Below are 248,326 nucleotides of genomic sequence, written 5' to 3'. Positions count from 1 at the left end.
TAAATCTCAGCAACTACAACTCCCAAATGACAAAATCATTTTTTTTAGTGAAGGACATACATTGGGTTGTTCGGTGTCTTGTGTCCAAATTTGGTGTCAATTCGTCCAGTGGTTTTTGAGTTATGTTAATCCCACAAATGAACATTACATTTTTATTTATATAGACTGGCCATCCCCTGCCACGCGTTGCTGTGGCCCAGTCTGTGTGTATGTGTTTTTGTGTGTATATATTTCTGTATATATATATAGTTTTGTGCATGTGTTGTAATGTGTTTCATATTTTGGCTTTTAAAGTCTCTTCCGCTGTGTTTTCTAGTGTATTTTATGAGTGATGGTCACTTGTTGGCCTGATAGTTGTCTTGTGTCCAAATTTGGTGTCAATTCATCCAATAGTTTTTGAGTTATGTTAATCCCACAAACTGACATTACATTTTTATTTATATAGATTACATATGTATAATATAATATATTGATATGTGGAACTCTCTGCCCCAGAGTGTGGTGGAGGCTCCTTCTTTGGAAGCTTTTAAACAGAGGCTGGATGGCCATCTGTCAGGAGTGATTTGAATGCAATATTCCTGCTTCTTGGCAGGGGTTTGGACCGGATGGCCCATGAGGTCTCTTCCAACTCTTTGAGTCTATGATTCTATGATATATTAATATATCTGTAATAATATATCCCTCATCTCCATTTCTAATCCGAAGAGCCGGCATTGTCCGTAGACACCTCCAAGGTCATATGGCTGGCATGACTGCATGGAGCATCCTTACTATCCTGCCAAAGTGGCACTGATTGATCTACACACATTTGCATGTTTTCGAACTGCTAGGCTGGCAGAAGCTGGAGCTAACAACGGGAGCTCACCCCGTACTGTGGATATGAACCGCCGACCTTTCAGTCATCAAGTTCTGCAGCTCAACAGGTTGTAGAGGTGGGGGGGGGGGGAGAGTTCATACACACAGACAAGATCCCAGCACAAATATAGCAGCCATTCCACATTTACTGCTATAGAAAGTACCTCTGGTATTCTGGGTTTTGCACTTGAGGATCAAGGATTTCGACATCCTCACCAGGGAAACTCCGAAACTATATATCTCAAGATGCAACTAAAATGGAATCGCAGGGATATCATTGTGCAGGCCTCCAGATCAGTCACCTGCAAACAATGGAGTTGCATGAGTCACAAAGCAGCCTTACCTACCTGCCAACCATAGGGTTACTAGGGCAACCCCCTGAAGGACAGGACAGGATGCATTCCCAGCCATATCCTCCCTTAATGCACACAGAAAGAAAGACCGTTTGTGGAAATATGATCTAACTTATCGCCAACAGTAAGTTAAAAAAAATTGTTATGGCCAATTGATGTCTAGATTTGGAAAGAACCAATGGCTTCTTTGTGTAGTCTGACATGGTGGTTGTGAGAGTGGTCCAGCATTTCTCTGTTCTCAAATGAAATGCTGTGTTCAGGTTGGTTCATCATTCACAGAAAACCCACACACACAGATAGATATCTACATAAAAACTCCAACCATCACCCAAGTCAAAAAAGAAGCACCATTAAAGCCTTGGCAGACCATGCAAAAAGAATCTGCGAAGCTCACCTCCTCCAAGATGAACTGAACCACCTCAACTGGGCTCTCCAGGCCAATGGAGACTCCACCTCAGACATCAGAAGAGCTGCAAGACAACCGAGAACAAGCCACGAGAGTAAAGATGAAGATCCACCCAGAGGAAAAGTGTTCTTGCCATTCATCAAGGGAACCACTGACCGCATTGAGAAGCTGGTGAGGAAACACAACATACAAACTATCTACAGACCCACCAAGAAAATCCAACCAATGCTACATTCAGCAAAGGACAAGAGAGATCTTCTCACTTCTGCAGGAGTCTCCCATATACCATGCAGCTGTGGACAAGTCTACATCGGGACCACCAAATGCAGCAGCATTGCCCAAACACGCATCAAGGAACATGAAAGGTACTGCAGACTACTTCAACCAGAGAAGTCAGCAATAGCAGAGCACCTGATGAACCAAACTGGACACAGCATATTATTTGAGAACACAGAAATGCTGGACCACACCAACAACCACCATGTCAGACTACACAGAGAAGCCATTGAAATACACAAGCATGTGGACAATTTCAACAGAAAGGAAGAGACCATGAAAATGAACAAAATCTGGCTACCAGTATTAAAAAACTCTAAAATTACAACAGCACAACAACAGAGAGGAAACAAACAAGGATATCTAATCACCTCTCAACAAAGTTTGCTCTAGGCACTGTCAGGCCATTATATGCTAATCAAGGTGGTCAGTTGAAACATTCACACCTAGCTCCAGCAGACAAGAGTCCTTTGTCTCACCCTGGTCATTCCACAGATATACGAAGGGTATTTTTTAAGTAAGGTCCATTTTGTTGTAGACACTAGTAGTTTGTGTGCATACTGCAACGAGCATATGCGTTGTGTACCGGCATGCCTCGGGAACAACTGTGCTCAGTTTCCGCTCTGTAGCTAACCTGTACAGTTCTGTTCTGTGCTTTAAAAAATTTTAAGACTATCAACTCACCCTCCGCATGTGAGGTTCGCTCAGTGATATGGTTTTTGTCAGCAAGGAACCTGCCTGCTGCAGAAATTCATCGACAGATTTGTGAAGTGTCGGTGATACTGTTATGAGTGAAAGCAAAGTGCGTAAGTGGGTACGACAATTCAGGGATGGCTGTGACAACGTCCATGATGAGGACCGCTCCAGTCGCCTTTCTTTACAGACGATTTGGTGGCTTCATTTGAAGCGAGCGAACCTCACATGTGGAGGGTGAGTTGATAGTCTTAAACATTTTTAAAGCACAGAACAGAACCGTACAGCTTAGCTACAGAGCGGAAACTGAGCACAGTTGTTCCCGAGGCATGCTGGTACACGATGCACGTGCTTGTTGCGGTATGCGCGCGAACTACTAGTGTCTACAACAAAACGGACCTTACTTAAAAAATACCTCTTGTATAAACCCTTTTTCCTAGTTCCAAAAGACGTCACTACCTCTTAGGATGCTTGCCACAGATGTAGGTGAAACGTCATGAGAGAATGCCTCTAGACCAGTGTTTCTCAACGTGGGGGTCGGGACCCCCATGGGGGTCACGAGGGGGTGTCAGAGGGGTCGCCAAAGACCATCAGAAAACATAATATTTCTGTTGGAAATGGGGGGTCTGTGTGGAAGGTTTGGTCCAATTCTATCGGTGGGGTTCAGAATGCTATTTTATTGTGGGTGAACTATAAATCCCAACAATTACAACTCCCAAATGGCAAGGTCTATTTTCTCCAAACTCTACCAGTGTTCACGTTTGGGCATATTGAGTATTTGCGCCAAGTTTGATCCAGATCCATCATTGCTTAAGTCCACGGTGTTCTCTGGATGTAGGTGAACTACAACTCCAAAAATCTCAAGGTCAATGCCCACCAAACCCTTCCAGTATTTTCTATTGGTCGTGGGAGTTCTATGTGCCAAGTTTGACTCAATTCCATCGTTGGTGGAGTTCAGAATATTCTTTGATTGTAGGTGAACTATAAATCCCAGCAACTACAACTCCCAAATGTCAAGGCCTATTTTCCCCAAACTCCACCAGTGTTCACATTTGGGCATGTTGAGTATCAATGCCAAGTTTGGTCCAGATCCATCATTGTTTGAGTCCACAGTGCTCTCTAGATGTAGGTGAACTACAACTCCAAAACCCAAGGTCAATGTCCACCAGATCTTTCAAGTATTTTCTCTTGGTCATGGGAATTATGTGTGCCCAGTTTGACTCAGTTCCATCATTGGTGGAGTTCAGAAGGCTCTTTGATTTTAGGTGAACTATAAATCCCAGCAACTTCAGCATTACCAAATGACAAAATCAAATACCCCCAACCTCACCAGTATTCAGATTTGGGAGTATTGGTTATTTGTGCCAAATTTGGTCCAGTGACTGAAAATACATCCTGCATATCAGATATTTAGATTACCATTCATAACAGTAGCAAAATTACAGTTTTGAAGTAGCAACGAAAATAATATTATGGTTGGGGGTCACCACCACATGAGGACCTGTATTAAGGGGTCGCGGCATTAGGAAGGTTGAGAACCACTGCTCTAGACCATGGCCATATAGCGCAAAAAAACCTACAACAACCCAGTGATTTTGGACATGAAAGCCTTCGACAATACATTCAACTCCCAGAAGCCTCACCTGCCCTGGCCAATTCTCTGAGAGGGTTTCATTACTTTTCTGCAACTACAGATACGTAATTATTAACTACAGGATCTCATCCTTGGTTTTCACGTAATGTCATTTCCATCATTTGCAGCCTGTAGCAGCAAGAATGGGCATCTGCTGTGGCTGTTGTTGCAGAGGTGATGACGATGATGGGACAGAATGGCGAGCTCCAGCAAGGGACGGTCCATCTAAACCATCAGCTGCAAATATCCGTCCCCTCCAGGAGCCATGTGTTCGGCAGTGAAGATAGAAGACTGCACGGATGCCATCCACTAGCATGGTATCCTGTGCCATTCCAGCTTGAAAAGGCCATCGTGTTGCTACAGCTTCCCCATAATCCCATTACCACCACAGGCAGTCATGAAGACAGGTTTGCAAACTCCTATTTGAGAAGAGACAAACATGCCCGATTACCCTCTTGCCTGTGATCTTGATAGACGTAGATGAAGACTGATGCACGAGTCTAAACATAATGAAGCACAGTTCTTCAAAGAGACATTAAGTCTTTGTTGACTATTATTTTGGAATAGCCCACGAACCATCCAAGGGCAGCAGCGAAAGTGGAGCAAGCTGATCTTGTCCAGCTCTAGCTAGTTATCTTTGCATATCCTCAATTAAAATAAAACTGTTGCATGACTATGTTGTCTTTCATCAAGACCAGAGGCGGCCCTAGGTAATTTTCAACGGTAACCAAACAGTATTTTGGTGCTCCCCCCCCCCCCCCCCCAAACCAATCACTGATATATATTTTCTGTTCGTCGTGGGAGTTCTCTGTGCCATATTTGGTTCAATTCCATCATTGGTGGAGTTCAGAATGCTCTTTGATTATAGGTGAACTATGCATCCCAGTAACTACAACTCGCATATGTCAAGATCTATTTTCCCCAAACTACACCAGTGTCCACATTTGGGCATATTGAGTATTCTTGTAGAGTTTGGTCCAGATCCATCATTGTTTGAGTTCACAGTGATCTCTGTATGTAGGTGAACTACAACTCCAAAACCAAAGGACACTGCCCACCAAACCCTTCCAGTATTTTCTATTGGTCATGGGAGAACTGTGTGCCAAGTATGGTTCAGTTCCATCATTGGTGGGGTTCAGAATGATCTTTGATTGTAGTTGAACTATAAATCCCAGCAACTACAACTCCCAAATGACAAAATCAAATTTTTTGAGTGAAGGACATGCATTGGGTTGTTAGGTTTCTTGTGTCCAAATTCGGTGTCAATTCCCCCAGTGGTTTTTGAGTTCTGTTAATCCCACAAACGAACATTACATTTTTATTTATAGCTGTCCCCTGCCACGCGTTGCTGTGGCCCAGTCTGTATATATGTTTTGTGTGTGTGTATATGTGTGTATATGTGTATATATGTGTGTTTGCATATAGATAGATAGATAGATAGATAGATAGATAGATAGACAGATAGATAGATAGATACATTTTTATCTATCTGTTTGTGGGATTAACATAACTCAAAACTCAATTCCATCATTGATGGAGTTCAGAATGCTCTTTGATTGTAGGTGAACTATACATCCCAGTAACTACAACTCGCATATGTCAAGGTCTATTTCCCCCCAAGAGCGCCTCAAGATCACCCCTGGGCAAAATCAACTATACTGCAAACGCTTACTTTGTGTAATGGTTGAACCACCCCTGATCAAGACAAAAGGAAGTTAGACTGGGGATGAGTATAACACCCTTGGTTCTAGGTCCCCAAAATTCCCCTCTATGCCTAAACAACAACATGTCTGGAAAACAGTTTGAGACCTCCCTAAGACAACGTTCCTTTATCAAACTAGAAGGTCAGTAATTTCAGAAGTGTTTGGAGCCTGAAGTTATAAATAAACTGTGTTACTTTGTTATACAGAAGTGTGTCTCAGTGCCTGTACAAAGATTAAACAGCACACAGAAAGTCCCAGCAAATATAAAAAGAGTAAAGAGGTTTTTCTTAAAGAAATAGTCTCCCTCCCTCGCTACACAGATCTATAAAAAAAGAGGTCTCCCAAGACACCTTGTGGCTTCTCTTTTCCTATAGCCTCCCACTTCAATAGGTCTTATTGTATAATTTTTAATGGATCATGCCTTTCCATGCTATTGACAAAACACAAGAGTGTCAATCGAGTCATTTTGCTTTCTACGGAGAGTTCGAACATGCATTTATTAGTCATTTTGTTAGTCCATTGTATCCGTAGAACTGTCCTCCAGAACTACATTTCAATTGAGTTGATTCTGTTTCTGTTAGATTTGATGCCCATAGAAATTAGAAATGCTATGGGATGGATGCTTCTGATTTTGGTATCTAAGTGATATATCTTTACACTTGAGGATCTAATACTCCATAGTTGTTATTTCAAATTGTATTCTTCTTCAGACTTCTTGATGACAATCTCCATTTTGGTTTATGACTGTGTCAAAACTATGACAGTTGCCAACATATGAAGAAGGTCATTCTTGTTGGGGTTCTTTTCCCAAGCTGTAGATTTGTCTGATTCTCTTTCTTGTGTGTCAGATGGTGATCTTCAACTGGAAGATTGTGAGATTGTCATTGGACTCTTGTTACTTCAAGATCTCTTCCCCAGCACTGTGGTCTCAATGAATTGACAGAGGCATGGGACATGGGCAAGATTTACATGCCATCCTGATGGGACCCTTGGAAGCTGGCCACTGACCAACAGCCTGACATAGTAGCCACTGAAGATTGTCAACAGATGTTGGGCCATCTCCTAAAAAAGGAAGAAGAAGTGTTAATGTTCACCGAAGAGTGTTATCCGGCAAAGACTAGGATGGGATTGCCAATAGCCAACCTCCCCATGACATGAGCCATAAAAACAATTCACTTCCCCATTCAATGCCTCCAAATTGCCCTGTTTCAAAGTCCAGAGTCCAGAGTAAGTCCTGAAATGGATTCATATGCGCCAATAAAGGCTTTGTTTATTGGCACAGAAGAAGAAGAAGAAGGAGAAGGAGAAGGAGAAGGAGAAGGAGAAGGAGAAGGAGAAGGAGAAGGAGAAGAGGAGGAGGAGGAGGAAGAAGAAGAAGAGGACGAGGAGGAGGAAGTAGAAGAAAAAGAGGAGGAGGAAGAAGAAGAAGAAGGGGAAGAGGAAGAAGAGGAAGAAGAAGAGGAGGAGGAGGAGGAGGGGGAAGAAGAAGAAGAGGAGGATGAAGATGAAGAAGAAGAGGAGGAGGGGGAAGAAGAAGAAGAGGGAGAAGAAGAGGACGAGGAGGAGGAAGTAGAAGAAAAAGAGGAGGAGGAAGAAGAAGAAGAAGGGGAAGAGGAAGAAGAGGAAGAAGAGGAGGAGGAGGAGGAGGAGGAGGAGGAGGAGGAGGAGGAGGGAGAAGAAGAAGAAGAGGGAGAAGAAGAGGAGGAGGAGGAGGAAGAAGAAGAGGAGGAGGAAAAGAAGAAGAAGAGGAGGAGGAGGAGGGGGAGAAGAAGAAGAGGAAGAAGAAGAGAAGGAGGAGGGGGGAAGAAGAAGAAGAGGGAGAAGAAGAGGAGGAGGAAGAAGAAGAGGAGGAGGAAAAGGAGAAGAAGAAGAGGAGGAGGAGGGGGAGAAGAAGAAGAAGGGGAAGAAGAAGAGGAGGAGGAGGAGGAAGAAGAAGTAGAAGAAAAAGAGGAGGAGGAAGAAGAAGAAGAAGAGAAGAAGAGGAGGGAAAAGAAGAAGAAGAAGAAGAAGGGGAAGAAGAAGAGGAGGAGGAGGAGGAGGAGGAAGAAGAAGTAGAAGAAGAAGAGGAGGAGGAAGAAGAAGAGGAGGAGGAGGGGGAGAAGAAGAAGGGGAAGAAGAAGAGGAGGAGGAGGAAGAAGAAGAGAAGAAGAGGAGGAGGAGGGAAAAGGAGAAGAAGAAGAAGGGGAAGAAGAAGAAGAGGAGGAGGAGGAGGAGGAGGAAGAGGAGGAGGAAGAAGAAGAAGAAGAAGTAGAAGAAGAAGAGGAGGAAGAAGAGGAGGAGGAGGAGGGGGAGAAGAAGAAGGGGAAGAAGAAGAGGAGGAGGAGGAGGAAGAAGAAGTAGAAGAAGAAATAATTTATATTTCCCACCCCATCTTCCAGAGGAGACTCAGGGCGGCTTACAAAAAGCAACAGTGCAAACAACACATAAGGTATACAATAGGAATTAGGCTAAATCAATAAAAAATAAACACCAAGGACAAATAAAATGAACACACGTGTATAGTTTAACATACAACCCTCAAGTTAAAATAACATAAATGAATAAAACATAATAAACATTAAATCCTACTCTACAAACCAAATTTGACATCCAGCCACAATCAAATGAAAAGTATCGACGCCAGGGTAAGACTTCAACCTATTTAGGTCCTCCAAATATCAGATGTTGCATTAGCCATTGTCAAAGGCCAGTTTGAAAAGCCATATCTTTAGTTCTGTCCGAAAAGATTGATCAGGGATTGTTGGAAGAGAGATCTTGCTGGACCACAGTGTCCATAGCCACATTGCCAGCATGCTGAGGAATACCAGGAAGGCACTCTAAACTGGGGGGGGGGGGGGGGGGGGGGGGGGGGGAATGCATGCCATATTAATTGAACTTCTAGCAAAGCAAACCTTACTTCTGGGCTCCATCGGGGATGAGACGGAGAGGCTCCCGATATGTAATGACTCCTCTACTGCTATTCCTTCTCTCAGATAACAGTGGGGTCTCTTCCAAAGCACTGCTGGTTTGTTTCCCAGAGCAGGGACGACAGGGCTCTCTATTACAAGGCAGAGTTTGTCCAGGTTGTGCTTCCATGTAGACTGAAACGAAAGGAGGAAAATAATCGATTCCAATGACAATACTACGGCACACAAACTGCAGCATTTTCTGTTTTAAAAGAGGCATTTCATTTTGAAATGCAAGCACATTGCCTTTTGATGTGAAAATACAACTTCCCACTGGCACGAAAGCCAACAGCCATCACAGATTTGCCTTAGGGTTGCCATAGCTCAGAAACAACTTCAAGGCACTCAACACTCAAGCATAGTCATTGCAGGGAAGGTTGGAAGTCAACCTATCTTTGTGTGTGTGTGTGTGTGTGTGTATCTATATAAATACAAATCTAAAGTCCGTTTGTGGGATTAACAGAACTGGGCCACAGCAACGTGTGGCAGGGGATGGCGCATATATATATATATATATATATATATATATATGGGTAAAAGATAAAGGTTTCCCCCTGACATGAAGTCCAGTCATGTCTGACTCTGGGTGTTGCATCTCCATTTCTAAGCCGAAGAGCCGCCGCTGTCCATAGACACCTCCAAGGTCATGTGGCCGGCATGACTGTATGGAGTGCCATTACCTTCCCACCGGAGCGGGTACCTATTGATCTACTCACATTTGCATGTTTTCGAACTGCTAGGTTGACAGAAGCTGGGGCTGACAGCAGAAGCTCATGCTGCTCCCCGGATTCGTACCTGCGACCTTACGGTCAACAAACTCAGCAGCTATGTAGCATTTCTGGTTAATCACTAGCAGCAACAGATCACTGCCAACCAGAAGGTGGCAAGTTCAAAGCCCGGGTTGGATTGAGCACCCGGCTGTTAAGCCTAGCATACTGTCCACCTAAGCAGTTTGAAAACAGCTGAGCCATGAGTAGAGAAATTAGGTACTGCTTAAAGCGGGGAGGTATTTTATGACACCATCAAAATGCCGGCGATCAAAGAACAAGAAGGAAATACTACGACACCATCACAATGCCGGCGATCAAAGAACAAGGAGGAAATCAAAAGGGCTCGGCATCATGGTGGATTAAACGACAGCACCTCCTGTGGCCAGAATGAGCATAACCTCCAGGCGCCAAAGTTGGAAATGCCGAAATACCTCTATCTGTCTGTCTTGTATGTCTAAAAATGGCATCAAATGTTTGTTGTGTATGTGCGCATTATGATCCGCTCTGAGTCTCATTTGGGGTAAGCACTGGGATTGTGGAGCAGCTGGCTGAGTGTCAGCTGCATTAAGATCACTCTGACCAAAAAAAGTCATGAGTTCTAAGCCAGCCCGGGTTGGAGTGGGTTTCCAACCAACTGTGTAGCCTGTTGTTGACCTTTGCAACCCAAAAGACAGTTGCATCTGTCAAGTAGGAAAAATTAGGTACCACCTTAAAAGTGTGGGGAGGCTAAATTAACTAATTTATGAGGCCATAAAAAAGACTCCAGCAAGCACTTCAGCAAAAAGCATGCAGGGAATGCGGAAGTACTTCATCAGTGTCGCAGATGGACGATGAAAGCGACAGCTCCCCTGGCGGCCAGAAATAGCCTCTGTCTATGTCTGCCCCCGGTGGCGCAGTGGGTTAAATCACTGAGCTGCTGAGCTTGTTGATCGAAAGGTCGCAGGTTCGATTCCGGGGAGCGGTGTGAGCTTCCGCTGTCAGCCCTAGCTTCTGCAACCTAGCAGTTCGAAAACATGCAAATGTGAGTAGATCAATAGGTACCGCTCCGGCGGGAAGGTAACGGCGCTCCATGCAGTCATGCCGGCCACATGACCTTGGAGGTGTCTACGGACAACGCGGGCTCTTCGGCTTAGAAATGGAGATGAGCACCACACCCCAGAGTCAGACATGACTGGACTTAATGTCAGGGGACTACCTTTACCTATGTCTGTATATGTTTTTGTCAAAATTGGCACTGAATGTTTGCCATATATGTGTATGCTGTAATCTGCCCTGAGTCCCCTGTGGGGTGAGAAGGGCGGAATAGAAAAGCTGTAAATAAATAAATAAATAAATACATAAGAAGGGCAGAATACAAATACGGTAAATAAATAAATGTGTTTTCTGCATTACAAAACAGTGTATCATTCAATTACACATAAAAATACATTTCAAAGTATGAAGACCAATCAGGAACTGTAAAGAAAGCTTTGTGTTCTCCTCTAGATGTGGGGAAATGCCACAATTATTTGCTTCTATCTGCTAAGGTAGACTTCCTTGCTTGTCCATCTGTGTTTGTAGTAATTGTGGTTTTGTGAGTATATCTTCTGCAGATCGTCAGCCTCAAGGCAAGAACGGAAACAACTCACCTCCTGGTTCCTCTTCATTTGGACCAAAGTGTCTGCCAAGGACTGAAGGCAGGGTTCCACTTTGTAATGGATAAACCACAGCTGAATGGAGTATAGGAAAGTTAAAACACACTATGTTTTTGTCATGGCACAACAGAGCTGTTTAGTTGCATCGTGGCTCTTGTGGTTGGTTTATAGAGAATTATGGCTCACCAGAACTATTAAAGTTGGGTTATGGCTCTTGTGAACGCTTAATTAGTGGGTTCCTTGTGCTCACTCCACCCAGATTTGACTTGCACAGCAGTGTACATATCACCACAAATTGAAAATAGAAGATGTCAGGTTGTAGCAAGGACATATAACGTCTCTATCTGTCCCAAGGTAAGTCAGGTAAGACTCAACCTCTAGGTCAGTGGTTCTTAACCTGTGGGCCGCAAGAACTAAAGAAAGGTCTGTGGCTCTAGATTATTAAATATGCTTTTCTGTGAGCGAGTAGATGGTGCCTACTGGGTGACATATGTTCTGTATCAGAAACTAGAGCTGATGTAGTCTATCCAATGCAATTTTCTGAATCAGCACCCCAAATAAACAAATCTGAAGTTGAACAAAAACTGATTTGTAAACCTTTTGGTACTAATGTTGGAGAGTGGTCCCTGGTCAAAAAAAGGTTGGGAACCACTGCTCTATGTGGTCAAGTTCTGAGTCTATTGTTGGGCTATCATTCTACTGGTGAAGAACAATGAAATAAACCACAGAATCATGGAGTTGGAAGAGACCATTGTTGGAAATAGCAACCTTCTCAAGCATCCACAAGTAATGACTAATAGGCCAGAGTAGAAGCCTGGGAAGAGAGTGTCAAACCTCCATTTTGAGAGGGTCTGCCAGTAAAGCAGCCATCTTGAGAGTGGATAGTTAGAAGATGGGAGGAGATCTCCTGGGATTGGCTAGAGCAGATGGGAGGAGCCAAGTCTTGGGAGGGAAAAAGTTTCAGCTTCTGAGAGAGAAGTGAAGTTGGGATTTGGGAACGGAAGGAAGAAGTGCTTTTGAGACTAGGTTTTTCTGAGAGAGTATGTTTGTGTCAGGCAGGGCTGCATAATTGGCAAGAAGGGTCAAGTAGCCTCCTGATTACTTGTGGGTGACAACACAAGGGGTTTGCTCTCTAGGTGGAGTAAATTAGCTGTAAACAGCTCTGGTGAGAGTTATCTAATTGCTCAGAAGACAGCCTGGGATAGGTTAGTCAAGAACTCATTGCTATTTCGCTGAAGTAGAGTGAGGGATTTTGTTTGTAACCAAGTCAAGAAACTCTTTTTAAGCAACCATTAAGATATTGTGCTATAGTAACAAGTCAAGCGTTTGTGCCTCTTAAAAGAAGTCAATTGTCTGCTTGTTCTTATAAATAAATCTTTTCTCTATTCAACTTTTGAAGAAGCCTCTATTGTTACTCATTCCATTGGTAATTCTGGAGTAGAATTTCCAGTCAGTTTAATATCATAATACTACAGAAAGGTCTCTTATCCAAACAGTCATTTTGGGAGCTAAGGGGAGAGTTGTGTTGGCAGAGAAGGGAAAAGGTTACCTCAGAAACTCATTTTAAAATCCTAAGGCAGCTTGGGTGGTGGCAGCAATAAACCAAAAGAAGACTGAAGCAGTGTTCACTCTACCAGTACACACATCTAACATCATATCGCTACCTCAATGTAGATCAGCTGGGGCCTGATTCCTTCACACTATTGTCCCGTAATGTGAGATTACATACAATCCTGTATATTGGTGTCCAGCTGCGCGATATACATTGATATCTGGTGTTAGATCATAAGAGGGATTACCTTGTTACGTTATACTGGTGGCAAGTGGTGAGAATCATAATAAGGTAGTCCCTTAATCCTTTATATTATTTGTTATGTATATAATTGCTTGCTGTATTGCATATGAGTATACATTAACTCTTTGATGTGGGAGTGGCTGCAGACCATGTGATCAGGTCTGGGCTTGTTCAGAACTCAGACTCCATTTTGTAATAGTACAGTTTAGACTTCAGTAGAGTGTTTGCTGTACAGAACAGTATGCTGTATCAAAGCCAATAGAGAGGCCATTGGACTTTCAGACTAAACATAATATAATCTATATAAATAAAAATGTAATGTTCATTTGTGGGATTAACATAACTCAAAAACCACTGGACGAATTGACACCAAATTTGGACACAAAACACATTGGTATCAGACCAACGAGTGACCATCACTCATAAAACACTGAAAAGCACAACAGAAGATACTTAAAAAGCCAAAAAAAATACATTACAACACATGCACAAAACCACATCAATACACATATACACAAATATATATACATACACATATATACACACACAAAACCCATATACACAGACTGGGCCACAGCAATGCGTGGCAGGGGACAGCTAGTCTATTTAAATAAAAATGTAATGTTCGTTTGTGGGATTAACAGAACTCAAAAACCACTGAGGGAATTGACACCAAATTTGGACACAAGACACCTAACAACCCAATGCATGTCCTTCACTCAAAAAAAATGATTTTGTCATTTGGGAGTTGTAGTTGCTGGGATTTATAGTTCAACTACAATCAAAGATCATTCTGAACCCCACCAATGATGGAACTGAACCAAACTTGGCACACAGTTCTTCCATGACCAACTGAAAATACTGGAAGTGTTTGGTGGGCAGTGTCCTTTGGTTTTGGAGTTGTAGTTCACCTACATCCAGAGATCACTGTAGACTCAAACAATGATGGATCTGGACCAAACTCTACACAAATACTCAATATGCCCAAATATGAACACTGGTGGAGTCTGGGGAAAATAGAATCTTGACATTTGAGAGTTGTAGTTGCTGGGATTTATAGTTCACCTATAATCAAAGAGCATTCTGAACCCCACCAACAATAGAATTGGGCCAAACCTCCCACACAGAACCCCATGTGGGCCACAGCAACACGTGGCAGGGGACAACTAGTAATAATAATATTTATATCCCAATGGGGACTCGGGGCAGCTAATATGAGACCAAGCCCAAAAACAATACAAGAAAATAATATACAAAACAATAGAAAATTAAACATAACAAAATACATAATGTAACAAAATAAACATCTAATCACCTCTCAACAAAAGTTTGCTCCAGGCACTGTCAGGCCATTATATGCTAATCAAGGTGGTCAGTTGAAACATTCACACCTAGCTCCAGCAGACAAGAGTCCTTTGTGCCACCCTGGTCATTCCATAGATATATAAACCCTTTTCCTAGTTCCAACAGGCCTCACTACATCTGAGGATGCTTGCCATAGATGCAGGCAAAACGTCAGGAGAGAATGCCTCAAGACCATGGCCATATAGCCCGAAAAAAACCTACAACAACCCAAAATAAACAGAGACTCTGTGTGACTTACACCATAGGTTGGTTGTCAGATGAAAACTAGAGAATTCAGGAAGGGCAGGATGAAAAGTGAAAAGGCACACGTCTTTGGAAAGCTTAATTTAGAAACACAACACATCAAATAAAGCAAGGTGTTCTTGGACATCTTGCACCGTATTCCCAAACTGACTCAATCTGAGGTAAACCCACAGATGCGTTCTTTAGGGGTTTAGCAAAGCCAACCTATGTAGATTTGTGCATTTCTTGTCTTGGAAAGAAAGGATACCTGCGGAACGCTGTGATGCTTGTCTGGAAGATTGGTGAAGCCCACCAAAAATTCACGTTTCATGAAAACCTCATTTGCAGCTGCCAACCTCATGTCAGTATTCATATTCATCTGGTGAATGAAGAAGTGGGAAAGAAGACCCAGTTGAGAAGATCACCATTAAGAATATTAACTATACGCAACACACAACATGGAAGTCCATTGACTAAATTCTTGCTGAAATAAAACAAAATGAGTCTTCATTGGCCTGTGGAAGGACAGTAAAGAGGGTGCCAGATTAGCCTTCCTGGGAAGCTTTGAAGAAGCCTCCAAGGAGTTCCTCCCCCACATTGATGCTATTAACGTGTGTACTTTTTGAACCTTAAAAATGTTTTTTAATCCGTTCTAAGTGGAACAGAGTAGATCAGGCACTTTCAGAGAAAGAAGTAGACACACCGACTCCAATAGTATGGCTTGTTGATGTCGCAATCCCAGGTGACAGCAGGATTGAAGAGAAACAACTGGAAAAGCTGACACGATATGAGGATTTAAAGTTCGAACTGGAACAAGCCAGTCAAGGAAGTCCCAGTCATGATCGGCACATTGGGTGCAGTGCCTAAAGACCTTGGCCTGCACTTAAGCACAATAGGCGCTGACAAAATTACCATCTGCCAGCTACAGAAGGCCACCTTACTGGGATCTGCATGCATTATTTGCCGATACAACACACAGTCCTAGACACTTGGGAAGTGTCCGACATGTGATCCAATACAACAGCCAGCAGAGTGTCTGCTGTGGACTCATCTTGTTGTGTTTCTAATAATAATAATAATAATAATAATAATAATAATACATCACACAATCCTAGAAACTTGGGGAGTGTCCGACGTGTGATCCAATACAACAGCCAGCAGCGTGAACTTGTTTGCTGTGGACTCATCTTGTGGTGTTTCAAATAATAATAATAATAATAATAATAATAATAATAATAATACATCACACAGTCCTAGAAACTTGGGGAGTGTCCGACGTGTGATCCAATACAACAGCCAGCAGAGTGATCTTGCCTGCTGTGGACTCATCTTGTGTGTTTCAAATAATAATAATAATAATAATTATTATTATTATTATTACTATTATTATTCAACTTGTGATTTTGTAATACGAAATCTAGCATATAGATCTTGTTTGCTATGACATACTGTGCTTTTGTGTCAATAATAATAATAATAATAATAATAATAATAATAATAATAATGCTTTATTTATAGCCTGCCCTATCTCCCTAAAGGGACTCGAGGTGACTAAGGGACTCATGGCAGCTATTCTTCACATCCTTTGTTCTCCATAATGCAGTTTATGGAGAAGTAAGTACTATTTTTAGGATGGTGTCATCAGCCTTGCTCGACGTTTATAGTCCTCAGCTAGACCCCAAACATGCAATTCATTCAATTCATTCAATCCATTCATAACACTATGACCATAGCGAATCAGAGAGAATCGTACCAAACAAGCATCATCGTGGAAGCCACAGACACATCCAGTGTCTTCTTACCTTGCTTTGGCATCGATGGATTACGAGTCGGACAACCACAGCAGCCACTAAGGCCATTACAGTGACTATGATGCCGACTTCCCAGGAAGGTCCTACGGAAAATGCCTTTACTGTGGAATAAAGATTGACCCAGAGAATCATGTAGAGAACCTGAAATGATGATGAGGAGAGAAAGCATTATTTCCATTGTCTCCATTTAACAAGGATAATTACAAGATATCATGGAAGATATGTGTTTGCAACAGGAATGGAAGAAATATTAGAAAATATTTGAAAAATTGCTTTAAGAGTTACTTTTTTCTGTGAAGAGAAGAATATTAGAATCAAAAGGATCTTCACTGTTTTCTGCACAAAATTCCCTTGTGGGAGTTTTAAACATAAAATAAATGATCAGACATGAAACATATATGTTCTCATCAATATCTGGGATGCTTCATGCTTCTTACCACAGCAATGGATATTCCAAAAGCCCTGGAGTTGTAGAATAAGTAGTTTCTCACTTCTGGCTCCAAAACGGCATGTTGGATTAGATGTTTCCACTGATCAACAGACATCTGTTTGGATAATGATACGGTCATTATCATTATGTCTACAGTCTATCCTGTATCCTATGGTTAGTCAAATGCATCAAATCAACTCCTAAATGTAAATTGCATGGATTGAATGAGTCTACTGTAAACAGGCCTTTGTTTACAGATCAGAGCAGACAACAGGCATCAAAGGGTAGAGCGTTTGTCTAGGAAAGTTGGGGAGAAATGTCATGGGAGACTAAATGCTTTCATGGGTGGCTTTTAATTGGCAAGTTGGTTACTTTAAAGTTAGTTCAGGCAACGTAGCATTTAGAGCAGTGTTTCTCAACCTGGGGGTCGGGACCCCTGGGGGGGTCGTGAGGGGGTGTCAGAGGGGTCGCCAAAGACCATCAGAAAACACAGGGGGTTCTGTGTGTGGCGTTCAGAATTCACTTTGATTGGAGGTGAACTATATATCCCAGGAATTAAAACTCCCAAATGTCAAGTCTCTTTTCCACAAACTCCACTAGTGTTCACATTATTGAGCATTCATGCCAATTTTGATCCAGATCCATCATTGTTTGAGTCCACGGTGTTCTTTGGATATAGGTGAACTACAACTCCAAAACTCAAGGTCAATGCCCACCAAACCCTTCCAGTATTTTGTCATGGGAGCTCTGTGTGCCAAGTTTGGTTCAATTCCATCATTGGTGGGGTTCAGAATGCTCTTTGATTGTAGGTGAACTATAAATCCCAGCAACTACAACTCCCAACTGGCAAGGCCTATTTTCCCCAAATTCCACCAGTGTTCATATTTGGGCATATTGAGTATTTGTGCCAAGTTTGGTCCGGATTTATTATTGTTTGAGTCCACAGTGCTGTCTGGATATAGGTGAGTTCAGAATGTTCTTTGATTTTAGGTGAACTATAAATCCCAGCAACTACAACTCCAAATGACAAAATAACCCCCCCCCCCCCATCTACCCCCCACCCACCCCCAATATTCAAATTTGGGCCTATCAGGTATTTGTATCAAATTTGGTCCTGGGAATGAAAATACATTCTGCATATCGGATATTAACATTACGATTCACGACAGTAGCAAAATTACAGTTATGACGTAGCAACAAAAATATTTTTTATGGTTGGGGGTCACCACAACATGAGGAACTGGATTAAGGGGCCGCAGCATTAGGAAGGTTGAGAAACACTGATTTAGAGGGAGAAGCTAGGCCTGTGTTCCTGGTCCATGTTTAAAGTCAAGTTTTTGGTCTTGGGATTCGAGTATACTGGAAGTTTCTAAGTTCCCATTTTTGTATTCATGATCAGGTTTTTCTAAGGATACCTTTTGCTTGTGGACTTCAGCTGTTCTTGTAATTTCTGGCTATCCATGGACTGTATTACCTTTGAATCTGTTTGAGACATTTGGATTCCTGTTGGGTTATTGCTTATTGCTAAACCATTTTTGGATATATTTCTTCTTTCTCTGTTCCTGATTTTTTCCTATACTTTTGATATATTTTACAATAAACTATTTGCTTATATTCTGGACTCTTCTGTGGTGCTGTGATCATAGGGGTTTTCCAGGCCTGGGGTGCAACACAAATCCTATATAAATAAAAATGTAATGTTCGTTTGTGGGATTAATATAACTCAAAAACCACTGGGTGAATTGACACCAAATTTGGACACAATACACCTATCAGGCCAACAAGTGACCATTACTCATAAAACACTGGAAAACACAGCAGAAGAGACGTTAAAAGACAAAAAATAAAAAATACATTACAACGCATGCACAAAACCACATATATATACGCAAGCAACACACATATGTACACATATACACAAATATATATAACCTTCTTCAAGCTAAGCATCCCCAGCTCCTCACAGGGATTCATGGTTTCCAGGCCTTTGACCATGTTGGTCTCCCTTCTCTGGACATGTTCTAGATCAGTGGTTCTCCACCTTTTTTTGACCAGGGATCACCTTGACCAGAGAGCACATGACCAGGGACCACATGACCAGGACCACTTTGACCAGGGACCACTTTGACCAGGGACCACATGACCAGGGACCACTTTGACCAAGGACCACATGACCAGGGACCACTTTGACCAGGGACCACATGACCAGGGACCACTTTGACCAGGGACCACTTTGACCAAGGACCACTTTGACCAAGGACCACTTTGACCAGGAACCACTTTGACCAGGGACCACTTGACCAGGGACCACTTTGACCAGGAACCACTTTGACCAGGAACCACTTTGACCAGGAACCACTTTGACCAGGGACCACTTGACCAGGGACCACTTTGACCAGGAACCACTTTGACCAAGGACCACATGACCAGGGACCACTTTGACCAGGGACCACTTTGACCAGGGACCACATGACCAGGGACCACTTTGACCAGGGACCACTTTGACCAGGGACCACTTTGACCAAGGGCCACTTGACCAGGGACCACTTTGACCAGGAACCATTCTCCAACTCAAGGTTACGAATCAGTTTTTGGTCAACTTTAGATTCAGTTTAGTTATTTAGGGTGTTGATTCAGAAAATTGCATTGGATAGACCACATTAGTTTTGGTTTCTGATACAGAACATATGTCACCCAGTAGGCACCATCTACTTGCTCACAGAAAACTGTATTTAATAATCTAGAGCCACGGACCTTGTTTTAGGTCTTGCGGCCCACCAATGGACCACGGCCCACAGGTTAAGAACCACTGGCCTAGAGGTTGAATCTTACCTGATTTTACCATACTCAGACTTATCTTGGTCCAGATAAAGGTTTTATATGTCCTTACTACAACCTGACTGGTTGGGAACCACTGTTCTAGATTCTCAATCTCTTTCTCAAATTATGGTGCCCAGAACAAGTCACAGTTTTGGTGACATTCCTCAAACCACTCTCCTTTTGCTCTTCAGGTCTCAGCAATAGGTGGAACCTTACCTCGATCCCCAGGTTTCTCAGCCTATCTGACCACAGATTGATATCGAACGGAGTGGAAAAACAGGCCTGGTGAGCTGTAAGGACCAGGAGAACCAGCCCATTCTGAAACCCTACAAAGAATAGTATTATTATTATTTATTATTTACAGTATTTGTATACCGCTTTTCTCACCCCTAGGGGGACTCAAAGCGGTTTACACATAAGTAATAGCAAAATTCAATGCCAGTACAAACAATTAGAATTATACACTACAATTAGACATAAATCAGGTTAAAAACAGTACATCCACAAGCAATAAAACAATAATTAAAATAATAAAACAGTCTCATCCGTCGAATCGCCGTTCCACGATTGTCTTTCTGAAATGCTGCATACATTTACTTCTACTGCCCGAAGGCCTGGTCTCAAAACCATGAGTTTAATTTTTTTCTAAAAGCCAGGAAGGAGGGAGTGGATCTTACCTTATTTGGGAGTGTGTTCCGTAGGCAGGGGGCCACAGCCGAGAAGGCCCTGTCTCTCATCCCTGTGCTGTTGATGGGAGCGAGAGCAGGGCCTCCCCGGATGATCTTAGATTACAAGGTGGGATGTACAAGCAATAAAACAATAATTAAAACAATAAGTCTCGTCCATCGAATTGCCGTTCCAGTCATTGTCTTTCTGAAATGCTGCATACATTTACTTCTACTGCCCGAAGGCCTGGTCCCAAAACTATGATTTTAATTTTTTTTCTAAAAGCCAGGAGGGAGGGAGCGGATCTTACCTCATTTAGAAGTGTGTTCCATAGGCAGGGGGCCACAGCTGAGAAGGCCCTGTCTCTCGTCCCCACCAGACACATCTGTGCTGTGGACGGAAGCGAGAGCAGGGCCTCCCCGGATGATCTTACATTACGAGGTGGGACATAGGGGTGGATGCGTTCGGACAAGTAAGCTGGGCCAGAAAAGTAGTAAAGAAGGCTCAGCATGAATGACGGGAACATCACAATGTAATGTAACTTTCAGGGAATGAAATATCCCAAGGTTAATGATATTCATTCAATATGCAGCCGAACCACCCAAAGATATCGCAAAGCATTGAAATGCACATAAGAATCAGCACACAGCCATTCGCCGTAATAGAGGAAACATTTCTATGCTAATCTCTCTCCATATAAGTGACAATAAATTATTCCACTTACCGTTTCTCCCAGAGACAGAGAAGTCCTCCGTTTGACTGTGACAGAAAGCAACGGAGAACGACAACTCCCTTTTCTCAGCTTGACTTTCCCCCGAAGCCATGATAAGGAGGCAGATTACCTCTCGGGATCCAGCCCTCCTGATCTGGTGCTTGTCACTGAGCTCTTGCAGGTATTTCCCTGGGGGGAAAGCATAGAGGCAAGTGGAGCCACGTCTTCCATTCCATGCCCAAGTGGTGGTCAGACGTTGGCTATGAAGACGGTGCTTGCCATGGAGTGTTTTGAAAGCTCCGTTCTACGTTGCTGCCAGTGTTTCACTTCCACTTGGTTTTTCTTTTCCTTTCCTCCTGAACTGCTGCACTGAGTCACGCTCTGAAGCAAGGTTGGGCTCGCCACAAAAACAGTTGCGTTGAGGCCGATCCCGGAAAAGAGGCCCGTTCATGCACACAACACCCATGCCCTTTGCTCACCTGCCCTTAGAAAAAATTCAAAACTCAGCCAGAAACTACCTACGGAAGGTCTCTTTCATGCTATTCCTGGATAATCTGGGTCCAACTCTAATGGACCATTGTAAACACAAGCAGGGGCGGCTCAACCATTGCGCAAAGTAAGCATTTGCAATATGGTTGATTTTGCCCAGGGGCGCTTTTGAGGCACTCTTGGGGGAAAATAGACCTTGACATATGCGAGTTGTTGTTACTAGGATATATAGTTCACCTACAATCAAAGAGCATTCTGAACTCCACCAATGATGGAATTGAACCAAATATGGCACACAGAACTTCCATGACAAACAGAAAATATATATCAGTGATTGTTGGGGGGGGGGGGGCACCAAAATACTGTTTGCTTACCATTGAAAATTACCTAGGGCCACATCTGAACACAAGCACAATTTATGCCCCAATATGTACATGCTAACAACAGTACAACAAACTACAGTAGACTCTCACACTGGGTATATACTGCCATATAATGCCATTCAAATGCTCTATGCCAGTGGTTCTCAACCTGGGGGTCGGGACCCCTGGAGGGGTCGCGAGGGGGTGTTGGTCATGGGAGTTCTGTGTGGGAAGTTTGGCCTTATTCTATCGTTGGTGGGCTTCTGAATGCTCTTTGGTTGTAGGAGAACTATAAATCCCAGCAACTACAACTCCCAAATGTCAAGGTCTATTTTCCTCGAACTTCACCAGTGTTCACATTTTGGCACATTGAATATTCGTGCCAAGTTTGGTCCAGATCCATCATTATTCGAAAAAGATCTTGGAGACCTCGTGGACAACAAGTTAAACATGAGCCAACAATGTGATGTGGCGGCAAAAAAAGCCAATGGGATTTTGGCCTGCATCAATAGGAGCCTAGTGTCTAGATCCAGGGAAGTCATGCTACCCCTCTATTCCGCTTTGGTTAGACCACATCTGGAATATTGTGTCCAATTCTAGGCACCACAATTCAAGAGAGATATTGACAAGCTGGAATGTGTCCAGAGGAGGGAGACTAAAATGATCAAGGGTCTGGAGAACAAGCCCTATGAGGAGCGGCTTAAGGAGCTGGGCATGTTTAGCCTGAAGAAGAGAAGGCTGAGAGGAGATATGATAGCCATGTATAAATATGTGAGAGGAAGCCACAGGGAGGAGGGAGCAAGCTTGTTTTCTGCTTCCCTGGAGACTAGGACGCGGAACAATGGCTTCAAACTACAAGAGAGGAGATTCCATCTGAACATGAGGAAGAACTTCCTGACTGTGAGAGCCGTTCAGCAGTGGAACTCTCTGCCCCGGAGTGTGGTGGAGGCTCCTTCTTTGGAAGCTTTTAAACAGAGGCTGGATGACCATCTGTCAGGGGTGATTTGAATGCAATATTCCTGCTTCTTGGCATGGAGTTGGACTGGATGGCCCATGAGGTCTCTTCCAACTCTTTGATTCTATGATTCTATGATTATATAAATCCACAGTGCTCTCTGGTTGTAGGCAAACTACAACTCCCAAACTCAAGGTCAATGCCCACCAAACCCTTCCAGTATTTTCCGTTGGTCATGGGAGTTCTGTGTGCCAAGTTTAGTCCAATTCCATCGTTGGTAGAGTTCAGAATGCTCTTTGAATGTAGGTGAACTATAAATCCCCGCAACTACAACTCCCAAATGACAAAATCAATCCTCCCATAACACTCCAATAGAATACATCCTGCATATTAGATATTTAGATAATGATTCATAACAGTAGCAAAATTACAATTATGAAGTAGCAGTGAAAATAATTTAATGGTTGGGGGTCACCACAACATGAGGAACTGTATTAAGGGGTCGTGGCATTAGGAACGTTGAGAACCACTGGTCTAGGTAAAGGTAAAGGTTTTCCTCTGACATTAAGTCCAGTCATGTCCTCCTCTGGGGGTTGGTGCTCATCTCTATTTCTAAGCCGAAGAGCCAGCATTGTCTGTAGACACCTCCATGGTCATGTGGCCGGCATGACTGCATAGAGCAGTGGTTCTCAACCTTTCTAAAACCGGGATGCCTAAATATGGTTCCTCATGTTGTGGTGACCCCCAACCATGTTGTGATGACCCCCGACCTCACCTGCCCTGCGCCCTCGCCGAATGGTGAGAGTGCAAGGCAGGCGAGGTGGGCTTTGCACGTGTGAAGGAGCCCTCGCCTGGCCTACACCCTTGGGGTGAGGCCAATGGAGATGGCCTCGCGACCCCTCCAAAATGCCCAGGCGATCCCCCTGGGGGTTGCGACCCCCAGGTTGAGAACCGCTGTACTACTGGATATTGCATAATAGAGCTGGGTTGCTGTTCTTCTTTCCCTTCGAGGCAAAGGCAGTGGCAGTTGGGAGAGAAATGGTTGCAAAATGGTAACGTTTACACATTCTTACAACACACCCGAAATTAAGGACTTTAAATAAATATAATTTCCTCTACTTCATCTCTGGGCATTATAACATCTAAGTGATACATCACTGATCACGATTTCTGGTTTGACAAGCTAGTGCAGATACTTAGGGAGAGCCTAGTGTAGCGCAATCTTCTCCGAACCTCCAAAACTTGAGTCACCAGCAGCACATGATGTTGATTCCGTGCACTTACAATGGTTGTGAAACAAAACATTTCGCAACCGCGCTAAAGAATGAAGGAAACAATCCTTCCAGTGTGGTTAGGTACAGTGTTTTGGTGTTTGGGAAGACACAAAAAGTACATTGCCACCTGTTTGGGCGTGTTTGGTGCCTGCAATATTCTGAGAACAAGCATTTTCTTCACGTTTGTTGGAAACACCAACAAAAATCTGAGCCAAGGTCCTACATCTCGGTCTGTGTTTCATAACTATATGGATCCACAACTATGTCTGCAGAAATGCAATGAAGCCCTCTCAGCGAATGATGGAAATATGCATTCAGGAACTGGCAAGAGATATCCAATGTGCTTTTCTGCTCCAAATGCACATTATGCTTACTGCCTACTAGGGTGACTGTCCTGATTGTGGCCTTGGAGGCTGTGTAGTTTTTGGTTTGGCCATTTCATCTACCAGTAGCTAATAAGGTAAAGGTAGTCCCCTGACATTAAGTCCAGTCATGTCTGACTCTGGGGTGTGGTGCTCATCTCCATTTCTAAGCCGAAGAGCCAGTGTTGTCTGTAGACACCTCCAAGTTCATGTGGTCGGCATGACTGCATGGAGCGCCGTTACCTTCCCGCCGGAGCGATACCTAGTGATCTACTCACATTTGCATGTTTTCGAACTGCTAGGTTGGCAGAAGCTAGGGCTGACAGCGGAAGCTCACGCCGCTCCCCGGAATCGAACCTGCGACCTTTCGATCAACAAGCTCAGCAGCTCAGTGCTTTAACCCACTGTGCCACCGGGGGCTCCTCACCAGTAGCTAATACTTAACTACATATTGCCCTCTTGTGGTTGCACCTGAGTGCTGCATACAGACCTATAGACAGTTGCTCATCTATTTATTCTATTCTATCTATCTATCTATCTATCTATCTATCTACCGGTGGCGCAGTGGGTTAAAGCACTGAGCTGCTGAGCTTGTTGATCGAAAGGTCGCAGGTTCAATTCCGGGGAGCGGCATGAGCTTCCGCTGTCGGCCCTAGCTTCTGCCAACCTAGCAGTTTGAAAACATGCAATAGGTACCGCTCCAGCGGGAAGGTAACGGCGCTCCATGCAGTCATGCCGGCCACATGAACTTGGAGGTGTCTACAGACAACACTGGCTCTTCGGCTTAGAAATGGAGATGAGCACCACACCCGAGTCAGACATGACTGGACTTAATGTCAGGGGACTACCTTTACCTATCTATCTCTCTCTCTCTCTCTCTCTCTCTCTCTCTCTCTATCTATCTATCTATCTATCTGCTCTGTACGTAATGAGTACCTTAAAAACAAAAGAACCAATGAACGAAATTGCCTTTGCCTTTGCCTTTGCCTTTGCCTTTGCCTTTGCCTTTGCCCTTGCCCTTGCCCTTGCCCTTGCCCTTGCCCTTGCTGTTAGGGGAGTTTGTTTTAAAAGTTGGATGCAGGAAAAAATAAAATATCTCCTTACTTCTCAACTGGGAATGCAAGATCCGGGTGCAGTGTTCTATCTTCCACAGTTTCCTCTTGTTGGAGGAGATATATCAGAAGCCAGCCGGCCAGCCAAGATGGGTGCATTGGAGCAGGAAAGGAGATCTTATTCCCAGCTTTTGAGAAAGGAATGCAGTCATGCGCTCCTCAAATCCTCCAACACGGTTTCTTCTCCCCAAAGCTGAACTTGTAATAGATTAGAATTCTTTTTTGACAACGTTCCTAAGTGGTTTGTATATGGGTTGTTGCTAAATGCATTTAATTTTATCTTTTTTTGCATTCAGATTGTTATCATGATTATACGAGGGGTGTTCAGGAAATATTTCCCCTGACCCACTTCTATTTATTAGGCTTGGGCGGTTTCGTTCGTTAATTTCGTAATTCGTTATTAATTCGTATTTTAATTAGGAGGAGTAATAAAGATTCGAAACAATTTTTTCAATTTATTTCGTAATTATTTCGTAATTATTTCGAAATTTTTTCGTAATTTTTTCGTAATTTTTTCGTAATTTTTTCGTAATTTTTTCGTATGTCTGGTGCAAGTTTTATAGTTGTTGTTTGTTTTATCACACCAACAGTCAACAACAGAGGGAGAAGGAAGCTTCAGAAGTCCCTCCTGTCCCATTTGGAGGTTTTTTTTAGCATATTGCGCAATCTTGTCCGCCATTAACGAATCGATTCGTAATTTTACGAAATTTCGTAAATTTAGAAAAATTTTAAAGGAAAATTTCGGAATTATTTAAAAAAATGAAATGCAAGGGCCCCCTAAAAACAGAACGAGTTTAGAACCAAATTTTTCCGTGGTTACCCAAGCCTACTATTTATCACAGGATGCTTAAACTGCCCATGTGTAATGATACAAGTCTCTACAGGTTATGTGCCATTTTACAACTCAGAACTGAGAACAGTCTTGATTTTACAGGTGCCAAAGTGCTGTGAGGTTTGAGAATGGACCCAGTGGAATACAGAGTGGAATCTATCTATCTATCTATCTATCTATCTATCTATCTATCTATCTATCATTATCTATGGCTGGATGGCCATCTGCCAGGACGGATCAGATAGGATCTCCCTGGCAGAAAAAAGGAGGTTGGACTGGATGGACTTTGGGGTCCTTCTCAATCATATCTATATATCTACCTCCTATCATTATCTATGGCTGAATGGTCATTGGCCCAGGCCCTGGCCCTGGCCTTGGCCTTGCCTTGGAAACCAGGACCTTTTTCAACACACTGATCACACAGGGCGAAAGCTGGCTCCATCTCTATGATATTGAGACTCAAGTTCAGTCAATGCAATGGAAGCATCCTGACTCACCACCTCCAAAGAAGGCCTGTGTCCAACTCTTGGCAGGCAAGGTTATGCTCACAGTGTTTGGGGTCCAGCACGGAGGACAATGAATGGATGGATTTCCTTAAAAAAGGGGACCATGATCATTGGGGCCGACTGTGTTTCACTGCTGCAGAAATTGTGGGAGGCCACCAAAACCAAGAGAAAATGATGTAGCATGCTCACCAAAGGTGTCCACCTTCCGCAAGACAATGCACCAGTTCACAACTCACCTGTTGCCCAAAGGGAAGAAGCATGCTCCGGTGGCTTTGTCATTCTACCACATCCCCCTTATTCACCCGCCCTTGCACCATCGGACTTCCACCTTTCCAACCATGAAGTTCTTTTTGGAGGACAAACATTTTTCAGATGAGGAGACTCTGATTTCGGAAGTCGCAACATGGCTTTTGGAGCAACCTGTCAACTTCTACAAGCGGTGTTTACAGTTGCTTCGAAAGATGGGAGACGTGTGTGTCCCTAGATTGTGGCACCCATGGAAAGGACTCAGAACCGGGCCAAGTTTCATTGCTCCTGGTCCACAGGAAGTGGGTCAGGGGAAATCTGGCCCCGACAACCTGTCCGAACGTATCTCCTGTTTACGAGGGCATAAAAATCTCCAGCAAGCATGCAAAGAATGAGGAAGTACTTCATCAGTGTCACAAATGGTCGGTGAAGAGACAGCTCTCCTGGTGGCCAAAATACCCTCAAGAAAAGCTGGAATGTTAAATTGTCTCTGTGTCTGTCTATATGTTGTGTGTCTGTGGCATTGAATGTTTGCCATGTATATGTACATTGTAATCCGCCCTGAGTCCACTGCGGGGTTTGTAACAGGAGAGGCTCTTGCTCTCGATCCGACCACCATCGCAAATGCGGTTGGTGGGGACGAGAGACAGGGCCTTTTCGGCAGTGTCCCCCCCTTCCCCCCCCCCCCCCCCCCCCCCCCCCCGTCTATAGAACTCTCTCCCCAGGGACATCAGGCTGGCCACCTCCCTCCTATCTTGTAGAAGAAAATTGAAGACTTGGCTTTGGAACCAGGCATTCGATTAGTCGACAACGGCAACTGGAATGAGGATATCCGTGACATAGATTTAACCCAGACTTGGATTTGACTTTAATGGGTGTGTTTAATCTATTGTTTTAATGAATTGTTTTAATGTATTTGTTGACTGTTTATATCAGTGGTTCTCAACCTGGGGTCCCCAGATCTTTTGGGCCTACAGCTCACAGAAATCCCAGCCAGTTTACCAACTGTCAGGATTTCTGGGAGTTGTAGGCCAAAAACATCTGGGGACCCCACGTTGAGAACCACTGGTTTATATGGTGATAGCATTGCACGGTGCTTATGTGAGGCCGCTCTGAGTCCCCCCTCAGGGGGAGAAGGGCGGGGTAGAAGCGTATGAAATAAATAAAAATAATAACACCCCTCATATCCTCCCTTATTACACCCTGAATTTACAAAAGCTTTTTGAAAGCAGTCCTATGCAGAACATGCTATAGTAGCTGTCGACCTTTGCAGCCCAAAAGACAGTTGCATCTGTCAACTAGGAAATGTAGGTACCGCTTATGCAGGGAGGCATATTGAACTAATTTACAATGCCATAAAATTCTCCAGCAAGCATGCAAAGAATGAGGAAGTACTTCATCAGTGTCACAAATGGTCGGTGAAGAGACAGCTCCCCTGGTGGCCAAAATACCCTCAAGGAAAGCTGGAATGTTAAATTGCCTCTGTGTCTGTGTTTATATGTTGTGTGTCTATGGCATTGAATGTTTGCCATGTATATGTACTAGGCCTGGGTAACAACGCAAAAATTTGTTTCTAAAATCGATTTGTAATTGGGGTGTTTTTTTGTTTCGATATTTAAAATAATTACAAAATTTTCCCAAAAAAAAGTTCGGTATTTACGAAATTTCGTAAATATTTACAAAACATTTTGTAAAGATGGCGCCCTTTTTTTTTCAATATTTTTAAAATATTTTTTAAATTTAATTATTAATTTTGTAGAATAGGGAGGAGAAATTATTATTGAGGGAAGGCAGGCACTCACTCTGGCGGGCCCTCTCGCTCGCCGCTCGCTCTCTCGCTCGCCCTCTCGCTCGCCCTCTCGCTCGCCGCTCGCCCTCTCGCTCGCCACTCGCCCTCGCCCTCTCGCTCGCCGCTCGCCCTCTCGCTCGCCCTCTCGCTCGCCGCTCGCCCTCGCCCTCTCGCTCGCCCTCTCACTCGCCGCTCGCCCTCGCCCTCTCGCTCGCCGCTCGCCCTCTCGCTCGCCCTCTCGCTCGCAGCTCGCCCTCTCGCTCGCCCTCTCGCTCGCCGCTCGCCCTCGCCCTCTCGCTCGCCCTCTCACTCGCCGCTCGCCCTCGCCCTCTCGCTCGCCGCTCGCCCTCTCGCTCGCCCTCTCGCTCGCAGCTCGCCCTCTCGCTCGCCCTCTCGCTCGCCGCTCGCCCTCGCCCTCTCGCTCGCCCTCTCACTCGCCGCTCGCCCTCGCCCTCTCGCTCGCCGCTCGTCCTCTCGCTCGCCCTCTCGCTTGCTCAGCCGGCGCCGAGAGAGGAGAACTCCCAGCAAGCCAGGCGGCCATCTTACGTATTTCCGAAATGGACGGAAATACAAAATTTTTTGGCGCCTGCCGTTTCGATATTTAAAAACACTTCCAGGTTTAAAAATAAGTTTTGTTATCGTTTCGTAATTCAAAAATTAACGAATTTTTTAACGAATTACGAATTAACGAAACGAATTGACCAGCCCTAATATGTACATTGTAATTCGCCCTGAGTCCCCTGCGGGGTGAGAAGGGCAGGATATAAATAATGTAAATAAATAAATAAATATCCCAGTTTGAAGAATGCACCATTGCGGCTTGAATATATTTGAAATTACATCCTCCCTTTCTCCTTATTCAATGCCATGAAGTTTATTACAGCGGGAAAATGAGATTAGGAAATATAATTGCAATTTGCCCCGGGGCTTTGAAAGGAGACGGAAATCTGCTTAAAACAGATTACACACTCAAATTAGGAGCTATTATAAGAATATGTGTTGTTCTCGTTTTTTTCTGTGACCGATTGTCACCAAGCCCGGTCTAATTAAAGAGAAAATGGCTCGCAATTTCATTCAATTCAGGCCGGGAAAATTAAAAATCAAATCAGAACACTGAGCACAAAGAAAAGCCTAGATTACGGCAGTGACATTGAGTCAAAGAGGTCCTTTCCCTGATGACGTTGCACAATGTAATTTGGTTTAAAAATCCATTTAATTAGTGGCTTCGCATGCCAACGTTGAGCAATGGAGACCGCGAAAACCAGAGAATAGGCTCCACATAAAGGATTCTCTGTCTTCCTTCCATTGCAGGTTATAGTGAGCTTTGGGAACATGTTCAAGAGCCCTGTCAATGTCATCCGCAAACACTATACTGCCCACCACCCAAGTGAAGACTTTCATACGGGGACAATTTCATCCTAGATTTTATGTGTTTCCTCCACCACAGACATCCCAGTGTTTCTGACTCCCAAACTGACTGACACAAACACTATACTGCCCACCACCCAAGTGAAGACTTTCATACGGGGACAATTTCATCCTAGATTTTATGTGTTTCCTCCACCACAGACATCCCAGTGTTTCTGACTCCCAAACTGACTGACACAAACACTATACTGCCCACCACCCAAGTGAAGACTTTCATACGGGGACAATTTCATCCTAGATTTTATGTGTTTCCTCCACCACAGACATCCCAGTGTTTCTGACTCCCAAACTGACTGACACAAACACTATACTGCCCACCACCCAAGTGAAGACTTTCATACGGGGACAATTTCATCCTAGATTTTATGTGTTTCCTCCACCACAGACATCCCAGTGTTTCTGACTCCCAAACTGACTGACACAAACACTATACTGCCCACCACCCAAGTGAAGACTTTCATACTGAGACAATTTCATCCTAGATTTTATGTGTTTCCTCCACCACAGACATCCCAGTGTTTCTGACTCCCAAACTGACTGACACAAACACTATACTGCCCACCACCCAAGTGAAGACTTTCATACTGAGACAATTTCATCCTAGATTTTATGTGTTTCCTCCACCACAGACATCCCAGTGTTTCTGACTCCCAAACTGACGGACACAAACACTATACTGCCCACCACCCAAGTGAAGGCTTTCATACAGGGACAATTTCATCCTAGATTTTATGTGTTTCCTCCACCACAGACATCCCAGTGTTTCTGACTCCCAAACTGACTGATACAAACACTATACTGCCCACCACCCAAGTGAAGGCTTTCATACAGGGACAATTTCATCCTAGATTTTATGTGTTTCCTCCACCACAAACATCCCAGTGTTTCTGACTCCCAAACTGACTGACACAAACACTATACTGCCCACCACCCAAGTGAAGACTTTCATACGGGGACAATTTCATCCTAGATTTTATGTGTTTTCTCCACCACAGACATCCCAGTGTTTCTGATTCCCAAACTGACTGACACAAACACTATACTGCCCACCACCCAAGTGAAGGTTTTCATACGGGGACAATTTCATCCTAGATTTTATGTGTTTCCTCCACCACAGACATCCCAGTGTTTCTGACTCCCAAACTGACTGACACAAACACTATACTGCCCACCACCCAAATGAAGGCTTTCATACGGGGACAATTTCATCCTAGATTTTATGTGTTTCCTCCACCACAGACATCCCAGTGTTTCTGACTCTCTCCATTGGTGTGGAATTTGCATGACCCCACCCACTGCCTCTCCCTTAACCCTTTCCTATTCTTTTCTATGGTACACAGCAAACAGGAATTGATCGCCAACAGAACGTACCAGAGAAGTTTGGGGAGAATTCACCAAGATTTATAAGAGTTGTAGGTCCTGGGATGTATTGCTCACCTGCAATCGAAGAGCACTCTGAACTCCACCAATGATTGAAACTGGAACTATCTTGGCACAAAGAGCCCCCATGAACAACAAAAATACTGGGGGTCTTTGGGATTTATAGGATTTGTAGTTCACCTACATCCAGAGAGTAGTTCACTAAAACGATGGATCTGTACCATACTTGGCATGCATACCCGATATGCCCCAAATTGAATACTGGTGGGTTTTGAGGGGAATTGGCCTGGACACTTTGCAGTTATAGGTACTGGGATTTATAGTTCACCTGCAATCAATGAGCACTCTGCAAGATGGAATTGGACCAAACTTGGCACACAGAGCCTCCATGACCAGCAAAAAATACTGGAGGTCTTTGGGGGAAATTCACCTTGATTTGGGGGAGTTCTAGTTCACCTACATCCAGAGAGCACTGTGAACCCAAACACTAATGGGTCTGGACCAAACTTGGCACATATACTTGATATAAGTTGATTACTGGAGGGGTTTGGGGGACACTTTGCAGTTGTAGGTCTGGCCTGGACACTTTGCAGTTGTAGGTACTGAGATTTATAGTTCACCTGCAATCAAGGAGCACTCTGAACTCCACCAAAGATGGAATTGGACCAAACTTGGCACACAGAGCCCCCATGGCCAGCAACAAATACTGGAGGTCTTTGGGGAAAATTCACCTTGATTTGTGGGAGTTGTTGTTCACCTACATCCACAGCGCGCTATGAAACCAAAGACTGATGGATCTGGACCAAACTTGGCACACATACTTGATATGTTATGATTACTGGAGGGGTTTGGGGAAAACTGACTTTCCTTTCTGGGAGTTGTAGTTCACCCACAACCAGAAAAGCTGTGATCTCCAATGATGATGGACCTGGATCAAACTTGGCATATAGAACCCCCATGAATAACTCAACGTACTGGAGGGGTTTGAGAGGATTGACTCACCATAGTGGGAGTTGTAGTTTATCCTGCAGCCAGAAAGCACACTGAACCCCACAAATGATGCATCCAGAGCAGGTATGGGCAAACCCAGGCCCGGGGGGCGGATGCGGCACCTTGGGATGTTTTCTTAGTCCCTCCTCTCACACCATCCTATCTTTCCTTCTTTCTCCTTCTCTCCTTCACTTCCATCCTTTCGTCCTTCTTTCTTTCCTCTCTCCTTTCCTTTCTTGTTCTCCTTCCTTCCCTCTTGATTTACTTGTCCGAACACATCTCCCTCTACGTCCCGCCTCGCAGTTTAAGATCATCTGGGGAGGGCCTGCTCTCACTCCCGCCAGTGTCACAAATACGTCTTGCAGGGAGAGACAGGGCCTTCTCGACTTTGGCCCCCCGCCTGCAGAACTCACTTCCCACTGAGGTAAGATCGGCTCTGTCCCTCCTGTCATGTAGGAAGACATTGAAGTCGTGATTCTGGAACCAGGCTTTTGGACAACAGACATAGATAGCACTTTGGACATGGATTGGATATGGAATGGACTGGAATGGTGATACGGCTATTAATATTATTTTTTACTATTTTAATGCATTTTTACTTATTGTTTTAATTGTTATTATATTGCTTTGTTATATGCAGTGGCATCGAATTGCTGCCAAATGTAAGCCGTCCTAAGTCTCCCTTCGGGGGTTGAGAAGGAACAGGAGAGAAATACCGGAAATAATAATAATAATAATAATAATAATAATAATAATAATAATAATATAATTGTAGTTCCTTCATTCTTTCCTCCCTCCCTCCATTCCCTACTACCCTTCCTTCCTCCCATCCTTCTCTTCCACCCTATGTAAATGGATTTAAACAGTGCTACTCTCATTTCTGATCATTACCAAAAGTTTGATTTTGTTGGCTTGTGTTATTGTTGTTGTCGTCATCACCATTCTAATGCTTATGAATGAAGAACCAGTGACAGATGGTTGGAGTTGGGCAACCAGAGAACCAAGAAAAAAGCCATTTGGGTCGTTGTAGGTTTTTTGGGCTATATGGCCATGTCCTAAAAGCCTTCTCTCCTGACGTTTTGCCTGCATCTATGGCAAGCATCCTCAGAGGTTGTGACGTCAGGAGAGAATGCTTCTAGAACATGGCCATATAGCCCAAAAAACCTACAACGACCCAAATAGCTTTTTTCTTGGTTCTCTGGTTGCCCAACTCCAACCATTTGGGTCGTTGTAGGTTTTTTAGGCTATATGGCCATGTTCTAGAAGCATTCTCTTCTAACGTTTCGCCTGCATCTATGGCAAGCATCCTCAGAGGTTGTGACGTCAGGAGAGAATGCTTCTAGAACATGGCCATATAGCCCAAAAAACCTACAACAACCCAAATGGCTTTTTTCTTGGTTCTCTGGTTGCCCAACTCCACCCATTTGGGTTGTTGTAGGTTTTTTGGGCTATATGGTCATGTTCTAGAAGCATTCTCTCCTGACGTTTTGCCTGCATCTATGGCAAGCAACCTCAGAGGTTGTGACGTCAGGAGAAAATGCTTCTAGAACATGGCCATATAGCCCAAAAAACCTACAACGACCCAAGTGGCTTTTTTCTTGGTTCTCTGGTTGCCCAACTCCAACCATTTGGGTCGTTGTAGGTTTTTTGGGCTATATGGCCATGTTCTAGAAGCATTCTCTCCTGACGTTTCGCCTGCATCTATGGCAAGCATCCTCAGAGGTTGTGACGTCAGGAGAAAATGCTTCTAGAACATGGCCATATATCCCAAAAAACCTACAACGACCCAAGTGGCTTTTTTCTTGGTTCTCTGGTTGCCCAACTCCAACCATTTGGGTCGTTGTAGGTTTTTTGAGCTATATGGCCATGTTCTAGAAGCATTCTCTCCTGACATTTCGCCTGCATCTATGGCAAGCATCCTCAGAGGTTGTGACGTCAGGAGAGAATGCTTCTAGAACATGGCCATATAGCCCAAAAAACCTACAACAACCCAAATGGCTTTTTTCTTGGTTCTCTGGTTGCCCAACTCCAACCATTTGGGTCATTGTAGGTTTTGTGGGCTATATGGCCATGTTCTAGAAGCATTCTCTTCTGATGTTTCGCCTGCATCTATGGCAAGCATCCTCAGAGGTTGTGACGTCAGGAGGGAATGCTTCTAGAACATGGCCATATAGCCCAAAAAACCTACAGCAACCCAGTGATTCCAGCCATGAAAGCCTTCGACAAAATAAAAAGCCATTTCCATCCAACGGTGGGTGAAATCAGATCTTTTACTTTTCGAGAAGCACCATCAAGGGCAGGTTTCTAGTTCAAGTTAAACAGGAAAGGTATACAAAGAGGCTGGTTGTTTTTCAACAGAAGCTATTTCAAAACCACTCCTTTCGCAAGCCAGATCCACAACAAATGAATTCAACCTCCACCACTTTTCCTACAAAGTGAGGTAGAGGGAGGTGTTCTTTGGACCCGATTCATAGAGGTACGCAGAAGAAGGCCTGCCTTCACATTTCCTTCCTTCATTCAAATACTTAGGACAGCATGTTGATTTAATACTTATTGCAAAGCGTCCCGAACGTAATATTCTACTATAATGCACTTTGGGGACAAATTAAAGGGTCTAAAGAAACAAAAGGAGCATTTTTGCTTAGGGAGGAGATCGAGAATATCTACAACTCTTGGAAATAAGTTAAGCTCGAAGGGGAAGAGTTGGAGTTGGTATTGCTTAATGCTCCCTGAAGGCCGAGACGCTCTTCTAGCCATTGATGCGGTAGTTCAAATGGATCTCCGGCTTGATATCGCAGACGAGGTTCAGCAGGCTGTTGAGGACTTCTTCTCGGTTCTTCTGGAAGTTGCTCTGGAGCACAACCATCTTCTCCTGGGTCTCCTTTTCCACTTCGGTGGTGGAGCTGCCATGGGACCCCAGAGCCTGAGAGAAAACGGCACATGCATCAAGCTCTGAACGGCTTCAGATTCGGAAACAGCACCTCATACCGAGTCGATTCAAATTGTAAGGACATCTGGAGAAATCCTACTGGCCCCACATAGTGTGAGAAACAACCCTATGTAACACAAATTTGTTCCTGGATTATAAATGTCATTTCCTAATAATAATAATAATAATAATAATAATAATAATAATACCTTACTTATACCGCACTCAGAGGTGGCCCTAGGTAATTTTCAATGGTAAGCAAACAGTATTTTAGCGCCCCCCCCCCCCAACCAATCACTATATATATATATACACACACAGCGTAAAAACCAGGGTACTAGACGACTTTTTAGGCATGTAAAACCTTAGAAAATTTTGGGGGTTGTCTAGTATCCCGGGTATAAAATTAAAATAAAATAACAATAACAATAAAATTACCGGAGTTGCTCATGAAGGTCTCCCGGGCAGGCTCCCCATCCTTCCTGCCTTCTTTGCACAGGCCCAAACAACGTTGTCTCGCGGGAGAAGACACGAGAATTGCGAGACCTGGCTCGGAAAGGAATGCGGCCTAAGCAGCGCTCCTTCCTAGCCAGGCCTCTCGAAAATCGCGAAGCCATGCGTGGGAGATCCTCAAGAGCGCCCCCCCCCCCAGACAGGCGCTCTACGCAAAAGCATAATTTGCGTATTGCCTTGGGCCGCCTCTGACCCAACTCCATCTCTCCTAGGGGGACTCGGAGCGGCTTACATGAGACCACGCCCATCAGTACAGTAAACACAATATTACACAAAAGCATAACACAATATAACACAAAAGCAAAACAAAACAAAAAAAAATAAAAACATAAAATGCAAAACCAATATAATAAGCACCTCATACCGAGTAGATTCAAATTGTAAGGACATCTGGAGAAGTCCTCCTGGCCTCACATAGTGTGAGAAACAACACTATGTAACACAAATTTGTTCCTGGATTATAAATGTCATTTTCCTAATAATAATAATAATAATAATAATAATAATAATAATACTTTATTTATACCCCGCTCCATCTCCCCCAAGGGGACTCGGGGCGGCTTACATGAGGCCACGCCCATCAGTGCAGTAAACACAATATTGCACAAAAGCATAACACAATATAACACAAAAGCATAACAGAACTAAAAAAATAAAAACATAAAATGCAAAACCAATATACTAAGCGAGACAGCAATATAAAATCGGACATTTTACTGGTTCTATCGTAAAAAACATGGGAAAAGTTTATTAGAACTTTAGTTTCTGCAGAACATCCCACAACACATGTTTCTCTATTTTTTCAATGAATATCTCATCAAGTCTCAGCCAATTCAACTTAGTTTGTGGCAGTCACAAAAACAAAGTTTCTGGAGTAGAACAACGACCTTCCAAGTAACGATCACACAATTAAACAAGAAATAACACTTTCAAACCAGGAACAGATTTTGTTTTCCATATTTTGTACATGGTGCAGTCTACTGTAGCCCAAAATAGAAATTCAGTGATAGTGTATTTTGTTTGTTGTGTTGGCACTGTCTGTTTTGATTAGGCCAACGGGCTAATCAATAAAAATTGTTGTTGGTGTTGATATAGTGCATTTCATAGTACAAGTTACACTTTTAATCCCTTTTTTTATATATATAAAAAAGTGGTGCGACTATTATGCGATGCAAAAAAAAATCTGCCTTTGATTCTCTGGTTACTTTTTCTTCCCTAAAAAATTGGAGGAGGAGGGATGATCCAGCCTCAAACAAACAGCTCAGTTTCTGTTTGTTTGTTCTTTAACCTAGTTTGCCTCAGAGGAACGATTAGGGAAGGTTCCCCTTCCCTTCCTTCCATATCTGAAATGGAGCTCTTTGGAGGAAGGGTGAAACTCCAGAGGCCCACATTTCATAGTCTTTAAGCTACCTTTCCTTCAAAGAAAGGAGGAAGGAGAATCAGTCTCAAGTGGTTCTGCGACTATTATGTGAGGGACATATAAATTATTATAATAATAGTAACAATTTTATTTACACCCCGCCCAGGGGCGGTTCGTCCATTACGCGAAGTAGGCGGTCGCAGAACACTTTTTTTTTGCCAGGGGCGCAGAGGCACCTCTGTAAATGCCCCTCGACTGCCACTTGAGGAGCGCCCCCTCAGCTCACAACAACCTTAGCAGTCCGGGGGGAGCCTCGGCTTTCTTGCCTCGCTGCCGGGCGATCCTCTTCCCAAAGGGGCCGGGCCCTTGCCTCGCCTAGCCCCTCTCGTTCCTGCTCCACCCGGCCACCGGGTGCGTGAGCAGAGCCGGCGCTCAATCGTTCTCTGCATTCGATCCCTTCCCCATGACCGGCTCCCTTTCCCGAACCTCTAGCACTCCACCCGCCTCCTCTCCTCTCCTCTCCCCAATCCGCGGGTGGGCCAAGGGGCAGAGCCGCCACGCCTGGCCCTCTTCGGGTCTGGAGGCATGTCTGAAGACCCCAGCGTGCGCACCAAATATCGCCTCTTCTCCTGACTTTCTCTTCAGCCATTGGGACCAAGCGAGAGAGAGAGAGAGAAAGAGAGAGAGAGAGAGAGAGCCCCTCCGGCTGGAGGTATCTCCCACCTCCGCTCCCTCCTTTGCTTTTGCGCCTACTTTCAGGAAAGGTGGGCATCTCCACCTCTGTCTCTGTCTCTCTCTCTCTCGGTCCCAATGGCTGAGGAGAAAGTCAGGAGAAGAGGTGACTTTTGGTGCACACGCCGGGGTCTTCAGGCACGCCTCCGGACCCAAAGCGGGCCAGGCAAAGGAGCAAGTGCGGTAAGGTGAACTATTACTGGGATGTATACTTCACCTACAATCAAAAAGTATTCTGAACTCCATCAATGATGGAATTGAACCAAATATGGCACACAGAACTCTCACGACAAACAGAAAATATATATCAATGATTGGTTGGGGGGGGGGGGGCACCAAAATACTGTTTGCTTACCGTTGAAAATTACCTAGGGCCGCCTCTGACCCCGCCCCATCTCCCTAGGAACTTGAGAGGCTTACAAAATAGTATCAATGCAAACAGGAACATATAAAAGATAAAAAATACCGATTTTACCACCCTATAAATGTGGGATGTGACTATTACATGGTGGTGACCGTTATGCAATAAAATATGCATAATGTAGTACCCTCTATGGCCTGTTAGGAATCCCTCCAGATAACTCTACTTGACCTAAAATAGCCCAAGGAGGTGCCGGCACGGTGGCAAAATTATCCTTCATTCTCCCCAAGGAATATGATCAATTAAAATTGGGATCTATGGAGTGCAGCTGTTTGCAAAAGTGCTCTTGCCTTTGAAGACGGTTCGGAAACTTCAGTTAGTTCAACGGGCGGCAGCCAGATTACTAACTGGGGTGGCATACAGGGTGTATACCACCCCCCTGTTATGCCAGCTCCACTGGCTGCCAGTCAATCTCCGAACCCAATTCAAAGTGCTGGTTTTGACCTATAAAGCTCTATACGGTTCAGGCCCAGCTTACTTGTCCGAACACATCTGCCTCTATGTCCCATCTCGCAATTTAAGATCATCCGGGGAGGCCCTGCTCTCGCTCCCGTCAACAGCACCAATGCAGCTGGCGGGGATGAGGAGCAGGGCCTTCTCGGCTGTGGCCCCCCGCCTATGGAACACACTCCCAAAGGAGGTAAGATCTGCTCCCTCGCTCTTGACCTTTGCCATTATCGATGTGTAAACCACTTTGAGTCCCCCAAGGGGTGAGAAAAGTGGTATATAAATACTGTAAGTAAATAAATAAATCACTCTGGATTTCTACAAGCCAACAGGATCGAAACGAAAACAACTGTTAGTTGACATTAATTGTAACTCACTGCTTCCTCTTTCGCTTTGAATTCCTTCTCCCTCTGTAAGCGATACTGCTCGATTTCAGCTTGGGCTTCTTCTTTCGCTTGCTTCAGCCGCCGGTTCTTTCCTGTTTTTATGAGAAGAGGCAAAACAGATGAGATAACAATAGCGTTAAGCAGCTTACAATGACTGGCAGCGTTTTCGTATTTAGCGATACGCTACAAAAATCCTCATGGACGCTACCACTGAGGAGCGACAGAACAGAGAGAGCTGTCAGTCTAAACCTCTTTTCCTGACTAAAGATAGTCTATGGCAGTGTTTCTCAACCTTCCGAATGCCGCAACCCCTTAACACAGTTCCTCGTGTTGTTGGGACCCCCAACCATAACATCATTTTCATTGCTACTTCACAACCGTTATTTCGCTACTGTTATGAATTGTAATGTAAATATCTGATATGCAGGATGCATTTTCATGCACTGGACCAAATTTGACACAAATACCGGATACGCCCAAATCTGAATACTGGTGGGGTTAGGGGGTTTGATTTTGTCACTTGGGAGTTGTAGTTGCTGGGATTTATAGTTCACCTAAAATCAAAGAGCATTCTGAACCCCACCAATAATAGAATTGAGCCAAACTTGGCACACAGAACTCCCATGACCAACAGAAAATACTGGAAGGGTTTGGTAGGCATTGACCTTGATTTTTGGAGTTGTAGTTCAGCTACGTCCAGAGAGCATTGTGGCCTTAAACAATGACGGATCTGGGATTTATAGTTCACCTACAGTCAAAGAGCATTCTGAACTCCACCAACGATGGAATTGACACACAGAACTCCCATGACCAACAGAAAATCCTGGAAGGGTTTGGTAGGCATTGACCTTGATTTTTGGAGTTGTAGTTCAGCTACGTCCAAAGAGCATTGTGGCCTTAAACAATGACGGATCTGGGATTTATAGTTCACCTACAGTCAAAGAGCATTCTGAACTCCATCAGTGATGGAATTGACACACAGAACTCTAATGACCAACAGAAAATACTGGAAGGGTTTAGAGGACATTTACCTTGAGTTTGGGAGTTGTAGTTCACCTTGCACAAATCTTGGCCCGGCCTTTTAATTGCCTTGAACAGGCAGGATTACTTTTAATATATGTGTGTTATGGTGACAATTTTGTATGCTTGTATTGCTTTGTTAATCTTATGGTTATGTTGTTTTACTTTGTATGTTTTGTGATGTTACCTGGGAACCGCTCTGAGTCCCCTCGGGGAGATTGAGTGGTATATAAATAAAGTTTTTTTAAATTATTATTATAATTTAAAAAAAGCTTACTTGTCCGAACGCATCCACCTCTATGTCCCATCTCGTAATCTAAGATCATCCGGGGAGGCCCTGCTCTCGCTCCCGTCAATTGCGCAAATGCGTCTGGCAGGGACTAGAGACAGGGCCTTCTCGGCAGTGGCCCCTCACCTATAGAACACACTTCCAAATGAGGTAAGATCTGCTCCCTCCCTCCTGGCTTTCAGAAAGAAATTAAAATCATGGCTTTGGGACAAGGCCTTTGGACAGTAGATGTTTGTAGAGTTTAAAGGACATGGACTAGAACGACAATACTAGTGTATTGAATATAGGAACATGGGACAACGGATTATGAGATTGGATCTTGATCCTACCTGTGAGACGCTAATGAGATGTTATAGTTATGTTTAATTGATTGTTTATTATATCATTGTTTTTAACTGTTTTTTAACTCTTTTATGATGTTGAGCATTGAATTTTGCTATTGTTAACCGCTTTGAGTCACCCAAGGGCTGAGAAAAGCAGTATATAAATGAAGTAAGTAAATAAATAAATTATTATTATTACATCCAGAGAGCACTGTGAACTCAAACAGTAGACTGTGGATCCCAACTTGGCACAAATACTCAATATACCGAAATGTGAACACTGGCATAGTTTGGGGGGAATAGACCTTGACATTTGGAAGTTGTAGTTGCTGGGATTTCTAGTTCACCTACAATCAAAGAGCATTCTGAACCCCACCAATGATAGAATTGGGCCAAACTTCCCACACAGAACCCCCATGAGCATCAGGAAATACTGTTTTCTGATAGTCTTTGGCGATCCCTCTGACACCCCCTTGCGACCCCCAGGGGTCCAAACCCCCAGGTTGAGAAACACTGGTCTATGGTAAAAATCATGTCCTCAACGATATAGTTTCCAATATGTGTGTGTTGGGTGTCACACTTCCCTATGACTACTCTTCTCCGCATGACATGGTTTGAGTAATCCTAGCATCTCATCTTGGGGAAGTGATGATACATTAACTTACACAAAAAGAAATAATTCCATTAACCATGAAATTCCAGCGCAAGTATAGGAAATCAGACGATTAATTGTTTGTCACCTTGAAATATAAGGTTGCCGTGGCCATTAAGTTGGGAACGAAGACACACATCAACAAACTTTAGCAGGAACTAAGATGCTTCAGTCTACAACGTTCACGATTCCGATCCTGACCCAAACTGCTCAGAAAATAACAACCCAGGGCTGCAAAACTGAGACTCGTACAAAAAAATTAAAATATATTGGTTTCATACAAATCTAGCATTTTAAATCTGAGAAAGACCTCAAATTCTGCACAAATTTTGTACAGCTTGCAGTGGCTGTGAAATAAGCAGCCAGGCTTTGAAGCTGCAAGCCCATTCAATGCTAATCATGGGGGGGAAATTGCAACATTCACACTCACCTCCAACAGACAAGAGTTCTTTCTCTCACCCTGGACATCATTCCACGGGTATATAAACCAAGCATTCTCCCAGGCAGGAAGCAGCCAGGCTTTGAAGCTGCAAGGCCTTTCAGGGCAGCCAATTGCAACATTGACACTTGCCTCTAACAGACAAGAGTTCTTTCTCCCACCCTGGACATCATTCCACGGGTATATAAGCCAAGAATTCCCCCAGGTTGGAAGCAGCCAGGCTTTGAAGCTGCAAGGCCATTCAAGGTAGCCAATTGCAACATTGACACTTGCCTCCAACAGACAAGAGTTCTTTCTCCCACACCGAGCATCATTCCACAGGTATACAAACCAAGAATTCCCCCAGGCAGGAAGCAGCCAGGCTTTGAAGCTGCAAGGCCATTCAGGGTAGCCAATTACAACATTGACACTTTCCTCCAACAGACAAGAGTTCTTTCTCCCACCCTGGGCATCATTCCACAGGTATATAAACCAAAAATTCCCCCAGGCAGGAAGCAGCCAGGCTTTGAAGCTGCAAGGCCATTGAATGCGGCCTAGACAGGCCCAAGAGGCCTCACTCACTCTTGCGGGCCTCGGCGACCTTCTCGGCGGCTCTCTTCTCGGCCTGCAGCAGCTGCTGGATGCCCTGCGACTGGCTGGCCATGGCTGGCGGGCGCGGCGCTCTCCTGCAGCTCCTGCCGGCTCCCTTCTCCGCCCTTTCGCCGAGCCTTCACCGCCTTCCTTCCTCTCTGCTCTCCGGGCGGAAGTGGAATGACGGCGCCTCTAATCAGCTGACTAGTCACATTGAGCGAGAGGCGGGGTTAAAACAGCCTAGTCCCGCCTTCCCCGGCGAATCTTAAAAGCCGATAGGGTAAAGCGCCCGTCAATCAAAGGAGATTGACAACAAGGTCGGGAATGAAACGAGGCGGGTCGAAAAAGGGGCGTGGCTACAGACTGGTCCCGCCTTTGCCTGTAAATCTTGAAGCCGATAGGGTGAGACGCCTCTCAATCAAAACAGATCGGGAATGAAACGCCATGACGAGGCCTATTCAAAATGGGCGTGGCTACAGTCTGGTCCCGCCTTCGCCTGGAATTCTTAAAGCCTATAGGGTAAGGCGCGCCTCTCAATAAGGAGATTGACAGCCTGGCCGGAATGAAAAGCCAGAGGAGCCATTTTCAGGTCGAAAAGGGGGCGTGGCTACAACCTGGTCCCGCCTCCCCTTTCTCCCAATGAGGTAGTGCCGGGCTCTTTGATTGACAGAGATGGCAAATGAGGCTTAAAGGCACTCAGTCCTTCATTTTGGACCCATAATAATAATAATAATAATAATAATGTTCCATTTTTATTTCTTATCTGAGACACAAAGAAGCTCTGGCTGAGGAGACCGTGTGAGATTCGGGCCACGGATAGCGAAACCTGAACTGCGGATACCGAGTCCCGATAAGCGTATATCCGTTTGGACCCATAATAATAATAATAATAATAATAATTGAGTATTCGTGCCAAGTTTGGTCCAGATCCATCATTGTTTGGGCCCACAGTGCTCTCTGGATGTTGGTGAACTACAACTCCCACACTCAAGGTCAAGGCCCACCAAACCCTTCCAGTATTTTCTGTTGGTCATGGGAGTTCTGCATGTGAAGATTGGTTCGATTCCATCGTTGGTGGAGTTCAGAATGCTCTTTGATTGTAGGTGAACTATAATCCCAGCAACTACAACTCCCAAACGCAAGGTCAATGCCCACAAAAGTATTTTCTGTTTGTCATGGAAGTTCTGTTTGCCAAGTTTGATTCGATTTCATCATTAGTGGAGTTCAGAATGCTCTTTGATTGTGGGTTAACTATAATCCCAGCAACTACAACTCCCAAACTCAAGGTCAATGCCCACAAAGTATTTTCTGTTGGTCATAGTATTTCTGTGTGCCAAGTTTGGTTCGATTCCATCATTGGTGGAGTTCAGAATGCTTTTTGATTGTAGGTGAACTATAATCCCAGCAACTACAACTCCCAAATTCAAGGACAATGCCCACAAAGTATTTTCTGTTGGTCATGGGATTTCTGTGTGCCAAGTTGGGTTCAATTCCATCGCTGGTGGAGTTCAGAACGCTCTTTGATTGTAGGTGAACTATAATCCCAGCAACTACAACTCCCAAACGCAAGGTCAATGCCCACAAAAGTATTTTCTGTTGGTCATGGGAGTTCTTTTTGCCAAGTTTGGTTCGATTCCATCACTGGTGGAGCTCAGAATGCTCGTTGATTGTAGGTGAACTATAATCCCAGCAACTACAACTCCCAAACTCAAGGTCAATGCCCACAAAGTATTTTCTGTTGGTCATGGTATTTCTGTGTGCCAAGTTTGGTTCGATTCCATCGTTGGCGGAGTTCAGAATGTTCTTTGATTGTAGGTGAACTATACATCCCAACAACTACAACTCCCAAATGACAAAATCAATCCTCCTCCCAACCCAACCAGTATTCAAATTTGGGTGTATTGGGTTATTTGTGCCAAATGTGCTTCAGTGAATGAAAATACATCCTGCATATCAGATAGTTACATTACAATTCATATCAGTAGCAAAATGGCAGTTATGAAGGAGCAACGAAAATAATGTTATGGTTGGTTGTCGTCACAACATGAAGAAATGTATTAAGGCTTTGCGGCATTAGGAACGTTGAGAAACACTGACTTGGCCAGAGTAGAACTTTATGTTTGAAGGAATACTAGACATTGGTTTCCATTTGATACAATACTTAGTGATTAAACTATAAAATAAACTCTCCTTTTGTGTCTGTGTGTGTCGTTCAGAATTTTATCCCCAATGCTATATAATATATGTTACAGGCGGTTACTTTGGAGGAAAATTGGAGAGGGCGAAAATCAATCTCTCCCGCTTTCCACCTCATCCATCAACATTGAGAGTTCCCTGAACAGCAAACCTTTGCCTGTCAAAATGTGTGGGTTGCTTTTCCTCTTCTTGTTGCAGAAAAGAGCCCCAAGGCCATGCAAGATGAAAGAGTCAAAAATAAAATGCTGAGGAGCTTCAAAAGCAAACAACAAATCTGGAAAGAGAAGCAGAAAGCAAGAAGTGGGGGGAAGGTGGTGATAATGGCGCTCTGTGGAATGAAATTGCATTTCTGGAATTAATAGCGCCGATTAACCCGGAATAACCATAGCAACGCAGCAGTCATCAGAAACAATAGGTCGGCTTCCCACACAGCCGCAGGTGGTGCAAGTGTTCGGTGGCCGGGAGGTAGGATTTCCACACAATGCGCAGGAATAGACGCACCTGGGCCCAACACAGTTGCGGCGGAGAAAGCTAGTATCATGCAGATTTGGGTTCAAACATATGAGAACAAGCCTTTCTCAGCTACTTTTCTGCTTGCATTCCTTCACTCTCGCCATCCATCAAATGCAAACTTCAGATAGAGTTGTCGCGCAACTGTATCAGCTGTTGCAGAAGAAAGATAGAGATGAGGTGTCAATGCAAAGGACTTTTAGGTACTCACATTTGATGCAAAGCCATATCATAGAATAATTGCATCCTAGAGTTGAAAGGGAGACTTTTTTGTACTTACTTAGGCGATCCCTTGTAGCCTAAGGATGATGGTCCTCCAAGTGTTGCATCTTGGCAGTGCATCCGTCTACCATCTCATAGGAAACCTGCTATAAAACAGGAGCTTTTTTGTTGAGTTCCAGGGCCAGAGAAGCAGATGGCGGAAACAGAAGAACGGCCTGCCTCAGGGGAGCGTGCTTGCTCCATCCATGTTCAACATCTACACAAATGACCAGCCACTGCCAGAAGGGACAGAGAGTTTCATCTATGCTGATTATCGTGCCATTACCACTCAAGCAGGGAGCCTTGAGATGGCTGAACAGAAGCTCTCCAAAGCTCTAGGTGTTCTTATTGTCTATTACAGGGAAAACCTGCTGATCCCCAACCCATCTAAAACAGAGACATGTGCTTTTCATCTCGAGAACAGACAAGCATCCCGAGCTCTGAGGATCACCTGGGAAGGAATCCCATTGGAGCATCTCAGCGCACCCAAATACCTGGGAGTCACTACCTACAAGAAGCACTGCCTGAACATCAAGCAAAAAGTAGGTGCCAGAAACAATAGCATACGAAAGCTGACTGGCACAACCTGGGGATCACAACCAGACACAGTGAAGACATCTGCCCTTGCGTTATGCTACTCTGCTGCTGAGTATGCATGCCCAGTGTGGAACACATCTCACCACACTAAAACAGTAGATGTGGCTCTTAATGAGACATGCCGGATTATCACGGGGTGTCTGCACCCTACACTGCTGGAGAAATTACACTGCTTAGCCAGTATTGCACCACCTGACATCTGCCGGGAAGTAGCAGCCAATAGTGAAAGGACCAAGGCAGTGACATCTCCAGCTCATCCCCTGTTTGGGTATCAGCCAGCACGTCAACGACTTAAATCTAGAAATAGTTTTCTAAGATCTACAGAGACATTCACTGGAACACCTCAGCAAGCGAGAGTCCAAAAGTGGCAGGCTCAAACTCAGAACCTCAACCAATAGCTGATACTAAATGAGAGACTCCCCGCTGGACACACAGAAGACTGGGCGACTTGGAAGGCACTGAACAGACTGCGCTCTGGCACCACGAGATGCAGAGCCAACCTCAAGAAATGGGGCTACAAAGTGGAATCCACGACATGCGAGTGTGGAGAAGAGCAAACCACTGACTACCTGCTGCAATGCACCCTGAGCCCTGCCACATGCACAATGGAGGACTTTTTTGCGGCAACACCAGAAGCACTCCAAGTGGCCAGCTACTGGTCAAAGGACATCTAATCAACTACCAAACTTACAAATTTTGTATTTTGTCTGTTTGTTTGTTTGTTTTGTTCTGTTAGAAATGTAATACAATTGACCGGTTGCCCTGACACGACAAATAAAAATCCTAGAGTTGTAATGGAGACTTTTTTGTACTTACTTAGGCGATCCCTCGTAGCCTGAGGATGATGGTCCTCCAAGTGTTGCGTCTTGGCGGTGCATCTGTAGGTGGCTGTGGAGCCCTATTTTTGATCTGCTTTTTTCCTGCAGGAAGGACATCAGTTTCCAGGTGGAAGGTGGTCCTGGATTGGCTTGACATGCTTTCCTCTTGGCACATTTCTTCCTTCCACCCTCCATTTGTGCCTCTTTGAATTCTGCAGCACTGCTGGTCACAGCTGACCTCCAGTAAGATAGCTCAAGGACCATAGCTTCCCAGTTCTCAGTGTCTATGCCACAGTTTTTAAGGTTGGCTTTAAGCCCATCTTTCAATCTCTTTTCCTGTCCACTCCATTCTTGAGTTGTAGGTATAGTGACTACTTTGGGAGGCAGTGAGCTCTGGGCATTCGGACAACATGGCCAATCCAGCAGAGTTGATGGCGTAGGAGCATCGCTTCAATGCTGGTGGTCTTTGCTTCTTCTAGCACGCTGACATTTCTCCGCCTGTCATCCCAAGAAATTTGCAGGATTTTCCAGAAGCAATGCTGATGGAATCATACCAGGAATTGAGTGTGACGTCTGTAAACTGGATGATGAGATAGTCATTGAAAAACTAGAGCAAAATGTGCTACAGGATGTTGTTGTTATTCATTCAGTGGCTTCCGACTCTTTGTGACCCCATGGAACAGCCAAGATCAGAGCTCCCTGTCTGCGGTGGCCACCCCTAGCTCCTTCAAAGTCAAGTCAGTCCCTTCAAGAATATCATCCATCTATCTTGCCCTTGGTCGGCCCCTCTTCCTTTTTCCTTCCATTTTTCCCCAGCCTCATTGTCTTCTCTAAGCTTTCCTGTCTTCTCATGATGTGGCCAAAGGACTTCATCTTTGCCTCTACTATCCTTCCCTCCAATGAGCAATCAGGCTTTATTTCCTGGAGTATGGACTAGTTGGATCTTCTCACGGTCCAAGGCACTCTCAGACTTTTCCTCCAGCACCACAGTTCAAAAGCGTCTATCTTCCTTCATTCAGCCTTCCCTATGGTCCAGCTCTCACACCCATAAGTTACTATGGGGAATACCATGGCTTTAACTATGCGGATCTTGGTTGCCAGTGTGATGTCTCTACTCTTCACATTTATAACCCAGGAACAAAAATAGTGTTACACGGTGTTTTGAATGTCTATTACTTGATCTCCAATTAGTTCCTTATGAGCTTCAGTCAGCTACAGAAAAGCGACTCTGCCCCACCCCCCACCCCCCGGTCCCCTAATAAATGCTTTGCAGGTCCTACGGAAATGTCAAGTGGTACCTTGAATGGGTAAGGAGGAGACGTATTCCAATTTTAGCCATATTCCCCAGTAGGCTTTAGAACAAAGGGCACCATGTCCTCCCCTATAATTTCAACGCTCATTGTGTCGGAGACGCATTTTGAATAAGTAAATCGTTTGCTAGAACTTTCCTACCCAGGACAGGCATGCAATGTACATTTTTTCCTCTGGCCAGCTCTAAGTTACTCAGCTGGAGAGGAAAAAAAGGAAAGAAAGGAAGGAAACTAATCACAGCTTAGTCACCCAGCTCCAAAGTGACCTTCATCGACTGACTCTGAAGGGTAAAGATGAATGGTCATAAGGCCTGTTGGGGAATGCTCCAGTTAAAGTAAAAAACAAGGATATTTCAGGCAACTAACTGTCAGATTTCTTCTGCTGCCCCACCATAACCTCTAATTGTTAGGCATTGGGTGTAGAGTCATGCTGGAAGACTGAGGAGGCATTTACACTGCAGAATTAATGCAGTTTGAAGCCATTTTAACTGCCATGGAGCCCCCGGTGGCGCAGTGGGTTAAACCCCTGTGCCGGCAGGACTGAAGACTGACAGGTTGCAGGTTCGAATCCGGTAAAGGCGGATGAGCTCCCTCTATCAGCTCCAGCTCCTCATGCGGGGACATGAGAGAAGCCTCCCACAAGGATGATAAAAATATCAAATCATCCAGGCGTCCCCTGGGCAACGTCCTTGCAGACGGCCAATTCTCTCACACCAGAAGCTACTTGCTCCTGACACGACAAAATAACTGCCATGGTGTTATCGAAAACCCCCTAATAAAAAGGAAACATTAATTGAACCCAGTGATTTGTAGTTTTCCAAGGACAGAAAATTTTATTCAGCTGTGTGGAACAGGGCAGACACAGACTCACTTTTCTTTGTTCAGAAAACCTTTTAAAAGGCCTCAGTCTCTCCCATGACATCATTACGCATACACCTGGTTTTCCTCTTCTTGTCTCTAACCTGCTGGGAAAAGCAATTCTGTCTCTGTTGTATGCTCTGCCTCAAAAGTTCCAAGTGCCTTGATTTGGACAAACATTTGTCTCCCACATTATGGCAGTCTCTCTCTCTCTCTCTCTCTCTCTCTCTCTCTCTCTTTGGTCGTGTCAGGAGTGACTTGAGAAACTGCAAGTTGCTTCTGGTGTGAGAGAATTGGCCGTCTGCAAGGATGCTGCCCAGAGGGCATCCGGATAATTTGATGTTTTCATCATCCTTGTGGGAGGCTTCTCTCATGTCCCCACATGAGGAGCTGGAGCTGATAGAGGGAGCTCATCCGCCTCTCCCCGGATTCTCATGAGGACTGTTATCTCTTTCTCCAGTCTCATGGGAACTGCCAGGAGATTCCAAAACAACTCTCTCCAGGCCACTTCTGTCCTCCTCTGGGCCTTCCAAATCTATCCCAGCACCCATTTTCCCATCTTATGAGCACAGAATCTGACCACACTACAATAGGTATTTACTCTTGCGGGGGGGGGGGGGGATGAAATGCACAGATATAAGATGGGCAACACAGACTGTGTGAAAAGGATCTAGGAGTCTTAGGAGACCCTGAGCTGAACATGATCCAACAGAGTGACGCAGCAGCTAAAAAGGTCAATATGACAGTATTCCAGGCTGCATCAATAGGGTTATAGTGTCAAGATCAAGGGAAGCCATAGTCCCACTCTCTTCTGCTTTGGTCAGACCTCACCTGGAATACTGTGTCCAGTTCTGAGCAACAAAATTCAAGAAGGATATGGACAAACTGATGTTCAGAAAAGGGCCACCAAAATTGTGAAAGGTTTGGAAACAAAGACCTATAGTGAGTGGTTTAGGGAGCTGGCATGTTACACTTGGAGAAATAAAGTCAGAGGACCCTTCCACACAGCCATTTAACCCAGAATATCAAGGTAGATAATCCACAATATCTGCTTTGATATTCTGGGTTATCTGAATCCACACTGCCATATAATCCAGTTCAATTTGGATTTTATACAGCTGTGTGGAAGGGGCCTGAGAGGGAACATGAGATCCATGTTTAAGTATTTGGAAGCTCACCTGGAAATCTGGAGCTTCGGAGGGACTAGAGTCCCTTAACATTCAGCATAATTATCCTGAATCATCTTGCAAACTTTTGCATTGCCATCCAAGAAAGATATCACAGGCTTCAACAAAACTATCTGGGAACTGGGGCTCATTTACACTATGTAACAAAATTTGAAAAAAAAAATCCCATTCCTGATTTGAAAGTGTTATTTCCTGTTGAATTTTATGGTCCTTACTTCGAAAGTAATTGTTCTCCTCCAAAAACTTGGGTATTTGGGCTGCCACAAACTCTGCTGAATTGGTTGAAACTCGAGAGATCCATTGACAAACTAGAGCAAAACCTGCTGCAGGATGTCCCTCCTGCAAAAACAAAGTTTTGGCAATTTAATAAACTTTTTCCCCATGTTTTTATGATAGAACCAATTAGGAAATGTCACTGATAACCCAGGAACAAAAATCGTGTTACGTAGTGTTATTGCTATGGCTGTTTTCCCACTTCTTCACAAAGTGCTATATACCACCCGTCTCCATCTCTTTGCTTTCCTAAATCGGCAAACTGTCCTCCTCCTGGGCTAATGATCTCTTGCAACCAAGTCACCCATGGAGTTGATCTCTCCACTTGCCAAGCCTGGGGCTAATGGAGTGGCTGGCAGAGATGGTGGCCTCTGTTCCGTTTATAATATTTTTGTTGCCAAAGGACATGGAAATATTTAAGAGGCTTCCATCAGCCAGCGGTAAGCTGCTCAAAGAAGCTGACGTCAATGGTCCAAATAAACACACACGTTTTATACAGTTCGGTCTTTTGTTTTTCGTTGAAGCTGACATCTATGGTCCAAATAAACACACACCTTTTATACAATTCGCTCTTTTGTTTTTCATGAAGGTGATATCTGTGGTCCAAATAAAAACACACATTTTATACAGTTCGATCTTTTGTTTTTTGTAGGGGGCTAGAGTGCATATGGAGGAGGTCTCGGGACGTGTCTGACCAAGCACGGGTTACAGCCTCTCTTAGGGCGTATACCGTGGCTACACGGATAGCCAGGGAGTCCTTCAGGACTGCCCGTATAGTGTCTGCAGCAAATAGATCATCGGAGCTGTTTCGGGTTGTTGGGGAACTCCTTCAGCCACCCATGGTGGAGGAGACCTTCGATGACCCAGCAACTCGTCGTGAGTTCACACAATTTTGCAGGCAAAGTTGCTCAGATACGCCTTGAGTTGGACTCCAATTCCATCACAGTGCCAGGAGAGGTGATTGAGGCATCTGCTTGTCCAACTTTATGGGATTCTTTTAGGCTTGTTCTTCCTGAGACCGTGGAGGAGGTCCTTGGTGCTGTGAGGGCGACCACGTCAGCTCTAGACCCTTTCCCGTCTTGGCTAATTAAATCGACCAGGGAGGGGTTGGTTGATTGGTTTGTGTTGATCACTAATGCATCTCTGGAGCAGGGGTTTTTCCATCCCGACTGAAACAAGCTGTGGTTCGTCCACTCCTTTAAAAGGTCTCCCTTGACTCCACAGTGCCGAACAACTTCAGACCAATCTCCAACCTCCCTTTTTTGGGTAAGGTGCTGGAGCGGGTGGTCGCCTCCCAGCTCCAGGGCTTTCTAGATGACAACAACTACCTAGATCAGTCACAATCTGGTTTCAGACCTGGCCACGGCACTGAGACGGCCTTGGTCACCTTGGTGGATGACATCGGTAGAGACCTGGACAGGGGGAATGTGACCATGTTGGTTCTCTTGGACATCTCAGCAGCTTTCGATACCATCGATCATGGTATCCTTCTGGGTCGACTCTCTGGGATGGGTCTCGGGGGCACGGTTTTGTCGTGGCTCCGATCCTTCCTGGAGGGTCGATCCCAGATGGTGAAGCTGGGAGATGCCTGCTCGGACCCCTAGCCTGTGACCTGTGGGGTCCCGCAAGGCTCTATTTTGTCTCCCATGCTTTTTAACATCTACATGAAACCACTGGGAGAGGTCATCCAGAGTTTTGGAGTTAGGTGCCATCTCTATGCAGATGACACACAACTCTACTACTCATTTCCACCTAACTCCAAGGAGGCCTCTCGAGTGCTGGACAGGTGCCTGGCCACTATGTCTATCTGGATGAGGATGAACAAGCTGAAGATCAATCCCAACAAGACAGAGGTCCTCCTGGTCGATTGTAAACCAGATCGGGGTATAGGGTGGCAACCTGTGCTGGACGGGGTTACACTTCCCCTGAAGTCACAGGTCCGCAGTTTGGGAGTCCTCTTGGATTCATCACTTATGCTTGAGGCTCAGGCGTCGGCGGTGTCCAGGAGGGCTTTTGCACAATTGAGACTCGTGCACCAACTGCGACCATACCTCGCGAAGGCTGATCTGGCCAGGGTGGTCCATGCCTTGGTCACCTCTAGATTGGACTACTGTAATGCACTCTACGTAGGGCTGCCCTTGAAAACGGCTCGGAAATTTCAACTGGTCCAACGGGCGGCGGCCAGGATGTTAACTGGTGCTCCTTACAGAGAGAGGTCAACCCTCCTGTTTAAGGAGCTCCATTGGCTGCCGTTTATTTTCCGATCCCAATTCAAGGTGCAGGTGCTTACCTACAAAGCCCTAAACGGTTTGGGACCATCCTACCTGCGTGACCGCATCTCAGTTTATGAACCCACGCATTCTCTTCGCTCATCCGGAGAGGCTCTGCTCGTGATTCCACCTGCGTCGCAGGCGCGTTTGGTGGGGACACAAGACAGGGCCTTTTCTTCGGTAGCCCCCGACTTTGGAACACCCTCCCCAAAGACATCAGACAGGCCCCTACGTTGGCAGTCTTTAGGAAGAACTTGAAGACCTGGCTGTTCCGATGTGCCTTTCCAGAATAGGAAAACTCCAGCAATATGTCCCAGAAGCACTTTATTAGAGTTTAAGATTGCCTGCACACTGCACTTACCTTAAAATCTGACATACCACCTGTCACACTCAGCACTTTTTAATCTGTACCCATTACATTTGGCCCGGCCCTAGTTTTTATTGTGTTCTGGTGTACTGTTTTTGTTGTTCTGATATTGCTTTAATTGTTTTGGATTTGCTTTAAGTTGTGTATTTGTTATGCTATTGTTTTATTGAGGCCTTGGCCTTTGTAAGCCGCATCGAGTCCTTCAGGAGATGCTAGCAGGGTACAAATAATAATAATAATAGTATAGTAATAATAATAATAATAATAATAATAATAATAATAATAATAATAGTATTTCTCAACCTGGGGGTCAGAACCCCTGTAGGGTTCACGAGGGAGTTTCAAAGGGGTCACCAAAGACCATCAGAAAATGCATATTTCTGATGGTCTTAGGAACCCCTTTGACCAAGAAGGCTGATGATCTCTCTGCCGGTTCTTCTCTTCCTTTCAGGAAACAGATGGCAAATCCTCCCACCAAAATCCCTCCTCTGCTGTGATTGGCTAGCCTGTCAGCCAAGGGGAGGGCTGTTTCTGAGACCCAAAGTGAGGAGGGGAGAGCAGGCGTGCTGGGCACATGGCATCATGTTGTGCATGTATGGGTGAGGGAGAGTGAGTAAGGCTAGAGGGAGGCTCCTCCCTTCAAGGTATGGGGGTTCTGTGTAGGAAGTTTGGCCCAATTCTATCATTGGTGGGGTTCAGAATGCTCTTTGATTGTAGGTGAACTATAAATTCCAGCAACTACAACTCCCAAATGTCAAGGTCTATTTTGCCCAAACTCCACCAGTGTTCACATTTGGGCATATTGTGTATCCGTGCCAAGTTTGGTTCAGCTCCATCATTGTTTGAGTCCACAGTGCTCTCTGGATGTGGGTGAACTGCAACTCCAAAACTCAAGGACAATGCCCACCAAACTCTTCCAGTATCGGAGTTCTGTTTGCCAAGTTTGGTTCAATTCCATCATTGGTGGAGTTCAGAATGCTCTATAAATCCCAGCAACTACAACTCCCAAGTGATAAAATCAACCCCTCACAACCCTACCAGTATTCAAATTTGGGCACATTGGGTATTTGTGCTAAAGTTGGTCCAGTGAATGTAAATACATTCTTCATATCAGATATTTACATTACGATTCATAACAGGAGCAAAATGACTGTTAGGAAGTAGCAACGAAAATAATGTTATGGGTTGGGGTCTCCACAACATGAGGAACTGTATTAAGGGGTCACTGCATTAGGAAGGTTGAGAAACACTGTCCTAAAGGGTAACATAGAATTACAATTTTTTGAAAAATTAAAAATTAATACTGCCCTGAAGGAACATTTTTCAAAAAGGAACATCGCCCTAATGTAACATTTGTCTTCATTTCCTCCAGCAGAGGACAATATTTATTCATTTGCTTGGAGGAATAGATACTCCTCCGTGGTTTCATAGAAGCATTTACACGGCTTTGTGCTGGCAAGGGCAACCAATGTAATTTGTGCCAGTGAATTGTGCAGGTGAGGTTTGCCTCTGCTCTTTTTATGCTATTGAACGTCAACTCCCAGCAGCCATAACCTGTATAATAGTGATGTTGTTGAAGGCTGGCGATAACCAGTATAACTGGTGGTTTTGAATTATAGCAGTAGCCAGTATAACCAGTGATCTTGAATGCTAGTAGTAACAAGTATAACCAATGATATTCAATGCTGGTAGTAGCCAGTATAACCAGTAATCTTGAATGCTTGTAGTAATAACCAGTATAATCAGTGATGTTGAATGCAGGCAGTAACCAGTATAACCAGTAATCTTGAATGCTTGTAGTAATAACCAGTATAATCAGTGATGTTGAATGCTGGTACTAACCAGTATAGCCAGTGATTTGAATGCTGGCAGTAGCCAGTATAACCAGTGATCTTGAATGCTAGTGGCAAGTAGTATAATCAGTGATGTTGAATGCAGACAGTAACCAGTATAACCAGTGAACTTGAATGCTGGTAGTAGCCAGTATAGCCAGTGATTTTGAATGCTGGCAGTAGCCAGTATAACCAGTGATGTTGAATGCTTGCAGTAACCAGTATAACCAGTAATCTTGAATGCTTGTAGTAATAACCAGTATAATCGGTGATGTTGAATGCAAGCAGTAACTGGTATAACCAGTAATCTTGAATGCTGGTAGTATCCAGTATAGCCAGTGATTTTGAATGCTGGCAGTAGCCAGTATAACCAGTAATGTCAAATGCTGGTAGTAACCAGTATGCTGGCAGTAACTAGTAACTGGCAGTAACTAGTATAACCAGTGATGTTCAGTGCTGGCAGTAACCAGTATAACCAGTAATCTTAAATGCTTGTAGTAATAACCAGTATAATCAGTGATGTTGAATGCAGGCAGTAACCAGTATAACCAGTAATCTTGAATGCTGGTAGTATCCAGTATAGCTAGTGATTTTGAATGCTGGCAGTAGCCAGTATAACCAGTGATCTTGAATGCTAGTGGTAAGTAGTATAAGCAGTGATGTTGAATGCAGACAGTAACCAGTATAACCAGTAATCTTGAATGCTGGTAGTAACTAGTATAATCAGTGATGTTGAATGCAGACAGTAACCAGTATAACCAGTGATGTTGAATGCAAGCAGTAACCAATATAACCAGTGATGTTGAATGCTGGCAGTAGCCAGTATAACCAGTGATGTTGAATGCTGGCAGTAGCCAGTATAACCAGTGATGTTGAATGCTGGTAGTAACCAATATAACCAGTGATGTTGAATGTTTGCAGTAACCAGTATAACCAGTAATCTTGAATGCTGGTAGTAACCAGTATAATCAGTGATGTTAAATGCAGGCAGTAACCAGTATAACCAGTAATCTTGAATGCTGGTAGTAACCAGTATAATCAATGATATTAAATGCAGGCAGTTAATAACTAGTGATTAACCAGTGATGTTGAATGCTTGCAGTAACCAGTATAACTAGTAATGTTGAATGCTGGTAGTAACCAGTATAACCAGTGATGTTCAGTGCTGGCAGTAACCAGTATAATCAGTGATGTTAAATGCAGGCAGTAACCAGTATAACTAGTGATTAACCAGTGATGTTGAATGCAAGCAGTAACCAATATAACCAATAATGTTGAATGCTGGTAGTAACCTGTATAGCTAGTGATGTTGAATGCTGGCAATAACCAGTATAACCAGTGATGTTTTAATCTAAATGTTAATGTGCTGAAGCCTACCTCCAAAAAGGATTCAGCACCATGGACAGTTCTTTGAACTGCTTGGCAGCCATTCTATCAGATGCTCCTTTTTCGTCTCTTGCATCTCCCGCCAGCTCTTCTAGATTTTCGTATTAGGATAGAAGATGTTTGCTTTTTGTTATGGGAGACAATATTTGGAAGACATCTGCTTCCATCTTGAGGCATTTGGTACCATGAGTGCTGAATGTGTAGCCATGAGTGCTGAATGTGCAAAGGTGGCCAGATTGTAAGCCAATCAGCTAAAGTCCTTGAAAGCAGCTGGCGGGCCCTTAATGCTCTAGTTAAGAGGACTTAGAAGACAGATTTTCCTTTGCCTCTTGACTGAGTTCCTGTACAACAGTTTCAGCACTTTGACAGACCTCACAAGCATCAAATATTTAAAGGTGGTACAGTTCAAACATTTGGCATACTATATTATCCCATTAGTCAAAATGCAATGAATGAGAGAACCCAGAACTCAACCTAAGCAAAATAGGCTTGCATTCCTATCTAATGGGATCTTACCATACTAACCTGTGACCACACAATTATTTTCCTAACAAGTAGTTTCTCACATTGTCCATTATCCTTATCTATATAAATAAAAGTATAATGTTCGTTTGTGGTATTAACAGAACTCAAAAACCACTGGGGGAATTGACACCAGATTTGGACACAAGATACCTCCCAGGCCAACGAGTGACCATCACTCATAAAAATACTAAAAAACAAAGCAGAAGGGACTAAAAAAAACATTACAACGCATGCGCAAAACCACATATATATATACAGAAACACACATATATGCATATACACACACAAGACACATACACAGAAAGGACGAAGGAAGGGAGAGAAGGAGGGATGGAAGGAGAGCAGGAAGGAAAGAAAGAAGGAGGGAGAGAAGAAGGGAAAGAAGGAGGGAAGGAGAGAAAGAAGGAAAAAAGAAGGGTAGAGAAGGAAGGAGGGAAAGAGGAAGAGAATGAGGGGGAGAAGAAGGGAAAGAAGGAGGGAAGGAGAGAAAGAAGGAAAAAAGAAGGGTAGAGAAGGAAGGAGGGAAAGAGGAAGAGAATGAGGGGAGAAGGAGGGAAGAAGAGAAGGAAGGAAGGAAAGAAAGGTAGAGAAGGAAGGAGGGAGAGAAAGAGGAAGAGAAAGAGGGGGAGAAGAAGGGAAAGAAGGAGGGAAGGAGAGAAGGAAGGAAAGAATGAAAGGTAGAGAAGGAAGGAGGGAGAGAAATAGGAAGAGGAAGAGGGGGAGAAGAAGGGAAAGAAGGAGGGAAGGAGAGAAGGAAGGAAAAAAGAAAGGTAGAGAAGGAAGGGAGGAGAGAAGGAGGGAGAGAAAGAGGAAAGGAGAAAAGGAAGGAAAGAAAGAAGGGTAGAGAAGGAAGGAAGGAGAGAAGGAGGGAAAGAAGGAGGGAAGGAGATAAAGAAGGAAAGACAGAAGGGTAGAGAAGGAAGGAAGGAGAGAAGAAGGGAGAGAATGAAATAAAAAGTGAAAGAGGGAAGGAAGGAGAGAAGGAATGAAAGAGAGAAAGAGGGAGGGAAGGCAGGAGACAAGGAATGATGGAACCAAAGAGCAAAGGAAGCGAGAAAAGAAACAGGTAGAGAAGGAAGAAAGAAGAAGGGAAAGAAAAAGAGGGAACAAAGGAAGGAGAGAAAGAAAGAAGGAGAGAAAGAGGGAGGGAAGGTTGGCCACAGCAATGTGTGGCGGGTACAGCTAGTTACATATATGAACGTTAAAATGTGCGCAATCAAATATATGATCACATTGGAAAAGCATGTTTGGAAAGATCCAGTAGTGGCTATACATGTGGTTCTGTTATTTATTCATAATGGTTTTTGTATTGTATTGTATTTTATTACTTTTTATTGCTGTGTTCTGTTTATATTGATGTATTGTATTGCTGGGCTTGGCGTCATGTAAGCTGCCCTGAGTCCCCTTGGGGAGATGGAGGTGGGGTATAAATAAAGTATTATTATTATTATTATTATTATTATTATTATTATTATTCTGCATAGCAAAGGTACATGGCAAGACAGTAGGGAGCATGACAGGACCTAAGGATAGTATACTGACATGACGTTACAGAGAAAAGGGAGGGTTATACTGGCTTTAGGACAAATTCCAAAACCAGTTTTGGGGTGATAACATTATTGAGCTAACCCAAACCACTACAACAAGTATGCTAGCTTTTAAGACCTTGAGATCTTTTCAATGAGGAGGATGCTACCTAAAAGGTAAGGGGAAATTCTTTGTTTACTTGTCTTTATTGCATCTTGCAACGCAATGGAGGAAGAAGATTCTGGACAGTTACAACTAGGTTTGTTCATAAAGTTTACTTGTCTTGATTTGTTGTTTTAATGTGTTGTCGAAGGTTTTCATGGCTGGAATCACTGAGTTTTCAGTGCTATGTGGCCATGTTCCAGAAGCATTCTCTCCTGATGTTTTGCCCACATCTATGCCAGGCATACTCAGAGATTGTGAGCTCTGTTGGAAACTAGGCAAGTGGTGTTTATATATCTGTGGAATAATGTCCAGGGTGGGAAAAAGAACTCTTGTCTGTTGGAGACAAGTGTGAATGTTGCACTTGGCCACCTTGATTAGCTTTGAATGGCCTTGCAGATTCAAAGCCTGGCTGCTTCCTGCTTGTAGGAATCCTTGGTTGGGAGATGTTAGCTGGTCCTAATTGTTTCCTGTCTGGAATTCCCCTGTTTTCTGAGTGTTGTTCTTTATTTACTCTACGATTTTAGAGTTTTTTAAATACTGGTAGCCAGATTCATGTTCATGGTTTCCTCCTTTCTGTTGAAATAGTCCACATACTTGTGAATTTTAATGCCTTCTCTGTGTAGCCTGACATGGTGGTTATGAGAATGGTCCAGCATTTCTGTGTTCCCAAATAATACGCTGTGTTCAGGTTGGTTCATCAGTTGCTCTGCTATGGCTGACTTCTGCCATAGCAAGCTTGTTTTCTGCTTCCTTGGAGACTAGGACGCGGATCAATGGCTTCAAACTACAAGAGAGGAGATTCCATCTGAACATGAGGAAGAACTTCCTGACTGTGAGAGCCGTTCAGCAGTGGAACTCTCTGCCCCGGAGTGTGATGGAGGCTCCTTCTTTGGAGGCTTTTAAACAGAGTCTGGATGGCCATCTATCGGGGTGATTTGAATGCAATATTCCTGCTTCTTGGCAGGGGGTTGGACTGGTTGGCCCATGAGGTCTCTTCCAACTTTTTGATTCTATGAGTCTATGATTATTTGGTTGAGTTAGTCTGCAGTTCCTTTCATGTTCCTTGATTCGTGTCTGGACATTGCTGCATTTGGTGGTCCCTCTGTAGACTTGTCCACAGTTGCATAGGATACGGTAGACTCCTGCAGAGGTGAGAGGATCCCTCTTGTTCTTTGCTGAACATAGCATTTCTTGGATTTTCTTAGTGGGTCTGGAGATAGTTTATAGGTTGTGTTACTTCCTCAGCTTCCCTATGAAGTGAGAAGTCCCCTTGATGTATGATAAGAACACTTTTCCTCTGGGTGGATCATTGTCTTAATTTTTGTGGCCTGTTCTTGGTCTTGCAGCTCTTCTGATGTCTGTGGTGGAGTCTCCATTGGCCTGTAGAGGCCAATTGAGATGGTTCAGTTCACCCTGGAGAAGGTGGACTTCACAGATTTTTTTGCATGGTCTTCCAGGGCTTTAATTGTGCTTCTTTGTTGACTTGGGTGATGACTGGAATTTTGATATAGATATCTATCTACGTGTGTAGGTTTCCTGTAAAGTGTGTGGCTCAGTTGTTGATTGGGTTTGCGGGTGACTAGGACATCTAGAAATTGCAGTTTTCCTTCATTTCTTTTTCTATGGTGAATTGGATGTTTGAGTGGGTGCTGTTGAGGTGGTCCAAGAACTTGTTTAGTTTTTTTCCATGGCTCCAAATGGTGAAGGAAAGAAAGCAGGAAGGAGGAGGAGGAGGAGAGGGAGGAGAAGGAAACAAAGAAAGAGGAGAAGGAAGGAAGGGAGGAGGACATTCTTTAGGGAGCAGAAGAGGGCTATTTCTGCCAAGGGAGTTCAGCATAATACATAGATGATGATAATAAGGATGATGATGATGATGATGATGATGTTTTGGAACACCAGACACCAGACATCACGATTGTGGAAAATAAAAAAGTCTGGATTATTGATGTCGCCATACCAGGTGACAGTCGCATTGAGGAAAAACAACAGGAAAAACTCAGCCGCTATCAAGACCTCAAAATCAAATTGCAAAGGCTCTGCCATAAACCAGTACAGGTGGTCCCAGTGGTCATTGGCGCACCGGGTGCCGTGCCAAAAGATCCCAGCCGGCATTTGGAAACAATAAACATCGACAAAATCATGATCTGTCAACTGCAAAAGGCCACCTGACTTGGATCTGCGTGCATCATTTGAAAATACATCACACAATCCTAGACGCTTGGGAAGTGTTCGACTTGTGATTTTGTGATACAAAATCACAAGTCGAACAGATCTTGTTTGCTGTGACATACTGTACTTTTGTGTCAATAATAGTAATAATAATAATAATAATAATAATAATAACTACCTGTCTCTCCTCAACATAATACTGTTGGGGTTCAGCCTGATCCTGATCTCTGATAGTTTTTCCAACTGAGCAAGCTCTCCCTGACTCTGACAGTATGGAATCTGTTGTTGATGCAGAGGTCAGCAGGGATGAAAATGAAACTCAACAGCTGGAGGAAAATGTTTTGGAAGTTAGCCGTGATATCACTAGCCGTGATATCTCTCCACCTGGGGTTTTTAATGAGGACCGAAGAGAACAGATAGTTAGAGACAGAAATATTTCCCAGTTTCTACGAAGGTCACATCGTTTACAGGAGAGACAGGCCCAGACTTCAAAGTCAAGGGGCGTTTCAAAGAATAGCTTCTTTGGTTTAAGAGGCCTCCTGCTAGGTGCCTCTTTAAATCAAGCAACGTTTGGGACTGTGGCTGTGCCTTGGCAGAATTCCTGTGTTTCATGGCCGGTAATCCCAGAGGCTTAGTTATCAAGTTCATGGTTAGTAAAAGGCTAACAGATTCCTGGTTCTTGTATTGTGGCTTTTGAAATTTTGCTCAAGTTCAGAGATTCTACTGACTGCTGTGTTTTTCTGTGGCTTTTTGACTTTGTATTTACCTTTCTTTTGTAACCAATTTTTCATCAATAAACAAGGATTACTTCTCCTACAGTCCAGTGTGGTGGATTTAATCTTATGGTCTCGTTTCTTGAACTGGGATGCAACAAATACATAGATGCTGATTATAATGACAACAACAACAACAATTGGCACTGACAAAATTACCATCTGCCAGCTGCAGAAGGCCACCTTACTGGGATCTGCATGCATTATTCACCGATACATCACACAGCCCTAGGGAAGTGTCCAACATGTGATCCAATACAACAGCCAGCAGAGTGGTCTTGTCTGCTGTGGACTCATCTTGTTGTCAAATAATAATAACTGTTTCTTACCTGTCTCTTTTCAAGGTAGGGTTCATCATAGTTAAAATATATAGATGATATTATTATTATTATTATTATTATTATTATTATTATTATTATTTCTTGTTTCTCAGAACCATATAGTGCATTTTTGTTGCTGTTTCCAGGACTTGTTTTTCAAAGTGTTCTATGTAGAAATTTGCTATGACCGGGCTGAGAGGGCTCCCCATGGCTACTACTTTTCTTTCTTGCACTTTGCAATGCAATGCAGGAAGAAGAGTCTGGACAGATACTATTAGGCTCCATCTGAAAGGGTACGTCTGGGGATAATCTCACAGGGCACACGGCCTGCCAAAAATGCAAAGAAATATGGAAATGTCCTCATTTAGAGTATTTGTATTCTGCCTTCCAACCCAAAGGGCTCCCAGGACAGCTTACAGATCATTCATTTGCCTGTTCCTTGCCTTTTAGGCTTAGAATCTAAGCAAGACAAGTCACATTAAGTATAGTTCTGAGTTGCATTAACAGGGAAAGAGAGAAAGAGATTGGCAATCCCCACTCTGAGAACTGACAGAGGTGCAAAAGACATCTCTATTTCCGTTTCTAACATTTCGAAGGGCCTGTGACCATTGATCTCTTTCCACTTCCTTCTTGCCTAAATATATTCTTGAAAGCCTATCTCTGGCACTTAAAATAAAACCCCGCTCTGTAATAAGTAGAGCTGTATGCTTTGATTCGTTGTGCTCTGGTTGCTGATGAAAGGGTCAAGCTGATCTCATTAGAAAGAAGCTCTCCGGTTTTTACATCGGTTGACAGTAAACACTTCCCTGGCAAGTTGATGCTCTTCTTATTTTGCTTGGCAACAAATGACTTTGCTGAACTCCTAATAACAATAATAATAATATCTTCTATCCAATCTGCTCTGCTTCAAAATGTAGCAGCAATCATGGAGTCAAAGAAGGCAGGAATGCAAAGTGATTGTGAACCAGAAACACCTTTGATGACTTATTGGATGGCAGAAGATGGCAGGCAACTGTTTCAGTAATAAATACTTATAGTAGACAGCCCACCATGTCCTGGATTGACTATGACTCCCATCATCCGCGACTTGGTGGTTTACTCCTTTGGAAGGCGATTGGCTGAAGAAGGATATTTAATCAGTTGTGGTTGTTGTTCTTGTTGCTGCTGTATTTCTTTAAGTTGTTTCGGACCTATGCCAATCCTAACACAAGCCTATTGTTGTTGGTGTTGTTGTTGTTATTGTTGTCATCCCACCTCTCCTTATGGCTAACAATAGGTTTCATTGGGGTTTCTTGATACAATTTGTTCCAAAAAGGTTGGCCATTGGTGTCCTCTGAGGTTGACAATAATAATAATAATAATAATAATAATAATAATAATAATGCTCAGATGAGCATTCTAGATCTAGGGAAGTAATGCTACCCCTCTATTCCGCTTTGGTTAGACCACAACTGGAATATTGTGTCCAATTCTGGGCACCACAATTCAAGAGAGATATTGACAAGCTGGAATGTGTCCAGAGGAGGGCGACTAAAATGATCAATGGTCTGGAGAACAAGCCCTATGAGGAGCGGCTTAAGGAGCTGGGCATGTTTAGCATGAAGAAGAGAAGGCTGAGAGGAGATATAATAGCCATGTATAAATTTGTGAGAGGAAGCCACAGGGAGGAGGGAGCAAGCTTGTTTTCTGCTTCCCTGGAGACTAGGACGCGAAACAATGGCTTCAAACTACAAGAAAGGAAATTCCATCTGAACATGAGGAAGAACTTACTCTCTTACTGACTGTGAGAGCCGTTCAACAGTGGAACTCTCTGCCCCAGAGTGTGGTGGAGGCTCCTTCTTTGGAAGCTTTTAAACAGAGGCTGGATGGCCATCTGTCAGGGGTGATTTGAATGCAATATTCCTGCTTCTTGGCAGGGGGTTGGACTGGATGGCCCATGAAGCCTCTTCCAACTTTTTGATTCTATGATTCTATGATTAATTTGAACTTGTGCCACAAATACCATCTGCCTGTGACAAAGAACTGGTGGGATAACAAGCCTGGAAAAGGTTACAGAAAATGAGCATGTCAAACTACTCTGAAGTCAGTCAGTCAGTCCGAATTCAGACTGGCAGAGTTGTGAAGCACAAAGACGCCTGACCTCATGATCATGTTAAAAAATGAAGTATGGATTGTCAATGTTCCAATCCCAGGTGACAGCAGGATTGAAGAGAAACAACTGGAAAAGCTGACACGATATGAGGATTTAAAGTTCGAACTGCAAAGACTCTGGCACAAGCCAGTCAAGGTGGTCCCAGTAGTGATCGGCATACCTGGTGCAGTGCCTAAAGACCTTGGCCTGCACTTAAACACAATCAGCACTGACAAGATTACCATCTGCCAGCTGCAGAAAGCCACCTTACTGGGATCATGCACCCTACCACATGCACCATGGAGGAATTTCTTACAGCGACACCAGAGACACTCCAAGTGGCCAGTTTCTGGCCAAAGGACACTTAGTATAATGTCAAGTTTTTAACTTCGTGGTTTTTCTGTGCATTATAACTGTATTCTCAATTTGTTTCTGACACGATAAATAAATAAAATACTACCCTATCTCCACTATAGTGACTCTATCCAAGTGGATTAGTGTGCAGGATTTCTTTTGAGAGTGTTTGCCTTTCTTTGAGCCCAATACTCAAGCCACGAGACCCGATTCTCCAAATTTCCATGAGATAGTTGCATTGGAAAAGTCTTCTCATTTCAGTCTCTCTCTCCTTTCCCCCAACCTCTTTTGGCTAGAGGGCTTTTCGTGTTTTAAATCCATGAGAAGGGATTAAGTTCCATTTATCTGATGTTCTCTGCAGTCACAAAATTATGCATTTCATCCTCAATTGGGATGAAAGAACCACAATGGATTTCTGTCGGCTCTGTTTTCTTATCAAAGCTTTCATGAGGAGGAAGAACAACTGAGCACAGATTGTTGATTAGGAATGAACAGAAGAGAAAGCCGAGCATAATGTGAAAAAAGGGACAATTGAATGCTGAAAAGAGAGGATTCGAAACCTAGTTCACTCTAGTTTATCCGTAGGGAGACCAAGGTGCTTGCTTATAAAGCCATTGTCCTCCCAACCCTGCTATATGTCTGCGAAAAGTGGACTGTCTACAGATGTCATACGCAACTCCTGGAACGATTCCATCAGTGTTGCTTCCTGCAAATTTCTTGGGAAGAAAGGCAGGGAAATGTCAGCATGCTGGAAGAAGCAAAAACCACCAGCATTGAAGTGATGGTCCTCTGCCAACAACTCCACTGGATCGGCCACTTTGTCCGGATACCCGACCACCATCTCCCAAAGCAGTTGCTCTAGTCCAAACTCAAGAACAGAAAATTGAATGTTGATGGGCAGGAAAAGTGATTGAAAGATGGGCTCAAAGCCAAACTCAAAAACTGTGGCATAGACACCGAGAACTGGGAAGCGCTGGCTCTTGAGCAATCTAACTGTGACCAGCAGTGCTGCAGGTCAGCTGTGACCAGCTGTGACCAGCAGTGCTGCAGAATTCAAAGAGGCATGAATTGAGGGCGAAAGAGAGAAACATGCCAAGAGGAAGGCATGTCAAGCCAACCCTAATCAAGACCGCCTTCCATCTGGAAACCAATGTCCTCACTACGAGATAACATGCGAATCAAGAATAGGGATCCACAGCCACCTATGGAACCACCGCCAAGACGCCACATCTGAAAAGACAATCATCCTCAAACTATGAGGGATCACCTCCTACTTCAACATCCAAACCAATAGACAGGCTCTCTCCAGCGCTGAACCAAAGTACCCTCCATTCAACTGCAAAATATCCATTCGCTTTGCGTCGCTGGGAGTTCATTCAGTGTGCCATTTAGCTCGGCATCATTGCCCATTCAGCTCGCATCACTGGAAGTCCAAACCTATTCCAGATTTTGTGTTTTGAGAATCAGACGTCAGTCACTGGACCAGAGCTTTGGATGGGAAACAGCAGCAGGGAAACAAATCGTAAAGCCTTCATTCAGTACAAGACCTAAATAAATAAACTCTGTCACATTTACGGAGATGCATTTATGTGACAGGGAGAGAGAAAGAGCGATAGCTGTTTGTTTATTTATTTACAATATTTATATGCCACCCTTCTCACCCCGAGAGTAGCTTACAAGTAATATGTAAATACACTTACTTAGGCGATCCCTCATTGTCAGAGCAGGTTATAAGTAATATGTAAATACACTTACTTAGGCGATCCTCCCAAGTAGGATTGCCATCCAAGATCAATGTACTGGCGGTGGGCATGTAGGTGACTGTGGAGCCCTATTCTTGATCTGCATGTTCTCCCACAGTGAGGGCATTGGGATCCAGGTAGAAGGCGGTCCTGGACAGGGTTAGCTTGATGCACCTTCCTCTTGGCATGTTTCTCTCTTTCACCCTCCATTAGTGCCTCTTCAAATTCTACAGCACTGCTGGTCACAGCTGACCTCCAGCTGGATCGCTCACGGACCAGGCTTTCCCAGTTCTCAGTGTTGATGCCAGAGTTTTTAAGGTTGGCTTTGAGCCCATCTTTCAATCTCTTTTCCTGCCCATCAACATTCCATTTTCTGTTCTTGAGTTTGGAGTACATCAACTGCTTTGGGAGACAGTGGTCAGACATCCGGACAACATGGCCGATCCAGCAGAGTTGATGGCGGAGGACCATCACTTCAATGCTGGTGGTCTTTGCCGCCCCGAGTCCCCCTGGGGGAGATGGAGCAGGGTATAAATAAAGTTTTATTTATTATTTTATTCTTCCAGCATGCTGACATTTGTCCGCTTGTCTTCCCAAGAGATTTGCAGGATTTTCCGGGGCAGCACTGATGGAATCATTCTAGGAGTTGCATGTGACGTCTGTAGATAGTCTACGTCTCACAGGCGTATAGCAGGGTTGGGAAGACAATAGCTTTATAAAAAATCACCTTGGTATCCCTACGGATGTCCCGGTCCTCAAACCCTCTGTGCTTCATTTGGAAAAATGCTGCACTCACAGAGCTCAGGCAGTGTTGTATTTCAGTGTTGACTTTTGTGGAGAAGTGGCTGCCAAGGTAGCAGAAATGGTCACCATTTTCTAATGTTACACCATTAAGCTGTATTTCTATCATTGGAGAGGGATTGGCTGGTGACTGCTGGAAGAGCCCTTTTGTTTTCTTGATGTTCAATGAGATGCCGAACTTCTCGTATGCTTCTACAAAGGTATTTAGAGAGGCTTGTAGGTCTTCTTCTGAATATGCACAGACTACGTTATCATCAGCATACTGGAGTTCTATAACAGATGTTGTTGCACTCACAGAGCTGAGGCAGTGTTGTATTTCAGTGTCAGTGTTGACTTTTGTGGAGAGGTGGCTACCAAGGTAGCAGAAATGGTCACCATATTCTAATGTTACACCATTAAGCTGTATCCCTGGCATTGGAGAGGGATTGGCTGGTGACTGCTGGAAGAGCACTTTTGTTTTCTCGATGTTCAATGAGATGCCGAGCTTCTCATATGCTTCTACAAAGGTATTTAGAGTGGCTTGTAGGTCTTCTTCTGAATGTGCATAGACTACGTTATCATCGGCATATTGGAGTTCTATAACAGATGTTGTTGCACTCGCAGAGCTCAGGCAGTGTTGTATTTCAATGTCAGTGTTGACTTTTGTGGAGAGGTGGCTGCCAAGGTAGCAGAAATGGTCACCATTTTCTAATGTTACACCATTAAGCTGTATTTCTGGCATTGGAGAGGGATTGGCTGGTGAGTGCTGGAAGAGCACTTGTTTTCTCGATGTTCAATGAGATGCTGAGCTTCTCATATGCTTCTACAAAGTTATATAGAGTGGCTTGTAGATCTTCTTCTGAATGGGCGCAGACTACGTTATCATCTGCATATTGGATTTCTATAACAGATGTTGTTGTAACCTTGATTATTATAATATATTATTACCATAGCACAATATTGGTATTACTATATTGTACTAACCAGGGGGTGGGGGGCAAACAGATGCTGAAATTGGACTGACTACTTCATAGAATGAATAAACATTTGGAAGAACTTCCTGGTGGTAATAGCCACTCAACAGTGGAATATGCTGTCTGAGAATGTGGTGGAGTCGCCTTCTCTGGAGGTTTTTCAACAGAGGCTGAATGGCCATCTGTCAGGAGTGTTTTGATTGTGTCTTTTTGCCTGTCAGAAAGGGTTGGACTGGATGACCCCTGGAGTCTCTTCCAGTACTCTGAGTTTATCATTCCATATGGGCATCTGGTTTGTCTGATCTCTGGCACAGGTCACTTCACCTTCTCTGCCTTACCAAGACCAATATTAAAGAAATATCCTGCTTTGAAGGGATTTGCAGTGTTTTCTCTAGCATGCCCCCCCTTTACGCTCTTGTAGGCCCAGCCTTTCCAGAGGGAATTGGCTGGCACACTCCGAAACGCTCAGGAGACAGAACGCACTCTGTAAATATGAAGAACCCTTTTTGCGATAATTAAGCAAAGCCTTGGGAACGAGGAGCGTCAAAACACACACTTCAAGGAGATTAGCTTCTTGGGCAAACAATTAATCCTCTGTCTTAAGAACATCAGGTTTTGCAAATGCTTGCTTAGCAAGGGGGGGGGGGGGAGAGGAGGCATTTCGAACACTTCAAGGCTTGCATTTAATTTAGAGGCTCCATAGTTGTAACCCTCTCTTCCTTTACTCTCCCCAAACACTTGTTGCTGAATCCCCAAAAGAACAGGAAGATGTGCTCTGGAGGATAGGCAAAGGGTGCATCAATGCTCTGGAATTCTAAAAGTAGGTGGGATTCAACCCAGGAAGGTCTACACCTGTTGTATTCCATCTGTAGAGGCCCTCAACACACAGAAAGAGAGAAGGAAGGAAGGAAGGAAGGAAGGAAGGAAGAAAAGAAGGATGAACGGAAGGGAGGGAGGGAGGATAGATGAATGAACGGAAGGATGAACAGAAAGAAAGAGGAAGGAAGAACAGAAGGAAGGAAGGAAGGAAGGAAGGAAGGAAGGAAGGAAGGAAGGAAGGAAGGAAGGAAGGAAGGAAGAACAGAAGGAAGGAAGGAAGGAAGGAAGGAAGGAAGGAAGGAAGGAAGGAGGAATGGAAGGAAGGAAGAATGGAAGGAAGGAAGAACGGAAGGAAGGGAGGGAGGATAGATGGATGAATGGAAGGAAGGATGAACAGAAAGAAAGAGGAAGGGAGGGAGGGAGGGAGGGAGGAAGGCAGGAAGGAAGGAAGGACAGAAGAACGGAAGAAAGGAAGGATGAATGGAAGGAAGAACAGAAGGAAGGAAGGAAGGAAGGAAGGAAGGAAGGAAGGAAGGAAGAATGGAAGGAAGAATGGAAGGAAGAATGGAAGGAAGAATGGAAGGAAGAATGGAAGGAAGAACGGAAGGAAGAACGGAAGGAAGAACAGAAGGAAGGAAGAATGGAAGGAAGGACGGAAGGAAGGAAGGAAGGATGGAAGGATGAACGGAAGGAAAGAAGGAAGGAAGGAAAGGATAAACGGAAGGAAGAACAGAAGGAAGGCAGAATGGAAGGAAGAATGGAAGAATGGAAGGAAGGAAGAACAGATGGAAGGAAGGAAGGAAAGAAGGAAGGAAGGTAGGTAGGTCTGAAAACCAGGGATCCCTGGAAGGAACAGCTTGAGGAACTGGGGACATTTAGCTTGGAGAAAAGAAGGCTGAGAAGTGACAAGAGAGACCATTGAGGAGAAAGGGGCACACTTGTTTTCTGCTGCTCTGAAGACTTGGACACAATGGAGCAATGCATTCAAATTGCAGGAAAAGAGATGCCACCTAATGGTTCCACCTTTTTGACTGTGGATTGTGATACTTTGGAGTCCAGCAGAGTTTACTTCTTTGGAGGTTTCTAAGTAGAGTTTAGATGGCCATCTATTGGGAGGACTTTGATTACACACATGTAACTTTGTTTGTGGAACCAGCAGGTGAAATATACCTGGAAACAGGGCTCACAATTTCTGAACATCCTGCGGCTCCTCCATGATGACATGATGGCAACAGTCTAGGACAGCAATGGCTCCCAAAGTGACCCATTTAAGGTGGATTCAGGTGTCAAACAGGGTTGTGTTATTGCCCCAACCTTATTCTCCATCTTCATTGCTATGATGCTTCATCTTGTTGATGGGAAGCTTCCCACCAGAGTGGAAATCATCTGTCAGACAGACGGCAAGCTATTTAACCTCAGCAGAATGAAAGCCAAAACCAAGGTCATGACAACATCTGTTATAGAACTTTAATTCACTGATGATAACATAGTATGTGCGCATTCAGAAGAAGACCTACAAGCCTTTGCAGAAGCATGCAAGAAGCTCAGCCTCTCATTAAATATCGAGAAACCAAACAAAAAAAAGGTCCATCCAGCCCAACCCCCGTCTTTCTACCAGGCAGGGAGATACCATTGGATCCATCCTGGCAAATCACCATCTAGCCATAGATAAAAAAGATAGATAGATAGTGCGATAGATCAATCGATTGATAGAACTGAGAAGGGCCTCAAGGGTCATGCAGTCCAGCCCCTTACTTTCTGCCAGACAGGGAAAGACACCACGTGATCCTTCTTGGCAGATGGCCATCTAGCCATAGATAATGATAGGTAGGTAGATATATAGATAGATAGAGATGATTGAGAGGGACCCCAAGATCCATCCAGTCCAACCTCCTTTCTGCCAGGCAGGGAGACACCATGCAATCCCTCCTGGCATATGGCCATGCAGCAATTGATAATGATAGGTAGGTAGGTAGGTAGGTAGATATGATTTAGCGGAACCCCAAGATCCATCCAGTCCAACCTTCTTCTTTCTGCCAGGCAGGGAGATACCATCTGATCCATCCTGGCAGAAGGCCATCCAGCCATAGATAATGGTAGGTAGGTAGGTAGATAGATAGATAGATAGATAGATAGATAGATAGATAGATATGACTGAGAGGGACCCCAGGGTCCATTCAGTCCAACCTCCTTCTTTCTGCCAGGCAGGGAGACACCATCCAATCCATCCTGGCAGATGGCCATCCAGCCATAGATAATGATAGGCAGATAGATGATAGATAGATATGATTGAGAAGGATCCCAAGGTCCATCCAGTCCAACCTCTTTCTTTCTGCCTGTCAGGGACACACCATGCGATCCCTCCTGGCAGATGGCCATCCAGCCATAGATAATGATAGATAGACAGACAGACAGATAGAGATGATTGAGAAAGGCCCCAAGGTCCATCCAGTCCAGTCAGGGACACACCATGCAGTCAGGGACACACCATCCGATCCCTCCTGGAAGATGGCCATCCAGCCAGAGATAATGAGATAATGAGATAATGAGATAATGAGATAGATAGATAGATAGATAGATAGATAGATAGATAGATAGATAGGATTGAGAGGGACCCCAAGGTCCATCCAGTCCAACCCCCTTCTTTTTACCAGACAGGGACACACCATCCAATCCCTCCTGGCAGATGGCCATCCAGCCATAGATAATGATAGATAGAGAGCTAGATAGATAGATAGATAGATAGATAGATATGATTGAGAGGGACCCCAAAATCTATGCAGTCCAAGCTCCTTCTTTCTACCAGGCAGGGAGACACCATCCGATCCCTCCTGGCAGATGGCCATCCAGCCAGAGATAATGAGATAGATAGATATGATTGAGAGGGACCCCAAGGTCCATCCAGTCCAAGCCCCTTCTTTCTACCAGGCAGGGAGACACCATCCGATCCCTCCTGGCAGATGGCCATCCAGCCAGAGATAATGAGATAATGAGTTACATAGATAGATAGATAGATAGATAGATAGATAGATAGATATGATTGAGAAGGACCCCAAGATCCATGCAGTCCAACCCCCTTCTTTTTGCCAGGCAGGGAGACACCGTCCAAGCCTTCCCAACAGATGGCCATCCAGCCTCTGTTCGGAAACCTGCAGAGAGGGCGGCAGCTTGCTTGCTTGCTAGCTCCCCTTCTTCCTTCCTTCCTTCCTTCCTGCCCTCCCTCCCCTCCCAGGAACCGGCTGGGATCAGCCTGTCGCCCGGTAACGAGAGAAGAGCGTCATTTCCTGAGCTGTAGCTGCCAAGAGGCCGCCCCGGGAGGCAGAGACGCCGGAGCCGCTCAACAGTTGAGCCAACTCTTCGCCTGCCTTCCTTTCTTCCTTCCCTTCGAGGAGAAGCCGCGGATACCGGAGGAGCCCTTGGCCAAGTCAAGCCTGGGTCCTCTCCATGAGCCAGGTGCAGAAACCTGTCCTTTAAGGAGAAGCGCACCTTGGCATCCTTGTGATGTTTTCCGCCTTGGCTGTTTCTTCTCGGCTGGATGGATCCCTCTCTTTTGTATTGATCCTTTTCGCCCAGGCAACGGAGGGTTTCTTTCCTGGCTGGGATCCAAAGGAAGGAGGCGACGACCCGAGGAAGAGATCGGCTGCACTTCTCGGTCTCCTTGCCTGAAAACATCCCAAGAGGGAAAGGAAGCCACCTTCTCTCTCCCAGAAGAACGTCGGAAGGAAGGCAGGGAGGGAGGAAAGAAAGAAAGAAGGAAGGAGAGAAAGAAAGAAGCCAGGTAGGAAAGAAGGAAGGCAGGCAGGAAGAAGAGAGAGGGAGCGGGAGGGAAGGAGGAAGGAAAACTAGGAGAGAGAAAAGCAAGGAAGGGAAGAAGGAAGGAAGGAAGGAAGGAAGGAAGGGGAGAAGGAAGGAGGGAGGAATTAGGTGGTCAGTTGGGAGTGGGAGGGAAAAACTAGGAAAGGGAAGAAAAAATTAGGAGAGAGTAAAGCAAGAAAGGGAAGAAAACAAGGAGGAAGGAAAAACTAGGAAAGAGAAAAGCAAGGACGAAAAGGAAGGAAGGAAAAACTAGGAGAGAGTAAAGCAAGGAAGGGAAGAAAAAAAGGAGGAAGGAAAAACTAGGAAAGAAAAAGGCAAGGAAGAAAAGAAAGGAAGGAAAAACTAGGAGAGAGTAAAGCAAGGAAGGGAAGAAAAGGGGAGGAAAAGTAGGAGAGAGAAAAGCATGGAAAGAAAGAAGGAAGGAAGGAAAAACTAGGAGAGAGGAAAGCAAGGAAGGGGAGAAAAAAGGGAAGAAAAAGGGAGGGAGGAAAAACTAGGAGAGAGAAAAGCAAGGAAAGGAAGGAGGGAAGGAAAGAAAGAAGGAAAAACTAGGAGAGAGAAAAGCAAGGAAGGAAAGAAGGAAGGAAAAACTAGGAGAGAGAAAAGCAAGGAAGGGAAGAAAAGGGAGCAAGGAAAAACTAGGAGAGAGAAAAGCAAGGAAGAGAAGGAGGGAAGGAAAGAAGGAAGGAAAAACTACAAGAGAGAAAAGCAAGGAAAGGAAGGAGGGAAAGAAGGAAGGAAGGAAAAACTAGGAGAGAGAAAACCAAGGAAGGGAAGAAGGAGAGAGAAGGAGTGGGAGTGAGGAAGGAAGAAAAGTAGGAAGGAGAGAGAAGGAGTGAGGAAGGAAGGAAAAACTAAGAGAAAAGCAAGGAAGAGAAGGAAGAAGGAAGAAAAGAAAGAGAGAAGGTTATAAATAAATTATTATTATTATCATTATTAAGGAAGGAGAGAAAGAAAGAAGCCGGGTAGTAAAGAAGGAAAGAGGGAAGAATACAGAGATAAAAGGAGTGGGAGTGAGAGAAGAGAAGAAATAATAGGGAAGGAAAGTAGCAAGGAAGGAAGGAAAGAGAGCGCACAAGGAAGAAGGTCAGGCAGGTAGGAAAAACTAGGGAAGGAAACAAGGAAGGAAGGAAGGGAAGGAAGGAAGACAGGGAAGAAGGAAGGGAGGAAGAAGAGGGAGTGAGGAGAGGGAGCAAAGAAAGAGGGAAGGAAAGAGAGGAGCATGGCCTCCCCTCCTTTCCCTTGGACTCCTAGGATAAAGAGAAGCAAGGGAAGCCAGTAGTGGTCCCCTGACCCATCTCCAACGCGCTGGACCGATGATGTCCTGACCCACCAGAAGCTGTTGGAGGTGAGGGCGAGGCGGCGGAAGGGGGCAATGAGCACGGATCTGGACCGCCTCTCGCTGGAGTCCTGCTCTTCCTCCAGGTCCAGCCCGGGACCCTCAAGTGCCCCCTCGGGCCCTGGCCTCCGCCTCCTCTCGGCCAACGTGAGGAAGCTCCATGGGGCCCTGAACCTGCTGTTGAGCGAGGCCGAACGGGAGCAGTTCATCCACTGCCTCAACGTCTACCATTGCCGTCGGAACGTGTACGACTTGGTGCGGACCCTCAGGGTCCTCCTGGACGGGCCGGAGAAACGTCGGCTCTTGCCCATGCTCCGCTTGGTCATCCCACGCTCGGACCAGCTCCTCTTCGATCAATACACCTCGGAGGGGCTCTACCTGAAGGCCGACTTCTTGCCCAGCCTTGATGCCACCTCCACTTCCCCCAGGTCCCTACCTTCTCAGCCTGAGCCCCCATTGGAAGTCGTTGCCCCCTTCGAAGGGACGGTGACCCCGTTGGGGTCTGGGACACTTCAAGGGGAGCTCCGTCAGGTGGCCCTCAAGCGGCAGAAAGCCCACGAAGGGCTGGGCTTCAGCATCCGTGGTGGTTCGGAGCATGGTGTGGGCATCTACGTCTCCTTGGTGGAACCGGGTTCCTTGGCCGAGAAGGAAGGGCTGCGGGTGGGCGACCAGATCCTGAAAGTCAATGGCAAGGCTTTGGACAAGGTGACCCATGCCGAAGCCGTCAAGGTAAGCCTGCTCCTCTCTTTTGGCTTTAGTAGAGGGCCTGCAACTCCCAACATCCTGTACCTTGGTAGCTGGTGGCTTTCATGTTGCTCCCTTAGTATGACTTTAGATAACACCCGGATTGACTCAAGTCTCATGCGCCATCAAATCTAATGCACACCTCAATTATAAAAACTCTGAAACAAAAAAAAAGCACTTGCTGGCGAATGTAATACACTCTTTGTCGTTTGGCCGAAAAAGATGGAGATTACAGTGTCTGCATGCTTATCATTCCCTCTTTCAAAACAAAAGTGTTGAACGCCAAAGCTTCCAGCAATGGAAAAGAAAAGCTTGAAGTGTATCTATGCCAGGCATGGGGAAACTTCCTAATTTGGGGGCAGCACGCTAGCACTCTCTACAAGGAGGACTGGCTGCCCAGTAATGAATGGAAGGAAGGAAGGAAAGGAGGAAGGGAAGAGAGAAGGAAGGAAGGAAAGGTGGAAGGGAAGGATGGAAGGAGAAAGAGGGAGAGAGGGAAGGAAAGGAAGACAAAAGGGAAGGAAGGAAGGGTGAAAGGGAAGGAGGAAGGAAAAAAGAAGGAAGGAAGGAAGGAAGGAAGGAGGAAGGGAGGGAGAGAAGGAAGGAAGGATGAAAGAGTGGAAGGGAGGGATGAAAAGAGGAAGAGGGAAGGAGAGAAGGATGAAAGAGTGGAAGGGAGGGATGAAAAGAGGAAGAGGGAAGGAAGGAAGGAAGGAAGGAAGGAAGGAAGGAAGGAGAGAAGGAAGAAAGGAAGGAAGGGTGGAAGGAAAGGATGGAAGGAGAAAGAGGGAGAGAGGGAAGGAAAGGAAGACAAAAGGGAAGGAAGGAAGGATGGAAGGGTGAAAGGGAAAGATGAAAGGGAAGCAAGGAAGGAAGGAAGGAAGGGAATGATAAAGGAAAGAAGGAAGGAAAGACAAAAGAGAAGGAAGGATGGAAGAAAGGAAGAGTAGGAGGAAAAATGAAGGAACGATAAAAGGAAGGAGGAAAAGAATGATAAAGGAAAGAGAAGGAAGGAAAGACAAAAGAGAAGGAAAAATGACAAGGAAGGAGGAAGGAAAAGGGAAGGAAGGAAGAGACGGAAGGAGGGAGAAAGAAGGAGAGGGAAGGAAGAGAAAGAAGGAAGGACAGAAGGAAGGGGAAAGAGGGAGGGGGAAGGAGAAAGGAAAGAGGGAATGAAGGATGAAAGGGTGGAAGGAGGAAAGGGAAGGAGGAAGGAAAAAAGAGAAGGAAGGAAAGGGTGGAAGGAGACAGAGGGAAGGAGGGAGGAAAAGAAAGGCAAGAAAGACAAAAGGGAAGGAAAGAGGGAAGGAAGGAAGGAAGGAAAGAAGGAAGGGGGAAAGAGGGAAGGAAGGAAGGGAAAGAGAAAGAGGGAGGTAAGGAAGGATAGAATGGTGAGAGAGAGAAGGTCTTGAGAAAAGAACCCAAGAGGCCGCATCTGGCTCCCGGGCCTGGGTTTTTCCCATACCCATTCTAACCAATAGCCCCATTGTGTCAGTGCTGCTTTGGACCCACACCGGAGTTTAGTCCGAACCCAAAAGAAGCAACCCATGTTGTGGACTTCTTTAAAAGTGCCACATGGTTGGAGAAGTTGTCCTCCAGCCAGTTCCATATTTAGGCGAGTCGGCAGGAGAACATCTGAGCAAAACACATTTGACTGGAGCCATGCGGTCTTTCTTCCTCAGGGTACTTTCACACTGGTACAAAAAATTATTACAGAAACCGTGGGAGATGTCTTTCTGCTGCGAAATCCCATGGAGGAGGCAGTGCAATTGGAGAAACCAAACCCTCTTTTAGAAACTTAATCTCCTTACCGGCCAGTTGTGATCGACTGAGACAGTAATAGAGGTTCTGTCTAAGACAAGTCCTCTTGGACACTATAGTATGTAGGTCAGTGGTTCTCAGTCTTCCTAATGCCGCGACCCCTTAATACGGTTCCTCATTTTGTGTGTCCCCCAACCATAACATTATTTTCGTTGCTACTTTATAACTGTAACTTTGCTACTGTTAGGAATTGTAATGTAAATATCTGATATTCAGGATATATTTTCATTCACTTGACTAAATTTGACACAAAACCAGACATGCCCTAATTTGAATACTGGTGGGGTTGGGGGAATTCAATTTTGTCATTTGGGAGTTGTAGTTGCTGGGATTTATAGTTCACCTACAACTAAAGAGCATACTGGAAGAGTTTGGTGGGCATTGGCCTTGATTTTTGGAGTTGTAGTTCAGCTACGTCCAGAGAGCATTGTGGACTTAAACAATGATTGTTCTGGACCAAACTTGGCACAAATACTCAATATGTCCAAGTGTGAACACTGGTGGAGTTTGGGGAAAACAGACCTTGACATGTGGGAGTTGTAGTTGCTGGGATGTATAGTTCACCTACAATCAAAGAGCAACCTGAACCCCACCAATGATAGAATTGGGCCAAACTTGGCACACAGAACTCCCATGACCAACAGAAAATACTGGAAGGGTTTAGTGGGCATTGACCTTGATTTTTGGAGTTGTAGTTCAGCTATGTCCAGAGAGCATTGTGGCTTTAAACAATGATGGATCTGGACCAAACTTGGCACAAATACTCAATATGTCCAAGTGTGAACACTGGTGGTGTCTGGGGGAAGCAGACCTTTACATGTGGGAGTTGTAGTTGCTAGGATTTATAGTTCGCATACAATCAAAGAGCATTCTGAACCCCAGCAATGATAGAATTGGGCCAAACTTGGCACACAGAACTCCCATGACCAACAGAAAATACTGGAAGGGTTTGGTGGGCACTGATCTTGCGTTTTGGAGTTGTAGTTCACTTACATCCAGGGACCACTGTGGACTCAAACAATGATGGAACTGGACCAAACTTGGGACGAATGCTCAATATGCCCAAATGTGAACAGTAGTGGAGGTTTGGGGAAAATAGACTTTGACATTTGGGAGTTGTAGTTGCTGGGATTTATAGTTCACCTACAATCAATGAGTATTCTGAACCCCACCAACGATAGAATTGGGCCAAACTTCCCACACAGAAACCCCATGCCTTGAAGGGACTGCCTGGCGCCTCCCTCCAGCCTTGCACGCTCTCCCTCGTCCGCACATGTGCACCATGCTACCAAACCTGCTCTCCCCTCCTTGCTTGGAGTCTCAGAAACAGCCCTCCCCTTGGCTGAAAGGCCGGCCAATCACAGCAGAGGAGAGCTTTTGGTGGGATGGGTTGCTCAAGCAAGTGAGCCAAGCTGCATATTGGTGATTAATAAGAAGGACAAGTGGAAAGCTCTTCAGCCTTCTCTGCTAAAAGGGTTCCTAAGACCATCAGAAATATATGTTTTCTGATGGTCTTTGGTGACCTCTCTGAAACCCCCCCGTGACCACCTCAGGGGTCTCGACCCCCAGGTTGAGAAACATTGATGTAGATTCAACGGTCCAGAGCAAACCAATGAGAAGATTAATGGAAGGATATTAAACCTGAGATTTCGAATTAGGGATAAAAATGGAGACTGGCTAAAAATACTCCCGTTTTAGTACTGCTAAAAATATCCCAGTTATTCAACGCTCAAGTCAGATAGACCTGGTCAGTTTGACTCATGCAAGAGGGAAGGGGAATGGAACGGATGCATTGACAGGTGAAAAGCAAGGATACAGGGACCGGTTTCCAAGGCATTAATGTATTTAACACCTCTGCCCTTCAGTTTGGCTGATTCGATCTAAGTGATAATTATATTTGCGCTCTCGCTGGCTCGCCACGCGTGCTGTTATGCATTACTGATTAGCATTTATGCAAATGACTTGGAGAGATCGAGGGGAACATTCCTGAGCATATGATCCTAATTAGTATTCTTATTTTCCAATCAGGGCAGCTTTGGGCATATATTGGCTAACAAACCGCCATCCAAATGTCCCCAGAACAGTCAGCAATTTTTTCCTGCGGTTGTTGATGATTTTTGTGGCCCTACGAAAAGCCAGCTCTTTATTTTTAATGTAATGTTCACTAATACCCTTGGCACTATCTGTTCCTCCTTTTCCAGACTTCAAAGCCAAGGAAAAATATTCCATTGCTGGCAAGGAACTGTATAGCTAACATAAGAAGGAACAGAAGAGTGTTTACTTCTTGTCCCAGCTTCCAGGAACGGTCTTCCAATGGTCTTTCATTTCTACAAGGATTGAATGAAAAGTAATGCCTCCACCTTCGTTACTTGGGTTTGGATGGGAATATTTTAATAAATCAAACGCAGAAATAATCAATATTGTTGAAGGCTTTCATGGCCGGAATCACTGGGTTGTTGTAGGTTTTTTCGGGCTATATGGCCATGTTCTAGAGGCATTCTCTCCTGACTTTTCACCTGCATCTATGGCAAGCAACCTCAGAGGTCGTGAAGTCTGTTGGAAGTAGGAAAATGGGTTTATATATCTGTGGAAAGACCAGGATGGGACAAAGGACTGTTGTCTGCTGGAGCTAGGTGTGAATGTTTCAACTGACCACCTTGATTAGCATATAATGGCCTGACAGTGCCTGGAGCAATCTTTTGTTGAGAGGTGATTAGATGTCCCTGATTGGTTTCCCTCTGCTGTTTTGTTGTTTTAATTTTAGAGTTTTTTAATACTGGTAGCCAGATTTTGTTCATTTTCATGGTTTCCTCCTTTCTGTTGAAATTGTCCACATGCTTGTGGATTTCAGTGGCTTCTCTGTGTAGTCTGACATGGTGGTTGTTGGAGTGGTCCAACTTTTCTGTGTTCTCAAATAATATCATGTGTCCAGGTTGGTTCATCAGGTGCTCTGCTATGGCTGACTTCTCTGGTTGAATTAGTCTGCAGTGCCTTTCATGTTCCTTGATGCGTGTCTGGGCAATGCTGCTGCGTTTGGTGGTCCCTATGTAGACTTGTCCACAGCTGCATGGTACACGGTAGACTCCTGCAGAGGGGAGAGGATCCCTCTTGTCCTTTGCTGAATGGAGCATTTGTTGGATTTTCTTGGTGGGTCTGTAGATAGTTTGTATGTTGTGTTTCCTCATCAGCTTCCCTATGCGGTCAGTGGTTCCCTTGATGTATGGCAAGAGCATTTTTTCCTCTGGGTGGGTCTTTGTCTTGACTCTCGTGGCTTGTTCTCGGTCTTGCAGCTCTTGCAGACATCAGAAGAGCAATCAGGGACATCTAATCACTTCTCAACAAAAGATTGCTCCAGGCACTTCCAGGGTATCAAATGCTAATCAAGGTGGTCAGTTGAAACATTCACACCTAGCTCCAGCAGACAAGAGTCCTTTGTCCCACCCTGGTCTTTCCAAAGATATATAAACCCATTTTCCTACTTCCAACTCACTACCTCTGAGGATGCTTGCCATAGATGCAGGCGAAACGTCAGGAGAGAATGCCTCTAGAACATGGCCATATAGCCCGAAAAAAACCTACAACAACCCAGCAGAAATAATCCTTAGAATGTGCTCTTTAACTACCACTATTGACTTTTCCACATAATCATCAGACAATTGGATACATTTCTGCCAACGATGAACAAATTTTCTGAAGCCCTCACAGAAGTGGATACTCTGTTTCCACAACCCATCGTGCAGAGATTTTCTGATAACCAAGCAAAGCAATAATGTGACCCACACGTTCTTGTGAAATGCCGATTATGCTTGAAATGTCTCTCTGAGTGATATGATGATCGTCCAGAATCAATCTGTCAATGTTTTGCTTGTGAAACTCAGTGGTTGCTGTCACAGGACGTCCAACTCTTTGTTTGTCACGCAAGTCAGATGTTCCCACCTCAACATCTTTACACTTACGCGCCCAACGACGGACAGTAGTCCCATCAACACAATCACTATAAACAGTCTGCATTCTCTGATGAATCTCCTTTGGGGTGACGCCTTCTGCTGTCAAGAATTCATCGACTGCACATTGCTTAAGTCGCATTGACTGACCGTCTGTGCAGGGTTACATATTTTGCACTTCAACAACACAACCGTTCAATGCTATGGCTTCCCACCAAAATGGAACTGTAGAGGAGAGTCTACTGAACATGCCAGTTCTTGCCACATACCAGTACTGCCATCTTTTGAGGAGTTACGAACGTGGAGGCATTACTTTTCATTCAACCCTCGTAGATTCTTTGACAAGTGTATGGCCCAACTAAGACATAGCAAAACATGTGGGTATCATTTTGCAAAAGATCTGGGGCAATACTATTCATCTCATCTGGTTGTTAGAGGCTCATGAGACCCTTTTGGTCTCATTTTCTTTGGGCTTATTTAAACCAGAGCTGAATCTGAAGTCTTCTTTATCCAACCATATTTCTTGGTCCACATTGTGTTTAATAATCTGAGTTTTATGTATTTACTAGCTTGGGTATCTGGCATTGCCTGAGTTATTTGAAAAAGTGAATTTTTTAATTGTACAAAATGCTTAAGGTTGTGAGTGATACATTATTATTATTATTATTATTATTATTATTATTATTATTATTATTAGAAACACAACAAGATGAGTCCACAGCAGACACTCTGCTGACTGTTGAATTGGATCACACGTCGGCCACTTCCCAAGTGTCTAGGACCTTGTGATGTATCAGCAAATAATGCGTGCAGATCCCAGTAAGGTGGCCTTCTGTAGCTGGCGGATGGTAATTTTGTCAGCGCCAATTGTGTTTAAGTGCAGGCCAAGGTCTTTAGGCACTGCACCCAGTGTGCCAATCACCACTGGGACCAGCTTGACTGGCTTGTGCCAGAGTCTTTGCAGTTCGATCTTTAAATCCTCATATCGTGTCATCTTTTCCAGTTGTTTCTCTTCAATCCTTCTGTCACATGGGATTGCAACATCAACGATCCATACTTTGTTTTTTAACATGATTGTGAGGTCAGGAGTAGGTAAAAGGTAAAGGTTTTCTCCTGACATTAAGTCCAGTCATGTCTGACTCTGGGGTGTGGTGCTCATCTCCATTTCTAAGCCGAAGAGCCAGCGTTGTCCGTAGACACCTCCAAGGTCATGTGGCCAGCATGACTGCATGGAGCGCACTTGGGATTGCAACATCAACGATCCATACTTTGTTTTTTAACACGATTGTGAGGTCAGGAGTATTATGCTCCAAAACTCTGTCTGTCTGAATCCGGAAGTCCCAAATTCCGGAAGTCCGGAATTGTGGCCAGCATGACTGCATGGAGCGCCCTTACCTTCCCACTGGAGCGGTACCTATTGATCTACTCACATTTGCATGTTTTTGAATTGCTAGTTTGCTAATTGCTAGTTTGGCAGAAGCTGGGGCTGACAGCGGAAGCTCACGCCGCTCCCCGAATTCGAACCTGCAATTCGAACCTTTCGGTCAACAATTCGAATTCATATCGTGTCAGCTTTTCCAGTTGTTTCTCTTCAATCCTGCTGTCACATGGGATTGCAACATCAACGATCCATACTTTGTTTTTTAACATGATTGTGAGGTCAGGAGTAGGTAAAAGGTAAAGGTAGTCCCCTGACATTAAGTCCAGTCATGTCTGACTCTGGGGTGTGGTGCTCATCTCCATTTCTAAGCCGAAGAGCCAGCGTTGTCCGTAGACACCTTCAAGGTCATGTGGCCAGCATGACTGCATGGAGCGCACTTGGGATTGCAACATCAACGATCCATACTTTGTTTTTTAACACGATTGTGAGGTCAGGAGTATTATGCTCCAAAACTCTGTCTGTCTGAATCCGGAAGTCCCGAATTCCGGAAGTCTGGAATTGTGGCCAGCATGACTGCATGGAGCGCCCATACCTTCCCGCTGGAGTGGTACCTATTGATCTACTCACATTTGCATGTTTTTGAATTGCTAGTTTGTTAGTTTGCTAATTGCTAGTTTGGCAGAAGCTGGGGCTGAATGGAAAAAGAAAGCTTGGGGTGTATCTATGCTAGGCATGGGAAAACTTCCTAATTTGGGGGCTGCATGCTAGCACTGCCTGCAAGGAGGACTGACTGCCCAGTGATGGAAGGAAGGAAAGAAGGGAAGGAGGAAGGGAAGAGAGAAGGAAGGAAGGAAGGAAGGAAGGAAGGGTGGAAGGGAAGGATGGAAGGAGAAAGAGGGAGAGAGGGAAGGAAAGGAAGACAAAAGGGAAGGAAGGATGAAAGTGTGAAAGGGAAGGATGAAAGGGTGAGAGGGAAGGATGAAAGGGAAGGAGGAAGGAAAAAAGAAGGAAGGAAGGAAGGAAGGAAGGGAAGAGAGAAGGAAAGAAGGATGAAAGGGTGGAAGGGAAGGATGAAAAGAGAAAGAAGGGAAGAGGGAAGGGAAAACAAAGGGGAAGGAAGGAAGGATGAAAGGGCGAAAGGGAAGGAGGAAGGAAAAAAGAAGGAAGGAAGGGAATGATAAAGGAAAGAGAAGGAAGGACAAAAGAGAAGGAAGGATGGAAGGAAAAAAGAGAAGGGGGGAAAGGAAGGAAGGATAAAAGGAAGGAAGGAAAGCAATGATAAAGGAAAGAGAAGGAAGGAAAGACAAAAGAGAAGGAAAGATGACAAGGAAGGAGGAAGAAAAAGGGAAGGAAGGAAGAGAAGGAAGGAAGGAGGGAGAGGGAAGGAGAAAGGAAAGAGTGAAGGAAGGAAGGATGAAAGGGTAGAAGGAGGAAAGGGAAGGGGAAGGAAAAAGAGAAGGAAAGAAAGGGTGGAAGGAGACAGAGGGAAGGAGGGAGGAAAAGAAAGGCAAGAAAGACAAAAGGGAAGGAAGGAGAGAAGGAAGGAAGGAAGGAAGGAAGGAAGGAAGGAAGGAAGGAAGGAAAGAAAGAAGGGGGAAAGAGGAAAGGAAGGAAGGGAAAGAGAAAGAGGGAGGTAAGGAAGGATAGGATGGTGAGAGAGAGGAGGGCTTGAGAAAAGAACCCAAGAGGCCGCTCCCATGCCTAGCATAGATACACCCCAAGCTTTCTTTTTCCATTGAAGCTTTGGCGTTCAACACTTTTGTACTGCACTGTAGACGCTCACGCCGCTCCCCGAATGTGAACCTGCAACCTTTTGGTCAACAAGCTCAGCAGCTCAGCGGTTTAACCCACTGTGCCACATACTATATTTTAAACTGAGACTAGATTCGTTTACCTTTTAGCCTTCACTTTGACTCCTATCCTCTTTTCTGTCCTCTACTGAAAATATAAATTTCATAGCTTAGGGGCTCGACTTTTTTCATCTGTCTAAATGAGCGCTAGGTTACAAATGCCGCTATTAATGTGAACTTTGCTGCAGGCGCCTCTGGGGCTTTTATTGCAGAAGTGACCATCTCCACTTCTTTGCTCCTTTTCACATTTCCAGCATGAGTGAAATGCAGAAGGATCAACAGTGTGATTCTCTGGAGATGTGTGAGATGTCAGCTCTGACGTCTGACATCGTCTTGGGAAGTGGGCAGCAATTTCAGATTGGAAAGCTTCTTGGATAGACATAACTTGAACTTCTCTGGTAGAGACAAGGTTGAAAGCATTTTCTTGACAGGATAATATGTATTGCAGTAATCTTTTCTCCGGGCAAAGCCGTGTCAAATGCTAGAACATGTCTTCTGTTTGAAGACCCAACGGGCTATTTTAAAGAAGGAGGAAAATGTACTTTTGTGTTCCCTAAGATAAACCTTGGATCAACCTTAATGGGAATATTGGACCCCTGGAAGATTGTATCCAAACCTGGGCACCACAATTGAAGCTGGAATGTGTCCAGAGGAGGGAGACTAAAATGATCAAGGGTCTGGAGAACAAGCCCTATGAGGAGTGGCTTAAAGAGCTGGGCATGTTTAGTCTTCAGAAAAGAAGGCTGAGAGGAGACATGATAGCCATGTATAAATATGTGAGAGAAAGTCATAGGAAGGAAGAAGCAAGCTTGTTTTCTGCTGCACTGTAGACTCTTCTTCAGGCTAAACATGCCCAGCTCTTTAAACCGTTCCTCATAGGGCTTGTTTGTTTTTTTGTCGTGTCAGGAGCAACTTGAGAAATGCAAGTCGCTTCTGGTGTGAGAGAATTGGCCGTCTGCAAGGACGTTACCCAGGGGACGTCCGGATGTTTTGATGTTTTATCATCCTTGTGGGAGGCTTCTCTCATGTCCCCGCATGAGGAGCTGGAGCTGATAGAGGGAGCTCATCCGCGTTCTGCCCAGATTTGAACCTGTCGGACTTCAGTCCTGCCGGCACAGGGGTTTAACCCACTGCAGCACACAGATAGAAATATAGTATCCTAGATTTGAAAGGGACCCCTATAGAAGGACAATTATATGTTGCATGTTTCAGAGTAGGCAAACCAGACAACCTGAACATCAACACTGACAAAGAAACAGCAAGAAATACTGTTTATGCACAAGCATAAAGAAATTACATATATTAGAAACCAACACTTTATAATTATTTCATTTTTGAGATGACTAGACTGGGCCACAGCATGGCAGGGGACAGCTAGTAAAATATAAAAATATAAAAAAGACCATACAAAGTCGTAAAAATGTTGTCGTGAGCGTCTCCTTGTTAAAATTGTTATTCAGTTGCATCGTCAGGTCGTTCCATGATTTTGTATATTTATGTTAGGTTAGCAAAGGCTTGCTCAAAAAGCCAGGTTTTAACCTTCAGGAGGGAGGGGGCCGATCTTATATCCCCGGGAAGGGCGTTCCACAGTCAAGGGGCCACCACTGAGAAGGCCCTGTCTCTCGTCCCCGCTCCTGATTTCAGTGTCATGCTTGTGAGAACTCAATAAACCATCTCTGGTGATTCAGGAGGAGGGGTCAATAAAATCAACAACAAATTACAAGATGGAGATTAGTCTTTGGGAACTACAACCTGCCCATAAGAATAGTAAATTTCAACAGTTTTGTTTTTAATGCCACTGGATGAGATTGCAAAATGGTTTTTGCTTTTTCGCATTGCAGGACTTTTTGTTTGTTTTGGCAGACTTGATTGCCATCTCAAAAAAAAATAGCTAAACACAAGCTCCAGTTTTATGGAGAGACCCTTGAAAGCCAGTCGAAACCTAAGCAGCAATGGCTGCCGGATGCTGGATAATGCCTCTCCTTCCAAAACATAAGTCCTGATTGGCTGGGAGGCAAGCAGCAATGGCTCTGCCTCCCAGCAGGCTTACTTTGACTTTGATCAAAAATGCTTTATCATAGTTCCGAATCAACTTCCGAACCATTGAAATCAATAGACCAATGCGATTTGAAACGATTGGGGACTTCCGACTCGCGGATACGCATCGAAACCCCCCTTCCAACTTTACTTACGACTTCCGCAACTCATTTATTTATTTATTTATTTACTTTGCTTATATACCGCTGTATCTCAAGCCCGAAGGCGACTCACGGCGGTTCACAAACAGTAAAAACAGTAGAAACAGCAGTGGTTCCATACAACATATAACAATTGACTTAACACATTGTCCATAAATTACCAATAAGCAATTACAATGCACAATTATTACAAAAAACAACCGTACCCAATCTTCTCATCATCCAAGCGTAGTCCAGGTTCATCGTCCATTGTTCCATTCCTATATTCCATTACCAGATTGCACTAAATTACTCAAACGCCTGCACAAACATCCAGGTCTTCACCTTTTTGCGGAATACCATTAGAGATGGTGCTAGTCTAATGTCCATAGGAAGGGCGTTCCACAGCCGAGGAGCCACCACCGAGAAGGCCCTATCTCTCGTCCCCGCCAGCCGAGCTTGAGAAGCAGGCGGGATCGAGAGCAGGGTCTCCCCGGAAGATCTCAAAGTCCTGGTGGGTTCATAGGCAGAGATGCGGTCAGATAGGTAGCTTCCGAATGGAATCGCCCATGCCTACCTGGCATGGATGCCCTGCCCCATTGACATGGGAGCCATCATCCACCGCAGTATGAAATTATGCTATACAAACCTGTCGTAACATCTTGGCCATCATTGTTCTGCATGGCTTATAGATCCTCAGCAACACATTTGAGCCGAAAGAGATAATAACGCAAAAGGCTACCAGCTGCTTCAGGAAGGATGGAATGTTCCCTTATTCAACTAACAGTAATCAAAGTTCTCATTTCAATGGATGAATAAAAAATATTCCAATCTTCCAATGCATCAGAGGTAGCTTCCACTGACATCGTCCATATGCCGTCTGAGCAGCCTGCCATGCAAAAAACTGATATGAAGCATGTGGCACATCACTCAGAAGAGCAAAGAAAAAGCACTTAGGATGTACTAGTCTCTCATTCTTTTTGTTATTTCACTCCAGGTTTTTTCGTAGTAATTTTTATATAAATTCTTATTATTCACTAGCCATCCCCTACCATGCGTTGCTGTGGCTCAGTCTGTGATCTGGAAAATAAAGTAATGAGAAAATGTTGGTTTCCAATATATGTAATTTCTTTATGCTTGTGAGTAAACAGTATTTCTTGTTGTTTCTTTGTCAGTGTTGATGTGGGGAGTGTCTGGTTTGCCTCCTCTGGAATAGGCAACATATAATTGTCCTTTTTTAGGGGTCCCTCTCAAGTCTATGATACTATATCTCTGTGTGTGTGTGAATCATATCTATCTCAGTGGTTCTCAACCTGGGGTCCCCAGATGTTTTTGGCCTACAACTCCCAGAAATCCTAACAGCTGGTAAACTAGTTGGGATTTCTGGGAGTTGTAGGCCAAAAACATCTGGGGACCCCAGGTTGAGAACCACTGATCTATCTATATTTATGGCTGGATGGCTCTTTGTCAGGAGGGCTCTGATTACATTTTCTTGCCCTAGGGAGTTGTACTGGATGGCCTTAAGTATTTTCTGTTGGTCACGAGAGTTCTGTGTGGGAAATTTGCCCCAATTCTGTCGTTTATAGGATTCTGAATGCTCTTTGATTGTAAGTGAACTATAAATCTCAGTAACTACAAATCCCAAATGTCAAAGTGTATTTCCCCCAAACTCCATCTGTATTCATATTTTAGCATATGGAATATTCATGCCAAGTTTGGTCCAGATCCATCATTGTTTGAGTCCACAGCGCTCTCTGGATGTAGGCGAACTACAACTCCAAAATTCAAGGTCAATGCCCACCAAACCCTTCTCGTGTTTTCTGTCGGTCATGGGAGTCCTGTGTGCCAAGTTTGGTTCAATTCCATCATTGGTGGAGTTCAGAATACTCTTTGATTGTAGCTGAACTATAAATCCCAGCAACTACAACTCCCAAATGACAAAATCAAAAAAAATTGAGTGAAGGATATACATTGGGTTGTTAGGTGTATGCTGTCCAAATTTGGTGTCAATTGGCCCACTGGTTTTTGAGTTCTGTTAATCCCACAAACGAACATTACATTTTTTATTTATTTAGATCATTATGTTCATTCCCATTTTTTTTTGCTTGGAGGGTTGCTTCAATTCTTGTTTTCTGTCTCAGTTCTCCTTTTTTATCTTTACTGTTAATATTTTTGTTTTGCGTAAATTGGTTGAGAACCCAGCAACTAGTCCAAATTGGTTAACCTGGTGTATCATTTTAGAAAATTCCTTCAGTTGGTCTTCTGACATTAGGATAATGTCATCCGCAATTAACTTTATTTTGTATTTTTGTCTTTTCACGTTTATTCCTATTAGATCTTCATATTGGCATAATTTCCTTGCTAAGATTTCTATTGAGAATATAAATAAGAAGGATGAGAGATGACATCCCTGTCTCTCTGTATTGGAAAGGTTTTGTCACGTCGCCACTGATTTTGATTCTAGCCTTTTGTTCTGTGTTCTGTTGTTCTGTTGCCATATCTTAAATTCTTTAGTAGCTCCATAATGAAGTTCCAATTTAATCAATCAAAGCCCTTTTCAGCATCTAATAGTAAAGTTTCACCCTTTTTAAATTTTAAATTTTGAATATGTTCAATTGTGTTTAGGATTATCCTTGTGTTGCCTTTAATTTGCCTTCCAGGTAGGAAGCCTGCATGATTAATCTGTTATTCGGACAAGAAACTGGATCATTACTTTGAGGTTCCTCTCCTCTTCTTGCCACTTTTTAAAAAATCAATTTGCCCTTTTCCAGAGTATTTCACTTTCCATCTGTTGTTGCTGTCTTTCTCTCTCGTTCAGCTTGCCTTGAAGCTCATCCTTCCGCAAAGCCCAGACAAGTGAAAATATACGGCCCTCCCTCTTGGTTTTCCCCTCTCTTCCTCTGTGGCTGTCTGTCTCTCACACTCAGAAACATAATACCCTCATATTTCCTCTCTCCCCTGAAAGGATGTAAAAAGATGTTTCATTTGTATTTATTTTGATTGGAAGTGGAGTCTTAGTGCTGAGATAAAACAGCTCCCAAATCAGCAGAGAGAGAAAAGAGATGAGAAGCAATGCAGTTATGGAAACGATTTACATCACTGACCCCATTTCTGTTGAGCTTTCAGCCTTTCACCTCCCTGCTATTGATCTCTTTTTCAGCATAAATAAAATAGACCTGTCCTCAGTTGACCTCATCTTCTCATATCACCTTTGGTCTTTCCCCAGTATAGTCTTGACCTTCTTCGTGCAAAGTTTGGGGAAAAAATTGTTTACATCACTCAGAAGCTACCATAGACTGAGAAATTTGAGGTACACTGATGCCCAAATAGCCTGAAGGAACCAGATCCTGACTGATTTTGGATACTAAATAGTCAGACCTGGCTAATACGTGGGAGACTACCGGGGAATATCAAGGGTTATGTGTCCAGAGAAGGTTGACAAAGATAATTATCCAAGATCTGGATATTAAGCCTGATGAGAAATGGCTTAGGAGCTGGATAACTATCTGTTGGGAGCGCTTTGATTGGCAGAAGGCCGTTCAACTGGATGGTCCTGGGGGTTTCTTCCAACTCTTCTATGAGTCCATAATATGTTTAGTTTGAGAGGGGATATGATATGGTAACGGCACTCCATGCAGTCATGTCTGCCACATGACCTTAGAGGCGTTTACGGACAACACCAACTCTTTGGCTTAGAAATGGAGATGAGCACCACTACTCAAAGTCAGACACAACTAGACTTAATGTCAAGGGGAAACCGTTACTTTTACCTATGATAGCCATCTTGAAATATCTGAAGGACAGACATGTCATGCAAAGGATGGAGAAACTAGAACACAAACCAGTACAAAAGTATCTAAACTTTAGGAAGAACATCTTTACACTAATAGCTGTTGTCCATGGAATAGATTGGTGGTAGGCTTGTGCAATCTGGGTAAACCTTGACCCATTTTGTCGCCCACCTTTTGGTGGGCGCCCAGATCCATTTTTGAGAGCCTCCCTAAATCGAGAGGGCAGAAATTTGTTTTTGCTCTGGGGTGCCAAAAGATCCATTTTCTTTTGGCCCATTATGAGGGGGGCGGGGGCTTCCCAGGCTACCCTTCCCATCATTTTAGGAATTTAAGCTGTTTCTACTCTAGAGGAGAGGCGCTCAGTTGCAGGCAGGCACATGATTTAAGGAGGCTTCTTACCTGTATCTCTACTCTAAAGGAGAAATGCTTGGTTGCAGGCAGGCGCATATGCCACTCTTTTCAAGGCAAGGATGGTGAAGCGACAGCTCCCCCTGTGGCCAGAATCGAGCATACCCTCATGAAGCCGGAAAGCTGGAATGTTGAATTCCCTCTGTGTCTGTCTATATATGTTGTATGTCTAATGGCATTGAATGTTTGCCATGTATATGTGCATTTTAATCCGGCCTGAGTCGGATGAGAAGAGCAGAATATAAATACTGAAAATAAATAAATAAATAAATAAATAAACAAATAAATAAGGAGGAAAGTCCTGTTTCTTACTCTAGAGGAGGTGCTCAGCTACAGGAAGGTATGCATGCTTTCTGGGATTTCACGCCACACACACACACACACACACACACACTTTACAAAGCAAGGAGGTTGCTGATGAAACGAAGGCAAGGAGCCGAGACCGGCTCCTGCTTGGTTTTGAGTCAAGCTTATTTTCATACCCGGAGGGGACTTCCCATTACGTGCTCCCAAAGGTAACAACAGTAACAAAAGAACAGATGTAATGAAGGAAAACAGATCCACGCACAACTCTAACTGGCAGGCTCTCTCTCTTTGGAAGTCTCTAAACAGAGCCTTGATAGGCATTTTCCAGGAGAGCTTTGTTGCTGTCTTCCTATATGTTAGAGCAAGGGTCCTCAAACTAAGGCTGGGGGCCGGATACGGCCCTGCAAGGTCATTTCGCCGGCCCTCGGTCAGGGTAAACCTAAGTCTGAAATTATCTAAAAGCACACAACAACAACAACAATCCTATCTCATCAGCCAAAAGCAGGCCCACACTTCCCATTGAAACACTAATAAGCTTATATTTGCTAAAATTGTTCTTCATTTTAATTATTGTATTGTTTTTAAGTGTTTTTTTGCACTACAAATTAGATATATCTGTGCTGTCACGCGCAGGGTCTATAAAAGGTAAAGGTAAAGGTAGTCCCCTGACATTAAGTCCAGTCATGTCTGACTCTGGGGTGTGGTGCTCATCTCCATTTCTAAGCCGAAGAGCCAGCATTGTCCGTAGACACCTCCAAGGTCATGTGGCTGGCATGACTGCATGGAGCGCCGTTACCTTCCCGCCGGAGCGGTACCTATTGCTCTACTCACATTTGCATGTTTTCGAACTGCTAGGTTGGCAGAAGCTAGGGCTGACAGCGGAAGCTCACAACGCTCCCTGGAATCGAACCTGTGACCTTTTGATCAACAAGCTCAGCAGCTCAGTGCTTTAACCCATTGCGCCACCGGGGGCTATAGCAGTTGGCTTTTGAACAGGACATGCTCTTTGTTCCCAGCAGGAAGCCAGGGTGCCTCGAGTGAGAGGCCCTAAGGATTTTCCTATACAGAGTCTTTAGAAGCTTGAAAGGTTTAACAAAGTCCTTTATTATTGCTTAAATCTTCAACAAACAATCAAATACTTCTTAGATATTCAACAAATTAAACAAATGCTTCAAGGCTTTGAATCAACTGGTGGCTTTCTTAATCTTGTTCACAAGGGACAGGCAACTGGCTTTGTGAACTGTTTCTTTTTAACCCCTCCTTGGGCAATCTACTTTCTAAACTTTGCTGGTGTGGGCTCAACTCCCGGCTCCAAACTGCTTCTTGGGTCCCGAGTTGACCTACCAGTCAAGGTTTTGTAGATTCTCCAGCTGGAGTAATTTGGAACTGTTTTCCCCCGGAATTTCATAAGAAACGAAGCTTCTCTACAGGTGGAGCTAATCCACGTCCTGTAGCTAAGCTTTCCAATGCAAGACTGACCTAAAATGGCTCCCTCTCCTCCCAGAGCCCTGGGGAAAGGGGCGGAACCAAAACTTAACAATGATTGATGGGTCATTGGCCCTATAATTGCAAACCAAGGGAAGCCACCTTATTGCAAAATGCATGGAACTTTGGAATACATGCAAACACTCAAAGAAAGAAAAGGAAATTGGAGCTTTTGGTACAGCTGTACCAGCACATATGCAGTGTGCATAGGAATTCATTCATGGTTGTTGTTTTTTTCAAATTATAATCCGACCCTCCAACAGTTTGAGGAACAGTGACCTGGCCCTCTGTTTAAAAGGTTTGAGGACCCCTGTGTTAGAGAATTGGACTAGATGGCCCTTGTAGTCTTTTCTAAGAGTCTATGGAAGCTGAGCATGCACGGATGAGTGATGCTCAAAATATCTGGAAACGTCAGGTTACCTAATCCTAGCAGAAACCATCTCTATAGAGAAGAAGAATTACTGAGTGCTACACTTGGTCAGTTCTCCATGAAGCAATGGTTTGGCTAACCAGCTGGGACAAACTTTGCTTCCTTTTAGTGTTTCTCTTTAAGTCAAAGGAGGCTTTGCGTCTCTCAAAAGAACACTCTGCCCTTAAATCTCATCAGTCCAGACAACTGAGATAAATGAGCTCTGGTTTTCTGAACAACAGCCACTCCATTTTGAAAGGAAGATCCAACAGAAAGATTGCAGGGAAAGAAATTGATCCCTGATAAATCCAAGAAAAGTCCAACAAAGGGCTCTCTCCAGAGGTGCCTCTCTTCACATGGTTTATTATATCTTTCTGCAGCTTTGGCTGGGGGCTCAGCCATGCTCAAGTTGCTGAATGGCCGATGTACGTTCTTTGTGCACTTTTTCCTTACTGATTGGCGTATGGGTGCAATTCAGTAATGCTCTTTTGGAACATTCATTTCACATAGCGATTATGCCAAATCAATCTGTTGTGGGGTTTTATTTATTTTTTTCCTGTACCCATGCCAAATCTTTTAGTAATTACTAGCCATCCCTGCCACACATTGCTATGGCCCAATCTGGTGATCTGGAAAAGGCAGCATTTCTATACCTGAGGGTTGGGACCCCTTGGGGGGGGGGGGTCGCAAGGGAATGTCAGAAGGGCCACCAAAGACCATCAGAAAACACAATATTTTTTGTTGGTCATGGGAGTTCTGTGTGGGACGTTTGCCCCAATTCTATCATTGGTGGGGTTCAGAATGCTCTTTGATTGTAGGTGAACTATAAAATCCCAGTAACTACAACTCCCAAATGTTAAGGTCTATTTCCCTCAAACTCCATCTGTGTTCATATTTGGACATATGGAGTACCTGTGCCAAGTTTGGTGTAGATCCTTCATTCCTGGAACGATTCCATCAGCGCTGCCTCTGAAAAATCCTGCAAATCTCTTGGGAAAACAAGCGGACAAATGTCAGCATGCTGGAAGAAACAAAGACCACCAGCACTGAAGCGATGGTCCTCCTCCATCAACTCCGCTGGACTGGCCATGTTGTCTGGATGCCCGACCACTGTCTCCCAAAGCAGTTGCTCTACTCCGAACTGAAGAACGGAAAACGGAATGTTGGTGAGCAGGAAAAGAGATTGAAAGATGGGCTCAAAGCCAACCTTAAAAACTCTGGCATAGACACTGGAACTGGGAATCCCTGGCCCCTGAGCGCTCCAGTTGGACGTCAGCTGTGACCAGCAGTGCTGCAGAATTTGAAGAGGCAAGAATGGAGGGCGAAAGAGAGAGACATGCCAAGAGAAAGGCACGTCAAGCCAACCCCAACCGGGACCGCTTTCCGTCTGGAAACTGATGCCCTCACTGCGGGATAAGATGCAGATCAAGAATAGGGCTCCATAGTCACCTACGGACCCACCACCAGGATACTACACTTGGAGGACCATCATTCTCGGCCTCTGAGGGATCGCTTAAGTAAGAGGTAAGATCCTTCATTCTTTGAGTCAACAGTGCTCTCTGGATGTAGGTGAACTACAACTCCAAAACTCAAGGTCAATGCCCATCAAACCCTTCTAGTGTTTTCTGTTGGTCATGGGAGTCCTGTGTGCCAAGTTTGGTTCAATTCCAATGTTGGTGGAATTCAGAATGCTCTTTGATTGTAGGTGAGCTATAAATCCCAGCAACTTTAACTCCCAAATGACAAAACAAGTTATTTTTGAGTGATGGTCACTCCCTGGCTTAGCAGGTGTTTTGTGGCCAAATTTGGAGGCAATACATCCAACAGGTTTTGAATCATGATGTCACTCAAAACGAACAGAGCATTTTTATATATGTACTAGCCGTCCCCTGCCACGCGTTGCTGTGGCCCAGTCTGGTGATCTGGAAAATAAAGTAATGAGAAAGTGTTGATTTCTAATATATCTAATATATGTAATGCCTTGATGCTTGTGGGTAAACAGTATTTCTTGCTGTTTCTTTGTCAGGGTTGATGTGGAGATTGTCTGGTTTGCCTACTCTGGAACATGCCACATATCATAGTCCTTCTTTAGGGGTCCCTTTCAAATCTATGATATTATATCTCTCTGTGTGTGTGAATCATATCTATCTCTGTCTATGGCTGTCTATGGCTGTCTATCTCTGTCTATGGCTCTGTCTATGGCTCTTTGTCAGGAGGGCTTTGATTATGTTTTCTTGCCCTGGTGAAGGGAGTTGGACTAGATGGCCTTAAATATTTTCTGTTGGTCATGGGGGCTTTGTGTGCCCCAATTCTGTCGTTGGTGGGGTTTCAGAATGCTCTTTGATTGTAGGTGAACTATAAATCCCAGTAACTACAACTCCCAAATGTCAAGGTCTATTTTCCCCAAACTCCATCTGTGTTCATATTTGGGCATATGGAGTATCTGTGCCAAGTTTGGTCCAGATCCTTCATTGTTTGAGTCCACAGTGCTCTCTTGATGTAGGTGAAGTACAACTCCAAAAATCGAGGTCAATGCCCACCAAACCCTTCTAGTGTTTTCTGTTGATCATGGGAGTTTTTTGTGCCCAAGTTTGGTTCAATTCTGTCGTTGGTGGAATTCAGAATGCTCTTTGATTGTAGGTGAACTATAAATCCCAGCAATTACAATTCCCAAATGAGAAAATTGGGGGGTTTTTTTGAGTGATGATCATTCCTTGGCATAGTAGGTGTTTTGTGGCCAAATCTGGAGGCAATTCGTCCAGAGGATTTTGAGTTATGATGTCACTCAAAATGAACAGAGCATTTAGATAGATAGATAGATAGATAGATAGATAGATAGATAGATAGATAGATAGTAATTGTAATGTGACCATTGCTTGCCCGATGCTGGACAGAGTGCCCTTTTAGGGAAAAAAACAGTCATAGTCTGTGGCATGTTAGAAGGAGCTGAGACTGAGAAAGATTAATCAGTGGGCATGTATGGATCTAAATAGCTGAGAACAATGGCACACACCCAAAGCTTTTCAGTGGCTTTGCCCCATTGCACCATGAATTGATTGGGAGCCAGCCAGTTGTTTTTTGAGTGTAAAAATGGCTTCCATTCTAGGCCTTTCCAAACCAAACACGATCAAGAGCATCTGTGACGCCATTCCCATAGCGGTAGACTAGGTTAGCAATGTTTCCGTTTAATTGGGCCCACTGGGCCGAGTGCCACAGTAGTTCAACTTGTTCCGATCCACCTGTTTCTATTATTATCATAAATGCACCTCGAGGCATGTTCTAGGATTGTTGCTTGGGTGCTTGGGAGCCTCCCACCCATTGCTACCACTTTCTTCTCGCATTGATAAAAAAAGGTTTGAACTGATAATGGATTCTCAAAACTTTCTTATGGAATGAATTCTTGCACCATAACCACAACACCACACAGGCGTCCAAATATAAGCAAACAGTTTATTGTAAAAGCACAGAAAAATATATGAGAACGAAAAGTAATAAAGAAAGCAATAATCCAAAGCAGGTTCAATAGCAGGTGATATCCACGCAGGAACTCAAATGTCTCTTGAAAGTCCAAAGATCAAACAGTCCAGGAATAGCAAAACGTCTCAAACGCAGCATAAATCCATAAACAACAAAACTTGAGCAAGAATCTTGATACAAAATTACAAAAACCTTCGAAGATACTTAAATCCAAGAACAGAGCTTGACTTGACACAAGAACTCAGGCCTAGGTTGTTTCTCGAACACCAATATGATGGCACAAGTGGCACCACCTGTATGTAGAACTGTAAGTTGCAGGATTTGAACTGTTGCATCATGCCTGATTTTGCCTTTTTACCCTGTAAATGTATAGTTGGATTGATTGGTTATTTATAGCTGTCAATCAATGTTGCTTGCGCCAGTTGAATTGCTCCTCCTGCTCAATTGTTTGTCCCCACCTCTTCCTAGAGAGCAGGACAGTGTTTCCTTTTCCATTCCACCATCAAATTTTCTATCAGATGGACATGAGAGAGAGAGACTTGGCTCTGAAGCCCTTGATTAAGTTACCTCTCAGCACCAATTCTGAGGTTCTTACCCTTGAGACTTATGCTTCATGTTCAGATCAACCTGGACAACGTTGAGAAGTCTCAAGCACCTTCAAACCAGTTCTTTGGCACCAGAGGAAGGCTTTGTGCCTTCAAAATATAGGCCATTGGAATTGGGGTTGTGATTATTCCGATATTCACAGCCATTGAGAAAGAGGGACCTGGAAAAGCTTCTCAACTGCAAAACTCCTTGGACCCAAGACAACCAGAGACTAATGTATATTTTCCTTTACCCCTTTGAAACTTCCAGCTTATTGCCTTAAAGGGATAACTCTTTGTGAACAATTAAACCTATTTTGAGTTATCTACAGCAATTTGGTCCTTGGGAGTTCCAGTTTTCCTAAAGGAGGGCAAGAAGCAATCCCCTGGGGGAAAGATGTCATGTCCATGCCTCTTTCACTAAGAGTTATAGCCCCCAGGAGCGACAACACAACCAACGTTGTCTGAACTGCTAATAAACAGACATGAAGTCATGGTGTTTCCCATGGACCTTCTCTATCTGTTTCTCATGTAACTGTGTTGATCTACAGAGCTGGCTCTCTGCTCTAATATGCAAATGAAGATCCTTACTCAGCCCTGTACTGCCAGGCGTTTTCTCATGAGAACTTTCTTTTAATTCATCTTCACTCGACCCCTTATCTAAGAATGTTGCTTTTGACTCCTATGATTGACCTTGAAGTTTATCAGCCCTGTCTGAGGCAACAGCATTCTCTTGGTTTGCATCACTATCTGAAACAATTTCATTCCCTTGGCCTGTATCACTTTGAATCCCAGTGTTAGAGACCCTAAATTGGGTCTTCTTAGGTCCACGTCACGGGAACACGTAAGGAAGGAGACAGTCCCAAAAAAGATAAAAAAACAAGGTTTATTTTTAGTTTCTTCACGAAGAAGACGGACAGCCTGGCAGCATACGCAGATGCTACCCTTCTATTATTATTATTATTATTATTATTATTAACTTTATTTGTACCCCGCTAGCATCTCCCGAAGGACTCGATGCGGTTTACACAGGCCGAAGCCTTCTAGTGACTGCCGCGCCTCTCCTCTTTTTCTGCTGACTTTTATACTCAAGTAATAGGTCATGGAAAGTACTCTCTTTCCAGCCCCTCTCCCTTGACCTTTTGATGGAAAGTATCTTCTTGTACCTGCAGACTCTGCGCTTAACCACAACCTTTGAACTTAACCACAACACAACTACTTCCTATGTAGGCTTGAACTTTGTATGACTTTTACATGTCACATCTTGTTTCTTAAAAACATTTTCTTCCATGTTGCTCCTTTTCTACAGAGGAAGGGTATATTTCTCTTTTGCTGTTAATTTCATTCAAAGTCCCTTGCTTAGCATTTGCAAATTTCACTCAAAGACCCTTTCTCCAGGAAAGCCCACAATTCCTTCTGAATCCAATTCATCAGAAAACCCATCAACCCCTGGCTGTTGCGTCTGCTGAGCTGCAACAAGGATTGGGCAAAGTTTACCTCTATGATTGTGTGTGGTCCCAAGACTGTTTCTTTGGCCCCAGATTCATTGGATTGCACTTTTTCTAGCAAGACTACTACTACTACGACTACTACTAATAATAATAATAATAATCTATATAAATAAAATGTAATGTTCGTTTGTGGTATTCACAGAACTCAAAAACCCCTGGATGAATTGGCACCAAATTTGGACACAATACACCTAACAACCCAATGTATGTCCTTCACTCAAAAAATTGATTTTGTCATTTGGGAGTTGTAGTTGCTGGGATTTATGGTTCACCTACAATCAAAGAACATTCTGAACCTCACCAACGATAGAATTGAACCAAACTTGGCACACAGTTCTCCCATGACCAACAGAAAATACTGGAAGGGTTTAGTGGGCAGTGTCCTTTGGTTTTGGAGTTGTAGTTCACCTACATCCAGAGAGCACTGTGGACTCAAACAATGATGGATCTGGACCAAACTCTACACGAATACTCAATATGCCCAAATGTGAACACTGGTGGAGTTTGGGGGAAATAGAATCTTGACATTTGGGAGTTGTAGTTGCTGGGATTTATAGTTCATTTGCAATCACAGAGCATTCTGAACCCCACCAACGTTAGAATTGGGCCAAACCTCCCACACAGAACCCCCATGAGGGCCACGGCAATGTGTGGCAGGGGACGGCTAGTAATAATAATAATAATAATAATAATAATAATAATAATAATATATTTGTTATCTACCACTCCTAATGGTTTGAGGTGGGGTACAACACAGTCCAAGAGCATCAACATAAAATATATACAAAAAAGTACATATATCCAAACACTCCCCTATAAAATACACCAAAACATATGGTACAAAGAAATGGTATATCAATTTCCCAGTAAACTTCAGAGGTGGTTATTCTGTTTTTTAAATATGTCACAGTCAGGCAACAATAGGCAATGCGTCAAAAAACTGTTTTTTCAAATCCAGCAGTGCACTTCCACTCAATTTGCTTTTCCTCTTCAAAGGTCTTAGGAGAAGAATATTGACTTGACCAGTTGCCCATTCATTACCTGATTCTCTTGAATTCCCTCCACTGCCTTTGTTTTGCAAACATGGGATGCAAAGCTATGTTTCTGCAGTCGGTTTTTGGCTCCTCACTCTACCCCATGGGTCGTGTTCCAGAATCCATTGTCATTCAGTCGAAGGAGGTTTTTCGGTGAAGGAGCCAAGACCGTGGGCTGCAGCTGAGTGGCAGGCATTGCCGCCAAGCAAAATGAATAGGGCTCGATTGCTCATTTCGTTAAGAGCTGGAGAAGCAAGCAAGCAAGCTGGCTAATGTGATGGACACAAAGGAGGTTTCAAGAAAGCTGGAGCAAAAAAAGAAAAGGGGAAAAAAGCTGGAGCAAGGAGGGAATCCGTTCATCAGGGCTTCCAGAAAAGAGGCCAGGATATATGGGCATTGATAGGTGGTGTTGCATTCTGGCCTGGATTTACGTTTGCACCCCACAAGAGTCCAGTATTACAAACTAAACAGTTTATTGAAGAAAACAAATATAAAAAAGCAAAAATATTATTATTATTATTATTAATAATAATAATTAATATTAATAATAATTATTATTATTATTATTCCGCTCTATCTCCCTGTTCCGTCTTCCAGGAGCATAGTTTGCATTACCTTTTAGTTGCATGGGATAGTGTTCCTTTGCATTTCCCCAGGGTTGCTACAATCTCAGTTGCACTCTGAAAGTTAACAGCATTAGAGGCTAGAAAGCCAGCCTGTAGGCCCCTTTTGCAGAAGTTTGGAAGACCAAAGAACTCCAGCTGGAGAATATCTAAGCCTTTACTGGTAGGTCCACTCGGTGCTTCGAGACGCAGTTCGACCCGGTAGCGGAGCCCACATCAGTAAGGGTTAGATTACAGTCAGCCTGGGAGAAGTTAAAAAGGGGATTTTCCTTTAAAGTAAAGAAGAAGTTATTGAAGACAGTTGCCTGTCCTTCGTGGGCAAGTTTAGGAAGCCACCAGTTGCATAAAGCCTGGAAGCATTTGTTTAGCTTTATTGAAGACAAGAGAAGTTTCTGTTAGATTGTTCATTAATAAAAGACTTTGTTATACTTCACAAGCCATCTAAAGATCATTTGTGGTGGAAAACCTCTGAGAACTTCTCTTTGGGCCCCCTGGCTTCCCGCTGGGCAAAGGTCGCACGTCCTATTTAAAGACAATTATTTACAGGCCCAGCGCACGACAGAACAAAAGGCAATGAAAGAATGCAATCCTGATAACATGGACCTGAGGTCTGGACAATATATGGTCCTCTTTATGTTGTGGGGGACCATTCCATTTTGTGTGTGTGTGTGTGTCAAGAGTAACTTGAGAAACTGCAAATTGCTCCTGTGTGAGAGAATTGTCCGTCTGCAAGGACATTGCCTGGGGATGCCTGGATGTTCTGATGTTTTACCTCCTTATGGGAGGCTTCTCTCATGTCCCCGTATGGGGAGCTGGAGCTGACAGAGGGAGCTCATCTGCAGTCTCCCCAGATTTGAACCTCCGACCTGTCAGTCTTCATCTCACTGGCACAAGGGTTTAACCCATTGCACCACCGGGGGCTCCTAGACCATTCCATAACACTATCTAACATGATTTTTCTTCTTGGGTTATACATATCAATTCCTATTTGGTTCTATAATAACAACATGGAAAAAGACTATTAAACTACAAAAACTTTGTTCCTGCAGGACATCCTGCAGCACATTTTGCTCTAGTTTTTCAATGAATATCTGATAGAGTTTCAACCAATTCACTCTAGGTTGTTGTAGGTTTTTTCAGGCTATATGGCCATGGTCTAGAGGCATTCTCTCCTGACATTTTGCCTGCATCTATGGCAAGCATCACTACCTCTGAGGATGCTTGCCATAGATGCAGGTGAAATGTCAGGAGAGAATGCCTCTAGACCATGGCCATATAGCCCGAAAAGACCTACAACAACCCAGTGATTCCGGCCATGAAAGCCTTCGAAAATAAAATTCACCCTAGTTTGTGGCAGCCACAAAAATAAAGTTTCTGGAGTATAACAATGACTTTCCAAGTAACTACCACACAATTAAACAGGAAACAATGCTTTCAAACTATTAACAGATTTTTTTTCAAATTTTGTTACATAGTGTAATCAGCCCAAGTCAGTCTATCTAATGGTAGAGGACAATAAGGCCAGCAGTCTATAGAGCTACAGGTTTCCCATCTTTTCAACGTCGCAAATGGAAGCCAGCGCAGATTGTAATCCTATGTCATTGACATTAAATGTGAATTGAAACCATCAGTCCAAACCCCGGCTTTGTATTCAGTGCGTGTCACTCAGAACACCAGCTGGTGGGATGTGTTATTGTCATAAATGGATCAGCGTGAAGGATGGCATATGTCGCCATTATTGATTGTGGCAAATGAAACGCCATATCGCAAATCCATTTAATAGAGCTGCGAGCCATTTGCTGTCAGTCTGCTCTGCTTCTGAGCCAGCCGAGTGGAAGGCAGTTTAGGGGAGAAATACTATTCTGGAAAGAAGAAGACGAGGGAGAAGGAGCACGCTTTTTCCGATTTCATGCTTCCAAGGCACTCCTCCACCAACCTCACTCTTTCTATATATATCTTTCCTACTTTTATTAACAAGGCAGTTGGCTTAAATCATGGTAGGCATGACAGATAATTAAAAGACTGCAATTGCGAGAGATCAATCGCCTCCTGAAATCTCTCGTGTGCCTATTCCCTTTGGCTCTCATTATCTCCAATCTCGCATGCTGTCCATTATGATCTACTCACAAAATGCCCGTCATTGTGAAGCCATAGATGGAGGGAAGCTGGCCCAAGATATGTTGCTATCTGAAGCAGAGCATAGAAAGGACACCCTTCTCCCAAATCTATGCAGATAGTGATGTTTGCATCTTGTCATCTCCTGATCAGCACAGAAAGGCGAGCTCCATAACTCTCTTTGATGTTGTTGTCAATTGCCATTAAATCAACACTGGGAAAGAGCAGCAACAAGTAGCTATTTACTGTATTAATATATTATTATTATCCTGTAAAAACCAAGGAGAGGAGAGACTCATGGGATTGTTTACATTTATATATGTACTAGCCGTCCCCTGCCATGCGTTGCTGTGGCCCAGTCTGGTGATCTGGAAAATAAAGTAATTAGAAAGTGTTGGTTTCCAATATATGTAATTTCTTTATGCTTGTGATTAAACAGTATTTCTTGTTGTTTCTTTGTCAGTGTTGATGTGGGGAGTGTCTGGCTGGCCTACTCTGGGATATGCAACATAGAATTGTCCTTCTTTAGGGGTCCCTTTCAAATCTATGATACTATATCTCTCTGTGTGAGTAAATCATATCTATCTATATCTATGGCTGGATGGCTCTTTGTCAGGAGGGCTTTGATTACGTTTCTTGCCCTGGTGAAGGGAATTGGACTGGATGGCCTTAAGTATTTTCTGTTGGTCGTGGAGGTACTGTGTGGGAAGTTTGCCCAATTCTGTTGTTGGTGGGGTTCAAAGTGCTCTTTGAACTATAAATCGCAGTGACTACAACTCTCAAATGTCAAGGTCTATTTCCCCCAAACTCCATCTGTGTTCATATTTGGGCATATGGAATATTTGGGGCAAGTTTGGTCCAGATCCATCATTGTTTGAGTCCACAGTGCTCTCTGGATGTAGGTGAACCTCAACTCCCAAGGTCAATTCCCACCAAACCGTTTTAGTGTTTTCTGTTTGTCATGGGAGTCCTGTGTGCCACGTTTGGTTCAATTCCACCATTGGTGGAGTTTGGAGTGCTCTTTGATTGTAAGTGAACTATAAACCCCAGGAACTACAACTCCCAAATGACAAAATCTTTTTTTTTAGTGATGGTCGCTCCTTGGGTTAGTAGGTGTCTTGTGGCCAAATTTGGTGTCAATTTGTCCAGTGGTTTTTGAGTTATGTTAATCCCACAAACAAACATTACATTTTTATGTATATAGATTGCCAGCCTTGCTTACTTGGTTCAGAACATTGAGTTGGGTCCAGGTTCTTACACACTGAAAAAGATCAACATCTTGTAGGCCCTCTACAATAGATGTCATGAAAAGTACTATCTCAGTGTCCTTCTAAATGACGTAAATTGAGAGCCTGAAACTTTTGTTAAGGTAGCGACCATCACCCTACGAAGTATCTAGTTCCACTGCTCTTCCCATGTAGATGTCTCTGTTGATGTTCAACCAAAACTAACACTACTGGAACAAAAGCCAATTATGAGATCTATTCTGAAGAGAGCCATGTGTCTGTCTCCATGTTTCTCTTTGTGTTTGCACCAATGTTGGTAGGGATCTTGTTGTAACATCACACTTGTGTAAAACAAATCATTGTGCAAGAAATTGCATTATCTTTTGTGTGGCTGAGCTCTTGGCTGTTGATGGTCATTGTGTAGTTGTTGGCACAATATGGGATCCAACGCCATTGCACTGGTGTACTTTAAGCTAAACTAAAGGCGCATATGATCTAGCTCATTGTCTATAGGTCAATGGGTTGGATACTGCAGTTTGTTGTGTCTTCCTCTTCTGCCTCGGAGGAGGAGTTGGAAGAGGAGAATCATAGAATCAAAGACTTGGAAGAGACCTCATGGCCCATCCAGTCCAACCCCCTGCCAAGAAGCAGGAATATTGCATTCAAATCACCCCTGACAGATGGCCATCCAGCCTCTGTTTTAAAACTTCCAAAGAAGAAGCCTCCACCACACTCCGGGGCAGAGAGTTCCACTGCTGAACAGCTCTCACAGTCAGGAAGGTTGAGAGGAAGGAGCTGGAGAGTCTGGACAGACCTGCTCGAGAGGAAGAAGAAAAAGAAAGAGGCATGCTGGTTGTTCCTACATTTCAAGAACACCAAAGGGAGCAACAAGCAAGGCATAGGTCAGCCAGGATTTCTGAAAAGACACACAGCAATCAGACCAGTGGTTCTCAACCTGTGAGTCCCCAGATGTTTTGGCCTTCAACTCCCAGAAATCCAACTGGGAAAGTAGCTGCGATTTCTGGGAGTTGTAGGCCAAAACACCTGGGGATCCACAGGTTGAGAGCCACTGCCCTAGAGGCACATGTGCTGTGGGCTAAGGATCAGGGAAAACAGCCATTGCTGGCAGCAACCGATCCAAATTAACTAGCCTTTGATCCTGTATCTGTTCCAGCAAGAATCTTCATCTTTGTAAGTGTTTTGCTTTGAGAAGAGATCACCAAAGACTTTGCTTTGCTCAGCCTTGTTCATTTCCTCGTTTTGTTTTGACTTTGCTACTTTAACCTTTGCTGAAGTAAAGCTTTTTGAGTTTCTTTAAACTTGGTTTTAAGACTATTCTTGGGGCAAAACAGGACACAGTGATAGGCAAGATGATGCCCTCCCAACTACAACTCACCCTAATCCTCAAACATTGGTTAAAATGGTAGAGGCTTATTGAAGTTTTAGTCCTAAATGTGTGGAGGCATTCAGGTTGCCTTCTGATAGGACTAGGATAAAATGAAGAGAAAGTTGCAGCAGTGGTTGGAAAACTGTAGCATTCTACAGGTGGCACCGTGGTGGCACTATGGGTTAAACTGTTAAGCTGCTGAACTTGCTGACCTGAAGGTTGGCAGTTCAAATCCGTGGGGCTGGGTGAGCTTCCGCTATTAGCCCCAGCTCCTGCCAACTTAGAAGTTTGAAAACATGCAAATGTGAGTAGATCAATAGGTACCACCTCAGCAGGAAGGCAAACAGGCACTCCACACAACCAGGAGGTATCTACGGAGAATGCAGGCTCCTTGACTTGGAAATGGAAATGAATACCTTCCCTAGATTCAGAGTTGAGCACCACCTCCAGAAGCCGGAGATGAAAGGGGAAGCCTTTGTTTTTGTATCAAGGCATTGAATGTTTGCCTGTGTTTGTGTTAGTATACACTGTAATCCACTCTGAGTCCCCTCGGGGAGATAGGGCGGAATATAAATAAATATATTATTATTATTATTATTATTATTATTATTATTATTATGCCCTCCAAACTAAAACTCAACTAAACTCACACTGGTCAAAATGGCAAAGGCTTGTTGAAGTTTTAGTCCTAAATGTCTGGAGGCATTCAGGTTGTCTTATTCTTGGGTAAGGTGAAGAGAAAGTTACAGTAGTTGTTCTGTCGCGCGCTGGGCCTGTAAATCATTGTCTTTAGAACAGGATGTGCAACCTTTGCCCAGTGGGAAGTCAGGGGGCCCAAGGAGAAGTTCTCAGAGGTTTTCCACCACAAATGATCTTTAGATGGCTTGTGAAGTATAACAAAGACTTTTATTAATGAACAATCAAACAGAAACTTCTCTTGTCTTCAGAAAGTTAAACAAATGATTCCAGGCTTTTATGCAACTGGTGGCTTCCTAAACTTGCCCACAAAGGACAGGCAACTGTCTTCAATAACTTCTTCTTTACTTTAAAGGAAAGTCCCCTTTTTAACTTCTCCCAGGCTGACTGTAATCTAACCCTTACTGATGTGGGCTCCACTACCGGGTCGAACTGCTTCTCGAACACCGAGTGGACCTACCAGTGAAGGCTTAGATGTTCTCCAGCTGGAGTTCTTTGGTCTTTAGGACTGTTTCCCTGGAAATCTTTTGGAGACTCTTAAGACTGTTCTCCCCCCGGAAGGTCTTGTATGCTGTTAAGACTGTTTTCCCCCAGAAAGTCCTCAAAGCTTTGGGGAAGCTTCCCTGGGGTTCTCTGGTTTGCTCTTAAGACTGTTTCCCCTGGAAAGTCTTAAGGGTTGAAGCTTTTGTACAGGGGAAGCTTGCACACGTCCTGTTGCTGAGACTAACTAAAAATGGCTCCCTTCCCTTCCCAATTGCCCTGAGCAAGGGGCAGGACCAAAGTTAACGATGATGGACAGGTGACTTGCCCTATGACTGCAACTGAAGGAAGCCACCTATCTGCAGAATACTTGACTGCAAGCAAACATTTAATACGACGCAAATAAAGTGGGAGCTCCTGGTACAGCTGTACCAGCACAGTAGTGGTTGGAAAACTGTAACCTTTTATTTTGAGATTTCTCTTTCAGTTGGCTCTCATCTTAATCAATAATATTGTCCTCTTTGTTGACTTCTAGGCACTCAAGGGCTCCAAGAAGCTGAACCTCTTAGTCCACTCTGTAGGACGCATCCCCGGCGGCTACATTACCAACCATATCTACACTTGGGTGGACCCCCAGGGTCGGAGCGTGTCCCCCCCGACAGGCCTTCCCCAGCACCAGAGCAACACCCTGCGGAAAGACGGTGAGAAAAGGAGCCACCTCCAGCTCCTGCAAGAAGGAGACGAGAAGAAGGTGAGCACCACAAAGTCTGTGATGATAGGGCATTGGGTAGGAACAGCATGAATAGAATGGAATTACTTTATTGTCGTGGTACATCGTACAATGAAATTAAATGCCATCCCCAATGCACATTATATATGTAGAATTGCAAAAACAAAACACTCATCCTTCTACATTCTAATCACTATTGCACCACCCCTAATGGCACATCATTGTGAAACCATAAAGTTCAATATAGTAGTCACAGCTCTGGGATAAAAGTTTTCTCTCAGCCTATTTGTCCTTGTTTTTATGTCAGTGGTTCTTAACCTTCCTAATGTTGTGACCCCTTAAAGCAGTTCCTCATGTTGTGGTGACCCCCCAACCACAACGTTATTTTTGTTGCGACTTCATAATTGTAATTTTGCTAATGTTATGAATCATAATGTAAATATTTGATATGTAGGATGTATTTTCATTCACTGGACCAAGTTTGGCACAAATACCCGATATGTCCAAATTTGCATACTGGTGGGGTTGGAGGGGGATTGATTTTCTCATTTGGGAGTTGTAGCTGCTGGGATTTATGGTTCATTTAAATTTAAAAGATCATTCTGAACTCCACCAACGATGCAATTCAACCATGACCAACAGAAAATACTGGAAGAGTTTGGTGGGCTGTCGTTTGGGAGCTATAGTTCACCTACATCCATAGAGCACTGTGAACTCAAACAATGATGTGTCTGGAATAAACTTGGCATGAATACTCAATATGCCCAAATGTGATGTTTCAAGAATCTTTATTGAGTTTTCTTAGCTTGTGACATCGAAAGAGGGGGAACAATACGTAGATAGGAAAGCTAGGAAAAATAGGACATTGGGTTACTAGGGGTTTTGGAAGGGTAGAACATGGGGAGGATGAAGAGGGGGGGGATGTGGAGCAAAGGTGTGGGGGAGAGTGTTAGGAAGGAGGGTTGGGAGAAAAAGGGGAAACTTGACACTTCCGTTTGGTCCACAGATGGATGAGTATTATTAGGTACATTTATTAATTTTGATTCCTTATTTTCTGTTGTTTGTTTAGCTAGCAGCTATTGTTATTGATCTTTTATTTCTAAATATTCTTTAGATATTCTTTACAGTGGCTCCAGTTGGTCTGTCTTTCCTTGTTCTGGTTCTCCATTAGGCTCGATAGTCTGTCCAGATCTATAAATTCGATCACCTTTTTTTTCCATTCCTCCACCGAGGGGGTTTCTTGTGTTTTCAACTTTTGGAATATGCCCAAATGTGAGCACTGGTGGAGTTTGGGGAAAATAGACATTGACATTTGGGAGTTGTAGTTGCTGGAATTTATAGTGCACCTGCAATCAAAGATCATTCTGAAGCCCACCAATGATACAATTCGGCCAAACTTCCCACACAGAACCCCTATGACCAACAGAATATACTGTGTTTTCTGATGGTCTTTGGCGACCCCTCTGACACCCCCTCCAGATGCTGTCATTGGTGTCCAACATCTAGGCCCAATACTTAGGGATCTTGGGAACTGAATGTCTGGAAAACCTGCTTAAAGAATCTTGGCCTCTCTCTTCCACTTCCATGAGTCTACTTAAAGTTTGTCATGTTGGGCAAGTTTCCTCCAGATGCATAGTTGGTGGGGTTCAGTGTGCTCCCTGGCTACAGGATGAATTACAATCACCTTCAGTTGGTCATGGGGGTTCTGTGTGCCAAGTTAGGTCCAAGTCCATCATCGTTGGGGTGCATAGTGCTCTTTGATTGCAGGTGAACTATAAATCCCAGTACCAGAGGTTTAGCACAGCTGGTAAATCATCATCAATTATAAGATCTATCAACCAAAAGGTTGCAAGTTCAAAACCTCAGGTTAGCGTGAGCTTCCAGCTGTCAGCCTAGCTCATTGTTTACCTAAGGAATTCGAAAACAGCTTTAGCTGTGATTAGAGAAATTAGGTACCACTCAAAGCGGGGGAGGTGTTTTACAATACCATAAAGAAAGAAGGTCAGAAAATGCTGGGAAGGAGGAAGTCCTGATGGCTCTTCATCATAGAGGATAGAGCAACAACACCCCCTGGACTCGAGCCCAACCTTCCATGGCACCAAAAACAGCTGAAACAAACCACCCCCTGTTCTGTCTATCTGTATATTGTCTATACAAAGCGGCATTGAATGTTTGCCGTGTATATGTACTGTGATCCACCCTTTGGGGTGAGAAGGGTGGAATATAAATAAAGTGTTGTTGTTGTTGTTGTTGTTGTTGTTGTTACCTACAACTCCCAAACGTCAAGACCAATTTCTCCCAAAACCCACCAGTATTCAAATTTTGGCATATCAGTTATGCATGCCAAATTGGAGATCCATCATTGTTTACATTCGCCGTGCTCTCTGGATGTAGGTGAACTATAATTCCTATAAATTCAGTTGAATTTCCCCAAATCCTTTTGTTGGTCATTGGGGTTCTATGTGCTAAGTTAGGTCCACAGCCATTGTTGGTGGTGTCCAGAGTGCTCTTTGATTGCAGGTGAACTATAAATCCCAGTACCTACAATGGTTATAAATCAAGCTTAATTCCCTCCAAACCTCTTGAGTATTTTTCTTTGGTCATGAGAGTTCTGTGTGCCAAATGTGGTCCAGGTCCATTGTCAGTGGGGGGGGGGGGGTCACAGTGCTTGGACTTGATGCAGGGTGAACTACAACTTCCGCCATGTGGAGTCAATCCCCTAAATTTCTCCTGAATGTTTAGTTGCTGATTAGTTATGCTCTGTTTGTTGTGAAGACGGAGTTGGAAAGAGTAGGAAAGGGTTGTGGGCAGGATCATGCAAATTCCACACCAATAGAGAAAGTCAGAAACACTGGGATGTCTGTGGTGGAGGAAACAAGTAAAATCTAGGAGGAAATTGTCCTCGAATTAAAGCATTCTTGGGTAGTGGATAGTATGGTGTTTGGGGAGGACATTGGCAGAGGTTGGGCTACATTTTCACGGCACTCGCTATAACCCAAAATGTCATTGGAGGGAGGACTTTTGGTGGAAGTGGGAGTCTATACAGATAGAAGTGGGCACCCCACCCACATACATACCTACACATTTTCATTTTTATTATAGATGGCTATAGAATATATAGATATATATCTTATCTTATAAGTCATATGTTTGTAACCCCACCCACACACATACCTACACATTTTCATTTTTATTATAGATGGCTATAGAATATATAGATATATATCTTATCTTATAAGTCATATATTTGTAACTCAGTGACTGCCTGTATATATAAATGTCAGTAATATTTCTTTCCACCGCATTCAACTGCCGCATCTGAAGAAGCTGTTGAGCTTTTCAGATCTGCCTTGGGAACAGACCTATTTGCCTGACTCATGCCTTACAATAAAGCAAGCGAGACTCGGAGGAAAATGTAGAAAATGTCACGCTTATGGCCTTCCCAGGAAAAGGCTGGTTTTAAAATATACACAGATGTACGGCCGTGCATGCAGCAGACCAGACCGAAGCTTTGAGATTGAATTCTGGGGTGCGAAAACAATGTATGATGAATCTTGAGCTAGGCAAAAACTTGGTACATGAAACTCAGAGCACTTGAAAGCAATACCGTGATAATATAAGACTTCGTGTCTATTATCTCATCAAGAAAGTTTACAAAATGCAGGACCTCACTCAATGAAGCCACAACCCTACATTTGCAAGATCTGAGCTTTTGGTGATAGAGTGAATCAGAGGCCGCTCATTGTCACTCAATCTCAACTCAACTGCAAATTAACATCAACAAAGCCAAAACTTCTAGATAGACTTCCATGGTTGAGATCCCCTTCATTAGACCCACCTACAGTACAGTCAGTGAATCAATTGTTTGAATGGTACTTCAAGAATCCATTGGATTGATTGGTTCGATGTGCCGTACACCAAAGCAGGAACACCTCTGACCTTAAACACCACACCAGCTTGGTAAAATCAGCAAGCAATTTATTGAAGATTATATGAAAGAAAAGCAGTAAAAATAGCAAAAACAGTAAATATCCAATATGATATAGAGTCCATCAGCTTCAGAGGATACCAGATTCTTTAGTAGTACATAAAAATCCATCAAATTAGGCACTTGGATCCATGGAACAAGACAGCAGGAAAATCTCATAGACAAATCTTGAGCTAGGCAAAAACTTGGTACATGAAACTCAGAGCACTTGAAAGCAAGACCGTGATAGCATAATAACGTTGACCCAACTAAGGCAACTCTCTCCCATTAATCATTATAAAGCTTTTCCCCCTTTGCCCCAAAACTGAAAGGAAAGCATTTTTCTGATCTTCCCACCAGATAACGGGTTGTTATCTCTCTTCTGCTGTAGTTGAACTAATCATTTCAACCTCTGAAGACTTCGTCTCTGCTTTCTGTCCAGGCTTTCGTTATCAGTTAGGAAGGAAATAGAGAAGGAAGAAAAACCAAAAGGGAAAGGAAGGAAGAACGAAAGGGTGGAAGGGAAGGGAAGATGGAAGGAGAAAGAAGGAGTAAGGGGAGGAGGGGGGGAGGAGGGAAAGAAAGAGGGAAGAAAGGATGAAAGGGTGGAAAGGCAAGGATGGAAGGAAGGAAGGGAAGGAGGAAAGAAAAAGATAATGAAGAAAGGGAGGAAGGGTGGATGGATGGATGGGAGGGAGGGAGGGAGGGAGGGAAGGAGGAAGTAAAGGGAGAAGGAAGGAAGGAAGGATGAAAGGGTGGAAGAGAGTGGAGAGAAGGAGAAAGAAGGAGGGAGAAGGAAGGAAAGACAAAAGGGAGGGAAGGAAGGAGAGCAAGGGAAGAAAAGAGGGAAAAAGGGGAGGGTGGAAGGAAGGATGGAGGGAGAAAGAGAAAGGGAAGGAAAGAAGGGAAAGGCGAAAGGAAAGAGAGAAGGAAAGACAAAAGGGAAAGAAGGAAGGACGAAAGGGTGGAAGGGAAGGGAGGGAGGGGAGGAAGGAAGGAAGGAAGGAAGGAAGGAAGAGAAGAGAAGGAGGAAGGAAAGAGAGAAGGAAGGAAGGATGAAAGGGTGGAAGGGAATGGAGAGAGGGAGAAAGAAGGAGGGAAGGGAGAAGGAAGGAAAGATGAAAGGGAGAGAAGGAAGGAGAAAAGTGGAAGAAAGAAAGGGTGGAAGGGAAGGAAGGACAGAGGGAGAAAGAGGGAGATAAGGAAAGAAGGGAGAGAGGGAAGGAGGAAGGAAAGAGAGAAGGAAGGAAAGACAAAAGGGGGAAAAGGAAGGACAAAAGGGTAGGAAGTAAAGAAGAGAAGGAGGAGGGAAAGAGAGAAGGAAGGAAGAATGAAAGGGTGGAAGGGAATGGAGAGAAGGAGAAAAGAGGGGAGAAGGAAGGAAAGACAAAAGGAAGGGAAAGAAGGAGAAAGAGGGAAGGAAGGGAAAGAAGGAGAAAGAGGGAAGAAAGAGGGAAAGAAGGAGAAAGAGGGAAGAAAGAGGGAAAGGGTGGAAGGGAAGGAAGGATGGAGGGAGAAAGAGGAAGGTAAGGAAAGAAGGGAGAGAGGGAAGGAGGAAGGAAAGAAAGAAGGAATGATAAGATGTTGAGAGAGATGAGGGCCAGAGAAAAGCCCCTCTAGACCATCTTGGTTGACCTCCTGTGAACACTTGTCTATGTCCTTTTTAAACACTGCTGGTGTTTAGAACCAAACACAGTATCTCAGATTAGATCTCACCAAAATGTAGAATCATAGAGTTGGAAGAAATCACAACATCCATCCAGTGCAATCCCATTCTGCCACCCGAGAACACACAAGTACACCCAACAGATGGCCATCCAGCCTTCAAAGAAGGAGACTTTGAAGCTGTTGAACAGCTCTTACCAACATTAAAGCAATCGAATACGCAAAACTCAAGCTAGCTTTGCAAGGCATTCTCAGCTATTGCTTCCTTTACAAAATGATGGAAAGTACCCCTTTCGTTGGCATCCAGAATAGAAGGAAAACCACAGGAGGCCTGTGAAAACGCTTAAGTGATGCTCTCAGCATGTAGTTAACACCGAGATGATTTGTATTTGCCTAGTGACAAAGTCACCTTTTTGGGGGGGAAAAGTAGTGATCAAAAGGCTCTAACAAGTGCATGACTCAGCAAGAGAACTGGAACATGTTTGCAAAAGATTAGTGTCGACTCCCCTGCTGTTGTTCTTGAGAGTTGGGAGCAATGCAGCACTCCCGGCATGATAGATATCTCATTATTCTATAATGAAGATCGAACATGTTGTTTCCTGCTTTGGATTGATATTTCTTCCGCTCTCTTCTTTCTAACGCAATTTTCACCACCCCAGCTTTTTTCTTTTAGCATATTATATGGTGATGGTTATGAAAGCATGTTGCTGGATTGGAATGGCCACCACTGCTTAGCAAGATCACTTCAAATGATAGGAGTTGCAAACTGAAAATTTTGGAAGGACTGCTTGCCCCGCATCCCTTTCCTATGCACATATATATGTATTTATTTATTTAAAACTTTTGTATCCCGATCTTCTCTACCTCAGTAGATTCAATGCTAACAATCTATATATATAAGAACCTTAAGGTCGTAATTAGGCGGTCAAAAACGAAGAAACCACCGGACGAAATCTCACCAAATTTGGCCTGCTCATACCTCTTCCCCCAAGGTATGACCAACAACCCTCAAAACACCAATGCATAACAACACAAACGCACAATACCCGAAAAACACAGAGCATGTGCAGAGGCCTCGGGAGGAAAACGATGGAAGGACTACATTTCCCAGCTTCCCCCATGCCCAAATCTCCCTCCGCATGCGCACTGCCATCTGCCTGCCTCCCTCTACACAAGCCCAGCCTGAGAAAGTCCACCAGACTTATGTAAGCACTCACGCTTGGGAAGGGCATGGGAGCTGCGGGGGCCGCCGAGGGCAACTAAAACGACACGAAACGGGAGGGAGAGAAAGAGGGAAAGAAGGAAGGAAGGAGAGAAAGAAGGAAAGAAAGAAATATAGAGGGGAAAAGAGGGAGAGAAAGAGGGAAAGGAGGGAAGGAAAGAAAGGAAGGAAGAGAAGGAAGGAAAGAGAGGAGGAGGGAAAGAAGGAGAGAAGGAAAGAAAGAAAGGTAGAGAAGGAAGGAGAGAAGGAAATAAAAAGTGAAAGAAGGAAGGAAGGAGAGAAGGAATGAAAGAGGGAAGGAAGGAAGGAAGGAAGGAAGGAAGGAAGGAAGGAGACAAGGAAGGATGAAACAGCAAAGGAAGCGAGAAAAGAAATAAGTAGAGAAGGAAGAAGGAAGAAGAGAAAGAAAAAGAGGGAAAGAAGGAAAGAGGGAGGGAAGGAAGGAGAGAGAGAAAGGAGGAGAAAGAGGGAGGGAAGGTTTGCCACAGCAACGCGTGGCGGGTACAGCTAGTACAATCTAAAACATCATACATCAATAATAAATTAAAATACATATAGACTAAAATACATAAAAACCAGTTTCGTCAAGATAAAATCATGTCCAACTCAGTCTGCATATGTGCTCGATAACTTTTGTCAATTGCCAGTCTCCGCCATCATTCTGGGAATGCCTCGTTCCATCGTCAGGATTTCACTAGCTTCCTGAAGGTCAGGAGGGAGCGGGCAGATCTGATCTCAATCGAGAGAGAGTTCCATAGTCGGGGGGCCACCACAGAAAAGGCCCTGTCTCTCGTTCCCACCAGATGCAATTGCGAGGGTGGTGGGACTGAGAGTAGGGCCCCTCCAGGAGATCTTAACAGCCTTGATGGTTCATAGGGGAGAATACATTTGGATAGGTAAACTGGGCTGGAACCATACAGGGTTTTGTAGGTTAAAACCAGCACTGTGAGTTGTGCTCAGAAGCTATTGGCAGCCAGTGGTGCTGGCGCAACAGAGGAGTTGTGCACTCCCTGTACCCCTCTCTTGTTAGTAGCCTGACTGCCCAGCGTTGGACCCAAATACCTGGGAGTTACCCTGGACCATGCTCTGACTTACAAGAAGCAGAGCTTGAATATCAAGCAAAAAGTGAGTGCTAGAAATGATATCATACGAAAGCTGAGTGGCACAACCTGGGGATGCAGAGCCAATCTTAAGAAATGAGGTTACAAAGAGGAATCCACGACATGTGAGTGCGGAGAAGAGCAAACCACAGACCACCTACTACAATGCAGCCTGAGCCCTGCCACATACACAATGTAGAACCTTCATACAGCAACAGCAGAGGCACTCCAATTGGCCAGCTTATGGTCAAAGGACATTTAGTATAATGTTGTAGAGCTAAAATTTAGGGGTCTTTGCCAGGAGGCAGAGACCAATTAGACTCATCAAAGAGTTCTTTTTCCCTGGCGAGACAGAGAAGCATCCCATATTTTTCCCTGATTTCCCAATGAAAAGTCTCACCAGTTGAATAAAAGCCATCGAGGTTTAATGCGATTCAGCTGAAACGGATGAAAAGCTGCAATAATTCGCCAAAGCTAAGCATGAGGGGAGTACATCAATACAGTCATATTTATAGCAAATTCAAAGTTGCAGAGTTCAAACTCCCCACCCAGGCTTCCCTGTTGTTCCCTGCTATGATTGGGCAATGGGCAAACAGTTGGGAGGCAGCCCTCCCGCCCCCGGTGCCTCTGGACCAATCAGGAAGCTCCAGTGATCTGTAGGACCCAATGGGGAGACCTCTGCCACCTGGTGGCAATAGCCAATCAGGAGAGATGGAGGCGGGATGAGGGAACACAAAGGAATCTGGGAAAGGAGTAAACAAAGGAAATGCCATGTAGCCTGAGACAAAGAGCTCAAGCAGGGCTGCTTTGAGTGTTGTGAATCAACATGTGTCCTGATCCTTCCTGGCTGTGAGACAGGAGAACAATGATGGCAGCCTGAGGTTAATGCTAAGTAAACAAAAGCAGAGGGGAAGATTTCCCCTTATTTTACAGAAACTTTTGTCAAACCATTCTTTACTCTAGTGGGCCATCTTCCGATGCTAGAGGTAAGAATCTCCTTCTTTTATCCATGCAAGTGTGTCTTTGGCGGGAGGTTTCAGTAATTGCTAATGGCTTTTGTTTCTGAAGGCCAGGGGGTTCCCTTACATATTTCTTTGGAGGGAGAAGCGGCAAAGGGTCAGGAATACAAGAAAACATAAAAATCATATAGAAATTATACACAGGGAAATCATATGCAGCTATCTTCCCATCCAGGACCCCAGAGAGAGATTAATAATACCAATTATAAAAAGCAGACAATATCAGGACACAGCATGAATTCATAAGTTGTCTTGAAGAAAGTTCATGGGTAGAGAGCGAGTCCTTGAAGAGAGTGAAGTAGCAGAATTCAAAAAGCCACCAAAGGGAGTCTATGGAGTTCCACTGGGCCAAGACGCAAAGCCCTGCAGCGCTGGGATGGAAGCCGGTTCCATGGTCCTTGGAAAACTATAGCTCTCTCTCTCGAGAGAGAGAGAGAGGCAGAGACCCCAAGGTCTAGCTATTCCCAAAGTTTCATGGGGTCCTCATTGTTATTAAGGCCTTGGCAAATTGACCAAGACTTAACCCCTATTGTGCAGTCTGGTACCTTTGTCCTTTGCAGAACTATAAGTCACCATCCCTTGTTGGGAGGGGGGCATGCTCGACGTCAATAATGCCAAGTTTTTAACTTTGTTTGTGTTTAAAATACACTATAATTGTACCCTCAACTCACTTCTTACATGATAAATAAATAAATAGTTGACTTTTAATTTAAATAAATAAATAGTTGACTTTTAATTAAGTTGTCATGAATGTCTGAGAGTTTAGTCCAGTAGAATGTCAGGAGAACTGTTTTGAATTATATCAGTGTAATAAAAAGCAAATTTCCCCATGTGATCCTGTGCCCAGCCGCATGATGACTTGCTGGGAAAAGAAACACAGAGCATGCTTATCAAATATGCAAGAAAACCTGCCTTCCCTGTTTTTTCCCCCCCAGTAAATGGGACAGTTGGATTTCGTGAAGGCACAGGTTCCCAGAGGCAGCTCTATCAGTGCTGCAATCCAAGGTCAGAATCGTTGACAAGCGTGTTCCCGGCGGTGCTCGATTCTTCCTGCCTAAAACAATAGCCGTTGCCTAGTTTCACGGGTCCTCCAAGTCGAGAGTGCTTAGAGTCTCACGAAGCAGGTGCTTAATGGAAGTGCTGGTTATTAAAAAGGGAGGCATGCATCGCTCTTTGAGCTATCACAAACGAAGGAGGCATTGATCCGCTGCTGTCGGCTCCATTTCCCCATCATTTGGGATTCTTTGCAGCCTATGCTTCATGCAGCATGCGCCTTAGGTTCTTCTGTTGCTTCCCTGTGTGACTGGGACTTTGTTGATGATCAGGAAGAGAACTGCAAACATACATCCATCCATCAATCTATTTAAATATATCTATATTCTAGGGTAAAAGTAAAGTTTCCCCCCTGACATTGTTCACACACATACAGGTTGGATGGGCATGAGTGGCACAAGGTGGCCTCTCTGTCAAGTGATAGAGAATTGTTGGAAAGATGAAACAGCAAAGGCATAATAGAGATGTCTGAGAGCCAATGTGGTTTGAGGCCACTTGGTCATGTTGTGGTGCCTGAGCCACAAACGAAGGCAAAGGCAATTCTCCTCTAAACAAATGCCCAAGAAAACCAATGAACATGTCCAAGAGTTCTACCAAGAGCCACCAGATTGCACATCACCCAAGTGAAGGCTTTCCTACGGGGACAATTTCATCCTAGATTGTATGTGTTTCCTCCACCACAGACATCCCAGTGTTTCTAACTCTCTCCATTGGTGAGGAATTTGCATGACCCCACCTACTGCCTCTCCCTTAATACTTTCCTATTCCACAGCAGACAGAGGAACTGATCAGCACCTGAACATACTAGAGAGATTTGGGGAGAATTCACCATGATTTCTAGGAGTTGTAGGTACCGGGATCTATAGTTCATCTTCAATCTATAAACTGCACTCTGAACTCTATCAATGATGGACCTGGAACTAACTTGGCACACAGACCCTGCCCCCCATGACCAACAAAACATACTGGAGGTCTTTGGAGGGATTTAGAGGAGTTGTAGTTCACCTACATCCAGAGTGCACTATGAACCCAAACAATGATGGATCTGGAGCAAACTTGGCATGCATACCCAATATGTCCAAATTTGAATACTAGAGGGTTTTGAGGGGAATTGGCCTGGACATTTTGGACTTGTAGGTTCTGGGATGTATAGTTCACCTGCAATCTAAGAGCGCTTTGAACTCCACCAAAGAGGGAACTGGACCAAACTTGGCACACAGAGCTCCCATGACCAGCAAAAAATACTGGAGGTCTTTGAGGGAAAATCACCTTTATTTGGGGGAGTTGTAGTTCACCTACATTCAGAGTGCACTATGAACCCAAACAATGATGGATCTGGAGCAAACTTGGCATTCATACCCAATATGCCCAAATTTGAATACTAGAGGGTTTTGAGGGGAATTGGCCTGGGCATTTTGGAGTTGTAGGTTCTGGGATGTATAGTTCACCTGCAATCTAAGAGCGCTTTGAACTCCACCAAAGAGGGAATTGGACCAAACTTGGCACACAGAGCTCCCATGACCAGCAAAAAATACTGGAGGTCTTTGGGGAAAATCACCTTGATTTGGGGGAATTGTAGTTCACCTACATTCAGAGAGCACTGTCAACCCAAACACTGATGGATCTCTGGGTTGTTGTTGGTTTTTTCGGGCTATATGGCCATGGTCTACAGGCATTCTCTCCTGACGTTTCGCCTGCATCTATGGCAAGCATCCTCAGAGGTAGTGATCCTCACTACCTCTGAGGATGCTTGCCATAGATGCAGGTGAAACTTCAGGAGAGAATGCCTCTAAACCATGGCCATATAGCCCGAAAAAACCTACAACAACCCAGTGATTCCAGCCATGAAAGCCTTCAACAATACACTGATGGATCTCAACTGAAGTTGCCACACATATGTGACATGCTGAACTTTGATTACTGGAGGGGTTTGGGGCGGGGGACTGACCTTCCTTTCTGGGAGTTGTAGTTCACCCACGACTAGAAAAATTGACCTCCACCAAAGATGGACCTGAACCAAACTTGGCACACAGAACCCCCATGAGTAAATCAACCTACTCGAGGGGTTTTGTGGGTAGTGACTCACCATAGTGGGAGTTGTAGTTTACCCTACAGCTAGAGACCACACTGAATTCCACTGATGATGCATCTAGAGCAAACTTACCTAACAGAACAAGCAAAGTACTGATGGAGATTCTCGACGTTAACCTGGCATGACGTGAGTTGTCCTTCACCCACAACCTTATGCATTTTGGACAATTAAAAAATGACTTTTTCAAATAACCTGGGCAACGATAATAATAATAATAATAATTATTATTATTATTATTATTATTTATGCAAAATATGGGGCTTGTAGTATACAGACTTTCTGTTGGAAAGTACGCTTTCATCAGATCAGAAATAGCAAAGAAGTGGAACTTTTTGGTAAAAGAGAGCATCTTTTTTTGCAGTCAATCCTTCCCCCTCTTATTATACTTCTTTCCTTCTGTAGCTCCGCTGCATCTATGTCGTGGCTGCTAAACTCTTGCAATTAATATGGGATTAATGCACTTCTTCCTCCAGTTTGGCAATTAAAGGTGTCTGTCTCCGTGAGCCGAGTCTCACGGAAAGCCTTCATAATTTCCCCATCCATTTTACCCAGATAATTGCTCCCCAGCCGAGAAAGAAATAAGCGGACTCCTTTTTTGGTTTCCTGATTCCTTTCGACTGCTTGTCTCACAGCCTTCAACTGTGTTTTGTCAATATGCTGTAATATCTTAACAGAGGAGGGGGAATGTTTTTCCCCTTCCTGGGCCTGCTGAATTTTAATCGAAATCTGATCTGTCTTGGGTTTTCTCTCGGGGGGTTTCAGGGATATCAGCACGCCAGCAAAATGCAATTGCAATGTTTTCCTATCTCTCTCGACTGGGGATTGGAATACCTTCATTTCTGACAGTTGGAAAGTCTTCCGTGTCTGTTTATTCTGGAGGTAGAGGCATTTGTTACCGATACTTTAATTACTTTGTCAAGATAAATAAGGAGGAAGGAGGACATGGTTTTTGTCACCATTCAGACCTCATTTCATTTTTTTTTCGAGTGTACATATAAACCAAAACTCAGTTTGTCCTTAAAAGTTGCATTTTCAAAATGTTGCAAAGGGATTCTCCAATAGGAAGAAATGGAGGAAGAATGCATTATTAAACAGTTTTGCACAAAATGTATTATTATTATTATTATTATTATTATTATTATTATTATTATTATTGGGTTGTTGTAGGTTTTTTCGGGCTATATGGCCATGCTCTAGAGGCATTCTCTCCTGACGTTTCGCCTGCATCTATGGCAAGCATCCTCAGAGGTGGTGAGGCCTGATGGAACTAGGAAAAAGGGTTTATATATCTGTGGAATGACCAGGATGGGACAAAGGACTCTTGTCTGCTGGAGCTAGGTGTGAATGTCTCAACTGACCACCTTGATTAGCATTTGATGGCCTAGCAGTGCCTGGGGCAATCTTTTGTTGAGAGGTGATTAGATGTCCTTGTTTGTTTCCTCTCTGTTGTTGTGCTGTTGTAATTTTAGAGTTTTTAAATACTGGTAGCCAGATTTTGTTCATTTTCATGGTTTCCTCCTTTCTGTTGAAATTGAAGTGAAAGATAGACTTATTAGATGTTCTGAGAGAATTCATGCAAAGTCTTTGAAGCCCAGGTGCGTTCGGCATGACTTCATGGCTTCTTGGTCAGACTTGGACTTAAATTAAGTGGTGTTTACTTGGTGCCCCTCAGAGTAGACAACGTTGCCATAAGGATGGCTATCCTGTCTTGGCTCTCAAGTTCATTATTTACGTTTCCTGTTTCTGGCTATGATCCTTAAAGGGTTTGCCTTGGAGAAAAATTCCTGCTTTCATACTTATGGATTTATGCTTGAGATTTTGGCTTCGTTGACTTCATGTATTTGGACATTTTTGGATTGCAGCTATTTTGTATTTCCTACTCTGCTGCATTTTTGAGAAATGCCCTTTTTCCCTTTTGTACATGTTTTTCTTGATAAACGTTTGTAGATACTACTACTGGACTCCAACATGGTGCTGCGTGGAAAGGTGCCTCAAGGCTAGAGAGCAACACGTGGTTTTTAGACCTGTTCCTGGAGTTATTTGGGGCGCTGATTCAGAAAATTGCAGAGAATAGACTGCAACAGCTCTAGTTTCTTAGATATCGTTATCATGGGTGAACAGATGAAGAGTAACATATGCCATATGTTCACTATCTCAAAAACTAGAACTGATGGGGGAAACTAGTGTCATTTTTTGGAAGCAGTAGGTCCAATATATCCAGAAACAAGTCTAACATTTGAGATGCCAAAATATGCATTGGCCAGTGTAGTAGTAGTAAAAGAGCCACAGTGGCACAACGGGTTAAGCTGCTGAACTAGCTGACATTAAGTTTGGCAGTTCAAATCCACAGGGCAGGGTGAGCTCCTTCTGTTAGCCCCTGCTTCTGCCAACCTAGAATTTAAAAAACATGCAAATGTAAATAGATTAATAGGTACCGTCTTGGCGGGAATTTAATATAGTGTTTTTGTTGTTGTTCCACTATAATAATAATAATAATAATAATAATAATAATAATTTAATATTATTTTTAATTATTATTATTTCTTTCATATATTTCTACCCCGCCCTTCTCCCCACAAAAGGGGACTCAGGGCAACCTACAACACTTTATTAGTAGTCTGCCCTATCTCCTCGAGGGGACTCAGGGCAGATTCCAGCCTATATACCAGTGTTTCTCAACCTGGGGGTCGGGACTCCTGACTGGGTCATGAGGGGGTGTCAAAGGGGTCGCCAAAGACCACCAGAAAACACAGTATTTTCTGTTGGTCATTGGGATTCTGTGTGGGAAGTTTGACCCAATTCTATTGTTGGTCGAGTTCAGAATGCTCTTTGATTGTAGGTGAACTATAAATCTCAACAACTACAACTCCCAAATGTCAAGGTCTATTTTCCCCAGACTCCACCAGTGTTCACATTTGGGCATATTGAGTATTTATGCCAAGTTTGGTCCAGATCCATCATTGCATGAATCCACAGCACTCCTCTGGATATAGGTGAACTACAACTCCCAAACTCAAGGTCAATGCCCGCCAAACCTCTAGTGTTTTCTAATAGTCATGGGAGTTCTTTGTGCCAAGTTTGGTTTAAATCCATTGCTGGTGGAGTTTAGAATGCTCTTTGATTATAGGTGAACTATAAATCCCAGCAACGACAACTCCCAAATTACAAAATCAATCCTCCCCCAGCCCCACTAGCTTTCACATTTGGGCACATTGCGTATTTGTGCTCAATATAGTCCAGTGAATGAAAATACATCCTGCATATCGGATATTTACATTACGATTTATAACAGTAGTAAAATGACAGGTTTCAAGTAGCAACGAAAACAATATTATGGTTGGGGGTCACCACAACATATGGAACTGCATTAAGTGGTCACGGCATTAGCAAGGTTGAGAACCACTGCTATATACAAACACAGGCAAAGATTCAATGCCTTGAAACAATGAAACACAAATACGCAGGCAAAGGCAAAGGCTTCCCCTTTCATCTCCAGTTCTGGAGGTGGTGCTCATCTCCATTTCCAAGCCAAAGAGTCTGTGTTGTCCATAGACACCTCCTAGGTCATGTGGCTGGCATGACTACATGGGGCACCGTTTACCTTCCTGCCGAGGTGGTACCTATTAATCTATTCACATAATTATTAGCAGCCATAGCAGCCAAAGTGGTGTTAAGCTGTGTTAATTCTCTAGTGTGGATGCAGAGATCCACAGAGATTCAAACATTATCCTTTCTTTCTTGATCTAGGTCAACCTGGTGTTGGATGAAGGGCGATCGCTGGGACTCATGATCAGAGGAGGAGCAGAATACGCTCTTGGGATTTACATCACTGGTGTGGACAAGGGCTCCGAAGCAGAAAGTACTGGACTTAAGGTGAGTCTGATGATGGTTAGACTACTGTAAGGAGCTCTATATGGGGCAGCCCTTGAAGATTACGTGGAAGGATATCCCTCCTGCAATGACAAGTCTGGATGGTAATCTGTTGAGAGGGCTTGGATCATGTCTTCCTGCCTCAGAACCGTGTTGGCCTGGAGTCTCTTCCAACTCTAGGGTTCTATGTCTCTATAAGTCTCTTTTCTGAATCTTAAGAACACGAACGTGGATTCCATGCCTCTTTCTCACCTCTCACTGCCCATCCCTCTCTTCTGTTTCTCTTAGTCTACAAAATATGTTGTAAAGAGAGAGAGAAATGGGAAGGACAAAGAGGAGTCGAGGGAGAGCTCATCTTCTGACCCAGAGACTATTTTGTGCAGCTGTTTTGATCCGTGTCTCTCTGACCTCTAGACTGCTTCACACCACCTGAAAGAAAATTGCTTCTGTCCCTCCTTCTGTCCACTCTTTTTGTAAGATGTCAGCTGCATTTCAGGCTGGCGACAGTCTATTAGACTCAAGGGGAAGACATGAATTGACAACGATGAAGTCAGCCATGCTGTGAACAAGCTCCCTTACACCTTTGATAGGCTTTTACGCTCTCCATTATCCCTCCATCTGTTCTCGTCGCATAAAGACACAGATATTTCAACAGGGTCCTATCCCATCCCTCTGGTGCTTTCCTCCCCTCTTCCACCTGCTGCCTCAAGGTGATTTGCCATCTTTGCTATGCTTGGTCAAATTGGCATTATAGCTTCTGCACATTTGATGCCGTTTTCATGCTCTTTTCGGGCACCCTCTCCCTCCAGGCTTTGACAAAATCTATTTTTTCACATCCAGCAAGAGAAAGGGTATTAGAATTTTTACATATTGCACAAAGAGCATTGGACATATTATTTATTTACTAGCTGACCCCTGCCACACATTGCTGTGGCCCACATGGGGGTTCTGTGTGGGGGGTTTGGCCCAATTCTATCGTTGGAGGGATTGGTGGCACAGTGGGTTAAAGCACTGAGCTGCTGAGCTTGTTGATCGAAAGGTTGCAGGTTCAATTCCGGGGAGCGGCGTGAGTTTCCGCTGTCAGCCCTAGCTTCTGCCAGCCTAGCAGTTCGAAAACATTCAAATGTGAGTAGATCAATAGGTATCGCTCCGGCGAGAAGGTAACAGCGCTCCATGCAGTCATACTGGCCACATGACCTTGGAGGTGTCTACGGACAACACTGGCTCTTCGGCTTAAAAATGGAGATGAGCACCACACCCCAGAGTCAGACATGACTGGATTTAATGTCAGGGGACTACTTTTACCTTTTTTTTTAAACTATAAATCCCAGCAACTACAACTCCCGAATGTCAAGATTCTATTTTCCCCAAACTCCACCAGTGTTCACATTTGGGCATATTGAGTATTCTTGCAGAGTTTGGTCCAGATCCATCATTGTTTGAGTGCACAGTGCTCTCTGGATGTAGGTGAACAACAACTCCAAAACCAAAGGACACTGCCCACCAAACCCTTCCAGTATTTTTTGTTGGTTCGTGGGAGAACTGTGTGCCAAGTTTGGTTTGCGTCCCCAGCTGATGGCATTTGCAGGAGACGAGATGGAACTGTCCCCTGGCCCCCTCTCTCTTCACTCTGGCCCAGAACAGCAGTTGGTGCTGTGAGGAGGGGTCCCCAGCTGATGACATTTGCAAGAGACAAGGTGGAACTGTCCCCTGGACCTCTCTCTCTTCACTCTGGTCCAGAGCAGTAGTTGGTGCTGGGGGGAGGGGTCCCCAGCTGATGGCATTTGCAGGAGACGAGATAGAACTGTCCCCTGGACCCTTTTCTCTTTACTCATACAGTGAGAAACACTGGGATGTATGTTGGAGGAAACACATAAATCTAGGAGGAAATAGTCCCCATATGGAAACCTTCACTTGGGTGGTGGGCAGAATGGTGTTTGTGGAGGCAGGACTCCTGGACATGTTCATGGTGCTCACTATAAGCTGTCATGTCATTGAAAGGAGCTGCCCTATCTGACTCCTTTCATTCTGCATGGCAGGGAGGTTGGACTGGATGACCTCCTCCAACTGTACCATCCTATGATTCATTCTTCATTTGGAGATGGACCTCTTGGGTGATCTTCCCACCCCTTCAGGCATATAGCTTTGTATCCTGCATGAAAGGAGAACTCTGACCCTACCTTGGGGCTTGGAAGGGTCATTAGAAACCAAGGCAGCTCTACACTGCCTCGCTAGAGAGTGCATTATTAATCACCAGAAGGCATTTTGTGACATTGCACACTTTGTAAGGTCACCCTGAAGCAGGAGGCTGCGAGCCAACACAGTTTGGCCAAATCTAACAAACGCACGAACCCTCCCAGCCCACTTTTAGACTCCTCTTATATACCAAAACGACAGTGATGGAATACCTATCAGGCGCCTTGTTAAAACTCCATCTAGCAGCCTTGTTTTTGTTGGGGATGGGAATTGTGCTCGCTTGGGTGAAAGTGATTAACGATTCACAGTGTGATAACCTTTTTTTTATGGAACTCTGTCCTAGCGTATATACACAGCGTTGCCCGGGTTAAAAGATGTTATTGATGGTGATGATTGTTGTGCTGATGATGGTGAACTAGATGGACTCAAGGTCTGACTCAGTTACGTTTCTGTTAAATTCAGCTATTCATCACCATGAGGACTTGAATCATTCCTTTGTAAGAAGTTACGTATGGGTCTCATAGGACATTAAGGAAGAGGTGGAGTTTGGGACTCCAACCCTCAGGTTGTCCAATGGTCAAGAATTCTGGGAGGCAAAGTCAGAGGACCAAAGGTTGGGCAACACTGCACTGAAGCTTCCATCCTCTCTTCCACTCATTCCTCCTTTCTCACCGCACAGGTTGGAGACCAGATTTTGGAGGTGAATGGCCGAAGCTTCCTCAGTATCCCCCACGACGAAGCAGTGAAGCTCCTTAAGTCCTCTCGCCACCTCATCATGACCATCAAAGACGTTGGGAGGTTGCCTCATGCTCGAACCACCGTTGACGAGACCAAATGGATCGCCAGCTCACAGATCGGAGAGACTGTGGTCAACCCAGCAGGGTTTGTATCTGTTGTCCTTCACTGCCATCAAGTTGACTTTGGCTTATGGTGATCCCCAAGAAGGAAAGACCTCCAAGTCATCAAGAGCTGTATTCAGGTCTTCCTTGATAGAGTCTATCCATCTGACGTGTGACCTTCTACTTTCCCTCTACCTTCTTTCTTACCAAGCAGTATTGCCCTTCTCGTGCTATAGCCAAAGTAGTCTTCTTGACTTCTAGGAATAAGTTCAGTCTTGATATGCTTTATGACCCATTTGTTTGTTTTTAAGGAGTCTACAGTATCCATAGACCTCTTCTCCAGCACTACAGTTTAGTTAGCACTACTATCCAACTTTCACAACCATACATAGAAATGTGAAGGATGATGGCATGGACAACCCTAGCTTTATTTATTTACAGTATTTATATTCCTCCCTTCTCACCTCAAAGGGGACTTAGGGCAGAGCACGATGCACACATACACGGCAAACATTCAGTACCGTTTTAGATATACAAGACAGACAGACAGATAGAGGTATTTTGGCATTTTCCAACTTTGGCACCTGGAGGTTATGCTCGATTCCAGCCACAGGTGGATGCTGTGGCTTCATCCACTATGACAACAAGTCATTTTGACCATATTTCCTTCGTGTTCTTTGATTGCTGGCATTTTATGGTGTCATAAAATACCTCCCGATTTTAAGCGGTACCTAATTTCTCTACTAATAGCTCAGGTGCTAAGGTGGACAGTAAGCTAGGCTTAACAGTTGGGTGTTCAATCCGACTTGGACTTCAAACTTGCCACTTTCCAGTCGGCAGTAATCTATTGCTGCTGGCAATTAACCAGCTGTGTTATAGCTCGGCCCTAGCTTTAGTGTTCAATATAAACTGCTTCACCCTAGCCCCGGAGCCCCCGGTGCCGCAATGGATTAAACCCCTGTTCCGGCAGGACTGAAGATGGTGGATATGTTTTTCCTTCTCTGACAACCATTATGACTGTGTCACGTTCCCCATTCAGAGAAGTCTTCAGTCTGAGTTCTATGGGGCAGTCCCAAGTGGCCTAGAGCCATTGAATCAATTGCAAAACCTAATGAATCAATACATTTCTTCCAACTCTTTTTCATGGGTAACAATTCAGTGCTGTTTTATTTTCAGTAATACAGATTTTGAAATAATTGACACTGCAGATAGGCAGTTCATTGCAATATTAAATGTTTTGAAGACCCAAAAGCTAAGCAAGCTCTTTGGTTTCCCATCTTCAGCTTGGTGTTAATGATGGCTATCTTCGCTCTAGGGCCTCTGGAGATCCCACGGCAGAAGGAACAGCAAAGGTAAGGACATTTCGCGCATGGGAGTAAGTCCAAGGAACAGTTTTGTGGGTGTTGTTCTTTGGTGGATTCAGACACATTGAGAAGTACAAGAGCAAGGTTTATTTTTGTCATGATCATGATGAGATGGACCAGCCATACCAAACACGCAGGTCTTGGTACTTTCAAGAGGCCAAGTTAGATCCAGGACCATTGTTGGTGGGGTCCAGAGTGCTCTCTGATTGCAGGTGAACTATAAATCCCAGTGCCTATAAATCAAGGTGAATTCTCCCCAAACCTCTCTTAGGTTATGGGGGTTCTGTGTGCCAAATGTGGTCTAGGTCCATTGTCAGTGGAGGTCACAGTGCTCTGACTTGATGCAGGTTGAACTACAACTTCCATCACTCCCTCCCCACCAAACTCCTCTAAGTATGTTTAGTTGCTAATTAGTTCTGCTCTTCCTGTTGTGCAGACAGATTTGAAAAAAGTAGAAAATTGTTAAGGGAGAGGCAATGAGCGGGATCATGCAAATTCCACAACAATGGAGGGACTAAGAAACACTGGGGTGTCTGTGGTGGAGGAAACACGTAAAATCTAGGTGGAATTTATCCCCAAATGAAAACATTATTTGGGTCGTGGGCAGTGTGGTGTTTGAGGAGGACATTGGCAGGGGTTGGGAGACATGTTCATAATGCTCATTATAACCTGAAATATCATGGAAGGGTGGGTTTTTGGTGGCTCCTTGGCACTGTGGGTTCTGATATCGAGCTCTTTTGGGGGGTCTTCCCAGCGGGGGAGATCCCTGAGGACCGCGAAGTGGGTCCTTGGCCTTGGTGAGCAGCCAGCAAATGCCAATCCAAAAAGACGCAAAAGTGTTAAAAATCAATCTCACCAGGCTGAAGAGGTATCAGAGACCGAGGCGTTTATTCTGCGATTCAGCTGAAAAGGATGCGTTACAGGGATAATTCCACCATAAGCATAACCTTACAGTGATTTTTTGGCATATTTATACAGACAGAACAAAGGAAAAACAGTTTGAAACTTCCGCCCACCTTCCTTCAGCTGGCTTTGCCCTGATTGGCTGGCCCTGGAACAGCTGGGAGGAGGCTTGGCTGCATGTCCCGCCTCTCAACCAACCAGCGGGCGCTGCTGCCTCCAGGGGGCCAATCGGAGCCTCCCTAGCGCCTCCGAAGATGGTCCAATCAGCAGCCAGGAGGCGGGACATGGCTAGACAGCTCAGAGGGGGCGGAATGCCCGGGAGGCATCCTGCCAGCTGATTTCCGAGCCTTTGTGTCTGTCAAGGGGTGGCAGACAGGAGAAACAAAGGATTTCCTGATTTCTTGATTGCAGATGTGTATAGACATGAAAAGGGGCTATTGGTGGCATTTGGATCTCAAAACTCTGTGGACAGGGGGACCCTTAATCACAAAGGAGCTTGCACAAATACCATGATTGAGTTAATCAATCTCTTTTCCAGGTTTCGGTTGACTTATCTCTGGGTCATTGTCTGAACTCTGAAAATGAGCCCCCAGATAAGTATCAACCCCGGCCCATGCAAAATGTCAATATGAATGAGTTTTTTCTGAGGAAATTGGATTTCCCCCAACTGTAACCTCAGGTCACATTCCATCTTAGTGGGGCAAAGTTCAGAGGGACAAAAGTAGGGAAAAGGACAGGGGTACATTCCATAGACTTCATCTTATACATATTATATACATTCTTCATATATTTCATCCGAGGTTTGAGTCCAAAAGTGTGGCTGAAAACAGTCCGGGATGTGGAGCAGAAAGTCAATAGGAGAGGGCAAGCAAGAGAGTTCAAAAGGGGGGCTTCCAGGTTGCGATCTGTGAAGCAGTGTCCTTTGGGAAACTACATTCCCCTGATCAGGGGCCAGGGTCCAGTGCACAAGCCAGAGAATTCACAGAGAGGAAACAGGAACCCAGTTATGTGTGCTGGGTCAGGAAGCGGCAGAATCCATCGTCCGGCCCTTGGCGAACTACAAATACTTGGGGGGGGGGGGGATGCTCCGCATCAGTTCCACAGTTTGTGGAAGTGGGAGCCTGTCTGTGGAAGTGGGCACCTCAGCCACATACACACATACATAATTTGGGTTTTTTATATTATGAATATAGATAAATAGATGGATATAGGTATGCTTGGTTGTTTTCATTCATGAGGAGGAAAACCCTCAAATGCACATCTTCTCCACACACCTTACCTCTTCTCACCTTGTACGAAGACTAGTGATTTGCGTTCAGTTCTGTTGCACTCACAAAAGGGTCCATGGAACCCTACATTTCCGTTCTTATCTCCAGAGGTTGTCAGGAGCAGAAGCATTGACCTGGCCCTCGATACATTTGGTTTCCTTATTCCTTCTCTGTCTGGAGACATCACATCCTTGTCATCTGGTGCTGGTGGAGCCGCGGCTCACACCCCGCTTCCCTAATAGCAAGACATTTGGGCACCACCGCCCGTTCCATGCATTGCTGAGTTTTGTCCTTTTTATATGCAAATCAGCTCTTAACTTGAGCAGGTGGTTCTGGGTGATAAATAGATTTGCGAGTGGCGTCCTTCTTTGCCGAGTTGTGTTTTTCCACTCTTTACCGTTTCCTGGCGCTGCATCTGTTATTCCCTCCCCCCAGAGCAAATCATCTCCATATACATGGCGTGCATTCCTCAGTGCATTGAAGGCAGGAGGAGAAGCATCCAAACAAACAAACAAAAGCAGTCACGTTTGGAACAGGGAGGTTTATTTATTTATCGTGTCAGAAGCTAATTGAGAATAGAGTTATAATGCATAAGAAACCACAAACAAAGATAAAAAAAATGGCATTATGCTAAATTTCCTTTGACCAGAAGCTGGCCACTTGGAGTGCCTCTGGTGTTGCTGTGAAAAGGTCCTCCATTGTGCATGTGTCAGAGTTCAGGTTGCATTGTAGTAGGTGGTCTGTGGTTTACTCTTCTCACTTGCATGTCGTGGATTCCAGTTTCTATCCCCATTTCTTAAGATTGGCTCTGCACCTCGTGGTGCCAGAGCACAGTCTGTTCAGTGCCTTCCAGGTCGCCCAGTCTTCTTTGTGCCCAGGAAGGAATCTCTCATCCAGTATCAGCCATTCATTAAGTTTCTGACTGGCACAACCTGGGGATCACAACCAGGCACAGTGAAGACATCTGCCCTTGTGCTATGCTACTCTGCTGCTGAGTATGCATGCCCAGTGTGGAACACATCTCACCACACTAAAACAGTAGATGTGGCTCTTAATGAGACATGCCGCATTATCACAGGGTGTCTGAACCCTACACCACTGGAGAAATTACACTGCTAAGCCGGTATTGCACCACCTGACATCCACCGGGAAGAAGCAGCCAATAGTGAAAGGACCTAGGCAGAGACATCTCCAGCTTATCCCCTGTTTGGGTATCAGCCAGCACGTCAACGACTTAAATCTAGAAATAGTTTTCTAAGATCTACAGAGACACTCGCTGGAACACCTCAGCAAGCGAGAGTCCAAAAGTGTCAGGCTCAAACCCAGAACCTCAACCATTGGCTGATATGAAATAAGAGACTCTCCTGGGCACACAGAGGACTGGGCGACTTGGAAGGTGCTGAACAGACTGCGCTCTGGCACCACGAGATGCAGAGCCAACCTCAAGAAATGGGGCCACAAAGTGGAATCCACGACATGCGAGTGTGGAGAAGAGCAAACCACTGACCACCTGCTGCAATGCAACCTGAGCCCTGCCACATGCACAATGGAGGACCTTCTTGCGGCAACACCAGAGGCACTCCAAGTGGCCAGATACTGGCCAAAGGACGTTTGATCAACTACCAAGCTTGCAAATTTTGTGTTTTGTCTGTTTGTTTTGTTCTGTTAGAAATGCAATACAATTGACTGGTTGCCCTGACACGACAAATAAATTAAGTTTCTGGGTTTGAACCTGTCACTTTAGGACTTTCGCTTGCTGAGGTGTTCCAGCGAGTGTCTCTGTAGATCTTAGAAAACTATTTCTAGATTTAAGTCGTTGACATGCTGGCTGATACCCAAACATGCTGGCTGATACCCAAACATTTGGTATCAGCCAATGGTTGAGGTTCTGGGTTTGAACCTGCCACTTTTGGACTCTCGCTTGCTGAGGTTTTCCAGCGAGTGTCTCTGTAGATCTTAGAAAACTATTTCTAGATTTAAATCGTTGACGTGCTGGCTGATACCCAAACAAGGGATGAGCTGGAGATATCTCTGCCTTGGTCCTTTCACTATTGGCTGCTAATTCCCGGCGGATGTCAGGTGGTGCAATACCAGCTAAGTAGTGTAATTTCTCCAGTGGTGAAGGGTGTAGAGTACCTGTCACTTTTGGACTCTCGCTTGCTGAGGTGTTCCAGCGAGTGTCTCTGTAGATCTTAGAAAACTGCTTCCTGATTTAAGTAATTGACGTGCTGGCTGATACCCAAACAGGTCATCTTCAGATATCGAGATGCTCATCTGTTCTTAAGGTGAAAAGCACACGTCTACATTTTAGATGGATTAGGAATCAGCTGGTTTTCCCTGTAATAGGCAGTAAGAGCACCTATTCAAGCAGTGCTTCTTGTAAGTCAGAGCATGGTCCAGAGTAACTCCCAGGTTTTTTTGGTGTTTCGTACTGCTCCAGTGGGATTCCTTACCAGGTCATTCTCAGTTCAAGATGTCTGTTCTTCATATGAAAAGCACATGTCTGTGTTTGAGATGGATTTGGAATCAGCTGGTTTTCCCTGTAATAGGCAATAAGAGCACCCAAAGCTTTGGAGAGCTTCTTTTCAGCCATTTCAAAGCTCCCTGCTTAAGTGGTGATGGCATGATCGTCAGCATAGATGAAACTCTCTGTCCCTTCTGGGAGTGGTGGATCATTTGTATAAATGTTAAACATAGATGGAGCAAGCATGCTCCCCTGAGACAGGCCCTAACTAAGATAGACCCATTGAATCAATTGTACTGTTGGCTCTCCTACATGTTGACTCTCCATTCAATAATTGATTGCTGTGTTTACTTGTATTGTGATTTACACAGCATTTGGGCCTTTGTATCTATGTGGAGAAGCCGCAAGTCAGGAAAAGGGAATAATTGTGTGATTGGGTTTCATTTCCTGCCAGAATACCAAAAGCCTTTGTCAGCATCGATTAAGCTCTCTGTCCCTTCTGGCAGTGGCTGATCATTTGTGTAAATGTCAACATGGATGGAGCAAGCATGCTCCTCTGAGGCAGGCCATTCTTCTGTTCTTGCCATTTGCTTCTCGAGCCCTGGAACTGAACAAAAAAGCTCCTGTTTTGTAGCAGATTTCCTATGAAGCAGGTGAGATTATAATCCTTTGTGAAATGAGATCAGCTGAGACAGTGGCGCATGAGCTGCAGATGTTCGGAGTCCCCATGCCACCCCAAAGACTCTTGGATGGCTGCCGCCCCAGATGGAAGGACAACTCAAATTCGCTTATGACTAAAACTAAACAGAATAGTATTTGGACCTGATGTGGCATCACTTTGGCATGGTAACATGCCACCCTCTTGGCTGACAGGTGTGGCCTTCATATATATTTTATTTTTATTTATTGAGTTTGAGCGAGGATGGACCATGGATGATGGGACTTGCAGTACTTGAACTCACTACCTTAGAGCACTGTGACCCACACCAGTGATGGATCAGGACCAAACTTGGCACACAGAGGCCCAATGGCCCACTTTAAAACCTGGTGCAGTTCAGGGCAGGATGGGCCACTAAAGACAGGATTTGCAGTCCCTTCACCTGATTCACTTCCCACAGAACATTGTAGCCCCTACAAATCACAGGCCGGGCCCAAACTTAGCACACAAAGTCCTCATGGCCCACTCTACATCCTGATGCAGTTCTAAGGGGGATGGACCATGGATGATGGGACTTGCAGTATCTTTACTCACTTACTGAAACCACTGTGACCCTCATCCAATGACCAATCAAGACCAAATTGGCACACAGAGCCCCCATGACCCACTCTACATCCTGCTGCAGTTTGGAGGAGGGTTGACCATGGATGATGGGACTTGCAGTACCTTTACTCATTTACTGAAACCACTGTGACCCTCATCCAATGACCGATAAAGACCAAACTTGGCACACAGGGCCCCCATGACCCTATCTACATCCTGTTTCAGTTTGAAGGAGGGTGGATCATGGATGATGGGACTTGCAGCACCTTCACTCACTTACTGAAACCACTGCCACCCTCATCCAATGACCAATCAAAACCAAATTGGCACACAGAGCCCCCATGACCCACTCTACACCCTGCTGCAGTTTGAAGGAGGGTTGACCATGGATGATGGGACTTGCAGTACCTTTACTCGCTTACTGAAACCACTGCGACCCTCATCCAATGACCAATCAAGACCAAACTTGGCACACAGAGCCCCCATGACCCACTCTACATCCTGCTGCAGTTTGGAGGAGGGTTGACCATGGATGATGGGACTTGCAGTACCTTCACTCACTTACTGAAACCACTGCCACCCTCATCCAATGACCGATAAAGACCAAACTTGGTATACAGAACCCCCATTACCCACTTTCTCTAATAACCTGGGCAGCGCCGGGTCCCCAAGCTAGTACAGTAATAAAAAGCAAAAACATCACAATACATTTAAAAACCATAAAATCAATGAATAATAAAAATTATAGAAACTATGTCTCCTTGCTCAAGATTTCTCACATTGCTATTCTCCTCTTCCTCCTCCTTCCAGCCATCTTTCTACAGAGGTTTGGCAGGATCCCAAGTAACCCTCAGCAGCCTGGTGAACCAAAGCCGAGTAATGCTGGAGGAACAAGCGCGGCATCTCCTGAATGAGCCCGAAAGAGCCACCATGGGCTATTACTTGGATGAATACAAAGAGAACAACATCCCCGTGGATGCCCTCGTCATGGCTCTCTTTGAACTACTGAACACTCATGCCAAGGTGAGAGGAAAGAGGACTCCACGTGGGATGCAAAGAGCAAACTTCAGGAGAAGAGGTTCCACCTGGTAGGGGGAGAGGATATGCGGCAGGTCCCTCTTTCAACTCTCCGCCTTTCTTCCCTTGCTATGCAGTTCTCGCTTTTGTCTGAAGTGAGAGGTGTGATCTCGCCTCAGGATCTCGACCGATTCGACAACCTGGTTCTGAAGAGAGAGATTGAATTCATGAAGGCCCGCCAGCCCTCCGGAACGGGGACAGGGACGGACTCCTTCTCCATGATGTCTTATGGCGATACGGTCTCTTCCACCGGGAGCCACTTCACTTCCACTACTGTTAGTTCGGCACGGGTAGGTACTTGTTATGGATGGCGTGTTTATACATAGGATGCTAAGAAAGACCGCAGGTAGCCTGTCAGCAAGATGCAGAAAGGCAAGTCTGTGTGCATGTTTGGGTTGATTGAATTGGCGAGGTCCAATTAATATACAATAATAATAATAATAATAATAATAATAATAATAATAATACTTTATTTATATTCCGCCCTTCTCACCCCAATGGGGACTCAGGGTGGATCACAAGTACACATACACAGCAAACATGCAATGCCGTTTGTATAGACAGTACACAGACAGACAGCATAGAAGGAGGTGTTGTTTCGATGGGAGCGGGACGCAGGGAGCAGGACCGGAGCGGGACGCAGGGAGCGCACAACACCCTTGCTGTCCCAGCTCCACTGGCTGCCGATCAGCTACCGGGCCCAATTCAAGGTGCTGGTGCTAACCTACAAAGCCCTAAACGGTTCCGGCCCAAAATACCTTGAGTACCGCATCTCGGCCTACGAGCCCACGAGGACCTTGAGATCATCCGGGGAGGCCCTGCTCTCGGTCCCGCCTGCCTCACAGGCACGCTTGGCGGGGACTAGAGAGCGGGCCTTCTCGGTGGTGGCCCCCCGGCTCTGGAACTCCCTCCCTGCTGAAATTAGACAGGCGCCTTCCCTCTTGGCCTTCCGCAAGGGCCTGAAAACCTGGCTCTTCGAAAAGGCCTTTAATTAAGTGCTATGTTTTTTGGAATGACCACCGGAATGGACTATGACTACGAGATTGATTATGACCCAAACAAGACGAAGCGGATTTTTAGTTTAATTAGCTGTGTGTTAGTAAGATGTGTGTTATGGCCCTGAATTTATTGTAATTGTTGTCTATATGTTCTATGTTCTGTACACCGCCACGAGTCGCCTTCGGGCTGAGAGTGGCGGTTAATAAGTGCAAATAATAATAATAATAATAATAATTCCTTTTCTTTATGGCGTTGTAAAACACCTCCCCAGCTTTTAGCAGTACCTAATTTCTCTAATTACAGCTAAAGCTGTTTTTGAACTGCTTAGGTAAACAGTGAGCAGGGCTGACGGTTGGCCGCTCATGCCAACCCGGGGTTTTGAAGTTGCAACCTTTCAGTTGATAAATCTTATAGTTGCTGCTGATTTACCAGCTGTGCTAAACCTCCAGCCTTTATTTATTTATATTCCACTCTATCTCCCCGAGTAGACTCAGGGCGGATTACAGAACACATATAAGGCAAAAAATTAAATGCTGTTATGCAATTAATAAGGAGAGACAATACATAAACAGAGGTAAAGACTTTCCCATCTTTTCCATTTCCTCATGGGCACCTTTTAATACCTCCCCACTTTAAAACATCTACTCACATTTCTGTTTTCGACCTGATAGGTGGCAGGGAGCTGGGACTGATGGCAGGCACTCACCCCCACCCGGGCTTAAACTGCTTACCTTTCAATCGGCAGGATTTTCTGCAGCTTAGCAGTTTAGCCCAAGCCCGCCCTCTTGATGCTACGCAAGACAGTGCCCAGTCCCAAAAATAAAGGGAAAATAGTACAATTTAAATGCAGACGAAGGTCAAACAGGGTTAATCCTCACTGAAAATGCTCTGAAAGGGAATTCTTAACAAAAGATGAATATCCAAATGGAAACAAATCTTTTCCTTAGTAGGCAAAACTGTACCTGAAAGGGAAGAAGAGTGTAAATCTAATCAGAGCTAACTAAATGAATAAGGCATCCAGTTTATGGGGTTTGGACAGAGCCTTCTTATTTTTTATTTTTTTTATTTACAGTATTTATATTCCGCCCTTCTCACCCCACAGGGGACTCAGGGTGAATTACAATGTACATATACATGGCAAACATTCAATGCTATAGACACACAACATATATATACAGACACTCAGAAGCTATTTAACATTCCAGCTTCTGGCCACCAGGGGAGCTGTCACTTCACCGTCCACTTGTGACAGTGATGAAGTACTTCCTCATTCTTTGCATGCTTGCTGGAGATTTTTATGTCATTGTAAATTAGTTAAATTAGCCTCCCCACATAAATGGTACCTAAATTTCCTACTTGACAGATGCAACTGTCTTTCGGGCTGCAAAGGTCGACAGCAAGCTACACAAATTGGTCAGAAGCTCACTCTGACCCAGGCTGGCTTCGAACTCATGACCTTTCAGTCAGTAATGATGTTAATGCAGCTGACTCTCAGCCAGCTGCGCCACAGTCCACGGAAATGAATCTTTTCCTTGATAGGCAATACCGTACCTGAGTGTAAATCTAATCAGAGCCAACTCAATGAATAGGGCGTCCAGTTTATGGGGTTTGGACAGAGCCTTCTTGGGGTTCAATGGGCCACAGTTAGCACAGCAGATTATGCTGCCAGCTGCAGTACATATTGCTGACCAGAAAGTTGCCAGTTCAAGCCACAGGCACGGTGAGCTCCCACTGTTAGCCCTAGCTCCTGCTTACCTAGCAGTTTGAAAACAGTAATGTGAGTAGATCAATAGGTACCGCTTTGGCATGGAGGTAAAAGGTGCTCATGTAGACATGCCAACAATTCGATCAGGAAAGCGTCTATGGACAACAGGCTGCTTGGCATGGAAAAATGGAACAACAGCACCTCCGCATGGCCAGAGTCGAGCACAGCCTCCAGATGCCAGAAATGAAAAAGAGGGAAGCCTTGCCTCTGTCTGTGTACTGTCTGTTGTTAATTGTATAACGGCATTTAACATTTGCTATATATGTACTCTGTAATCTGCTCTGAGTCCTCTCGGAGAGATAGAGCAAAATATATATTATTATTATTATTATTATTATTATTATTATTATTACTACTATTATTATTATTTTAGTAAAGCACCTCCTAAGTAGCTTTACCAAGCAGACGCAACATCAGCAGTATTCTGACCAATATTCTGCTGAGAAACCAGTGTCACAACAATGACATTTTGGAGACCTCTGCGCACATGCCATCTAATTATGTTAGCGTAATCACCGCTAAGTGTTCAACCCCACAGCTATTAAATCCATTTGCCACCCATAAAACACCTTTCATCATAAACGCATTAGTGGGCATGGAAGCTGAAAGCCTTTTCCAATAAGTCGAAGGTGGCGGGGAAGAGAAGCGTCGCAGGGAGGAGACGGGACAGAATCAGCAGCTCTCTTTCTGCGGGGAAAAGAATGTGGCGAGCTTTCCTCTTTCTCCTTTCTGCCCTACCATGTTTGTTTCTGTAGAACAGAAGAAGAGCCTTGTTGGATCAGGCCAAACGGCTCTCTAGCCCAGCATCCCCATTTCCTCAGAAGCCAGCCAGATGCTTTTGTTTCCAAGTGGGGTAAGCTGTGTTAGTCCGTTGCAGCCAAAAAGGAAAATAGCAAGAAAAGGCACAAATTTAAAGACTAGTTGTATCTTTCATAAGCTGGTGGCTAGTGACTTTTATGTCAGTGGGGCAGTGTATCCATTCCAGGTATTAATTGAGCCTTTCACTATAAACACATTAGTGAGTGTGAAACATGAGAGACTTTTCCAAGGTGCTGAAGGCTACCTTCCAATTACTTCAGCACCTTGGAGAGCTCAATGAAAACTCATAAGTAGGGTTGTGTATGGAACTGTTTTCCTTATTTTCGTCCATTCTTTCGTTACTTTCATTACCTTTGGGAGCACCTAACAGGAAGAGCCCTCCCGGTATGAAAATCAGTTCGACATGAAAGCAAGCAGGAGCCGATCCAGGCTCCTTGCCTGCTTTTTGAGAGCAGCACCTTGGAAAGAATGTGTATCTGGCATGCAGACTCAGAAAGCATGCATGCCTGCCTACAGCCGAGTGCCTCCTCTGGAGTAAAATTGACTCCTTGCCTTAGAAAGTACATGTAGTGTGCAAGCCCAGAAAGTGTGCCTGCCTGCAACTGAGTTCCTCCTCTGGAGTAAAATTGCCTCCTTGCCTTGGAAAGTATGTGTAGTGTGCAGGCCCAGAAAGTGCGAGCACCTGCCAGCAGCTGAGCACCTCCTCTGGAGTAAACTTGCCTCCTTGCTCTGCAAAGTACATGCAGTGTGCAGGCCCAGAAAGTATGTGTAGTGTGCAGCTGAGCACCTCCTCTGGAGTAAACTTGCCTCCTTGCTTTGCAAAATACGTGTAGTGTGCAGGCCCAGAAAGCGTGTGCACCTGCTTGCAGCTGAGCACCTCCTCTGGAGTAAACTTGCCTCCTTGCCTTGGAAAGTACGTGGAATGTGCTAGCCCAGAAAGAGCGTGCAACTGCCTGCAGCCGAGCACCTCCTCTGGAGTAAACTTGCCTCCTTGCCTTGGAAAGTACATGTAGTGTGGAGGCTGAGAAAGTGAGTGTGCTTGCCTACAGCCAAGCACCTCCTCTGGAGTAAAGTTGCCTCCTTGCTTTGCGAAGTACATGTAGTGTGGAGGCCCAGAGAGCATGCATGACTGCCTACAGCCGAGCACCTCCTCTGGAGTAAAGTTGCCTCCTTGCTTTGCAAAGTATGGGTAGTGTGCAGGCCCAGAAAGCACGCACAACTGCCTTCAGCCAAGTACCTTCTCTGGAGTACACTTGCCTCCTTGCCTTGTAAAGTATGTGGCATGCAGGCCCAGAAAGTGTGCATGCCTGCTTGCAGTCAAGCCCCTCCTCTATAGTAAGAAACAGGTACAAAGTTTGAATGAAAAGTAATGCCTCCACCTTTGTAACTCCTCAACAGATGGCAGTACTGGTATGCAGCATGTACAGGCTTTTTCAGTAGACTCTCCTCTACAGTTCCATTTTGGCAGGAAGCCTTAGCATTGAACGGTTGTGTTGTTAAAGTGTGAAGTTTGGAAACCTGCACAGACGGTTGGTCAATGCGACTTAAGCAACGTGCAATCATTATTATTTTTCCCCGGTATTTCTACCCCATCTCTTCTCTACCCTCAAAGGGGGACTCAGGACGGCTTACATTTAGTAACAATACAATGCCGCTACATAACAATTACAATCATATGATTAATTAAATACATAAAGCAATCATTAAAAACAGTATATACAGCATTAATTAAAAACAGTAAAACAGTATCATCAGCCGTATCGCCATTCCAGTCAATGTCCAAATAAAGTGCTAGTTATGTCTGTTGTCCGAAAGCCTGGTCCCATTGAATTCTTGACAGCAGAAGGTGTCACCCCAAAGGAGATTAATCAGAGAATGCAAGCTGTTTATGGTGATTGTGTTGATGTGAGTACTGTGCGTCATTGGACAATTAAGTTTAAAGATGTTGAGGTGACACCTTCTGCTGTCAAGAATTCAATGACTGCACGTTGCTTAAGTTGCATTGTGCAGGATTCCATATTTCGCACTTTAACAACACAACCATTCAATGCGAAGGCTTCCCGCAAAAATGGAACTGTAAAGGAGAGTCTACTGAACAAGCCAATACCTGTTGCATACCAGCATTGCCATCTGTTGGGGAGTTATAAAGGTGGAGGCATTACGTTTTATTCAACCCTCGTAAGAAGCCTCCTTAAAGTGCATGCCTGCCAATGGTTGAGCGCCTCTCCTCTAGAGTAGGGCTTAAATACCTAAAATGATGGGTAGGGGAGCCTGCAAAGTCTCCCCCTAATGATCCAATAGAAAACGGATCTTTCGGCACCCCAGAGTGAAAACAGATATCTGCCCTTCTGATTTCAGGAGGCTCCCAAAAATGGATCAGCACCCCCACAAAGACCAGGACACAAAACGGGTCAAGGTTTTCCCCAGATGCACAACTCTAGTAATAAGCTATCTCAGGGCTGAGATGGACTCCCCACTAAAACTTCCCATCTATCCCAATTTGGGCTGAATGGGTCACTCAGTATCAATGTTTACAGGAGGCCCAAAAGAAAGATATGAGTGCTTTTTCTTTCTTGCTTACTGGAAAGAGCAGCTGTACCAAGCTTTAATCTAAGGCAGGGGTCCTCAAACTACGGCCCGCGGGCCACATGCGGCCCGCCGAGGGCATTTATTTGGCCCGCCGAGGAGGAGGCCTCCCTCTCAGTGGAATCAGTCTTGGCTCTGCTAATGCAGAACTCCTTTCAGTCTTTCTGTCTCTCCTCTCTCTCTCTCTCTCTCTCTCTCTCTCTCTTTGTATATTCCCTTCTTCTTCATCATCCTCGGAGGAGGTGGAGGTGGAGGTGGGTCTGGAGGCTGCTGTCTGGAAGAGCGGAGGCAAGAGAATTCCTTGTCTCCACTCTTCCAGAAAAGACACAGAGCTGTACCGCCAATTATTAACTTTATTTGTACCCCGCTAGCATCTCCCGAAGGACTCGATGTGGTTTACAGAGGCCAAGGCCTCAAAACACAACACAACAATACAACACCTAAAGCAAATTAAAAACAGTTAAAACAATATTAACAACAAGCAATAAACAATAGATCAAGACACTATAAAACTGGGCTGGGCCAGAGTAATGGGTACAAGATTAAAAGTGCTCATGTGACAGGAGGTATGTAAGGATTATAGGGTAAGTGCATTGTGCAGTGTGCAACAATCTTAGTTCTAGGTTCTTGTGGGTTTTTTCGGGCTATAGAGCCATGTTCTAGAGGCATTTCTCCTGACGTTTCGCCTGCATCTATAGCAAGCATCCTCAGAGGTTGTGAGGTCTGTTGGAAGTAGGAAAAATGGGTTTATATATCTGTGGAATGGCTGGGGTGGGGCAAGGAGCTCTTCCCTGCTGCAGTTAGGTGTGAATGTTTAGCTGATCACCTTCATTAGCATTTGAAGGCTTGCCTGAGCCTGGGAAAATCTGTTGCTGGGAGGTGTTAATCTGTGCCTGGTTTTTTCCTCTCTGTTGTTTAGCTGTTATAATTTTAGAGTTTTTTAATACTGGTAGCCAGATTTTGTTCATTTTCATGGTCTCTTCCTTTCTGTTGAAATTGTCCACATGCTTGTGGATTTCAATGGCTTCTCTGTGTAGTCTGACATGGTGGTTGTTGGTGTGGTCCAGCATTTCTGCGTTCTCAAATAATATGCTGTGTCCAGGCTGGTTCATCAGGTGCTCTGCTATGAACATGAAAGGCACTGCAGACTACTTCAACCAGAGAAATCAGCCATAGCAGAGCACCTGATGAACCAGCCTGGACACAGCATATTATTTGAGAACGCAGAAATGCTGGACCACACCAACAACCACCATGTCAGACTACACAGAGAAGCCACTGAAATCCACAAGCATGTGGACAATTTCAACAGAAAGGAAGAGACCATGAAAATGAACAAAATCTGGCTACCAGTATTAAAAAACTCTAAAATTATAACAGCTAAACAACAGAGAGGAAAAAACCAGGCACAGATTAACACCTCCCAGCAACAGATTTTCCCAGGCTTAGGCAAGCCTTCAAATGCTAATGAAGGTGATCAGCTAAATATTCACACCTAACTGCAGCAGGGAAGAGCTCCTGGCCCCACCCCAGCCATTCCACAGATATATAAACCCATTTTTCCTACTTCCAACAGACCTCACTACCTCTGAGGATGCTTGCCATAGATGCAGGCGAAACGTCAGGAGAAATGCCTCTAGAACATGGCTCTATAGCCCGAAAAAACCCACAAGAACCTAGTGATTCCAGCCATGAAAGCCTTCGACAATACAATCTTAGTTCTACTAAAGTGCTTCTGGGACTTGTTATTGGAGATTCCTATTCTGGAAAGACACATCGGAACAGCCAGGTCTTCAAGTTCTTTCTAAAGACTGCCAATGTAGGGGCCTGTCTAAGATCTTTTGGGAGGATGTTCCAGAGTTGGGGGGCCACCACAGAAAAGGCCCTGTCTCGTGTCCACACCAAGCACGCCTGCAACGCAGGCGGGATCACGAGCAGGGCCTCTCCGGATGAACGAAGTGAACGTGTGGGTTCATAGATGGAGATGTGGTCATGCAGGTAGGATGGTCCCAAACCGTTTGAAGGTAAGCATCTGCACCTTAAATTGGGCTTGGAAAATAAACAGCAGCCAGTGGAGCTCCTTGAACAGGAGGGTTGACTTCTCTCTGTAAGGGGCACCAGTTAACAACCTGACTGCTGCCCGTTGGACCAGTTGGAATTTCTGAGCCGTTTTCAAGGGTAGCCCCCTGTAGAGCGCATTATAGTAATCCAATCTAGAGGTGACCAAGGCATGGACCACCCCGGCCAGATCAGCCTTCGCGAGGTACGGTCGCAGCTGGCGCACGAGTCTCAATTGTGCAAAAGCCCTCCCGGACACCGCCGACGCCTGAATCTCAAGCGTGAGCGATGAATCCAAGAGGACTCCCAAACTGCGGACCTGTGACTTCAGGGGGAGTGTAACCCCGTCCAACACAGGTTGCCACTCTATACCCCGATCCGGTTTGCAATCGACCAGGAGGACCTCTGTAGGTAGCCCTGAATCCTCTCCTCACCATACAGCCCTCTCTCCTTCCCTCCACCTCTACCTGGGCACAGGGCTCAAGGCTCAAGGCTCAAGGACCCCCTGCAAACCCCCCCCCCCCGCCCCCCAAGTTTAACAGGAAGGGGAGAGTGGGGATGGCAGAAATGCTATAGTCCAGACTTCCAACGGTCTGAGGGAGAGTAGTCCTCAAACTATTTAAAAAGTTTGAGGACCACTATTTATTTCGTGTCAGGGCAGCCAGTCAATTATATTACATTTCTAACAGAACAAAGCAAACAAACAGAGAAGATACAAAATGTGTGAGTTTGGTAGTTGATTAAATGTCCTTTGACCAGTATCTGGCCACTTGGAGTGCTTCTGGTGTTGCTGCAAAGGTCCTCCATGGTGCATGTGGCTGGGCTCAGGTTGCATTGCAGCAGGTGGTCAGTGGTTTGCTCCTCTCCGCACTCGCATGTCGAGGATTCCACTTTGTAGCCCCATTTCTGAAGGTTGGCTCTGCATCTTGTGGTGCCAGAGCGCAGTCTGTTCAGCGCCTTCCAAGTCGCCCAGTCCTCTGTGTGCCCAGGGGGGAGTTTCTCATTTGGTATCAGCCATTGGTTGAAGTTCTGGGTTTGAGCCTGCCACTTTTGGACTCTCGCTTGCTGAGGTGTTCCAGCGAGTGTCTCTGTAGATCTTAGAAAACTATGTCTGGATTTAAGTTGTTGACGTGCTGGCTGATATCCAAACAGGGGATGAGCTGGAGATGTCTCTGCCTTGGTCCTTTCACTATTGGCTGCCACTTCCCGACAGATGTCAGGTGGTGCGATACGGCTAGACAGTGTAATTTCTCCAGTGGTGTAGGGCGCAGACACCCCGTGATAATGCGGCATGTCTCATTAAGAGCCACATCTACTGTTTTAGTGTGGTGAGATGTGTTCCACACTGGGCATGCATACTCAGCAGCAGAGTAGCACAGCGCACTGAGGACCACTGATCTAAGGAATCCGCACTGAACACCTTGGCATTTGATACCTTCTTTAAAATTAGCCCAAACCCAGGAGGGCATTCCTTACAGGAATGAGAAGAAAAATCTATATATATACATTTCTGACTCATTTGGTTATTGTCTGCTTGGGGCTTATCTATACGACCCTTCTGCCGAATGCTTCCCAGTATGCAATAAAAGTGGTATAATAAAACAACCAAAAATTGAATCATTGCTTTAAAGGCAGCAGTTAGAACTGCTGTTAAAAATTTACTGCAGAGAACCCATTGGCTGCAATGTGTCAACTCAAGGACTGGCGTGAGGTCTGGTCCAACATGGATCTTCTCCTGTTCTTATGAGCCATTATCCAGAATTTTCAGTTGCAAATTCAGTCATCCAATTACCTGGGAACATGGATGAGAGGTTGTCCTTGAACCCCTTTCTGCCTAGAATCATAGAACCCTGGAAGAGGCCATCTAGTCCAACCCTCTCCATGCAAATTCGCAATGAAAGCATCCCATGGTCAACTGGTTGGCCTTTGTGCAAAGAGCAATCAAAGTAGAAATCATACGACCCTCTCAAGGTGGGTCGTATGGGAGGATGCTTGCCATAGATGCAGAGGCGGCCCTAGGTAATTTTCAAAGGTAAGCAAACATTATTTTGGCGCCCCCCCCCCAACCAATCACTGAAAAATAAAACATAGAAGGTAGAGGTGAATAAAAGAGTTACCTTACAAACCAGAAATTTACTTACAACATTATGTTCATATAGTTACATTACCTAGAATTAACACAAATTAACTTTTTTTAGAATGCAAATATTTTATTAAACTTAGCAACAATTTTAAGTTTTTGTTGTTATTTTTGGTCTACAAGTACTACACAAAAGTTTATTGGTCATGCTGTCTCTTCAAAAGATTTTTCAGATTAGGGTCTTGTTAATAACAGAGAACTCAAACCCATGCTTGTTGGGTCTGTAAATCAGATTTGTTTTGGAGAACGCAGCCCCAGGAGAATAGACACCTCCTTTTTAAGAAAGCGAACTCTTGTCCTTCAAAAGTGCCATGCCAGCCTGGACCATTGCAATGGGTGTGGCAACACAGCCAGCATCTGGCCCCTTCACTTGACTGGATACTTTAACATCCAGTGTTTTTTTTTAACACAAATAAACTTGAACACTTTTAAAATTAAAAAGATATTTTTCTGGCTTTCAATTTTGAAAACTCGTGTACTATTATATCTGTTTCCATTTCATCCAACAAGCCATTTTCAATGGCCAAGGTTGCTAGTCCACTCAAGCGCTCTTGACTCAAAGTTGATCTTAAGTACGTTTTTATAAGTTTTAATTTTGAAAAACTCCTTTCACCGCTGGCCACAGATACTGGAAGTGTTAACAGAATTCTCAATGCAATATAAACATTTGGGAAAGTATCCACATAACCACGTTTGGTTATGAAAGACAATGCTTTAGCTGGATGACTTCCAGGGGGCAGCATGGTTGCAAATATTTGTAGCTCTTCAAACAGATCATCACCATTCACATCACAGTCTTCACTATCAGCCAAAATGGTTTGAAGGTGTTGACAGGCATTCTTCAATTCTGTTTCATTCAAACATTTCCCAAGGCTTGAAATGGTATATCTTGGGATATAGGGCCTGTCTGGAAGGGCCCCTAGACCCCTTCTACACTGTCCTTATAACCCAAGATCCCATCCCAGGTTATCTGCTTTGAACTGGATTATATGAGTCCGCACTTCCAGATAATCTGGGATAAACAGAAAACCTGGGATCAGATCTTGGGATATAGGGCCTGTCTGGAAGGGTCCCTAGACCCCTTCTACACTGTCCTTATAACCCAAGATCCGATCCCAGGTTATCTGCTTTGAACTGGATTATATGAGTCCGCACTTCCAGATAATCTGGGATAAACAGAAAACCTGGGATCAGATCTTGGGATATAGGGCCTGTCTGGAAGGGCCCCTAGACACCTTCTACACTGTCCTTATAACCCAAGATCCGATCCCAGGTTATCTGCTTTGAACTGGATTATATGAGTCTGCACTGCCAGATAATCTGGGATAAACAGAGAACCTGGGATCAGATCTTGGGATATAGGGCCTGTCTGGAAGGGTCCCTAGACCCCTTCTACACTGTCCTTATAACCCAAGATCCGATCCCAGGTTATCTGCTTTGAACTGGATTATATGAGTCCGCACTGCCAGATAATCTGGGATAAACAGAAAACCTGGGATCAGATCTTGGGATATAGGGCCTGTCTGGAAGGGTCCCTAGCCCCCTTCTACACTGTCCTTATAACCCAAGATCCGATCCCAGGTTATCTGCTTTGAACTGGATTATATGAGTCCGCACTACCAGATAATCTGGGATAAACAGAAAACCTGGAATATGAGGATTTAAAGATTGAACTGCAAAGACTCTGGCACAAGCCAGTGAAAATGGTCCCAGTGGTGATTGGTACACTGGGTGCAGTGCCTAAAGACCTTGGCCTGCACTTAAACACAATCAGCACTGACAAAATCATGATCTGCCTGCCAGCTGCAGAAGGCGACCTTACTGGGATCTGCATGCATTATTCACCTATACATCACATAGTCCTAGATACTTGTGAAGTGTCCCACGTGTGATCCAATACAACTTTCTGCCCCATATAACAACAACAACAACAAAAACAACAACAAACCCACAAACAACAGCAAGTCAAAGTTATACCAGGTTCCCTCATCCTTTCTGCCCCATATAATAAAATAATGATAATAATAATGATAATAATAATAATAATATAATAACAATAACAGTAAGTGGGGCCAGGAAGTTCTTGGATGCAGAGGGGAAGACTCCAACTCCCACTATTCCTCGCAGCCACAGGCCCTTTTCTTGTAAGCAGGTGACTAGAACTGACCTGGCCTTGAGCCCCTCCTGCTCCTCCCCGATCTTGAATAACTGGAGGCAGGCGGGCGCCTCGCACACAGCTGCTCTCGCCTCCTCCTGCACGCACGCACACAGGCACAGAGTGGAGGGAAACACACGAGCCCGCCTTTCCCGTCCAACTGTGGGGCGCATGCGCAGAGCCAGAAGGGAGGCGGCGGACTCTGTGTAGCCTTCAAGAGGGAGAGGGAGGCAGAGAAAGGTTGCCGAGGGGAGGGGGCATTTACAAAGGCGCCCTTGTGCCTCTGGCAAAAAAAAAAACTATTCAGCGGTCGCTTACCTAGCGTAATGCAAGAGCCGCCCCTGCATAGATGCAGGTGAAACATCAGGAGAAAATGCTTCTAGAATATGGCCATACAGCCCAAAAAACCTACAGCAACCCTCCCAATGTTGTTGGACTTCCAAGTCCCCAAAGCCAACATAACTGAAGGCGAGGAATGTTGCAATCATGGATTGCATGATTCCCATCCTGAAAGACAGATCTTTGGTCTTCTCCAGCAGGCCCTTCATTTATGTTCAGTGCTCAAATGGTGACCATGGTGGAATTGCACTGTTTTTCTTATCTTGAGGCTGATGTTGCTCATCTATTTTCCTCATCTCTGGTGTCTTTTTCTCCCCTGCCATGCTCCATAATCCCTTTGTTTTGGTCCTTTTCGTTGCTCCATCCGCCCTCCCAGGAACGACTCTTGTGGCTAATTGACCTCATGGAGGTAAGCAGATCTTCAAGCATCTTCTTGTATCTTCTTGTACTTTTATTTCCAACTAGCTTGGATAGAAGAAGACTTTTTTATTTTCCAGAATGCATAAAGTTGTGGGTGTGCTACAACTCACATAATACCAGGTTAACTCCATGAAACTCCATCAATAATTAAAGTTTGTCATGTTGGGCAAGTTTGCTCTAGATCAGTGTTTCTCAACCTGGGGGTCGGGGCACCTGGGGGGTCGTGTGAGGGTGTTCGAGGGGTCATCGAAGACCATCAGAAAACACAGTATTTTCTCTTGGTCATCTGGGTTACGTGTGGAAAGTTAGGTCCAATTCTATTGTTGGTGGGGTTCAGAATGCTCTTTGATTGTAGGTGAACTATAAGTTTGAATACTAGTGGGGTTGGGGGGAGGGACTGGTTTTATCATTTGAGAGTTGTACTTGCTGGGATTTATAGTTCATCTACAATCAAAGAACATTCTGATCTCCACCAATGATGGAACTGAACCAATCTTGGCACACAGGACTCCCATGACCATCAGAAAACACTAGCAGGGTTTGGTGGGCATGGATCTTGAGTTTGGGAGTTGTAGTTCATCTACATCTGTAGACTCAAACAATGATGGATCAGGACCAAATTTGGCACAAATACTCAATATGCCCAAATGTGAACACTAGTGGAGTTTGGGGGAAATAGAATCTTGACATTTGGGAGCTGTAGTTGCTGGGATTTATAGTTCACCTACAATCAAATAACATTCTGAATCACACAAACGATAGAATTGGGCCAAACCCCTCACACAGAACCCCCATGTGGGCCACAGCAACGCGTGGCAGGGGACGGCTAATATATATATATATATATATATATATATATATATATATATAATGCACACACATTCGCCTTCCTGAATGCCAGCCATACTGTCAGAGAGAAGATTCAGCTTTGTAACCTTTGCTAATCTTTGCTGAGATCCAACGAGTCTGTGGATTCCTTCCCAACTCTGTTTTGACATTTGATAACGGCATCCGGGCTATGATTATAATTAGGCACATCTGGCACCCACATACATGTGAGATGAGACGATTTGGAGAGACGGGTGTGGAAGAAAGAGGTGGGATGTAATGAAGTCATGGAGCCAAGATGAATAAGTTGTTGTTGTTACTGATATGTCTTCAAGCTCACTCTGGTATGTTGCACCCTAGTATTGGAGCACCCATTCACCCAGCACCACACCACAGTGACCCAATAAAAGAATTAGAGTAAGTATATATAAAAAGGGGGGAATGGAACAAATAAAAAAAACCAGGATATAAAATACAATACACAAAATAAGCCTACGGCCATACCATCCTGAACACTCTCGTCTGATCTCGGAAGCTAAGCAGGTTCCGGCCTGGTTAGTACTTGGATGGGAGACCGCCTGGGAATACCGGGTGCTGTAAGCTATAAAAAGAAAACCTACAGCCACACAACCCTGAACACGCCCGATCTCATCTGATCTCGGAAGCTAAGCAGGGTCGGACCTGGTTAGTACTTGGATGGGAGACCACCTGGGAATACCGGGTGCTGTAAGCTATAAAAAGAAAACCTACAGCCACACAACCCTGAACACGCCCGATCTCATCTGATCTCGGAAGCTAAGCAGGGTCGGACCTGGTTAGTACTTGGATGGGAGACCACCTGGGAATACCGGGTGCTGTAAGCTATAAAAAGAAAGCCTACAGCCATACCACACTAAACACACCTGATCTCATCTGTCGAGCCTGGTTAGTACTTGGATGGGAGACTGCCTGGGAATACCGGGTGCTGTAGGCTTAAAAAAAAAGGCAAAGTTCAGTAGTAGCAATTGGAGCCCTCAGTGGTGCAATGGGTTAAGCCCTTGTGCCAGCAGGACTGCTGACCAATATATTCGTGGTTCAAATCCGGGGAGTGGGATGAGCTCCAGCTTCCCATGCAAGGACATGAGAGAAGCCACTCACAGGATGGTAACACATCCAGGTGTCCCCTGGGCAATGTCCTTGCAGATGGCCAATTCTCTCACACCAGAAGCAACTTGTAGTTTTTCAAGTCTCACGAAAAAAGTAGCCGTAATCCAAAAATGCCAGGTTACACACCAAAATCAAGGGATCTAGATCACAGAATGAATCCAAAGGTATATCCACGAACATGAAAACAGGAACCTCTCCCAGACAAATTCTCCGAAGGCATATAGGCATAAACAGGAACATAAAACAGGCACCTTGACAAAACAGGAATCCTGAGCTTGGAATCATGAACAGGAGACCGATCCCCATTAGCAACCTTGTCTCCTTTGAAAGGCCTGAAACCAACCCACTTAATTTAAGACTGCCAGGTCACCCATGATGTCATGTCTAGTACACCTGGACTTCAAAGTCTTATCTTGAATTCTCTGAGAATATCCAATTTGCCTGCTTTTCACACCTTGCATCCTCATGTCTAATCTACACTCCCTTGAAAACTCCTAGTCTTTCCAAGGCCTTTTCTCAAGGGAACTGGTATTTTCACTTTCCCTTGTTGTCTGAGAACGAGAAGATAGTCTTGTCTGTCTGCAATTTCCTCCAAACACTCACAGACTCCTCACTTTGAAACCCCCTCATCCTCTGAACATTCAGCGAAAACCTCTGATCCTTGCCTGACTACAAGTAGTGCCTCAGCAAACTATGAATCCAAAGACTTGCAACACTGAATTATTATTATTATTATTATTATTATTATTATTATTATTACTATTAAAAGTATTTATATACTTCCTTTCTCACCCCTGGGGTGACTCAAAGCGGTTTACACATAAATAATGGCAAAATTCAATGCCTTACGTTGGGCACCGATACGATGCCAATACAAATTACAATAGTAAAACCCCAATTAAACATAAATCATAATTAAAACAATACATCAACAAGCAATAAAACAGTCTCGTCAGTCAAATTGCCATTTCAGTCAATGTCCCTCTAAAATGCTATATACATACATGTCCAAAGGCCTGGTCCCAGAACCACGATTTTATTTTTTTTCCTAAAAAGCCAGGAGAGAGGGAGCAGATCTTATCTCATTTGGGAGTGTGTTCCATAGGTGGGGGGCCACAGCCGAGAAGGCCCTGTCTTTCATCCCCACCAGACACATTTGTGCTGTTGACGAGAGCGAGAGCAGGGCCTCCCTGGATGATCTTAGATTACAAGGTGGGACGTAGCGGTGGATGCGTTCAGACAAGTAAGCTGGGTCAGAACTGTATAGAGCTTTATAGCTCAAAACCAGTACTTTGAATATATCTAAATTCCTTCCCAAGTAACCAATATTTAGGAATAGGTATTTGGAAAAACAAGGCTCTGGAGCTGTAACGTAACTAATTGCTTTTTGGAAAAAAATGTTTACAACTGAAAAATAAAAGACGACCAGTCTGCATAAAAATGCTTTCTTCCTAATTCCCTATTTTTCCCCCTCTTGGTTCCCTGTTATTAGAATACATCGGATTTAGAAGGAGGAGATGGCAGCCAAAGCAGTATCAACGCCCTGCCTGACGTTTCCCTGGTAAGATCCAGTCCTCTCTTTCTCTTTGACTTCATTTTCATCATGTCCTCAGAGCTTTACTTGTGCCCAAATCAGGATACTGTATGAGAAGCCACAGATCTGTGCATTTTGACACATTCCATTAAAATAATAGTAATCATAATAATATACTTTATTTATATTCTGCTCTATCTCCCCAAGGAGACTGAGGGTGGATTACAGAACACATTTATGGCAAGCATTCAATGCCATTATACAATTAACAAGAATTGGATTGTACATTTTATTGATTAGCCCATTGGTCGTATCAAGATATACAATTAACAAGGACAGGCAATACATAAACAGAGATATAGGCTTTTCCATCTTTTCCATCTGGAGGCCAGAGTGACCGCCCAGTATTTGGGTTTGCTGCAATGCTCCAGTGGGATTCCTTCCCAGGTAATCCTCGGAGCTCAAGATGCTTGTCTGTTCTTAAGATGAAAAGCACACGTCTGTGTTTTTAATGGATTTGGAATCAGCTGGTTTTTCTTGTAATAGGCAGTAAGAGCATCTAATGCTTCAGAGAGCTTCTGTTCAACCATTACAAAGCTCCTTGCTTGGGTGATGATGGCACAATCGTCAGCATAGATGAAGCTCTCTGTCCCTTCTGGCAGTGCCTGATCATTTGTGCAAAATGTTAAACATTGATAGAGCAAGCACATTACCATTTCAAAGCTCCCTGCTTGGGCGGTGATGGCACGATCATCAGCATAGATGAAACTCTCTGTCCCTTCTGGCAGTGGCTGATCATTTGTGTAAACTGTAAACGTTGATGGAGCAAGCACACTCCCATTTCAAAGCTCCCTGCTTGGGCGGTGATGGCACAATCGTCAGCATAGATGAAACTCTCTGTCCCTTCAAGCAGTGGCTGATCATTTGTGTAAACATTGATGGAGCAAGCACACTCCCATTTCAAAGCTCCTTGCTTGGGCGGTGATGGCTCGATCGTCAGCATAGATGAAATTATCTGTCCCTTCTTGCAGTGGCTGATCATTTGTGTAAATTGTAAACATTGGTGGAGCAAGCACACTCCCATTTCAATGCTCCCTGCTTGGGTGGTGATGGCACGATCGTCAGCATAGATGAAACTCTCTGTCCCTTCTGGCAGTGGCTGGTCATTTGTGTAAATTGTAAACATTGATGGAGCAAGCACACTCCCATTTCAAAGTTTACTGCTTGGGCAGTGATGGCACAATCGTCAGCATAGATGAAACTCTCTGTCCCTTCTGGCAGTGGCTGGTCATTTGTGTAAATGTTAAACATTGATGGAGCAAGCACACTCCCATTTCAAAGCTCCCTGCTTGGGCGGTGATGGCACGATCGTCAGCATAGACGAAACTATCTGTCCCTTCAGGCATTAAACTCTGTCCCTTTTGATCATTTGTGTAAATTGTAAACATTGATGGAGCAAGCACACTCCCATTTCAAAGCTCCCTGCTTGGTTGGTGATGGCACAATCGTCAGCATAGATGAAACTCTCTGTCCCTTCAGGCAGTGGCTGGTCATTTGTGTAAATGTTAAACATTGATGGTGCAAGCACTCAAAATACTCCAAACATGACACTGTTTCTCCAATGTCGTTTTTCCTAGGATGATGTTTCTTCTATCCCGGATGAGCCCCCAACTTTCAAACCTCCACCACCTCAACCTTCACCTCAAACCGCAACGGAGGGCACAAACAAACCCGTCTCGAAAGGAAGACTCCAACGGCCGTCCTCCGAATCCTCCCAGTCGGGGCTCTTCTTCACGGCACCCCACAACTCCACACCGCCCCCCGGCCTCTCCGAGAAGGACACCATCAGCTTGGCCTCCTCGTCCTCCACCACAGCTTCCTCCACCGACGGTTCCACCTCCAGCGCCATCTACGCCTCCATTAGTCCGGCCACTCACCGTGGTTCCCGAAGACCTACCGAAGCCCGCTTGTTGTTGGTCAACCAACACCCCATTGGGCCTTTCCCTCGGGTCCGGTCGCCGACGCGGCTCAAGACACCCTCTCCGGAAACTACAGATCCCACCAATTCTCCTTCGCCGCCGCCTCACCCTTCCCATCCTGCTCCTCCTCCTCCTCCGGCTGAAAAGGGGTCCCCCGAAGCTGGGGCTGCTCAACACTTCATCATGGTGGAGGTCCACCAACCCAACAGCGAGCCGGATGTGAATGAAGTGCGGTCTCTGCCCCAAGCCAGAGGTGACAACCCATCTCCTGGTTTTGTAGTCTTGTGGTTAAAAATTGGGTTGTTGTGATTTTTCGTTCCGGAAGCATTCTCTCCTGACGTTTCCCCCACATCTATGGCAAGCATCCTCAGAGGTTGTGAAGAACCTCTTGTCTGCTGGAGGCGAGTGTGAATGTTGCAATCATTGGCCACTTTGACTAGTATTTGATGACCTTGCAATTCTAAGCCTGGTTGCTTCCTCACTTTGAAACCCCCTCATCCTCTGAACATTCAACGAAAACTTCTGATCCTTGCCTGACTACAACAACCAGGCTTTGAAGCTGCAAGGCCATTCAATGCTAATCAAGGTGGCCAACTTTCACACCATCTTCCAACAGACAAAAATTCTTTCTGGACATCATAGATATATGAACCCCACTTGCCTTGTTTCCAACAGACCTCACAACCTCTGAGGATGTCTGCCACAGATGTGGGCAAAACGTCAGGAGAGAATGCTTCCAGAAAAATTCCTAACAAGTCATGAAAGCTTTCAACAACACACGGTTAATAATTGTGACTTTGCTTCCCCCTTGCGATTGTATTTGCTCACTGCAAGAAGCAACTCATAGAATCGAAAAATTGGAAAAAATCTTCAGTCCTGGCAGGAAGACACAATCCAAGCCCTCCCAACAGATGGCCACCCAGACTCTTTGTAAAAACATACAGAGAAGGAGACTCCATTGGTCTCTGAGGCAGCGTATTTCGCTGCCAAACAGCTCTTACCATCAGGAAGACTTGATGCAACAAGCTTGATCCTTCCTCAATGTGTCATCCTTTCCAATATTTAAACATTGTAATAATAATAATAATAATAATAATAATAATAATAATAATAATAATAGGCCAGCGTAGTAGTATAAGGGCCGCAGTGGCACAATGGGTTAAACCATTGAGCTGCTGAACTTGCTGACCTTAAGTTTGGCAGTTTCCAACAGACCTCACAACCGTGGGGTGGGTTGAGCTCCTGCTGTTAGCCCCAGCTTCTGCCAACCTAGCAGTTCAAAAACATGCAAATGTGAGTAGATCAATAGGTACCGCCTCAGCAGGAAGGTAAACGGCGCTCTATGCAGTCATGCCGGCCACATGACCTAGGAGGTGTCTGTGGACAACGCAGGCTCTTCGGCTTGGAAATGGAGATGAGCACCACCCCCAGAGCCGGAGATGAAAGGGGAAGCCTTTGTCTTTGACTGTGTATTTGATTTTCATTGTTTCAAAGCATTGAATGTTTGCCTGACCTGAAGGTTGGCAGTTCAAATCAGCGAGACATGGTGAGCTCCCACTGTTAGCCCCAGCTCCTGCCAACCTAGCAGTTCAAAAACAGTTTAGGATCTTTGTGCAAGGCTGAACCGAAATTGAGGGGGTTTGGGCTCTTCTTCTAAAAAGCAGTATTTCGATGGTCCGTATCGTTATTTCTTGGGTTGGCAGTTCAAATCCGCAAGACATGGTGAGCTCCCACTGTTAGCCCTAGCTCCTGCCAACCTAGCAGTTCAAAAACAGTTTAGGATCTTTGTGCAGGGCTGAACCGAAATTGAGGGGCTTTGGGCTCTTTTTCCAAAATGCAGTATTTTGATGGTCTGCATCGTTATTTCTTGGGTTGGCAGTTCAAATCCGCAAGACATGGTGAGCTCCCACTGTTAGCCCTAGCTCCTGCCAACCTAGCAGTTCAAAAACAGTTTAGGATCTTTGTGCAGGGCTGAACCGAAATTGAGGGGGTTTGGGCTCTTCTTCCAAAAAGCAGTATTTTGATGGTCCGTATCGTTATTTCTTGGGTTGGCAGTTCAAATCCACAAGACATTGTGAGCTCCCCCGTTAGCCCTAGCTCCTGCCAACCTAGCAGTTCAAAAACAATTTAGGATCTTTGTGCAAGGCTGAACTGAAATTGAGGGGGTTTGGGCTCTTCTTCCAAAAAGCAGTATTTCGATGGTCCGTATCGTTATTTCTTGGGTTGGCAGTTCAAATCCACAAGACATTGTGAGCTCCCCCGTTAGCCCTAGCTCCTGCCAACCTAGCAGTTCAAAAACAATTTAGGATCTTTGTGCAAGGCTGAACTGAAATTGAGGGGGTTTGGGCTCTTCTTCCAAAATGCAGTATTTCGATGGTCCGTATCGTTATTTCTTGGGTTGGCAGTTCAAATCCACAAGACATTGTGAGCTCCCCCGTTAGCCCTAGCTCCTGCCAACCTAGCAGTTCAAAAACAATTTAGGATCTTTGTGCAAGGCTGAACTGAAATTGAGGGGGTTTGGGCTCTTCTTCCAAAATGCAGTATTTCGATGGTCCGTATCGTTATTTCTTGGGTTGGCAGTTCAAATCCACAAGACATTGTGAGCTCCCCCGTTAGCCCTAGCTCCTGCCAACCTAGCAGTTCAAAAACAATTTAGGATCTTTGTGCAAGGCTGAACCGAAATTGAGGGGGTTTAGGCTCTTCTTCCAAAATGCAGTATTTCGATGGTCCGTATCGTTATGTCTTGCCTGTGCTGCTCTCCTGACAGCCTTTCTCCTGCTCTCGCCCACCTCAGCGTCCACACTTTCCCAACTTTCAGACAGCGGGCAGACCCTCAGCGAGGACAGCGGCGTGGACATCGGAGAGGCCGAGGTCAGCGCCAGGGAGAGGAGCCGGATGCAGGGTCCCAACAAAAGCCGGAGCCCCCAGGAGCCCCTCAAAGCGGACGGGATGCTGGAGCCAACAACACCCAAACCAGTATGGAAATACCAAATAATAGTTGTGTTGTTGAAAAGTCCAATGTCCAAAGGATTACACATAGGAGTCCTGGGCAGATATGTGCCCCATAGGCTTCAATGGAGGGGCAGAATACTAAGAGGGTGTAATGCTCAATGTGTCTACTAGAGGGCAACAAAGGATTACACATAGTATTCCTGGGCAAATAGGTGCCCCATAGGCTTCAATGGAGGGTCAGAATAGCAAGAGGGCGTAATGCGCAATATGTCCACTGGAGGGCGACAAAGGATTACACATAGGAGTCCTGGGCAGATAGGTGCCCCATAGGCTTCAATGGAGGGGCAGAATACCAAGATGGCGCAATTCTCGATGCGTCCACTGGAGGGCAACAAAGGACTCCTGGGCAGATAGATGCCTATAATGGGGCTTATATATCTGTTGAATATCAAGGGAAGGTCCTTTCTCCCACTCTGGACATTCCACAGATATATAAACCCCATTTTCCTAGTTTCCAACAGACCTCACAATCTCTGAAGATGCCTGCCATAGATGTGGGCAAAACATCAGGAGAGAATGCTTCTGGAACATGGCCATACAGACCAAAAACCTTGCCTAGGTAGTTTGTGCCTTCTGAGCAGCCACTGGAATGATGTCCCTTTTCTCTTCTGCTCCCCAACCCCACAGCCAGGCCTTCTAGAACCGACATCCCATCTGATCCGGGTGACAAAGAGTGCCCCAACCCTGGGCATTGCCATCGAGGGAGGAGCCAACACTCGGCAGCCCTTGCCCCGGATTGTGACCATCCAGGTAAAGTATGAAGGGTCTCGGGCAACCCATCTTCATATGTGTTTTTTACAAGCAGCATTTTGAAACTACAGCTCCCACCATGGTGGGTCAGTCCCCTAACGTCTCTCCAGTAGGTTCAGTTGCTCATAGAGGTTCTGTGTGCCAAGTTTGGTCCAGATCCATCATTAGTGGTCACGGTGTCTCTGGATGTAAGTGAACTACAACTTCCAGAACTGAAGGTCAGTCCAGCAGTGAACCTTACAATGATTTGCTCTTCCTTTATCTTCTCTTTCTCTTCCTCTTCCTTATGTTTTGCAGAGAGGAGGTTCTGCCCACAACTGTGGAAAGCTGAAGGTGGGCCACGTCATCTTGGAGGTGAATGGAGTCACCCTTCGAGGGAAGGAGCACCGTGAAGCGGCTCGGATCATCGCCGAGGCCTTCAAAACCAAGGACAAGGACTATGTGGATTTTCTAGTCACAGAGTTCAACGTTGCACTTTAGGAGTGGGGCAGCTAGAGCCTCAAAGCCAAATAAGAGACAATGGGGGGTGAAGGACAGAAGAGAAAGTGCAAGATAAGGAATGAACAGGGTTCCAAGTGGGCTGCCACACATGTGTTAACATATGTGTGCTGTCACGACATCTGGGTAACTCCATATATTAACATCAATGGCTTCGGACATATACAGGACATCCTACCAAGCTTTGGGTTGGTGTTCCAAGACTGAATCCAGATTCTCCTACCAAGCCTTGGGTTGGTCTTCCAAGACTCAATCCAGATTCCCTTTCCCAATTTTCAGTTGGTGTTCCAAGACTCAGTTCAGATTCTCCTACCAAGCTTTGGGTTGGTGTTCCAAGACTCCATCTGGATTGTTCTACCAGGATTTGGGTTGATGTTCCAAAACTCAGTCCAGATTCTCCTACTAAGCCTTGGGCTGGTGTTCAAAGACTCAATCCAGATTCCCTTCCCAGGCTTTCAGTTGGTGTCCCAAGACTCAGTCCAGATTCTCCTACCAAACATTGGATTAGTGTTCCAAGATTCAATCCAGATTCTCTTATCGAGCATTGGGTTGGTGTTCCAAGACTCTATCCAAAATCTCCTACCAGGCTTTGGGTTGGTATTCCAAGACAATCCTGATTCTCCTCCCAAGTTTTGTGTTGGGTTTCCAAGACTCAGTCCAGATTCTCTTACCAAGTTTTGGTGTTCCAAGATTCAGTCCAGATTATTCTACCAAGCTTTGCTTTGCTGTTCCAAAAATCAATCCAGATTCTCCTACCTGGCTTTGGGTTGGTGTTCCAAGACACAATCCAGATTTTCTTACCAAACTTTGGGTTGGTGTTCCAAAACACAATCCAGATTCTCCTACCAAACAATGGGTTAGTTTTCCAAGACTCAGTCCAGATTCTTCTACCAAAATTTGGGTTGGTGTTCCAAAACTCAATCCAAATTGTCCTACCAGGCTTTGGGTTGGTATTCCAAGACAATCCTGATTCTCCTACCAAGTTTTGTGTTGGGTTTCCAAGAGTCAGTCCAGATTCTCCTACCAAAAAATTGGGTTAGTGTTCCAAGACCCATACCAGATTCTCTTACCAAGTTTTGGTGTTCCAAGACTCAATCCAGATTATTCGACCAAGCTTTGCTTTGGTGTTCCAAGAATCAATCCAGATTCTCCTACCTGCCTTTGGGTTGGTGTTTCAAGACTCAATCCAGAATCTCCTACCAAATATTGGGTTAGTTTTCCAAGACTCAGTCCGGATTCTTCTACCAGGCTTTGGGTTGGTGTTCCAAGACTCAATCCAAATTGTCCTACCAAGCTTTGGGTTGGTGTTCCAATGCTCAATCCTAATTCTTTTACCAAGCCTTGGGTTGATGTTCCAAGACTCAATCCAAGACTTGGGTTGGTGTTCCAAGACTCAGTCCAGATTCTCTTACCAAGTTTTGGTGTTCCAAGATCCAGTCCAGATTCTCTTACCAAGCTTTGGTGTTCCAAGACTCAGTCTAGATTCTTCTACCAAGCTTTGGGTTGGTGTTCCAAGACTCAATCCAAATTGTCCTACCAAGCTTTGGGTTGGTGTTCCAATGCTCAGTCCTAATTCTCTTACCAAGCCTTGGGTTGGTGTTCCAAGACTCAATCCAGATTCTCTTACTAAGCTTTGGTTGGTGTTCCAAGACTCAGTCCAGATTCTCCATTTCTGACACTAACCCAAGACAGATATGGCTAGAAGAAGACTCTTGAGGTCCAAGCTCAGACTAATAAGGTCACCTGCTGAGAGGAATTCTTCCTATAGACCATCCTCACCTAGACTCAGTCCAGATTCTCCACTTCTGACACCATCCCAAGACAGGTACGGCTAGAAGAAGAGTCTTGAGGTCCAAGGCTGGACCAAGAAGGTCACCTGCTGAGAGGAATTCTTCCTATAGACCATCTTCACCTTGGCACACCATGCCAAAGTTTGGTCCTTGAGATGTTTGGGATTCCAACTCCCAGCTTGTCCAATTCTCAGGAATTCTGGGATCTGATGTCCCAAACATCTAGAGGTCCAAAGATTGGGTTCCACTGGTTTAGAACTTCCTCTTGCCCTCTGTTTCAAAGACGTAGGCTGTCTCCTGTCTGAAATGCTCACCTGACCTTCTTCTGTAGCTTTGCATCAACGGGGAACCATCTCACAATGTCTTCACGCTTTGGGAAGGTTCTAGGTCTGCCTTTCCATTCATCTATACCCAGTGATGGAGGACACCTTGTCAATGGCTCATCAGCGTCATGATATTTATATTCCAAATCACCTGCCCTTTTTCATTTTTCAATAAAGCAAATACATTAAAGTGGGGGTTGGAATGAGAGACCCAAAAATGTGTGGCTTTTTTGTGTGTGTCTGATTGACAGTGGACCTCATAAAGCAGCTTTCCAAAGCGAGAAGACTCAGAAGACCCAGAAGAAGCAGCAGAGGAAAATCACAATCCACTGTGTGTAGGTGCAACCTAGATGTTGGGTTGCTGTGACTTTTCCAGGCTGCCTGGCCATGTTCCAGCAGCATTCTCTCCTGACATTTCACCCACAGCTATGACAGCCATCCTCAGAGATTGTGAGGTCTGCTGGAAACTAGGCAACTGAGGTGGATATATCTGTGGAATGATGTCCAGGGTGGGAGAAAGAACTCTTGTCTGTTGGAGATCGGTATGAATGTTTCCATTGGCCACTAAATAGCTTTGCAGCATCAAAGCCTGGCTGCCCAGGGAAATCCTTTGTTGGGAGGTGTTATCTAGTTTTCCCTTTTTTCCCATTTTTTTTAATGTTGCTCTTTATTTACTGTTCTGATTTTAGAGTTTTTAAATACTAAATATATCAAAATATCAAGGAGGGTGCAATTCCCGCCCTGACCACAGGATGGCAGCAAATTATCTCACATTGAAGGAGTCCTAATGGCTTTAATGAAGGGGCAAAATATCCAGGAGGGTGCAGTCTCCTCTGTGGCCACAGGAGGGCAGCAAATGATTGCACATTGGAGCTATGGAGTGCTATCGGCTTTAAAAGGGGGGCAAAACACCAAGGAGGGTGCAATCTCCTCTGTGGCCACAGGAGGGCAGCAAATTATTACACATTAGAGCTATGGAGTGCTATTGGCTTTAATGGAGGGGCAAAATATCCAGAAGGTTGCAATCCCCTCTGGGGCCACAAGATGGCAGCAAATCATTGCACATTGGAGCTGAGGAGTGCCATTGGCTTTAATGAAGGGGCAAAATATCAAGGAGGGTGCAATCTCTTCTGTGGCCACAGAAGGGCAGCAAATGATTGCACGTTGGAGCTATGAAATCTTACTGGCTTTAATGAAGGGGCAAAATACCAAGTAGGGTGCATTCTCCTCTGTGGCCACAGGAAGGCAGAAAATGATTGCATATTGGAGCTATGGAGTACTATTGGCTTTAATAAGGGGGCAAAATATCCAGGAGGGTGCTATCTCCTCCGTGGCCACAGGAGGGCAGCAAATAACTTGCCATATCATTTGAATCAGGTGAAGAACAATGGAGAAAAGCACCTGGAAATAGGATATCTGTGAGAGAAAGATATATGTGTGTGTGTGTATGTATGTATGTATGTATGTATGTATGTATATACAAGAACTGTGGCAAGTTCTTGGTGGGATGGGCATCCCAAGCCACCTTGTCTCTCTCCTGAGGAATCTGTACAACGACCAAGTAGCAACAGTCAGAACTGACCACGGAACAACAGACTGGCTCAAGATTGGGAAAGGCGTACGGCAAGGCTGCATCCTCTCACCCAACCTTTTTAACTTGTATGCAGAACACATCATGCGATGTGCGGGGCTTGAGGAATGCAAGGCTGGGGTTAAGATTGCTGGAAGAAACATTAACAACCTCAGATATGCAGATGACACCACTCTGATGGCCGAAAGCGAGGAGGAGCTGAGGAACCTTCTAATCAAGGTGAAAGAAGAAAGCGCAAAAGCCGGGTTGCAGCTAAACATCAAAAAAACCAAGATTATGGCAACAAGAATGATTGACAATTGGGAAACAGAGGGAGAAACCGTGGAGGCCGTGACAGACTTTGTATTTCTAGGTGCAAAGATTACTGCAGATGCAGACTGTAGCCAGGAAATCAGAAGACGCTTACTTCTTGGGAGGAGAGCAATGTCCAGTCTCGATAAAATAGTAAAGAGTAGAGACATCAGACTGGCAACAAAGATCCGCCTAGTCAAAGCCATGGTATTCCCTGTAGTCACCTACGGATGTGAGAGCTGGACCTTCGGGAAGGCTGAGCCTATTTCAAGGCCTATTTCCCCAAACCACCAATGTTCATGTTTGGGTATATGGAGTATTCCTGCCAAGTTTGGTCGAGATCCATCATTGTTTGAGCCAATAGTGCTCTCTGAGTGTAGGTGAACTACAACTCCAAAACTCAAGGTCTATGCCCACCAAACCCTTCCAGTATTTTGTGTTGGTCATGGGAGTTGTGTGTGCCAAGTTTGGTTCAATTCCATCATTGGTGGAGTTCACAATGCTCTTTGACTGTAGGTGAACTATAAATCCCAGCAACTACAACTCCCAAATGACAAAATCTTTTTTTCTTAGTGATGGTCACTCCTTGAGTTAGTTGTGTCATGTGGCCAAATTTGGCAACAATTCCTCCAGAGAATTTTGAGTTATGATGTCTTCCTGTTTTGGTGGGGAAATATAATACAGAGGTGCTGTTTTCCACTCTGTCCACTTGATGGCAGCACTCGACAGTTCAAGGTTGCACTTCCCTCTCTGGCCACTTGATGGCAGCAAAGGACTCCAAATCAGAATCTCAAGGCAAGTGCAACTATTCCTGTGTCCACAAGAGGGCGGCAAAGGGAATGGCCATTGGGGTATATCACCTGCTTTATCATTTGTATCATTTGAACCAGGTGAAGAACAATGGAGAAAAGCACCTGGAAATAGGATATATATATATATATATATATATATATATATATATATATATATATATATATATATATGTCATAATAATAATATAATGTTAGCACTTTGGCCATGATGATGATAATAATGATAAATATAATAATAATAATAATAATAATAATAATAATATAATAATAATAATAATAATATGTGTTGTTGAAGGCTTTAATACCCGGAATCACTGGGTTGCTGTGAGTTTTCCAGGCTGTATGGCCATGTTCTAGAAGCATTCTCGCCTATTTTGGTAGATAATGCTTCTGGAACATGGCCTTATGGCCTGGAAAACTCACAGCAACCCAATAACAATATAATGTTGGTACATTGACCATAATGATGATGATGATGATGATGATGATGATGATGGGAAGTGTTCAACTTGTGATTTTGTGATATGAAATCCAGCATATATATCTCGTTTCCTGTGCATACAGTGATTTTGAGTATAATAATAATAATAATAATAATAATAATAATAATATAATGTTGGGACATTGGCCATAATAATAATAATGATGATGATGATGATGATGATGATGATGTCATATTTGCCATAACAACCAAAAATCCAGCATATATATCTTTTTTCATGTGATATACAGTGGTTTTGTGTCAGATGATAATAATAATAATAATAATATAATGTTGGGACATTGGCCATAATAATAATAATAATAATAATAATATAATGTTGGGACATTGGCCATAATAATAATAATAATAATAATAATAATAATAATATAATGTTGGGACATTGGCCATAATAATAATAATAATAATAATAATAATAATAATAATAATAATAATAATAATATAATGTTGGGACATTGGCCATAATAATAATAATAATAATAATAATAATAATAATAATGTCATATTGGCCATATCAACAAAAACAACAATAATATAATAATATCATCTTCTGGGTTGTTGTAGGTTTTTCGGGCTATATGGCCATGTTCGAGAAGCATTTTCTCCTGATGTTTCACCCACATCTATGGCAGGCATCTTCAGAGATTGTGAGGTCTGTTGGAACTAGGAAAATTGGGTTTATATATCTGTGGAATAATGTCCGGGGTGGGAGAAAGATCTTTTGTCTGTCGGAGCTCGGTATGAATGTTTCAATTGGCCACCTTGATTAGCATTTGATGGTTCTGAGGATGCTTGCCGTAGATGCAGGCGAAATGTCAGGAGAGAATGCTTCTAGAACATGGCCATATAGACCGAAAAACCTACAACGACCCAGTGATTACAGCCATGAAAGTCTTCGACAATATCATCTTTCTTGTCTTTCCTGCTTTGTGGGGGAAAATATTATAGAGGTGCTGTTTTCCACAATGTCCACATGATGGCAGCACCGAGGCGCCCTCTGCTGCTCAAGCGTGCACTTCTCTATCTGGCCACTTGATGGCAGCAAAGGACTGCAAATCACTATCTCAAGGCAAGTGCAAATATTCCTGTGTCCACAAGAGGGCGGCAAAGAGAATGGCCATTAGGGTATATCACCTGCCTTATATACATTACATACATATATTTTTCTCATACAACCTATTTACAGGTGCTTTTCTCCACTGTTCTTCATCTTTCTTCTTTTCACCAGATAGATAGATGTTGTTGTTCATTCGTTCAGTCGTCCCCGACTCTTCGTGACCTCATGGACCAGCCCACGCCAGAGCTCCCTGTCAGCCGTCACCACCCTCAGCTCCTTCAAGGTCAGTCCAGTCACTTCAAGGATGCCATCCATCCATCTTGCCCTTGGTCGGCCCCTCTTCCTTTTTCCTTCCACTTTCCCCAGCATAGATAGATAGATAGATAGATAGATACTTGGGTTATGGTCGGTTTCTCGGGTTATATGGTCATGTTTTCTAGTTTCCAACAGACCTCGCAACCTCTGAGGATGTCTGCCATAGATGGAGGCGAAACATCAGGAGAGAATGCTTCTGGAACATAGCCCGGAAAAATGCAGAAACAAAGGAAACTGTGACCAAAGAAAGCAAAACATATTGTCAACAACACTGTTTCTCCCTTTCTTCGGGACCAATATTTTGCTTTTAAAAGGGCAGGATCCATTCGAGATGGTCTCAAGAATCTCCGGGGCTGCATCCACACTGTGGAATTAATCTAGTTTGATACCACTTCATCCCCCATGGCCCAATGCTATGGGATTTTGGGATTTGTCCTTTAGAATTGCCAGCAGTCTTGCTATTTCATCACACTAGGGAAGGAATCCACTGTAAATCCGGTTGCTGTCTCCTGCAGAATTCTGGGCTTTGTAGTTTAGGGAGGAGCCTTGAACAACCTCTCTAAACTACAAATCCCAGAACTCTGTAGGAGGATGAAACCAGATTTAAAGTGGATTAATTCTCTAGTGTGATGAGGTCTCAAGGCAGTAAAAGGCTCAAGGCCTTGCAAAACTACAACTTCCATTATTCCATAGGATTATCTGACACATAAATAAATATCCCATAGGATTAAAGTTGTTCTGCGGCTTCCTGTTGACTCTGGATGCATTCTACACTGTAGAATAAGTGCAATTTGACCCCACTTTAAAATTGCAATAGCTCAGGGCTATGGGAGTATGGGAGTTGTAGTTTCAAGGGGCGTCAAACTGCATCAATTCCACAGTGTAAATCAGGCTTAATCCCCCATGGGACCTTGGGATTTGTCTTTTGGTATTGCCAGAAGCCTTGGGCAGAAAAGGGCTCTCAAGACCTTGGAAACTACAACTTCCATTACTCCATAGGATTGTGACACATACATAAATAAATAAATATCCCAAAGGATTAAAGTTGTGCAGCTTCCTGATGAATAAGTTTAATTTGACCCCACTTTAAAATTGCAATACCTCAGGGCTATGGGATTATGGGAGTTGTAGTTTCAAGGGGTGTCAAATTGCATTAATTCCACAGTGTAGATTAGGCTTAATCCCCCATGGGATGTGTCCTTTGGTATTGCCAGAAGCCTTGGGCAGAAAAGGGCTCTCAAGACCTTGCAAAACTACAACTTCCATTATTCCATAGAATTGTCTGACACATAAATAATATGGGAGTTGTAGTTTCAAGGGGTGTCAAACTCCATTAATTCCACCTTGTAGATCAGGCTTAACATTAGACCTTGGGATGTGTCCTTTGGTATTGCCAGCAGTTTTGGCCATTAAAAGCCTCAAGACATTGCAAAACTACAACTTCCATTACTCCACAGGATTGTCTGACACATAAATAAATAAATAAATATCCCATAGGATTAAAGTTGTTGTGCAACTTCCTGTTGACCCTGGTTGCATCTAAATGCAATTTGACCCCACTTTAAAATTGCAATAGATCAGGGCTATGGGATTATGGGAGTTGTAGTTTCAAGGGGTGTCAAACTCCATTAATTCCACCGTGTAGATCAGGCTTAACATGAGACCTTGGGATGTGTCCATTGGTATTGCCAGAAGCCTTGGGCAGAAAAGGGCTCAAGAGCTTGGAAAACTACAACTTCTATTATTCCATAGGATTGTCTGACACATAAATATTATGGGAGTAGTAGTTTCAAGGGGTGTCAAACTCCACAGTGTAAATCAGGCTTAACATGAGACCTTAGGATGTGTCCTTTGGTATTGGCAGAAGCCTTGGGCAGAAAAGGGCTCAAGACCTTGGAAAACTACAACTTCCATTATTCCATAGGATTGTCTGACACATAAATAGTATGGGAGTTGTGTCAAATGGTATTGCCAGAAGCCTTGGGCAGAAAAGGACTCAAGACCTTGGAAAACTACAACTTCCATAATTCCAGAGGATTGTCTGATACATAAATAGTATGGGAGTTGTAGTTTCAAGGGGTGTAGATCAGGCAAGGGCAAACTTGGGCCCTCCAGGTGTTTTGGACTACAACTCCCACAATTCCTAACAGCCTACCGGCTGTTAGGAATTGTGGGAGTTGTAGTCCAAAACACCTGGAGGGCCCAAGTTTGCCCATGCTTGTTGAAGATGAAGCCCAGGTTCTAAAACGCCTGCGTCTTAGCCAATGGGAGGGAAGAAGAGCTCTGATTGGCTCGGGGTGCGCCTCGTATGCAAATCTAGCTCCGCCCCCTCCGCTTTGCCGCCTCTTCTCCTCCAACCTTCAATTCGAGGAAGGAGGCGGGAGGAGTGATGCCTCTTCCTCGAGCTCTCATTGGAGGAGCGCCTGCTCTTATGCAAATGAGACCTTCACAAGCCACGCCTCCTCCTCCTCCTTCTCTTCCCCCCTCCCCTTGCCTATCTCAGCATTGGAGACTATTGTTAGCAGCAGCTCCAAACTTACAACTCCAGGAAATTGATATATTTTTTGCTACTTTGAGGAAGAGAGGATGAGTTGGGAAAAGAGATTGCAGCTTTCCAAGTAAGTTAAAGACGGGGTTCATATCAATGTATAGGTATATATAAGTATGTATGCATATATGTTGCATGTTTGGTGTGTTGATAAGTATGCGTGCATCTATGTTGCATGTTTGGTGTGTCTTGCAAGGCATTGCATCATGGATTTGGACCAGAAATGGGGCAAACTTGGGCCTCTATGGGATCCTAGGAGTTGGGAGTTTGCTTGCTGCCTTCCCCAAATGAAAACATCCCAGATCCCCATAGACTTGAGCCAGGGGAGGGAAAAGGGCTCCAAAGTGGGTTAATTCAACAGTGTAGATGCACCACTTGGGTGTGTTTTGTGTTGCAGTTGCTGGGGTGACCTCAGAGGAGGAAAGGCATCGCCTCCCTGGGAAGGTTTTGTTAGTTTCCAGGCTTTGCTAAGCAACCAAAAGGCTGCTGAGTTTAAGCAGCTTGCTTCTCCATCAGGAGGGGACAATCTACGCTATAGGATTAAATTATTATTATTATTATTATTATTGACACAAAACCACAGTATGTCACAGCAAACGAGATCTATATGCTGGATTTCGTATCACAAAATCACAAGTTAAACACTTCCCAAGTGTCTAGGACTGTGTGATGTGTGATTATTATTATTATTATTATTATTATTATTATTATTATTTTACTGACACAAAACCACAGCAAACGAGATCTATATGCTGGATTTCGTAAAACAACATCACAAGTCGGACACGTCCCAAGCGTCCAGGACTATTTGATGTATTATTATTATTATTTTTATTGACACAAAAACACCGTTATTTCATATCAAAAGCATTGCATAAATTAGTATATAACCAATAAAAATAGAAGGAGCGCAGGCGGCTAAATATCTTGTGACCAAAGACGGGCAACAGCAACACAGTATTGTCTGTAGCATCCAACAATTCCTCCCCTGTACATGAGGCAGGGCATAGTGGACAAGCATACTGATGCAGAGTTGTCTGTTCTGCTCTACAGTCACACAAGGTGTGGGATTCTTTTAGGTCGTACCATTTGGTCAGGTTGTCTTTTGATCTGCCCACTCCCGCTTCTGAGTCTGTTCAGGGACTTCCAAGTGGACCATTCTTGGTTTAACAACAACAACAACAACAATAATAATAATAATAACACTTTATTTGTACCCCGCTACCATCTCCCCAAGGGACTCGGTGTGGCTTACATGAGGCCGAGCCCAAACACAACAATACAAGCAATAACAACACAGTACAAGCAATTAAAGACACATAGACAATAAGATACACAACATTATCAATAAAGCAGCACATAATTAAAAACATTGGGAAGGCCAAATGTAGAGTTAAAATTGGAAACAATGCTGGAGCATGGACGAAAGGTGATAATGGTGTTTGTGTAAGGGCATACGAACAGACTTGAAGAAATGTAAAGTGCTTTGGAGGACAAAGTGCTATGGCATCATTATTCCGGGAAGGCACACTGGAACAGCCACGTCTTCAAGTTCCTCCTGAAGACTGCCAGAGTTGGGGCCTGTCTGATGTCTTTAGGGAGTGAGTTCCAGAGTCAAGGGGCCACCACCAAAAAGGCCCTCTCTCTCGTCCCCACCAATCGCGCCTGCGATGCTGGTGGTATCGAGAGCAGGGCCTCTCCGGATGATTGAAGGGATCGTATGGGTTCGTAAATAGAGATGCGATCACGCCGCTGGCAGGTCCCAAACCTTTCAGGGCTTTGTAGGTAAGAACCTGCACCTTGAATTGGGTCCGGTAGATGAATGGCAGCCAGTGGAGCTCCTTGAACAGGAGGGATGACCGCTCCCTGTAAGGAGCCCCAGTTAACAACCTGGCTGCCGCCCGTTGGATCATCTGAAATTTCCAGGCCGTTTTCAAGGACAGCCCCACGTAGAGTGCATTGCAGTAATCCAGTCTAGAGGTGACTAAGGCGTGGACCACCTTGGCCAGATCCACCTTCCTGAGGTACAGTCGCAGTTGGGGCACGAGTCTTAATTGTGCAAAGGCCCTCCCAGCCACCACCGACGCCTGAGCTTCAAACGTAAGTGAAGAATCCAGGAGGACCCCCAAACTGCGGACCTGTGACTTCAGGGGGAGTGCAACCCTGTCCAGCACAGGTTGCCACCCTATACCCCGGTCTGGTTTAAGATCGACGTTGGAGGAAGATCCTCGTGAGGGGCCATCCAGTTGGGATTTCCTGGTCTAGCTGCCCAGAGGGATACCCTTGCTGTTGCTGGGGGATGCCAAGAGGAGTGGTAGTTCTCATAAAGCTTTTCCTTGATTTGCGTCTACTGGGAGGAGGTTGGTAGCCATGTAGTAGGTGGCTTTCACAGGGTTCACATTATTTCTCTCACATTTAGCAACAACTTCACGTCGCACATCAGGGGGGCAATGCCAGCGAGCTTGTAGCGTTTATCAACAGGTGTAGGTTTAAGACATCCTGTGATTATTCTGCATGTTTCATTCAATGCTATTCAATGGGCAGACCTATGCCAAACAGGACAGGCATACTCGGCAGTTGAGTAAGACAAAGCTAGGGTTGATGTTCTTACTAATTTGGGGTCTGCGCCCCATGTGCTGCCAGTAAGTTTCTTCAGGATGTTATTGTGTGCAGCTACTTTGTGCTTGGTGTTCAAGCAGGTGTTCCTATATGCTAGAGACACTGAGATATTTAGGATGGAGACAGTGTTCAAGCTCAGTTCTTGTGGGTTTTTTCGGGCTATATGGCCATGTTCTAGAGGCATTTCTCCTGACGTTTCACCTGCATCTATGGCAAGCATCCTCAGAGGTGAGGTCTAAGGATGCTTGCCATAGATGCAGGCAAAACGTCAGGAGAAATGCCTCTAGAACATGGCCATATAGCCCGAAAAAACCCACGAGAACTGAGTGATTCCAGCCATGAAAGCCTTCGACAATACAATGTTCAAGCTCTTGACCTTCCCAGGTGACTTTCAATTTCCTGTTGGCTTCACGGTTGTGTAGGTGGAAAGCACACCTTCCTAATGCCGTGACCCCTCAATACAATTCCTCATGTTGTGCTGACCCCAAACATAACATTATTTCCATTGCTACTTCATAACTAATTTTGCTACTGTTATGAATCGTCGTTTAAATATCTAAGAGGATGTGTTTTCGGAGTTTTGGAGTCCACTGCCATCTATATGCTTGCTTACTTAGGCGATCCCTCGTTGTCCAAGTAGGGTTGTTTACCAAGATTGGTGTACTGTTGACTGTGGAGCCCTATTCTTGATCCGCATGTTTTCCCACAGTGAGGGCACTGGTTTCCAGCTAGAAGGCGGTCCCGGTTGGGGTTGGCTTGGTGTATCTTCCTCTTGGCACGTTTCTCTTTTTCGTGCCTCTTTAAATTCTGCAGCACTACTGGTCACAGCTGACCTCCAGCTGGAGCGTTCAAGGGCCAGGGCTTTCCAATTCTCTGTGTCTATGCCAGAGTTTTTAAGGTTGGCTTTGAGCCCATCTTTGAATCTCTTTTCCTGCCCACCAACATTATGTTTCCCATTCTCAAGTTTGGAGCTTTGGGAGATGGTGATCGGGCATCCAGACAATGTGACCGGTCCAGCGGAGTTGGTGGTGGAGGGACACTCTGCTGGCTGTTGAATTGGATCACACGCCGGACACTTCCCAAGTGTCTAGGACTGTGAGATGTATTGGCAAATAATGCGTGCAGATCCCAGTAAGGTGGCCTTTTGCAGCTGACAGATGGGGATTTTGTCAGCGCCGATTGTGTTTAAGTGCAGGCCAAGGTCTTTAGACACTGCACCCAGTGTGCCGATTACCACTGGGACCACCTTGACTGGCTTGTGACAGAGTCCTTGCAGTTTGATCTTTAAATCCTCATATCGTGTCAACTTTTCCAGTTGTTTCTCTTCAATCCTGCTGTCGCCTGGGATTGCAATATCGACAATCCATACTTTGTTTTTAACATGATCATGAGATCAGGAGTATTGTGCTTCAAAACTCTGTCTGAATCTGGAAGTCCTAGAGTATTTGTTCGTATTCATTCTCTGTAACTCTTTCCGGCTTGTGATCCCACCAGTTCTTTGTCGCAGGCAGATGGTGTTTGTGGCACAAGTTCCAATGAATCATCTGAGCAAGGGTGTTATGCCTCTGCTTGTAGTCTGTCTGCGCAATTTTCTTGCAGCAGCTGAGGATGTGATCTGTTGTTTCATCCGCTTCCTTGCAGAGTCTACATTTGGGATCTGTTGTCGAATTTTCAATTATTTTCTATTATTATTATTATTATTATTATTATTATTATTATTATTATTAGATACACAACAAGATTGGTACACAACAAACAAGATAACTAGAATCATAGAGTTAGAAGAGACCTCATGGGCCATCCAGTCCAACCCCCTGCCAAGAAGCAGGAAAATTGCATTCAAAACACTATGCTGGCTTTTGTTTTTGATTCCATGTCAGACCCTTCCCAAGTGTCTAGGACTGTGTGATGTATCGGCGAATAATGTGCGCAGATCCCAGTAAGGTGGCCTTTTGCAGCTGACAGATGGGGATTTTGTCAGCACCGATTGTGTTTAAGTGCAGGCCAAGGCACTGCACCCAGTGTGCCGATTATCACTGCGACCACCTTGACTGGCTTGTGTTGGAGACTTTGCAGTTATAATAATAATAAGATTAAAAAGCTGGAAATAAATAAACATTATTATTATTATTACTTTTATATGTATTGGAGTCTTTGCAGTTATAATAGTAATAAGATAAAAAGTAGGATATAAATAAACATTATTATTATTAGGTTCTTGTGGGTTTTTTCAGGCTATAGAGCCATGTTCTAGAGGCATTTCTCCTGACGTTTCGCCTGCATCTATGGCAAGCATCCTCAGAGGTAGTGAAGTCTGTTGGAAATAGGAAAATGGGTTTATATATCTGTGGAATGGCTGGGGTGGGGCAAGGAGCTCTTCCCTGCTGCAGTTAGGTGTGAATGTTTAGCTGATCACCTTCATTAGCATTTGAAGGCCTGCCTGAGCCTGGGAAAATCTGTTGCTGGGAGGTGTTAATCTGTGCCTGGTTTTTTCCTCTCTGTTGTTTTGCTGTTGTAATTTTAGAGTTTTTTAATACTGGTAGCCAGATTTTGTTCATTTTCATGGTCTCTTCCTTTCTGTTGAAATTGAGCACACAGAAATGCTGGACCACACCAACAACCACCATGTCAGACTACACAGAGAAGCCATTGAAATCCACAAGCATGTGGACAATTTCAACAGAAAGGAAGAGACCATGAAAATGAACAAAATCTGGCTACCAGTATTAAAAAACTCTAAAATTACAACAGCAAAACAACAGAGAGGAAAAAACTAGGCACAGATTAACACCTCCCAGCAACAGATTTTCCCAGGCTCAGGCAGGCCTTCAAATGCTAATGAAGGTGATCAGCTAAACATTCACACCTAACTGCAGCAGGGAAGAGCTCCTTGCCCCACCCCAGCCATTCCACAGATATATAAACCCATTTTTCCCACTTCCAACAGACCTCACTACCTCTGAGGATGCTTGCCATAGATGCAGGCGAAACGTCAGGAGAAATGCCTCTAGAACATGGCTCTATAGCCCAAAAAAACGTACAAGAACCTAGTGATTCCAGCCATGAAAGCCTTCGACAATACATTATTATTATTATTATATATGTATTGGAGTCTTTGCAGTTATAATAATAACTCATGAACTAGCCCACGCCAGAGCTCCCTGTCGGCCGTCACCTCCCCCAGCTCCTTAAGAGTCAAGCCAATCACTTCAAGGATGCCATCCATCCATCTTGCCCTTGATTTACTGCGCTACAATCCTTTTTGGATCTGAAATTGGGATAAATGGCACTTTGTGAGCCTTGTCTAGAGTCAATCTGATGTGTGTGTGCGTGCGCATGCTCGGCTTTGTTCTAATGAATGGCAGCCTTACCCTCGGAGACGTCCAGATGGCATGCAAACATGCTCAGGAGAAAGGGATTTAGGGCATTGTCCACGTGAAACTCTCTCCCTGGAGCAGTGACGACAAATACACCGCACACACACAAACATATACATAAACCTAATGAAAAGAGCACATGGATTGCTGCGTAAGAAGAAAGGAGAGCATGCTATCTAACTAAAATTGCAAAAAAAAAAAATGTTCCTGGTTTGAAAATGTTACTCCTGTTACTTTGAAAGCTTTTTCTGATTGTGACAAACTGTGTTGAATTGTGTTGTCGAAGGCTTTCATGGCCAGAATCACGGAGTTGCTGTGTGTTTTCCGAGCTGTCTGGCTATATTCCGGAAGCATTCTCTCCTGACGTTTCACCCACATCTATAGCAAGTATCCTCAGAGGCTGTGAGGACTGTTGGAAACAAGACAAGTCGGGTTTATATCCCTGTGGAATAATGTCCAGGGTGGGAGAAAGAACTCTTGTCTGCTGGAGGCAAGTGTGAATGGTGCCATTGGCCTTGCAGCTTCAAAGCCTGGCTGGGGGAATCCTTTGTTGGGAGGTGTTAGCAGGCCCTGATAGTTTCTTGCCTGGAGTTCCCCTGCTTTTGGGAGTTGTTCTTTATTTACTCAGCCATAGCAGAATACTTGATGAACCAACTTGGACACAACATATTATTGGTGAACATGGAAATGCTGGACCACTCTCACAACCACGATGTCAGACTACACAGAAAAGCCAATCAGAGCCAGGTAACACCTCCCAACAAAGGATCCCCAGGAAGGAAGCAGCCAGACTTTGAAGCAGCAAGGCCATTCAATTCACACTTGCTTCAAACAGACCCTGGACATCATTAGAAAGATATATAAACCCCACTTGCCTCATTTCCAAGAGACCTCACAAGCTCTAAGGATGCCCTGCCATAGGTGTGGGCAAAACGTCAGGAGAGAATGCTTCTGGAACATGGCCAGACAGCCTGGAAAAGATGTCACTCCTAACAACTTGGGACAAATGTTGTTAGTAACCCAACCATTGCACAACCATTGCGAAACAGGAACCCTCGCATAGTGACACAATGTTGTGCGTTGTCACAGTTCACTAGCATGGTTGCGGGTTCATGTCAGCAGTCTCCAGTTATGGTGTGTATTCTCCAAAACTTTTTATAATCTGCTTTCCTTATGACTAAGGAAGAAAGAAAACATCTGTCGTGGGAAATTGGGGTGGGCGATGCTGAGCTTTGCCAAAAAGGCCTGGTTCGGGGCCTCTCCGTCTGAAGCTTCAAGGAAAGCTTGTGGGTGGATTTGGGAGATCAGTCTGTGACCGGGGACGATGGATGATAATCGGATTAATGGAGCAGCCTTGGCTTCACTGAACTGGATTCCGGCTTCCTTTGGCAATGCCGGCTGTGAGATTGAGAGCACTGACCGTTCAAATAAGAATCCTCCCTCCGCCATGACATTTCTTCCAGTCTCCAAATTTCCAAGGAGACATTGAGAATTGATTGTACATCTAGAGCTCTTACTTTGGTGTGTTCACTTGGGATGTATCTAGACCAGGTATGGGCAAACCCAGGCCCGGTGGCCAGATGCAGCCTCTTGGGCTCTTTTCTCAGGCACTCCTCTCTCTCACTATCCTAGCCTTCCTTCCCTCCCTTCCCTCCCTCTTTCTCCCTCCCTCCTTCCTTCTATCTTTTACTCTTTCCTTCCTTCCTTCTCTCATTCCTCTTTCCCTCCCTCTCTTTCTCCTTTCCACTCTTCAATCCTTTTTTTCCACCCTTTCATTCCTCCCACTTTCCTCCTTCCTTCCTTCCTTCCTTCCTTCCTTCCTTCCTTCCTTCCTTCCTTCAACCCTTCTCTTCCACACTTTCATTCTTCCTTCCCTCTTTCCTCTCTTTCGCCTTTCTTCCTTCTTTCCTTCCTTCCACCCTTCCTTCATCCTTCTCTTCCACATGTTCGTTCTTCCTTCTCTCTTTCCTCCCTCCCTCCTTCCCTCTCTTTCCCTCCTTCCTTTCTTCCACCCTTCCTTCCATCCTTCTCTTCCACCCATTCATTCTTCCCTCTCTTTCTCCTTCCATCCGTCCTTCCATCCTTCCATCCATCCATCCATCCATCCATCCTTCTCTTCCACCCTTTCATTCTTCCTTCCCTCTTTCCTCCCTCCTTCCCTCTCTTTCCCCTTCCTTCCTTCCTTCCACCCTTCTTTCCACCCTTCTCTTCCACACTTTCGTTCTTCCTTCTCTCTTTCCTCCCTCCTTCCTTTTCCTTCCTTCCTTCCTTCCACCCTTCTCTTCCACACTTTCATTCTTCCTTCTCTCTTTCCTCCCTCCTTCCCTCTCTTTCCCCTACCTTCCTTCCTTCCTTCCTTCCTTCCTTCCTTCCTTCCATCCTTCCTTCCTTCCACCCTTCCACCCTTCCTTCCATCCTTCTCTTCCACACTTTCGTTCTTCCTTTTCTCTTTCCTCCCTCATTCCCTCTCTTTCTCCTTCCTTCCTTCCTTCCTTCCTTCCACCCTTCCACCCTTCCTTCCATCCTTCTCTTCCACCCTTTTGTTCTTCCTTCCCTCTTTCCTCCCTCCTTCCCTCTCTTTCTCCTTCCTTCTTTCCTTCCTTTTACCCTTCCTTCCATCCTTCTCTTCTACCCTTTTGTTCTTCCTTCCATCTTTCCACCCTCCTCTCTCTTTCCCCTTCCTTCCTTCCTTCTTTCCTTCCTTCCACCCTTCCTTCCATCGTTCTCTTCCACCTTTTCATTCTTTCCCTCTTTCCTCCCTCCTTCCCTCTCTTTCTCCCTCCCTCCCTCCCTCCCTCCCTCCCTCCCTTCCTTCCTTCCTTCTTTCCTTCTTTTCTTCCCTTTTGTCTTCCCTTCCTTCTCTCTTTGCTCTCTCTCTCTCTCTCGCCCTCTTTCCCTTCCTTCCATCCCTCTCTTCCACCCCTTCGTTCTTCCTTTCCTCTTTCCTCCCTCCTTCCCTCTCTTTCTCCTTCCTTCCTTCCTTCCTTCCTTCCTTCCTTCCACCCTTCCATGCATCCATCCATCCTTCCTTTCCTTCCATTCTTCCTCCCTTCCTTCTCTTTTTCCTTCCTTCTTTCCTCCTGGGAAATGTTTAGTTGGGAGAAGAGTAGTCAGAGAGGGTGCAGGAGAACCATGTTTCCAGATTTCAACGGGTATCCCTCTGAGGAGGAGGAGGAGGAGGAGGAGGAGGAAGGGAGGGGGAAAACTGACTTTCTGCTGCTCTAGAGACCAGGGCACAAGGGAGCAATGGGTTCAAATGGCACGGAAAGAGATTCGACTGAAACGAACTTCCTGAGAGTAAGAACTGTTGGAGAGTGGCCAAGGCTGCCTGGCAGTGAGGTGGAGTCTCCTTCTCTGGAGGCTTTTCTGCAGAGCCTGTCTGTCGGGAGTGCTTTGATTGTGCCTTCTTGCATGGCCAGGGGGTTGGACTGGATGGCCCTTGGGGGTCTCTTCCAGAATAGGATTCTGTATCAGGAGTACACATTGGACTTTCCTTTGCTCTTGATTTCCCTCTGTTTGTATATAACAAGGGGAACTCTTCATGCTTAATGAGGTTTTAATGCATCACACCGCTTGGCGAGTTACATAACCTGCCCTGTGGCATTTGGGTACGTTAGCAGCAGACCCATGGCAAGTTACATAAAGAGCGGGTGTAACCCTAAGTGAATATATCCAATATTCCATTTCCAGTTCAAGCCCTTCTACTTGGTGTGCTCTCAACACTACCGTACTATTTAAATTAAGGTATTGCGGAGTGATATATATTTTGTATGTTGTTGAAGGCTTTCATGGCCAGAATCACTGGGTTGCTGTGAATTTTCTGGTCTGTCTGGCCATGTGCCAGAAGCATTCTCTCCTGACATTTCACCCACATCTATGGCAAGCATCCTCAGAGGTTGGGAGGTCTGTTAGAATCTAGGAAAATTGGGTTTATATATCTATGGAATTATGGCCAGGGTGGAAGAAAGAGCTCGTCTGTTTGAGACAAGTGTGAATGCTGCCATTGATTAGAATTGAATGACCTTGCACCTTCAAAGCCTGGCTGCTTCCTGCCAGGGGGAATCCTTTGTTGGAATGTGTTAAGCGGCCCTGGTTGTTTCCTATCTGGAATTACCCTGTTTTTTGAGAGTTGTTCTTTCTTTATTGTTCTGATTTTAGATTTTTTTAATACTGGTAGCCAGATTTTGTTCATTTTCATGGTTTCCTCCTTTCTGTTGAAATTGTCCACATGCTTGTGGATTTCAATGGCTTTCAAACACCTGTGAGGATGCCTGCCATAGATGTGGGTGAAATGTCAGGAGAGAATGCTTCTGAATGCGAGTAAACACTTCCCAACAAAGAATTCCCCCAAGCAGGAAGCAGCCAGGCTTTGAAGCTGCAATGTCATTCAGGCCAATTGCATCTAACCCTGGGCATCATTCCACAGATATATAAATTCCATTTTCCTAGTTTCCAACAGACCTCACAACCACTGAGGGTGCTTGCCATAGATGTGGGCGAAATGTCAGGAGAGAATGCTTCTGGATGCCTGTGAACACCTCCTTACAAAGGATTCCCCCAGGCAGGAAGCAGCCAGGCTTTGAAACTGCAATGCCATTCAGGCCAATTGCATCAATCAGGCAAAGAGTTTTTTCTTCCACCCTGGACATCATTCCATAGATACATAAACCCCATTTTCCTAGTTTCCAACAGACCTCGCTACCTCTGAGGATGCTTATCATAGATGTGGGCGAAATGTCAGGAGAGCATGCTTCTGGATTCCAGTGAACACCTCCCTACAAAGGATTCCACCCTGGACATTATTCCACAGATACATAAACCCCACTTGCCTAGTGTACAACAGACCTCACAACCTCTGAGGATGCTTATCATAGATGTGGGTGAAATGTCAGGAGAGAATGCTTCCGAATGCCAGAGAACACCTCCCAACAAAGTATTCCACCCTGGACATTATTCCACAGATATATAAACCCCATTTTCCTAGTTTCCAACAGACCTCACAACCACTGAGGATGCCTGCCATAGATGTGGGCAAAATGTCAGGAGAGAATGCTTCTGAATGCCAGAAAATATCTCCCAACAAAGGATTCTTCCAGGCAGGAAGCAGCCAGGCTTTGAAGTTGCAATGCCATTCAGACCTCACAACCTCTGAGGATGCCTGCTATAGATGTGAGTGAAACGTCAGGAGAGAATGCTTCTGGAGCATGGCCAGACAGCTTGGAAAACTCACAACAACCCAGTGATCCTGGCCATGAAAGCCTTAGACAACAGCCAAAATATATATCCAGCACACCATACATTCAAAAAGGTATTTTCTTGGGTAGATGTCTACCACCGTCTTTGAGCTACGGAAGCCCCTTGGGATCTCAAAGATCTCCGAATTGCCCTTAGTTCTTATCAGCCGTGTCCGTAAAATCTTCAAGGACATTCCCTTTTTTAGTTGTGAAACCGCTAGTGTAGGAAAAGAGGGGCTTCGCTCTCTTTCCTGGCTGTGATATGCCGACTTGCTAACGGTGGCTGCATCACATGTTGTTGTTTGCTTGGCTCGGACGGACTGCTTGCTGCAACCCGAGGAGGCCGTAAACAGAAGGTGGGGAGATCAGCTGAGCCTTCATCTGAACCACAAGGAAAAGGGAAGAGAAAGTCCTGCGGAAAGAATGTTTCAAGGCCTCTCGCTGGCACGGAGCTGCTTTTTCTGGAATGCTGATTTAACAAGATCCAGCTGCAGGAATGAAACCCACCACGTTTATGGTGATGCTATAGGAAACCTATTGAAATGACATCTCCTGTGGTTCTGTAGCATTGAGCCAGAGCAGTTCAAGTGGTGCCAAACACCATGAATTCTAGTGTGCATGTATCTATTTCCCCTTTTCTGCTCAGGCTGACGTATTTGAGGTTTTCTGTGTTGCTTTTTGGAACGGAAGTGGTGGGAAGGGGCCTCCGGAAAGAGCGAGGTGGTGCAAGATTTTATTTATTTCTCGTGTCAGAAACAAATTGAGAATACAGTTATAATGTATAGAAAAACTACAAACAAAGTTAGAAACTTGGCATGATACTAAATGTCCTTTGACCACTTTGGAGTGCCTCTGGTGTCGCTGCAAGAAGGTCCTCCGTTGTGCATGTGGCAAGGCTCAGACTGCATTGTAATAAGTGGTCAGATGATGCAATACCAGCTGTCTGCATACCGCTGGTACATGACACCGAAAAAATTAGGGAAGAGTAATAGTAGTACCAGCACAAGGTGCTGGAAGTGTAAAGAAAAGGAAGGTTCATACTTTCACATCTGGTGGACCTGTAAAAAGGCAAAAAAATGCTGGAAAGAGGTCCAGAAAGAATTACAGGAAATCTTACAAATTAAAATACCATGGAAGGCAGAACTATTTCTCCTAGGGATGCACGAACTGAAAATAGAAAAGAATACAGATAAAATTCTTTTCCTGATGACAACGGCAGCATGGATCTGCTACGCTAGAAGATGGAAGCAAGAGGAAACACCAGACAAAAATGAGAGATTGACAAAAAATTTGGAAGTAAGGAATATGGACAGACTCACCTTTTTAATAACAAGAAGTAAAGGAATGAATATGAAGGAAACGAACTGGGAAAAAGTGATGGAATATTTCAAGCAAAGGAACAAAAAGATCCTGACATAATCGAGGAGGAGTAGGAGGGAAGGAAGAGAAAGAGAAAGAATACGAGGAGAGAGGAAGAAGAAGAAGAGGAGAAGAAGGTTAGAAGAGTGATAGAGAGGACCTCGTGAAGACCCTGGGAAGTCGAAAGCAAAGTTTACTTTTACCTTTTTAAAATTGGCTTTGGGCTATAAGTCTATTCTTTCTTTCTTTCTTTCTTTTCCCCCTCTTCACCTTTTTCTTTGCTCGCTTCTCTCTTCTGTCCTATTTAATACACTATCTTCTTTCTTTTTCGGGAATACACTATATACACACATTCTATTTTTCCTGGTAGCATTGGCTACATATCTATATTTTAAATGTACTGTGGAAATTGAATAAAGATTATTTAAAAAAAAAGATGATGCAATACCAGCTAAATAATGTAGTTTCTCTACTGGTGTAGGGTGTAGACATCCTGTGATAATGCGGCATATCTATTAAGAGCCACATCCGCTGTTTTAATGTGGTGAAATGTGTTCCATACTGGGCATGCGTATTCAGCAGCAGAATAGCAAAGAGCAAGGGCAGATGTCTTCACTGTGTCTGATTGTGATCCCCAGGTTGTGCCAGTCAGTTTTCGTACATTATTGTTTCTAGCACCAACTTTTTGCTTGATAGTCCAGTGCTTCTTGTAGGTCACAGCAGAGTCCAGAGTGACTCCCGGGTATTTGGGGGTGCTGCAATGCTCCAGTGGGATTCCTTCCCAGGTCATCCTCAGAGCTTGAGATGCTTGTCTGTTCTTAATATGGAAAGGACACTTCTGCATTTTAGATGGATTAGGAATCAGCTGGTTTTCCCTGTAATAGGCAATAAAAGCACCTAAAGATTTGGAGAGCTTCTGTTCAGCCATTGCAAAGCTCTCTGCTTGAGTGGTGATTATTATTATTATTATTATTATTATTATTAACTTTATTTGTATCCCGCTACCATCTCCCCAAGGGACTCGGTGTGGCTTACATGAGGCCAAGCCCAAACACAACAACAAAAGCAATAAAACATCAATACAAGCAATTAAAAAACATAGACAGTAAAATACACAACATTATCAAAAAAGCAACACATAATTAAAACAGTGGGAAGGCCAAATGTAGAGTTAAAATTGGAAATATTGCTGGGCCATGAACTAAAGGTGATACTAGTGTTTGTGGAGGGCATACAAGCAGACTCAGGGAAATGTAAAGTGCTTTGGGGGACAAAGTGCCATGGGATTCATTATTCCGGGAAGGCACACTGGAACAGCCACGTCTTCAAGCTCCTCCTGAAGACTGCCAATGTTGGGGCCTGTCTGATGTCTTTAGGGAGTGAGTTCCAGAGTCGAGGGGCCACCACCGAAAAGGCCCTCTCCCTCGTCCCCACCAAACATGCCTGCGATGCTGGTGGGATCGAGAGCAGGGCCTCTCCAGAAGATTGAAGGGATCGTGTGGGTTTCTTATACAGAGATGCGATCACGTAGGTAGGCGGGTCCCAAACCGTTCAGGGCTTTATAGGTAAGAACCTGAACCTTGAATTGGGTCCACTGAATGGCAGCCAGTGGAGCTCCTTGAACAGGAGGGAGGACCGCTCTCTGTAAGGAGCCCCAGTTAACAACCTGGCTGCCGCCCGTTGGATCATCTGAAATTTCCGGGCATGGACCACCTTGGCCAGATCCACCTTCCCGAGGTATGGTCGCAGTTGACGCACAAGTCTTAATTGTGGAAAGGCCCAATTATGATGGCATGATCGTCAGCATAGATGAAACTCTCTGTCCCTTCTGGCAGTGGCTGATCATTTGTGTAAATATTAAACTTTGATGGAGGAAGCACGCTCCCCTGAGACAGGCCATTCTTCTGTTTTCATCTTCTTCTCTGACCCTGGAACTCAACAAAAAAGCTCCTGTTTTGTAGCAGGTTTCCTATGAAGTGGGTAGTCCTTTGTGATATTATTTTTTTTCTCGGGAGGAGGCGATGCTGCTGACAGGTCTATGTAGACAGCTCCTGTCATCTGCTGCCTTTCATCCTCAGAGCTTGAGATCCATTCTGTGTTTTGGGCCACTCTAAAAGAACTCTCCGAGGTCCTGAATATCAAGTAGCTCGCTCCACTGAAATGGGATTAAAACCTGGAATGGATGTACCGTGCTTCTGAGATGAAAGGCACCAAGATCCACTGAGCGTGAAAGAAAGCGAACACACTATCCACTCCACCCAAAGGGCCTTTTAGTGGACATAGTGTTTTAGTGAACTATATGACTAGTCCCTTTGAGTTTCTCTCACTTACCACATGAGAAGCATCCTTTTAGTGATGCATTAGCTTTAGAATCGAGTAGTCTCCCTACTCGAAGAAGCAGTCTCTTCTTATGTGGCAGCTGATGGAGATAAATTGTTCTCTTTTCCTTGGATGCTTCCTTTGTCCACAATGAATGCCAGCATCTGAAAAGGGATTTGCTTTGTTTCTCCAGCTGCATGCAAAGAAGGGGGTGTCGTGTCATGTCCAAACTGGTCCCCGTCACTGGAGACACCAGTCTCTGATTTCTTAGCCTTGGCTCAAGAATTGCATCCTAGCAAAGCAATTTTATCGTAACTGAAACTGAGTGATTGTCCTAGATTCATCCACGTTTGACAAAGAATACGGCTTTGAAACCTGGTTTTTAGCAGGGGGAAAAAGTGAGATATATCTAAAAAAAATGAGGATGGGACTAGCTGGTGGGTGAGTGATGGGAACTGTAGTCCAGAGTGTGCCCATTTGGAGACAGAGCGTGCCCGTTTGGATGAATATCGGAACATAGTGTGGCATTCCAGGCCTGAAAACACCTATGACCACCGCATCCAGGAATATAAGCAGTTTAAACATGTAAAAACATATAAGACGCATATAAAAATCAGTAATAAGAAAAGAAGCTGTACAATCCAAAAATATTTAGCAACAGATAATATCCAAACAATAATTCAAATGTCTCATAAAGTTCCAGAGGTGGCAAAGTTCAAGAAGAGCCAGGAATCAGAGGTACAGCATAAGTCCACAATCATGAAATTGTAACTAGTAACACTTGAACAAGAGTACATAAACAGGAACACAGAAAACTTCCAGGATGTATTAAATCCAGAATCAATCTGGATGTATTAAATCCAGAATCAAAGCTTGACTTGAACCAGGAACAAGAAAACTCAGGCTTAGCTTCACACTCTTACACAGCGTTGCCTGAATTGACCTTAAAGAACAAGTTGATTACGTTAAGTTCAGTTCAGGCAACGCTGCGTAAGAGTGAGAAGCTAAGCTTGAGTTTTCTTGTTCTTGATTCAAGTCAAATTTTGATTTTGGATTTATGTGCGCATGGGTGCCTTTTATTACCTCCCCGCCAAATCAGTACTTATTTAGCTACTCACATTGCTGTTTTCGAACTGCTAGGTGAGCAGAAGTTGGACTGATGCTTGGGAGCTCACCCCAAGCTGGGCTTGAACTGTCAACCTTTCAATCTGCAAAATTGGGCATTCCTCTATATAATCCAAAAAAGGTTTAACAACAGATAATATCCAAACAATAATCCAATTGTCTCATAAAAGTCCAGGAAGAGCCAGGAATCACAGATACAGCATAAGTCCACAATCATGAAGTTGTAACTAGCAACACTAGAACAAGAGTACATGAACAGGAACACAGAAAACTTCCAGGATGTATTAAATCCAAAATCAAAGCTTGACTTGAACCAGGAACAAGAAAACTCAGGCTTAGCTTCACACTCTTACGCAGCGTTGCCTGAACTGACCTTAAAGACCTTACGTTCAGTTCAGGCAACGCTGCGTAAGTGTGAGAAGCGAAGCTTGAGTTTTCTTGTTCTTTTTTTAAAATATGTTTATTATAATTTTGCTTACAAATATTTTAAAAGCAGAAAAAAGGTCTTATGGGGAAGGGTGGTTGGGGATGGTTGGGTGTGGGGGTGTGCGAGGATGGGTTAGGAGTGAATTGGGGAGTGGGGGAGGGAGCGACTGAAAATCGAGGAGAGAAGAGAGAAGGAGAAAAGGAAAAAGAAGAGAAGAAAAGAGAAAAGAAAAGGGAAAGAGAGAGAGAGAGATACATAGCACTTAAAAATCAGTTTTCTTGTTCTTGATTCAAGTCAGGCTTTGATTTTGGATTTAATAGACACTCATGAAATCATTCCGTTTCCTGTGCATTTATTTCACAACTTTCCCTGAACAACACAATCTATTTTCGGCTCTCATTTGTAAACAAAGACTTTTGTTGATTTCCGTAGCTGCAGGTGGGTTTCACTCAGCTCTTCACTCGATTCCTTATCTGCTGTTGCTACTTCTGACTCCCTTGAATGCTTAATGGATGTTTACCACCAAGGAGTAAGTTGACTTAAGTGAGTTTTTAACTCTACTCAGGAAGATCATACTTTCCAAAAGATTGCTGGTTTTGCCAGAAGTTTATGGACATTTCCACCCACCCCCCGCCAGAAAGGGATTATTGTAGAGTGTGTTCCTGAATGGTTTTCAGTCTATTCCCTTTCCCTCTTGTTTTTGAGAAATGTCCTCTTAGAAAAGAAGGAGGGAATACATTCTGTCCTGAGACTGTTCCAAATCCAAATGACAGTCCAGAAAAGTTAACTGCCATTACATGTGTCTACCTCCTTTATCATTTTTTTTCTGTTTTCAGCCTCCGGGCAGGATGTGTTTGAAGCATTGAATAAAGTGTCAATGTGACCTACTTTCTTAGGGCATGCACGCCCCCACCCCTGCCGACTTCACCCCCCAGCACTTTGGAGAAACCAGAATGAAGCGGCACAAGTGAGCGTCTCCCTTTGAAAAAAAAAGAGAGAGACTATCATCTGTGGCAAGTTATTCCGCCACGCTGCACTGTCGCAGACTTCTTTTTCAGAATGGCCAGTGCAGCAAACAATGGCTTTGGGTGGCGGCATCGTTCCCAACAAGAAGAGGACGAAGAAGAGGAGGAGGAAGAAGAAGAAGAGGCCCTTGACCTCGAGGATCATGTGGATCCAAATGGAGGCTATAACGAGGGAGAAAGCAGACTCTTGGGACACATGGATCGCTGGAACATCTCTTCCTCCTCTCAAGAAATCCTGGAAGATGTTGATCTCCTGCAGGAGCTTAAGGATTACCAAGATCTTTTGGAAGAGAATGGAGAGGATTATGATTTTGGTGAATTTCCTGAGTTTGAACGCCTGGGAAAGGCCAAACCTAGGAGTCTCCAAGCTGGTGAGTAATTCAAGAGTTGTGGGAAGTGTTCATTTGATTTACATGCAGGGAAAAATGGGATCTGTGCAACATCACTTTCTAGGCCCAACCTTTTTTTGACCAGGGACCATTTTGACCAGGGGCCACTTTGACCAGGGACCACTTTGACCAGGGACCACTTTGAACAGGGACCACTTTGAACAGGGACCACTTTGAACAGGGACCACTTTGAACAGGGACCACTTTGAACAGGGACCATTTTGACCAGGGGCCACTTTGACCAGGGACCACTTTGACCAGGGACCACTTTGAACAGGGACCACTTTGAACAGGGACCACTTTGAACAGGGACCACTTGACCAGGGAGAACATGACCAGGGACCACTTTGGCCAGGGACCACTTTGACCAGGGACCACTTTAACTAGGGACCACTTTAACCAGGTACTACCTTGACCTGGGACCACTTTGGCCAGGGACCACTTTGGCCAGGGACCACTTTGGCCAGGGACCACTTTGACCAGGGACCACTTGACCAGGGACTACATGACCAGGGACTACATGACCAGGGACCACTTTGACCAGGGACTGCATGGCCAGGGACCTCTTTGGCCAGGGATTACTTGACCAGGGACCACTTTGGCTAGGGACTACTTGACCAGACACCATTTGACCAGGGACCACTTTCACCAGGGACCACTTTAACCAGGTACTACCTTGACGTAGGACCACTTTGGCCAGGGACCACTTTGACCAGATACTACCTTGACCTGGGACCACTTGACCAGGGACCACTTTGGCTAGGGGCCACTTTAACCAGGGAACACTTTGGCTAGGGGCCACTTTAACCAGGGAACACTTTGGCTAGGGGCCACTTTAACCAGGGAACACTTTGGCTAGGGGCCACTTTAACCAGGGACCACTTTGACCAGGGACCATTTTGACCAGGGACCATTTTGATCAGGGACCACTTTGACCAGGGACCTCATGACCAGGGACCACTTTCCTGTTTTCACGCAGATGAATAGGTTTAGGTCAGGGTCAGGATTGAATCTTTTACCTGCAGAAGTTCCCCTTCCAGTCTTTGGAGCTTCTTCTGCTTTTATGTCCAAGGAATGAAGGCGCTATTGAAAGCTCAGGTTTTGGATTAAAATGGGCTTTCTCTTGGAGAGCTAGAAGGCTTTGGATAGAGCACGTGCTCGGCTTTGTAGACTTGCTTATTATTATTATTATTATTATTTATCCGCCGACACATCACACAGTCCTAGACACTTGGGAAGTGTCCAATGTGTGATCCAATACAACTAGGCAGCAGAGTGACTGCTGTGGACTCATATTGCTGTGTTTCTAATAATAATAAATATATACTTTATTTATATTCTGATTTAACTCCTTGAGGGGCTCAGGGGAGATTATGGTACACATATATGACAAACATTCAATGCCATTATACAATTAACCAAAACATAAACAGAGGTAAAGGCTCCCCATCTTTTTCCATCTCTGATTTCTTGAGGCTGTGCTCAACTCCAGCCACTGGGGGTGCTGTCACCCCATTTTCCATGCCAAGGAACTTTGTTGTCCTTAGATGTTCTCCCGATCGAATCACCGGCATGTCCTCTTGGGTGCCTTTTATTACCTCCCCGCCAAAGCAGTACCTATTTAGGTACTCACATTGCTGTTTTCGAACTGCTAGGTGAGCAGAAGCTGGGCTGATGGTTGGGAGCTCACCCCAAGCTGGGCTTGAACTGTCAAACTTTCAATTGGCAAGACTGGGCATTCCTCTAAGGTAGCGCGTACATAGGAAACGTAGCAAAAACTTGGTTTTGGTTGGACATGCTGCAGCATATTTTGCTATAGTTTTTCAGTGAACATCTCAACCAATTCAATGGAATTTGTGGCAGCCACAAAAACAAAGTTTCTGGAGTAGAACAACTACTTTCAAAGTAAGGACGGCACCATTAAACAGGAAATAACACTTTCAAACCAGGAACAGATTTTTTTCCAAATGTTTTTACATACTGTAATGCTCCTGGTTTCCTTCCTTGCAGAATATCTAGAGGGTGATGAGATCCCAGAAGACCTAAGTCCACTCTCCTATTGGCGTCCAAAGACAGACCAACAGTTGGATTTCCCAGAAGACAACCAAGACAACTCTTTGGCTCAAGAGGAGCCTAGAGGGGCATGGGAGGTGGCCAGTGATGGAGAGGCCTCCCACGAGCTTTCTTTTGAGGGCCAGTATGGCTCAGAGTTCAGCACCAGTCCTGAGGCACTGAGAGATCCTTTGACTTCGTTTCAACACCGCAAGTCCTACAGCTTGGCCTCAGATGGTGGGGAGGAGGACGTATCGGAGAACTCCAACCTCAGCCCGTCTCCTTCTGGGATGCCTCTGGAGCACACCCACTTCAAAATAGATGTCTCTGAGATGCAGGGGCCACATGGTGACACTCAGGAGCTCTTCTCTCCATTGGGAAGGAGTCCCAGGCTTAGTTCTCCTCCACCTTCCATGCCTTGGAGTCGGAGCTCCTTCGCAGACCACCTTCGCAACTCTCCCAGCGTTGATCCTGAGATGTCTTCCTGGGTGGAGACCATGGGTCAACCAATGGAGACTGTCCTCAAGATGACATCTCAAAAAGAACAGTATGGTACATTGGTCACAACTCAACCTGAAGAGAGACGATTGGATTTGAGTGAGACTATAGAAACGGGTCCTGATCTGAGTCAGGTCCATCAGTGGAGGCCAGAAAGAGCACGGAAGCTGAAGACCAGCATCTCCCGAGGTCTCCCGTCCAAATTCAGCAGGCAGTCGAGATCCCTGAGTCCTCCGAGAAGAACCTCCCAGAGAAAAGCAGCTGGAGGACCGGATTCCAGTAATCCAACCCAAACAAGTCCTCCCATCCTTGCTATGAGCAACGCTGTGCCCTACGGCCGAGGGCAGCTCAACTACCCGTTGCCGGATCTATCCAAAGTGGAGCCTCGGGTCAGATTCCCCACTCAATGTTACCACCCACCTCGAGGGAAGACCCTCCTGGCCAGGTCCAACGATCCTGGGAAGCCGGTGATCTTCAAGTCTCCTGCTGAGATTGTCCGTGAGGTCTTGTTGAGCAGCGGAGAGGGATCCCCCCAGCAACACGCAGCAGCTCCCACCGTCTCCGTGATTCCAGAAGAATTGAAATCACCGCGGCAAGCCACCGAATTGGTGCATCAGCTTCAGGTAATGTTTTTAGTGCTGAACTCGAGGAGACAGTTTCTTATATTGTTGTGTGCCCTCAAGACATTTCTGACAGATGCATCTACACCAGCGCTTCTCAACTTGCAGGTCGAGATCACTGTGGGGGTCGTGATGGGGTTTCAGAGGGGTCGTCAAAGACCATCACAAAACATATATTTCTGATGGTCTTAGGAATCCCTTTGGCAGAGAAGGCTGAAGATATCTCTGCCTGTCCTTCTTATTACATACCAATATGCAGCTTGGCTTACTTGCTTGAGTAAGCCATCCCACCAAAAGCCCTCCTCTGCTGTGATTGGCTGGATTCTCAGCTGGCGTCTCAGCCAAGGGAGACTTCAAGTGGGGAGGGGAGAGCAGGTGTACTCAGCACTTGACAGCGTGGTGTGCACTTGTGGGCCAGGGAGAGCATGCGAGGCTGGAGGGAGGCTTGTGCTAGTGAGTCCCTTCAAGGCGTGGGGATTCTGTGTGGGAAGTTTGGCCCAATTCTATCATTGATGGGGTTCAGAATGTTCTTTCATTGTAGGTGAACTATAAATCCCAGCAACTACAATTCCCAAATGTTAAGGTCTATTTTCCCCCAAACTCCACCAGTGTTCACATTTGGGCATATTGAGTATCTGTGCCAAGTTTAGTCAAGATCCATCATTGTTTGAGTCCCCAGTGCTCTCTGGATGTAGGTGAACTACAACTCCCAAACTCAAGGTCAATGCCCACCAAACTCTTCCAGTCTTTTCTGTTGGTCCTAGGAGTTCTGTGTGCCAAGTGTGGATCAATTCCATCATTGGTGGAGTTCAGAATGCTCTTGGATTGTAGGTGAACTATAAATCCTTGCAACTACAACTCCCAAACTCAAGGTCAATGCCTACAAAGTATTTTCTGTTGGTCAGGGGAGTTCTGTGTGCCAAGTTTGGTTAAATTCCATCATTGGTGGAGTTCAGAATGCTCTTTGAGTGTAGGTGAACTATAAATCCCCGCAACTACAACTTCCAAACTCTATGTCAATGCCCACGAAGTATTTTCTGTTGGTCAGGGGAGTTCTGTGTGCCAAGTTTGGTTAAATTCCATCATTGGTGGAGTTCAGAATGCTCTTTGAGTGTAGGTGAACTATAAATCCCTGCAACTACAACTTCCAAACTCTATGTCAATGCCCACGAAGTATTTTCTGTTGGTCAGGGGAGTTCTGTGTGCCAAGCTTGGTTCAATTCCATTGTTGGTGGAGTTCAGAATGCTCTTGGGTTGTAGGTGAACTATAACTCCCAGCAACTACAACTCCCAAATGACAAAATCTATCCTCCCCAACCCCACCAGTATTCCAATTGGGATATTTGTGCCAAATTTGTTTCAGTGAATGAAAATACATCCTGCATGTCCGATATTTACATGACGATGCGTAACAGTAGCAAAATGACGACAACAAAATTAATGTTATGGTTGGGGGTCACCACAATATGGGGAACTGTATTAAGGGGTCGCAGCATTAGGAAGGTTGAGAACCACTGAGCTAAATGATCGCCATCTCTTTCTTCTTCTTTGTAGGAGGATTACCACAAACTGCTGACGAAGTATGCTGAAGCTGAGAATACCATTGATCGGCTGAGACTGGGTGAAAAGGTAGGAAGTGCTCTAAAGTTGTGGGGCCTCTTGCAGAAGCTGTAGGGTTTCAGTTCCCATCGTTCTCCTGCAAGAAAGTTATCTGAGCTCTTCCGGGTTTTTATAAGGTTGCGGGAACATGCTTGCGAGACAGGCAGTAGACTATCCACTTCTTCATTTCTGTCCTTGCATGAAGTCCTAGAAAAAGAAAAGCCGCCCCACTGTGATAACAGGTTCCTGCATGTTGCAATGACTCATTCCTGAACAGGAAGAGAGCAGGACAGTAAGAACACGCCGAAATTATATTATTATATATTTATTTATCACTAGCCATCCCCTGCCACACATTGCTGTGGCCCAGTCTGGTGATCTGGAAAATAAAGTAATGAGAAAGTCTTAGACAGAAGCCCGGTTCCGGTGATGGCGGGCGGCAGCAACAACACCGAGCTGCGCTAGCCATCTGCTCAGAATCCTAAGGAATCCTTAGGAAAGAACCCCCTTGAACCATCAAAAATTGGGGGGTGGTGAGACCGACACCAAAGGACGAGGTGTTGAGGCCCAGAACCCGAAGAACCAAGGGCTGAGAAGAACCAAGGGCTGAGAGTCGGGAGAGGCAGGAGGCGGAGGAAGGGAGCGCCGCGACTGTGACTGGCTCCCCGAAGGAAGATACATACCAGCGTTGCTGGCCTCCTGGTGAGCTATCTGCCTGGGCACCTCCCGCCGGCGGCCCCGCTGCCGCCTGGGTCCTGGACCGCTGTGGAGCCCTGTCTGGCCCGGCGCGAGAGCTGACGTGGTTGCCGCCCCGGCCGCCCCGGCCGCCATCTTGCCTGCAGCCGGGCCTTGCTGCTTGCCACTCGCTGCTGCCGCGGTCAAGAAGTGACTGCAGACGGCCCTGAGGAGGGTGCTCGCCAACGCTGCAGCGGGCCTCCTGGCTGGCCGACGGTCCCGCCGCCGCCTGGGCCTTGGGATCGCTGCGGGGGTTCCGTCTGGCCCGACGAGAGCTCTGTCGCGGCCGCCATTTTGCCCGCCCGGGTCCTAGCGCCGCCGCGCTCCTGGCGAAAGCCCTGCGCTTCACGAAAAGCCTCGGCGTTGGGGGCCTTTTGAGCACTTTTGCCCGCCCCAGGTCCTAGCGCCGCCGCGTTCCTGACGAAAGCCTGCGCTTGATGAAAGCCTCGGCGTTGGGGGCCTCTTGAGCCCAGGGAGGACCCAGCCGGACGCCGCTGCCACTCCCACAGCTGCCGGATCACCACCAGGCGCGGCTGCCTCGGCTGCAGTTACTGCGGCCGACACCATCATTGGGCCGTTGCCAGCGCTGTAGCCCGGAGAGATCGCTGCCTCCTGCCCAGGAAGGGATCGTCACCTGCAACGGCACCAGCCACGGTGCTGGGCCGACCAGACCATCACCAGGCCGCCGCTGGACCGCAGCCACCAGGCCGCTACGGCAGCCAGGTCGCAGCTGCAGTGACGCCGCCACTGCGGCCCCTTCCATCAGGCCGCTGCGGAGTGGTGGCCTCCCCTCACCAGGCCGCTGCGGAGTAGTGGCCTCCTTTGCTGCCTGGCCGTTGCCGCCGCCGCCCGACGAGTTCATCACCATCCTGTCGTCATTGCCGTGGCTGGGGGGGTCGTCACCGTTTTCCATCTTATGATCCAGCCCCTCTTCCATCAGGCGGCTGTGGACTCACGGCCCCTCCCCGGCCCAAACTCCACCAGGGCAAAGCAACGAGTTGAGTAGACCCTTGTGCCGACCGTCCTTGTGTGGACCTCTCTTGTGTTGACCTTTAAGCTTGTGTAGATCTTTAAGCTGTGCTGACCGTCCTTGTGTGGACCTCTCTTGTGTTGACCTTTAAGCTTGTGTAGACCTTAAGCTGGCTTCCTCGCTGGTACTTACTGAGCAGAATGTGATTAACCATCTGTGTTGCCCCACCCCCGAGTTATCAACTCCGGAAGCATATCCGCTGGTTTACCAACCGTCTATAGTCTCATCGGGGTCATAGCAATATTTAGTTAACTACCATCATTATCACCCATAAGGGGTAATCGTATAATACCAACTACCACTTTCCTGGTTACCATTGTTGTCATCTGTCATCATTGTAATAAGAACGATTTAGAGCACCTAGGCGCCTGCCATTTGCTGCTAGATTGCACCAGCACTTTCACCCTTTCCCTGTCCCTCTGTGCCGCACTTTATATCGATAAGTAGAGCACTTTAGATCTAGCACGTTATTAAATGTGCCTTCGAATGTGTGTTGCTGCTAATTAATTTACGATCATTCACGCCCGCCAATGAACTGCTCCTGAAATCTAGGTACTTTAAGAACTGGACTATTGAAGCAGTCGGAACATCGACTACTACCCATATTGCTGCTACCCATGTGGCCCCCTGCCCCCCTTTGGGTACTATTTATGTTGCTATGGTGTGGAGGCAGAAGAGGAGGTGGCCTGGAACCTGTGATGGAGAGTGTGGTGGGGAGGGGGGGGAGGGGGAGGGGGGATGCTGGCAAGAACCAATAAACATAACAACAAGCGTAGGAGAAAGTAATCTTATAGCTCATAACTGCGGCATGGAGGGGGGGAGGTGTTCCACTAGCCGAGGGGCCCCCATAGAGGTCGTGGTGGGAAGGAGGAGATGCGGGAGAAGGAGACCTCGAATTCGGCCTAATTCGGACCGCTTTTCCAAATTAACTATCCCCAATAGGTCTCCTAAGGCAATTTGGTGTAACCAGGTGAGCGGGCCCTCTGGCTTGAAGGTGGTGTTGTTGAACGCCAGGTCTGTCAACGGAAAAACAACTTGGATTCAGGACTTAATCCTGGAGGAGCGGGCAGACCTGGCGTGCATCACGGAGACCTGGTTGGATGAAGCGGGGGGCGTAAATCTCTCCCAGCTTTGTCCTCCAGGTTTCTCCGTGCAACACCAGCCAAGAGCCGGAGGACGGGGAGGCGGGGTCGCAGTGGTCTATAGAGATTCCATCCATCTAACCAGGAGCCCCATCCCGCAGACCACAAATTTTGAATGCGTCCACCTGAGGGTGGGTGACCGGGACAGAATAGGGATTCTGCTAGTGTACCGTCCACCTCGCTGCACTACAGTCTCCCTACCTGAGCTAGCGGGGGTGGTCTCGAGCCTGGCGGTGGAGTCCCAACAGCTTTTGGTGCTGGGGGACTTCAACATCCACGCCGAGGCAACCCTCACAGGTGCGGCTCAGGACTTCATGTCCGCCATGGCAACCATGGGGCTGTCCCAACAAATATCTGGCCCCACCCACTGTGCTGGACACACATTGGACTTGGTTTTCTGCCAGGGATGGGAGCAGGGTGGCGGTGTGGAGGAGTTGTCCATCTCTCCGTTGCCGTGGTCCGACCACTTCCTGATTAGATTTAGGCTCACTGCGCCCCCTAACCTCCGCAAGGGTGGAGGACCCATTAAGATGGTCCGCCCCAGGAGGCTAATGGATCCGAATGGATTCCTGACGGCTCTTGGGGAGTTTCCCGCCACCGCGGTAGGTGATCATGTCGAGGCCTTGGTCGCTCTCTGGAATGGGGAGATGACCAGGGCTATTGACAAGATCGCTCCGGAACGTCCCCTCTCAAGTAACCGAGCTAAACCAGCTCCTTGGTTTACTGAGGAACTGGCAGCGATGAAGCGAAGGAAGAGGGTTCTAGAGAGCGTGTGGCGTTCGGACCCAAGCGAGCCAAACCGAACACGGTTTGTGTCCTTTTTAAGGGCATATGCCGTGGCAATAAAAGCCGCAAAGAAAACCTTCTTCGCGGCCACTATTGCGTCTGCAAAAAACCGTCCGGCGGAGCTGTTCCGGGTTGTCAGAGGTCTTTTAACTCCCCCTATCTCAGGTGGGAGCCCTGACAACTCGGCAGCGCGCTGTGAAGCATTTGCTCGGTTCTTTACAGACAAAGTCGCTTTGATCCGTTCTGGGCTGGACGCCACATTAAGTGCAGTCTCTGGGGATGTGACACAAGCACCTGCTTGTCCGATTTTGTTGGATTCCTTTCAGTTTGTGAAACCCGAGGATGTGGACAAGGTACTTGGAGGAATGAGACCCACCACGTCCATCCTAGACCCCTGCCCATCCTGGCTTCTAAAGGAGGCCAGAGGGGGATTGGCCGAGTGGGTAACGGTGGTGGTTAATGCCTCCCTTCGGGAAGGCAAGATTCCAGCGAGCCTAAAACAGGCTGTTATAAAGCCGCTGTTGAAGAAACCATCACTTGACCCCACTAAATTGGACAACTTTCGGCCTGTTTCCAATCTTCCCTTCTTGGGCAAAGTCATGGAAAGCGTGGTGGCCTCACAACTCCAGGTATTCTTGAGAGACACGGATTATCTGGATCCGGCACAGTCTGGTTTCAGACCGGGACATGGTACCGAGACGGTCTTGGTCGCCTTAGTGGATGATCTGCGCCGGGAGCTAGACAGGGGGAGTGTGTCCCTGTTGGTGCTCCTGGACCTCTCAGCGGCCTTCGATACCGTCGACCACGGTATTCTTCTGGGGCGCCTTGCAGAGATGGGTCTTGGGGGCACTGCTCTGCGGTGGCTCCAGTCATTTCTGGAGGGTCGTACTCAGATGGTGTTACTGGGGGACTCCTGTTCAACGCCGCAGCCGTTGACCTGTGGCGTTCCTCAGGGTTCCATCTTGTCCCCCTTGTTGTTTAACATCTACATGAAGCCGCTGGGTGAGATCATCCGGAGTTTCGGGGTGCGGTGTCATCTGTACGCAGATGACGTCCAACTCTGTCACTCCTTCCCACCTGCTACTAAGGAGGCTGTCGAAGTCCTGAACCGGTGCCTGGCCGCTGTGACGGTCTGGATGAGGGCGAACAAACTGAAATTAAATCCAGACAAGACAGAGGTACTCCTGGTCAGTCGCAAGGCCGAACAGGGTATAGGGTTACAGCCTGTGTTGGATGGGGTCGCACTCCCCTTGAAGGCACAGGTTCGCAGCTTGGGTGTGACCCTGGACTCATCGCTGAGCCTGGACCCCCAGGTTTCAGCGGTGACCAGGGGAGCATTTGCACAGCTTCGGCTCGTGCGCCAGCTGCGCCCGTATCTTGGGAAGTCTGACTTGGCCACGGTGGTACACGCTTTGGTCACATCCCGCCTCGACTACTGCAACGCTCTCTACGTGGGGCTGCCCTTGAAGACGGCCCGGAAGCTTCAGCTAGTCCAGCGCGCGGCAGCCATGTTGTTAACGGGAGCAGGACGCAGAGAGCATACAACGCCCCTGCTGTCCCAGCTCCACTGGCTGCCGATTTGCTACCGGGCCCAATTTAAGGTGCTGGTGTTATCCTACAAAGCCCTAAACGGTTCCGGCCCAAAATACCTTGCAGACCGCATCTCGGCCTACGAGCCCACGAGGGCCTTGAGATCTTCCGGGGAGGCCCTTCTCTCGGTCCCGCCTGCCTCACAGGCACGTCTGGCGGGGACGAGGGAGCGGGCCTTCTCGGTGGTGGCCCCCCGGCTGTGGAACACCCTCCCTACCGAAGTTAGACAGGCGCCCTCCCTGATGGCCTTTCGTAGGGGCCTGAAAACTTGGCTCTTCGAGCAGGCCTTCAACTGAGTGTATCTTGGAATGACACTGGAATGAACTAGGACTATGAATTTCGGCTATGACCCCAGGACTTGACGAAGCGGATTTTTTAGTATAGTATATGTTATGTTGTATTGTCCGGTTTGTATTGTCACGATTTGCTGTATACTGTCTTTCTTTGTTGTTGTTCACCGCCCCGAGTCGCCTTCGGGCTGAGAGGGGCGGTCAATAAATGAAATAAATAAATAAATAAATAAATAAATTAGAATCATAGAACCATAGAATCAAAGAGTTGGAAGAGACCTCCTGGGCCATCCAGTCCAACCCCCTGCCAAGAAGCAGAAATATTGCATTCAAATCACCCCTGACAGATGGCCATCCAGCCTCTCTTTAAAAGTCTCCAAAGGAGGAGCCTCCACCACACTCCGGGACAGAGAGTTCCACTGCTGAACGGCTCTCACAGTCAGGAAGTTCTTCCTCATGTTCAGATGGAATCTCCTCTCTTGTAGTTTGAAGCCATTGTTCCGCGTCCTAGTCTCCAAGGAAGCAGAAAACAAGCTTGCTCCCTCCTCCCTGTGGCTTCCTCTCACATATTTATACATGGCTATCATATCTCCTCTCAGCCTTCTCTTCTTTAGGTTAAACATGCCCAGTTCCCTAAGCCGCTCCTCATAGGGCTTGTTCTCCAGACCCTTGATCATTTTAGTCGCCCTCCTCTTGGTTTCTAATATATGTAATTCCTTTCTTCTTGTGGGTAAACAGTATTTCTTGTTGTTTCTTTGACAGTGTTGATGTCGAGATTGTTTGGTTTGCCTACTCTGGAACATGCAAGATATCATTGTCCTTCTGTAGGGGTCCCTTTCAAATCTATGATACTATATCTCTCGGTGTGAAACATATATATCTACCTATCTCTATGGCTGGATGGCTCTTTGTCAGGAGGGCTTTGATTACGTTTTCTTGCTGGTGAAGGGAGCTGGACTGGATGGCCTTAAGTATTTTCTGTTGGTCATGGGGGTTCTGTGTGGGAAGTTTGCCCCAATTCTTTCATTGGTGGCGTTCAGAATACTCTTTGATTGTAGTTGAACTATAAATCCCAGTAACCACAACTCTCAAATGGCAAGGTTATTTTCCCCAAACTCCGTGTTCATATTTGCACATATGGAATATTTGTGCCAAGTTTGGTCCAGATCTATCATTGTTGCAGTCCACAGTGATCTCTGGATGCAGGTGAACTACAACTCCCAAACTCAAGGTCAATGCCCACCAAACTCTTCCAGTACTCTCTGTTTGTCATTGGAGGTCTGTGTGCCAAGATTGGTTCAATTCCATCATTTGTCGAGTTCGGAATGCTCTTTGATTGTAGGTGAACTATAAATCCCAGTAACTACAACTCCCAAATGTCATGGTATATTTTCCCCAAAGTCCATCTGTTTTCATATTTGGGCATATGGAATATTCGTGCAAAGTTTGGTCCAGATCCATCACTGTTTCAGTCCACAGTGCTCTCTGGATGTAGGTGAACGACAACTCCCAAATCAAGGTCAGTGCCCACCAAACCCTTGTAGTGTTTTCTCTTGGTCATGGGAGTCCTGTATGCTATGTTTGGTTCAATTCCGTCATTGGTGAAGTTCTATAACTCCCAAATGTCAAGGTCTATTTTCCCCAAAGTCCATCTGTTTTTGTATTTGGGCATATGGAATATTCGTGCAAAGTTTGGTCCAGATCCATCACTGTTTCAGTCCACTGTGCTCTCTGGATGTAGGTGAGCTACAACTCCCAAATCAAGGTCAATGCCCACCAAACCCTTGCAGTGTTTTCTCTTGGTCATGGGAGTCCTGTATGCCATGTTTGGTTCAATTCCGTCATTGGTGAAGTTCAGAATGCGCTTTGATTGTAGGTGAATTATAAATTCCAGCAACTACAACTCCTAAAGGTCAAAATCCATTTTTTGAGTGATGGTCACTCCTTGGGCTAGTAGGTGTCTTGTAGCCAAATTTGGAGGCAATTCGTCTAGTGGTTTTTGAGTTGTGTTAAGCCCACAAACGAACATTACATTTTTATTTATATAGATGTATTTATTGTGTCAGAAGAGTGTTGGGGGTACAGTTATGTATTTAAAAACAAAAGTTAAAAGCATGGCATTTAACTAAGCATCCTTTTGGATTCTCGCTTGCTGAGATGTTCCTACGAGTATCTCTGTAGATCTTAGAAAGCTATTTCTTGATTTAAGTCATTGGCATGCTGACTGATATCCAAAAAGAGGATGGACCGGAGATGCCACTGCCTTGGTCTTTTCATTACAGGCTGCTATTTCCCAACGTATGTCAGGTGGTGCAATATATAAGTAATATAATTTACCCAGTGGTGTAGGGTAATCAGTTCAGCGCCTTCCAAGTATTCCAATCTTCTGTGTGCCCAGAAGGGAGTTTCTCATCTGGCCTCAGCCACTGATTAAGATGTTGGACTTTAGCCTGCCACTTTTGGATTCTTGCTTGCTGAGGTGTTCCTGAGAGTATCTCTGTAGATCTTAGAAAACTATTTCGTGATTTAAGGCACTGGTGTCTTGTGGCCAAATTTGGCGGCCAAAGATGTCACTGCCTTGGCTGCTATTTCCCAACATATGTCAGATGGTGCAATATATAAGTAGTATAATTCTCCAGTGTTGTAGGGTGTAGACATCCTGTGACAATGTGGTAAGTCTCATTAAGAGCCACGTCCACTGTTTTAACATGGTGAGATGTGTTCTACACTGGGCATGCGTATTCAGCAGCAGAGGAGCAAAGCACAAGGGTAGGTGGCTTCACTGTGTCTGGCTGTGAACCCCAGGTTGTGCCAGTCAGCTTGGGTATAATATTGCTTTTACCCCCATTTTTGGCTTGATAGCCAAACAGTGCTTCTTTTACCAGAAGTTCCCTTTTACCAGAAGCTGGGCATTGCAAGTGCCTCTGGTGTCGCTGTGGATAGTTCCTCCATTGGGCATGTGACAGGGCTCAGACTGCATTGTAGTAGGTGGTCTATGGATTGCTTTTCTCCACACTCGCATGTCGTGGACTCCACGTTGTGGCCCCATTTCTTAAGGTTGGCTCTGCATCTCGTGGTGCCAGAGTGCAATCTGTTCAGCGCCTTCCAAGTCGGCCAGCCTTCTGTGTGCCCAGGAGGGAGTCTCCCACCCAGTGTCAGCCACTGATTGAGGTTCCAGGTTTTACCCTGCCACTTTTGGGCTCTTGCTTGCTGAGGTGTTCATGCGAATCTCTCTTTAGATCTTAGGAAGCTATTTCTTGATTTAAGGCGTTGGTATGCTGGCTGATATCCGAACAGAGGATGGGCAGGATATGTCAATGCCTCTGTACTTTCATTGCTGGCTTTTACTCCCCTGCGGATATCAGGTGGTGCAATACCGGCTAAACAGTATAATTTCTCCAGCGGTGTTGGGCATAGACATCCTGTGATAATGTGGCATGTCTCATTAAGAGCAACATCCACTATTTTAACATGGTGAGATGTCTTCCATCCTGGGTATGTGTATTCAGCAGCAGAGAAGCAAAGCACAAGGGCAGATGTCTTCACTGTGTCTGGTTGTGATCCCCAGGTTGTGCCAGTCAGCTTTCGTATGATATTGTTTTTACCCCCACCTTTGGCTTGATAGCCAAACAGTGCTTCTTATAAGTCAGAGCACGGTCCAGAGTGACTCCCAGGTATTTGGGTATGCTGCAATGCTCCAGTGGGATTCCTTCCCAGGTCATGCTCAGAGCTCGGGATGCTTGTCTGTTCTTAAGGTGAAAAGCACACGTCTGCATTTTAGATGGATTAGGAATCAGCTGGTTCTCCCTGTAATAGGCAGTAAGATCACCTAAAGCTTTGGAGAAATGGTCTGTTCGACCATTTCAAAGCTCCCTGCTTGAGGGGTGATGGCACGATCGTCAGCATAGATGACGATCTGACAGTGACTGATCATTTGTGTAAAGTGATGGAGCAAGCATGCTCTCCTGTTGAAAGTGTTATTTCCTGTTTAATTGTGCGGTCGTTACTTTGAAAGTTGTGGCTCTACTCCAGAAACTTCATTTTTGTGTCTTGCCACAAACTATGTGGAATTGGTTGAGACTTGATGAGATATTCATTGGAAAAGTAGAGGAAAATATGCTGCAGGATATTGGTTTCTCACCAGAGGTGTTTACACTGAGCTTAGGCTGGATTTCCAAGGTTGTGGTTCACGGAGCGAAGGAGAGAAAGAAGGAGCACAGATGGCAGGGATTATTGAAATCCAGCGCTCATCCTCCTGAGCAGAAAACAAGCGAGTGAAAACGGACAAAGGGTGAAGGGAGAGGAGGAACGTCATCCTGTTCCTGGAGTTGTTTATGAATGGAGTTGGAGATGAACCCAACATTGCTGGGATTTATAGTTCACCTACAATCAAAGAGCATTATGAACCCCACCAATGATGGAATTGAACCAGACTTGGCACACAGGACTCCCATGACCAACAGAAAATATTGGAAAGGTTTGGTGGACACTGACCTTGGGTTTTGGAGTTGTAGTTCACCTACATCAAGAGAGAGCACTGTGGACACAAACAATGATAGATCTGGACCAAACTTGGCACGAATCCTCAATATGCCCAAATGTCAACAGTGGTGGAGTTTGGGGAAAATAGACTTTGGTGTTTGGGAGTTGTAGTTGCTGGGATTTATAGTTCACCTGCAATCAAAGAGCATTCTGAACCCCACCAATGATGGAATTGAACCAGACTTGGTACACAGTTCTCTCATGACAAACAGAAAATACTGGAAGGGTTTGGTGGGCACTGACCTTGAGTTTTGAAGTTGTAGTTCACCTACATCCAGAGAGCACTGTACACTCAAACAATGATGGATCTGGACCAAACTTGGCACAAATACTCAATATGCCCAAATATGAACACAGATGGAGGTTGAAAAAAATAGACCTTGACATTTGGGAGTTGTAGTTGCTGGGATTTATAGTTCGCCTACAATCAAAGAGCATTCTGAACCCCACCAATGATGGAATTGAACCAAATGTGGCACACAGGATTCCCATGACCAACAGAAAACAGTAGAAGGGTTTGGTGGGCATTGACCTTGAGTTTGGGAATTGTAGTTCACCTACATCCAGAGAGGACTGTGGACTGAAACAATGATGGATCTGGACCAAACTTGGCACGAATACTCCATATGCCCAAATATGAACACAGATGGCATTGGAGGAAAATAAACCATGACATTTGAGAGTTGTAGTTACTGGGATTTATAGTTCACCTACAATCAAATTCTCTTTCTATCAGCTCTCTTGACTTTCTCACATCTATCCGCCATATTCAATGATCTGCCTAGTGTGAAAATAAATACAATGGCTGGAAAATGGGATGATGGAGGACCAATAGGAGAAATCGAAAGCTATGGGAATATTGAAGTCCGCTTTGTATTCTTTCTAGGTACACTTGTATGCTGACTCTCCTCAGCCCAGCTATATGGTCCAGATGGGGACGGTATCACCAGCCTCCAAGGTTATGACGCTTAGCCTCCCTCAGGTCAGGGCATCTGAGATCACAGGGAGATCTCACCCAGCATTAGAACCTGCTCAGGACAAAGGTAGGTATCAGACATCTATCTATTTATTTATTTGTTTGTTTGTTTGTTTGTTTACAGTATTTATATTCCGCCCTTCTCATCCTGCAGGGCACTCAGGGATTACAAAGTACATATACATGGCAAATATGCATAGACACACAACATATATACAGAGACACTCAGAGGCTATTTAACATTCCAGCTTCTGGCCACCAGGGGAGCTGTCACTTCACCGTCCGTTTGTGACACTGATGAAGTACTTCCTCATTCTTTGCATACTTCCTTGAGATTTTATGGCCTTGTAAATCAGTTAAATTAGCCTCCCCAAATAAGTAGGAGACAATGTTGCTATTGGGGATTCAGTCTCCTGTTCATGTTGGTGATAAGACCTTGAAGTCTAGGTGTGTTAGACATGATGTCATGGGTGCCCGGTATCTCAGAGGAGACAATGTTGCTATTGGGGATTCAGTCTCCTGTTCATGTTGGTGATAAGACCTTGAAGTCTAGGTGTGTTAGATATGATATCATGGGTGCCCGGTATCTCAGAGGAGACAATGTTGCTATTGGGGATTCAGTCTCCTGTTCATGTTGGTGATAAGACCTTGAAGTCTAGGTGTGTTAGATATGATATCATGGGTGCCCGGTATCTCAGAGGAGACAATGTTGCTATTGGGGATTCAGTCTCCTGTTCATGTTGGTGATAAGACCTTGAAGTCTAGGTGTGTTAGATATGATGTCATGGGTGCCCGGTATCTCAGAGGAGACAATGTTGCTATTGGGGATTCAGTCTCCTGTTCATGTTCTTGATAAGACCTTGAAGTCTAGGTGTGTTAGATATGATGTCATGGGTGCCCGGTATTTCAGAGGAGACAATGTTGCTATTGGGGATTCAGCCTCCTGTTCATGTTCGTGATAAGACCTTGAAGTCTAGATGTGTTAGATATGATGTCATGGGTGCCCAGTATCTCAGAGGAGACGATGTTGCTATTGGGAATTCAGTCTCCTGTTCAAGTTCGTGATAAGACCTTGACGTCTAGGTGTGTTAGATATGATGTCATGGGTGCCTGGTATCTCAGAGGAGACAATGTTGCTATTGGGGATTCAGTCTCCATGTTCTTGATAAGACCTTGAAGTCTAGGTGTGTTAGATATGATGTCATGGGTGCCCGGTATCTCAGAGGAGACAATGTTGCTATTGGGGATTCAGTCTCCTGTTCATGTTTGTGATAAGACCTTGAAGTCTAGGTGTGTTAGATATGATGTCATGGGTGCCCGGTATCTCAGAGGAGACAATGTTGCTATTGGGGATTCAGTCTCCTGTTCATATTCGTGATAAGACCATGAAGTCTAGGTGTGTTAGATATGATGTCATGGGTGCCTGGTATCTAAGAGGAGACAATGTTGCTATTGGGGATTCAGTCTCCTGTTCATGTTCTTGATAAGACATTGAAGTCTAGGTGTGTTAGATATGATGTCATGGGTGCCCGGTATTTCAGAGGAGACAATGTTGCTATTGGGGATTCAGTCTCCTGTTCATGTTCGTGATAAGATCGTGAAGTCTAGGTGTGTTAGATATGATGTCATGGGTGCCCGATATCTCAGAGGAGACAATGTTGCTATTGGCGATTCAGTCTTCTGTTCAATTTCCTGGTTCCCATATTGTCAAGTTTTCTGTTTTCTGTTCCTGCCTATGCTTATGTACCTTTGGAGGATTTACCTTGGAGAGATTCCTGTGTTTATGTTCATGGGAATACCTTGGATTACTTCTGTATTCTTGCACTCCTGGACTTTGGGGTTTACCCTGGTAATTTTGCATCCCTGTACTCTGGCTTGTTGTGTATATTGCATTTTATATTCTGACTGTCTCTTTTGGATTTGACCTTCTCCCCCTTTTTTATATTTTTGCTTCAATAAGCATTATATTACTGGATCACTGTGGTGCTGAGTGAAAGGATGTCTCAGTGCTAGGGTGTAATATGTTGTATGGAAGGGTCTTTGACAACCCCAACACAACAATAATTGGTTTCTGTCTCTTTCCTTGGCAGGGTTTTCTGGACAGTTTGCAATTTCATCTTCCGGTACCAGCTCTGCAAACCCTGGCATTTTGAGAATGGATGGTTCTCCCTCCAAAGGCGACTTTTTCACAGGAGATGAGTTGACCAAGTTGTTGGCTTTGCAGGCAAAGAAATTCCAGTCTCAGGTATGTGCAATACTACTTGGGAGCAACAAATGGGATGGGACCGAGAAAAGGCTGAACTAGTTGGATTCCTCCATAACCTGCATTATATACTGACTGTATAATGCATTATTTGGCAGTGTAGATCCAACCATAATACTTTGGATTTGAACTCAATGCAACATATATATTTTTGGATTGTTTAGAAGTTGCATCCAATGGCTTCCAACCACAGCAGCTCTTTTTTCCCAGTGCATTTTCTCTTAATGCAGTGTACTCAAAACCTGTTGCTCCATCATGTAAATAAGGGAAGAGGCGGTCAGCAAGCTGGAACTAATAGGTTGAACACGAAGCAAACGCAAATGAGAAGCTTGCCCTGTTGCCTTTGAGATGCTTGTTAAATAGAGCCAAACCAAATTAAACCAGGAAAGGGGTCTGTGCAGCTAACTTGAATAAACTTGATTTTACTGACGCGCATGAGACTAAGGGTGCGTCTCCACTCGAGAATTAATGCGGCTTGACCACGTGAACTGCCAAGGCTCGGTGCAATGGAAGAATGGGAGAAAGGAAAAGGTGACAATTGGCATTCTCACTTCGGAATGGTTTTGCTGGGCTTGTTCAGACACTAATTGAGCATGGAGCCCAATTAGTGCTAATTTTCCAATTAGCGCTGTTGCAATACTATGTACAAGGAGAAAGGGAGAATGTTAGAGTGATCCTGGTAGCCTTGAAAACTCTAGGACAAGTCTGGCCATTTCCCTTGCTCGTTTAATTTACATATTTGAAAACATCTCCCTCCCTCCCCCTCGATTTTTATATATATATATATATATATATATATATATATATACAGCGTTCCCTTGCTACTTCGCAGTTTGCTTTACAAGGGCTGTTTCATGGGTTTTTGTAAATATAATAATAATAATAATAATAATAATAATAATAATAATATATCAAGCACTGAACTACTTCTGAAACCCTTTTGTACCAGAGGAATTTAAACCTGTTAAATAAACCTGTTGTTATAGTTAACTCTTAAATAATAATAATAATAATAATAATAATAATCTTTATTTATACCCCGCCACCATCTCCCCGATGAGGACTTGGAGCAGCTTACATAGGGCCAAGCCCAGACAACATATTACAGCAATAAAATCAAAACATAAACAGCAAACAACAACAACATCAGAATTACATAAAAATATTATTATTATTATTATTATATTATTATTATTCCACCCTTCTCACCCTGAAGGAGAATCAGGACGGATCACAGTAAACATAATATTATATAAATATTATTATTATTATTATTATTATTATTATTATTATTATTCTGCCCTTCTCACCCTGAAGGAGAATCAGGACGGATCACAGTAAACATAATATTATATAAATATTATTATTATTATTATTATTATTATTATTATTATTCTGCCCTTCTCACCCTGAAGGAGAATCAGGACGGATCACAGTAAACATAATATTATATAAATATTATTATTATTATTATTATTATTATTATTATTATTCTGCCCTTCTCACCCCGAAGGGGACTCAGGGCGGATCACAGTACACATACACGGCAAACATTCAATGCCGCTTTGTATAGACAATACACAGACAGACAGAACAAAAGGAGTTGCTATGGAAGGTTGGGTTCGAATCCAGGGAGTGCTGTTGCTCTTTCCTCTATGACGAAGAGCTGTCAGGACTTCCTCCTTCCTATTGGTCGCCTAGCATTTTCTGATCTTTCTTTATGACGTTGTAAAACACCTCCCCTGCTATTTACTGGTACCTAATTTCTCTAAACACAGCTAAAACTGTTTTCAAATTGTTTAGGTAAACAATGAGCTAGGCTGACAGTTGGCAACTCATGCCAACTCTGGGCTTCGAACTTGCAACCTTTTGGTTGATAGATCTTATAACTACTGATGATTTACCAGCTATGCTAAACCTCCAGCCCTAAAAAATATTTACGTACATTACAACGGGCCTTGGAAAGGGAGGCTGGTGTCTGGGTTGGAACTCCCTCCACGGCTCCGCTTGCCCTCCCGTGACTTGGAGTACTTGTGCGGCTGCTCCTTCTTCTGGCCCATCCCAAGGGTGCCTGCCTGCCTCCGCAGACCCCAGCAGAGCCTCCGGAGCCACGCAGGCAGCAGCAGGCAGGAATTAGACCACACCTCAGGCTGCCACGTACCGGTGTCCTGATTCGCGGCAGGGAAGGCCTGCCTTCCTGGCCAACAGAAGCCTGCGTGGCTCGGAGGCTCTGCCAAGGTCTGCGGAGGGTTGGGAGACAGGCAGGCACCCTTGAGATGGGCGGGGAGGGACGGCCGCACAAGTGCTCCAAGTCGCGGTTGGCTTTAAGTCCATCTTTAAATCTCTTTTCCTGTCCACCGAGATTCCGTTTCCCATTCTTGAGTTGGGAGTATAGTAACTGCTTTTGGAGACGGTGATCTTTGGGCATTTGGACCACGTGGCCTTCAGTCCAGCAGAGTTGATGGCATAGGAGCATCGCTTCAATGCTGGTGGTCTTTGCTTCTTCAAGCACACTGGCATTTGTCCGCCTGTCTTCCCAAGAGATTTGCAGGATTTTTCGGAGGCAGCGCTGATGGAATCATTCTAGGAGTTGCATGTGACATCTGTAGACAGTCCACGTTTCGCAGCCATATAACATGGACAAAAGCTTTATAAAGAAGCACCTTGGTGTCTCTACAAATGTCCCTGTCCTCACACACTCTCTGCTTCATTTGGAAAAATGCTGCACTCGCAGAGCTCAGACGGTGTTGTATTTCAGTGTCAATGTTGCCTTTTGTGGAGAGATGGCTGCCAAGGGAGTGGAAACAATCCCTAATGTTACACCATTAAGCTCTATTTCTGGCATTGCAGAGAGATTGGTGACTGCTTGAAGAGCACTTTGGTTTTCTTGATGCTCAATGAGAGGCCAAGCTTCTCGTATGTTTCTGCAAAGGTGTTCCCCAAACTATAACCCCTATGATTCCATAGGATTGAACCATGGCACTTAAAGTGGTTTTGAACTGCATTAATTCTGCAGTCTAGATGTTCCCTTTGTAGACGAGAAGGTATATAAGTGACATGGGGCTCTGTGGGTATCCTTGCAGCATGAAAGGCTTTCAAGTGATCTGAAAAGGCAAGCTATTTAGAAATCACTCTTCATGTTTACATTTAGGTGGAATCTCTGGAGGACTTAGTTCGGACGGGGAGGCTGACACCTGAGGACCAGCGAAAGGTACTAAATTCAATGCCATTCTAGGTTGCATCCATAGATATGCCCAGAGAAGGGTGACCAAAATGTCCTAAGTTTTGCAAGCCAAGCCCTACGAGGAATGGCTTAAGGAGCTGGGAATGTTTAGCTTGGAGAAGAGACGTTGGATAGGGGCATGGTAGCCATGTTTAAATATTTGAAGGATGCTTTGTTTTTGGAAGCCCTTTGACTCTGGTGACCTCAATTTACACTCCCCCAGCCTCAGAAAGTGCCAGCTGCCACTGGATAAATAAAACTCAGGTAACTTATTATGACGCTTAAACCTTAAGCAGCTTAGGGAAGGCATCCTCAGAAGGATTGTTGGGGTTAGAGATCTAAGCCAATCCTTTTCCTTTGACCCATTCACCATAAGGAAGGCGCTGTGGACAGGACTAAAGTTAATGTGTGGGAGACTGAGAAGACAGCAAGCTTTAAAATGTAGTTTGGGAAGGCCCTGCCCTAAACTACATTACCCAGAATGCAATGCTCAGCATCTGAAGGACCCAATGAGGGCTGGCTGCAGCAGCCACCGTTTAAAGTCAGTCTAATAATAATAAATAAAATTATTGAATCTGCAAAGAGGACTAAAGTAAGTAATGAACATGAAGCAACTTTGACAAAGCCAAGAAAACATAAAGTGCTTTGAAAACCAGTCTTTTTTCTTTTGACCCAATCGCCATAAGGAAGGCACTGTGGACAGGACTAAAGAGCACAGCAAGAGCTTTAAAATGTAGTTTGGGAAGGCAAGTTAATGGGTGGGAGACTAAGAACACAGCAAGCTTTAAAATGTAGTTTGGGAAGGCAAGGCACCCTGTGGCAGAGAATGCACAAGGCCCTGCCCTAAACTACATTTCCCAGAATGCAGTGCTCAGCGTCTGAAGGACCCAATGAGGGCTGGCTGCAGCAGGCACCATTTAGAGTCAGTCTAATAATAATAAATAAAATTATTGAGTGCAAAGAGGACTAATGTAATATGAACATTAAGCAACTTTGGCAAAGCCAAGAGAACATAAAGTGCTTTCAAAACCAGTCCTTTTTCCCCCCGGTCCAATTGTGATAAGGAAGGCACTGTGGACAGGACTAAAATTAACGGGTGGGAGACTGAGAACACAGCAAGCTTTAAAATGTAGTTTGGGAAGGCGAAGCCCTTTGGCCCTGCCCTAAACTACATTTCCCAGAATGCAGTGCTCAGCATCTGAAGGACCCAATGAGGGCTGGCTGCAGCAGCCACCGTTTAAAGTCAGTCTAGTAATAATAATTAAAATTATTGAGTCTGCAAAGAGGACTAAAGTAAGTAATGAACATTACGCAACTTTGGCAAAGCCAAGAGAACATAAAGTGATTTGAAAACCAATCCTTTTTCTTTGGCCCAATCTCCATAAGGAAGGCACTGTGGACAGGACTAAAGTTAATGGGTGGGAGACTGAGAGTACAGCAAGCTTTAAAATGTAGTTTGGGAAGGCGAGGCCCGCTGTGGCAGAGAATGCACAAGGCCCTGCCCTAAACTACATTTCCCAGAATGCAATGCTGAGCATCAGAAACACCAATGATGCAATGATCAGCATTGGGCTGCAGCAACCAGCTGTTTAGACTCAGACTAATGATAAATAAAATTATTGAATCTGCAAAGAGGACTAAAGTAAGTAAGTAATAGTATAAATTTGCACTAAGTTGAAGTTATGTGGTTGTGTCATAGAGGCAAACAGACATTCAAGGGAATTGTTGTTGCTGATTTTTTTGGGGTGGGGAGGGGATAAATTGTTTTTGTCGAAACTTTTAAAAATCCCCCAAAATCTGGAGATGTGTGAATCTTTCTGAAACTTTTGGGGATTGATGCCCTGGTTATATAAAATTATGGTTATATAATTATATAATTATATTGGTTATATAAAATTGTATATAAAATTCAAGTAGATAGCTCTTGTAGTTTTTAAAAATATATCTATATAAATAAAAATGTAATGTTCATTTGTGGGATTAACAGAACTCAAAAACCACTGGACGAATTGACACCAAATTTGGAACCAAGACACCTATCAGTCCAACGAGTGACCATCACTCATAAAAATACTGAAAAACACAGCAGAAGGGACTTAAAAAGCATAACGTTAAAATTAAAATTACATTATAACATGTGCAAAACCACATATACACACACACAAAACTCATATACACAGACAGGGCCACAGCAATGCGTAGCAGGGGATGGCTAGGATATAAATAAAAATGTAATGTTTGTTTGTGGGATTAACATAACTCAAAAACTACTGGACGAATTGACACCAAATTTGGACACAAGACACGTATCAGACCAACAAGTGACCCTCACTCAGAAAAACACTGTAAAACACAAAAAGTAAAAAATACAACACATTCGCAAAACCACACACACACACACATATACACATTCAAACACACATATATACACATATACACAAAATATACACACATAAAACACACAGACTGGGCCACAGCAACATGTGGCAGGGGACGGCTAGTGTTGTTTATAAAAACTTTGAAAATTCACCAAAAATCAGCGAATAAGTGAAATGTTCTGAAATTTAGCGGACTAACAGTGACAAAGGCGTTCTACCAGTATAGCAAGTTTTGCTCCCATAGCTGTAAACATGAGGGAGAAAGGAGCCCTTGAAGTTTCCCCAATTGCAGTAATTTAATTATGCGCATAGTAACGAGTTTTTCAGTAAGTATACTTTAGAAACACTTTAGAAACACTTTGGAAATGAAGCACCAGCATCCCCCAGTTTTGTAAGTACTTTTGAACCATTTTTAAATGGCTTGCACATGCCTAATATCTGATAGAGTCTCAAACAATTCAACATAGTTTATGGCAGTCAGAAAATCCAAATTTCTGGAGTATAACAACGATTTTCAAATGTGGTTACATAGTGTTAATGGTGGCCGATGATTCAAGATGTTCTGCCTCCTTTCTCATCTTCCTGTCCATTGCAGGGCTTTGCAAGGCTAAGGGATGCCCAAGGTGCCTTGGAGCAGGCATACCAGCAGGCCCGGGATCAACACCGGATGCTGCAGAAGCAACAAGGACCTGCTGGGACGTTAGGGGATTTTGACCCCGATCGGTATGTATTTATAGGTCAGATGTTCAAGCTGTCATCCCATTTCCCCATTTCAGACTCAAAAGGGAAGACTCTGCAGGCAGAAGACTCTTACGGAACACTTTTTTAAAAAGTTCAGCTTTAGTTGAAAAGATATAACCCGATCCTGTCGCACCTTTGAGGGCTAATTTTCTAACTTGGGGGCTGCATGCTAGTATTCCTTGCGAGGAGGACTGGCTGCTCGGTGATGGAAGGAAGGAAGGGAAGGAGGAAGAAAGGTTGAAAGGATGGAAGGAGAAAGAGGGAGGAAGGAAAGAGAAGGAAGGAAAGACAAAAGGAAGAAAGGACAAAAGGGTGGAAAGGAAGGATGGAAGGAAGGGAGGAGAGAAGGATGAAAGGGTGGAAGGGAATAGAGGGAGGCAGAAAGAAGGAAGGGAAGGAGGAAAAAGAGAAGGAAAGACAAAAGAAAGAAGGAATGAGAAAGAGGGAGGAAAGAGGGAATGGAGGACTAAAGGGTTGAAGGAAAAGATGGAAGGAGAAAGAGGGAGGTAAGGGAGGGAGAGAATTAAGAAGGAAGGAAAAAGAGAAGGAAGGGAGAAAGGATGAAAGGGTGGAAGGGAAGAAGTAAGGAAAAAGAGAAGGAAGGAAGGGTCGAAGGGTGGATGGAAGGCAGGAAGGGAAGGAGGAAGGAAAGGGAAAAGGAAGGAAGAATGAAAGAGTGGAAGGGAATGGAGGGAGGGAGGGAGAAAGAGAGATGGAGGGAGGTAAGGAGGAAGGAAAGAAAAAGAAGGAAAGACAAAAGGGAAGGAAGGACAAAAGGGTGGAAAGGAAGGATGGAGGGAAGGGAAGAGAGAAGGATGAAAGGGTGGAAGGGAATAGAGGGAGGCAGAAAGAGGGAAGGAAGGGAAGGAGGAAAGAGAGAAGGAAAGACAAAAGAAAGAAGGAATGAGAAAGAGGGAGGAAAGAGGGAATGGAGGACTAAAGGGTTGAAGGAAAAGATGGAAGGAGAAAGAGGGAGTTAAGGGAGGGAGAGAGTTAAGAAGGAAGGAAAAAGAGAAGGAAGGAAAGACCAAAGGGAAGGGAGAAAGGATGAAAGGGTGGAAGGGAAGAAGTAAGGAAAAAGAGAAGGAAGGAAGGGTCAAAGGGTGGATGGAAGGCAGGAAGGGAAGGAGGAAGGGAAGGGAAAAGGCAGGAAGGATGAAAGAGTGGAAGGGAATGGAGGGAGGGAGGGAAAAAGAGAGATGGAGGGAGGTAAGGAGGAAGCAAAGAGAAAGAAGGGAAGACAAAAGGGAAGGAAGGACAAAAGGGTGGAAAGGAAGGATGGAAGGGAGGGAGGAGAGAAGGAAGAAAGGAAAAAAGTGGAAGGGAATGGAAGGAGGGAGAAAGAGAGAGGGAGAGAAGGGAAGGGAAAGAGGAAAGAAAGAAGGAAAGGCAAAAGGGAGGGAAGGAAGGAAGGAAGGAAGGAAGGAGAAAGAGGGAGGAAAGAGGGAAGGAAGGACTAAAGGGTTGAAGGAAAAGATGGAAGGAGAAAGAGGGAGGGGAGGGAGGGAGGGAGGGAGGGAGTTAAGGAGGAAGGAAAAAGAGAAGAAAGGAAAGACCAAAGGGACGGAAGGAAGAATGAAAGGACAGAAGGGTACGAGAAAGGAAAAGGAGAAGGAAGGGTGGATGGAAGGCAGGAAGGGAAGGAGGAAGGAAAGAGAAAAGGAAGGAAGGGTGGAAGGGAATGGAGGGAGGGAGAATGATGGATAGAGGGAGGGAGGTAAGGAGGAAGGAAAGAAAAAGAAGGAAAGACAAGAGGGAAGGAAGGACAAAAGAATGGAAAGGAAGGATGGAAGGAAGGGAAGAGAAAAGGAAGAAAGGACAAAAGGGTGGAAGGGAATGGAAGGAGGGAGAAAGAGAAAAAGAAAGACAGAAGGGAAGGAAGACAGGAAGAACGAAAGGAAGGAAGGAAGGAGAAAGGTAGGAAAGAGAAAAGGAAGGACAAAAGGGTAGAAAGAAAAGATGGAAGGAGAAAGAGGGAGGGAAGGAGGAAGGAAAGAGAGAAAGAAGGAGAAACAAGAGGCAAAGAAGGAAGGACGAAAGAGTGAAGGATGGAAGGAAAGAAAGGGAAGGAGGAAGTAGAAGGAAGGGAGGGAGAAAGACAGGAAGGGGAAAAGGAAGGAAGGAGGGAAGGAAGGACAAGAGAGTGGAAGGGAATAGAGGGAGGGAGAAAGAGGCAAGGAAGGGAGAAGGAAGGAAAGACAAAAGGGAGGGAAGGAGGGAAGGTAGGAAGGAGAGGGAAGGAGGGAGGAAAGAGGGAAGGGAGGAAGGACGAAAGGGTGGAAGGGAAGGAAGGACAGAGGGAGAAAGGAGGGAAGGGATTGAGGGAAGGAGGAAGGAAAGAGAGAAGGAAGAAAGGATGGTGAGAGAGAGGAGAGCCTGAGAAAAGAGACCAAGGGTCTACATCCGGCCCTCGGGCCTGGGCTTGCCAATACCTTATCTACACTGTAGACTTAATGTAGCTTGTCACCAAGTGTAAAATCGTAATAATATTTCCATCTTAAACCACTTTGTGATTTATCTCTGGGAAACTCTCCACCCTTAACTCCTCTCTTTTGGTCTTCTTGGCATGTTTTCCAGTGTGGTGGAAGGAGAGATATTCCATCTGGAGATGCGTTTGGAAGAGCTGAAGGAGAGACTGGGACAGGCTGCCTTCAACCAGAGCAACCCAGTGCCAACCATTGCCTCTTCCACCCATATTCCAGAAGAGAATCCAGAGGCACAAATGGGGTCACCGACTCCATCTCTCCATGCTCCGATCCCGGCTGTTCGCATGCCATATCCTGAGGTTAATTGCAATGCCATGTTTGCACTAGAAGCAGTTAGTTTTCCTACTACAAGTCCTATAATCCACCTTTTGTACATATCCAGAGCTATTGTGGAAGGGGCTCTCATGTTAATATTGTAATGATGAGCAGTTTGCAAACGAGCATCAGTTCTGACCAATCTTTTCCAATAATTGCATTAGATCCTCCAGTTTCTTGCCAGAGTGTATGTTTCCCCAATTCTTTCCATTAGCGTTGAAGACTGACTCTAGTTGAACATTCAGAATATTCTCTAAGCCAGGGATGAATGACCTTTGGCATTGCAGATGTCTCACCTTATACCACCATTGGCTAATATGGTAGCACTCAAGGATGGTGGGAGTTGTGGTGCAACACATCTGGAGGATCAATGGTTCCCAACACTGTTTGTTCTTCAGGTCTCCAACTTGGAAAAGGGCCGCTACCGAGTCCAGGTAGATGTGGAGGTGAGCTCAGTCAGCGACGAGATGTCCGAAGAAGGCCTTCCGGAACCTCTTCGCCATATGCAACTCCAGGTGGAGAAGGACTTTGACGATCTCCTGGGACAGTAAGTGAACCATCTTGGAGAAGACCTGATTTATGGTATATGCTGGTCCAAGCTATAGAGTACCTTTGTTTATTTACAATATTTATATTCCACCCTTCTCACCCCAAAGGAGATTCAGGGTGGATCATAGAACACATATACGGTAAACATTCGATGCCGTTATACACGACAGGACAGACAACTGTACATAGATAGAGGTATATATAGGCTTTCCTATCTTCGGCATCTTGGAGTCTATGCTCAGTGCTGGCCACAGGAGGGTGCTGCTGCACCATCTTCCCTACCCAAGAGTTTTGTTTGTAAACTTCCTCCTTGATCGAATCACTGGCATCTTTCTGGCATTTCCTTTTAGGTGCCTAAATACCTCCCTGCCTAAGCAGTACCTATTTATCTACACACGTTGCTGTTTTCGAAACTGCTAGGTAAGCAGAAGCTGGGCTAAAGGCCAGGAGCTTACCCCAATCCGGGCTTTGAACTATCAACCTTTCTGTTGGCAAGATTTACTGCAGCTGGCGCTTAACCTGCTGCGCTAAAGCCCGATCACATACACACACATACACACACTCTAGCCGTCCCCTGCCAGCGTTGCTGTGGCCCAGTCTGATGATCTGGCAAATAAAGTAATAAGAAAGTGTTCGTTTCTAAAATATGTAATTTCTTTTTGCTTGTGGGTAAACAGTATTTGATCACATTTTTTTGTTCTGGTAAAGGGAGTTGGAGGCTTTAAGTATTTTCTATTGGTCATAGAGGCTTTGTGTGGGAAGTTTGCCCCAATTCTATCATTTGTAGGGTTCAGAATGCTCCTTGATTGTAGGTGAACTATAAATCCTAGTAATTACGACTACTACATGTCAAGGTCTATTCCCCCAAGCTCCTTTTGTGTTCCTAGTTGGGCATATGGAATATTCGTGCCAAGTTTGGGCCAGATCCATCATTGTTTGAGTCCACAGTGCTCTCTGGATGTAGGTGTACTGCAACTCCCAAACTCAAGGTCAATACCCACCAAACCCTTCTAGTGTTTTCTGTTGGTCATGGGAGTCCTGTGTGCCAAGTTTGGTTCAGTTCCTTCATTGAGCATTAGAATGCTCTTTGATTGTAGGTGAACTATAAATCTCAGCAACTACAACTCCCAAATGACAAACTCAATTTCTTTTTTAGTGATGGTCACTCCTTGGGGTAGTAGGTGTATTGTGACCGAATTGGGTGGCAATTCATTCAGTAGTTTTTGAGTATGTTAACCCCACAAATGAACATTACATTTTTATTTTTTATAGATACACTAGCCGTCCCATGCCACACATTGCTGTGGCTCAGTCTGTGTATATGTGCTTTGTGTGTGTGTGTATATGTGTGCGTATATATTTGTGTATCTGTGTATATATGTATATGTGTGTGTTTGCATATATATGTGTGTGGTTTTACACATGCGTTGTAATGCATTTTTTTATTTCTTGGCTTTTTAAGTCCCTTCAGTGTTTTTATGAGTGATCGTAATTCGTTGGCCTGATAGGTGTATTGTGTCCAAATTTGGTGTTGATTCGTCCAGTGGTTTTTGAGTTATGTTAATCCCACAAACCAACATTATATTTTTATTTATATAGACACACACACACATATATATACACAAAACCTTTGACATGTGTATGTACAGACAGACATTTAGCCCTTGTATCCCCCAAAGTACTGTATACTGTGAACTATCCAGATTTGAAATGGACTATCTCATATAATCATCTATCAGCTCCTTATAGAATGTCTTGGTTTTTCTCTTCCACTTTCTCTCTTTGTGGTCGGCTTCCTTTCTTTACGGCAAACTAGTTTGCATTCAGGATGAGGATAGCAGACTTGGTCTTCCCAGTCAGCGCAGGCAAAAGGAAACTGCTGCAGCCTCGTCACACTTTTGTGCCGGTTTGCTCAGCCTTTGTCTTCACTTCCAGCTACAACAGCTTCAAGTCATTGCCAGCAGCCCTGAGTTTGGAACGGCTAGATTCGGGTGAGCATAATTCCTCGCTGGAAGAAATGGATGGTGCAATGGATGCCGCAAATCCTGGGACCAAAAAGGACTCCCTCCAGACAGCGCCTAAAGCTAAGAAGGCCCCTCGCATCCTGTCCTCTTCCTCCATGAAGTGAGTCCTGATGGGAGAAAACACTGTATCGTGAGCCACAGTTTGTTAGATTTATTCAATTTGTACATATTGAATTGGTATTAGAAACATGCAGGAAAGGCGGGGAGGGCTTTAAGAATCAAAAAACTCCCCAATCATTTTTGTTAAAATTCTGTAAAATTCGGATGCCTCCCAAAGTCAGCTTAATTTTCAGTATAAGCATTAAGCAACTTTGGTAAAGGCAAGAGAACATAAAGTGCTTCACAAACCAATCCTTTTTCTTTGGCCTAATCGCCATAAGGAAGGCGCTAGAAAAGTTAATGGGTGGGAGATTGAGAACACAGCATTCTGGGAAATGTAGTTTGGGAGGGCGAGGCTCCTTGTGGCAGAGAATGCAAAAGGCTCTGCCCTAAACTATATTGCCTAGAATGTAGCATCTGAAAGCCCCAATGAAGGCTGCAGCAGCCAGCCGTTTAGAGTCAGTCTAATCTTCTTCTTCTTAGGCGATCCCTCGTAGTCCGAGGATGATGGTCCTCTAAGTGTAGTGTCCTGGCGGTGGGTCCGTAGGTGACTGTGGAGCCCTATTCTTGACCTGCATCTTCTCCCACAGTGAGGGCATTGGTTTCCAGGTGGAAGACGGTCTTGGGCAGGGTTGGCTTGATGCACCTTCCTCTTGGCACATTTGTCTCTTTTGCCCTCCTTTCGTGCCTCTTCAAATTTTGCAGCACTGCTGGTCACAGCTGACCTCCAACTGGAGTGCTCAAGGGCCAGGGCTTCCCAGTTCTCAGTGTCTTTTTATTTTTATTTTTATTAAATGATCTTTATTGGTTTTAGAGTAATACAACATATAAAGTTTAAAATTACAACAGGGGGAAAAGGGAGGGAAGGACAGAAAGGGGGAGGGAAAGCGGAAGGGGGGGGAGATCGGACAGGTGGGCAGTGAGGTATTGGGAATGGGGAGCGGCGGGGAGTAGGAAAGAAGGGAGGGGCTGTGGGGGGAAGTTACCATGTGTGAAATGAAGCCCTTGAGGGCATTTTTGCGGGCCCATAATGGTGTTGTGTCTCCTCACACAAACATCGTGAGGAGGACCAAGAACCTTGATAACCAATTCGCGCCCAGAGATGTCGATATCTTATTCGGAGCCCTTTACTGTTTGTGCCTGAACAGCGAGCGACTTATACCCTATAGGGCCTCTACCCAGGGACTTCCTCCATAGCATAGGGGTGGGGGTAGGGTTAAAAAAGGACTTCCGTTTGGTATCCTCACAGAGTGTTCTCGGTTTCTCTGGCGAGATCCAGTTTGGATCCCTTGAACGAATTTGCACTTTTGCCCTCTATGGCTCGTAACTGCTGTGTCTCTTCTTAAATTGGCTCCATATCGAAACCGTCGTATCTCTGCCTTTCAGTTCTCAGTGTCTATGCCAGAGTTTTTAATTTTGGCTTTGAGCCCATCTTTGAATCTCTTTTCCTGCCCAACAACATTCCGCTTTCAGTTCTTGAGTTCGGAGTAGAGCAACTGCTTTGGGAGACGGTGGTCGGGCATCTGGACAACGTGGCCGGTCCAGCGGAGTTGATGGCGGAGGACCATCACTTCAGTGCTGGTGGTCTTTGCTTCTTCCAGCACTCTGACATTTGTCTGCTTGTCTTCCCAAGAGATTTGCAGGGTTTTTAAGAGGCAGCACTGATGGAATTGTTCCAGGAGTTGCGTGTGATGTAGACAGTCCATGTCTCGCAGGTATATAACAGTGTTGGGAGGACAATAGCTTTATAAACAAGCACCTTGGTATCCCTATGGATGTCCCGGTCCTCAAACACTCTCTGCTCCATTTGGAAAAATGCTGCATTCGCAGAGCTCAGGCGGTGTTGAATTTCAGTGTCAATGATGAGGTGGCTGCCAAGGTAGAAGAAATGGTCAACATTTTCTAACGTTACACCATTAAGTTGCATTTCTGGCAATGGAGAGGGAATGGCTGGTGACTGCTGGAAGAGCATTTTGGTTTTCTCGATGTTCAATGACAGGCCAATCTTCTCGTATGCTTATGCGAAGATGTTTAGAGTTGTTTGTTGGTCTTCTTCTGAGTGCGTACAGACAACATTGTCATCAGCATACTGGTGAACTATAAATCCCGGTAACAACAACTCCCAAATGTCAAGGTCTGTTTCCCCCAAACTCCATCTGTGTTCATATTTGGGCATATGGAATATTCATACCAAGTTTGGTCCAGATCCATCATTGTTTGAGTCCATGGTAGTCTCTGGATGTAGGTGAACTACAATTCCCAAAATCAAGGTCAATGCTCACTAAACTTTTCTAGTGTTTTCTGTTGGTCATGGGAGTCCTGCATGCCCCGGTTGGTTCAATTCTAGCATGCTATTTAATTGTAGGTGAACTATAAATCCCAGCAACTACAACTCCCAAAAGACAAAATCAAATTTTTGAGTGAAGGACATACATTGGGTTGTTAGGTGTATGCTGTCCAAATTTGGAGTCAATTCATCCAGTGGTTTATGAGTTATGTTAATCCCACAAACGAACATTACATTTTTAGTTATATGGATAGATTACTGTAACAAAATAGTAACAAAACGTAGTTATTTTCATTATAGTTACGCATTTTTCACTAACTGTACTTTAGAAACACTTTAGAAACAAAATGTCAGCGCTTTCCAGTTTTGTAACATCTTTTGAACCATTTTTTCTAATGGATCGCACATCCCTAGCCCACAGATATTGTCCGGAGCCTTTCCCCAGTACAAATCATGCCTTGGGCACTCGGGAACGTGACTAAAATTAGAAGCAGAGTTTGCCTTTTGGAAAAAGCTGTACTTGTTCTCCCCGGCCGCGAAACAAGAGCGCCTTTGCCTTTTGCTTTCTTTTCATTTCCCAGAATCGGACAAAGGGCCCTTTTGGGTGGCTGTTTCAGACCTTGCTTGGAGGGCTGCAAAGTTGTGTGGAGAGGAACCGTGTGGGAACGGAGATGGGTGGGACTGAAAGCAACGGATTGGGTGGAAGGAGAGAAGAATTTAGCCGGAAGGAAATGGAGACTCAGCTGGGATCTTAAGAGTCGGGAAGGAGAGAGAAGGAAAGAGCATGGATTTATTTTCTTCTTGCCAACTGCATCAGACTGATTTTCTCCTTTGCGTCTCATATCATGATTGGCATGGGCTGCCAAATCCCCCTCATCTTCTATATAAATAAAAATATAATGTTCATTTGTGGGATTAACATAACTCAAAAACCACTGGACAAATTGCCACCAAATTTGGCCACAAGACACCTACTAACCCAAGGAGTGACCATCACTCAAAAAAATGATTTTCTCATTTCGGAGTTGTAGTTGCTGGGATTTATAGTTTACTTACAATCAAAGAGCATTCTGAACTCCACCAATGATGGAATTGAACCAAACGTAGCACACAGGACTCCCATGACCAACAGAAAACACTAGAAGGGTTTGGTGGGCATTGACCTTGAGTTTGGGAGTTGTAGTTCACCTACATCCAGAGAGCACTGTGGACTCAAACAATGATGGATCTGGACCAAACTTGGCACAAATACTCAAAATGTCCAAACATGAACACTGGTGGAGTTTGGAAAAAATAGACCTTGACATTTGAGAGTTGTAGTTACTGGGATTTATAGTTCACCTACAATCAAAGAGCATTCTGAACCCCACAAACGACAGAATCAGGGCAAACTTCCCACACAGAACCCCCATGACCAACAAAATACTTATGGCCATCCAGTCCAACTCCCTTCAGCAAGGCAAGAAAACGTAATCAAAGCCCTCCTGACAAAGAGCCATCCAGCCATAGAGAAAGATAGATAGATATAATTCACACACACAGATATAGTATCATAGATTTGAAAGGAACCCTTAAAGAAGGACAACTATATGTTGCATGTCCCAGAGTAGACAAAGCAGACACTCTCCACATCAACACTGACAAAGAAACAACAAGAAATACTGTTTACCCACAAGCATAAAGAAATTACATATATTAGAAACCAACATATTCTCATTACATTTCCAGATCACTCGACTGGGCCACAGCAACACATGGCAGGGGACGGCTAGTTTTATATAAAACTAGCCTGAATACTCGGCATTGCCCAGGTTATTTGAAAAAGTCATTTTTTTTAATTGTCCAGAATACGTAAAGTTGTGGGTGAACTACAACTCACATCATGCCAGGTTTACCCCAAAAAAACTCCATCAGTACTTCAAGTTTGTTATGTTGGTGAAGTTTGCTCTAGACGCATCATTGGTGGGGTTCAGTGTGCTCTCTGGCTGTAGGGTACACTACAACTCCCACTCTGGTGAGTCAGTCCCCTCCAACCCCTTCAGTAGATTGAGTTCTACAACTCCCAGAAAGGAAGGTCAACCCCCCCCCCCCCACCACCACCACCACCACCTCTCCAGTAATCAAATTTCAACATTTCAGATACGTGTGCCAAGTTTGGTCCAGATCCATCGGTGTTTGGGTTCACGGGCTCCCTGAATGTAGTACACTACAACTCCCCCAAATCAAGGTGAATTTTCCCCAAGAACCTCCAATATCTTTTGATAGTCATGGAGGCTCTGTGTGCCAAGTTTGGTCCAATTCCATCTTTGGCGGAGTTCAGAGTGCTCATAAATTGCAGGTGAAGTATAAATCCCAGTACCCACAACTCCAAAATGTCCAGGCTAATTCTCCTCAAAACCCACCAGTATTCAAATTTGAACATATCAGGAATGCATGTCTAGCCTGGTCCAGATCCAACATTGGTTGGGTTCATAGTGTGCTCTGGATGTAGGTGAACTACAACTCCTCTACATCCCTCCAAAGACCTCCAGTATGTTTTGTTGTTCATAGGGATTCCAGGTCCATCATTGGTGGAGTTCAGAGTGCTGTTAGATTGCACATGAACTATACATCCCAGTATCTACAATTCCTATAAATCATGGTGAATTCTCCCCAAAGCTCTCTAGTCTGTTCAGTTGTTGATCAATTCCTCTGTTTGCTGTGTGCCATAGGAAAAAAAAATAGGAAAGTGTTAAGGGAGAGGCACTGGGTGGGGTTATGCAAATTCCACACCAATGGAGGGAGTCAGAAACACTGGGATGTCTGTGGTGGAGGAAACACATTCAATCTAGGATGGAAATGTCCCCGTATGAAAGCCTTCACTTGAGTGGTGGGCAGGATTGTGTTTGTGGGGGACATTGGCAGGGCTCTTGGACGTGTTTATGGTGCTCCCCTGGAGCAAGATATTTCTTTTGTCGTGTCAGGAATGACTTGAGAAACTGCAAGTCACTTCTGGTGTGAGAGAATTGGCCGTCGGCAAGGACGTTGCCCAGGGGACGCCCGGATGATTTGATGTTTTTATCATCCTTGTGGGAGACTTCTCTCATCCTCCCGCATGAGGAGCTGGAGCTGATAGAGGGAGCTCATTGGCCTCTCCCCGGATTCGAACCTGTGACCTATCAGTCTTCAGTCCTGCCGGCACAGGGGTTTAATCCACTGCGCCACCCGGGGCTCCTGGAGCAAGATATCCAGGAAAGTTGGGAAACAGATGCCTAGGATTCATGGACAGGTTGTGAAATGAAGGAATCATGACAACTAACAATGTTGATGTTTTCTCTACCACTTCTAATAGGGAGACTCAACAGAGCACACCAATCCATCCGCTTCCAAGAAAACCCCGGAAGCCAACTTACCAAATTGGGCATGGACCCATATCTCAGGTGGGGACGTTGGCAATGCAAGAGGAATCCACTGAGAAGAGCAGGGCCTCGGGTGCCGTCCGCAAGAAGGTTTCCTCCAAAGGGCCGCAGGGGCAGCTTTCGCCACATAGCAGCATGGTTAGTGTTGCAGGCAGCGCTCTTTCCGAACGCATCCCCAGGATGCAGCCATTCCAGAAGACCAATACGGCATTGTCAGAGGTGAGTGCCACTTGGGTTGGATCGACGCTGTAGAATTAATGCAGCTTGACACCACTTTGATTGTAGTGGCTTAATACTATAGTATGGTTGTCAGGCCTGTAGCCAACAACTATTTGTTGGCTATTTTTGCCTTACGAACTTTGCATACCTTGTATCTTATACCTTTTACAGAGCAATAAGAGTCTTTGGACTGTATTAAAAATGTGTTATCAAACTACTCTTCATGATTTGCTAAAAATAGGGTTTTTTTGGCTACGGCCCTGATTGATTGTAGTTGTAGTCGGTGAGCCGCCTGCATTATTTGGCAGGGAATGCAAAAGATATAATAATAATAATAATAATAATAATAATAATAATAATAATAATAATAATTTCATATTGACCATAACAACAACAACAACAACAACAACAACAAGCCATTCAACCCAAGAACAATTTTTTTTCTGGCTACGGCCCTGATTGGTTGTAGTTGTAGTCAGTGAGCAGTCTGCATTATTTGGCAGGGAATGCAAAAGATATAACAACAACAACAACAACAACAACAAGAAGCCATTCAACCCAAGAACAATTTCTTTCTGGCTACAGCCCTGATTGGTTGTAGTTGTAGTCGGTGAGCTGCCTGCATTATTTGGCAGGGAATACAAAAGATATAACAGCAGCAGCAGCAGCAACAACAACAACAACAACAACAAGCCATTCAGCACAAGAACAATTTTTTTTCTGGCTACGGCCCTCATTGGTTGTAGTTGTAGTCGGTGAGCCATCTGCATTATTTGGCAGGGAATGCAAAAGATATAACAGCAGCAGCAGCAGCAGCAACAACAACAACAACAATAACAACAACAACAACAAGCCATTCAACCCAAGAACACTTTCTTTCTGGCTACAGCCCTGATTGGTTGTAGTTGTAGTCGGTGAGCCATCTGCATTATTTGGCAGGGAATGCAAAATATATAACAGCAGCAGCAACAACAACAACAACAACAAGCCATTCAACCCAAGAACAATTTCTTTCTGGCTACAGCCCTGATTGGTTGTAGTTGTAGTCGGTGAGCTGCCTGCATTATTTGACAGGGAATGCAAAAGATATAATAATAAGAACAACAACAACAACAAGCCATTCAGCCCAAGAACAAGCCATTCGAACCAGTGCCATCAAAGCCAGAATTGAAAAGTCGACAACAGATCCCAAATGTAGACTGCAAGGAAGCAGATGAAACAAAGATGATCTCTTCAGCTGCTGCAAGAAGATCGCGCAGACAGACTACAAGCAGAGGCACAACACCATTGCTCAGATGATTAATTGGAACTTGTGCCACAAATACCATCTGCCTGCGACAACTAACTGGTGGGATCACAAGCCGGAAAAAGTTACAGAGAATGAACACGTTAAACAATTCTGGGACTTCTGAATTCAGAGTTTTGGAGCATAATACTCCTGACCTCACAATCGTGTTAAAAAACAAAGTATGGATCGTCGATGTCGCAATCCCAGGTGACAACAGGATTGAAGAGAAACAACTGGAATAGCTGACACGATATGAGGATTTAAAAATCGAACTTCAAAGGCTCTGGCACAAGCCAGTCAAGGTGGTCCCAGTGGTGATCGGCACACTGGGTGCAGTGCCTAAAGACCTTGGCCTACACTTAAACACAATTGACGCTGACAAAATTACCATCTGCCAGCTGCAGAAGGCCACCTTACTGGGATCTGCAGGCATTATTCGCCGATTTATCACATAGTCCAAGACACTTGGGAAGGGTACGACTTGTGATCCCATTCAACAGCCAGCAGAGTGTCCGCTGTGGACTCATCTTGTTGTGTTTCAAATAATAATAAACAATAAACTACAATAATAATAAACAATAAGGGTTTGTGGTGGCACAGTAGGTTAAACCGTTGAACTGTTGAATCTGCTGATCTGAAGGTTGGCAGTTTGAAGCTGCGGGTCGGGGTGAACTCCCACTGTTAGCCCTAGCTCCTGCTGACCTAGCAATTCAAAAATATGCAAATGTGAGCGCAGTGTTCCCTCACCTATCGCAGGGGTTCTGTTCTAGGAACCCCCGTGATAAGTGAACAACCGCAATGTAGGGACGCTATACTGTATATGTACAGTATAGCTCCGCCCACTCTTCTCTCCCCCTCCTGGATACACAACCAGGAGGTGTCTACGGACAACAGTCTTCAGGTTGGAAATGGAGAAAGAGCACCTCCCCATGGCCGGAGTTGAGCATTGACTCCAAAAAACCGGAGATGAAAGGGGAAGCCTTTGCATTTGACTTGCGTAATTGTATGTTGTTGTTATTTCACTGTATTAAAAGCATTGAGGAGCCCACAGTGGCGCAGTGGGTTAAACCGCTGAGCTGCTGAACTTGTTGACCGAAAGGTCACAGGTTCGAATCTGGGGAGCGACGTGAGCTCCCACTGTCAGCCCCAGCTTCTGCCAACCTAGTAGTTCGAAAGCATGCAAATGTGAGTAGATCAATAGGTACCGCTCCGGCGGGAAGGTAACGGCGCTCCATGCAGTCATGCCGGCCACATGACCTTTGAGGTGTCTATGGACAATGCCGGCTCTTCGTCTTAGAATGATGAGCACCAACCCCAGAGTTGGACATGACTGGACTTAATGTCAGAGGCATTGAATGTTTGGTTATCTGTATATGTTGTAATCTGCTCGGAGTGCCCTCGGAGAAAGACAACAGAATATAAATAAAGTGCATTATTATTATTATTATCATCATCATCATCATCATCATCATAAATGATTAATATTATACTTAGAATTAACTAGTTTCTCCACCATTCTCAGAATAGACAACAGAGGGTTATTTTGGGACCTCCAAATAGGAGTATAAATAATAATCATAACAATAATTGTTGTTGTTGTTCTTGTTGTTATGTGCCTTCCAAATTGCTTCTAATTTATGGTGACCCCAGGTCTGTCTCTTTTTCTGCTGCAGGATCTCCGCATTGTGTCCCCAGAGACGGATAGTGGATTTGTGGGATCTGAAGCAAGCAGGGTGTCCCCCTTGGCACAGAGGCCTAAGCAACGCTCATCCCATTTGAGGTAGGATACCTTCACATCTCCGTCTGTCTTGCCTGCCATTCCTTCAAATTTTGTTACACAGTGTAATTGACATTTTGCTCTTCCTTCCAAACTGTGGCATAGCTGGCTGGGAATCAGCTGCATTAAGATCACTACTGACCAAAAAGTCATGAGTTCGAAGTGAGCCTGGGTCGGAGTGAGCTTCCGACCAATTTGTGTAGCTTGCTGTCGACCTTTGCAGTCCGAAAGACAGTTGCATCTGTCAAGTAGGAAATTTAGGTAACGCTCATGCGGGGAGGCTAATTTACGACGCCATAAAAATCTCCAGCAAGCATGCAAAGAATGAGGAAATACTTCATCGGTGTCACAAATGGATGGTGCAGCGACAGCGCAGCTGGCTGGGAGTCAGCTGCATTAAGATCACTTTCGACAAATTTGTGTAGTTTGCTGTCGACCTTTGCAGCCCGAAAGACAGTTGCTCTCTCAGACTGAAGCCTCTCTCACACTGAGGCCTACCTCACACTAAGGCCTTTCTCCCACTGAGGGCTCTCTCAGGTTGAAGCCTACCTCACACTGAGGCCTATCTCACACTGAGACCTACAGCACACTGAGGCCTTCTCACACTGAGGGCTCTCTCAGGCTGAAGCCCCTCTCACACTGAGGCCTACCTCACACTGAGGAAATTTAGGTACTGCTTATGCGGGGAGGCTTATTTACGACGCCATAAAAATCTCTAGCAAGCATGCAAAGAATGAAGAAATACTTCATCGGTGTCACAAATGGACGATGAAGCGACAGCGCAGCTGGCTGGGATTCAGCTGCATTAAGATCACTTCCGACCAATTTGTATAGTTTGCTGTCGACCTTTGCAGCCCGAAAGACAGTTGCTCTCTCAGGCTGAAGCCTCTCTCACACTGAGGCCTACCTCACAATAAGGCCTTTCTCCCACTGAGGGCTCTCTCAGGCTGAAGCCTACCTCACACTGAGGCCTTTCTCCCACTGAGGGCTCTCTCAGGCTGAAGCCTCTCTCACACTAAGGCCTACCTCACACTGAGGCCTTTCTCCCACTGAGGGCTCTCTCAGGTTGAAGCCTACCTCACACTAAGGCCTTTCTCCCACTGAGGGCTCTCTCAAGCTGAAGCCTCTCTCACTCTGAGGCCTACCTCACACTGAGGCCTTTCTCCCACTGAGGGCTCTCTTAAGCTGAAGCCTCTCTCACACTGAGGCTTACCTCACACTAAGGCCTTTCTCCCACTGAGGGCTCTCTCAGGTTGAAGCCTACCTCACACTAAGGCCTTTCTCCCACTGAGGGCTCTCTCAGGTTGAAGCCTACCTCACATTGAGGCCTTTCTCCCACTGAGGGCTCTCTCACGCTGAAGCCTACCTCACACTGAAGCCTACCTCACACTGAGGCCTTCTCACACTGGGGGCTCTCAGGCTGAAGCCTCTCACACTGAGGCCTACCTCACACTGAGGCCTTCTCACACTGAGGGCTCTCTCAGGCTGAAGCCTCTCCCACTCTGAGGCCTACCTCACATTGAGGAAATGTAGGTACTGCTTATGCGGGGAGGCTTATTTACGACGCCATAAAAATCTCCAGCAAGCATGCAAAGAATGAGGAAGTACTTCATCAGTGTCCCCTGGTGGCCAGAATACCCTCATGAAAAAGCTGGAATGTTAAATAGCCTCTGTCTGTCTGTCTATATATGTTGTGTGTCTATGGCATTGAATGTTTGCCATGTACATATGTACTGAGTCCCCTGCAGGGTGAGAAGGGTGGACTATAAATACTGTAAATAAGTGAATAAATAGAATTTTCGGAAGTTATGTTATGGAAGGCAATGGGCACCAAACCCCCAATGGAGCCAAAGCCTTCAGACCCATGCCACTCAATCTGTCTTTTGTCCAGGTCCCATGGGATCATGGGAGAATCGGCTCTGCAGGATGGAGCCCAGCAACCAGCTCCTCAGCGGAAGAGACCCACCGTGATGGAACCGCTAAGAGCAAATGTCTCATTGAGGGACCGATCTTCGGAGGATGGTCCCCAGAGACGAAGCCTTCCCAAAAGAGGCCCGTTCCGTACTCGCTCCGTTCGGCAGCAGACAAACAACATTGCAAGTGAGATGGAGCCCGGCACCGAGAGCTGTGAGTTGATTTCCTTTAAAAAAGTGCCCCTTCTACTGTTTTTTGTGGGTCTTGGAAGTCCTATGTGCCAAGTTTGGTTCAATTCCATTGTTAGTGGAGTTCAGGATGCCCTTTGTAGGTGAACTATAAATCCCAGCAACTACAACTCCCAAATGACAAAATCAATTTATGAGGTTCATCCTAAGGTACTTTTCTGTTTTGTCAAATATTGTTTTGTTGTTTAATACTAATGTCTCCCTTGTCGCCAGCTCACACCAACTCAGAGCCTGAGGTGGAACCACCTAGAGAACGTGGCACATGCAACCCCCCGCCGAATGAGTTGAAGCGCTCTGGGTCTCCCAGTTCCTCCTCTCTGACCTACGACGACAGTCTTCTTGACTCTCGCTTGAAACGAGAGTAAGTGTGCCCAGGGAATGGAAGAGATGCACGGGATGGGTGGGAAGAAGGACATTTTTGGGTGGCATCGTGGGTGTCTCGCCAGGTAGGCGACCTTGGACGAGTCGTATTCTCTCCGCATCAGAGGAGGGCAATGGCAAGCCTCAGCTTATCAAACCTTGCCAAGAAAACCCTGTGATAGGTTTGCCTCGGGCAAATGCAACCATGCCTGAATGGAGGTGGAAGAGAATGCGATTTTAAGGACCTAGATTTGGGATTATAGGGGAAGAAACCCATCCGTCTTCCAGCAAACACACATATGTTGTTCCATCGATATAACTAAAAGACCTTGTAAATAATAGAAAGGTTATGTGGATGCTGCACAATATTATTATTATTATTATTATTATTATTATTATTATTATTGGGTTGATGTGAGTTTTTCAGGCTGTATGGCCATGTTTGAGAAGCATTCTCTCCTGACGTTTTGCCCACATCTGTGGCAGGTATCCTCAGACGTTTTGAGGTCTGTTGGAAACTTAGCAAGTTGGGTTTATATATCTGTGGAAGAGTGTCCAGAATGGGAAAAAGGACTCTTGTCTGCTTGTTGCAGATGGCCACCTTGATTAGCATTGCAGCTTCAAGGCCTGGCTGCTTGCTGCTTCCTTGAGAAGATTCCTTTTGATCGATTCTGTCTTGTTTTGTTCCTGACTCCAGCCAAGCGATCACGGCTTTGCAGAACGAAGTTTCACACCTGCGGCAAAGTCTGGACGAGACCCTCCATGGGCCCTATGGCTACCCAAAGCACTTCTCCTCCCCATGCTCCTCTAAACTCCAGGCGCCACTCCAAGCCATGGCCTGCTTTTCCACAAGGACCAAACCGGTTCAGTAAGTAATAGTCAGCTCTATTGCCAAAGTCTGATCCTCAAGCTCTAACCCTAGAACTCAACAAAAAAGCTCCTGTTTGGTAGCAGATTTCCTATGAAACAGGTGAGGTGGTAGTCAGGGTGGATTCCAGCATATATATACAGACACAGACAAACATTCAATGCCTTTGAAACAATGAAACAAATACACAGACAAAGGCAAAGGTTTCCCCTCTCATCTCCAGCTCTGGGGGAGGTGCCCATCTCCATTTCCAAGCCTGCATTGTCTGTAGACATCTGGTTGTGTGGCCAGCATGACCGCATGGGGCGCCATTTATCTTTGTGTAAATGTTTTACATGGATGGAACAAGCATGCTCCCCTGAGGCAGGCTGTTCTGTTTTCACCATCTGCTTCTCTGACCCTGGAACTCAACAAAAAAGCTCCTGTTTGGTAGTAGATCTCCTATAAAGCGGGTGAGGTGGTAGTCAGGGCAGATTCTAGCATATATACATACAGACACAGACAAACATTCAATGCCTTTGAAACAGTGAAACAAAGACAAAGGCTTCCCCTTTCATCTCTAGCTCTGGAGGCAGTGCTCATCTCCGGCTCTAGGGGAGGTGCTCATCTCCATTTCCGAGCCTGCATTGTCTGTAGACACCTCCTGGTTGTGTGGCCAACAAATACACAGACAAAGGCAAAGGCTTCCCCTTTCATCTCCGGCTCTGGAGACAGTTCTCAACTCCGGCTCTTGGGGAGGTGCTCATCTCCATTTCCAAGCCTGCATTGTCTGTAGACACCTCCTGGTCATGTGGCCAACATGACCGCATGAAGCACCTTTTACCTTTGAGTAAATGTTATACATGGATTGAGCAAGCACGCTCCCCTGAGGCAGGCCGTTCTGTTTTCACCATCTGCTTCTCTGGCCGTGGAACTCAACAAAAAAGCTCCTGTTTGGTAGCAGATTTCCTATGAAACAGGTGAGGTGGTAGTCAGAGTGGATTCCAGCACATATATATATATGTGTGTGTGTGTATATATATATATATATATATATATATATACACACACACACACACACACACACACACACACAGACAAACATTCAATGCCTTTGAAACAATTAAACAAATACACAGACAAAGGCAAATGCTTCCCCTTTCATCTCCAGCTCTGGGGGGAGGTGCTCATGTCCATTTCCATGCCTGCATTGTCTGTAGACATCTCCTGGTCATGTGGCCAGTATGGCCGCATGGAGCGCCATTTACCTTTGTGTAAATGTTATACATGGATGGAGCAAGCACACTCCCCTGAGGCAGGCCATTCTTATGTTTTCACCACCTGCTTCTCTGACTCTGGAATTCAACAAAAAAAGCACCTGTTTCGTAGTAGATTTCCTATGAAGCGGATGAGGTGGTAGTCAGGGTGGATTCCAACATATATATACAGACACAGACAAACATTAAATGCCTTTAACACAATGAAACAAATACACAGACACAGGCAAATGATTCCCCTTTCATCTCTGGCTCTGGGGTAGTTGCTTATCTCCATTTCCAAGCCTGCATTGTCTGTAGACATCTCCTGGTCATGTGGCCAGCATGACTGCATGGAGTCAGGGTGGATTCCAGCATATATATACATACACAGACAAACATTCAATGCCTTTGAAACAATGAAAAAATACATAGACACAGGCAAAGGCTTCCCCTTTAATCTCCGGCTCTGGAGGCGGTGCTGGTCTCCAGCTCTGGAGGGAGGTGCTCATCTCCATTTCCAAACCTGCATTGTCTGTAGACATCTCCTGGTCGTGTAGCCAGCATGACCACATGGAGCGCCATTTACCTTTGTGTAAATGTTATACATGGATGGAGCAAGCACACTCCCCTGAGGCAGGCCATTCTTATGTTTTCACCATCTGCTTCTCTGACTCTGGAATTCAACAAAAAAGCTCCTGTTTTGTAGCAGATTTCCTATGAAGCGGATGAGGTGGTAGTCAGGGTGGATTCCAACATATATATACAGACACAGACAAACATTAAATGCCTTTAACACAATGAAACAAATACACAGACACAGGCAAATGATTCCCCTTTCATCTCTGGCTCTGGGGTAGTTGCTTATCTCCATTTCCAAGCCTGCATTGTCTGTAGACATCTCCTGGTCATGTGGCCAGCATGACTGCATGGAGTCAGGGTGGATTCCAGCATATATATACATACACAGACAAACATTCAATGCCTTTGAAACAATGAAAAAATACATAGACACAGGCAAAGGCTTCCCCTTTAATCTCCGGCTCTGGAGGCCGTGCTTGTCTCCAGCTCTGGAGGGAGGTGCTCATCTCCATTTCCAAACCTGCATTGTCTGTAGACATCTCCTGGTCGTGTAGCCAGCATGACCACACGGAGCACCATTACCTTTGTGTAAATGTTATACATGGATGGAGCAAGCACACTCCCCTGAGGCAGGCCATTCTTCCGTTTGCACCATCTGCTTCTCTGGAACTCAACAAAAAGCTCCTGTTTTGTAGCAGATTTCCTATGAAGCGGGTGAGGTAGTAATCCTTTGTGATATTATAAATTGTTCTCAGGTGAAGGCGATGATTTACAGTATCATGGAGCTCTAGGTGGCATAGCGGGTTAAAGCACTGAACTGCTGAACTTGTTGACCGAAAGGTCGCAGGTTTGAATCAGGGGAGCGGCGTGAGCTCCCGCTGTTAGCTCCAGCTTCTGCCAACCTAGCAGTCTGAAAGCATGCAAATGTGAGTAGATGAATAGGTACCTCTCCGGCTGGAAGGTAACAGCACTCCATGCATTCATGTCAGCCACATGACCTTGGAGGTGTCTACGGACAATGCTGGCTCTTTGGCTTAGAAATGGAGATAAGCACCAACACCCGGAGTCGGATATGATTGGACTTAATGTCAGGGGGAAACCTTATGCTGCTGACAGGTCTATGAAGACAACTCCTGTAATTTGCTGCCTTTCAAAACCATCTTCTATGCGCTGAGTCAGGTTGAGCACTTGTGATGTCCAGCTTTTCCCTTTCCTGAAACCAGCTTGGTGTGGGATCAGACATGGATCTATTCTTTCCACAATTCTGCGCAGAATGTTAAAAAGAGATATATGATGCATAAAATCATTCCTCATGTATCCCTTCTCTTTCAATCTTCAGGAAAACCTCAGGGAAAAACGCAGTCGAATCTGAGAGTCTACCTCCAACCATCAATTCAGAAGAGCGGTTGAGGAGAACATCACTCCCCCAAAGTGGGACTCAGGAAAATCCCAGTAAGTAGCAGACATTTGGTTGGCGTTTGGTTAGTGAGCAATGATGACATAACTCCAATGACACACAGAACTTGCGTCATCCCTTCCTTTCTTGTTTCCAGCCTCATCTGAGTTGGATTCCTCTACGCCAAAGTCCCAGAAACAAAGGCAAAAGGAAGCCTCTGCTTCTAAAATGAAGCCCTCAAAGCAGACCATTCTACGAGGACCTTATACAGGTAATAAGAAACAACTTCGCTTCTCTAATGGAGAGCTTTCTAGGAAGGATGCAAGAGGGAGCATCAGGGTGAACAAGGCAAGGTGGAACAGTTCTCCATACTTCTAAATGTTTGATTTCAGTTTTTGTTTGTTGAGAATGCGTGGCACAAAAGGAATTCTATGGAATGCACAGGGAATCTTGAATTCTATAGACATTTTTGGTCTATGGCTCACGAAAGACTCAGCCAGCATGGTTAATTCCAATGGATATGTGAGCCACGGCCCCTAAGTAGTTTCCTTTGACCAGAAGCTGGGCATTGCAAGTGCCTCTGGTGTCGCTGTGGGAACTTCCTCCATTGGGCATGTGGCAGGGCTCAGACTGCATTGTAGTAGGTGGTCTGTGGATTGCTCTTCTCCACACTCGCATATCGTGGACTCCACGTTGTGGCCCCATTTCTTAAGGTTGGCTCTGCATCTCGTGGTGCCAGAGTGCAGTCTGTACAGCGCCTTCCAAGTTGCCCAGCCTTCTGTTTGCCCAGGAGGGAGTCTCCCATCCAGTGTCAGCCACTGATTGAGGTTCCAGGTTTTACCCTGCCACTTTTGGGCTCTTGCTTGCTGAGGTGTTCTTGCAAATCTCTCTTTAGATCTTAGGAAGCTATTTCTTGATTTAAGGCGTTGGTATGCTGGTTGGTATCCGAACAGAGGATGGGCAGGATATGTCAATGTCTCTCTACTTTCATTGCTGGCTGCTACTTCCCTGCGGATATCAGGTGGTGCAATACCGGCTAAACGGTATAATTTCTCCAGCGGTGTTGGGCATAGACATCCTGTGATAATGTGGCATGTCTCATTAAGAGCAACATCCACTATTTTAACATGGTGAGATGTCTTCCATCCTGGGTATGTGTATTCAGCAGCAGAGTAGCAAAGCGCAAGGGAAGATGTCTTCACTGTGCCTGGTTGTGATCCCCAGGTTGTGCCCGTCAGCTTTTGTATGATATCATTTCTAGCACCCAGTGCTAGAAATAGTCACAGTGCTCTTTAAAAGTCATAGCACGGTCCAGAGTGACTCCAGGTATTTGGGTGTGATGCAATGCTCCAGTGGGATTCCTTCCCAGGTAATCCTTCGAGTTCGAGATGCTTGTCTGTACTTAAGAAGGAAAGCACATGTCAGTGTTTTAGATGGATTAGGAATCAGTTGGTTTTCCCTGTAATAGGTAGTAAGAGCACCTGAAACTTTGGAGAGCTTCTGTTCAACCATTTCAAAGTTCCCTGCTTGAGTGGGGATGGCATGATCATCAGCATACATGAAACTCTCTGTCCCTTCTGGCAGTGGCTGGTCACTTGTGTAGAAGTTAAACATTGATGGAGCAAGCACACTACCTCTGAGGCACACCATTCTTCTGTTTCCGCCATCTGCTTCTCTGACCCTAGAACTCAACAAAAAAGCTCCTGTTTTGTAGCAGATTTCCTATGAAGTGGAAATCAATACACACACAGATCCCATGCATTCATTGTGTCTGTTCTACTTAGACTACCAGTAGGATCAAAAGCTTGAGTTTCTTTGTGGTTGCTTTTGTAGGGACGCCGTATGCCTTTACAAACCCAGAGCCCCAAGAACCACGGATTATCAACAGCACTTCCTCCTGTTCCCATTGCCAAGAAGCCCAGTCACACCTTGGAAATGTACTCACAAGTGACCCAGGCAGCGATGAGACTGAAGGTACCAATTCCGCTGAAGTTATCTTCTCATAGCCTCCAAAACAGTGGTTCCCAACCTTTTTTGGACCAGGAACAACTCTCCAACATTAGTACCAAAAAGGTTATGGATGTGTTTTTGGTCAACTTTAGATTCGGTTTGGTTATTTGGGAGTCTGATTCAGAAAACTGCATTGGATAGACCACATCAGCTCTAGTTTCTGATAGAGAACATATGCCACCCAGTAGTCGCCATCTGCTCACACACAGAAAACCATATCTAATCATGGAATCGGGTGTCAAACAGGGATGTGTTATTGCCCCAACTCTATTCTCCATCTTCATCGCTATGATACTTCACCTTGTTGATGGGAAGCTTCCCACCGGAGTGGAAATAATCTATCGGACAGATGGCAAGCTATTCAACCTCAGCAGACTGAAAGCCAAAACCAAGGTTACAACAACATCTGTTATAGAACTCCAGTACGCTGATTACAATGTCGTCTGTGCGCATTCAGAAGAAGATCTACAAGCCACTCTAAACACCTTCGCAGAAGCATACGAGAAGCTCAGCCTGTCACTGAACATTGAGAAAACCAAGGTGCTGTTCCAGCAGTCACCAGCCAATCCCTCTCCAATGCCAGTAATACAGCTTAATGGTGTAACATTAGAAAATGTGGACCATTTCCGCTACCTTGGCAGCCTCCTCTCCACCAAAGTCAACATCGACGCCGAAATACAACACCGCCTGAGCTCTGCAAGTGCAGCATTTTCCAGAATGAAGCAGAGAGTGTTTGAGGACCGGGACATCCATAGGGATACCAAGGTGCTTGTCTATAAAGCTATTGTCCTCCCAACCCTGCTCTATGCCTGTGAGACATGGACTGTCTACAGACGTCACATGCAACTCCTGGAACGATTCCATCAGTGCTGCCTCCGGAAAATCCTGCAAATCTCCTGGGAGGACAAGCGGACAAACGTCAGTGTGCTGGAAGAAGCAAAGACCACCAGCATTGAAGCGATGGTCCTCCAACATCAACTCCGCTGGGCCAGCCAGAATTCGAGGAGGCACGAGTGGAGGGTGAAAGAGAGAAACGTGCCAGGAGGAAGGCGCGTCAAGCCAACCCCGACCGAGACCGCCTTCCACCTGGAAACCAATGCCCTCACTGCGGAAGAAGATGCAGAGCAAGAATAGGGCTCCACAACCACATACGGACCCACAGAGAAATCCATAACGGAAGACCATCTTACTCGTCCAACGAGGAATCTCCTAAGTAAGTAAGTAAGTCATCTAGAGCTGTTGTGGTCTATCCAATGCAATTTTTCTTAATAAACATGAGACGACACAATCCTAGTTGTTCTTACTCTGTCTGAGATGGCAGTTACTCTCCCATAAGTGTCTTTAGGGCTGTAGCCAAATTGATAGTGCTTTCTTCAATACTGGTGAAGGAGAAAGAGGACCACCTAACATGGGCCAACACACATTTTGGGGCATCAAATGTTAGACCTGTTTTGGGGTATATTTAACATGCTGATTCCAAAACTGGCACCAATTTTCCCGTATCATTTCTATTTTTCGAGATACAGAACATATATATATGTCTATCAGTCTTCATCTGCTCGCCCATAGAAAATCATGATTGACATATCTAAGTCATTAGAGCTGATGCAGTCTACCCAAGACAGTGTTAAATGGCTTTTTCCTGGGGCGATCTAATAACTTTAGTGGCTCATATTAGACTCAAATGCGGTTTCCCCTTTTGTTTTAGGTGTTGACTCTCAAAGGGATCCCTTTGGACCATCTCAGCATACAACTCAGAAGAAAATAGAAGCACCAAGATGCCTTTTCTGCAAGGAAACTGGGAAGCACAAAACAAATGTGGTGCATGGTGAGGGAATGCACCCATTTATTTATGTATTTATATTTACAGTATATATATTCCGCCCTTTTCACCCCGCAGGGGACTCGGGGCGGATTACCATGCACATATACATAGCAAACATTCAATGCCATTAGACATACAACATATATAGACAAACACAGAGGCAATTTAACATTCCAGCTTTCCAGCATCATGAGGGTATGCTCAATTCCAACCACAAGGGGAGATGCTGCTTTCACCATCCACTTGTGACACCTGAGTCCTTGATGGAGTACTTCCTCATTCTTATGCACGCTGCTGGAAGGTTTTATGGTGTCATCAATTTATTAAATTAACCTCTATGCATAAAGCAGTACCTAAATTTCCTACTTGACAGATACAACTGTCTTTTGGGCTGCATAGGTCAACAGCAAGCTAGGCTATTAATGGTCGGGAGCTCACTCTGACCCAGGCTGGCTTCGAACACATGACCTCTCGGTGAGTAGTGATTTAATGCAGCTGGCTACTAACTTGCTGCGCCACAGCCCAGTCCACAGGGGCACGTACATTACATGATGATGATGATGATGATGATGATGATGATGATGATGATGTCTCCAGGCAGGAAGAACTGAAGAGCCAGTGAGCGCCACCCGGGCTAAGGATTTCTCCAGGCAGCAAACAATTCAAAGGGAACAAAAGCCAGGCTACATATAATAATAATAATAATAATAATAATAATAATAATAACAATAACAACAACAACAACAACAACAACAACAACAACAACAACAACAACAACAACAACAACAACAACACTTTATTTTTATTCCACCCTATCTCCCTGAGGGGACTCAGAGCAGATTCCAGCATATACAGACCCAGGCAAACATTCAATTCCTCGAAACAATGAGGGAAAGGGAAAGGCTTCCCCTCTATCTCTGGCTCTGGAGGTGTTGCTCATCTCCATTTCTAAGCTGAAGAGCCTGCGTTGTCCATAGACACCTCCAAGGTCATGTGGCCAGCATGACTGTATGAATGTTGCTTACCTTCCCACAGAAGCAGTACCTATTGTTCTACTTACATTTGCATGTTTTTGAACTGCTAGGTTGGCATGAGCTGGGGTTGATAGCAGGAGCTCACCCTGTCCCGCCGTTCAGCAAGTTCAGCAGCTCAGCGGTTTAACCTGCTGCACCCAAATACATTGTTACTGTGTAACTTCAAATCATTTCTGACTCTAAAACAAGATTTGTTCTGTGTTTGTCGTTGCCTTTCTCTGAGACTTAGGGTGTATCTACAGTGTAGAATTAATGCAGTTCAACACTACTATGATAACCTTTGGTTAATTAATCCCTTAGGAGCCCCTGCTGGCACAATGGGTTAAACCCTTGTGCTGGCAGGAGTGCTGACCGAAATGTTGGTGGTTGAAATCCGGGGAGTGGGGTGAGCTCCCATCTGTCAGCTCCAGCTTCTCATGCAGGGACATGACAGAAGCCTCCCACAGGATGGTAAAACATCCGGGTGTCCACTGGGCAATGTCTTTGCAGACCATAATTGACTTGCAGTATCTCAAGTTGCTCCTGGCATGAAAAAAATAAATAAAGACTTCGAAAATGTCAGCCACAGATGCAGGCAAAACGTTAGGAGAAATTGTTGTTAGAACACAGCCATACAGCCTGGAAACCACACAACAACCCAAAGACTTCGTTCTCGGCGAGACAGATTTACAACCTGTTTTCTCATTTCCCATCTCAGGACAAAACCATCCAAGAGAGGACACCCTGGCTCAGGACTTTGGAGCACAACAGAAACCTGTCAACCGCCGTCCATCACGACAGCCAGGCCTCTGGCACACTGCAGTCTCACCACAAGCTCCCACCATTGGTTACATCCCCACCGTTCCATTGGCAACTTATCCTTTGTCATCTATAATGTAAGAAGAGTTCAAATGTCTTTGCTTAGGGTGTTTCAGAAAGGTGGCCTTCTGTTGCACTCTAGCCTTGAGACACCTTTTCACCCAACACCACACCAGAGTCCAGTAGTACTAACTACAGCAGTTTATTGAGGAAAGTAGGTACTTGAGAGCTGAAACAGGAACCTGAACCTTTTGGCAATGTTGTCTCCTATGAGAGACACCACTTAATTTAAGCCCAAGCCTGACAGAGAACCTATGAGGTCATGCCTCATACACCTGGGTTTTAAGGAATTCCTACGGAGTCTCTCTGACCACCTAATTAATCTATTCTTCACTCCCTCCATGCAGAGACCTAATCTGATATCATGGGAAAACTCCCCATCAGCTGAAGGCTGATTACCATGAGAAATGGTACAACATTGGAATCCAAAACATCCTCTGTTTCTTTACACATAGACTTCTCAGTTGGAAACCCATCATCCACCTCGTCCTTTAAGTTGGAAACCCATCATCCACCTCGTCTCAGGCCTTCCTCTCTCTCTCTTATCTCCATCCTATAATTCCTTCCTTCTCTCATTCATTCCTCCCTCCCTCCCTTACCTCCCCCTTTCTCCCTCCCTCCCTCCTTCTTTCTCTTCCATCCTTTCATCCTTCCTTCCATCCCTCTTTCCTCCCTCCTTCCCTCTAACTCTTTCTCCTTCCTTCCCTTTATCTTTCCTTCCTTCTCCATCCCTCCCTTCCTTCGCTTCCATCCTTCCCTTTTTCCTCCCTCCTTCCCTCTCTTTCTCCCTTTCTTCCATCCTTCTCTTCCTCCCTTCCTCCTTCCTTCTCTTCCTCCCTTTCTTCCACCCTTCTCTTTCTTCCTTCCTTCCTTCCTTCCATCCATCCATCCATCCTTCTCTTCCCTTCCTCCCTCCCTTCCTTCCATACTTTCTTCTCCTCTTCTCTTCTCTTCCTTCCATTCATCCTTTCCTTTCCTTCCTTCCTTCCTTCCTTCCTTCCTTCCTTCCTTACTTCTTTCCTTCCCTTTTGTCTTTCCTTCCTTCTCCCCTTCCCTTCCTCCCTTTCCTTTCATCCTTCCCTCTTTCTTTCCTCAACTCCTTCCCTCTCTCTTCCTTCCTTCCTTTCATCCTTCTCTTCCTCCCTCCCCCCTTCCTTCTCTTCCTCCCTTTCTTCCACCCTTTTCTTCCTTCCTTCCTTCCTTCCTTCCTTCCTTCCTTCCTTCCTTCCTTTCTTCCTTCCTTCCTTCCTTCCTTCCATCCATCCTTCTCTTCCCCCCTCCCATCCTTCCTTCCTTCCTTCCTTCCTTCCTTCCTTCCTTCCTTCCTTCCTTCCTCTCTTCTCTTCTCTTCTCTTCTCTTCTCTTCTCTTCTCTTCTCTTCTCTTCTCTTTCATCCTTCTCTTCCCCTTCCTGCCTTCCTTCCCTCCCTTTTGTCTTTACTTCCTTCCCCCTCCCTCCCTTCCCTTCCTTTCCATCCTTTCATCCTTCCCTCTTTCTTTCCTCCCTCCTTCCCTTTCTCTTTCTCCCTTCCTTCCATCCTTCTCTTCCTCCCCTCCCTCCCTCCCTTCCTTCCATCCATCCATCCATCCCTCCCTTCCCTTCCCTTTTCTTTCTTTCCTTCCTCCCATCTCTTCCTCCCTCCCTTCTCTTTTTCCTTCCTCTTTTCCTCCTGGGGAATGTTTAGCTGGGAAAGAAGATGGTTGAGAGGGAACATGACAACTATGTTTCAAGATTTCAAAGGGTGTTCCATTGAGGAGGAGGAGGAGGAGGAGGAGGAGGAGGAGGAGGAGGAGGAGGAGGAGGAAAACTGACTTTCTGCTGCTTTAGAGGCCAGGGAACAAGGAAACAATGGGTTCAAATGGCAGGGAAAGAGATTCAACTGAAAAAATGAGGAAGAACTTCCTAGAGAGTGGCCTAGGCTGCTTGGGAGTGTGGTGGAGTCTCCTTCTCTGGAGGCTTTTCCACAGAGGCTATCTCTTGGGAGTGCTTTGATTGTGCCTTCCTGCATGACAGGGGATTGGGCTGGATGGCCCTTGGGAGTCGCTTCCAGCGCTAGGATTCAATGATTCTGGATCAGGAGTAGGCAATATGGAATCTAATTGCTACACTTTTTCTCTCCCATCCACCATCTCATCCTGACCAAGGCCAACCCTTTTGGGATCCAAACATTTCCCATCTTTCCTTCACTTTCTGCATCCAAAAGAGAAGAGGAAGGGGATGAAAGGACAGGGAGGGGGCTTGAGGAGAACCCCCTCCCTCCATCCCAGCCCACCCACCCCACTCCGGCCTGCTATACGGCCCCCAAGTTAGAAAGTTTGCCCATACCTGGTCTAGAGTGATTGTATCCGCCTTACATTGCATTACTGTGTGCACCATGCTGACATCCCATGTTCTCACCCTCATGGACCAAATTTCACCTTCTCTCCGTTTCTTCTTTCCAGATACTGTCCTCCTGTCGCAACTACCTCAACCTCTCCCTCTCCAGTTGGTCTCCCAGTTTATGCCCCTGGCAGTTTCCAGTTTGGACCGCTGAAAGCATGGCGGAGACCGAATCTCGACTCCGATGACAGCTTACAGGATCTGAACTGGTCCCTGAGCCGTGCGGTGGAAGTAGCCAAAGACATGAAGTTGACCGCCCGGCGCATGAGCAGGACATTAACTTGGGAACTGAACAAAGCCAAGAGTCTGCGAGGATCGTGCCTCTTCTGAAAATCCTCTGAGCATTACTGGAGTGGCCAAAAGAAGGAAGACCAAGATGCATAGTATCTGAAGGGATATGTGTCCGTAGGTAACTGTGGAGCCCTATTCTTGATCCGCATGTTCCCCCGCATTGAGGACATCCATTTCCAGATGGAAGGTGGTCCCAGTCGGAGTTGGCTTGATGCGCCTTCCTCTTGGCTCCCTTTCGCTCTCCATTCGTGCCTCTTTGAATTCTGCAGCACTGCTGGTCACAGCTGACCTCCAATTAGAGCACTCAAGGACCAGAGCTTCCAGTTCTCGGGATCTATGCATTGAAGCAATGCTCCTCCGCCATCAACTCCGCTGAACTGGCCACGTTGTCCGAATGCCCAAAGATCACCATCTCCCAAAGCAGTTGCTCGAATTCTGCAGCACTGCTGGTCACAGCTGACCTCCCATTAGAGCACTCAAGGGCCAGAGCTTCCCAGTTCTCGGGATCTATGCATTGAAGCAATGCTCCTCCGCCATCAACTCCGCTGAACCGGCCACATTGTCCAAGTACCCAAAGATCACCATCTCCCAAAGCAGTTACTCGAATTCTGCAGCACTGCTGGTCACAGCTGACCTCGACTTAGAGCACTCAAGGGCCAGAGCTTCCCAGTTCTCGGGGTCTATGCATTGGAGCAATGCTCCTCCGCCATCAACTCCGCTGGACTGGCCACATTGTCTGAATGCCCAAAGATCACAGTCTCCCAAAGCAGTTGCTCTAATTCTGCAGCACTGCTGGTCACAGCTGACCTCCAATTAGAGCACTCAAGGGCCAGAGCTTCCCAGTTCTCGGGGTCTATGCACTGAAGCAATGCTCCTCCACCATCAACTCCACTGAACTGGCCACGTTGTCTGAATGCCCAAAGATCACCGTCTCCCAAAGCAGTTACTCGAATTCTGCAGCACTGCTGGTCACAGCTGACCTCCAATTAGAGCACTCAAGGGCCAGAGCTTCCCAGTTCTTGGGGTCTATGCATTGAAGCAGTGCTCCTCTGCCATCAACTCCGCTGGACCGGCCACGTTGTCCGAATGCCCAAAGATCACCGTCTCCCAAAGCAGTTACTCTACTCAGAACTCAAGAACGGAAAATGGAATGTTGGACAGGAAAAGAGATTTAAACATGCCAAGTAGTACGGGAGAGTCCAAACAAGGTTTGAGGGACGACTTATGCTTCAAATGGCATCTCTATAACTTCTCCATCATAGAATCCGTGGCCAAGAACATATTTGATGCCTTAACTATGTTGTTTGAAGGAGAGTCTTGCAATCGCATGGGGACAGCAATGGAAGCCATCCCACTCAGAAGAGAAGCCCACTACCTACAAAGTTGCTAAGGAATTAGTGAGTTGAAATTTATGGTTTTGTTGTCATCTGCTGTCACTACTCCTTGCTCTGAAATGGGATTGCTACTGGCATAAGTGAGACATTTGCTGGTCTAAGTCACCAACAGGATTCCAGCTTGCGGAATGGCACTCCGACCCTACAAGTGGCAGCACTTCTTGTATCTTGAAGTCAGCTCTACTCGCACTTTCTGCCTCTTTCCCAAGCACAAAAGGATGTCACATTGCTTTCATAGGACACAAACGAAGAAAGTAGGAGTAACATAAGCGCATTCACTCTTCATCTCCGAAAATGAACCCTCAGGAGTGTGTATGTGTTGTCTTTGTATATGCATTGCCTCTGAATCCTCCTGAAAGTGTTCGATCATGGTGCAAATCACCCTATATATTCATATATAAGTCTAGAAATTTTAGCCAAAGGCCCTATCTTTAAAAAAAAAAAGTCTGCTTATTTATTTTTTTCTGTGTCAGGAGCAAAACTGCAAGTGGCTTCTGGTGTGAGAGAATTGACAGTCTGCAAGGACATTACCCAGTGGACGTCCGGATGTTTTACCAGCCAAGTTCGGTTGGCTTGTGTCTTAAAACTCCTTTTGTTAGATCATCAATGGTCAGTCAAGGAGCAGACAGGCTTTGAAGCTGGAGCTGACAGATGAGAGCTCACCCCGTTCCCCAGATTTGAAAAAAAAATGTTCAATTACCTGTCTCCTTTTTGTTGGGAGGTTTTAGCTGGCCCTGATTGTTTCCTATCTGGAATTCCCAGCAAACACCTCCCAACAAAGGATTCCCCCTGGCAGGAAGCAGACAGGCTTTGAAGCTGCAAGGCTATTCAGTGCTAATCAAGGTGGCCAGTTGCAATATTCACACTTGCCTCCAACAGAGAAGAGTTTTTTCATCCACCTTGGACATTATTCCACAGATATATAAACTCCACTTACCTAGTTTCCAACACCTCTGAGGATGCCTGCCATAGATGTGGGTGAAACATCAGGAGAGAATGCTTCTAGAACATGGCCAGACAGCCCGGAATACTCACAGCAACCCAAAAAAGAAACCATCTCTGAGTAGTATCAAAAAACAAAAATCTTTGTCCGTTCTGGGAGAACCTTTTAAAAAGCACTAATACCTTTATTGTCTCCATTATGGCACCATTTCTGTGCCCTTTTTCAATGCCTGGATTGGGAAATAGTGGCAATGGTCTCCTAAGGCAGTATTAGTGCTTTCTCCTCTCCATAGACTGACCCTCAACTGATCCACAAATTGCTTGAACATCAATAACCTTGACCCAAAACCCTGCTTTCAACTTATACATGGTTGACTTATACATGAGTATATATGGCAGACGATCCTCCAGATATTGAACCACAACCCCCAGTTGGGGCTTCCAGGAGCTGTCATCCAAAAATACCCAGAGGTACACTTGATTCCAAGCGAGCTGGTTGAGTTGACCAAATCAGTTGGAATGCTTGCCTTTTTAACTCAACCTGTAGGATGAAATGTGTCTTAGAATTCCATTTGTTGAATCATCAGTGGTCAGTCAAGGAGGGTAACCTGGTCCTCCAGAGCTCCACTTCGCTCATTCTCAATATCGTGAAGAGTGATATGGATTCATATCTCATCCAGTGTTGGCACTCAGTCAACTGCATGTTCTAGGTTAGGTTGACTTGTGTCTTAAACTCCTTTTGTTGGATCATTGATGGTTAGTCGAGGAGGGTAACCTGGTCCTCCAGAGCTCCACTTCGCTCATTCTCAATATCGTGAAGAGTGATATGGATTCATATCTCATCCAGTGTTGGCACTCAGTCAACTCCATGTTCTATGTTAGGTTGACTTGTGTCTTAAACTCCTTTTGTTGGATCATTGATGGTTAGTCGAGGAGGGTAACCTGGTCCTCCCGAGCTCCACTTTGCTCATTCTCAGTATTGTGAAGAGTGATATGGATTCATATCTCATCCAGTGTTGTCATCCAGGCAACTCCATGTTCTACGTTAGGTTGACTTGTGTCTTAAACTCCTTTTGTTGGATCATTGATGGTTAGTCGAGGAGGGTAACCTGGTCCTCCCGAGCTCCACTTTGCTCATTCAGCTTCATAGTGTCTTCTCAATATCTTGAAGAGTGATATGGATTCATATCTCATCCAATCAACTCCATTTTCTATGTTAGGTTGACTAGTGTCAGATCATCGATGGTCAGTCGAGGAAGATAACTTGGTCCTCCAGAGCCCCACTTTTGCTCATTCAGTTTAATAGTGACTGTCTTCTCAATATCTTGAATTGTGATATGAATTCATATCTCATCCAGTGTTGGCACTCAGTCAACTGCATGTTCTACGTTAGGTTGACTTGTATCGTAAAACTCCTTTTGTTGGATCATCGATGGTCAGTTGAGGGAAACCCGGTCCTCCAGAGCTCCCCTTCCAGGCAACTCCATGTTCTATGTTAGGTTGACTTGTGTCTTAAACTCCTTTTGTTGGATCATTGATGGTTAGTCAAGGAGGGTAACCTGATCCTCCAGAGCTCCACTTTGCTCATTCTCAGTATCGTGAAGAGTGATATGGATTCATATCTCATCCAGTGTTGTCATCCAGGCAACTCCATGTTCTACGTTAGGTTGACGTGTGTCTTAAAACTCCTTTTGTTCAATCATTGATGGTTGGTCGAGGAGGGTAATCTGGTCCTCCAGAGCTCCACTTTTGCTCATTCAGCTTCATAGTGTCTTCTCAATATCTTGAAGAGTGATATGGATTCATATCTCATCCAGTCTTGGCATTCAGTCAACTCCATTTTCTATGCTAGGTTGACTTGTGTCTTTTGTTGGATCATCGATGGTCAGTCGAGGAGGGTAACCTGGTCCTTCAGAGCCCCAGTTTTGCTCATTCAGCTTCATAGTGTCTTATCTTGAAGAGTGATATGGATTCATATCTCATCCAGTCTTGGCATCCAGTCAACTCCATGTTCTACGTTAGGTTGACTTGTATTGTAAAACTCCTTTTGTTGGATCATCGATGGTCAGTTGAGGAGGGAAACCGGGTCTTCCAGAGCTCCGCTTCCAGGCAACTCCATGTTCTACATTAGGTTGACTTGTGTCTTAAACTCCTTTTGTTGGATCATTGATGGTTAGTCAAGGAGGGTAATCTGGTCCTCCAGAGCTCCACTTTGCTCATTCAGCTTCATAGTGTCTTCTCAATATCTTGAAGAGTGATATGGATTCATATCTCATCCAGTGTTGTCATCCAGGCAACTCCATGTTCTACGTTAGGTTGACTTGTGTCTTAAACTCCTTTTGTTGGATCATCAATGGTCAGTCGAGGAGGCTAACCTGGTCCTCCTTTGCTCATTTAGCTTAATAGTGTCTTCTCAATATCTTGAAGAGTGATATGGATTCATATCTCATCCAGTCTTGGCATTCAGTCAACTCCATTTTCTCTGCTAGGCTGACTTGTGTCTTTTGTTGGATCATCGATGGTCAGTCGAGGAGGATAACCTGGTCCTTCAGAGCCCCAGTTTTGCTCATTCAGCTTAATCGTGTATTCTCAGTATCTTGAAGAGTGATATGGATTCATATCTCATCAAATGTTGGCATTCAGTCAACTCCATGTTCTGTGTTAGAGGTGAGAACTGGATGCCCCTCTGTCTCTACCTGGGCTAAATCCCCGGTTATTGCCTCCCTTTGTTGCGTACTCTTCCTCGGTAATAACTTTTGCCATCTTGGCCACATTCTAATGTTATTTGAACATTAGGACATTCTTTTTGCACAGAAGGTACTTACTCTCTTCTTGTTCTTTCCATATTTACTTGCTTGAAGGAATCTAATAAATCTGAAGGAATATCTTGATGCTCTCAGTGGTACTGTTCTTGTTCCTGTTGCAGATCAATTTCCAGATTTTTTCTGGGAAAGCCATCTTTGGAGGAAGCATTGGCCCACCACGGATGAAGCTATAGCAGATCCTAGTCTTTCTACATTATTGACGACTCCATGTTATCACTAGTATGTGTGAATCAAAGAAATGGATTGGTCACCGAGTTGAAGAAGTGGCCTATATGGACTTTGCGGATATACTCTTGGAGCAATACTTACCTCAGGTCTCATATGTTTCTGAATGAGTGAGAGATCTAGTTTCCAAAGCCTTTGAGGGCTTTGGTTTGTGATGGTGTCAGGATGTTTGCCACTCTGTGGCTTCAGCTCAGTTGGTGCCTGGTTCCCTTATTATGTCCATGATATATATATATATGTATATGTGTGTGTGCCTTCAATAATGGTTGTCAATTTTTAGACAACACCATGAGTTTCCTAGCCAAGATATTTTGCCATTGCTTCTGAAAAACAGCCAGCCACGAACATTTTGTGAAGCCAGCCACGTATGAGTTTGCAGAGAAATGTGTGTGAGTTGTTTCAATTTTTTCCCCCTGGAATTATTGCAACCCAAACTGTGAAAGAGCCGAGCTCGTAGCATTTACAGCATTCCTTTTTCCTTAAAATCGTTTGGAAGAGTCTTTCCTATAAAGATGTTTATGTTTTTTTGCTAAATAAATGATTTTTTGCTGTTTATTTTTAAACATTTGTTGTGAGAGTTAAAGATGTTTATTAGAGGTGTGCAAAAAGACGTTACTCCTCGTAAGTCGTAAGAAATTGGTTATATTTGTGCATAAAAAGGTAAAGGTAGTCCCCTGACATTAAGTCCAGTCCTGTCTGACTCTGGGGTGTGGTGCTCATCTCCATTTCTAAGCCGATGAGCCGGCGTTGTCCGTAGACACCTCCAAGGTCATGTGGCCGACATGAATGCATGGAGCGCCGTTACCTTCCCGCCGGAGCGGTACCTATTGATCTACTCACATTTGCATGTTTTCAAACTGCTAGGTTGGCAGAAGCTAGGGCTGACAGCGGAAGCTCACGCTGCTCCCCGGAATCGAACCTGCGACCTTTCGATCAACAAGCTCAGCAGCTCAGTGCTTTAACCCACTGCGCCACCGGGGGCTCCATATTTGTGCATACGAAGCAATATTAGAAACATGCATGAAAGGTTGCGGGGGGAATTTAGAAGTCAAAACACTCACCAATATTTTTTTGTTATAATTCTGTAACATTCGGATGCTTCCCAAGCTCAGTTTAATTTTTGGTATAGGCATTAAGAGGCAATTGCTAGCATTGAAATCAGTGGTCCCCAACCTGTGGTCCGTGTACCACAAGTGGTCCCCAAGAACTAAAATATGGTCCACAGCCTCACCATTACTACACCGTTACATCAGCTCTAGATTATTAAATATGGTTTACTGTGGGCAAGCAGATGGCAACCAATGGGTGGCATATGTTCTGTATCAGAAACTAGAGCTGATGTGGTCTATCCAATGCCATTTTCTGAATCAGCATCCCAAATAACCAAACCGAATCTAAAGTTGATCAAACAATTTGTAACTCTTTTGGTACTAATGTTGGAGAGTGGTCCCTGGTCAAAGGGGTCCCTGTCCAAGTGGTCCCTGGTCTAGTGGTTCCTCTTATAATGCCTAGGCTTACTAAGTATGGTTTTCTGTAAGCGAGCAGATGGCAACTACTGGGTGGCATATGTTCCGTATCAGAAACTAGAGCTGATGTGGTCTATCCAATGCCATTTTCTGACTCAGCGCCCCAAATAACCAAACCGAATCTAAAGTTGTTCAAACACTGATTTGGTACTAATGTTGGAGAGTGGTTCCTGGTCAAAGGGGTCCCTGATCAAGTGGTCCCTGGTCAAATGGTCCCTGGTCAAGTGGACCCCGGCCAAATGGACCCCGTCCAAGTAGCCCCTGGTCTAGTGGTCCCTCTTATAGTGCCTAGGCTTATTAAGTATGGTTTTCTGTAGGTGAGCAGATGGCAACTACTGGATGGCATACGTTCTGTATCAGAAACTAGAGCTGATGTGGTCTATCCAATGCCATTTTCTGAATCAGCATCCCAAATAACCAAACCAAATCTAAAGTTGATCAAACACCGATTTGTAACCCTTTTGGTACTAATGTTGGAGAGTGGTCCCTGATCAAGTGGTCCTGGTCAAATGGTCCCTGGTCAAGTGGTCCCCGGCCAAGTGGTCCCTGGTCTAGTGGTCCCTCTTACAGTGCCTAGGCTTACTAAGTATGGTTTTCTGTAGGTGAGCAGATGGCAACTACTGGATGGCATACGTTCTGTATCAGAAACTAGAGCTGATGTGGTCTATCCAATGCCATTTTCTGAATCAGCATCCCAAATAACCAAACCGAATCTAAAGTTGATCAAACACCGATTTGTAACCCTTTTGGTACTAATGTTGGAGAGTGGTCCCTGGTCAAAGGGGTCCCTGATCAAGTGGTCCCTGGTCAAGTGGTCCCTCTTATAGTGCTTAGGCTTATTAAGTATGGTTTTCTGTAGGCGAGCAGATGGCAACTACTGGATGGCATACGTTCTGTATCAGAAACTAGAGCTGATGTGGTCTATCCAATGCCATTTTCTGAATCAGCATCCCAAATAACCAAACCAAATCTAAAGTTGATCAAACACTGATTTGTAACCCTTTTGGTACAAATGTTGGAGAGTGGTCCCTGGTCAAGTGGTCCCCAGCCAAGTGGTCCCTCTTATAGTGCCTAGGCTTATTAAGTATGGTTTTCTGTAGGCGAGCAGATGGCAACTACTGGGTGGCATACGTTCTGTATCAGAAACTAGAGCTGATGTGGTCTATCCAATGCCATTTTCTGAATCAGCACCCCAAATAACCAAACCGAATCTAAAGTTGATCAAACACCAATCTGTAACCCTTTTGGTACTAATGTTGGAGAGTGGTCCCTGGTCAAAGGGGTCCCTGATCAAGTGGTCCCCGGCCAAGTGGTCCCTGGTCTAGTGGTCCCTCTTATAGTGCCTAGGCTTATTAAGTATGGTTTTCTGTAGGCGAGCAGATGGCAACTCCTGGGTGGCATACGTTCTGTATCAGAAACTAGAGCTGATGTGGTCTGTCCAATGCCATTTTCTGAATCAGCACCCAGCAGGGAGCTATTCTCTCTCCTCTATTATTTAACATCTATATGCGACCGCTTGCCCGACTGGTGCGGAGCTTTGGGCTTGAGTGCCACCAGTACGCTGATGACACTCAGCTCATTCTGAGGATGGAGGGCCGGCCGGACTCTGTACCCAAAAATTTCCATCAGTGCCATGAGGCCGTTACTGAATGGTTGCATGCCAGCAGGTTGAGGGTGAACCCAGCGATGACGGAGATCCTTTGGCTGGGCCGTCCGGGTGGGAGGGAGATCCAGCTGCCTACCCTGGTTGGCGAGACACTACGTCCATGTTTTCATTCACTGGACCAAATCTGGCACAAATACTCAATACATCCAAATTTGAATTGGTGGGGTTGGAAGGGATTGATTTTGTCATTTGGGAGTTGTATTTGCTGGGATTTATAGTTCACTTACACTCAAAGAACATTCTGAACTCCACAACCATGGAATTGAACCAAGCTTGGCACACAGAACTCCCATGACCAACAGAAAATACTGGAAGGGTTTGGTGAGCATTGATCTTGAGTTTGGGAGTGGTAGTTCACCTATATCCAGACTCAAACAATGATGGATATGGACCAAACTTGGCACAGATACTCAATGTGCCCAAATGTGAACATTGGTGGAGTTTGGAGAAAAAAGACCTTGACATTTGGGAGTTGTATTTGCTGGGATTTATAGTTTACCCACAATCAAAGAACATTCTGAACTCCACAACCATGGAACGAAGCTTGGCACACAGAACTCCCATGACCAACAGAAAATACTGGAAGGGTTTGGTGAGCATTGATCTTGAGTTTGGGAGTTGTAGTTCACCTATATATAGAAAGCACTGTGGACTCAAACAATGATGGATCTGGACCAAACTTGGCACTGATACTCAGTGTGCCAAAATGTGAACATTGGTGGAGTTTGGAGAAAATAGACCTTGACATTTGGGAGTTGTATTTGCTGGGATTTATAGTTCACCTACACTCAAAGAACATTCTGAACTCCACAACAATGGAACGAAGCTTGGCACACAGAACTCCCATGACCAACAGAAAAAAACTGGAAGGGTTTGGTGAGCATTGATCTTGAGTTTGGGAGTTGTCGTTCACCTATATATAGAAAGCACTGTGGACTCAAACAATGATGGATCTGGACCAAACTTGGCACTGATACTCAGTGTGCCAAAATGTGAACATTGGTGGAGTTTGGAGAAAATAGACTGCATATTTGCTGGGATTTATAGTTCACCCACAATCAAAGAGCATTCTGAACTCCACCAACAGTGGAATTGAACCAGGCTTGGCACACAGAACTCCCATGACCAACAGAAAATACTGGGTTTGATGGGCATTGACCTTGAGGTTTGGAGTTGTAGTTCACCTACACCCAAAGATGACTGTGGACTCAAACAATGATCGATCTGGACCAAACTCTACAAGAATACTCAATATGCCCAAATGTGAACACTGGTGGAGTTTGGAGGAAATCGAATCTTGACATTTGGGAGTTGTAGTTCACCTATATCCAGATAGTCCTGTGGACTCAAACAATGATGGATCTGAACCAAACCCGATTCCTAAAACCATCAGAAATATGTGTTTTCTGATGGTCTTCGATGACCTCCTTGCGACACCCCCCCCCCCCCGGGGTCCCGACCCCCCAGTTTGAGAAATGCTGCCCTAACTCATGTCACAAATCAGTTCTCCACAGGATCCTATATTGAAAAAAATACTTTCCAGGCCAATGCCGGGTACATATACCAGTCGTAAATAAATTGTCTTTGACTTTGTTGGACGGGACAGCAAATCTTTATTGACTCCAAGTGCTTTTAAAAGTACAGAACAGCTATACAGAGATGACACATTATTTTTTGTGCTTCGACAGTTCCAAACACTGAAATTTCAAGAATGAAAAACAACTCCAGCGACAGAAAAAAATTTAACCTCCCTTTTTTTGGGTTAACTTATCATTTTCATATACATTGACTGAGAAAAGCAACAAAAACGAACCTAAAACAAAACAGAAAAGGGGGGAAAGGACCCTGAAGCAGTCGCAACACTACGGATTATTTTCTTTTGGTGCAGGAAAAGTAGGGCGAAGTGGGCGACCAAAGAGTTACCAGTGCAACATGAACACAGCCTTTGCCCAAAGAATCTATAATATTGTGGGCAAG

The 248,326-nt window shown here is 44.9% G+C and overlaps 4 protein-coding genes, 2 non-coding genes and 1 pseudogene across 7 annotated transcripts; 5 read left to right on the top strand and 2 right to left on the bottom strand.

Annotated features, from left to right (window-relative positions):
• Positions 1–8,811: 8,811 nt before the first annotated feature.
• Positions 8,812–25,768, bottom strand: TMEM268 (transmembrane protein 268). The gene is given in 9 exon segments (XM_067472233.1): positions 8,812–8,924; positions 8,927–8,999; positions 11,263–11,343; positions 14,919–15,029; positions 16,453–16,602; positions 16,899–17,006; positions 19,928–20,037; positions 21,102–21,278; positions 25,636–25,768. Coding segments are annotated over 8 exon segments (846 nt in total). The 5' UTR covers positions 21,202–21,278; positions 25,636–25,768.
• A 9,298-nt stretch (positions 25,769–35,066) lies between these two features.
• On the bottom strand, positions 35,067–43,089 carry ATP6V1G1 (ATPase H+ transporting V1 subunit G1). The gene is made up of 3 exons (XM_060757330.2): positions 42,887–43,089; positions 39,594–39,694; positions 35,067–35,737 (listed from the first exon to the last, which is right to left on the bottom strand). The coding sequence occupies exons 1-3, from the start codon at positions 42,966–42,968 to the stop codon at positions 35,564–35,566; spliced, it is 357 nt and encodes a 118-aa protein (XP_060613313.1). The 5' UTR covers positions 42,969–43,089; the 3' UTR covers positions 35,067–35,563.
• A 29,175-nt stretch (positions 43,090–72,264) lies between these two features.
• On the top strand, positions 72,265–159,082 carry WHRN (whirlin). 2 transcript variants are annotated; one of them, XM_060757331.2, is made up of 13 exons: positions 72,265–74,923; positions 106,179–106,394; positions 122,239–122,364; positions 125,237–125,439; positions 126,712–126,748; positions 133,467–133,679; positions 133,811–134,023; positions 146,971–147,003; positions 150,481–150,549; positions 152,160–152,754; positions 155,269–155,477; positions 156,141–156,263; positions 156,561–159,082. In XM_060757331.2, exons 1-13 carry the CDS (start codon positions 74,231–74,233, stop codon positions 156,741–156,743), a joined length of 2,913 nt encoding a protein of 970 aa, XP_060613314.2. In that variant the 5' UTR covers positions 72,265–74,230; the 3' UTR covers positions 156,744–159,082. The 2 variants fall into 2 exon arrangements, with proteins under 2 accessions (XP_060613314.2, XP_060613315.2); XM_060757332.2 differs by having other exon boundaries at positions 72,266–74,923; positions 155,296–155,477.
• LOC132763960 (5S ribosomal RNA) lies at positions 148,333–148,445 on the top strand (annotated as a pseudogene).
• On the top strand, positions 148,457–148,575 carry LOC132763978 (5S ribosomal RNA). Its single transcript, XR_010910365.1, has one exon. It is a non-coding gene; the product is annotated as a 5S ribosomal RNA (ribosomal RNA).
• On the top strand, positions 148,587–148,705 carry LOC132763986 (5S ribosomal RNA). Its single transcript, XR_010910364.1, has one exon. It is a non-coding gene; the product is annotated as a 5S ribosomal RNA (ribosomal RNA).
• Positions 159,083–165,907: 6,825 nt separating the features above from the next.
• Positions 165,908–243,720, top strand: AKNA (AT-hook transcription factor). The gene is made up of 22 exons (XM_067471880.1): positions 165,908–166,060; positions 183,287–183,846; positions 185,875–187,037; positions 188,589–188,663; positions 199,635–199,791; positions 201,815–201,969; positions 205,139–205,198; positions 208,184–208,311; positions 210,907–211,114; positions 211,529–211,677; positions 213,615–213,803; positions 219,421–219,706; positions 222,668–222,774; positions 224,663–224,898; positions 225,147–225,294; positions 225,991–226,161; positions 229,318–229,430; positions 229,532–229,645; positions 231,208–231,348; positions 233,093–233,212; positions 234,941–235,118; positions 237,543–243,720. Exons 2-22 carry the CDS (start codon positions 183,510–183,512, stop codon positions 237,808–237,810), a joined length of 4,503 nt encoding a protein of 1,500 aa, XP_067327981.1. The 5' UTR covers positions 165,908–166,060; positions 183,287–183,509; the 3' UTR covers positions 237,811–243,720.
• Positions 243,721–248,326: the final 4,606 nt, after the last annotated feature.

The sequence above is a fragment of the Anolis sagrei genome, chromosome 11, assembly GCF_037176765.1.
Source record: "Anolis sagrei isolate rAnoSag1 chromosome 11, rAnoSag1.mat, whole genome shotgun sequence".
Taxonomy (NCBI): domain Eukaryota; kingdom Metazoa; phylum Chordata; class Lepidosauria; order Squamata; family Dactyloidae; genus Anolis; species Anolis sagrei.
Note: the sequence above shows the minus strand (reverse complement) of the source record. Positions and strands in the feature narration are given on the sequence as shown.

What these genes read in the sequence shown, in the direction of transcription:
- WHRN (XM_060757331.2), top strand. Translation starts at nt 74,231, where the DNA reads ATGAGCACGGATCTGGACCGCCTCTCGCTGGAGTCCTGCTCTTCCTCC. An exon ending in TACTGAACACTCATGCCAAG is followed by an intron (nt 133,680 to 133,810) that starts GTGAGAGGAAAG and finishes CTTGCTATGCAG; the next exon opens with TTCTCGCTTTTGTCTGAAGT. An exon ending in CCCGGATTGTGACCATCCAG is followed by an intron (nt 156,264 to 156,560) that starts GTAAAGTATGAA and finishes TATGTTTTGCAG; the next exon opens with AGAGGAGGTTCTGCCCACAA.
- AKNA (XM_067471880.1), top strand. Translation starts at nt 183,510, where the DNA reads ATGGCCAGTGCAGCAAACAATGGCTTTGGGTGGCGGCATCGTTCCCAA. An exon ending in ACCTAGGAGTCTCCAAGCTG is followed by an intron (nt 183,847 to 185,874) that starts GTGAGTAATTCA and finishes CCTTCCTTGCAG; the next exon opens with AATATCTAGAGGGTGATGAG. An exon ending in GGCTGAGACTGGGTGAAAAG is followed by an intron (nt 188,664 to 199,634) that starts GTAGGAAGTGCT and finishes TATTCTTTCTAG; the next exon opens with GTACACTTGTATGCTGACTC.
- ATP6V1G1 (XM_060757330.2), bottom strand. Translation starts at nt 42,968, where the DNA reads ATGGCCAGCCAGTCGCAGGGCATCCAGCAGCTGCTGCAGGCCGAGAAG. An exon ending in GGTCGCCGAGGCCCGCAAGA is followed by an intron (nt 39,695 to 42,886) that starts GTGAGTGAGGCC and finishes TCATAAAAACAG; the next exon opens with GAAAGAACCGGCGGCTGAAG. An exon ending in TCAAAGCGAAAGAGGAAGCA is followed by an intron (nt 35,738 to 39,593) that starts GTGAGTTACAAT and finishes GTTTTCTCTCAG; the next exon opens with GCTCTGGGGTCCCATGGCAG.